Below are 288358 nucleotides of genomic sequence, written 5' to 3'. Positions count from 1 at the left end.
CCATCAGCTGCATGAGGATTCTCCACTTGCCTCCAATCCCTGAAGTGGGCGGGATGGTATTGGGTTCCTGACTCAGTGCCACCTTTTGGGGATTTCACCTCCTCCCCATACCCATTAAAATTCTGAGTAGAATCTCCATCGAACCCTTGCAGTAGGTGAGAATTCTCAATGCTTTGCAGCTGGTCAGAGGAGGTATACAGGGCGAAAGGAGGCAGACCAGCCTCTCAGCTGGCAGAAGTATGTCCATCTGGGGGCCCAGTTCTGGTTCTTGGAACTGTCCTCTAAAGGACAGAACCAAGAGGATTTCAGGGATTGAATTCCTTTACCAAGTAGAAAGAAAGCTGCTGGATTTAGTGGTGCCATGGTATTCCTGAACAATGTTGCAATATTTGCACGTCTCATCTGCTACGCTGATTACCCAAGGTGCACTAGTACTGGCACGGGGCCTGTCAAGAATGTTTATAGTAAGGAACCTCCTCATGACTATGAGAATTGTGCTGGGACTGATACTTTTATCAGACTCAATAGGCTGTCAGGTCTATTTTGTGTGCTTCATTCAACAAATTTCACACACAAACACCTAAAACAGTAATATTGGATCTTTATTCCGATGTTACCATGTTAACCCCATCATTTTAAACAAGTTAATGCTGTACAAAAATGTCGGACAGGATCTTACCGGCTCACCACACTGGTCGTTTAGTGTAGTGAGCCAGTAAGATAGGGTGAGAGGTGAAAAATTGGGTTCACATCCAGTTTTTTGCCTCTTATGATCTTGCTGGTCCTGTTTTGCCAGTGAAGTCAGCGCTTCTTTAAATATTAATGAATTGTTTAACATGTTTGACCTGGGAAGGGCATGAGGCTGATTTTAATATGCATTTTCTCATTCAAATCTTATTAGTGAGCCTAGGACACAATTGTCTGGGCTCACTTGCCTTAACAGCCTTGCTGGTGGTGGTTCTCACTGACAAGGATCATGTATGGTCCCACACCAATGGGGACCAGACGTGATGGCTTTGTCGTGGGACCAGAGGCCATTGAGGCTGTCCGGGTGGTCAGGTGTAGGGGCGAGCGATGCCCCTTGGGCAGTGCTACCCTGGCACTGCCAGCCTGGCACCCTGGCAGTGCCCACCAGTCACCGGGCAATGTCAAGGGACGGGGCCTAAGGGGAGGGCCCGGACTTGAAGGGGCAGGGTCTGAAGGGGAGGCAGCACATGGGGAGCGGCACACTCTGCAATTGGGGATTGCCAAGGTGGTAATTGGCTCGGGGAGTGGGGCGTGAATGGGGCAGCAATTAAGTGGGGGAGGGCACATTGAACAGGGGCAGCGATTAATCAATTGACCGAGGTGCGCAGCAATTGGCGGGGATGCGCAATTAGGGAGGCCGTGATTAGGGGGGAGCCATGATTGGGGATGACTGGAGGGGTAGGGTTGCAATGTCTGGGGAAGGGGGGGTGAGTGGGGCAATGACAATCTTGTACTCGGTGTACTCTTGTACTTAGTGTACTGGGAGATTAGGCACAACAGCACTTTCTAGTAGTCAGTAACCAGTTTCTGGTGAGAATAGTCTCTGTCCACTCCCCCTATTGGCGAGAATCATACTTTGTCTCATTTTTTGCTCTAAGTTTGATAAGATTTGATTTTTTTTCTCCTGCTGAAAAAGCAGTTCTGAAACTCTCCTGTTTTCATGCTCATTCAGCACTTCGACTTTTTTGGATAAGATCGCCTCCTTAGAATTTTTTTGAGAAAATTCCACCTATCATGCTAGATAATCTACAAACATGTACCTGAACTCAATCAGAATTTCTGTCTTTATAAGTAGTAATGTGCACTATTTTACCTGCTAAGCCACTCAGCAAACTTGAAAATAAAGTTTGTAGTATTTTCATAATTTTTGAGTTGTAACCTTTTTTGGTATACCACAATGGTTTGTTGAATCTCAGGTGTTTATAGAATGCTTTTTTCATGCATATATAATAACTTGTTAATGGAAAATGACTACCACTTAATGTTTTATATATATGGCATTTGCTATTTTTGTACATACGCTGCACTCTTTCAGGTCCTGCATGCTCTATCCCTCAGAGGAGGGTTTTACTGAAAAGGCAAATGAAACGCATTTGGTTGAGGAAGATTTCAAACAATTTTCACAGCTGGATGATGAGGTACAATAGCATTTCAAAGTGTAAAGGACAGGAATTTACTTTTGCTCATTTTGTGGGCTTACAGCTGCTAGTGGAAAACATTTCACACACTTGCCAAGGCTATTTTGTGTTCTTAACAATAAACCTAATATTTTAATAACCTAGGGTTTGATTGTGTGTGAGCACAAAAGGGAGGAAAGAATTTACCACTTGTCCTGTCGGATTCTTTCTGTTTTTTTTTTCACTCTCTCGCTTCATCTTTCTCCTTCTGTCAGTTTTCTTTCTCTCTGAATACCGGCGACAGCTGGATGTGGCCCTCAAGTGGACATTAATTGCTCACTTAATGCCCTCAATTGTCTGCACCCCCTTTTCAGTTTCTTCAAAAACCTTTTGTTGCACTTCAGGCCCACACTGCTGATCCATGGGTACCCAGTGCAGAGAGTGGCGGGGAAGGAGGATGATCCCCTCGTGTATCTGCTCCTGGACCTGATCAAACTTGCCATCAACAGGTCAAAGTAGCCAAGGGAGTCACCTGACTCGTCTATCTGACCCTCTACCGCCGCTACACTCACAGCCGGGTGTCCTTTGAGAGGGGGTACATAGTGTCTATCAGCACCATCGGGGACTTTGGTGCCTGGTGGGCACCACGGGGTCTGGAGTGCCTTATTGACCCCCTTAATCATATTTTGGCTTAATGTTTTAAGTTTCATTTGTTTCATGTTTCAGGTAGCATGCCTTGAAAGAGCTGCCCCTGTACCCTGTTCTTCAGTTCATTTGATTTAATTCAATTGGCTATTTGATCTATATATATATATAACAATGGAAGGCCATCCTTGGGCCCTGGTAACTCAGGTACAGAGCAGCAGACTTTTAATCAGTGGGTACAGGGTTCCAGCCCCTGTCTGGGCACCCCCCCCCCTCCCCATTGTACCAGGCCATTTTTTTCAGTCTTTTTTAAGATCTGTCAATGAAATTTGTAATGCATTGCTGCCCTCTTTTGATTAGGGGAGGTTCTACAGAAAATTGAACAATGAAATTACGCAAGTGAAAAGTTTCTTGTTCAGACTGTAAAACAGTTCATTTCTTTTGCACAACTGACATTGCACGGAACATAATTTTGCAACAAGTGGTTTATTTGCTTAATATTTGAGTGGACTGCTCATGATGCTCACTGTATGTCTGAACTTACTCACATTCTCTCACTTAACGTAACTCATCTTGTTTTTATGTTCATTTTGACTCCTGCTTCGCTCCCTTTCTGCTCAGCAACTGTGGGGATGTTGTGGGAAATGCACCTTGGTGTATCTCCCTCCCATCCAGGCTGCTGAAGTTATATTTGTTACAGCTCCATATTCTGGAGCAAAAAAGGATGCGGGTTCTTCTGTTCCTCTCTGCATGTTTTGACATGGTTGTTAATTGTATCAGGTGCGACAGACCCAATTTTTATAAGACCATTATGCTGGAAGAATATGGTGTCACAAGTCAGATTGCCATGGATGATGGGAGGATTACAGGTGACGTCAGTAACAGGAATCAAATGACAGCAGCTCCAGAGGAAGTATACCACATACATCCGTGGTTGCATACAGCCTGAGAGCTGGCCAAGAGCTGCTGCATTTGGAGAAATCAAACCCCTTTTTTTTCCCACGGGAGTGGGAGCAAGGATTGCCTTGTTAGAAGAGAGAGTGGTTGGAGCAGAGACCATTAGATATTTTAATAGAGAAGCTGATAAATATTTGAAGCACAGGATGATACAGGGATAATGGACAAGAGCAGGTCTATAAAATAATGGGGGCCAAAGATGAGGTAGGTAGACAACATCTTTTCATCTTTAGGGGAGTCTAAAACTAGAGGGCATAGTTTTGAGGTGAGAAGGGAGAGATACAAAAGAGTTTTTCCAGACAGGGGCTGGTGAATGTCTGAAATGAGCTGCCAGAGGTAGTAGTAGAGATGGGTACAATTTTGTCTTCTAAAAGGCATTTAGACAATTACATGTAAGATGGCTATAGGCCAAACGTGGGCAGTTGGAACTAGCTTAAAAGTAAAAACTGGATGACATGGACAAGTTGGGCTGAAGGGCCTGTTTCCATGCTGTAAATGTCTATGACTCTACAAATACACTTCTCAAATTCTATGACTCTCTAACTCTAGCTTCTTGTGAAACCTCCCCCATCCCTCACTTTGTCAGCGCTCCTTCAGCTGCCTTGGGTGCACACTACTTTCCCCTTTTCAGACCCTCCTTAAAAACCCACCTCTTTTAGCAAACCTTTGGTAAACTCTGCTAATGTAGCCTTCTTTGCCCTGATGCTAATTTTTTCTTGATGCTTATGTCAAGATCCTCGGAATATCTTAATCTTGATGAAAACCATGATACAAATGGAGAAGGAAATTTTTCTATCCTCCCACAAATGGAATTTGCAAAACAAAACTTGGTTTGGAGATGACAGCCTATCCATGGGTACAGAATGAATATTAGTTAGCATTGTTTACGATCTTGGGCCATTTTTGCCAAGTGAGTATTGTGTTCAGCTGCAATGGGTGACAGAACTTGGACTGAAATGTGTGAACAGGTGTGGAAGTATACCATATGATTCGGACAGCAGATATATTCAGATTTATTTAATTGCTTGTGGCATATATCATCTCTTTATTTCTAGGTTTATTATAGTTCAGTAATTTTAACGTATGAGCTTTTAAAACAATCCTTCATCACAGTTAGATGTATTGATAATTTCTGTGGAAGAAATTCAGTACATTTAGGTTTATTACTGACACATAATATTTCTGATTGTTGAATATAATGAAACATTGAGGAATTGTAGCTATATGCAGCATTGAAGAGGTTGATAAGTAATGAAAGGAGGAAAATATTAATAAATTAACTATAACAATGTATCTCATTTGACAGTCCTTAATGCTGCCTGTTGAACTGAATATCGGCAATATGGTGGATTTAAGTTGGATTAAAGGCACATCACCACTTTCAGAAATTAAAGATCTTTTACCACTGGTGACAGAAGATATAACAAGCACTGATTCACATAAAGTCATTGTAAACAATGGTAAGCTACTTGGAGGCCAGTTTAGGTCTCACTATGCCCAGTTTACCAGCAACGACTGCAGTAGTAACAAGACCAAAATTGCTGTGTAATATTTACTGCCTCAATCCCACCAACATGAGGCCTTCTCAATTTAGAACTAGCTTAAGAAATAATTGTTCAGCACTTCAGTTCGCAACAGAGGGGGGCCTGGTTAATCGCTGCCAGTCAGCATTCTATAACGCATCTCAGATCCCAGTGCAATTTTACTGTTTCTCTGGGAGATGTGTGCGCTGCGCAAATTAAATCCAATGGAACTCACCATGGACTGACCTAACCAGGGGTTTTTAAAGGGCCTTTTAAGACCTTCCAGAGGCTGAGAATTAGTTTTGAATTTTATTCTTTTCTTGCAGATTCTAAAATAATGCTTATGTTGGAATTAGAAACATTTGAATTATGTGGAACTGTGAATTATTTGTTAAATGAAAATAATGAAGAAGTTAATGAATCCACAAAAGACATTAGTGAACCAGGTAATGTCTTGCAATGCCGTTTAGGTAAAACTGTATATTTCTTTAAGTTATAAATATTTTAGGAGCTCCAGTAGGTAGATTGATTTAATACAATTCATAAATTACCAAGATAACACAAGGTTGATTTGTACTTTCATGGTAAATTGAAGGTTCAAAATTGTAATTTTTTTCAAATGCAGAATTTATAGCTCTAAGTCTTTAGTTTTATTATGCTTTTATAAATTCAATGATTCTGGAAGTGTCTTCGCTAAATCTTTTTCCATAACTTATATTTTAGATTTTCTACATCTGTTTCTTCAATTTAAGCACCTGGTTCAAGCTTTAAAAATATGATTGATTGAGAAATATACACATTAGTCAGTTTTCCAAATAATCTAAAGATATCAACTACAATATATATTCGTGTAAAGCTCATGGTGAAATTTTTCACCTAGTTTTTTCTGCTTCTCATGACTCATGCCCAGGTCAAATTCCATGGTAGAAAAGCTCCACTACAGAACCCAGATAACTGACTTCTCCCAAACAAGTTCTGTACACCATTCTACATAGAACAAAAGTATGCTTAATGGAAACAATAACTGTGATGTAGGTTAATTTGCAAAAGCAGGTATTTTGTCCAGTAGGTTGCCCACTGTTCCTCTAATTTTACTGAACACAATTGATTGTAAACAGCCATCTGCAGTTCAGACTTCTGTATCAAGCTTACCAGCACAATATTGCAAGACTTATGATAGTTACAGGATGGAGAGAGTGATAATTCAAGCTTAATAAGAAGTTTCACTACACCAGGTTAAAGTCCAATAGGTTTATTTGGAATCATGAGCTTTCGGAGTGCTGCCCTTCATCCGGAGAATGGACTTTAACCTGGTGTTGTGAGACTTCTTACTGTACCCTCCCCAGTCCAATGCCGGCACTGATTCAATTTCTTACTCAACTTTTCGATTATTGCTCAGTCAGATGTTTGAAATCCAGGAATCCAAGTAACATTTTACTGGGACTTTTTTCTGAATTAAGGTATCAATTAGAAGAGTCAACCTGAATAAAAGATCAATTTGAAACTCATGATGAAAAATAATTTGTTTAGATTTTCAGAAACTGTTTAGCTTAATTTGGCTCCTACAATGATCAGAAATAAATGAAATCAATGTCCTAAGAAAAATCCAAGTGCTGCTGCCAGCAGGAAAATTGGTGGCACACAAATAAGATGGGATTCTACAACATTAAAACTGAAAAAAAAAGCCCCTAACTGAACCATGCCAAGTCAAACTCGCCAAGTCTACGAGGTTCCCAAATTGGTGATCAATTGCTCAGCTGACTTCAAGAACAGTTCCATCTCTTCCTTCTTTGAGAATAACTGAAGAATAACACAGCTCCACATTAATAAAGAAAGCATTTGATCTGAGACCTTTAATGAAACCAATCTTTGTGATTTATAACAATGGAATTAGAGTCATAGAGTCCCTATGTAATTTCCTTTGTTTTTTGAGTCTGCTCTGACAACAATCCCACCTAGACCCTATCCCCGGAATCCCGTATATTTACCCCACTGATGCCACTTTGCGATGCATCTCAAGACACTAAGGGGCAATTTAGCATGGCCACTGCATCTAGCCTGCACATCTTTGGACTGTGGGAGGAAACTGGAACACACTGAAATCAATGGAGGACAGCCCCTACTCTAGAATGAAAATGGGAGGATGTAGATGCATAATTACATTGCATGATGTTTACTTAATTTCTTGTTCATAATACATTGGTTAGCACTGCTCCCTCACAGTGCCAGGGACCCAGGTTGAATTCCTGGCTTGGGTCACTGTCTGTGTGGAGTTTGCACGTTCTCCCCGTGTCAGCTCTGGTTTCCTCCCACAGTCCAAAAATGTGCTGGTTAGGTGGATTGGCCATGCTAAATTGTCCCTTAGTGTCAGGGGGACTAGCTAGGGTAAATGCATGGGGATAGGGCCTGGTTGAGATTGTAGTCAGTGCAGACTCGTTGAGCCAAATGACCTCCTTCTGCACTGCAGGCTTCTATAATTCTATAATTTATTAAAATAAGTTTGCTCAATGATGGTTTGAGTTGTTGTTCCACCTCTTTCAAAACCAGTAACTAAAAGTAATTACTAAGCAGGATGCACTATTCTTCTTCATTGGCATGTTACCAAAAGGTTGCCCTCCCCCACCCCAACACAAAATCTAAAGTCAAGGATAGACATTCTCAAAGGTGTTTGGAGTGACTTGATTTATTATAGCTGAAATAATCCAGTATTTATGAAATAATCCAGAATTGGAAAGACCCAACTATATAACACTGATGGTGACAGATTTTAGGATTGTGATTTAGAATTGATCCAAAAATGAGGCCGCATCACAAACAATAACTTTCCAAGCCTCCTGCTCTGCAGAATTCAAAAAAAACTAAGAAGCATTTGAGAAATATATGTGCAAGAGGAAGTTTGCTTGTTTTAAGGACTAGATAACCAGTAGGTGGCAGGTATGGTTCAGTGTAGATTCATGTAAAATAAATAATATGGGAATAAGAAGCCACATTAAGGAGCATTAAATAGAACAATCAGACAGCATGCTGATCATAAACAGATATAGAGCATGAATTTCCTAGGAGCTGATCCAATTAATTGCCAAGGTTTATGCTACACTCCCATCAAAGTTACTCTGCTGTGGTGGAAGCAGTTCCTAGGGAAGCTATCATCTTTTTTATAGAGCTTAAAGAAATTTGCACAATATTTTCTCTGCATGGTGAAATTACAAAAATTGCCCTGTATCATAGCTGCATTGCTTCAAAACATTTTCATGGCATTTTAATTGTTTGTATTTCTGAGAATGTAAGAACATAAGAAACAGGAGAAGATCATTCAGCTGTTTGAGCCTGATTCACCATTCATAGGATCATAGAATCCTACAGTACAGAAAGAAGCCTTTTGGCCCATCAGGTCTGCGCCAAACACAATCCCACCCAGGCAGTACCCCAATATCCCTACATATTATATCCATTAATCCCTCTAACCTGGACACTAAGGGGCAATTTCTTAACATGGCCAATCAACCTAACCCGCACATTGTTGGACTGTGGGAGGAAACCCACGCAGACAAGAGGAGAATGTGCAAACTCCACACAGACAGTGACCCGAGCCAGGAATCAAACCCAGAACCCTAGAGCTGTGAAGCAGCAGTGCTAACCACTGTGCCGCCCCAATTCCTTGCGATCATGACTGATCTTGGGCTTCAACTTCACTTTCCTGCTCCCTCCCAATTTCCCTTGATTCCCTGAGAGACCAAAATATCTGTTTCAGCCTTAATTATATTTATAGGATATTGCTGGAGCCTGGATGGAAAAGCTTCTGTGTGTGTGTGTGTGTGTGTGTGTGTGTGTGTGTGTGTGTGTGTGTGTGTGTGTGTGTGTGTGTGTGTGTGTGTGTCAGTTTGTCTTTCTCTCCCTCCCTCCCTCTCTAATGCCTCAGTTATTGAAGAAGGAAAGTGTGGCTTTTGTCCTCAAATTCTACTTCAGATAAGTTGCTTTATGCAACCAAACTTTAATAACTGAATCAATATAATCAACTGTCATATAGTTGGATTGTAAAGTCTCATTAAATTAGACAGGGACTTGGCAGAAACTGATTGGCAGATATCAATTAACAGAGCTCTAATGGTACTCTTGTTTTTGTGAATGTTTATTTGATGACCAAGGCATTGCAACTCCAATTGCCTTTGAGGTTATAACCTTCATTAGTCAGTGGTCTCAACTGTTACAAGGCTTTCCTGATTGTTAGCCTTTTTATTGCAAGACCCAAAGCAATCTTTGTCGGTGCTGAATTGCTTCCTTAGACTCTAAACTTGATAAATCCCATTCATATCCAACCAAACAGCTGCATTATCCTTCCAACAGCAGATTGTACTGGTATGTTGAATTTGTGTTTTGTGGAACTTGGGAGATCTACAGTGCTGTGTAGCATAGTCTTACAGTTATGGTCTTACAATAGTTTAAGTTCAATGTTATGATAATGAATAGATCCAGATCTTTAATATTGTACATAGCTTTTGATTTCAACGTGATACCCAAGTTGCAAGTAATCTGTGCAAATGCCATTCTTCATCGCAAAAGTATGAAGGCTGGAGGTGGGCAAGAAGTTGTCAGGGTGTATATGTGTTTGTTTTGGGATACTGGGTAAGAACAGCTTGAAGCCTGGTGGTAATGGTCTCCAGAGTAGATGAAATGACTGGTGTTCATTGCGCTGGCTTATAAATGAAGGATTGACAATTGGTGAAATACTAAAATGTTAGTGTTGTTTGTAAGACTATACCTTGGCATGGGTCATCACTTTCAGGAGAGGAAATAGGAAGTCTATTGCCAAAAAAATTCTAACACCACTTAAATTCCAAATGATGTCATTATCATTAATTCTATCTTTTATTATGTTTTCAGTTTGCCGTGAGTTTTTTAAAAACCTGCAGATAGAAACTCCACTGACTCCTCCATGTTCATCGGTTTCTGTGGAAATCACTCTCTCAACCAAGGAGCTCCAAATGGAGAAACTTTCTCCAGTGAAGTTAGAGTAGGCATAAAGTATTCTTTATCTGCTAATCCCATTTAATTTCTGAACCAGCATTTTGTTGTATAAACATTTTACATTTTGTACGTATCAACTACAATAAATAATCTGACGCAGTGGGCCCGATTTTACCATCAAGCTGCCCCCGTTTTCAGGCGTGAAAACTTGGTAAAGTCGGGTGTGAGGTGAGCAGCACGATCTGTGCCCACTTCTGCGCCAGTTCCCCCTTTACCAAGGCCCAAAAATGACCACGATTAGGACCGTGCCCGAAACAAGCATGCATTTAAATTGACTTAAAGGGTTGCACACCCAACCTTACCACCACTTCCCCTTTATCACCATGTTCACCCATCCAGAATCAGCGTGAAACAAACATGCTCCACAAAAGTCCAATTTGGGCGCTCCGGTTAGCAAAGGGGTAAGTGCCGAGCGTCCGATGGCTCACTGCTTGAGATCAGTGTGGGGGAAGGGGGGATCTGCTGCCATTCTCTGTGAGATCAGTGAAGGGACATGAAGGTTCCCCAGGGGAAGGGGGGATGTCACTCTGCCTGAGTTCAGTGTGTGTTTGGCGGGGGGGGGGGGGGGGGGGGGGAGGCGGCCGCGATTGGTCTGGGGGTTAGGGGGGGATAAGGAGGGAAGTAATGTTGCGGGGGTAGGGCAATGTCTATGGGGGCCGGGGGGAGGCATTATCTGGCCCGGGAGCGATGCGGCAGGGGAGCCGCATGCGGTAATATTTTTTTCTGTGCATGCATGGTTGGAGGCGCTGATCGGAGCTGCAGGACTTTGGGCCTGTGAAGCCCCGCCCGTAGGCTTGTGCAGCGCGATTTGGAATCGCTGGTATTTTTTCAGGCAGTGAGTATGGAGGCGCCTGAGAACAGGTCTAAAAGTTGGATCTGAAGCACTTACAGTTTCAAGTCCAACCAACACTTAGAATCAAAATGGTAAAATAGGGCCCAGTGATGCCAACGTCTCATGACTTGAAGTTAACAGTAACAGATTCCCCATTAACAAAGGTGAATTGTCATTTGCTTCAACTTATACATAGATATACAGAGCATATTTCTAATATCCCACGAGTTAGTAACGTTCGAACATCCTGGATAGTGATGGTTGATTTCTCAGGTTGCATGAAGAGTCATTTACGATTTTGTCCTGAAATGTAACCTTTAGCAATGTGCGATGATCGACAATCAAACTTATTGACTTGCCTTGCCATTACTTTGGTGCCTTCCTGTGTTTCTGAACTGCCTTTAAATATGGACATTAAAGATGTGCTGTGGGGCAGTACTTCAAACTTGCAGCTTCAGATATGGATGTCTAAAGAGGTGAATTGTGTTACTGATTCCACTGCCCTGGATGGACTGTTATGCTGGAATGATATTGCACACCAGTGATTTCACCTTTACCTTGTTGTAACTAACCTGGCTCGATTCCACTTGGTCTTTGGGCTTCAGAATGGGTGTCCACACTTTCAGATGTATCTACTTCCTCCATTATTAGTGGGTGAGAGCCACCCACTAATAATGGAGTGCTAAACTTGTACGGCTCAATTCAATGAATTGAAAATCAGATGGGTTCTATGAAAGGCGGACAATCCACTCTGTCAGATTTGTGCACAGGTGATTAAAGTGAAATTTTACCCTTGTACGTTTTGCCACCTCTGTGTTGTTGTGGATCTCAGTGCCATTTCCTCTAGTAAAAGACTGAAGGCAACATTGGTATGAAGTTGAATATATGCAGTGAGGGGGATTGAGGAAGGAATTTCTTATGCACCCAAGTGAGCGGCATGGTAGCACAGTGGTTAGCACTGCTGCTTCACAGCTTCAGGGATCTGGGTTCGATTCCCGGTTTGGGTCACTGTCTGTGTGGAGTTTACACATTCTCCTTGTGACTGCATGGTTTTCCTCCGGGTCTCTGGTTTCCTCCCACAGCCCAAAGATGTGCAGGTTAGGTTGATTGGCCATGCTAAAAATTGCCTCTTAGTGCCCTGAGATGTGTAGGTTAGAGGGATTAGTGGGTAAGATATGGGGGGGTAGGGCCTGGGTGGGATTGTGGTTGGTGCAGACTTGATGGACTGAATGGCTTCTATCTGTTCTGTAGGGTTTCTGTGATTGTCATTTGCCTTCCCTTGTTGCCTCAATGCAATGATAAGAATGGCCTATTTTATGTGGAGGTTGAACTTCACTCGAGGATTGGGGATGACAGTTTTATTATAAACAAAAAATATTTTTGACACACCTTTTAATAATTAATTCTGGAGTTTTCTGACATCTGGTGCTTGCAAATATGTTATCATTCGTACAGTTTTATTCTGTATAATTCATGATTTAATTCCAAATTCAATATTTTCTGATTTTGAATTTCTAAAATTCAAGAACCATCGACACAATGCTTAAGTAAAAGCATCCTTGTTTTCTTCTCACTTTTTCAGTACAGTTTTATCTGGGACAACCAAGGATTTTCTGGAATTTCAGATATGGCAGTCAGAAAATTTCTACAGATCTTCCACATCTCTGAGGTTGAGAGGTAAATTTTAAAAATCAATATACGTTTTTGCAATACCGTATGATGCATGACATTCAAATTTTGAGGCCACTCACCATTTTCATAGTATATACACTTAAATTTGGATAGATGGATGAATAAGTGTGGCATGGTGGCACAGTGGTTAGCACTGCTGCCTCAGAGTGCCAGGGACCCGGGTTCGATTCCCAGCTTGGGTCACTGTCTGTGTGGAGTCTACACGTTCTCCCTGTCTCTGCGTGGGTTTCCTCCAGGTGCTCCAATTTCCTTCCACTGTAAGATGTGCTGGTTAAATGCATTGGCCATGGTAAATTCTCCCTCAGTGTATCCAAACAGGCACTGGAGTGTGGTGACTAGGGGATTTTCACAGTAACTTCACTGCAGTGTTAATGTAAACTTACTTGCGACTAAAAAAATAAACTTTTAAGAGTTACAGTGTGCATTTACATAGCACCATTGATGTTGAATAACATGCTGAGGCACTTCAGAGGCGTGGAGAACATTTTTAATGTGCAGGATTGAGGAAACTGAACTTTTATTCTTAAATTTGGAAAAAAAAAATTCCTAACAATCCTAATTTCACCGAAACCAGAAGTTACAGTCTTTTATGGAATACTTCATTGTTGCTTTTCTTTACTTTGTGAATATAATACCAATAGTTCATTTTGTTCTTTTTGTAGAACCTCAGATACAGGAAGATGCTTTCCGCCATAAACCCGTCTCTGAGCTGATTGAGCTGTTAAATGCCTCTCCAGAAGAGCTGATGAAGCCCCCTCTAAAAGGTTTATGGGGAGAATATATGAAAGTAACCGCAATGCAGACAGACATCATGGAGCAACTGCACCCAGATGAGGATGAAGTAGAAGAGTTGCTGACTGCAAAACTGGAAGAATTTTTACCAGTCAACATAGTTCAGTTAGAGAGTAAGTCCACTGATTTTATTCCTTAAGTCACCAGAAATATACATAATGACTCTACAGTGAAATAAATAAAAACTTGCAAGAAAAGAGCATTTTATTATCACTTCTTCCCCAGTGTGCTTTTCACTGGATTCCTTAATGACTGGATTTAGAGACTCAAGCAACTTTGCACCTTAAAATATATATACCTCTATGGGGCTGGATTTTACAGCTGCTCAGTGGACACGTTTTCAGTAAGGGGATATGTACAACATGTCAGATGGTTAACACACTGCTTTCCTGTCTACCCCAACCCAATGCCCATAATTTGGAGGGGTGGGTATATCTTCCACTAGCCCTTATACCTATTGAGACCCTTAAATGGCTAATTACAGCTGGGCAGGCTTTTTTTAAATCAATTTTGGTGACAAAGCAAGAAGGAAGGATGGGGCCATCAATCAGTGCCCCCCCCCTCAAGATATAACCCCCCCCCTCTTTGTACGTCCTCATCTGGCTTCCAAAACCCCTTCACCCTAGAATGGTTTGTACAGTTACAGAGTTATATATAGTGGTATATTTTATTGTGTACTGAGTTAAAGCACAAATGCAAGATGAGGTTGTAAGCTTTTAATTCTTTACAGTGTGTATATTGATCACGTGAAGTATGCTTTCATCATCTAAATCTTGAATAAATGTGACCAAGCTTGAAATGCTAACGATGGATGTACGGAGCATTTTCATTAAATGGCCACTTAAGTAATGGTGTAAATGCAGCCAGAGTTGTGGAATTTATAGGGCATGATTGAAGGAGTCTTATTGTACTTCATTTGGAGTCATCTTGGGTCTTACCACCACATTTAAACTGCATGAGTTCAGAATTGGCGAGGAACTAAAACTACATTGCCCTGATGCTAGGCTTATAGCTTGACTGCACCTAAAGCGACACAAATGTACAAGGCCTTGTGCAATGCTGCCTGACCTTCCTGCATTGTTGAAAGGCATCCAGCTTCTTACGGTAAGGTTAATGGAGAAATTTAGATGTCATACCTATTAAGTTGAACAAGTTAGATTTAAAACCTGCTGTAATAACAGATATGCCCCACTTTGTTTTACAGAAAGTTCGGACATTGCAGTATTGATTAATGATGATAATAACACTTCCATTAAAACGTACCCTGAAGATGAAGAGAGAACATATTCCTATGCACAGCAAGACATAAGTACCGGATATAAATCATTACCATTACAGTCACAACTATCAACCAGTTCCCATAAGAGCACCATTGATTCCGAAGATAGCTGCACCACCATGATGAAAACGTACCAGGAAGATTGTGACCCTCTCAGCAACTTCATAATGCTACGGTCCAAGCAGGTTTCAACTCCTTGTCAGCCAAAAAGTGACAATGAAAACGAAATGCTCCCTGGTAATTTTGTACATGGTTTTCTCCCATTTTCAATTCAACAAATGATCAGTTAATTCCACGTTTTGATTCCTGAAGTTAAAATATAGTGAATAGATTGTCCTTTGTATTGTTATTGCATGATAATGTTGAGTACTTTGAACTTTTTGGGATAATGGTTGGGACCTTGTATCTTTGTTTTAGTTAGTCATAATGATAACAATTTACACCAACTACTATAGTCTAGTCCCAACTAAAGAAGCTAATCTGTAATTTAAATTAAGTGGAATGCTGAGCACTTTGCGATAAGACTTCTGGAGGGATGCTTCATACATCAGTCTCTTAATGTAGGCAAAGTGGCACTCAAGCCTGCCTGAAGTCTTTAATTTGAGGCAGAATAGCATTTTCTGTGGTGACATTTGGAGATATGTGATGGAAGGTTGCAAGAAGCAGTTTAGTGTTGTCAGCAGGATATGTAGGGCATATGAAACATGGCAACTGTCTGTGCTTTTGTGGGGAATTCTAATAGGAAGCTAGGTACTTCTGTATGTACGAAGGAAAGTCCTGTGTTGACCTGACTTACAACTTCTGCTCTAGTTCCCATAATCGTTGAATGGTACAGAGAGGCGAAAAGAGACTGGGAAAAGCCCTCTTTGTTCTGTGGGTCTTATTAGCTCGCAAATAAAGATTGTGTAATTTCCATAATCTGCTGCATTAAGGAAACATTTGAAGCTCTGTTTTGCCACAAACCCAGAAACATATGTTCCAGCCTCAACAATAGCAGCAGAGATAATATTTTGATTGCTTTTCTATAGTGGAGGGTGTATGCAGATTGCCACATGTGTCACTAACCTTATGATGTACCCAAAATAGCAGAATAATTATTCCAGCAACATGATTCTTAGTCAGTTTGGAGTCCCTGAGATCTGGTGCGGGGGGAGATTACTCTTGGTCTGATTTGTGTGCCCTTTTTAAAGGCTAGCTTTTCTGGCGTATTTAGACTCCGCCCCTTAAAATGACATCGTGAAACATGCTCCCATGTTTTTTTGACAATGTGTCATACGACCTGATGAGAAAACCTGCCAGTTTCTTTGGAGAGAATCATGCTGGTTTTCAGTCACACCCTGACACTTTGCCATTTTTTGCTAAAATTCCAGCCTATAGCTGCAAAAGCAAGTCAAAAGCTGGGTAATTCCGCAGCGAGTGACTCAACTCCTAACTTCCCAAAGTCTTTCTACCATGCACAACAGCATATGACTAGAGAATGATGGAGTACAAAAGCAAAATACTGCAGATGCTGGAAATCCAAAATAGAAACAGTAAATGCTTGAAACACTCAGCAAGCCTGGCAGCATCTGTGGATCCCGTGAATGTGAATATATATTAGCCATAATGAATGTATCTGAAGTGTATGTATGGATCTAAGCAATCAAATGCCACACAGCTCTTTGAAGGAAAAAGATGGGTGGGATCTCTCAGTATCTATTAACAGTACCCTCTGCAAACTTTGTAACAGCACCACTCCTCACTATTTATCCCCCTTTTCACATCACTTTATACATGACATGAGATCAAGAGTTTCTGCTTATAAAGTGATTTTCCTACCATTCTGTACATCACAACTTCACTCAATGTCAGCAACTTCAGCAGGTACAAAATCAATTCCCAGTGTATCAGTACAGATTAATTTTGGTTCTTGGCCCATGCATCGACTGGTATTAGCCTGGTGTCACCAATATACTTGTACAAAAGTAAAGGATTTAAACAAAGGCTCGTCAGTTATCAATTTTATTTTATTTTGATCCTTAATATCCTCGGAAGGAAAAATCAATAAAACTTGGGAAATGACTGGTACTGATTTTGCATACCTTAAATTGGAACTCCAGTATCTGTCACATTCAAATTTTACTAAGTTTAATGTTTATTTATTAGTGTCACAAGTCAGCTTGCATTAACACTCCAATGAAGTTACTGTGAAAATCCCCAAGTCACCACACTCTAGTGCCTGTTCGGGTACACAGAGGGAGAATTTAGCATGGCCAGTGCACCTAACCAGCATGTCTTTTGGACTGTGGGAGGAAACCAGAGCACCCAGAGGAAACCCACGCAAACATGGGGAGAAAGTGCAGACTCTGCACAGACAGTGACCTAAGCCAGGAATCAAACCCGGATCGCTGGTGCTGAGAGGCAATAGTGCTAACGACTAATGCCACCCACTAATTTTCTTTCTGGATTGCTACAGCTGAAGATAGTTTCACTTAGTAACTTTTGTCAGCCCTACTATCTTTAGAAATCTCTGCACTCCTACAATTCTGACCCCTTGTTCGTCCCCAATTTTCTTTGCTGTACAATTGGATCCATTCCTTCAGATGCCTTGGCCCTAAGAGCTTTCATTTTCCTTAGTTGATCTGAAGTATGAGCTGTGCATTTATCCATGGCAGCGAAACCTAAATTCATTTTTTTTTTGTTTAAAAATTGTGTGTGTGTGGATTCCTTGCATTTTATTTGAATTTTCCCCCTCTATTAGTTGGAAAGTGTTGTTAATCTCCTGGACTGTCAGCAATTAAGTGTCTTGCCTTTATATTTCAGTAGAAGAAAGTGTTAACAACAGTGCAGTGAGCAGTAGATCAGAGACGCCGAAGGTAGCTTTTGCACAGGAAACCACTCAACAAGATGCAAATAGTACTTTGATAAAAGTTCAAGCATCAGGTATTCAAAATTTCTTTGGCCCTTTAACGTAGAAATAGTTACTAAGTTTGGAAAAGGTGAATGTTTCTACTTGCTGTCTCTTAACATTAAAAACAGTTATGTAAGGAATAGAACGCTGCATGTTTTTTGACCTGAGGTATTTTATCATTGATCTCAGTACAGGTGCAGCTGTCAACACAATATAGGACTGTCTGCATTTGAATTGCAGTCAGGTTTTGCTGGAAATGTCACAAAATGTAAAGTCAGGAGTCATTTGTCAAAAAACTTGCGTGCATCAGTATGCCCCCTGTCTCCAGCACTATGCAATTAAAATGGTTTACATTCAAGTACTTGAATATAAAGATTTCAATAAAAAAAAAGCAGGAACAAGCGATGAAAAATGGTTTTCGAACTGATGAAAAGTACAACTTGCAGAAGGTAGAATTGTATGAATCTGTATGATTACATTGTTTTGTAGACTGGCAAGGTCTTTTCTTTCTGATTGCAGACAGCCAGTGTCAAGCATACTATTTGTTGGAGGCCACAGCAACCCCTGTTCTCAAACACATGAAGGACTCTGCTGTTCGTATAGCTGCAACAGGGACATTTACTACACTCACTTTTGACCATACTAGATTCTTCCTAAAGCATCAGGAGAAGGTAGTGAGTGATGATGCTAAAAAAGGTTAGTTTTAATCTGTCTCCCCACATAAGAAAAACTTACAAGTATGCAGATTCATCTAAGACAAGAAGTAAATCAAATGTTAAAAACAAGTGAGGAAAAATGTGTTATGTATTCCATTTTTTAATTTTTCATTAAGTATTGCTTTCAGTTATACATCCTGAATGATGTAGAATGTCATATAGTTTTGAAATAAATACAGACATATCTATTTGTATTAACAAAGAACTTTTTTTAAAAGCAGCACTTTTTTAACCAAGAAAAATAAATAATTCACAAATGTAATTTAAAAATATATAAACCTTCTATATTAGTAAGTGCACATGAGTTTAACATGAATTAGCTTGCAAAATAACTATATGGCTGAAAATGAGCTTCAAAATCATGTTAAATAACTCCTAAAAAGGAAAATATATAATGTTGAGACTGTCAATCATCATTAAATTAAGGGTCTTGAAGTGCCCTTGTTCTAAATATTTTAAAACAGTTAACATCTAGCAGAATATTAAGTGGTCATGAAGAATCCTGTATATGGGGATATATATTCCTGTATATCTCATACAAACGTACAAAAGCTTTAGACAGTGAAAGACAAGTTGACTAGATGGCAGCTCTCAGGAGTGCACTCAAAAGGAGGCAAAAGGATCTTGCTGGATCTCCAGTGAGACCCCGTCACCTGCATTTAATACGGCCATGATGTTCTGTTTCCAGATTATTTTTGAAGACTAATTAGGTGAATGTATTAGATTCCTAGAAATTAATTCCTCAATAAATTCCCAGTCCAGAAGAGCCAAAAAGGCTCAAAATGTTAACTCTGCTTTCTCTCCTTACAATGCTGCCAGACCGGCTGAGTTTTTCCAGCATCCTGTATCCTTGTTGCTCATGTAAAGAGTTACTCTGTCTCTTCAAAGACGGGTGTTCTACATTCAGTTTGTTAGCAGCAAACATCATTGTATTGGTGGAAGAGGATGAGCTAAACAAAGAAGGGGGTAGAATTGATGGCTTTAGCCACATTGGACTTATCCCAGCCACAGCACTTGAGTAGCCAAAAACATCAGACAAATTGGAGGATATTTTTGACGACCGTCTCAGGAAAGTATTGAAAAGTTTGGAACGTATGAAGAGAGACATCTAAGGCATGAACCACCTAAGTTGTTAACTGGTTCACCGACTGTCAAGAGGCAAGGTATGCCTGAAACGTTGATCCTTTCTTGAAGCTTTGTAGTTTGTTAATTCCAATTATTGTATGGTGAGGAAGAATGAGTCTAAAGGTAGCCTCCTGTACTTTAAAACAGGTTTATATCCAAAACAGCAGACGTTCTCCCAGTTCCTTATTGATACTTGGGCAGGAGGCACACAGCAGGAATTGTTGCAGGTGGGACAGAGAATTCAATGGACAAGCAAAAGGTCTGTTGACCTCAGGCAGGAATTTCTGGCCTCAGGGTGGGTTGGACCAGAAAATCTTCCCTCAGAGTGTACTGGTTTATATTCGCTTACAATAATCCCCTAACCCTTGTCCAATTGAGGGCAACTATGCTTAATTACCAATTTAAAGAATGCATTTCATTGCAAGACAAATTCAATATTAACACAGTTACCACCAGATGCACAACTACATGACTGCTTTTCATCATATTCATTATACATTGGGTACTATCAGATAAACAAGTTGCCTTTCTAGTCAGTTTGCGCACAACTCTGGTGTGCAGTCAGCAGCTCTACTTGACACAGATTAGTAAAATATTCATTCTGTAATTGACCAAAGCTTCTGAATGCCAGTTAGAATTGTTTGAACAATCCTGAGTTCCACAGTAGCCAGTTCAAATGATGATGCTGTCAGAGGTACTTGCGAGTCATCCTTTCCAAATCATCAGACTGTTCATTTTAATTCAATATTTTCTATATAGTAACAGTAGCTGTACATTTCTTGGAACTGAAAAGTAAGTCATTTTATCTTTAACATGCACAACTTTGAGAAGGAAGAGGAGTCCCTTAATTAATCAGAAAGGTGAAGACTAATGGAGCAGTTTTGTTTAAACCACAGCGCATGTCAAATTCAAATACACGCTGCAGTGAAATGATGGGCACAGATTTCTGCCTCCCCATTCCATCACATTTAGCAATTTTTTTCACACAGAATTACTTGGAATTTACAGTACAGAAATGTGACAGTCAGCCCATCTGGACTATGCTGGTGTTTAGGGTGGCAGAGTGGTTAGGCAGCACGATAGCACAGCAGTTAGCACTGTTACCTCACAGCACCATGGACCCAGGTTTAATTCCAGCCTCGAGTCACTATCTGTGTAGTTATGCACATTCTCCCTGTGTCTGCGTGGGTTTCCTCCAGATGCTCTGGTTTCCTCCCACGGTCCAAAAATGTGTGGGTTAGGTTGATTGGCCATGCCAAATGGGAATAGGGCCTGGGTGGGATTGTGGTCAGTGCAGATTCAGTGGGCCGAATAGCCTCCTTCTCCACTGCAGGGATTCTACGATAATCTTTATAAAAATTGACCATCTTTCCTAGGTTAGTGACTTTTCCCTTGTAATTTATGCAATAATTTTGATCTCAAGGTTAACATGTCACAAGCAGTTATATTTATTTAATATATATGTGAATGCTGAAAAATTATTTATGATAGAACATCCCTTTAGTAGAATTGTGATTTACCTTAAAGTAAGATACACACTTGATGAAGCTACTTTAATTTAATCAAATAGCACAATATCAGCCTCCTCCGAGTTATAAATAAAATGATGAAGAAGTCACTATTAGTGCTGTCAAGCAATAGGTATTCAGCAATTATCTGCCCCTAACCTGGAGTCAGTGGAGGTCAACATGAAACACCTTCTGTGGCTGTATTCATATCTGATCCAAAGGAAAATTATTGTAGTCAGTCATTGAAGCCTTAGGATATTTCTACAAAAGTTCCTCAAATAAGTGTCTTCACACTAATTACTTTCAATTGCATGATCACTGTATTTTCATCATACAGTCAGGATAGAGTTATTCACTGATTATAGATATAACGTGGCACAGTGGTTAGCACTGCTGAGTCACAGCTCCAGGGACCCAGGTTCGATTCCTGGCTTGGGTCACTGTCTGTGAGGAGTCTGCATGTTGTCTGCGTGGGGTTTCACCCGGATGCTCCAGTTTCCTCCCACAATCCAAAAATGTGCAGATTAGGTGGATTGGCCATGCTAAATTGCCCCTTAGTGTCAGCAGGACTAGCTAGGGTAAATGCATGGGGATAGGGCCTGGTTGGGTTTGTGGTTTGTGCAGACTCGATGGGCCAAATGCCCTCCTTCTGCACTGTAGGATTCCATGGTTCTAGAAGGCCCAATGCCATTCACAACATCTATGATTAATATTAACATTTGTTTAATGTAAATATCATTTAATGATCACCTCGTGTTAGAGAAAACCTAGGCATCTCCCTTTGACCTTTTAATGTCTTAATCATAATCAATACATCAGCATCATCCCTATAGGAGCAGAACAGAGGCTAGATAGTCTATTGACCAAAGTCCTGCCCATTCAAAGTCTCAACACCATCTATAAGGCTCAAGTCAGGAGGATGTAGCTGTAGCAGAATTGAACAATTCACTCAGCCAACACACTGTGGTTGCAGTATGTACAATTTACAGGATGTGGCAACATGTGTGCTCCCACATTACCTCCCTCCTCTGTAATTTCTTGCATCAGAGAAGGATGAGGGATAGTGTTATGAGAACATTGGTACTGGTATATCTGTTCTTCAAATCATCTATCATCATGACTTGGAAATATATCACTCTGTTCGCTGAGTCAATATCCTGAAATTTTCTATGTGACTTAATTGTGGGAGCACCATCATCACAAGGGCAGCACCAGTTTACACCATAAGACAAAGGAGCAGAATTAGGCCACTCGGCCTGTCGAGTCTGCTCCTCCGTTCAATCATGGCTGATATTTTTCTCATCCCCATTCTTCTGCCTTTTCCCCATAATCCCTGATTCCTTTTATTAATCAAGAACCTATCTATCCCTGTCTTAAAGGCACTCAATGACCTGGCCTCCGCAGCCTTCTGCGGCAAAGAATTCCACAGATGCACCACTCTAGCTGAGAAAAGTTCCTTCTCATCTCTGTTTTAAAGGATCGTCCCTTTAGCCTGAGGTTGTGCTCTCTGGTTCTAGTTTTGCCGACTAGTGGAAACATCCTCTCCATGTCCAGGTCTCGCAGTATCCTGTAAGTTTCAATAAGATCCCCCTCACCCTTCTAAACTCCAACAAGTACAGACTCCAACAAATGCGCAACCATTCCTCATACAATAGGGATCATTCTTGTGAACCTCCTCTGGACCCTTTCCAAGGCCAGCACATCCTTCTTAGATACAGGACCCAAAACTGCTCACAATACTCTAAATGGGGTCTGACCAGAGCCTTATACAGCCTCAGAAATACATCCCTGCTGTTGTATTCTCGCCATCTCGACATGAATGCTAACATTGCATTTGCCTTGCTAACTGCTGACTGAACCTGCACATTAATCTTAAGAGAATCTTAAATAATGACTCCCCTGTCCCTTTGTATTTCTGATTTTCTAAGCATTTCCCCATTTAGAAAATTGTCTATGCTTCCATTCCTCCTTCCAATGTGCATTTTTCCACTTCTTTGCCCACTCTCCTAACCTGTCCAAGTCCTTCTTCAGCCTCCCTGCTTCCTCAACACTACCTGTCCCTTTGCATATCTTTGTATCATCTGCAAACTTAGCAACAGTGCCTTCAGTTCCTTCTTCCAAATAGTTAATGTATGTTGTGAAAAGCTGTGGTCCTAGCACTGACCCCTGAGGCACACCAGTAGTCACCAGCTGCTATACTGAAAAAGATTCCTTTATCCCCACTCTCTGCCTCCTGCCAGTCAGCCAACCCTTTATCCATGCCAGAATCTTTTCTTCAACACCATGGGCTCTTAACCTATTCTCCCCCAGCACCTTGTCAAAGGCTTTCTGGAAATCCAAATAAATCACGTCCACTGGTTATCCTTTATCTAACTCCCCTGTCACTGCCTCAAAGAGCTCTAACAGATTTGTCAGACATGACCTCCCCTTGATGAAGCCGTGCTGACTCAGTCCTATTTTATGCACTTCCATGTACTCTGCGATCTCATCTTTAATAATGGACTCTAAAATCTTGCCAATAACTGAAGTTAGGCTAACCGGCCTATAATTTCCTGTCTGTTGCCTCCTTCTCTTTTTAATCAGCTTAAGCTATTTTGCTCTAGCTACTTTTCAGTTCTCTGGGACCCTCCCTGCCTCCAGTGATTCCTGAATCACCACCAATGCCTCCACAATTTCCTCAGCTATCTCTTGTAGAACCTTGGGGTGTAGTCCTTCCAGTCAAGGTGATTTATCCACCTTCAGACCTTTCAGTTTCCCTAGAACCTTCTCCTTAGTGATGGCCAGGACACTCACCTGTGCCCCTGATTCTCCTGGAGTTCTGGCATCCCACTGGTGTCTTCCACAGTGAAGACTGATGTAAAGTAACTATTGAGTTCCTCTGCCATTGTTTCCTATTATTACTTCTCCAGCCTCATTTTCCAGTGGTCCAATGGCTATTTCTGCCTTGTTCTTTCTTACCTTTTATACATTGAAAAAAACTCTTCCTAACTTCTTTTATATTACTAGCTAACTTACACTCATATTTCGTCTTCTCCCTTTATTGCTTTTTTAGTTGTCCTTTTTGTTTTTAAAAGATTCCCAATCCTCTAATCCACGCCACTTTGTAGGCTTTTTCTTTTGCTTTTCTGCTGTCCTTGACTTTCCTCATTAGCCAAGGATGCCTCGTTCTCCCCTTAGCATGTTTCCTACTCCTTGGGATGAATTTCTGTTGCGCCTCCCGAATAACCCCCAAAACTCCTGCCATTGCTGTTCCACTGTCTTCCCTGCTAGGCTCCCTTTCCAATCAACTCTGGCCAGCTCTTCCCTCATGTCTTTGTAGTTACTTTTATTTAATTGTAATACCGTTACAACTGATTCCAGCTCCTCCATCTCAACCTCAAGATAAATTCTATCATATTGTGGTCATTGCTTTCTAAGGGTTCCTTCACCTTAAGTTCCCAAATCGAGTCTGCCTCATTACACATCACCAAATCCAGAATTGTTTGTTCCCTAGTAGACCCTGTCACAAGCTGCTCCAAAAAGCCATCTTTTAGACATTCCACAAATTCCTTTTCTTACGATCCACTACCTACCTGATTTTACCCGTGATCTGTGAACCTGAAATTGTAACCAATTTAATTTATTTTTACAATTTTACATTTTATTGGCTACATGCGTAATCCTTAAAGTACTTTACTGATTTCAGTTGGATTACACTTTATAACATCATGCATTTTATATTGTGCACTTTTTACAGTAATGCAATATGGAAAACCCTACAGACACATATACTGTTACATCAGCTTTGCTAATATAAAGTTTTAATCACCAGTTAGGCACCAGGGAGTGGAGCTCTCTACACATATTTGAAGAGCTATGTTGTCCTTAGTGCTAGCTCAAACACCATTCTGTTACAACTAGGTGAGGAAGGGTAGGATGGCTTTCTTCTTTCCCGCCCCTTGTTTGACCGCAATGGATGTTTGAAAGAAAAGGATGTGCTTGCCAATACCATGAGCATTTATGGACTGTGACTGTAAAAGAGGCACACAGGCAGGTTTCTTTTCGTTTTTAAAAAGAATCAAGAATAGTATTTATTATACTTAACCTGGTCTAAGTGAAATAAGACATGTACACACTCAACACTCAAAAGTTTATACGTAGACAAATAGATTAGAATGAAAGGATAGAATAAATGATTTAAAGTCCAATATAGTTAAAGAGGTGCTGTGTACAGACCCTGAAGGTTGTTGACCTGGCAACTTCAGGCTGTGTAGTTAGTTGTCCTTCTGGATTTGGCATTGAGGCAGTGAAAATGTTGATGTTTGACTTATCTTTCTTTCTGGAGACGCAAGTTACTAAGTTGATTCTTTATTCTCTACCTGTGGTACATTAATAATCAAAAAGCAGGCAGAGCTCAGAGTTTGTGAGTTTAACAGAGAGAGGGTGAATGAGGGAACTCACTCAGGGTCTTGTTTTCTCAGCTTCTCATTTGCCTGTTCTCCAGTCTGCAGAGTAAACAGGTGCTTAAACACAAAAGGGTTTGCTGCCTTGCCATATGACCCCCCGCTCTCTAATTGCCCAGTGACCAAAACATGGCATAATGTCCTAACTATATTAGGGTTTGTGGGTTTTGCACAAAAATATGTGATTTGCATACGTAGATTCAAACTAACAACAGATTTATTGAAGGAGCTTTTGCCTATACAGAGTACAAACTGAAACTAAACAACAGCTTGTGAAATAAATGCAAAATACTGTAGATGCTGGAAAATCTCAGCAGGTCTGACAGCATCTGTGGAGAGAGACTAGAGCCAACATTTTGAGTCAAGATGACCCTTCATCAGAGCCAATGACATCACCATCTAATTATGTGACCAGTTCTTAAAGCAATCATGAAATCACTTAAATATATAACACATGACTAGTTGCTTCCAATTGTCTGGTTTACACGGTTAGATTACTCTGGGCCTATTCCAATCATTGCCGGAGTACCATTATCCAAGTGATTATGTTTAATTGTTTGCTTCCACCTAGTTGAATATCCAGATGATTGTCAGGTTACTTTGCTATTATAGGTTGGAGATGGCCCCCATTCGTACTCCTTCAAGGCAGTTGTACCTCATGAGGCTCTGCAGAGATTTGCTTCCATTTCAGTGGCTGTGGAATGTAGGAGGCACAATGAGGCAAACTCTTAGCCATTTTTGACTGTGATTTCAAGTAATTAGAATCCGGCTTTAGTCTTTTTAAAAATTCAATTAGCTGTTTCCAGCCAACCAATTCATATTTTTTTCTGAAGCATGGCTTCACAACAATTCCAACACTCGAATTTGCCAGCTCTGCAAGTACTAACTAATTTTAAAGCAACATCAGCTGGGGACAGCATCGTGGCACAGTGGTTAGCACTGCTGCTCACGACGCTAGGGACTGGGGTTCGATTCCGGCCTTGAGTCACTGTGTGGATTCTGCATGGTGTCCACGTGGGTTTCCTCCCACACTCCAAAGATGTGTGGGTTAGGTTGACTGGCCGTACTAAATTGACTCTAGTATGAGGGGGATTAACAGGGTAAATGAGGGTTATGGAATTGGGCCTGGGGTGGGATTGTGGTCGGTATTGTGGTCGGTACAGTCCCGATGGGTTAATGGCTTCCTTCTGTACTGTAGGGATTCTATGACTAGTGACATAATGACATTGTAAGATTGCATATAAAATGTTTTGCAGTTGTATACCTCAGTCTGGGTCATGTCTGACCACAGCAGGGTACATTGGACTTGGCAACAAACATGGCCGGAAACATGTAAAATATCAAAAATGGTAATGATGTCTTGTTTACACCAAAATCATAGTAGATATTTTGATACATAAAATAACTCTTTCTGCCCTAGACAAGCATGATGAAAATGAAGTTCAGTTGTATAAGCATGCGGCACTGCTTCATCTACTGGTGACTGTTCGTGATCTTCTGTTGATGTGTGACCTTGATACTGCTATAGGTATGAATTACAGAAGGAAATGGGTTTCTGTAACTGACTCAAGATAAAAGTGTGCCAGTAGTTAAGATAAAAGCAACAAATTCAATTCCGCAGAAAAGTATCAGTGAGGGAGACGATCATTTTTTTTTCAGTATGAGTTTTGCAATAATTACAAGGATTGGCAATCACCAGTTAATTTAACGAACTATAACATTTTGTTTACAAACACATATATGCACAGAGTACTTTCAGGATGTTCTCACTTCCAGAACTAAGATCATTCTGGCTGCAAAAGCCCACACTCTTCCCCGAGATCCCCGTGTTCAATTCCCATTGGGCAATCTGATCACACAACCCTCTCAACGTCTCTCTCTCTCCCTCTCTCCCCCCCCCCCCCACTTTTAAGGGGCCAGCTATTAATGTTTCTATTTTGTTTTTATCATTATCCAATTGATTAAGCTGCAAACAAGTGATAGGTATAGTTATGGTTAATAAAACAGTTTTAAATACCGGCTGTTGTTATAAAGGAGGTTAAAGTCCAACAGGTTTATTTGGTAGCGCAGGCCACCTGATGAAGGGGCACTACTCTGAAAGCTTGTGCTACCAAATAAACTTGTTGGACTTTAACCTAGTGTCGTGAAACTTCTTACTGTGTTTACCCCAGTCTGACGCCAGCATCCCCACATCATGGTTATAAAGGAGGGCAACCTTTCCCTAACCTCATAAGGTGGGAAACGGCCAACAACATGTATATTTGGTTGGGTTTTTTTTTCAAAATGTCCCAACTCGATATTCAGTCAACAATTGGCAAAACTCGCTGGAAACAGAGTTTCCCTTCATGCTTAATGTCCATTTCAAATGTTAACATTTTTATGCTATCATTCCTTGTCTTTAAGAATTTTTTAATCCTGTGTATTAAGAAATAGAATCCTTCTTAAAAAGCATTACCCATATATGCAACATGCACAAAATTGCATCAATTTATGTGCTTTTTCCCAATGGGTTTATGATATTTATCATTTGTGCTCTACTTCAAAATTTCCCAGAAAAATATATTAATATTCTTGTTATTAACTTGAAAATTGACTTACATAACAGAAGACATAAGATATTCAGTTATTGCTTAAAAAAAAGAGACATACTGGGTGTAATTTTCCCAAAAATGTTTAAGGGAGGAACCTTCCAGCACCCAAGACCAGAAATTCTCACCTGAGGTCAGTGGACCTTAAATGATCCACCAGATATTCTGTCCCACCTACTACGATTCCCATGACAGATGGGATAGGAAAATTCCACCCTAAGTGTCACTTTGAATAAGAAAACCAATGTGGTTGTAACAAGAAGCGGTTAAACCCAAAACACTATATTGGTGCCTCCCTCCCTCCCTCTTCCCCTAACCAAAAGAAAGGGCACTTTAAGGACATAAGCAAGGTAAAAACAAAGTGTGGTCGTGCCCAGCTGCAGTCGTAGAGGGTACAAGGGAAGCAGCTGATTGGTAAGTAGGAAGGTTGGGTAAGTATTTAATAATTTTATCACTTGTAGTCTCAGAGGTAATTTCTGTGGTTTATAGTTTGTAAAGGTTATATTTGATATTGACAAAGAACAGGAAAGAAGAGCCCTAGAGAATTGAATATAATCTGAAACAGAACATCTTTCAAAAGTTTTAAGTTTAATTTAGAGGGGTAAGACATGACAGGAGAGCTGCAAGCCATGGTCTGCTCTTCATGCTCCATGTGGGAAGCACATGGAGCACAAAGCACATTTCCAATGCCTGGGGCCAGCGTGTGTGCAGGAAATGTCTCCAGCTGTAACTCCTGGAAGCCTACTTTTCAGAACTGGAGTGGTGGCTAGAGATACTGGAGCGTCCGTGAGGCAGAGAGTATTGTGGATAGCACAAACAGAGAGATGGTCACACCACAGGCTCAGACTCTACAAGAAGGAAGAGAATGGGTGACTACCAGGCAGAGCAAGAGAGGTAGACAGGCAGTGAGGAATCTCCTGTGGCTATTCCTGTGCAAAACAGATATACTGTTACGGATACTGTTCAGGGGAATGGCCTTTCAGGAGAAAACAGCAACAGCCAATCCATTGTACCATGATTGGTTCTGCTGCAGAGGGGAGGAGTAAAAAATGTGAATGCAATAGTTATAGGTGATTCAGTTGTCAGGAGTTTCTGTGGCTGCAAACGAGACTCCAGGATGGTATGTCGCCTCCCTGGTGCTAGGGTCAAAGATGTCTTGGAGCAGCTGCAGAACATTCTGAAGGGAAAAAGGCAAAAAGCCAGTGGTTGTAGTACGTGTTGGTACAAACGACATAGGTAAAAAAGGGATGAGGTCCTAAAAGCAGAATTAGGGAGCTAGGAAGCAAGGTGAAAAGTAGGACCTCAAAGGTAGTGATCTCAGGATTACTACCTGTGCCACGTGCTAGTCAGAGTAGAAACACAATGATACATAGGGTGAATATGTGGCTGAACAGATGGTGTGAGGGGGAGGATCTCAGATTCCTAGGGCATAGGAATTGGTTTTGGGGGAGATAGGACCTGTACCAACTGGATAGGTTACACCTGGGCAGGACCAGGACTGATGTCCTTGGGGGGCGGGGGGGAGGTGGGGGTTGCTTGCTAGAGTGGTTGGGGAGGGTTTAAACTAATATGGCAGGGGGTGGGAACCTTTTCAAGGAGTCAGAGCGGGGGAATTAAGGACAAGAGGAAAAGACAGTAAGGAAAATAAGGAAAGTGGTAGGCAGAGAAATCAAGGGCCAGTTTCAGATAAGGACCAAGTGAAAAATAGTAGGAAAGGAAAAAATGTTAAAAGTGCCCACCATAAGATTTTGTCTGAATGCTCGGAGCACTTGAAACAAAAGGATGAATTAGTTGCACAGATAGAGGTAAAGGGGCATAATTTGGCTGGCATTTCAGGGACAAGGTGAGCAAGGATGGGAACTAAACATTGAGGCTATTCCGTGTTTAGGAAGGACAGACGGAAAGGAAAAGGTGGTGGAGTTGCATTGTTGATTAAAGATGATATTGGTACGATATTGAGTAAAGATATTCGCATAGATGATGTGGAATCTGTATGGGTCGAGTTAAGAAACAACAAGGGGCAAAAAACATTGGTGGGGGTGGTATACAGACTGACATCGGTACTGGGGAATTTGCTAAAGTCCATCATTAAGGATTTCATGACAGCATTTGGAAGGCAGTGGTTTAATCAGACAAAGTCAGCATGGATTTACAAAAGAGAAGTCATGTTTGACGAATCTATTGGCATTCTTTGAGGATGTAACAAGTAGAGTTGACCGAGGAGAACCAGTGGATGTGGTTTATTTAGACTTCCAGAAGGCTTTTGACAAGGTCTCACACAGCCAACTACTATGTAAAGTTAAAGCACATGGGTAATGTCTTGAGAATGATAGAAAGCTGGTTAGCAGATAGGAAGCAAAGAGTTGGCACAAATGGGTCTTTTTCTGATTGACAGTCACTGACTAGTGGAGTTACTCAGGGATCTGTGCTCGGACTCCAACTGTTCACATTATACATTAATGATTAGGAAGAGGGAACTGAATATATTATCTCCAAATTTGCAGATGATACAAAGTTGGGTGGGTGGGTGAACTGTGAGGAGGATTCAGAGATGCTTCGGGGTGATTTGGAGAGGCTGAGTGTGTGGGCATCTGCATGGCAGGTATAATGTGGATAAATGTGAGGTTTTGCACTTTGGTAGCAATAATAGGAAGACAGATTATTACTCGAATGGGTGTAAATTGAGAGAGGTAGATACTCAATGAGACCTTGGAGTCCTCATGCATCAGTCGCTGAAAGTAAGCACACAGGTACAGCAGACAGTAAAGAAGGCAAATGGCATGTTGGCCTTCATAGTGAGAAGATTTGAGTATAGGGATAGGAATGTTTTGCTGCAATTGTATAAGGTGTTGCTGAGGTCACATCTGAAGTATTGTGTGCAGTTTTGATGTCCTAAGCTGAGGGAGGATGTACTTGCTACAAGGAGAGCACAGCAAAGGTTTACCAAGCTGATTCCTGGGAGCGAAGGCTGTCATATGTGGAGAGACTAAGTCAGTTTGGATTATATTCACTGGAGTTTAGAAAAGTGAGAGGGGATCTCAGAGAAAAATTCTAACAGGGTTAGACAGGGTAGATTCAGAAAGAATGTTCCCAATGATGGGGAAGTCCAGAACTAGAGGTCATATTTTGAGGATAAGGGGTAAACATTTTAGAACTAAGATGAGGACAAATTTCTTCACCCAGAGGGTGGTGAATGTGTGAAATTCATTATCACCGAATGTAGTTGAGGCTAAAACATTGTCTGATTTTGAGAAGGAATTAGGTATAGCTGTTGGGGCTAAAGGAATCAAGGGATTTGGAGGGAAGGGGGGATCGGAATGTTGAATTCGATGACCAACCAAGATCAGAATGAATGGCGGAACAGGTTCAAAGGGCCAAATGGCCTACCCCAGCTTCCTGTGTCTATGATTGCCAGCACAAATCAGATCACAATTTTCCCACACGCATTTTTTGGGAGAGAAGCGAGCTTTGTACTAATTCTGAGGGGGACGGGACTTAAACATGCCGGCAAGCCCGGCTTCACAGAGGTCAGACTCCATTTTTTAAAGGTGCCCAATCGCAAAGTGACGTTGAAGACCTTCCTTCAAAAACACTGGGGACCTTCATCCCCTTATTGAAGGCATGTTTCCTCACCCTCCATTCCCAACATAGATCGCTGGCATCAGGGCATTGGGCCCTTCAGATGGGTCCCCCTACATGTATCCTTGTATTCCTCCCTCTTCATGACCTCCATCATGTCCTCCCCTGCATGACTGCACTCAGGCCCCACTCCTTGGTACTATCCCTGGCATCCTGGCAGTTATGATGTGGGTATGCCGGCGTTGGACTGGCGTAAACACAGTAAAAAGTCTGACAACACCAGGTTTTAGTCCAACCGATTTATTTGATAATAGTGAGTCTATTATCAAATAAATCGGTTGGACTAAAACCTGGTGTTGTCAGACTTTTTACTGTATCCTGGCAGTTCCCAGCTGAACCTCCCCGATATGGTCATCATGCCTAGCATCCATTTGTGGGGACCAGTGCTGGATTCTCGCTGGCTTCCTGTGCACCCAAGTGTCAGAGAATCTTGGGAGCAGGGACAATCTGGTCTCAGTCTTGGCATATTTTAATGCTAATGGTAGGAACTAGGTTACGTCTGGGTAGAGTGGCTGGGAGGATCACAATGGGATTTCATGCCAGTGCTGAACACGCTAGACCCTTCGCCTGTGGTTGTCCAACACCACTCCACCCCAATGCAATCTGCGCCAAGCGCAATGAAGCCAGTAAATTTTAGCTGCCCAGTTGTTGAAACTTTTCGTCGTGGACTCACTTTCACAAAGATACCAATTGTAAAGGGAACAGCAATTCATACTGTCTGAGGAGAGAGTGCTGATTGGCAGAGATACTGCCATAGAGAATGCACCAGGGAACAGTTAGCTGCCAAGCATTGTTTAAATTCAGTTGGTGTATAATTGGTATTCTTGTGAATGTCCTGATGAGTGCACAACAAAAATCTTCAACAGAAGTCTCTGTTTTCAACAGTGCATGAAACTTTGTTTCTTAACATTGTTTCCTAAACCTCAGTAACACCCCCTGATATTTTGAAAAATAGACTGAAGCAGTAGGAAAGTTGTGTTTTCATTGCAGTCTTACTTGCCTCTGAGACTTAGATGTTGTGCTGTTCATTTTGCGAGGCCTTTTAAGTGTCTTTCTCATCTCTACTTATTTCATTTACAGCATATTTGTTCAAAGCCAAGGAAATGTACGTAAGCACATTGGGTTCGTGTTTAGATGACATTTGGAAGAAACTCCGAATTGTTCAGTATGTCAGTCAGAATAAGCAGGAAAGCAACCCAAAAGTGGATGAACTTGAGAATCAGATTTTAATGTGGATACAAACTACTCAGATAAAAGAATACAAGGTATGAACCATTGTAGACAGTGCCCTTTATTCTAAAATATGGGGACTTTGAAGGGCTTTTCATTACTCCTTGTTATTGATATCCCATTCTGAATATAAGAAATGCAAATATGGCTTTCAATGTATAGAATCATAGAAACGTAGAAGGTAGGAACAGGAGGGGGCCATTTGGCCCTTGGAGCCTGATTCATGGCTGATTGCCCAACTGAACAGCCTAATCTAGCTTTTCTCCCATAACCTTTGATCCCATTCGCCCCAAGTGCTATACCTAACCATCTCGTGAATTCGTTCAATGTTTTGGTATAGAATCCCTACCGTACAAAAGGAGGTCATTCTGCCCATTGAGCCTGTACCAATCACATCCCATCCAGGCTTATTCCTGTAATTGCACACATCTACCCTGCTAATCCCCCTGATTCTACGGTCAATTAGCATGGTCAATCAACCTAACCCATGTATCTTTGGATTGTGGGAGGAAACCGGAACACCCAGAAGAAACCCACGTAGACACGGGGAAGAAATGCAAACTCCACACAGACAGTGACCCAAGCCGGGAATCGAACTCGAGCCCCTGGTGCTGCGAGGCAGCAGTGCTAACCACTGTGCTACCGTGCTGCCCATGTAAGGAGTAATGGCTGGGATTCTCCGGCTGTTCGCTCGTGGCAGATTCTCTCATCCCGCCGGCAGGGCGCCCCCACCACGGGTTTCACGGTGACATGGGATGGCTACAATGGAGATCCCATTAACAGTGACGGGACCAAAAGATCTAGTGAACGGTGCACTGCCTCTCACTGCTGAGAAACACGTTGATGGGAGCCAGAGAATTCTGGCCAATGAATCAATTTTTACATAAATACTGGTCAAATATCACATTAGAATGTAGGAAGCATATAGATCACTTAGTGTAAGTAATTATGTCACAAACCTTTTCATTTCCACACAAGTATATTCCAATCTTTATAACGTCAGCAATTAAGGGCAAAATTCTCCAAACTCGTTCAGCCTGCTTCCCCTGCCAACAAGAATTTGGAGAATTTGGTGCTCAGCAGAATTTCAGCCGGGCTTCTCCAGCTGTTCGCTATTGGCAGATTCTCTGATGCTGCCGGCAGTGCACCCCCGCTGCAGGTTTCCTGGAGTGGGGTGGCTCAATGAGAAACCCCATTGACAGTGGCGGGACCAGAAGATCCCACCACTAGTGAATGGTGCGCCACCTCATTGATGTGAGGCTGGAGAATCCTGGCCTCCATTCACTGCAGCGGGACTGGAGAATCCCAGCCACGGGTGAGGTTGGAGATTTCTGGCATAGATGTTTGGAGCTGAAGAGTGTTTCTTCAGAAGGAACTCTTCAAATGCAGACGATAAAAATATAACAAAGCTTACTCCAACTTATAAATCAAAGGAAGTGTTTAATAAAGAAACTTCATTACTCCAGGCTTAGGGCCTTGCCCTGGGCCACCCGAAGCTCCCCACAACTCCAAACAGGTTCTTATTTATAGTCAGCTAACCAGCTGATTCACTATTACATCATTCTGTATTTGGTTCCACAGTTTACTGGGTCAGCTGACCCTTACAGCTTGTTATCATTGGTCACCTTACATCCAATACAAAGTTCTCACTGGTTACATTGTGTTTTTAGATAAATGTAAAACTTTCAGTCTTTGTTGTCGATACCAAATGATGGAGTTTTGACTTTGATTATTGAGAATGTTAAGATGAGGAGTGGCGAATTGAAGGTCTTAGTTTGCACTACATTTTCATTTATGTATGGTTGAATGAAATATAAAAACACTGGCTTTCCTTTAAATTAGTCAGAGTTTTCATTTGTGACAATAATTGGCACACTTCATTTATGGAAACATTTTTTGTGGCGCACCTGAATTTATTTGAAGTGCAGAATCATTTTAAATGTGATTTGTCTTGCATAGGTATTAATCATCATCAGGATGGATTCAGACTGCATTAGAGCTACATTGACCAACAGCCTCGCTAAAGTGAAAGGTGAGACATGGGATTTGGTTGTAAGATTATTTCTGAATTATTATTCACGTACTAGCTGGTACAATCCTGTTAGAATTGCATGAACCTCTCCATGAACTCCTGCATGCATTGCTTGCATGTTTCCCCTGCATGCCCTCCTTGCATAACCCCATGGGCTCCTTCATGACCCCCTCAGGCCCCATCCCTTTGCACTGCCCCTGGCACCCTGGCTTTGCCACCTGACATCCACTCTTTTTGAAAGTGCTATCCAGTTAGTCCTGCTCTGCCATTCTTTCCCATAGTCCAACATTTTTTCTTTTCAAATATTTATTCAATATCCTTTTGAAATTTACTATTTAATCTGGTTCCAGCACTCTTTCAAACAGTGAATTCCAGATCTGAACAACTCAAGTGTTCAAAAATAATTTTCATCTCTCTCCTGTTTTTTTTTTTGTCAATTGTCTTAAATCTGGATCCTCTGGTTACAGACCATCTGAACAGTGGGAATAGTTTCTCCCCATTTACTCTCTCAAAGCGTTTCAAAATCGTTGTGGGTTAGATTAAAAAATCAGTGCCTGAAGGGTATATTAACAAATCAACAGCTACATTTCTTTAAAAGACCAGATAATTAATGTAGCAGTTAAGGTTAAAGCATATGAGTAAATCAACATTGATTGACCTGTATCCTGCCAGATCTTATCTCCACTTGCAGTGAACCCTCAGGCTAAAATCTTAGTTTGGGAAGAGCAAGCATAGGAAACAAAGGATGGTGTTGGATCTAACAGGATTTTGGCCAGAATGTTAACTACAATGCATGCATTATTCCCAAAACATTTAATTGCTAGTTGGCACATTCAAATCCAAGAGAGCAGTGTTTGCTGCAAAAAAATACCCTTATGTGGCGCAGTGGTTGGCACTGCTGCCTCATAGTGCCAGAGACCTAGGTTCATTTCCCAGCTTGGGTCACTGTCTGTGCGGAGATTGCACATTCTCCCCATGTCTGTGTCGGTTTCCTCAGGCTGCTCCAGTTTCTTCTTACAGTCTGAAAGATGTGCTGGTTAGCTGCATTGATCTGAACAGGCACCAGAGTGTGGCAACTAGGGGAATTTCACAGTAACTTCATTGCAGTGGTAATGTAAGCCTTACTTGTGACTAATAATTAAAACGAAACAAATAAAACTTTAATAAACGTTAAGGGAGCATTCCTGTCTGATTCAGTTATCTGCATCTTACAATTTTTATAAAAAGTGCCATTCCATAAGCTGCACTGAATTAGTCATTATCCTCAGAGAAATATATGTCTCAGTGATTTCTCATCTCTAAATGTGTCACACTTCCATTTTGTAGACTTAAACCCAGCTGCAGTTTATCCTGAGGAAAATGCCACTTTGAGTCGGCAGGAAGTTTTAAACTGGTCGGTAAAGTTGAACTTTTCTTTTTTGTTTCTCAATTTATGTGGAATATAAGAAAGCAGGCAGAGGTTCTTGGAGGTAGTACATGCAGTAAACACATGATTGCTTTAGATTATGGGCCAGATTTTCACTACTGGGTCAGGTAACTGAAATTGAGAAATTTTGGTTAGATCTCATTTTCACGCTGGGGAGACAGGGACAGGATAGCATCAGATCTGCCAATCCCAGATACAGATCGTAGGCATCCACAGAGGCAGGTGAGGACCAGTATGGGCTGGGTAGGAAATCCAGTTCAGTTCCCTGTTGTTTTAGTAGCTGATAGGCCCTCATGTCTCACACCTTTCACCTCTCACCCATGTCCATTAACCCTCCATACCAACTCAAGTTTCCCACACACCTCCCATGCCCCTCTTAATCTCCATGCTACCTCCAGAGCTACCCGTCCAGTATCTACGATGGCCAAACCTCAGCAACTATTTGGAAATTAAAGAACAATAAGCTTCTAACAATCTAATACAACTCTCACCCTTACACAGTTGAAAGTTAAAAAAAACTCTTAATTCATGAAACCGACTCAAAGGTTTTAAATTTCAAATGCATAATCGCTTATGAAAACAAACTTCTATTTAGACCCTACATAAAAGACAACAAACTATTTAATAGGCTCTTTAAAACTGTCAATCAAACTGTGAATTCAGAACTCCTGCTGAGATAACTGTAGTTTTTTTGAAACTCAGCCAGCCATTCATAATGGCATAATAATTGCCTTTGGGAAAGATCAGCAAAGACCACTATTAAAACTATATGAACAAATGGTAGTTTATTTTCTACACCAGATGATGTCAATCAAAAAAAAACCAGCAGAGGGTTTTTTTTTAATCTCACTAACAATTTAAGCCTATTTTCCATGTTTTAAGAGCTAGGGATTTAAAAACTTGAAATCATGATACCTAACCAGATCTTATCCACCCATGAAGAGCATTTATATCAACTCAGTCAATTCACGACTGAGCGTTAAGGCCCTTGGAACAACCAAAATGGGGTCTGTTTAAACTCAGCACTATGTTCATATAGTCCTGCTGATTTTGGGTTTCCATCATGTCTGGATCATGCCCCTTCCCCTCTGCCAGCAAAAATAAGAGGTCAGAAGTGGCACATCCAAGTGTCACCCACCATTTTTAAAGGCAAGATTCTGCAAAAATTCTGTCCTTTGACTTAAATATTTTATGGACTGTAAATTGATCATTTCTTTCAGTAGGATACTGCTTAAACGTGTGTGCATACAAGTCATTTTTGTCTACTTTAATTCAATTACCCCATTTAAAATAAACTGGTTGATTACTATGCTCGGGAAAATATACTAAAGAACTGTGGTAAATTTATTAGGCACCAGAGAAAATTAAATTCTCAAATATGTTCAAATAAATGAAGGAATAATTACACTTTTCCGACCATTTTATCTTTCTGTGAAGACAAAATATTGTAATACATTTCCTGTCTGGACCTATTCCCTTATGAATGCTAAACATTTGTTTCAAAAGAGTTGTTGACAATGATTTTTAAAAGAAAACACAAGATGAGGGAGAAAACCTCCTCCCTGCCACAATGGGCATTGGGACCAACACTTTCCTGCACCCCCCCCACCCCCAATCTTTCCATGGGAATCATGGCAGGCAGGGGCTGGACCATGCAAAGGTCCATTGACCTCAGGCGGGATTTTCCGGTTTTGGCGAGAGCGCAGCCAGAAAACCCCATCCCCAGAGGATTTGGTTTGAGTGTGTTAAGTGTTTGTATAAAAACAGTGCCAAAAGTCTTTAGTGCCATTTATTCAGGGGCTGGGTTAGTAGCGGGTGTGTTTGAGTTGAAGTTGGGAGGTCACGCAGGTGCAGTCCTTCATTCTGACTCTCAAGTCAAGTTGGGAGAGTTCACTCATCCATGCCTCAGAGCACATTTGCGAAGAAAAGATGCGAGTAGACCAGTTCATGATTAAACAAATGTGCAAAATCAAGTACAGTACCTGGAAAAGTGTATAGTTTTGCAATTAGTCATTTCTGGTTCAGAAGAGCTGACTAAATTACTTTTAAGTTTGCCTATTTGAAGTTATTTGATATCCACAAAAGTAGACACACTGGGATATTCTATATCTGTAAGGATTCCAAATATAGAACTCAAACCCATAATCACAATATTGTGAAGAAAAGATCTTAATCTGCTTGCACAATTATAAGAAATAATGGCTTATACTGCAAAGATTATAGCAATTCTGTGGATATCCATAGCAGTCTCAAATCCAACTCTGTTCAGTGATCTGTGATAATTGTAATGAATTTGTAAAACCATTTTGCTCATTCTTTCTATTTTGTCCTTTTATGTTTACCTTCGTCATCCATTACTAGTCTGGAAAGACATTCCAGTTTGGTTGTATACAGCCATCACATTGGAGCAGATTTCCCTTGGGTTGAGTTCTCTTTAGTGGTAGAATATGATTACATGGAGAATTCATGCTGGGCTGAACTCTGCAAGCAACAGGATATAAATCATATGATCTTTAAAACCATACTTCCTGAAGGCTCAGAAGAAGGTAAAACAAAATCTGAAAAGAATGTTTAGTCCAACTCAAAATATCAAACAAAATCAATGTGGACATTTACATGAACCTTTCTTTTATTAAATTGATGATGGGTTGATTAGAAAGGTTTTAAAGTCATGCCTCTTTCTACCATAGACCGATTTCTATTCAGTATGCACTTATTTTTACAAATTAAGATAATGATAATTGGTAGTAAACCTTTCGCCCTTAATGCTGGGATTTAACAGGTTCTGCTCCCAATTGGGAAAATTCATCTAATGGGTTTCAGTTCAGTGATCTAAACTGTACCTATGAGGTCCTACTGAATTGATTCTCAGTGGAATCTGGGGGCAAGAATGCCACTTAAAAATCCACTAAATTGGCAACTCTCCTGGCTACAGCTCGCTGTCCCTTTTATCACAAAGGCAGAGAATGTAGTTTAAAACTGTGATCAATAATTTACATGCAGCATCAGCACAACTACAAGAACACTATTCCCCCTTTTTTGTCTTTTGTTTCTCTTGTGGTCGTTGTTGGCAGCTGTGGTGACGATTCTGCTTTGTCCACTTCTAACTCTGATAGACTATGGGCAGAATTCTCCCAAAAAAATTCTAAGTGTTAAATTTGCAGGAAAATTGGAGCAATTCACGCTGTATTTTTCAGTGGGTGGTCACATTCGAATCTCCCGCACTCGATGCAATGCAGAGGCCACCAGCATCGGGGGTGGGGGGGCGCGGTGGTGGTGGTGGTAGCGTGGCCTATTCCCACTCAGGAAGCTGAAATCCTGTTTGCTGGCCAACTCGATTGCTGGCCAGCCTGGGACCCCTGCAGTGCTGCCTCCCCCCCAACCCCCATAGCCCTATCACAGTCCCCCTCAACCATTCCTGGGTCCCTCCCAAATCTAGGACCGCCCTGATCTCTTAACCCCCCCACCCCCCCATCTCGCAGTGCCAATCATCCCCTGCAGGGGCGGCATGGTGGCATAGTGGTTAGCACTGCTGCCTCACAGCACCAGGGACCTGGGTTCGATTCCCAGCCTTGGGCCACTGTCTGTGCAGAGTCTGCACATTCTCCCCATGTCTGCATGGGTTTCCTCCGGGTGCTCTGGTTTCCTCCCACGGTCAAAAAAGACATGCTGGTTAGATGCATTGGTCGTGCTAAATTCTCCGTCAGTGTTTCCGAACAGGCACCAGAATGTGGCAACAAGGGGTTTTCACAGTAACTTCATTGCAATGTTAATGTAAGCCTACTTGGGATACTAATAAATAAACTTAAAAAGATCCCCCCCCCCCCATCCTGCCCCAATTGCTACACTCCCTCATGCCCCATCAATCCCAGTACAGAGTTGGAGCAGGACCCCTTACCCCCACTGATTGCCCCTAGGCCCTGCCCCCAGACGGCTCTTTTCCTAGGCCCTACCCCGTATCTTCCCCCTGGACAAAGGCACTTTGTCTTTTGGGCAGTACCAGGGGGCACAGGCTAACACTACCAAGGTACTAATGCCTAGGGGGCACCATCCCACTGCCAGAACCCCTGGGGGGGGGGCCGATTGACCCCCTTCCGTCCAGTGGGGTCAGGTCTAGCTCCCTTAACATGAGGAGCTAGTTTAAACCCCGCTGGAGTGAAACACTCTGACGGGATGGGAGAGGTTAGTGGACCCAGTGAATTCAGTCCCGGGCCCTCTGATAACATTTAAATGATATGTAAAATACTTAAATGCTAATCCTACCTCCCCACTGATTTCCGGCATGGAGCAGACAGCGCCAGAAATCCGGCGCTGGGAGACAGTAGCTGGGCAGGAACGCTCGGAGGAATTCTGTGAATCACCCCTCCCCCCTCCCCGTGCAATTCTCTCAGCCAGCTGCGCTAAATTTTGCCTTGCGCCATCATACCTTTTAAGTTTGATGTTCCATTTTATTCTAAACCTGTCCTCTCCCTCTACCCTTGCCTCTATATGTTTTTAAAATCATTACATTGCAATTTTCCATCTCCTACAGAGATGGAAGAGATCATTGATTTGAAATATTGGGTCTGTTTTTAACCTTGTGCAAGCAAGTGGTTGTGTTTTGCGTGGGGTTAAAATCTGTTTCTCTCAGTGGTGTTGAGCATTTTCTGTTTTTAGTAACTGCAGATTCTTCACTGTCTAAGACTGTGGTGCCAATTTTGTCAAAATAAATTGTATTACAATGAGTAATTGTTCCTCTTTATTCCTTAGGAGATTCGCTAACCGCTAAGTCTGAGTTTCTGTTAATGGAGTTGCAGATTCCATACACTTTCTTGATATCTGAAAGCTTGTTGAATATTCCAACCATGCTCCAAATTCTAGAATCAAGGTACATTTACTGTTTTCTTGACCAGCTATTGATTTAGAGTAAGGAACAATGGAAGAGTTTCAATAAATGTTCTCTTTTCTGTGCATTTTATACCTCTACCCACCCCCCAACTGGCCTCCAGGAGTAAAGAGGGGCAAACCAGCAACTTACTCACTGGTGTGCACAATGGTATTGACCATCCAGAATTCCCTAGATTCTGGAACAGTCTCCATGGCTTAGAAAGGAGGAGAAAGAAAGCCAGAAACTATGGAGGTTTTCACAGTAACTTCATTGCAGTGTGAATGTAAGCCTCCTTGTGACACAAATAAATAAACTTGAAAAGAACTATAGATCTCAAGAAAGGAGGGAGAAAGAAAGCCAAAAACTATTGATCTGTTAGCCTGATCTCAGTAGTAGGGAAAATACCAGAATCTATTATTAAGGATGTGGTAACAGAGTGTTTGGAAAACCACAGCATGATTGAGCAGAGTCAACATGGTTTTATTAAAGAGCAATCATGTTCGACAAATCAATTAAGGGTTTTTGAGGGCGACACTAGCAGGGTTACTGAATATAAGGAGGGACCAGTGGATATATTGTGTGAGATTTAGCAGGCCCATTCACAAATCCAGTTCTGGCCACTAAATCTTGTGAGAGAGCCAGAAGGGGATTTGCACTAGCGTGATCTCAGGTTGAGATTGTCCCTACCCTCAGACGGCAGCATAGCCAGGTTCATGTCCAAAAAGAGTATGGCCTTTTCCAGCTCCCACCTATTGTGTTCCTGTACTCAGTGGTCAGCCACTGGGTCCTGTGCAAGATCTGTGGCGGGTGTACTGTTTCATATAATTGCCTGCTGTCTTCACAAATTGAATTATTTGGCACCATAATGGAAATAAAGAAAGAAAACTGAGATTATTACTTTTGGTTCATGAGGGTCTTCTGAATAATTGGAAGAACTATAGGCTTATTAGTGTTTTATTAACTATTGTGCAAAATATGCTGTTTCAGACCTTTGCAGGGTTAGTATATTCTTGGGTTTTCAGCAATAATCAATAGAAACTTAATTATGTGTACTGACAATTTGTGTGGATTATTTATTTACTATCTAGTTCAAGCTATGACAGTTTCACATTATCTCACCCATATGTTTAATAAAAGGACAAGCACACAGTGCAGCAGTTGCACCTCCTGATTCATAATTTTCAAAGCCTCGTAAAAAAAAAAATCAATGATACTGGCACGATAGAATCCTACAGTGCACATGGAGGCCATTCGGCCCATCAAGACTGCACCAACCACAATCCCATCCGGGTCCTATCCCCGTAATCCCACATATTTACCCTGCTAGTCCCCCGACACTAAGGGGCAGTTTAGCATGGCCAGTCCACCTGATCCACACATCTTTGGACTGTGGGAGGAAACCAGAGTATCCAGAGGAAGCCCACGCAGACACGGGGAGAATGTGCAGACTTCACACAGACAGGAATTGAACCCAGTGCTAACCACTGTGCCACCATACTGAAGTTCCATTTTAATGTATACAGGACCAGTTTACACAAGTTTACTGGGATCCTTTATTTCCAAGTTTTACAGTTTTTTTTCCTGTTGGGTGGTCAAACGCTGACCACCCAGAACCTGACCCAGGTTCAATTCCGGCTTTGGGACACTCTTTATGTGGAGTCTGCATGTTCTCCCCATGTCTGTATGAGTTTCCTCCTTATGCCCCAGTTTCCTCCCAACTCCAAAGATGTGCAGGTTGCATTGATTGGCCATGCTAAATTGTCCCTAATGTCAGGGTATTAGCAGGGTAAATATATGGGATTATGGGAATAGGGCCTGGGTGGGATTGCGGTCAGTGCAAATTCGATGGTCCGAATGGCCTCTTTCTGCACCGTAGGGTTCTGTGATTCTATGATATGAAAATTGCTGTTGTATTTAAGACTATTAGCATCAAATGAGCCTGTTTCAAGGTAAAGTTTCATTTATCTTTTAAGTATTTTAAGAGACTTCTGGATGAGTACATGGGATTTAATGGGATTGAGAGTTATAGATAGGCCTGGTAGGTATGGATATGATTGGCGCAACTTGTGAGCTGAAGGGCCTGTTTGTACTGTTCTATCTAGAGATAGCCTGATATGTTCTATCAGGCTATCTCTCTCTTTGGCTTTTCTGAGTACTGAAGCATTTACCACATTGTTTCCCCCCCAACATCCACATGTATAATCAAGGGCAAGTGACTGCAAATACAATTAGATGGCGGTGATTTATAGATTAGCTTTGGAATTTGAAATGCATTATGTCTTGTGCAGTGGTCTACAATTTGTACTGGAAAGATTACCTGAATATGTAATGTTGTTATTAATATAATTGTTTGCTATTGCAGGTACAGTATGACTCTTTTGGAGAGAACCACTAATGAGATGCTCCACTTGTTCGGGGGCGCAGATCACTATGCCATTATCACAGTGGATGAATGTACTGCTATAATAGTGCAGGTAAGGGAAAAACAGTATCACTGGCCTTCGGGGAAAAGACAATTTTAGAACCAAACTTTAGTTTGATGACATGGAGGGATTGATTTTCCAGAGAAAACAGAAATCCAGTAAACTGGAAGAGCTGTATAAGTGTAGAAAAGACGTGTGAAGACAAAAGTTGTAAAAGATATCAAAGCTAAAGTAAAAATGTTTATGAATATGTTGAGGGAAAGCGCGGAGGAAGAAGAATTTAGATCCTTTAAAGTTATAGATGATATAATAATGGAAAGTAGTCATTGTCAAATGATTACTTTGTATAAGTTTTTACAGCGCGAATAAAATACCAGCAGTATACAGAAAACTGAAAATAAGTCAAGGGGAGGAACTTATTGAGATTGGTACAAGTTTCTTTTTCCCTGAAGAAAGATAGTGGAGAAAATAATGGGATTTGCAATTGGCAAATCTCCAGGACCTCTTGGTGTGCGACTAATGAAAGAAAAAATATTAAAATTTCAGATACGTCAGTCAGAATTTGCCAATTCAGAAATTGTGCTCTTAGGTTGAAAAATTGCAATGCCATTCCAATGTTTAAGAAACCAGAAAACTACAAAGCTGGCAGTTTAGTCATTTACATGGAGCTTGAGTATTGCTGAGAAAAGAGAGATGCTGTTGAAGCTTTTCATCTAACACTCATCAGGACAAATTCTCAAGAATGCCAAATCTAAAGGAGACAACAGTTAATAGGGAGTGATGATTATTGGGCAAGTGGCCTCTGATATTTTAGAGGCAAATCAGTGTCCACTTGCCAACCAATCGGCACACTCTTTTCATGCAGTATTAATTGTAGTTCCCTTTAGATTTGGAATTCCTGCGAATCTATCCTAATGGGTACAAGATGAAAGGTTTTGACAACATGTCTCTTTTGTTAGCAATACCCAAATTCTTTTGGTTTGTTGATTCTGATGATTGCCCCACAAATATCATCAGGAATTGAATGACTGAACATTTTAATGAATGTGCTCTGGAGGATGCAGGGTTAGACTAATCTAGATGAGTGTCTATTGGTGCTGTTAATATGGACGTCCAAAATGATGAAGTTCCTGTGCAAGAGTTACAAAAGTGAAAATGATTCACGTTGTGAGTAGCCTTGAAATACCATTCTTAGGGTGGCAGGCTGGCACAATGGTTAGCACTGCTGCCTCACAACGCACCGTGGAACCGGGTTCAGTTACAGCCTTGGGTGACTGTCTATGTGAAGTTTGCACATTCTGTCCATGTCTATATGGGTTTCCTCTGGGTGCTCCAGTTTCCTCCCACAGTCCAAAGATGTGCGGCTTAGGTTGATTGGCCATGCTAAATTGACCCTAGTGTCAGAGGGGTTAGCAGGGTAAATAATAAGTTGAGTTACAGGAATAAGGCCTGGGTGGGATTGTGATCGGTGCAGACTCACTGGGCTGAATGGCCTCCTTCTGCACTGTAGGGATTCTATAATTCAATGGGCTGGTAATTAGTTGGGAAGCATGAGACAGAGAGTAAAGGGTGTAAATGAAACATACTGTGGTGTTGTGTAGTGGAAGAGTTTTATATCCAAGTTTCCAGATAACATTATAACAATCTGAGGCTCCTATCTGCTTTAAGAAGGCAACCGTCATCCTGGTACTAAGCAGCGTGCCTCAATGACTATTGTCTGGTGGTTCTGACATCCATCATTATGAAGTGCTTCAAAAGGTTAGTCATGGCACAAATCAGTTGCAGCCTCCTGGACTACCTGGATCCACTACAATTTGTCTACCGCCGCAACAGGTCCACAGCAGATGCCATCTCCCTAGCCCTGTACTCAGCCCCGGAACACCTAGATAACAAGAACACCTATGTCAGACTCCTATTTATTGACTACAGTTCAGCCTTCTACACTATTGTTCCCACAAAACTCATCTGCAAACTCCGTGGCCAGGGCCTCAGCACCTCCCTCTGCCACTAGATCCTGAACTTCCTAATTATAAACCACAATCAGTAAGGATAGGCAACAAAACCTCATCCATGATCAACCTCAACACCGATGCCCTACAAAGCTGTGTTCTCAACCTCCTACTATACTCCTTCTACACCTATGACCATGTGGCCAAATTCCCTTCCAATTCAAGTTTCAAGTTCCCTGACCGAAGTGGGTTGGATCTCAAACAATAACAAGACAGAGTACAGGAATGAGATAGAGAATCTGGTGAATTGTGCAGCAACAATAATCTCTCCCTCAATGTCAACAAAAAGGAGATTATCATTGACTTAGGAGAACATGCCCCTGTCTTCATCAATGGGTATGAAGTAGAAAGGGTCGACAGCTTCAAGTTTTTAGGTGTCCAGATCACCAACAAATTGTCTTGGTCCCCCCATGCTGACATTATAGTTAAGAAAGCCCACCAACATCTCTACTTTCTCAGAAGAGTAAGGAAATTTGGCATGTCAGCTACGACTCTTACTAACTTCTACAGATGCACCATAGAAAGCATTCTTCCTTATTGTATCACAGCTTGGTGTTGCTCCTGCCCTACCCAAGAGTGCTAGGAACTACAAAAGGTCATGAACGTAGCCAATCCATCACACAAACCAGCCTCCCATCCATTGACTCTATCTACACTTCCCAATGCCTCAGGAAAAACAACCAGCGTAATCAAGGACTCCACACACACACCCCGGACGTTCTTTCTCTCACCTTCTTCCTTCAGAAAAAAGATACAAAATTCTGAGGTCACATACCAACTGACTCAAGAACAGTTTCTTCCCTGCTGCTGTTAGATTTTGAGTGGATTTACCTCGCATTAAGTTGATCTTTCTTTACACCCGGGCTATGACTGTAACACTATATTCTGCACTCTCTCGTTTCCTTCTCTATGAACGTTATGTTTTGTCTGTATAGCGTGCAAAAATTTTCACTATGTTAATACATGTGACAATAATAAATTAAATCAAATCAAAGCAAAAGCAGACATTAAGTCAGGAGGCATAGTAAATTGTGAAATGTGAATGAAATGCATTGGTACTTAGTACTAAATTAATAGGAGAGGAATATTAACTGATTACATTTGTTAGGGTATCGAAGAGCTGACTACTGAAAAAGCATCAGATTTTATTATTCGAAGACTAACAACATTGGCATTACAGTACACCTGTTGCTGGCTCATTTTTTATCCAGAACAAGACCTAAGCTCACAGTAAGTGAATATTACATTTTAATGCATTGGCCATTCTTTATTTTTCTTCCAAATGCACTGCAGATATTCACAAAATCAAGGTGCAAAGTTTAGATTAAGGTTTAGTTTTAGTATTTAGTTCCATTTAATTCTGAAAATAACAACGTTTTACATTTTTTTGCAGCATGATAGTGTTCCAAGATGCTTAACCGTGATTATGTTTGATTCACCCTTACAGTATTCCCATATCAGAAAATACCAACCAGAGACTAGATAATTCACCATTACTCATTCAACAGAAATGTTATACTGATCCTACAGCATAAAAACAGATCACCTGGCCCAACGAGTACATGCTGGTATTTATGCCCCACGTAAGCCTCCTCCTATTTTCCTTCATCTCACCATATCAGCATATGCTTCAATTCTTTTCCGTCTTCTATGCTTATCTTGCTTCCCTTGAAGGAACCTGTGCTATTTGCCTCAACCACTCCTTGTGGTAGCAAGCTCCACATTCTAACCACTTTAGATAAATGCATTTCTCCTGAATTCCCAAGTGGATTTATTAATGCTTGTCTGATATTTATGGGGCCGGATTTTACCAAGGCTCGCAGGATGGAATTCTCCGTTGGTCTCAGGTGGGATCTTAAGAGCTTTGGGCAGGCGAGGCGGTAAAATTCAGGCAACGATCTCTGGTTTTGATCTCCCTCACACATGTATCCTATCAAATTATTCCATTAGTTTAATGATTTTTATCACACCACCCTAAAGCCTTTCTAGAGAAAAGAATCCCAGCTGTTCAGTTTTTCTTGATAGCCACAACCTTTCAGTTCTGGTATTGTCCTTGCAACTTCCCCAGTGCCTCTGCATCCTTTTTATAATATGACCTGTACTTCAAGTGAAGCAAAGCTCTGCAGATATATAAAATTACATGCTACTTTTCAGTTTTATCTCTCTAGTAATAAACCCCTGTGCTTGGTTTTATATGCGTATTAACCTGCATTGATACTTTCAGTGATTTGTGTATCTGTGTCCCTGGATCCCTTTCCTCCTCTACCCCATTTACACTGATTATCCCTAGAAGTATGTGACTTCCTTATTCTCCGTATTAAAGTACAGCTCTTCACATTTATACAGCTTGAAGTTAATTTGCCAGTTAAACACCAATTCTGAAATGTTCGTCCTTTTGAATTTTGTCACAATTTTGGCATTTGTAACAATGAACAATTTGAACTTTTCCCTTCCCTCTCAGCTGATTATTCATTCCTGACACTGGTTGACTTAAACTGGAAGTTAAATAAAACAATAAATTGTTTTAAAATTAACAAAATTTGTATAAACTGCACCTGATGGTTATGTTTGTCCTGAATGACTGACAGTCTAAAGTCGTAAAGTCATTGGCACACAGAAGGGAGTCATCCAGACAGAATTCAGCATTTCTGTTGAATAAGTAATGGTGAATTGTCTTGTCTCTAGTTGATATTTTCTGATATTGGGATATTCATCTCTCTGTCGATAAATCTCATTGCCCCATTCTTGCACATTTTTTTCCTTTCTGTTCTCATTCAGTTTCCTTTTCAAATCAGTCAAAGTCTCTACTTCCACCACACTTGTAGGCAGTAAATTCCAGGGGAGGAATTTTCCCGTACCACATGCTGTGGGAATCGTGGCAGGCAGGACAAAACATTAGGCAGACCATTTAAAGGTCTGTTAATCTTGGGTGGAAATTCCTGGTCTTGGGGCATGTGGCTGAAAATATCCTGCCCCAGGTCATTACCGCTAACTTCCTCGCATTCCCCTGTTACCCAAACCTTAAATCTGTGTCCTTGTACCTTCAGCTAATGGGAACAGCTTTTCTTTGTCCACCTTATCTAAATGGGCGGCACAGTGGTTGGCACGGCTGCCTCACAGCACCAGGGACGTGTGTTCAATTCCCAGCTTGGGTCACCGTCTGTGTGGTTTTCCTCGGGGTGCTCTGGTTTCCTCCCACTGTCTGAAAGACGTGCAGGTTAGGTGCATTAACCTGAACAGATATTGGAATGTGGCAATTTGGGAAATTTCACAGTAACTTCATTGCAGTGTTAATGTAAGCCTTACTTGTGACTAATAAATAAACTTTAACCTATCATAATTTTGTACATCCCTATCTCATCACTGCTCAGTCTGCTCTGCTCCACTCCAGAGAAAACAACCCCAGTTTTTCCAATCTAACCTTATAGCTAAAATCCCTCTCAACATGTTCCATCAAAGTAGCTAAAGCTGCAAAATACTCACTCTCATCTTGCTTGTTCCTTTCTCACTGCACTGAAAATGTACTTCATCAGAGCACAAATATATTTCTATGTCTTCAATATCCTTGCAAAGTATACATAAGAAAACATCTAAACATGGTGAAATCTTAGTCATGTCAAAACTTTCAAAAATTCATACAGGTACAGTACCAGCACAGGATCTTGCATGGGGCAGAAGCTCCATGCCTGGCCTACACTTCTACAGCCGAGACTCCGTGCTGGTAGCAGTACCTCATGAAATGACCTGCACAAACAATTTGACTTTCATTTTCGTATTCATTTTCTGTCTTGTTGTTTCCTTTCAGGTATTGTTTTAATGGGAGGGTTTTCCACAATCTCACCTTGATCTATGCAGCCTTGGTGCCTTTCGTGCTAAAATCAGAGGAAATTGAAGTGAAGGTACAAATATAGATAATGACGTATTATTCTCTCAAATAAATTTCCAAACAAAACGAAGCAGAAATATTTACTCTCTAAATGTTGGAACTTGAAGTCACTTTCCAAAGATGTGTTTGGTAATTCATTTGCTCAAAGCAGATTGGCAATTTAAATATGATAATGAAGCTAAAAATTCATGAAGTTTTACTTGTTTTATTTGCCATCTCAAATTTAACTCTGGACAACCAAGTTTTCAGTGTTGGGAAGTCTTCAGTGTTATACTCCTGTTGGGCAGTTGATGAAGGAAGAAACTAGAACCAATCTTTGTTTAGAATAGATTGATTAACAGAGTGGAACATTACATGTGTATACTTCCTGACTTCACTGTACTGTCAGTGTGTCTTTATATTTGCTCAAATAACCATCCAATCGATACCCACCATTTGTATGTGCCTCAATTTATAAAATTAAAATGTGGCTCTGATTTTCTGGGTTTCCCACATGCTACTGCACCATCTCCTCTCCCCCTCACCAACCCCAACCTCACTTCGGCAGGTCAAAAACTTAAATTCCCAACCCCCACTGAAATTGACCCCGGGGCCTTTTGTTCTGTTTGGCTTGGAGGTATTAGATTATCTGGGAGAAATCGGAACAGAATATGCTGGAAAAGATCTGACAGCATCTGTGGATAGCAAAACAGAGTTAGCATTTCAGATCAATGACCTTCCCTCAGAACTGGAACCCGAGAGCTTTACAGAGTTTTCATTTTCAGTTTTGTCGGCTGAGATTGGTCTGAGATAAAAACAAGACAGTCTCTAAATGAAGGAAGGAAAAATTAGTCATCGCAAGTTAATTTAATGCAAGTCTTTGCTGCTGCTCAAGAGTAGCATTTGCACACAGCTGAAAGCAAGTTCTGCATGCCCCTTCACTGGGAAATAATAGGCTAATCCTTAGAGAAAGGCAAAGAGAGAGAGAGGGACTGAGCTCATTCACATCCAATGGCAGCATTAGGCAGTGATGACTTTTATTTGCAGGTCAGTGGAGAGAAAACACTAACTCTAACATATTATTGCCATTTCATTCTCTGAATGTTGGACATTGGCCCTTGCAAAGCTAAGACGGAAGGGTGGTAGCAACAGGTAAAACCTAAAGGAAGGTATAAGCTGGTGCTCTCGGCTCAGGTCTCGTCAGGTAAAACAACATTTTTGAAGACAACTTTTTTAACAGTCAGCACAGCAAACACCTCTTCTTCCCACTGCCTCAGACTCTGCTCATGTTCTAACAGAACTGTTTAGAGGGAGCTCACTCCAATGTGCTACTGACCAAAGGCCTTGTAAGTGGCCAGGAGCAGGGGAGCGTCTAGATTCCTGACTTAAGTTCTGCCCTCCGTTGGTCCACCATAGACATCTACCAATTGGAATGGAGTGAAGGTTAGGCCTAGTTCTCTATTCAGGAAACCATTTACAGTTTAGCATGCTCTTTCTGCATTTGCTATATTTTCAACTCACGTCACTTTGTTGTATTGATGCATGCGTTCTTCAGTAAAACCCTGGCTGGGAAAATCCCTGTGATGAGGGAACAGCAATTAATTTCCACTTTCTTTCTGCCTTTGCCTAAAAGGAATGTTTAACAGGCTGTTGGGTGAAATACTTGAAGGTGCCAACTTTCCTGCTATCAGCCAAAGTCTCACCCAGTTTCCTCCCACAGCCCAAAGATGTGCGGCTAAGGTTGATTGATCATGCTAAATTGACCCAAGTGTCGCGGGGGATTGACAGGGTAAATATGTGGGGTTGCGGGAGTAGGGCCTGGGTGGGATTGTGGTTGGTGCAGACTCGATGGGCTGAATGGCCTCCTTCTACACTGTAGGGATCCTATGATTCTACGATTCACTTGGATTCTTGCAATTGCTGGTTTTTGATCCGAAATAAATATGTTCGTGCTGAGCCAATAATTTAAAGCAAATCTCTTGCTGGAGAATGAGGGCCAGCAATTTTAAAAATCTATTAAACTACAAGCCTTCCAGTGAAAGAAAGCAACAGAAAACATTTGTAAATTGGACAGGAAGGTGTGAAGAACAGAGGAAATACATAAAAGGGGAGAAAGAGTGAAACGTATGAGAGAAGGTGGACAATATAGTAATACAACTTAGCCACTTCCCTGTGGAGCTTGTTGTTCTTAATGTTTAAAGGCAGAATTTTATATTTCCCCATCAGTGAGTTTTTAGGCAAAAAGGCAAGTGCAAAATTAGGCAGCATAGTGGCACAGTGGTTAGCACTGCTGCCTCGCAGCACCAGGGGCCTTGGGTCACTCTTTGTCAAGAGTTTGTACATTCTCCCCGTGTCTGCATGGGCTTCCTTTGGGTTCTCCGGTTTCCTTCCAAAGTCCAAAGATGTGCAGGTTAGGTTGATTGCTCTTAGTGTCGGGGTATAGCAGGGTAAATATGTGGGGTTACAGGGATAGGGCCTGGATGGGATTGTTGTGGGTGTGGGCTCGGTGGTCTGAATGGACTCTCTCTGCACCGGAGGGATTCTATGACAGGATTCCCTCTGGGTTTTCATCTGCACTGACCACCCTGAATTTATGTTGGGCAGGCAAGGACTAGGACAAGCAGCCCATCCTTGCCCAAATTGAGGGAGATAAGTGGCCACTTAAGGGCCATTTTCCACGATTTCTAGGCTGGTGGGAGGATTGAACTTGCATGGGAGAAACTTGAAAATCAACAGTTAGATCCCCGGCAATGGGAGTGGAGGGGGCATCTCCAAGGGAAGCCCCCTTAAGGTCTGGCAGCGTTCGGACCTCCCTCCACTCTCGGCCTTCCTGACCTTATCATACCTCCCTGCTCAGATCTTTCTACCACCCATACTTTGGGATTCATTGAACTTATCTGGACTTAGTTTCAGACATTCGCTTGCATTTTCTCTCCTGCCCATTGCAGCGTGGTTGCTGCAGGGACTGGAGAACTGCTGGCCTTCAGATTGGGTGGCAGCTCCCTTAAGGTGGGATTCATTTGAGTGTGAAATGGCTACAGGGTGCTCAGAGCTGGCAGAGGTATGTTGCCTGATTCTCTTAGGATGGCAGGAAACGAGACGCTTCCATCCAAAAACTTCAGGCAAGACTTATTCATGTTTGGGCATTTTAGTGCTATGACTGAAAACTTTCTGGAAAGACCTTGAACATATTGCACTTAATAATTCATTCATCAATATCCTGCTTCCCATAGCTTTAGCTTTGTAAGTGTTAACATACTACAACATTGCAACTTTATATTTCTAACAGCTGCTCTTACAGTCAGCAAGTGTTGAGGTCATTGGCACTGCTTAAATTTAGTGTGTGATTGGAGCATGCTTCAATTGTAAGAACAGCTGCTACAGTAAAAACGGGTCTTACAAAGTCAACGTGTGCTTGGCTTACTGGCACTTCAATGCAAGTACTAATGTGAGGGTGGCTGCTGACTATATGACCAGCTCTTGCAGTAGTCGATGGGAAATTGCCTTTCTTCTTTAGGCATGATGTGGAGGTGCCGGCTTTGGACTCGGGTGGGCACAGTAAGAAGTCTCTCAACAACAGGTTAAAGTCCAATAGGTTTATTTGGAATCCCAAGCTTTCAGAGCGCTGCTCCTTCATCAGGTGAGTGGAGAGGTAAGTTTCACAAACATGGCATATATAGACAGAGACACATTTGCAAGATAATGATTGGAATGTGAATCTTTACAGGTACAGACAGTGCGAGTGGAGAGGGGGATAGTCACAGGCTAAAGCGGTGTGAATTGTCTCAAGCCAGGACAGTTAGTAAGATCTTATAAGTCCAGGCCAAATGGTGGGGGTTACACGTAGTGTGACATGAACCCAACATCCCAGTTGAAGCCGTCCTCATCTGTGCAGACCTTGGCTATCAGTTTCTGCTCGGTGCTTCTGCGTAGTCGTGTGTCTTGAAGCTGCCTTCCAGATACACGACAACACAGAATTGCCAAGTAGAAACTGATAGCCAAGTTCCGCACACATGAGGATGGCCCCAACCGGGATCTTGGGTTCACGTTACACTACATGTCACCCCCAATATTTGGCCTGGGCTTGCAAAGTACTACTAACTGTCCTGACTTAAGACAATGCACACTTATTTAATCTGTGATTATCCCTCTCTCCACTCGCACTGTCTGTACCTGAAAAGACGTGATTACCTGTAAAGACTCACATTCCAATCATTATCTTGCAAATGTGTTTTTGTCTATATAGCCATGTTTGTGAAACCCACCTCTCCACTCACCTGATGAAGGAGCAGCGCTTCAAAAGAACGTGACTCCAGGTAAACCTGTTGGACTTAAACCTGGTGTTGTGAAACTTCTTATTGCACTTTCTTTAGGCAAGCTGAGAGATGTAGCATACTAGCACTTTAAAACACGCCAATGAGTAAAATTATGTATGGGTGAAGGAAGCAATGACAATATCCCTCCACAACCAGCAACTATTTCAACCTGTTCCTCCACAATTCAATTGTAATTTTCAGCAATTTTTTGCCACACCAAATTAAGATTTTACTCAAGGTAATAACGATATATTACAGACAACTTTCCTTCACTTGTTCAATATAAAATTTGTCAATTGGTTTATTCATTGTTATATAAATTATTCCAGGTATAATATTTCATATCTAACTTGTAATCCTAGATGATTACATCAATCAGCAGTAACATGATTAATTCCAAAATGTTTATTGTTTGCTTTGTAAAAGCAGGCCTTCAGATGCTTAATAGAGTTGTTATAATTCCAGCAGTTTTGTTCGCTCCATACTTTTAGGTTGTAATTACACCAGGAGTTGTAGAAACAACCCAGATGGTTCGCCAAATAGCAGATTTCACTTTGCTTTCAAGCAATCGGGATCCATTCACATGGCTTGACAGGTCGTGGCTTTCCACCGTTCCATCTGAGGTCTGTGTTTTAAATTACAATCAAGGAGTATTATCTGTAATTTTATTGTAAGCATCATGAGGGCAATAATTACTGATCCATCTCAGATTTACATGGAATAGTCATAAGAATGTTGACCATTCTGGACACTGAGTGGAGAGTAGATGGTTGCTCCCTCCTGCTAATGTGATTCACTGCTCACTTGAAAATCAACTGATCTTTAATTTTGCCACTATAAAGTTGAACTGCCAACAGAAAGAGAGATGGTGACATTATTTGTTACCTGTTAATCTTTTCACACTAACAGGATTTGATTCCTGGCTTGGGTGACTGTGTGGAGCCTGCACGTTCTCCCTGTGTTTGTGTGGGTGCTCCGTTTCCTCCGAAAGATGCACTGGTTAGGTGCATTGGCCATGCTACATTCTCCCACAATATACCTGAACAGGCGCTGGAGTGTGGCAATTAAGGAAGTTTCACAGTAACTTCATTGCAGTGTTAATGTAAGCCTACTTGTGACACTAATAAATAAATTTAAACTTAAAAAGGATGACCCTGTAATATCACAGTTAGTTTAAAGGAACCAAGAAATCCAAAAAGATAAAGACACAGAAATGCATCAGATGTTGACCTAATTTTGGACAACTCCATGTAAATTGCCAGGGGGATAATTATCGAGCATACTCTACAATTGTCATAAACTCGTACTCCTTCTGAACACATTGTTGGGTGGAGGGAGTTATGTCCTTCAGTATATGTGTCAGTTAATGATGCATATTTATAATAGCCTAGAGCTTTCATTAACTTGCCTAGATGATGAAACAGCAGCAAAATAGGACTTCAATTTACAACAAAAGGATAAAGACATGTATGCACCTCTGCTTCTGACCCTTGGCCAGTTTCATATCCACATTGCCACTGCCTTTTAATACCATAAGCTTCAATTATCTAACAAATCCGTTATGTGGTACTTTAACAAACACCAGGGAGGTAGTAGCCTAGTGGTATTATCGCTAGATTATTAATCCAGAAACTCAGTTTATGTTCTGGGGACCCAGGTTTGATTCCCACCATGGCAGATGGTGGAATTTGAGTTCACTTAAAAAATATATCTTCTGGTGACTATGAAACCATTGTCAGAAAAACCCATCTGGTTCACCAATGTCTTTCAGGGAAGGAAATTCACCACCTTTACCTGGTCTGGCCTACATGTGACTACAGAGCCACAGCAATGTGTAGTTGACTCTTAACTCTGAAGAAGGGCAACTAGGGATGGGCAAGAATTGCTGGCAAGCCAGCGATGCCCAAGTCCTATGAATGAACTAAAAAAAAAACCTTTCTGCAAATTCATTTACACAACCAAAGAACATAAGAAACAGGAGCAGCAGTAGGTCATGTCCTCAACCCTGCTCTGTCACTCATGATCATGGCTGAACTTGTAAATCAGCTCCATTTCCCACCCTTTCTCGATGTCTCTTGATTCCTTTAGCACCAAAGAATCTATCAATCTCAGCACATGCTAGCTGTTGAATATACATATACATAGACGATCTGGGGGAGGGGACCGAGTGTAGGATAACAAAGTTTGCTGATGACACAAAGATGAGTGGGAAAGCGAATTGCATGGAGAACGTGGAAAGTCTGCAGAGAGATTTGGATAGGCTAAGTGAGTGGGCGAGGATCTGGCAGATGGAGTATAACATTGGCAAGTATGAGGTTATCCACTTTGGAAGGAATAATAGTAAAATGGACTATTATTTAAATGGTGAAAAATTACAACATGCTACTGTCCAGAGGGACCTGGGGGTTCTTGTGCATGAATCGCAAAAACTCAGTTTGCAGGTGCAGCAGGTGATCAAGAAGGCGAATAGAATGTTGGCCTTTATAGCGAGGGGGATAGAATATAAAAGCAGGGAGGTCTTGCTGCAACTGCACAAGGCACTGGTGAGTCTGCAACTAGAGTACTGTGTGCAGTTTTGGTTCCCTTATTTGTGAAAGGATATATTGGCCTTGGAGGGAGTACAAAGAAGGTTCACCAGGTTGATACCGGAGATGAGGGGTTAGCTTATGAGGAGAGATTGAGTAGATTGGGCCTGTACTCGTTGGAGTTTAGAAGGCTGACGGGAAATCTTATAGAGACATATAAGATAATGAAGGGGCTAGACAGGGTAGAAGCAGAGAGATTATTTCCACTGAGAAAGGAAACAAGAACTAGAGGTCACAGTCTCAAAATAAGGGGGAGTCAATTTAGAACAGAGTTGAGGAGGAACTTCTTCTCTCAGAGGGTAGTGAATCTTTGGAATTCTCTGCCCATTGAAGCGGTGGAGGCTACCTCGTTAAATACGTTTGAGTCACAGGTAGATAGATTTCTGACCAATAAGGGAATTAAGGGTTATGGGGAGCAGGCGGGTCAGTGGAACTGAACCACTATCAGATCAGCCATGATCTTATTGAATGGCGGGGCAGGCTCGAGGGGCTAGATGGCCTACTCCTGCTCCTATTTCTTATGTCCTTATGTTCTTATGTTGAATCACAAGATGGCTCCTACAAATGTTGCATTGTGTTTTTGCATAGTAATATTTGGCAGGTAAATTATATGTGTAAACTATTTGATCGAATGTATATACATTAGATCTATTTCTTTTATTATAGAATGAGAAGCAGCTGCTTAATTTCCCCAGTATAAATTCACTGGTCGCACAATTAATGTTAAACAAAGCTCCATCAGTGTTGTGGCTGCTGTCAGCAACTTTTAAAGAATTGCAGGATGTCCTTCCTGAGGTGCCAGGAAAAGCTCTGAAGGTCAGGCATTTTTTAGATTTAAATAATCTGGTAATATACTAAGGTTAAAGGCCATTTAAGCAGTTACAGATACAATGAAGGATATACTGCAGCATATTACACAGGTTTGGGCTCTAATATTAGCTGATTGATCATATAGTGTTATGTTTTTCTTAATTTAGTGTTACTTGTTTCCAAAAAAACACCAGTTGAATGTCATCTAAGTGAAAAGATCAGTGCTAATAATTTGCATGTCTGCAGCAGTGATTCTAATCCCTGGGGCATGATCTTACTGGCTGCTCACGCCATGTTTCCGCTGCAACAAAGTCAGAGAATTTGGCGCCCAGCCAAATCTCCATTCACTGCAGCAGGATGGGAAAATCCTGAGTGCCTGTGACATTCCAGCCCTAACCTTTAACATTAATGAGACAGGGTTGGAGAGAAAAACTCAGGGAAGTAAAGAGAAAGACAGGTGGTTTGTTTCCTCATTCTAATTTGATTTCTATAAAAAAAATAGTCAAACCGCTAAACCGTTCCTCATTTTGGTGTCCCATTCGCTATCTCCGCTTCCCTTGCTCTCATCACCCTTAATCTGTCAGCTGGAATTTTACCATCCCGCCCACCATGGGAATTGGAGTGCGTGAGAGGTGGACCATGGAAAGGTCTGTTGACCTCAAGTGGGATTTTACAGTTTTGGAATGAGCGAAGCCATAAAGTCTCACCTGTCCTCCTTAATCCTTCCCCTTAGTATAAACCCTTCAATACATTTTCATAGTTACCACATCGGTCTCACCATCTCATAGGCTTCACTACTCTATTGACTTTGAGTGATGCTGAATCTGTGTATAATTCTGGGTTTATCATTCTTGCACTAAATTGGCATGTGCTAAGCATGATTAACGACAGTAACTTGACTTTATATTGTGTATTTGAATATAGGAAAGCATCCAAAAACTTCACAGAGGCTTAAGGGAAGGATGGAGGGGGAGAAATTAGGAAATACTTGAGGGGTGGCCAAAAGCATTGTCAAAGAAACAGAATTTAGGAGGTACTAAAGAGCAGAAAGGGAATTGGAGAAGCTGAGGGGTTGAGGGAGAGATTTCCAGTGAGTGCAACTTAGGGAACTGAATCATGAGCAATGGTGGATGAAGGGAGAGGAAAAGTTCTGGCATGTTGAATACATGTTGGAATATGGTAATCTATGTTAATATCATCCAAGTATCTTTATGTCTAGACCTCCATTTTCTGTGTTACTATATTGGCAATTCCATGACCTAGATTAAGATCTGGAGACATCAAATCCCACCAAGGGGAATTTCAATTCAATTAATTAAATTTAGAATAAAAAGCTAGTATCAGTAATGGCGGCCATTAAACTACCAGATCAATTTAAATACTCAACCGGTTAGCTAATGTCATTTAGGGAAGAAAATCTTTACTTGGTCTGGTCTATCTGTAACTCCAGATGTTGACTCATAAGTGGCTCCTGAAATAGCCTAGCAAACCTCCTAGTTGTGAAGGGATGGACAATCAATGTTGGTCTTTGCAATGATGGCCAAATCCTGTGAATAAGTAAAAAATGCAGGGTGAAACTTTCTGCTCTTGCTGGCGGTGAGCTTGGAGGTGGGATGGGTTATTTAATTAGATGGGGCGGTGACCACTACCTTTCTACTTCACCAGAATTAAATTCTGGGCAGGAAAGCCCATGATTGATCATCCTGACGCACTGCCAATTGAGTCCCTTAAGTGATTAATTAATGACCTCATAAGGGCCTCAAGCCACTGCTGCTGGAATTAACCCAACTGTATGCAGCCTCTGCCACACAGTTTGCAGTGAACCTGTGCTTGTCACCTCAGGACGGAGTGTTCCTTGGTCAAAGACAATGCCTGATCAAGGAACTGGCCAGCTGAGAGCTACCCCACTGCCCTTCCGATCCTCCCACCCCCCTGTCCTCATGACCCTCACCCTGCAAAATCACACTCCCCCTCTAGCCTGGATTCTCCACGTTCTTGAGACTTTGAGCATGTCTTTCCAGTAGCTGCCATGTCCTGCTCAATGTTGCCGAGTGGGACATGGTCCCATGGGGTCTTGATTCCAAGGGAAGGCTCGCCACTGGCCTCTCCACTGCCAGATTTGCACATTTGGCAGGCCTTCCTGAATAGAGGCACATAGCTCTCCAGCTGACATGAGTGACCCTGACACCTCGACATGATTTTTCCCTAAGAGTTAGGACATTGTGAGCGATGTGGAGGCTAAATTCTCTCAGGTTAGCTGTTTTCTTTTACTTTGTTGTGATTTAAAAACTTAAATGTCATTGTACACTCCAAAAAAAAATTGCCAACAGAAAATTTTTAAAAAGCTACACATATGATGGGAAGCAGGTTTCGTTTGTGATTTAAAAAGTTCACCATGGTTACTGTATGTTTTATTTTCCTCAACTCCACGTATTCATTCATCAAGTGCATTTGTAATGGAAATTGTTCTTCTAGCTTTTCAGTGAGATTGCGGCGTTGCACAGGATTAGCTCATCACAGGAATCAAGAAAATCACAAGAGGAAGTGACTTCTGACAGAGCTGTGTTAAGCTTTAATCCGCCTGTGTCTGAAATGGCTGACTATGAGCTTCACCCAGGCTATGAAATGTTGAGGAGCGTTCACTCAGAGACACCTGAAGAACTAGGAGGCCTGGAGATGATTAACGTTCGTGGCCCAAGGGATGGGTGGGAGACTGGAAACGTTTTCTCAGAGACACAACCTCAGAATTTCAGGCCAGCTTTTCAATCCAGTGGTGCCACCCTTTCCCCTTGCTACCAGTTGAATAATCACATGCATTCAGAAGGGAGGCGAATGGCAGGACATCTGATAAATGGGAGAGAAAGTCTACCCCATTGCGTTGAAGGTTCTAGTTACAATGTTGGAATGCAGTATCAAGGCAGTATGGGGTCTGGGAACACCATCCCATTTGTAAATTCTCACCCAATAGAACCACCAAGCAATAAATTAATTGATCACCTGAGTCATTCAGCGATAAGTAAATGCTCAGATCTTGGGGAGACTGACATTTACTTTGAAAAGAGCAAAATGCCTTTTGTGGAGCAGTTTTACACGGGCGAGTACACATGCACTACAGAACCTAAGTATCGAAACCGAGCAAAGGAGGTGATGAGGACAAAAACGAGCAATAATTCACAGTGTGGCTTCTTTCCTCAACACAACGTGGGCGTACTTCGCTATGGGTTGAGAGATGAGGCCAATGACCTTACAACAAAAGAGAATGTCGAGGCATATCACCCAGTACCCTCTCATCAGGATTTCCCAGTCTTACGTGGGAAACATTTGGATGATTCATTTTACCCGTTCAGTGAACCTCTCGGCCACCGACGTAACAGAGCTGTAGGAACTAATCATGAACAAATGCCATACGTTAAGCCTACATTTATAGAATATGACTCACGTAGTAGGGAGTACACATATGGAGACATGCCTGACATTTGCAGTAGTGCTTATTTTCCCTTTAAAGCAACTGACTTTTGCAATGAAACTGTAGAAAGGCAGGCCTTCGATCTTGAAGTATTTGGAAGAAAAGGACAGAAAAGACGATATGCTGGAATGAATGCATGGATAAATCCACCTGCATCGAGCATCGAGGAATCTTTATCTGATACAACTGCGTTTTACACATATTCAGCAACTTCACCAGGTAAATACTTAATTTATTTTCTTTTCGTTGATAACCTTGGTGTTGCTGTCAAAAATATAGTTGTCTGCCTTACTGTAATGATACAGCTGTTTATCTTCCCCTTTACCTTTGTCTTTGCAAAACATTCAAAAAACGTTTGTCATTTTTTCATCAGTAAGTAGAATTTCTAATGTTTGAAAAGGTTTTAAACAAAATTGAAACATGTAAAATACGTATTTTGCAGTGTAACTCCCACCAGGCCGATCAGGGTCATGCTTTGGATTAATAGGTTACTTCTAGAATGTCCCCAAACTGTTTGTTCAACTTAGCTGGGATGGGCAGACTTGGTCACGTACAGGAGTCAGTCACGAAACTCTGAATTCAGTATTTGCTGCGGTCTCTGGGAAACATACCAGCCAGTGTTGCCAGGCCCATAATCCTCCTCTTGTTGTTTAAACATTGGCTAATGAGCAAATCTCCACTACGTTTCATCCACCCCCTCCCGAATTTTACCCAAGCCTCCAGTTCCTCTTCCATTATTTGGCCAAACCCCAAGTTCCCCTTTCACAATGATGGCACCTTCATGCTGCCAAATGTCAGCAAATCCATCAAAATGCTACCAAGGCCCAGGCTTGCCCCCAGAGCTATCAAAGCTCAGGACTTCAACAGCCTTATTTAGGGTAGCTTTCAAGATTCACCTAATCAGCTTCAAGATGATTTCTGATTGCAGACAGGAGTGACTGAATTTTTTTCATATTTCAAAAATATACTTTATTCACAAAAAGAAACTCTCAAATAAACTATTGCAAAACGACAGATCGAAAAATTACAAACAGTGCAAAAAAGAATCATTTTTCCAGTGCAATACTATGCTTATTTACACAACATTACATTCATTACATTTCATTGCTTAAAATTATGTACATGCCTCAGATTTTACTGTGTGCTGTTATTTTTCAGATTGGCACACAGTTATGCAGACTGAGGGTATTCTGCAGTTCCCGGGCCCTCGCTCTGCCTCACTTGAAAGGCTTTACAGTGTGGCCTTTCCCCATTGTGCCTTTGCGGTGCCTGCCCCAAGCTTCAGCGCGTCCCTCACACATAGTCCTGGACCTTGGAATGTGCCAGTCTGCAACACTCGGTCGAGGACAAATCTTTCAACTGGAAGATCAGCAAGGTTCAGGCAGACCAAAGTGCGTCCTTCACCGAGTTGATGACCTTCCAGCAGCAGTTGATATTTGTCTCGGTGTGCGTCCCCGGAAACAGCCTGTAGAGCACAGAGTCCTGCGTCACCGAGCTGCTCAGGATGAACCTCGACAAATACCACTGCATCTCACTCCAGACCTTCTTTGCAAAGGCACATTCCACAAAGAGGTGTGCAACCGTCTCACCACCCCCACAGCCGCTTCAAGGGCAGCGTGCGGTGATATCGAGACCTCGAGCGTGCATAAAGGATCTGACGGGGAGTGCCCTTCTCACCACCAGCCAAACCAGGTCTTGGTGCTTGTTTGTGAGTTCTGGTGATGAAGCATTCTGCCAGATAACACTGACAGTCTGCTCAGGGAACCATCCGACAGGATCTGCCATCTCCTTTTCTCTCAGGACCTCGAGGACGTTATGCGCTGACCACTGCTTGATCGCCATGTGGTCAAAGGCGTGTTTGCGGAAAAATTTCCCCACAGAGGAGTGACTGAATGCCTGTGCATCTGAATGATTGTGTCGTGCAGCCCCAGCATTGAAGGTGCTGCTGAATGGCTGCACTCCACAGCAGGGGGCTCATGTCTGTGTGAGGGTAGCACCACTTAAAGCTAACCTGCATTACTTAACGCCAGACTGCACCTGTGAAGTGCAATTTGGCTGCCGTAGAGGCTAAAGCTACTTGGAGAAGGTTTGAATACCTGGAGGAAGGAACAGAATGGTGGAATAGGGCAGATAGTGTTTCTGCAGGTTTCAGATGCTGCATTCGAGTCCTTGGTGCAGAGGGTCAACAGGAGGAGAAAGGCTCACTTCTCTAAGAAGGCCAGGAGACTCCCCAGAGAAATGGTGAGAAGACAATGACAGCAGGTTGCTGTGGTGCCATCTGTTTAGTGTCAAGGATTTGCATGCCACAAGAGATTTAATGATCTGATTTGAGTGGTCATGGTTACTGAATTAATCTTTACATACCATACTGTATCAATGTACTGCTAGTCACACATACCCATCACACCCTTTTTATTCACCTACCAATTGTCAATGTCAACCATGATTCAAACTTCTTATTCATATACTTTACATCATTTCCAAACATTTTGTACAGTTGCAAGCTGCACATACACATCTCACAGCTTGCACACAATGCCAGTTTTCAACCCTCATCCAAAAGAAAGGCAACACACTCACTGACACATTTCTGTCACTGTTGGAGGACACAGTGGTCCATATTGGTGGCAGGAGCAGCTAACATGAGAGGGGTCAGGTCTGGCTGCATGGGGGAGAAGGTGGTGGGAATAATTAAGGCAGCCATCACTGAGGCCTTGGCCAGCAGCAAGGCTGAAACCATTGAGGATTGTTACTGTCTGACTCACTTCCTCAAATCCCATTTCACCCTCATTACACAATCTCTGAAACACACACTGCAGTTGGTTTGTGCAGCTCTTGCTCCCTGCCTACTTCCATCAGCCTACCTGTGCCTTTACATTTTTATATTCTTCCATATACCAAAAAATTTCCATTAGATCCATTGGTGAGACAGGAGAATAAAGACCAAGAAGGAAAATAGACTGAACTGGAAGAAACACTGTCATCCAATCTAATGTTCTCAGCCACTAGCTCAGACACTGACATTGGTTTACTTTAAAGGGTAACGTAGAGATGGGGTCTGCAAGTTCTGAGTCTCCAGGCTCACAGTCAGGCCAAGGGGAAAGGATAGCACCAATACCAGTTCCCCAGAGGCAAGACCACCTACGAAATCTGTTGCAGGATACTCAGGTGAGATCTTCAGTAGGAGAATGTATGTGAAAAGGCTAATGAGCAAACATAGAGAAATGCTGCCTTTTGTCACTAAGCATGCAGGGGGTCCAGCTGCTACTTAGCACAAAGATTTGTGCATAGCTTGGAGCTCATTCTTTCCAGTGTGGAAGTTGAGGTCATCTCCCAGAGAACACACGCAGACAGAACAATGATATATTGTTTGATGGCTGATGCCTCAGTTAACATAGCTGTACAAGCCTCTCAGATGTAGCAATGAAGAGTGAATTGTGAGATGTGCCTTTTCCAGCCTGGAAAGATCTGTTGACAAAAAGGTTCAAGGCCACGGTCACCTTGATGGCCACTGGTAGCACCACCCTCATCCTGCTCTGTGACTGTAAGTCTGCCTATGTGATCACTTCTTTGGTGAAGTGCAGCTCCACTCCTCACATTGAAAGGAGATTGGAGGATTATTTCTGCCTTCTGTCTGAGGTGAATGTGCCAACACAATTTGACATTGAGCTGCCGTGGATGGATTTTTTGATGGGGTGAATGATTCCAGCACATGGGCCCGACAAGAGATGCTAATGTATCAAATGAGGTTCCTGATGTTGATAAGTGGAAAACCCAGAATGGCAGTAACAGGTGGGGGAAGAGACAATCACGGCGAGCTTTCACACCAATGTGAGATGCAATTTTGGCGATATTTTCCACTCCTGTCACCAAACCCACCAGAGAGGGGCAGAAAATCCTGGCCAAAGCCTTTGAATGTTTTCAAGGGGGAGATCGGTAGACTCCAGAAAGACAAGGGGGTAAAGGTTATCGGGGGTAGCCGGGAGGTTACAGTCAGATCAGTCATGATCTTTTTGACTGGCGGAGCAAGCTCGAAGGGCCAAGTGACCTACTCCTGCTCCTAACTCATATGTTCGTAGGGAGGGTTGCAAATATAGCCCCCATGACTGGAAGATGGTGTACTCATAGACCTTTGAGAAGCATTCAGCCCCTACTCAACAACTAGCACCAATCCTGCAGGCTTGACCAACTTTTCCGAGCTCCCCTGACAATCCAGTACTTACACAGGCTCAGCAATAGCCGCTGAATAGTGAAAAATCAATAAATCTGCAAATTGAATGATGATTCGTTGAAATAACACTGGTGAAGTTATCCCTCATGCTGCTGAATGCAAGCTCAACTGTGTATGTGTTTAAGAGCAGGTGTTAACTAGAGTGACGTGGAGATGCTGGCATTGGACTGGGGTTCTTACTGTGTTAACTTGAGTGCCAAGTCAAAATCAGCAGGTTGGGCATCAAATCAGCAGAGGACACTGACTAACTTCAAGATCTGGCCACTGCAGATTTTGCAGTCCTGACACACCTACTTGAGTGCGCTAGTGATACATGAATATTGGCAGGCCTGCATATACTTAGTTGTTATTAGCGAGAATGTTTATAAACGTATTGAGAGTTAGGGTGTAGCTGAGGGAGATGTGGACTATGAATGACAGATGTAGATGATAAGGTGAAAGATAACCAGGTAATGGCAGATTTATTAAACAAATACTTTTTCACAGTCGAGGAATAGGATAAATGCCAGTAATATAAGGGAAACTGAAAATAAATCAAGGAAGGAACTTGCTGTTTTGACAGTAAAAATAAATGGTAATGGGGAGATTAATTGGTCTGAGAATAGATCATGCTTTCCATGATCATGTTGGAGAAAAAGTAGGCCAGGAAATTGTACAAGCTTTCATTATAATCCTTCAAAACTTCTATTCTGTACCAGTCGTGGATTTTAATGTCATACCTAATTGTGGTTTTGACAATACTGTCTGTGCAATGCAAATATGTATTTGCATTTCAGACTTTGCATCTGAGAGACCACAACGTTGTTTTCTGTATGAATTAAATAGATTCTTTTGCTATAGAATCTGGTGTTAAGGCACTTTGCTGTGTAGTAGTGTTTGCACAATCCTATATTTTTTGTTAGGGTCTCCAATATACGATTCTATTAGCTACACTTTTACTGAGGTTCATTAGTTCCCTTTGAGGCACATGTGTTGTATATCATTTTCCAGACAGGTGTAAACAAACAATGAAAGCTGAACAATTCTTTGTTCCCTTCACTACCCAAAGGCGCTTGGGTTAGAATTTGGAGGGGCCAGGGTATGTACTAAAAAGTGGAAGGAGCATGTGGCCATGGCGAAACAAAAACTGGCTATGTGGGAGTGATGCTCCCTCTCCCTTCTGGGTAAGAACCTGGTCATCAGGTTCTAGGCACTCTTGCTGTTGGTCTTCGTGGCGCAGGTCCAGCACATACCCTACTCCTACCCCATGGTACTCACCAGAGACATCTTGCACTTCATATGGGGATTGGAAATGGACCCTTTTCTCACATTATATAAACCTCAAAGGGAGTTAAAACATAGACAACCTCATCCTGGTGGTCACCTTTGTGTGTGACTGCATTAAGCTGTGCCATGGGCCACTACATGCTGAGGTTCTACCTGTCCTCGGTGTTGTGAAGGATGTGCTTGGCCATGTTGCCATTGAAAATTCCATTCAGCTGGACCATGCCATACCATTATCCCTTGTGGAAATTTATACAGAAAAATATCTTGGACCACAAATCCATCAAATCGTGGTCTGCACATAATGTTCTCAAGGCTCTTTGGGAAAAGGCGTTGGTAGATCCATAGTTTTAGCAAAAAGAGGTCCAATTTCTTACAGGGTTCAAACTGAAAATGGACAGGTTTGGTAACACAATGTTTACCATTTATTGTCATCTCAAAATGATTTCTCAGTATCATCTCCAGCAGTATAAACTTCTTTAGTCCCTAGAGTTGTGAGTACTACTACAGAAGACTTAGTTGAATCTGAGTTGCCTGATGCTTGCGTCTTAGCTACTGTGCCAAGTGAGAATGATGCAGAATTAGTTCCAAGAGAAGAACTGTTTCTTGAAGTTCCAAATCGTACTTCTAGAATCAAGGACAACCAAATTCTAGCATAGAACATAGAACACTACAGCACAAACAGGCCCTTCAGCCCACAAGTTGCGCCAATCACATCTATACCTGCCAAGTCATAGAACTATCTGTAACTTCCAATGCCATTAGATCCCATATACTCATCCAGAAGTCTTTTAAAAGACCCCAGCGAGTTTGCCTCTACCACCACCAACGGCAGCCGATTCCACTCACTCACCACACTCTGAGTGAAAAACTTTCCCCTAACATCTCCTCTGTACTTGCTTCCCAGCTCCTTAAACCTGTGTTCTCTCGTAGCGACCATTTCAGCCCTAGGATATAGCCTCCGAGAATCCACCCTACCTATTCCTCTCAACATTTTATAAACCTCTGTCAGGTCACCTCTCAACCTTTGTCTCCCCAGGGAGAAGAGACCTAGCTCCCTCAACCTATCTTCATAAGGCATGCCTCCCAATCCAGGCAACATCCTTGTAAATCTCCTCTGCACCCTCTCAATAGCTTCCACATCCTTCCTGTAGTGAGGCGGCCAGAACTGCGCACAGTACTCCAAGTGGGGTCTGATAAGGGTCCTATAAAGTTGCAGCATTACCTCCCGACTCCTAAACTCAATCCCTCGATTAATGAAGGCCAGTACACCATATGCCTTCTTGACCACATCCTCCACTTGCGAGGCCAATTTTAAGAGTCCTATGGACCCGGACCCCAAGATCCTTCTGCTCTTCAACCCAGCTAAGACTCCTACCCTTGATATTGTACTTCTGCATCCTGTTGGTCCTGCCAAAGTGGACCACTACACATTTATCCGCATTGAAGTCCATCTGCCACTTCTCTGCCCAGTCTTGCATCCTATCTAGGTCATGCTGCAACTTCTGACATCCCTCCAGACTATCCACAACACCACCAACCTTCATATCATCGGCGAACTTACTAACCCATCCCTCCACTTCCTCATCCAAGTAATTTATGAAAATGACAAACAGCAAGGGTCCTAGAACAGATCCCTCTGGTACTCCACTGGTGACTGACATCCATGCAGAAAAAGACCCATCCACAACCACTCTCTGCCTTCTGCAGGCAAGCCATTTCTGGATCCACAAGGCCAAAGCCCCTTGGATTCCATGCCCTCTCACCTTCTCAAGAAGTCTTGCATGGGGGACCTTATCAAAAGCCTTTCTGAAGTCCGTGTAAACCACGTCCACCGCTCTTCCTTTGTCAATGTGTTCAGTCACATTTTCAAAGAACTCAGCTAGGCTCATAAGGCATGACCTGCCCTTGACAAAGCATGTTGTATACTACCAGAGAGGAACAGATGTCCTCCTGATCAGCTTTCTTACTGACTGTGTATCATGATTAATGCTACATTCTACTTTATCTAGAGTATTATTGATCCTGTGTATAACATTGTAGTCATTTGTTGTCATGATCACATAAGGGGGAGGGATGTTATAAATTTAAAAGGATTACAGGTTGCTTTAAGAGCTGATCACATGATCACAACAATGTTGATGTCATTAGGGTGTAGCCGCAGGCTGCTGTTTTACTTTCAGTTTCTGTGCAATGTAGAGAACGTCTCTTTCAATAAACCTGTTGCATGTTAGTTTGAATCTCTGTGTGAAATCCACATTCTTTTCTTTTTGTTAAAATTCACAACCTCTAACATAGCTAGCACATTACAAAAATATAGTAACATAACAGTATTGAAGAAACAAACTTGTTTCGTTCGTTATGTAAAGTCAACTGATGTACCTTTATAAATAAAGTATAATTTTGGACAAAAATAAACATATAGTCCATTAGTTTGAAGTAAAATCTTTGGATATATTAAAGCCACAAAAAATGTTTAATTAGTAAATGGAAAAGTTAATATAAAATTATCTATTTTTATGTTTTATTTCAAATTTTATGTTGGACATTAATTAGCTTACAGTGGGAAACAATCTTCCAATTGAGTGATTTGATTATTTCAACAGTTTGTGGCAAAATATTAAATTATTGACATGCTTAGATGGGATTTTGTCATTGTACATATCCATTTTCCATTCTAAACGTGTGACACAATAATTAATGTCTGGGGACAAGAAGTGCCAAGTGCAACTTTTTCGAATAGCATATCAAGAAAAGAAGGATTTTTTTTTAAGTAATTAGGATTAAAATAGAGACTGCCACTAAAATCTCCACTGAAAAGTCAGGGTATTTGTGTAAAAGCAAACCCAGTTGCATGAATGGGTAAATCAACATGTAACAGGACACTATAATGGGTATAAATCATTTATTGATTGCAACATCAGGAGTACTTGGGTGTGTAATGCCAGGAAGGGTTCTGAATTACATTGAATGGGTATAATGTTCAAAATGCTCCATTCAGTATTTGGAAATAGTTTAATTGATAGTTCTGTGTCCAGAAATCCCTCCGGTTGTAGCAGGGTTTGGTAGTATTTTCAGGTCATCTATATAACAAGGGATTGCAGCGGGACAGAATCTAGTGGCTGCAATGCACATTTGGACAAAAAGGTCATCAAAATTCTTAGATTTGCAACATCTGAGATGGCGTTGACAGCATATAGCAAATATAATACACTACATATATATTATAGAATTATATATAACATACAAACAATTAACTCTGTTTAAATTCTGCCTGTTGGGTATTGCACTCACACTCAGCTGTGAGCTGCCGTTACTGGACTAACTTTCTTTATCCCTCTCCAATTGAGGACGTTATAACAAAATATTCAGGTATACTACACCACCCTTCGCAATGTTAATTGCAGCATTAATACTTTTAAAATTTAATGAGATAGCACTTCTGCTAATTTAGCAGAGGAATCTTTAGATTTAAGCATAATTTCAGAACTCCAGCAAATTTTCATGACTTTTTTAATTCAATTATTAGAACCAAGATATACAATTTTACCAGAACTGAAAAAAAGACGGCTTGCCTATGAAAAGGTTCCTGGAAGAATTGATGGGCAGACTCGCCTCGTATTCTCTTAAGCAGTTTGTGAGGAATATTCAGTTTTAACTCGAAAGGTATGCTACGTGAAGTTAAACATTAACAGATCTTAGCAGCACAATGTGTTCTATTGTGGAGGTAGTTAAAATATTATTGTTCATCTGTAGGCCACTTTTATGGTAATTACCACCTTGCTATTGGTCCTCCAGTTTGACTTTCCCCTTAATCCCATGTTGAGGTTGTGCAAATGAAATGTAGTAAATGTCACATGAAATTATTATCTTTTATGAATACTGTTAGTACTTGTTCTTTAGCTGCCATTGAAGCACTAGGTACACAATCGTTGCCAAGCTCATCCCAGATGTAATGCAACTTTCTATAAGCTTTGAGACATAAAAATAAAATTGCAAAGCAACTTCTTTTGTTACTCTGTTTTAGTAGGATATGCAGCAAAGTTAGAAGGCAGTGGCAAACCACTGCAGCATATTGCCAAGCATAATCACGAATCAATCCACTGGAAGTCCCTGGTTTCCAGTGTCCTTCGGGCATGGTATCTAGAGGAGGATGCTGCAAAGTTAGGATGGAGGAGTTTGGCAAATCATCTCCAAACTTGGCTTTGTCATTACAGCCAGGACTCCAGCAACAAGCAATAACTTCCCATCACATACATGTCCAGCACTCTTAGGAATATCTACCCTTTGTCCATTTTCCTTTTAGCTCTGCTTGTACTATCAGCGCCACTTTCTTATCTTTTACAGCTATGATCAAAGGAATTGTTTGGAAATTATTGAACTTTGGAAGAAGAATCTCCAACACTTTAATCATCCAGGTCACAAGTCTACACACACTGAGTAAGACTAACATATGCTCACTTGCAGGCAGCCATTACTGAACTAACTTTATTTACACATCCCCAGTAGAACAGGAAGGGCAGAACTTGCAACATGCCCCCAACAACAGCAGTAACTGCACATCAAAGTAGATTGCAGCATTTAAAAAGATTTAGAAAGGGAGATAAGACCTGCAAAATTGCAAATTAAATACAGCTTTGACATAGTTGTATATAATGTGTACAAAAAAATGCCTTTTGCACTGCATAATTTTTTTATTCATTTATGGGACATGGGTGTTGCTGCTGGGCCAGCATTTATTGCCCATCCCTAGTTGCCGGAGGGCAGTTGCGTGTCAACCACATTGCTGTGGCTCTGGAGTCACGTGTAGGCCAGATCAGTTAAGGATGGCAGATTTCCTTTCCTAAACGACGTTAGTGAACCAGATAGGTTTTTCTGACAATTGACAATGATTTCATGGTCATCAGTAGATTCTTAATTCCCGATTTTTTTTTTTTATTGAGTTCAAGGTCTGCCAACTGCCATGATGGGATTCAAACCCAGGTCCTCAGAACATCAGCTGAGTTTCTGGGTTAATAGTCTAGTGATAATAGCTATTGAAACAGGTCTGGGATTTGCAATTGACACTCGAGATGAGTAAAGTATTGAATGATGATGAAAGGATGGAGTAAGCATTAAGCTTTAAGTGTTAACTACGGAAAACATGTTTTAGAATTGACAAATTAGTGTATGCTTCACAGGAGAATGATTTAGAAATACTAAGTTTGTTTGGGGAGGAGCAGGGAGGGAAGTAGTGTGGGAGAAAGAGTAATCACAAAAAATATCAAGCAAACAAAATGCAAATATCACCCTTATGTTGAGACATGGTGCAAAATAATTGCCATGGTTGACGCCCATGCATGATCTGATGGTGACTGGTTCCTTTTGTTCGCAGTTTTCAATGCAGATGTGCAGCATGAGTTCATACAAGGAAGTGAGCCGGGGTGTTAAATTAAAACCTCCTGATAGGACATTAAAAAACACAAAACTAAGGTGCATGCAAAGTACAACCTGTTCCATTAGTATTTGTCCACCATGACAGAATTTGATCATTTATTTTTCACAGTCCATTCTCATTAAGGATCTTGTGTTTAAATAGTCTACATTTTATTGCACAGCAATCGTCTTATTCCTGCCTTGCGTCCTTAACCCATTGAGGTAGATTTTAGATACAGTTCTCCTGAGCCTAAAGCTCTGACCAGTCTATTGTCTATTTCGTTCCCATTCATTTAGGTGCCAGAGCAATAGAGCAGCCTCCAATCTGAACATATGATTTTCACCACTTCTCTCTGCATTGTGGCCAGGTGCTGCCATTGAAACCAAGTGCTAAGAATGAAAATCAGCCCAATACTTAATGCAGAATGGCGTTATTGCACGCTTTGGTGTGAGTAGTGTGAAAGAGGCTGGAGACTAATCAAAAGTAAACACAAAAAAATTAGAAAATTTTGCAGTATACAGGTGTGTCAGCATCAGACAAAGGGCAGGTTTGCATCTACATGTATGTCCTCTGTCAACAATCAAAACTGAAAAGATGCAACAATTTCCAGTCTTAACATAGGTTAGATAATCTGTTAATTTTCAGACACTGGTGGATCTGGTTACGTTTTTGCAGCTTTTTGTTTTTATTTGAGACTTCCACTATTTATAGCTTTAAGTGACTGTCTACCATAAGCCAATGAACCAAAGTCATTGGCTATGAAATACCTATGGTATGTGTAATAAACACGTTTGCACAGTCACATGAAATTCTTGCAATTTATCAATTTCCCAAGCATGAAGAATACCACAAGCTTAGCCACTCTGACTGTAGTTATTTTTATCTCTCCTAACTCGTATCAGTAATAGTTAAGGCAAAATACTGCGGATGATGGAATCTGAAACAAAAACAAAAAATGCTGGAAAATCTCAGCAGGCCTGACAGCATCTGTGGCGAGTAGAGCCAACAGCCGGAATTTTACCAGCACGCCCACCCCTGAATCGCGGCAGACGAGGCTCACAGAACAGAATTTTCCATTGGCCTCGGGCAGGATTTTACGAGCCTCGCCCAAGCTGGGTTGTATAATCCTGGCCAATGTTTCAAGTCTGGATGACCCTTCGAAGGGTCATCCAGACTCAAAATGTTGGCTCTAATCTCTCTCCACAGGTGCTGTCAGACCTGCTGAGATTTTCCAGCATTTTCTGATCATATTATGGTAATGCCTTATGTAAGTTTCTAAACACTAACTTTCTAGCCATTTGTCAATTACCTAATTTGCAATACATGTCTTATGGAGTAATCATTTGTGTGCCAAGGACCCACATATAAATCTTGAACATGGCCTAATGCCATATAACATACTGGTCTAATTTAGCTAACATGCAACACAGGCTGAGTGGGTGGCTATAATCTGCCTAGGCTTAGTCTTTGCTGGAAGGGGAAAGAGAAGGAGATGGCAATGTAACAAAAGTTTCACATTCTGTCTCCTATGAGCACCTTTCTCCAAACAGTCATTTTCTTCAGGATTGTCAATCTATTGTTGCCCAAAACTTGAAGGAGTTGTGTGAACAAGCACACAGGGGCAAATCACAAGAGACGTCATTGGAATTTTACAAGCCAGAAGGATATATCATACAGCTATGAATAGTTCACTAGTTCATACCCCCAAGTAGAAGGATGACGCATGACAAAAGCCGTTTCCCCTTCAATTGTATTTCAGTTATTTGTGTAAGTTAGCTGAGCTACATGACTTCAAAACCATAAAAATTACTTCCTCCAGACTTCTGACCCAAATAGCAGCTACTTCAGTCAACATCTGACAGGCTGCTCGAGGAAGCCAAAAAGGCACTGTTCTTGCAGGGGCACTGTGTTAACTACAGATTACGAACACCAGTTCTTGCTCAACAAGCTAGGCAATCTAAGTTGTCAACTCTGTGACCAGCCAATTAAACGTTTTGGCTCAGATTGGAGTGTTTGTGGGTGATATTCCCAAGGGGTCAAGGCTGGGTCCATTTTCAGCCTCATCTAAATGCAGGTGTCAGCAATGGCTCAGAGGGTAGCACACATGCCTCTGCATCAGAAGTCTGTGGGTTGAAGTCTTACCCCAGAGACCCAAACACAAAATCAAGGCTGAGACTAGTGAAGTACTGAGTGCCTCACTTTCAGAGGTGCTGACTTTTGAATGAGATGCCAAACTGCGGGCCTGTCTGCCCTCACAAGGATGCAAAAGATTATTTTGAAGAGCAGGGCAGTTCACCCCACTGTCCTATCAATATCTGGTCATCACTTGGCTGTATGTGAGACCTTTCTGCTGTTTAAAGTGGCTGCCACATTTTCCACATTACATCAGTGGCTATACTTAAAACTGATAAGGTTTGTACTTCAGAAAGTACCTTATCAGCTGCAAGGTGCTATGTAAATATGTCTTCCTTTTATACCTTGGGTAGAAGGCAAAAAAAAAGCGACATTTTGGAAAGACAAAGTAGGGAGCTGGACAAAGACAACTCTAACAGAATAGTACAGACTACACCAGAATGGACAAAAGCCAAATAATAGATTGGGAAAAACAACAAGAAAGATAGTCAAGTGCAAAACTGTTGAAAAGGTTGGATGAAGAGACAACTATATTTCAAAGATATTTACTCTTAAAAACTACACAAAATCCTATCAAAGTCATGCATTTGACACATGTAACAGTCCAAGTCCTGTACAGATTATTACCAAGAGAAATTCATCAAACCACTGAATGCTTTGTATAATTCTAAATTACATTATCTCAGACATGGAGGAAACATATTTAATTGTTAAACTGGCGTGCATCACTAGATTATACGTACTCAGCATAAAGTTTAAATGATTTAAGTCAGGCCTGTGCTGGTATATCACACATTCAAAATTTTGGCTGGTCGATGCTGTTAACCTGATGTGAAATTGGAAGAAATAGAAATCATTGAATCATCTGTCCAAAAAAATAGATTCATAGAATCCTACAGTGCAGGAGGCAGCCATTCAGCCCATCGAGTCTGCACCAACCACAATCCCATCCAGTCCCTATCCCCATAACCCCATGTATTTACCCTGCTAATCTTCCTGACACTAAGGTGCAATTTAGCATGGCCAATCAATCTAACCTACACACCTGTGGACAGTGAGAGGAAATCGAAGCACCTGGAGGAAACCCACGCAGACATGGGGAGAATGTGCAGACTCTGCACAAACAATTACTCGAAGCTGGGATTGAACCTTGGTCCCTGGCACTGTGAAGCAACACTGCTAACCACTGTGCTGCCCCAATAACACCTGGAGCAATGATTTCAGAATGTGTGTGATCGGACTGATCCGCAAGCTGTTCGGTTCACACCACATCACTGGACATTTGAAAAAAATTATCTTTCAAAATAAATTTAATGAAATCATACATAACAGTTGCAATAGTTACGTCTACAAAAAAAAAGAAAATGTAAGATATATGAGTGGCAGGTGATTCCCAGCCATGTCACAAGACCTTAATAAGGTGTTTGCGATTCTCTGGGATGACTTAATGAATAACATTCAAGCATTTCTTATTTAGTATAGGATTTGTTTTCTTTTGTTTACACATAGAGTTAATATTGTAAAGGCCTAAGCTGTGTCTGTGACTGAATATCTTTCTCCACGAAAATGAGGATAGCATGCATGAAGTGCACTTGACAGTGTTACACTGTCCAATCAGTCAACGCACGCAATGAGTGGTTTCATTTTCCTTTATTTAAAAAAAACTTCACTGCCTTGTTTAAAAACAAAAATTAAACATGGTGAACAGATACACACTAAAATATTGCAGGGTTTGCTGCTAGATTTATCAGGGTTATTTCACTTGCAGTGCTTCATCCAGGATTTTCATCTGAAAACTATGGTGTAGTGGGTCCCATCTTCATTGACACCAGCACTCCCTCCAATAACCTGCAAGTTATTTGACGTATTAATCTGTAACTTCTGATGTGTTTTTTTATTTCACTTATCAGAAATAACAAGGAAGGTATTAAATGCAGGAATTTTGTTTAGTTGCGGACTGTGGGAAGAAACCGAATGCATTCATTTGTTTAGTTTCAAATTACATCAAAATCCTAATAATTCTATACACAATCAAACCATTTGCCCTTAAACCAATGGCAAGCTTACTACAAATTAAAAATAAAGAATTTTTATACCATCAACTTGCCCACTGCTCCTAGTTTGCCAAAAAAAATCTACATTTCCCAGAAGGTAGAATACTGTCAGACTAGTAGGAAACTGTTATAAAGATGCTAATAAATACAGAAATCATGTTGGCAAAGATGAAACAGCTTTTGAAAAATATTCCTCATAGAAGAGTGATTCATCATAGTTAGGCTTCTTCCAAAGATGTCCCAAATTCCTGCAGAGAAAACAGACCATGAAAATTAAACAAAATGTCCAAGGGAGATAACGAACAACAGATTATTGATAAAAATATCATTTGAGGCAGAGCGCAGCATGCAGGCATAGCAGCACGTGGAGAAGATCTTTCTCAAGTGCTAAGTAATGTTTCAGATAACAGGGGTTTTAAATAACACATCCTCAGTGTTCTGTAAGGACAACAAGGTTATAGATATTAAAACAAACACAAAATACGGTGGATGCTGAAAATCAGAAGTAAAAGAATCAGGGAAGATACCATCCACAGAGAGAGAAAATCATCGGGTAAATTAGTGGAAAGTCTATATTATTTATTTTGCGAAGCATATGTTTCCCAAGCCCTAGAACACTGGGGGCAAATTTTACTGTCCTGCCCACCATGGGAATTGGAGCAGGCAAGGGACGGACCATGGAAAGGTCCGTTGACCTTGGGTGGGATTTTCCGGTTTTGGGGCGAGTGTGGCCAGAAAATCCTGCAGATGATCTTTTCATCCAAAATTCTAATAACTTGCATCAAGTCTCACTCACCCAATCTCCAGGCTGGTTAATTTATATCGGTGCCCTCAATTTTAAAATACTAAGGGTGGTTTGTAAATTCTCTCCTATCGCTAACCTCCTCCAGACCTACAATCCTCTGTGCTTCTTCTGTTGGACCGTCTTGCACTCCCCCATTTGTATTGCTACACCATTGGTGGTCATGCTGCCAAGGACCTAAGCTCTGGAATTTCCTTCCTATTCCACCTTTCCATATCTCTACCTCTTGCTCCTTAAAGACGGCCCCTCAAAACCTACCTCTTTGACCAAAATCTGAGTCACCTGTCCCAAATTTACACGTGGCCTGGTGTCAAATTTAGTTCAATAATGCTCCCATGACCAGCCTGAGGTGTTACCGCATTATCTGCGTTTCCCACTGTAAGAACCAAAGTTGCCTTTGCTACGACTAACTTGTGATAAAACTAGTGTCAGTATTTGGTATTCCCATTCTCTAATTTTATTCATCAGTTTTAATATTAAGTGCAGAGATGTTAAAATTAATACAAAGAAAATTACAGCACAGGAACAGGCCCTTTGCCCTTCAAGCCTGCACCAAACGTGCTGCCCGACTGAACTAAAACCCCCTACCCTTCCAGGGACCATAACCCTCTATTCCCATCCTATTCATGTAAACTTCTCCCTGTTTATTTAGAATAGTCCAAAGATGTGCGGGTTAGATTGATTGGCCATGCTAAGAAATTGCCCCTTAGTGTCCAGGGATGCGTAGGTTAGAGGGATGAGTGAGCATAATATGTAGGGTCATGGGGGTAGGGCCTGAGTGGGATTGTGTTCAGTGCAGACTCGATGGGCGGAAGGGCCTCTTTCTGCACTGCAGGGTTCAATGGTTCTACAATTCACTAAAACCATCTTGGGTTGGTTTTCTATGTTAAAGACGCCATTTAGCGGCAAATTATTGTAGCCCTGATTTTCTGATCTGTGCTCCTGATGAGCACTGTTCCCTTTTTGGGGCTGGGAAAATAGCCCCATGACTGCTAATGGCATCATTCAAAATAAAAGGCCAGACAGCATGATTCAGGCTAGATTCTCTTCACAACCAGTCTCCTCTATGTAACCAAATTTGCTAATCTACAACAGATGCAAAAGAATCTATGGAAAAAAATAGTCCGATTAACCCAATGCAAGTAATATCCAAGCCCGTGATAAATGACATTAAACAGCCGAAGTTATAGGCTAGTGTCCCCCAGACATTTTCTCACCCTGACCCCCGTGTTGATTGCTGTGATCCCAGACTGTGAGCCAGATAGGGTGGGATACAGCTGAGAGCAGGGGCTGGGAAAGTGGGGAGTGTAGAGTCAGGGTGGGAACATATTTTAAATATAGAGCACCCACCTTTTGACTGCCATTTTTGGGACAGGAATCAGATTGGTCAGTTCGGCAACACCCATCGCTAAAGAGCACAAGGACTTAAAGGGACCTTACAGCCATTAACACTCATGACCCCAAAACTTCTTTCCGTGATCCCTTTGGGAATTCCTGTCTAAGGCCATTACAACAACAGCTCAAGCCAGTTAAGATTTAGGCTTGTACGAACTGCCCCAAGTAGCATCCCATTGTTCTGAATACTGCCGATCCTTACGAAACCTGGTGTCAATCACAGAATCCCTACAGTGGAGGAGGCTGCCATTTGGCCCATTAAGCCTGCACTGACAGCAATTCCACCCAGAAGGCCCTATCTCTGTACTTAACCCTCAAATTTATCCTGCTAATCCCACTGACACCATGAGGCAATTTATCATGGGCAATCCACCTGATCTGTATATCTTTAAAATGAAAGGACTCTTCCAAAAAAGACCCCAGAAAGGTTGCAAAGCTTTATACACCCTTGTAACGAAGAGATGGGTATGACAAAGGAATATTGCAACAGCTTTACTGTAACTTAATTAGGCAACTTGTGCTCAAAGGAAGGTATTTTGCAGCTTAGAATGGAAAACCTGGGGGAGTATGAGCCAAAGCAATCTAGATTCTACTCTTATTCTTGGGCAGCACGATGGCACAGTGGTTAGCACTGCTGCCTCACAGCACCAGGGAGCCAGGTTTGATTCCTGGCTTGGGTTACTGTCTGTGTGGAGTTTGCACGTTCTCCCCATGACTGCGTGGGTTTCCTCTGGGCGTTCCAGTTTCCTCCCACAGTCCAAAGATGGTTGATTGGCCATGCTAAATTCCCCCTTAGTGTCATGGGGACTAGCTAGGGTAAATGCAGGGGGCTGTGATCAGTGCAGGCACGATGGGCCAAACGGCCTCCTTCTTCACTGTACAATTCTATGATTCTATTCCATTTAGCAATGGTCACATTGATGGTGCTCTACAAAACCTTCACGGGACCTTGTCTTGGGCACTGTGTTTCTTTGTTATCTGCCTACCCCCATCACCACCTTCACTGGCTCAAATACACGGGGCCAAGGAAACCTGTGCCTTGCATTCCAATTCACTGGAATGGTGTAAACAGAGAGTTTATCTGATTCAAGTCTTCAAAATAATCAATGGCCTTGATGATGCATGACTGGATAGCTTGGTTGAGATTAATGGGGCAGCGAGGTTGGTTGTAAATTCTCCCTCAGGTGGTTACTGATGTGTGGAACAGCGTTTCAGAGCTGACAGTGAGGAATACTGCCTGCATTTCCATCGAAAACTAATTGTGGCTGAAGGAAGGCTAAGACTTTAGGCGTTTAACATTGAGGCAATTGGCTGAAGTTTCCTGGGGTTTGGCACTGGAGGAGGGGCGGGGGGGTCACCCCGGACATTGTCTCTTCCATCTTCTTCCGACGGGAAAAGGATACAAAAGTCTGTGGTCACATCCCAACCGGCTCATGAATAGCTTCCTCCCTGCTGCCATCAGACTTTTGAACGGACCTATCTCATATTAAGTTGATCTTTCTCTACACCCTAGCTATGACTGTAACACTACATTCTGCGCTCTCTCCTTCTCTGTGAACAGTATGCTTTGTCTGTACAGCGCACAAGAAACAATACTTTTCATTGCATCCCAATACATGTGACAATAATCAAAGATTCTTGAACTGAGCACAGGTCTGTTTTTTTTGGGGTTCTCACAGGAGGTGGGGGTGGGGAGGTCTTTGCATACACTTTGGGTGCAATGGGCCCTATTAATCTCCCATTCAAAGTACATTGCTTAACACAACTCCACATAACACGGAGTGCTAAACTTCAGGGCTGCTTGCCGTACCTGGTTTTAGAGAAGAGAGCAGGACCTAGGTTCTCTGAAGGGGTTGCTTCCTGCAGGTAATCCGACCAGCAGTGCATCTTTGCAGGCATTCTGGACACAGTATTGTTGGAGCTCCGTAGCAGCCTGCGAAACCTGGATTTTTAAAAACAATGTTTGTCTGGTCAGGAATTGCGATTCACATAACGGCAGCAGAGAAGAAAGGCATGTGGTCTGCCCATGGAAATTTTAATTTGTGTTCCATCAATTTATTTATCAATTAAAACCTGGTTTTCATTTTCTCAACAGTTTGCATGTCCTTGATTTGCTTTGCCCTGCCACAGGCCTATTAAACCAGTTCATGAATAAGATTATCTTTTATCAGTTTCAGATTTATTGGTAAAGTAAAACATTATAAACAGATAGCTCCCAACCTTACAACCCACCACCAATGTCAATAAATTCTTGGGTGGCACGGTGGCTGGTTTGGCTGTCTCACAGCACCAGGCATGTGGGTTCAATTCCCAATTTGGGTCACTGTCTGTGTGGAGTATGCATGTTCTTCCCATGTCTGTGTGGGTTTCCTCCAGGTGCTTCAGTTCCCTCCCACCATCCAAAAGAAGTCCTGGTTAGGTGCATTGGCCATGCTAAATTCTCCCTCAGTGTACCCGAACAGGCGCCGGAGTGTGGCTATTAGGGGATTTTCACAGTAACTTCATTGCAAGTAAACCTACCTGTGACACTATAAATAAAATTTAAACTTTTAACTTGAAATGACTCTGTATGTTCAGCAGATCTTGTGGTGCAGTGGATAGCGACCCTGTTGCTGGGCCAGAACCTCCAGGTTCGAGTCGCATCCCAGGATCTGATGGCCAAGGAAGGTGTGTTCACAATGTGATTGATTGACAACCTGGAACTCACTCCTTTATGTCTATGGTAGACAGTAAGAGTGAGGGAGTTACCTGGTCAGCACGTTTGGTGTGGAGTGATGCCCCTCAAGCTATAATCTCTTGTGAAATGCTGGCAATCTCTTCCATGGAAAAACTAGCCATGGAAGCAGACATACTTTTCTGTTTGTTCAGGAGATTTGCATGACACTGGATAGGCCAGCACTTATTGCCCATCCCAAACTACCTTCCATTTCACAGGGCATTTGAGAGTCACCGCAGTCCTGGGACTCTGGAGTCACATGAAGGCCAGACCAGGTAAGCAGGGCAGATTTCCTTCCCTAAAGGACATTAATGAACGGTCATCAGACTTTTTTTCTGCTTTTGAATTCAAATTTTACTATCTGTTTTAGGATGCATTGGACCTGTTGTTGTCCTGGGTCTCTGGATTACTAGTCCAGTAGCTTGTGTGTGTGCTTTGTCTGTATCACCTATAAACATTTAACCTTAAAAATTTATATAATTAAAAGCTGTCTCAGCCCTCAGCTCTGGAATTCATTCCCTAAACCTCTTGGCCAGCTCTACCTCTTCTCCTTTAAGAGGCTCATTTGGACCATCTCTTCGACCAAGCTTTTGATCACCCGTCCTTATATCTTCGACTGGGGCTCAGTGTCAAATTCTGTTTGCTTGTGTTCTATTGAAATGCTTTGAGATGCATTTATATAGCACCTGTCGCAGAGTTGTTGTTGTTCACTTATTTTATTTTGTTTATTTTGCTCCTGTTTGTGTTTGAGCCTCTCGCTTTTCTCCTGCGCCAAGTCTTACTCACACCACAAGCTTGTTTCGGAATTTTTGTGCTAGTTCCATCTTTGAGAGATGCTGTGATACTATCGTTGAGGGTTTGTCAGGGCACCTTCAACCTGCCTCTACATGTTGACACTGAACCACAACGCATCTTTCTTTTGCTCCTTAAACTGGGAATTTGAGGATATCCAAACTAGAAGCAGTAACTCAGACAACCATAAGACATAGGAGCAGAGTTAGGCCACTCAGCCCATTGAGTCTGCTCCATCATTCAGTCATGGCTGATATTTTTCTCATCCCCATTCTTCTGCCTTTTCTCCATAACCCTTGACCCTCTTATTAATTAAGAACCTATCTATCTCTGTCTTAAAGATGCTCAATGACCTGGCCTCCACAGCCTCTGCGGAGTGATGGACAAGGATAATGGGTAAACTATTTTAGGACTGAGGTAAGGAGAAATTTCTTCACCCAGAGGGTGGTGAGTGTGTGGAATTCACTGCCACAGAAAGTAGTTGAGGCCAAAACGTTGCGTGATTTCAAGAAGAAATGAGATATAGCTCTTGGGACTATAGGAATCGAGGAAAAAAAAATAATCAGGATATTGATAAACAGCCAAGATCAAAATGAATGATGGAGCAGGCTCGAAGGGCCTACTCCTGCTTCTAGTTTCTACGTTTATGATGAGCATCACTCATTCCGGAGCGTGTGTTGTGTTTTTGGCAGGAGGTTGGGGTGAGGGGCTGAGAGGCTGAGATACATTCCAACACTCAAAGGAAGCAAATAATCAGCAGCTGATGCCTGCCATGTGGATGAGAGAGAAAATGAGGGGGGAACCAATCAGTCTTGAAGGATTATGTTGATATTTCTAAGTGGCACAAAGGATGCCACTGTCTCAGCGCATAGTTTGATTCCGTGTTTATCCAACAATCTTTGCCGTGTAAAATCATATAAAATTTCACACTGCGCAAAAGTAGAAAGAAATTCTCGGTAAAGCAATGCCATAGGAATGCAATACCTCCCTGTTTATAACTATCGAAGGAAAGAGTGACTCAGAGTACTGAATCACATACTCAAAAGTTTATAAATAATAAGCTAATGTATTCCTACAGCTCACACCGCCAAGCAGTTTTTGGATCATTCAAGTTTAATCGTCAAAACTTTTGAAAAGGTCACTCTCCACTTGAATCATAAAACGATGCAGCACAGGCCCTTTAACCCATTGAGCACGTTCCACTCCTTTGAAAGTGTTATCCAATTAATCTACCTCCCTCTGCTCCTTCCTCTTCACCAGGTTTGCCGTTTTTCTGAATACAACCATTAGAATGTCATTTCCTGTCCTACCTGTGTCTGTTCCTCATAACAGTAAATGCATGAGGCTTGCTGTTGTGCAAAGGGGAGCAAAACTGTTCAGCATGCTAACAAAATTCAAGCAACTGATTACAGGTCCAACAATATTAAAGCTTTGCGTTGGGTATGGGTATACAGTTAAATTGCAGGTCAGCCATTATTCTCAGCAGCACCGTGGCACAGTGATTAGCACTGCTGCCTCCCAGCACCAGGGACCTGGGTTCAATTCTTGCCTTGGGTAACTCTGTGTGGCGTCTGCATGTTCTCCCCCTATCTGCGGGTGCTCCGGTTTCCTGCCACAGTCCAAAGATGTGCTGAATAAATGCATTGGCCAGTGTACCCGAACAGGTGTTGGAGCATGACAACTAGGGGATTTTCACAGTAACTTCATGTAAGCTGACTTGTGACACTAATAAATAAACTTTAAACTTCTCCCTGTGTCTGCGTGGGTTTCCTCCCACACTCCAAAGATGTGCAGGTTAGGTGTATTGGCCATGCTAAAAAAATTGCCCTTAGTGTTAGGGGGACTAGCAGGGTAAATACCATGAGGTTACAGAGATAGAGCCGAAGTGGGATTGTTGTCAGTACAGGCTCGATGGGCCAAATGGCCTCCTTCTGCATTATAGGGATTCTGTGATTTTATGACCAGGTTAGAGGGGCTGAATGGCTGCCTCCTCTTCCAAATTCACAAGTATGGAAATTATCAGTTGTAAACTCCACAGGGTACTCAGTATCAGCATTTGACTCCTTTCATTCGGATTAAGACCATATTTCTTGGTGACCATATCTCGGCCTGTGCCCTTCATCATGTTCATAACAGCCGTCGTTCACTTTCACACGATAATCTTAGCATTTACCAATGGCCAGACCCTGAGGACAGTAAGAAATCTCACACCTGGTTAAAGTCCAACAGTTTTATTTGGTAGCACAAGCTTTTGGAGTGTCACAAGGAGTTGTGAGACTTCTTACTGGGCTTACCCCAGTCCAACGCCAGCTTCTTCACATCAGACACTGAGGGTCAGACACTGAAGTGAGGTTCCCTGATGGGGAAGAGCTTGCTGCCGTGTTTAGTTTTTCATTTTGCCAGCTAAGCAGGAAAGCTTTTATTCATTTGTGGGATATGGGCATTACTGGCTGGCCAGCATATATTGCCCATCCCATGTTGTCCTTGTTTAGAGGGCAGTTGAGAATCAACCACATTGCTGTGGCCCTGGGGTCACATGTAGGCCAGACCAGGTAAGGATGGCAGATTTCCTTCCCTAAAGGACGTTAGTGAACTAGGTGAGTTTTTAATGACAATCAACAATGGTTTCAGGGTCATTAGCAGATTCTTAATTCCGGATTTTTTCAGATTGAATTCAAATTTCACCTATCCACCATATGGATATAGATTCGACATCCAGAAATATTCATCAGGAATTCTCATGCTTTATCAGAAGTGAAAAGGCAATGGGAAATAAGTCAGAAGTTTAGACAAATGGAAGGAACAGGTCGGAAAACAGCAAGGACAAAAATAGCAGAGATGTTCAATTAAAACAAATGAAAATTGTTCATGCAGTCCTCCTCCCACTCCTCTTTGTTCAACAACTTGTATTTATATAGCGCTTTTAACATTATCAAAGTGCCAAGACCTCACAAGGTACTGAACACAGTCCGACATCGAACCACACAAGGCGATATTAGGAAACTCAGACCATCAGGGGTAGATTTTAAAGACTGTCTTAAAAAGGACAGAGATGTAGGGAACATAAGAACATAAGAAATAGGAGCAGGAGTAGGCCATCCAGCCCCTCGAGCCTGCCCCGCCATTCAATAAGATCATGGCTGATCTGTCGCTGCTCAGTTCCACTTTCCCGCCCTCTCCCCATAACCCTTAATCCCCTCTTCTATCAAAAACCCATCAACCCGCGTCTTAAAAATATTTAGCGAGGCAGCCTCCACCACTTCAACGGGCAGAGAATTCCAGAGATTCACCACCCTTTGAGTGAAGAAGTTCCTCCTCAACTCCGTTCTAAACCGCCCCCCTTTTATCTTGAGGCTGTGCCCCCTAGTCCTACTGTCTTTTTTGAGCGGGAAGAGTCTTTCCACCTCTATCCTATCCATCCCATTCATCATCTTGTACATCTCAATGAGATCTCCTCTCATTCTTCTAAACTCTAACGAGTACAAGCCCAGTTTATTCAGCCTCTCCTCATAACTCAACCCCCTCAACTCCAGTATCAGCCTAGTAAACCTCCTCTGCACTCCCTCCAAGGCCAAAATATCTTTGCGCAGGTGCGGCGCCCAAAAATGCACACAGTACTCCAGTTGCGGCCTCACCAATGAGGGAATTAAAAAACTCGGGTTAGACAGCTGGGCCAATGAAGGTGCGATTAAAACGGAGGGATGTACAAGTAGCCCAGAACAAGAGCAGTGCAGAGATCCCAGATGCTCATGGGGCTAGAAGAGGTTATAAAGGAGATGGTGGAATCTAAAAACAGGGATGAGTATTTGAAAACTGAGGTGGTGCCAGATCAGAAAGCAGCCTTGGGTCAGTGAGCAGAGAGGGGTGACGCCGAACGGAAATTGAAACGAATTGGGACACAGCAGGAATTTGGGATGAGCTTAATTGATCTGCCACAAGAGCAAAATACAGCAGATGTTATTTTAAATGATTCCCTTATATGGCCCGTTATCAAACTATGTCTGATAAGTGAAGTGCCACAGTGAATCTTGCTCTATTCACAAGTATAAGTTGAAATTTAAGATCAAACCTCTTCAGTCCTCAAAGATAGCTCATTAATTCCTAAATTTCACAAATGTTTGGAGAAAAGTGGCATTTTATTGAACTGAAGGATTAAATATCTAAATACCTGGGGAAGTGAGAGGAATTCCAATTCTTTCTTGGCCACAGTTTCACTGAGCAAACTTAGTGGCCTATAAAAGGAAGCATTATCATGATGGTGCTAAAAATGACTCCTCAAGTTTGTGAGGCAGAGCAAGTGGGGGGGTGAGAACTGGTCAGTCAGACTGCAATCTGTGACATACGCTTTCCTTCCCTTTTTATTTTGTTTACCAAAGTACACTGTCTTTAAAAAGTTCTAAAGAGACAACCGACCACAGAATCTCCTCTGAAAACTGCTTCAGGTTTTCAAATCCAGATTCTCCAATTTATTTTATAATCAATGTATTGGTTTGTGGAATTTGAACATTGAGAGCCAAGCCGGCATTTGTTGTCCATCCCTAATCGTAGAATAGAGTCCTGATAGTGCAGGAGTAAGTCATTCAGCCCAATTCTCTCAGAGTAACTTCATGTGGAGATGCCAGCTGCAGATCCTCTCCACTTGGAGCTGACAGTTTGCAATGGAGATCCTCACCACTTGGTGTAACTTACCCAGGCCCCTTTCCCCCACTTTATTCCCGTAATGATATAAACAAGAGAACAGAGACTTGAAGAGCAGAATTCTACTTTCCCCCATAACCCCACACATTTCCCATGGCCAATCCGTCAAACCTGCACATCTCTGGACTGTGGGAGGAAACCAGAGGAAGCCCACACAGACACGGGGAGAATGCGCAAACTCTGCACAGTCACCCGAGGCCAGAATTGAACCTGGGCCCCTGGCGCTGTGAGGCAGCAGTGCTAACCACTGTGTCACCGTACCGCCCAAGTGGCCAAGTGCATTTGTTATGGTGTGACATCTTGTGTTAAGATCAGAAGCTCGTGCTTTGTGGATAGTTGCTCTCTTCAAAAATCATCGAAAGTCTAATTTTCAGGTCATTAATCATCTCGGGAGTCAACCAATTAGAAAGCCAACACAGAAAAAGGATCACCATCTCCTCAGGGCACAGTGCGATGGTGGCTAAATTTGAAATTGACTGCTGAAATAAACCTCATAATTTCAGAAATAATGTCACGGGCCCAAGTCTGCCCATCCACCGAGAGTCACTCCATCACAAAATCGAGCTGACTTCCACAGTCAGGAGCTAAAATTAATATTATTATTCCTGAAGGATAACATGTTAGTAATTTAATTTGATCTAATTATCTGAACGATTATGGTGCATTACCCGGAGGACACGCTCGGCAACTTCTAATCTTTTTTGGGACAGCAGCTGGGGTCAGTGGAGGCAAGAGGCAAAAGGAAATCATGGAATCCTTAGGCACAGAAGGAGGCTATTCAGCCCATCGTGCCTGTGCTGCCTCTTTAAGAGTTATCAGATTAGTCCCATACCCTCCTACTGATTGTTTCCCCACACAGCCCTGCAAGAACTTATTCAATTCCCTTTTGAAAGTTGCCATTCAACTTGCCTCTATAGGATCTCTACGGTGCAGAAGGTGGCCATTCAGCCCATCAAGTCTGCACTGACTTTCTGAAAGAACATTTTACTCTACATAACCCCCCACCCTATGCCCATAACCCTGCGCATTTATCACCTAACCTACACATCCTGAGACCCTAAGGGGCAATTTAACATGGCCCATTCACTTGGGCAGCACAGTGGTACAATGGTTAGCCCCACTGCCTCACAGCACCAGGGACAGGGGTTCGATTCCCAGCCTGGGTGATTGTCCATGTGGAGTTTTCAAATTCTCAGCATGTCTGTGTGGGTTTCCTTGGGAACTCTGGTTTCCTCCCACAGTCCTAAAGAGGTGCTGGGGAAATTTTAGCATTGGTCATGCTAAATTCTCCCTCCGTGTGCCCAAACAGGCACCAGAGTGTGGTAACTGGTGGATTTTCACAGTAACTTCATTGCAATGTTAATCTAAGTCAACTTGTGACTAATAAATAAGTGCTAAGGTGCACAGGTAGACGTTGAACACAAGAAACCGGACCAGGAGCTGGCCATTCGGCTCCTGAAGCCTGCTCCGCCATTCAATAAAACCATGGCTGATTTGACTGTGGCCCTAACTCTACTTTCCTGCCTGCTACTCCCCCACCCCCACCCCTCTGCCCAAATAATCCAAGTTTAAGATAATTAGCAAAAGAACATGTTTTCAAGTTGCAAACCTATGTGATCTGGAGCGGCACGGTGGCTAGCACTGCTGCCCCTCAGCGCCAGGCATCCAGGTTCGATTTCGGCCTCAGGTCACTGTCTGTATTGAATTTGCACGTTCTCCCCGTGTCTGCGTGGGTTTCCTCCAGATCTCTGGTTTCCTCCCACAGTCCAGAGATTTTTAGTTATTAGTCACATGTTAACACTGCAATGAAATTAGTCACAGAGGTTTACAGCATGGAAACAGCCCTTTGGCTAAACTTGTCCATGCCACCCTTTTTTTAAAAAAAGACCCCTAAGCTAGTCCCAATTGCCCACATTTGGCCCATATCCTTCTATACCCATCTTACCGATGTAAACGTCTAAATGCTTTTTAGAAAACAAAATTGTACCTGCCTCTAGCAGCTTGTTCCAGACACTCACCACCTTCTGTGTGAAAAAAATTGCTCCTCTGGACACTTTTGTATCTCTCCCCTCTCACCTTAAACCTACGCCCTCTAGTTTTAGACTCCCTTACCTTTGGGAAAAGATAATGACTATCTAGCTGATCTATGCCTCTTGTTATTTTGTAGCCCTCTATAAGATTACCCCTCAGTCTTCTACATTGCAGGCAAAAAAGTCCCAGTCTATCCAGCCTCTCCTTATAACTCAACCCATCTAGTCTCAGTAGCATCTTGCTGCTTCACAGCTCTAGGGACTTGGGTTTGATTCCCGGCTTGGGTCACTGTCTGTGTGGAGTTTGCATGTTCTCCTCATGTCTGCGTGGGTTTCTTCCGGGTGATCCGGTTTCCTCCCACAGTCCAAAGATGTGCAGGTTAGGTTGATTGGCCATGCTAAAAATTGCCCCTTAGAGTCCTGAGATACACAGGTTAGAGGGATTAGTGGGTAAATATGTAGGGATATGGGGGTAGGATTGTGGTTGGTGCAGACTCATTGGGCCAAATGGCCTCCTTCTGCACTGTAGGTTTCTATGATTCTAAATCTTTTCTGCGCTCTTTCTAGTTTAATAATATCCTTTCTATAATAGGGTGACCAGAACTATACACAGTATTCCAAGTATGGCCTTACCAAAGTTACTGTGAAAATCCTCTAGTTGCCACATTCCGGCACCTCTTCGGGTACACTGAGGCAGCTGGACGAAACCCACACAGACACGGGGAGAACGTGCAGACAATGCACATACGGTGATCCAAGCCAGGAATCGAACCCTGGTCCCTGGTGCTCTGAGGTAGCAGTGCTAACCACTGTGTCACCCTAGTGAATTGGCCATGTAACCCTCATCTCGTTTCTCAATCAAAAGTCTGTCCAACCCAACCTGGAATTAATTCAATGGACCCAGTTTCCACCGCTCGCTGGAGCGCAGGATTCCAAAGACTAACCAGCCTCAGAGAAGAAAATCCTCCTCACATTGAATGAAATGGGGGACCCCCTTATTTTGAAACTGGACCCCCTGGATCTAGATTCCCCCACGAGGGGAAACATCCTCTCGGCTCCACCCTATCAAACCCCCACGGAATCTTATATGTTCCAGGAGTATCATCTCCCATCTTCTAAACTGAAGAGAGGGCAGCTTAATGATAACTCAAATTACGGATTAACTGTATTAGGGGTTTTTTTGCACATTCTAATGAATTATTCTTGCTCTTTACCCATTGAAGTTTAAAATTTTTAACACTTTGGTCTTGCAGAAGCAGGCCCAATTTACAGACAAGGGAGTCAAAGCTGTAACATTATCCCGAGGATAATTAACCAGATGATGATGTATATTCCACTTGAGACATTCTACACAAACTTCGTAGTTTTCAGTATAATTTGTAACAATTATTAATAACCAATTTAGTTGGTGGATTGGCCAGGATAAATTGCCCCTTAGTGTCCCAAGATGTATAGGTTAGGGGATTGGCCATGGGAAATGCGTGGGGTTACTGGGATAGGTTGTGGGGAGGGGGTAGATGCTCTGTCAGAGAGTCGGTGCAAACTTGATGGGCCAAATGGTCTCCTTCAGCACTGCAGGGATTCTATTTCATTAAGTACTTGGGAAGTGCAGCCCAGTTTGAGGAATTAAAGGACGTACTGTTCAAGAAAAAAAAACAGAAACTCATCTCCAAACTACGTGGCCTCCTCCCTCTGCGACCAGATCCTGAACTTCCTAACCCACAGACCACAATCAGTAAGTATAGGTAACAACACCACCTCCACGATCATCCACAAGGCTGTGTTCTCAGCCCCCTATACACTTATGACGATGTGGCCAAATTCCCCTCCAACTCAATATTCAAGTTTGCTGAAGACACTGCTGTAGTGGATCGGATCGCAAACAATGACGAGACAGAGCACAGGAAAGAGATAGAGCATCTGAAGAACTGGTGCGGCAACAATAATCTCTCCCTCAACGTCAACAAAAGAAGATTGTCATCAACTTCAGGAAGCGTAAAGAAGAACTTACCCATCTACATCAACAGGAACGAAGTAGAAATGGCTGAAAGCTTCAAGTTTTTAGGAGTCCAGATCACCAACAACCTAACCTGGTCTCCCCCATGCCGACACTATAGTTAAGAAAGCCCATCAACGCCTCTACTTTCTGAGAAGACTAAGGCAATTTGGCATGTCAGCTATGGCTCTCACAGATGCACCATAGAAAGCATTCTTCCTGGTTGTATTACAGCTTGGTACGGGCTCCTGCTCTGAAAGAGACCGCAAGAAACTACAAAAGATTGTGAATGTAGCCCAATCCATCACGCAAACCAGCCTCCCATCCACTGGCTCTGTCTATGCTTCCTGCTGCCTCAGAAAAGCAGCCAGCATAATTAAGGACCCCCCACGCACCCCGGACATTCTCTCTTCCACCTTCTTCTGTTGGGAAAAAGTTCCAAAGTCTGAGGTCATGTACCAACCAACTCAAGAACAGCTTCTTTCCTGCTGCTGTCAGACTTTTGAATGGACTTACCTTGCATTAAGTTGACCTTTCTCTACACCCTAGCTATGACTGTAACGCTACATTCTGCACTGTCTTGTTTTCTTCTCTATGAATGGTATGCTTTGTGTAGCACACAAAAAACAATAAAATCAGAATCCTGCAGTGCAAAAGGAGGCCATTTGGTCCATCAAGTCTGCACCAACCACAACCCCACCCAGGCCCTATCCCCATAACCCCATGCATTTACCCCAGCTAGTCCCCCTGACACTAAGGGGCAATTTAGCATGGCCAATCCACCTAATCCACACATCTTTGAATTGTGGGAGAAAACCAGAGCACCCAGAGGAAACCCATGCAGACACAGGGAGAACGTGCAGACTCCGCACAGGCAGTGAACCAAGCCGGGTATCGAACCCGGGGCGGTGAGGCAGCAGCACCATCCACTGTGCTGCCCCTGCTGCTGTCCTACTTTTCGCAGTATACCAATACATGTGACAATAATAAATCAAATCAACGATTGTTTTATCACTTTCGTTAGAGGCAAAACAAAAAATCTATTTGGTGACCGGCTGCAAATATTGACACACACCCGGGGAATCCCCAGTCTAACTTCTGAAAAACAATGTGTTCTCCCAAAAAGGGAGGCAATGCCATTATGGCAAAAAACAGTTTTTTTGAATCTGTGGCTAAAATTACTAAGTCAACAGACAGTACAAAAATTTGAAGCTGTCACAAGGGACTTGAGTTGCAAAACCTGCGTCAATTAAATTTGATTTACTGTAACTTCCAAACTATGCAAATTCTTTTACATACTTCTTCAGTTCAATTGCTGACGAACACTAGAAATTGGAACTAAAGAGCGCCAACATTCCGAGAAAGTCACTGTGGGACAATTCTCAAATCTTACCACAGAATTATTTTTGGGCGGGGGAGGAGTGAGGAAGATATAAAAATGTTCCTTCAGCTCTCCCCGCCCCAGAAGGGGAACAGCTTTTTAATTCTAAACTGTCCCATCCCAACTTTTTCCTAGCGTGACCTCATTTTCTCACGTGATCCCAAATCGAAGATTTCGCGGCTTTATGAGTTGGTGTACGGGGGTGGGGAGAATTTGGAAGCTTCAATTTTTCCAGAATCATAGAATCTCTACAGTGCAGAAGGAGGCCATTCAGCCCATCAAGCCTGCACTGACAACAACCCCACCCACAACCCCCACACGTTTACCCTGCTAATCCCTCTGACACTAAGGGGCAATTTAGCACGGTCAACCCACCTGACCAGCACGTCGTTTAGGCTCTGGGAGGAAACCGGAGCACCCGGAGGAAACCCACGCAGACACGCGGAGAACGTGCAGACGCCGCACAGACAGTGACCCGAGGCCGGGAATTGAACCTGGGTCTCTGGCGTTGTGAAGCAGTAGTGCTAACCCACTGTGCCAAGCCCCGTGTTGAGTGGGGACAGTGGGAATTTGAGTGGTGGTGTGGGTGGGGGGGGGGGGGGGGGGTGGTGTGTGGGTGAACATTCATTAGTTGATTGTGGGAGGGGGCATTGATAAAAAGGGAAGGTTTCTATAAAAACAGAGTAATTCCTTTTTCATGAGACTTTTTTGCACCAGTAAATCGGGCCTGACGCTGTCCAATAGGTCATGAGGGGGAAAAAAAGCCATTAAAGGGTTTAAAAGGGCCTCAGGGTTGACCAGTCTGAGCTCCACGGCAGCTCCCTTCATGCTCACAACCACAGATTCTCATCTCATGACCTTGATGGGGGTCAGGACCTGCAGCTGAGGCAAGCCATACCCTAAACTAAGAGGTAACAACAACTTCCAATTAAATAGCATCTTTAACCTAGCAAGATGTGCCAAAAGCTCTTCTCTGGAGTGTTCCCACGTTTAAACCATGAATTACAGACACTATTTATTTCCTCCAAAATAAATGTCTATACGTCATGGCACAAAAAACCTCTGCTCTTCTCCACCAGATGAGCCCAGGACGAGTCCCTGGGATTTAAGTCACTTGGTGTGTGGCAGCCATCATTTGACGTTGCAGTAAAGTTCAGTCACACCGCAGTGGAGAGAATCCATTGGGTCCCTCTCCACCAAGAAATAATCTCAACTTGGCAGCGGCAACTTGTCCCACTTGACCACGAGTGCCTCCTCGCCAGTCCTAGATTGCACAGATTCAGTAGCCTGGTAGGATGAGCTCCGATCCTTTACAATGCAACTGGGGCAGCACGGTGGCACAGTGGTTAGCACTGCTGCCTCACAGCGCCAAGGTCCCAGGTTCAATTCCCAGCTTGGGTCACTGTGCAGACTCTGCATATTCTCCCCATGTCTGCGTGGGTTTTCTCCAGGTGCTCTGGTTTCGTCCCACAGTCCAAAGATATGCGGGTAGGTGGATTGGCAATTCTAAATTGCCCCTTAATGTCAAAGGGACTAGCAAGGTAAATTCACGGGGTTATGGGGATAGGGCCCGGGTGGGATTGTGGTCAGTGCAGACATGATGGGCCGAATGGCCTCCTTCTGCCCTGTAGGATTCTATGATTCAATTTCCAGTTTGAGTCGCTGTCTGTGTGGAGTTTGCACATTCTCCCAGTGTTTACGTGAGTTTGCTCCCGTTTCCTCCCACAGTTCCAAAGACATGCTAGTTAGGTGCATTGGCCATGCTAAATTCTCCGAGTGTGCCCAAACAGGCGCCGGTGTGTACTGACTGGGGGTTTTCACAGTAGCTTCATTGCAGTGTTAATGTAAGCTGACTGTGACACTAAAAAATAAACTTCAAGGTGGAAAAACACAAAAGCGTTTAAAATATTCTTCCGTACATTTCAAAATATCCATTTCAAAACAAAAGCTCTGGACAAATCAACACGCATCTCACATTCGCAATACCACAGGACGAAGCCACCAGCAGACAGGTGGTTGCAGTCTCTCTGGGTTATGTTAAATTGGATTTATGTGGTGTGATGACTTACATATGCACAATAGGATTAACAATGGGACAAAGAAATTTCCACTTCACATTTTCTGTTTTTGTGTCAGATTCCAGTGTCCGCAGTAATTTGCTTTTACTACAAAACCTTGGGGAATTTCACAGTAACTTCAGTGCAGTGTTAATGTAAGCCTATTTGTGACAATAATAAATAAACTTTAAAAACCTTTGTCATTTCACGGACTGCAGTGATCATAGAATCCCTGTAGTGCAGAAGGAGGCCATTAGCCCATCAAGCCTGCACTGACCACAATCCCAACCCAAGCCCTACCTCAGTAGCTCTGACAGCACATCTGGAGAGAGAATACAGCCAAGGTCTCACGTCTGGATCCTCTCTACACAGGTTTTGTGGTAATGGGTAAAGAAACTTAAGCTGTGCCCAGATGAGGTGTGAATGGCTGGATAGCAACTGTCCGAATGCAATACGAAGGGATAAAATTGACCCAGCAAGAAAACACACATATAGATCATGATTGAAGTAGTCATTTGTTGAATCATACAGTGCAGAAGGAGGCCATTCAGCTGTCGAGTCTGCTCCGACAATTATACCTTATTCCCGTAACCCCATCCCACCACCCTATCACAGAGCCATAGCGACATCGGTGCCCACATAACAGTTGCTATCACCAGCAATATCTAGGCAGCCTATGCCAAGCATGGGCATCAGGCTTTCAAAGAAAACAATCTTCAAACAAAACTAAGTACACAGCTGCTAGAAATCTGAAATGAAAACTGGAAATACTCAGCAGGTCAGGCAGCATCTGCAGAGAGAAGAGAGAGGGAGGGAGAAGGTCGAATTGACCATTAATCAGAACTAATGGTCAGTCGGAACTTGGGCTAGAAGAAGCAGGGAGGGGCCAGGAAGAACAGAAGCTCTGACATAGGGCAGAGAAGAAAATATTACATGATGCAACAGGTAAAGAGAATGGTAATGGATATAGTAAAGGATCAAAAGATGTGTCCAAACCAGACATTGCTGGCTTTAATAGCAGCTGTCTGAAAGCAACGCAGAGGGATAAAGGAACGACATGAATGACCCAGCCAAAAAAAAATTAGATCAACATGGAGGTCATAGAATTCCTACAGTATACAAGGCCATTCGGTCCATCAAACCTGCACTAACTCTCTCAAACATCACGTTACCTTGTCCTCTCCTCCACCCCATCTCTGTAACCCCATACATTACTGTGACCAATCCACCTAACCTACACATCTTTGGACACTAAGGGGCAACTTTGTATGATCCATCTAACCCGCACATTTTTTGGAGTGTGGGAGGAAACCAGAGCACTGGGAAAAAACCCACGCAGACACGGGGTGAACGTGCATACTCCACACAGTGACCCAAAGCCAGAATCGAACCCAGGTCCCTGGTGCTGAGGGGTCACAGTTCCAACCACATTGCCTGAAATGATGGGGGTTGGGGGGGGGGGGGAAATGACCCACTTCAAATTGGTAGGTACCTACAGTCTGCATTTTAAAACGATCCAACTGAAACATTAACGGTTTCTCTCTCCACAGAGGCTACCTGAACTGCTGGGTATTTCCAGCATTTGTTTACCATTGCGAGAGTACTCGCTTGGCTGTCAAGCACTTTGGGACATCCGAAAGTATTGAGAGGTGCTACATAAATGCAAGTCTTCCCCCCCGGGCTAACCTTTGGCGGTAGAGTATGTAAACTCAGATGCTCTGAGCCTTTCTCAGCAGCCAGGAAACACAAACAAGGATAGGGGGTGAGGGGTCTGGCTGATAACTCAAACCTCTCGCAGTTAGAAGAATGCAAACCGGAGAGAGGCGACCCCGGGACAAAGAATAATAACCAGGGAATCGCCCGGGGGGGGGGGTGTAAGTAAACACTGTTGCTTTATCATGGTGCAACTTTTGCCCAATTTAAATAAAGAACTTTTGTCCCAATGGCATGTAAGCAACATCTGCAATTGCAAGGCGGGAGAGCAGTGCATCTTAAAATTGAAGGTGCACAATGTAACTTTCCATCACTCGGATACATTCCGGCTGTAACCTCGGGAAATGGATACATTCTTGTTGCAATTTCTCCCGCTGGAATCCCCGGCAATGGAACGCTGGCGTTTCGCTACAAAAATGTAGCAATTTGCTTCCCACGCGCTTCATTCACAACCCACCTTCATCCTCTCAATTCCTGCTTCAAACTTCAGCTGCTCCACCATCCGCTGCATGCTCGACACGTTCGAGTTCGTACACATGCTTCTTCACCCCCCGCCTCCCTTCTCTCTGCGAAGAAATCTATTTTTCAACCCCCCCCCCTCTCTGTCTACCTTTCCAATGCCGCTACTGCACTATGGCTCTGACTCTTTCAGCTACTCTTCGGGCTCCACTTTTGCCGAAAGGAAAGTTCCGCCCACTTAGAGGAACTGATGTAATCCGGGATTCACTGGAGGGGAGAGACCGACCCACTGAAAAACACATGCACATCTCTTGTTAACTAATGTCAGTGAACGCAAGATGGGGTGGGTGGGGTACTCCTCCAACAGAAACACTCATACTGCCATCTACCTCCTCACTGTAAGCTTTGCAGCAATATCAGTGTGAGTGAGTGTATTGTCCAAACTCAATGGGAAAGCAGTCAACCTCAAATAAGTATTGTTTAAAGTTTAAGTTGAAGTTCGTTTATTTGTGTCACAAGCAGGCGTATATTAACACTGCAATGAAGTTACTATGAAAATGATGAAAGAGCAGTGCTCCGAAAGCTCGTGCTACTAAATAAACCTGTTGGACTTTAACCTGGTGTTGCGGACTTATTACTGTGCCCACCCAGTCCAACCCGGCATCTCCACATTACGAGTACACTGAGGAAGAATTTAGCATGGCCAATGCATCTAACCCGCACATGTTTGGACTGTGGGAGCACCCGGAAGAAACCCATGCAGACGTGGGGAGAACATGCAAACCTCCACACAGACATTGACCCAAACTGGGAATTGAACCCTGCGAGGCAGCAGTGCTAACCCCCATGCCACCACAAATTGGTCCCAGAATCCTAGTTTCCCTTGCTGAGGCCGTGGGGAATATAGTAAGTTTTGCTGCAGTTGGAGACCACGGCCTGAATTCTACGGCTGTTTTGTGCTGGTGACGTCTTCTGGCCCCACGACTGCGCACCCAGATTTCCCGGCAACGTGGTGTGCAGTCAATGGGAATTCCCATTCAGAGCGGCGGGTCCAGAAGATCCCATTGCCGTCAGACAGAGAGCCATCTCCTGCCGTGAAAACGTGCTGCGGGGAGGCCAGAGAATCTCCCCCCTCCTCACACCCGGAATACTGCAGAGAGTTTTGGTCTCCTTACAGTTACAAAAATATATAATTTGCTTTAGACGCCGTGCAGAGGAGCTTCATTTGGCTGATACCTGGGATGGAAGGTTGTCTTCTGGGGACACAATGGACAGGTTGGGTTGGCTAGCTACAGAAAGTGCAGGAAAATCTCAGGTCTGGCATGTGGAGAAATAGAAAGGTAAATTTTCCAGTCCCATCCACGGGATAGACAATTCACTTAAAAGTCATGATGTGGAGATGCTGGTGTTGGACGGGGCTGGGCACAGTAAGATGTCTCACAACACCAGGTTAAAGTCCAACAGGTTTATTTGGTAGCACGAGCTTTCGGAGCACTGCCCCTTCGTCAGGCGAGTGGAGGATTGGGTTCACAGAGCATATATAGTCACAGGCTCAATTTATAAGATAATGGTTGGAATGCCAGCCTTAACAGGTAATCAAGTCTTTACAGGTGCAGACAATGCCAGTTTTTTAAAGACCTCTTTAACCTGCGCTTAACCCTCCCTCCACTCCCATTGTCTGTACCTGTAAAGAATTGATTATTTGTTAAGACTCGCATTCCAACCATCATCTTGTAAATTGAGTCTGTGTCTAAATATGCCCTGCTTGTGAACCCAAGCCTCCACTCACCTGACGAAGGGACAGCATTCCGAAAGCCCGTGCTACCATTTAAAAGTCCATTAACCTCACAGGAATTTTCATTCTCTGGGTGGGCGTGACCAGAAATTCCCAACCAGAGTGGGTACAGATTTAAAACGTTAACTGTGTTTCTCTCTCCATGGATGTTGCTGAGTTTTTCCAGCATTTTCCGTTTTTATTTCAGAATTCCAGCATCCACAGTATTTTGTTTTAATTTTGGGTCAAATAACAAATTGGCACATCACCATGCCAAAACAGCACCTAGCCAGTAAATTATTTTACTAATCATTTAAAATTCATGCACGCCAGCTTAATACTCAAGTTTTTTTCAGACCTCAACGGTTTTCATACAGACGAATTTAAGACATTATAGCTGTATATTATTTAACCAAAGAAAGCAGAACTCTGAGGAATGTGGGTGTTCCAGGTACAGCAAGTTCTTAGGAAGGCAAATAAAATATTACGGATGAGAGAATAAAAATGGGGAAGTGTCACTGCAGTTTAGGGTCTTAGTCACACCAGACCTGGACTAGTATGCACAGAGTTTAATTAAAGTTTATTTATTTGTAGGCTTACATTAACACTGCAATGAAGTTACTGTAAAAATCCCCCAGTAGCCACACTCCGGTGCCTGTTTGGGTACACTGAGGGAGAATTTAGCATGACCAATGCACCTAACCAGCATATCTTTTGGACACTCGGAGGAAACTGGAGCACCCGGAGGAAACCCACGTGCTCACGAGGAGGACATGTGGATTCCACAGACAGTGACCCAAGCTGGGAATTGAACCAAGCTTCATAGCGCTCTGATGCAGTAATGCTAACCACTGTGCCGCCCATTACATCAGAAGTTCAGAGGTTCACTTGACTCTCCCTGGGGTGAGGATTATCCTATGAGGAAAGGTTGGGTCTTTATCCATTGGATTGAAACACAAGGTCACTTGACAGGGTAGATGCCAAAAGGAAGTTAATTCTTGTGAGACACTAGAAGGGTCACAATTTAAAAATAAAAGGGTTTCCCATTTAAGACAAGATTTTTTCCCCTGAAGGTCAGTGGAATTCTCTTCCCAATGAAACGAAGGAGGTTGGGTCATTGAATATGTTTAAGGCTGAATTAGATAAGATTTTTTATTGACATGGGTAGAGAGTGAAAGAAGAATTGAGGCCACAATTAGATGATCTTACTAAATGGCAGAAGAGGCTCGCTCCTAAATTGTACGTTGATATAACATTATCGTTTTCCTAAGACTTGCTAGCAGTCTAACTAATGGCAGACATCATTAGCTTCCCTTTTACAACATTTGATGTCATATTCTGTCACAAACCCACAGAGCTATGGACTCCATATCTCAGGGTATCCTGTATTTTTTTTATTCATTTGTGGGACATGAACATGGCTGGCTGGGGCCAGCATTTATTGCCCATTCCTAGTTGGCCTTGTTCAGAGGGCAGTTGAGAGTCAACCACATTGCTGTGGCTTTGGAGTTATATATAGGCCAGACCAGGTAAAGATGGCAGATTTCTTTCCTGAAAAGACATTAGTGAACCAGATGGGTTTTTCCAACAATGATTTAATGGTCGTCAGTAGATTCTTATTTCCTGATTTTTCTTATTGAATTCAAATTCCATCAGGAATTTGGGTCTCCAGAGCATTAGCTGAATTAATAGAGTGATAAATACCATAGGCCATCGTCTCCCACAGACTCAGGTTTTTGCCACTAACTTTCATTCACGGATTTAGCTCATCTCTCTTTTTGAATCTGGATTTTATGAACTATATGATTTGCCCTTCACTCAGTAAAATATTCAGTCCACAGAACGGAAGAACATCTTCAAGGTAAACAATTTCAAACATGCTCAGAAGTATTCCTTTATTTCAAAGTTTTCAGAAGACAGTACACGTGGCAAAAACATTGTTCTACCAAAAGTAGATTTTTTTTTAAGCTTGCAATGCCATGTCATTGTCCAGTTGACTGATTACTGGACATTTACCCAACTGAATAGCAAAGGAAACTATTAAATAGCAATTTGGCCTCCTTAAACATTAGGATTAAGAAATTGTGTGGGAACCAATATGTTCAGGCAGGGCTTTTTCACAACTGACATTAGCAGCGAAATCTGTACTGTCCAATTCTTGCTTTTTAGCTGGTTTTAATTCTTGAAGGCAGATAGCTTGCGAGATTTTATATGGCTTTAAATTTCTTTTAAATTCTGGTGTGACGATACTGATGTCCACCAAGTATTGACTTGTAAACTATCGTTACCCAGTTCAGATTGCAGGTGAGTATTCAAAAATTCACCCATGCCCCAAATTCTGAGTAGATAATCAATTGATGTACTAGTGAGCAGTTACTTTAATTCTTTAATTTATTCTCTCTCCTCAGTCACATATCCCGGACATTCTCTCTTTCACCTTCTTCCATCAGAAAAAGATATAAAAGTCTGAGGCCACGTACTGACTGAGTCAATAACAGCTTCTTCCCAGCTGCCAGATCTGAATATTAAATTGATCTTTGTCTACAGCCTAGCTATGACTTAAGTACTACATTATGCACCCTCTCTTTTTCTTCTCCCCCATGTAACTCTGTGAATGGTATACTTTGTCTGTATAGCTAAACAACACTTTTCACTGTATCCCGATATGTGACAATAATAAATCAATCAAAACATAATTAGAAATGCATTATAAGTGACCCTGATTGAAGATCCCATACTCAAAGCATAAATAAAATGCCAATCTTGTGACAAGTCTGATCAAGAATAGTTTAAAAACTATTCGGGACAGCATGGTGCTACAGTGATTAGCACTACTGCCTCACAGCTCCAGGGACCTGGATTCAATTGCCGGCTTGGGTCAGTGTGTGTGGAGTTTGCACGTTCTCCCTGTGTCTGCATGGACTTCCTCCGTTCCAGTTTCCTTCCACAGCACAGAGATGTGCGGGTTAGGTTGATTGGCTATGCTAAATTGACCCTTAGTGTCTCAGGACGTGTAGGTTAGAGAGATTAACAACGCAAATATGTGGGGTTATAGCGATCGGGCGTGGGTGGGATTGTTGGTGCAGACTCGATGGGCTGAATGGCCTCCTTCTGCACTGTGGGGATTTTATGATTCTAAAAACAAGAGATGTGTACGAGTTCTTAAACATACCCATTCCATCGGTTAAGACAAGAGTTCAAGTGCAAGTAAGGATATGTATTGCTCAGTTTTGAATTACTTCAAGTTTATAGTGGGGAAATGGGACGCTAGCCAGCAATGTTGGAATAGTGAGTGCAGAGGCAGCAGAATTATAGACGATTATAGCAATCCATGTTACACAAGATTAGATTAGTGAATGTGCTTTGAAAGATTTTCATTAGCGAATGGAGTCAGCTTTCATTATTCCTAATAAAATGAAGTGAAAGTGTTATTTTCTGATTTCCAGAGGAATCCTTCTATTAAAGGACTGTGCTGGAACGACAATTATATAGGGCGGTAATAATTTTCTGTCATAAAATGGCAGCTCCAAATATGAAATAATCGAGAGTAATGCAAATATTAAGGGCTTTTAGATATCTGAAATTACTTTAACCATTTATCTCAAGTAAAGATGCGGCGCTCTCAATAAATGTTGTTACAGCATGGAACCATAGGATTCCGACAGTGCAGAAGGAGGCCAATTGGCCCATCTACTCTGCATCGACTCTCGAAAGAGCATCCTACCCAAGCCCACCCCATCCTCTCCTTGTGCATTTACCATGGCTAATCCACATAATCTACACACTTTTGGATCCTGAGGGAGAATTTATTATGGCCAATCCACCTAACCCACATATCTTTGGAGGGTGTGAGGAAACCAGAGCACGGAGAGAAAACCCACACAGACACAGGGAGAACATGCAAACTATACTCAGAGTGAACCAAGGCTGGAACTAAACCCAGGTTGCTGAGCTGAGAGGCAGCAGTGCTAACCACTGTGCCACTGTTCTGCCCATAATATAAAGACATTTATAACCCGGGGCATTCACTGAGCCCATTTAGAATAAAACAAGTAGCACTTGAACTGCCACTTGGCTCAATTAGAACATTTTAAACTTTCTTTGAAAGCAACTGGAAGTAAATCCCTGCAGAATAGATCAGGTCTGTCTTTATGGAATAATTCCAGAGATTCTGTGCTGCTGCACTAAGTGATTGTGCACCCCAAATCACACTGTAGTTTCTACAAAGTGACATTCTGTGACACCATAGTACACACAATCCTGCAATAATAGATGGCTCAGGTACTGTTCTACTCTAAGTTCACACCCAGTAGCACTCAAATCAAGTTATATGTCCAAAGGTCTGTTTATTGGTCATCAGGGAAAAAAAAACTTTCATTTGAATAGTGTGGTCATTTCATTTTGACAATCAGTATTGAACCATTTTCCTGCTGCACTGAACATATTATTCAAACATTCAAAATAATTCACTTCTTTTCCTGTTTTAAGTTTTAAAAGCATATTCTATTCGTACTCAATTTATTCTCAGGCTGACATTTCAATCCTGATTAGCATAAAACAAATGTTAAAGAATGCTTGATAAAAACTCATCAGCAGCAATGAAGTCCAACAAAATTTAAGGAAAAATACATTTAAAAGTCCAACAAGCAGCACTTCAAGGGTACACACCCTCAGAATGCAAACTTTCGTACTTGCTGAATATTTGTTCAAACACAATTTTACAACCTCCAAAGTCTTACCCATACTACTCTATCAGGTTTCTTTTACCAATTTTTTTTTCCTCTTTAAGGCATTGGTTTCTTGCAGAGGTAGAGTTAGGATGAAGTTGCATTTCCATAGGGCCATTCATCTCAACATGCCCAAGGTGATCTGCAGGCAGTGAATTGAAGTGTACTCACTGTTGCAAAGTAGGGGATGCAGCAACTAATTTGCATACAAGCTCTCAGACAGCAATGACATCACAACTGGATTTTGGGTTTTTTTTAAATATATACACCGATAATTGAGGGATAGATATCAACCAGAATTTCATACTTATTGCCCAAGGGGTCACTGTTCCCTTGTAAAACCATGACAAGATCAACACAACCTATGGTATTTGGGGATGTGTCCAGGGAAGAGCGCACAATTCAGACTCATTTTGTCCTCGCTCACTATTCACATGGCGCACTGGCCCAGCCAGCGCCACCCATGTCCCATGAAAGAATTTTTAAATGCTTACCAAAGCAAGTAGATGAACAGTAATCAGGAACAGATACCCTATCTAATGTTCTCTTTCCTAAGCCAACGGTGTTATGGAAATTGTACACTATTGCAACGAATCCCAGAGTCTTGGTAGTCAACTGCTTGAGAACTTTATTCTCACTATGTGAGCTGTAATGTGATATTTAGTGTGCTCTACATCCAAAAAAATCCTAGTTACAGTTTACAAATGAAAAGAAAGTCACTTTAAGTGACACTTGTTTGTTGAGACAAAATTGCATTCACCCAACAGTTAATGCAAGCACCATCTCCCCAATTGGGTATTGTCAAAATTATTGATATAACAAGTTAGCCATCTTTCAGGGTACTATTGTCTGCTGCCAAATAGGAATTATTAGCACTCTCAAAGGGTTTGCCTAAATACAGTGGATGAACTGGCAATGGCATTTCAAAGTGCAGTTATGACAACCTGAATTGTGCTTTAACTTATTGATGCATGCTTTCATATTTTTTGCACATTATTCCTCAGTTAAGAAATGAGGAGGTGACTTTGTTTTAGCATGTCAGTGTAAAGCCATAATAATGACAAATATTTCAACAAGTTACTTACAACTGGAGAAACGTTTGTGCTCGTTTAAGAGATTCAGCTGGACAGTTAAGGAAGGTGGATATCTTGAATAAAATTCTATTTTATTATCCACTTCAATATAGTCTAATACTAATATGTAAAATATGTAAGTGTGCAATAATGATTCTGGCCCAAGCATTCAGCTGGCATACATAATAACAGCCTACTCACTGTATTAGAATAAAACCATCAACGTTTTCCTGCATAAATGCTGGAAATACCTAGCAGGACAGGCAGTATGCCTGATCTGGAGTATTTCCAGTGTTTTCAGTTTTTATTTCAGATTTGCAGTATCCGCAGAACTGTACTTTTCAATTAACATTTTCCAGCAAACTAGGCTGTGGTTACCAGGGATTGGCTATGCTAGTTTTCAATATCTGTCATTGCACACTGAACTTGAGGTACTAACTCAGTATAACATGATCAATCCTGCCTGTGCTTCATGGAGATCAGCTATGCTTGGACTTTTGTCCATTTTTTTTTTTACAGTGGCAGCTACTTGGCACTAAGGTACGTTGCTCCATATTAATGTCAGGATTAATATATTTAATCTAAAGCAATGCTAAATACATTTTTAAAAAGGCCAAATTGAGACATAAATGATAATAAAATGAAGATCCATTTTAAAACACTGCAAAAGTTGGGAAGAGACCTAAAGGACACAATTAAGTGGTTATTTCAATAGCTCCCTCTCAAATTTGCTTGATCTTACGAGTAGACAGTATCAGCAGGTTGGCTAATATGGTGGATGTTATTACAGAACCATTATCAAGTCTGTAAGAGGACATGTTAAGAGAATCAAGATGCCCCAAGAGTAATATACCAATCTTTAGTACTTGGCCAATCAGCTATGAAAAATGAGACTTGTGAAACAAATCAGTTTTTTTTAAGAGAACTAATAATGGTAAAGATTATTTCATCCTGTGGTGAAGGATGTACAAAGGGGGATGCAAGGAATAAATACGATTAATACAAAATGTAACCAGCACCTGCATTCACAAACGTCTTGCATGCGGCTGTAGATTTGATCTAATTTATATATATATATATAAATAAAGTATTAGCTCTAACTTGCAGGCACCCCCACAAGTTGCTGCCATTTGGTCTGAAACAGTCAAGATTTAAAATTCCATCTAGAAAGCTAAATAACCATTATATGGTCAACTCTCACATTTTGACTTTTATTTCTATGACATTTTAATTTACAACCACAAACGCTACAGTAGACTAACCTTTGTCAATGCAATCTCCATCTCACCTATATATTAATATATTTATGTACAAAATGAACAAGCAACCAAAATTGTAAAAATTTGTCAACTTTAGTCCTTCCAGTTCAAAAAATATAATTTGAATAATGGAGATAATGTAGTCAGGGCTCCACTAAATGAGTAGACATTTCCGATAATATTTGGGAGTGAATTTTGGGGGGGGGGGGGGGGCAGGGGTGCTGAATCTAAATGGTAATAAGGGCTGCAAATATTTTGTATAAACTGAATCCTGAGTTACTAGATCAATAATATTTATATTCCATTATCAAAATAGGTTCTTTTGTATAAAAAGACATTTGCTGTAAACAGTGTATAAGGCAGAGGTATTTAGTCATCTATGAAGGTTAGCCTTCCCGGCCCCTCATTTTTCATCCAACGTCGATACCGTTTCCATCGCGGATCTGAAGCTACTTTCTTTTTGAGTTCTTCCTCTTGTTCCGTCTTATAAACCTAAAATTAAAAAAAAAGTCACTAAATACTGTGGTATGCTTCAGCTTAATGAGCTGATCAGTGTGTAAGGTGTGCCACAGTTCATCTTTGGTTCATGCTCAGGTTAACTAATGGTCAATCAGCATTATAACTGCCCACTCTGCACAGTTTAGGTTACAAGGGGGTGAAAATAGTTCTCACAGGAGCCAAATTCAATGAATCATGCTCGAAGTGTATGTACATGGAATGGCTGTGAAGGATGAGGTCACACTTAGACATGCGCTCCCTGCCAAACCCTTCGGAACACAGGTAGCCCATTCAGCCCCTCGGTGTTGTTCTACCAATGAGACCGTGGCTCAGAAACCTCTTAGCTGTGTTCTGGTGAAAGATCATCGATCTTAAACATGAACGGTTGTTCTCTTCACATCTGCTGCAAGACCTTCAGAATCATCGCATAACTATTCCGAATATCTTATCTAGGCTCATATCCCGCCCTATTCCCATAACCCCATGCATTTCCCCCACTAATTATCCTAACCTGCACAACTTTGGACAGTGAGGAGCAATTTAGCAAGGCCAATCCACCTAACCCGCACGTCTTTGGACATTAAGGGACAACTTAGCGTGGTCAATCCACCTAACCTGCACATCTCCAGAATATTTCCAAAATTTGAATTTTAGGTTATGGCCAATCTGTATTCCCTCGATGATGCCTGGATACATGAACAGCCCATCAACAGTCACCATTAATGGTCACTTGGGCCAAGTAACCAGTAGGTAACCATCACCCACTTACTGCAAACCAGCAAAAGAGTCAACAAGTTTAGGGGTGTAGGAAAGGCAATAAGGAATAGAATTCACGCACAAGATTAATTATTTCAGGGAATCCACATAGCCAACTATTTTTCCCAACACAAAATCTACACCAGTAACAATTTATAACCATGAACAATGACAAAAAACTGTTCAGTTTCGTAACATGACACTTCTAAAACCAGATGTCTGCCCAATTGTCAACTTGCATAATCCATTGATTTAATTTCTTGTTTGTGTGTGTTTAGGTATGTCAGACATAATACTACAAATATTTCAGATTGAGTTATGTCCATTACAGTACTTCCACATGCTTCAAGGTTCTTAAAGAGCAGGGTTTTAGTTTTGTACATTTTTTTGAAACTGTAATTTACCGTGCTCTCGATTGCACCATGCAAGGCTTACCTCAAAGTTTTCCCGTAACCACAGCTTCCTCTCAAGAAACATCTCTTTCTGATGATCTTCAAGACCGTCAAACTGGCCTTGTGACATATGCATGTTTTTTCGGATAATGTACAATTTCTCCTCTTCTCCATATTCTTCACGTTTTATGTGAAAACGATAAATCCACCTGCAGTACCAGATTACATATCTACAAATGTAATAAGGAGCCAAAATGATTTGGAAGATGAGTATGTCATATAACCGTGGTTTCTGATAGCCCCCTTTAATGTCAATGTTATTTTTGATAATTCCTTTAATGATTTCCTCCTCCTCCTCTTTGATTTCTTCTTTAGAACGTCTGTTTTTCCCTTTTTCTTTCGTTTTATTCAGCAGCCCTTGCTGCTTGGCAATTTCTGTCGCTTGGATTCTATACTTTGGCACAGTGGTGAGATAATGAATGGCCTCGCTGTAACTGCTCCACCAGCTGTAGTACTGCAACAATTTAAACACATAGTAAAGTGCAATAACGATCAGGGCAAGCCATAATTGCAGTAGCTATTTTACAAAAAGCCTTAAAATCAGTATTCAGAAACAAATTACATCAAAAGAACTAAAATCCTAAATAGCACATTTGCTGCAAGAAATCTTTCTTTCTGTAATAATGTGATTGATTTGAATTAACCCCCATCACATTGTTTGAGAGGTGTAGGGCTCAGCTTGGAACAGGAGGACAAATGATTGACAGTTTTAGAATTGGGAATTTATCCAGTCTAGTAATGGCCGTATTAAAAGCAAACTTTCCAAAACCTTGCAGACTATTCTGAATCAATTTATGTAGACTCTGGATCTGTGCAAATATTAACCGGCCTCTGCAGCATTTTACTGTTGTTTGTGACAATCTACAGCAAACATTCATACAGGTATAACATATTTACTGAAGATTTAGCCAATCTTAATTAATCCATCCAGAATGACCTTGTAGCCTCTTGAAAGGTGACTTTTCAAATTTCATGTAACATTCATCCAATGGGGCTTAATGTTTCTGCAGGCTGCTATTCCAATGCACCTCTCTACACTGTCTTCAGTCCAGACATTTTCTTTATGACTTTGTAGATCATTACAACTGAGCCATGTGCAAGAGCATTTTGAAGGCATTTAGAGCCAACCACACCATGCGGGACTGGAATCACCTGTAGGACAGACCAGATAGGGGTGGCACATTCCCTTCCTTGAAAGGCATGGGCTAATCCGACTGGGTCACCAACTAGTCATTCTTTGTCACTTTGAAATTCATACTGGGATCTGAACTCGCGCCTGGGCTGTTAGTCTGTACTATAATCATTGCACATCATTAAGACCAACTGTCACAAAAGCTGAAATAACGACAATTTTCCTAATGCAAAGTATGGTGCAATTTCTCTGAATATTGCAACTGCTAATGCACAGACCTGCTCAACTATCATTCTCACCATGCTCACCATAAGCATAGACTTCAGTCCCTGGAGCAATGCAGCTTAGCAGGTCACCGTTCTGCCCATCATGTCTGACAGAAACTCTTTGAAAGAGGGTCCTACTTGGCAGTTTTCTGTAGTGGTCCCTCAACCAATAGTTCAAATAGTGCTACATTTCTGTATGATACAAGAACATATTTTTAAATGGCTGCCTTACCTGAAAGAGTGATATAGCACAAACCGTCACAATTATAACTATTCTGACGTCCACTTTGGGTGCCAGCCTTCTCTTGTAGTAATGGTAGTAATGTCTGTAGAATTCATCAGGGTGGTCAAGCATGTAATCATAATCCTTCCTGGCTTCATCATCCTTTAAGGTACAGGGGTTCAAAACAAATAGCAGTTAGTGACTGCTCCATAATTGTAAGCTCATTACAAACTGATCAAAAATACTGTCTAGCTTTGTACAACATAAATTTGATCATTTTTATTGACAATTCTCTAATTATAAAACAGGAATGCAGTACCAAAAACCTCACCTTTGTAAGAGGAAATGCAGGTTTCTACAATGGTTCTGCACTTACTGTTTCAAGTCAGAGTACTATAGAAATATGATGGCACACAGTGGCAGTAGTGTACACCATCTACAAGATGCACTGCAGCAACTTGCCAAGACTCCTTTGACAACCCGTATTGATCTTTCTCTGCACCTTAGCTATAACTGTTACACTACATTCTGCACTCTCTCCTTTCATTCTCTATGAACAGTATGCTTTGTCTGTGTAGCAGGTAAGAAACAATATTTTTCACTGTATGCTAAGACATGTGACAATAATAAATCAAATTCACCTAACAGGACAAGGGCGGCAAATGCACGGGAGCATCAGCACCTAGAAGTTGCCTTCAACAATCCTGGAACTCCCTTCCTAACAGTACTGACAGGTAATGAAAATTCTGGTCTCAGCAGCAACACCCACATCTCTTGAAAGAATAAAAGAGTATAATCCTAACCCAAACATAACATACTTAATGCAAATAAGTGTTGAATACACATTTCTCTTGTCAGAGAGTTTTTAACTGCAATCAAGTCAAAGTTAAAGACTCTCACTGATGAGAGTACTGATAAGCAAGTTTGATAAAGAAAATGTATAAAAAAGTAATCAAGAAAATCAAGTTTAATCACTTATTTTTGAGAATATCTTTAGGCTTCATAAACAATAAGGGGTTTTAAAATTGTGTTGGCAGGTTGTGGTTAGTGAGGTATAGCAAGGGTAAGTACCCGGGGACCCAGCTATTCACACTATATATCAATGATTTGGATTTGGGACCCCAAATGTACTACTTCCTGGTTTGCAGATGATACAAAGCTAGGCGGGAATGTGTGTTGTGAGGAAGATGTAAAGAGGCTATAGGAGGATTTGGACAGGCTTAGTGAATGGGCAAGGACATGGCAGATGGAATATAATGTAGGAAAACATGAGGGAATCCACATTGGTTTTGGGAATAGATGTACAGAGTATTTCCTAAACGGTAAATGAGAAAGTGGAGATGCACAAAGGGACCTGGGTGTCCTTGTCCATAAGTCACTGAAGGGGAGGTGCAGAAAGCTATTGGAAAGGCTAATGAAATGTTAGCCTTTATCGCAAGAAGATTTGAGTACAGGAGTAGAGAGGTCTTGGTTCAATTGTATAGAAGCTTAGTCAGATCGCATCTGGAATACTGCATGCAGTTTTGGTCCCCTTACCATAAAAAGGATATTATTGCCATAGAGGGAATGCAAAGGTTTACCAGACTTGTTCTGGGGATGGTAGGACTGTCTTATGTAGGGAGATTGGGGAAAACAGACTGTATTCTCTAGAGTTTTACATAAGAACATAAGAAATAGGAGCAGGAATAAGCCATCTAGCCCTTCGAGCCTGCCCCACCATTCAATAAGATCATGGCTGATCTGAAGTGGATCAGTTCCACTTTCCCGCTTTCTCTCCATAACCCTTAATTCCCCTGTCTATCAAAAACCTATCTACCCATGACTTAAATATATTTAGCGAGGTAGCCTCCACCACTTCAACGGGCAGAGAATTCCAGAGATTCACCACCCTTTGAGTGAAGAAGTTCCTCCTCAACTCCGATCTAAACTGTATCCTCCCTCCCACCACCCCCCCCCCCCCCCCCCCCCCCCGCTATCTTGAGGCTGTGTCCTCTAGTCCTGCTATCCTTTCTAAGCGGGAAGAATCTCTCTACTATCCATCCCCTTCATTGTCTTATACGTCTCTATAAGATCCCTCCTCATCCTTCTATTTAGTCTCTCTTCATAGTCCAACCCCCTCATCTCCGGTATCAGCCCAGCAAACCTCCTCTGCACCCCCTCCAAGGCCAATATATCCTTCTGCAAGTGCGGCGACCAAAACTGCACACAGTACTCCAGCTGTGGCCTCACCAGTACCCTGTACAGCTGCAGCAAGACCTCCCTACTTTTACATTCTATCCCCCTCGCTATAAAGGTCAACATTCCATTCGCCTTCTTGATCACCTGCTGCACCTGCAGACTGGGTTTTTGCGACTCGTGCACAAGGACCCCAGGTCCCTCTGCACCGTAGCATGCTGCAGCTTTTCGCCTTTTAAATAAAGATCCCTCCTACTATTATTCCTGCCAAAGTGGATAACCTCACACTTGCTAACATTATACTCCATCTGCCAGGTCCTCGCCCACTCGCTCAGCCTATCCAGATCTTTCTGCAGACTTTCCACACCTTCCACGCAATTTGCTTTTCCACTCATCTTCGTGTCATCAACAAATTTTGTCACCCTACACTCAGCCCCCTCCTCCAGATCATCTATATAAATGGTAAATAGTTGAGGTCCCAGCACCAATCCCTGCGGCATTCCACTAGTCACCACCAGAATAGCACCCATTGATACCAACTCTCTGCTTCTTATTAGACAGCCAATCCTCTATCCAGAATGAAGAATGAGAGCTGATCTCATTGAAACCTACAAAATACTTACAGGAATAGACAGGGTAAATACAGGTAAGATGGTTCCCTTGGTTGAAGAGAGTCTGGAACCAGGGGCACAATTTCAAAACACAGGGGAAACCACTTTGGACAGAGATGAGGAGAAATTTCTTTGCACAGATGGTCGTGAATCTTTGAATTCTCTATCCCAAAGGACTGTGGAAGCTCAATCACTGAGTATGTTAAAAATAGAGATCGATAGATTACCGAATAACAGTAACATAAAGGATTGTGGGGGTGGTGTGGGGAAAGGGCATTAAGTGTCTATTCAGCCAAGATCATATTGAATGGTGTAGTAGGCTCCACGGGCTATCTTAGAACCTCCACAATGCAGAATGAGGCTACGCGGCCCATTAAGTCTGCACTGACCACAATCCCATCCAGGCTCTATTCCTGTAACCCCACATATTTATCCTGCTAATCTCATGACACTAAGGGTCAATTTTGCATGGCCAATCCACCTAACTCGCACATCTTTGGATTGTGGGAGGAAACCGGAGCACTCGGGGGGGAACGTGCAAACTCCACACAGACAGTGACCCGAGGCCGGGACTGAACCTAGGTCCCTGGTATGGAGTCACAACAGTGCTGACCACTGTGCCACCATGCCACCCATACCACTGTGTCACTGTGCTACCAAAATACTGAACGCCCTTTCCTATGTTTTTATTTACTATTGTCTGCCCTCAACTCTCAAACTGGAAATTTAAAATTATTTGAGTTTATCATTGTCATATGTATTAGTATAGTGAAAAGTATTGTTTCTTGTGCACTATACAGACAAAAGATTTATTCTCTACATTTTAGAAAAAGACCAATAATTGTGTTCATGCAATAATTAAGAGAAGCAAAAAAATTAGAAAGGCTGCAGATTGAATCCAGTCTGTGCTGATGTAGTTGGGGTGGTGATGTGAGGAAGCTAAGAGTTTAAGCCACGCTCCAGACCTGGCATCATCAACCTAGGTAGTCCTTTCATTACAATGCAAAGCAGAGCTACACTGTTGGAGGTCTTGTTGGCCTATTCAGATGGACAAAACAGACCCTGGGGCAATATTCAAAAGCAGCATGGAGTCAAGTGCCTCGTTACTATTTATCCCTCAGTCCATATCACCAGAACCGGTGAACTGGTGGTGATTGCAATCTATGGGATTTTGGTGTATCCCAAATTGCTGCCAAAAGCTTAACACAAACAATAATAATTAAAACATCACTGTTTAAAATTTCAGAATTTTAACAGTATTTCAACAAATTTTGCTTCTGGAAACATGGTTAACATATTTCCTAGATGAGAGAGCTGAGACTGTATTAGGAAGTATGGAAGGGGAAATTAGGATACAAGTTATATAAAAGTGACAGTTGCCAATCTCCATGCAAACAAGAACAGTTTGTTATTACAGACTCTAGGTGATTTAAAATTAACTATCACAGTAACCAGAGATGCATGTTTGCTTTTGCCAGTAGCTGACTCCTAGAAACAAGCACCAGGAGCAAGCACCCAGTGTGAGAGGGGGAGCTACGGTAGGGTACTAACTCCAATCAGCTATGGGGGTGTTGCTAGTCAGCAACAGCTCCACCAGATATTCAAAACACCTCTCCCCCAAATAGATACTCTCCAACACTAGCCTGACCCCTGACTGGATAGCCCCATTACCCACTGGATACCTTGTAGCTCTACCACCCAATAGCCTCCATCTGCCCGTGACACCTTCTCACCGAACCTAGGCATTTGCCACCCCAAATGACAACCCATCAACCCTCTGCAAATGCCACACCCAAACCTGACCCCCCCCCGACCCCCTCAGCTGCCCCCCCCACACCTGACCCCCCCGACCCCCTCAGTTGCCCCCCCCACACCTGACCCCCCCGACCCCCTCAGTTGCCCCCCACCCCCGACCCCCTCAGTTGCCCCCCCACCCCCGACCCCCTCAGTTGTCCCCCCACCCCCGACCCCCTCAGTTGCCCCCCCACCCCCGACCCCCTCAGTTGCCCCCCCACCCCCGACACCCCCCGACCCCCTCAGTTGCCCCCCACCCCTGACACCCCCCCGACCCCCTCAGTTGCCCCCCACCCCTGACACCCCCCCGACCCCCTCAGTTGCCCCCCACCCCTGACACCCCCCCGACCCTCTCAGTTGCCCCCCCACCCCTGACACCCCCCCGACCCCCTCAGTTGCCCCCCCACCCCTGACCCCCCCGACCCCCTCAGTTGCCCCCCCCATCCCTGAACCCCGACCCCCTCAGTTGCCCCCCCACCCCTGACACCCCCCCGACCCTCTCAGTTGCCCCCCCACCCCTGACACCCCCCCGACCCTCTCAGTTGCCCCCCACCCCTGACACCCCCCCGACCCCCTCAGTTGCCCCCCCACCCCTGACACCCCCCCGACCCCCTCAGTTGCCCCCCCCACCCCTGACACCCCCCCGACCCCCTCAGTTGCCCCCCCACCCCTGACACCCCCCCGACCCCCTCAGTTGCCCCCCCACCCCTGACACCCCCCTGACCCCCTCAGTTGCCCCCCCATCCCTGAACCCCCGACCCCCTCAGTTGCCCCCCCCACACCTGACCCCCTCAGTTGCCCCCCCACACCTGACCCCCCCTGACCCCCTCAGTTGCCCCCCCCCACACCTGACCCCCCCGACCCCCTCAGTTGCCCCCCCCCACACCTGGACCCCCCGACCCCCTCAGTTGCCCCCCCCCACACCTGACCCCCCCGACCCCCTCAGTTGCCCCCCCCCACACCTGACCCCCCCGACCCCCTCAGTTGCCCCCCCCCACACCTGACCCCCCCACCCCCTCAGTTGCCCCCCCGACACCTGACCCCCCCGACCCCCTCAGTTGCCCCCCCCACACCTGACCCCCCCGACCCCCTCAGTTGCCCCCCCCACACCTGACCCCCCGACCCCCTCAGTTGCCCCCCCCACACCTGACCCCCCCGACCCCCTCAGTTGCCCCCCCCACACCTGACCCCCCCGACCCCCTCAGTTGCCCCCCCCACACCTGACCCCCCGACCCCCTCAGTTGCCCCCCCCACACCTGACCCCCCCGACCCCCTCAGTTGCCCCCCCCAGCTGCCCCCCCACCCCCTGAGATTACCAACAGTCACATTAAGTGCAAGGTGAGTTATTCCCGGTGGAGAAAGGGGGTACACTGCCATCCACTCTATTGAGCAACCACACCTTCAGAGTCTCGTAGGCAGTGGCGATCAGCAGGAAGCGCTCCTCGGGGTTCTCCCCGGCCTCAGTGGGCCGGTACCGGTCCGGGTGGTAGCGCCGGGCCAGCTGGCGGTAGGCGCGGGCGATGTCGCTCTTGCCGGCGTCTCTGGCCACGCCAAGCACGTCATAGCAGGAGACGGTACCGCAGTAGAGGCCCTCCAGCAGGCCATCGGCCGGAGCCAGCATGGTGAAGGAAACGGCACAGAGCCGGAGCAGCAACACCCCGAACCCCGGCCTCCCCGCCGACGCCATGTCAGCGGACTGGTGGCCGAGCACACCGCGCGTGCGCACCACCCCGAGCCACAGCCCCGCCTCCAGGGCGCCACGTGGGAGGCCGTGCGTGAGACACGTCACCATTTCAAACCCCAACGGCCGTTTGTCTCGAGCGGACGCTGGTAGTGGATCTGGCTATTCAGCCCACTCTGCCTATACTAGCCCTTTGAATGAACCATTCGATTTCCTTTTCATTTCTCTTTCTTGCTTTTCACCCTCTCACAAAGCTCTGCAAATCTTGCCCCCATTCAAGCATTTATCCAATTCCTTGTTTGGAAGTTATTGACTCTGTTCCTAGATTTTATGATGTGGAGATGTCAGCGTTATCCCCATGACTTGCCTGAGCTTGCAAAATCTCGCTAACTGTCCTGTTTGGAGACAATACACATCTCTTTAACTTGAGCTTATCCCTCTCTGCAGTCACATTTTCCGTAACTTTAAGACTTGATTACCTGTAAAGACTTGCATTCCAACCATTATTTTGTAAATTGAGTTTGTGTCTATATATTCTGTGTTTGTGAGCAGAACTCCCACTTAGCTGATGAAGGAGCAGCACTCCGAAAGCTAGTGGCTTGTGCTACCAAATAAACCTGTTGGACTTTAACCTGGTGTTGTGAGGCTTCTTACATAAATTTTACGTCAGTTTGTACTTTTCTCCCCCCCAAATGGTGAATGAATTGGACTGAACCTTTATCATAATGTCAGTAGATTACATTCATGCCTTGGAGTCAGGAGGTCATGGGTTCAAGCCCCCCACTCCAGAGACCCGAGAACCAAGGAAAATCCAGACTGACACTGGTATTGATTTGATCATTATGACTCATGATCATCATAGTATTGCCCGTACTGAGGGGGAGCTGCGTGGTCAGAGGTACCGTCTTTCAGATGAAATGTTGAACCGGAGTCCTATCTGTCCTTTGAGTTGAATGTAAAAGATCACATGGCATTATTTCAAAGAATAACGGGGGAGTGCTCTTTGATGTATTGTCAATATTCACTGCTCAATCGAATTACCATAGAAAATTATCTAGTCATTGCCACATTGCTGTTTGTGGGAGATTTGCTCAGTGTGAATTGACTGCCATTTTTCTTGTTATATTAGTTCAAAATGTTCTTCATTGCTTATGAAGTGCTTTGGAGCTTCCTGGGTGTTAGAGTCTGGAAATCCCTTCTGAAACCTCCACCTACCTCACCCCCTTTAAGACACTCCCTTTATTCAATGAAGCATTTGGTAACCTTCCAAATACAGCTTTTTGGAACTCTCTTCCCCAAATGATAAATGATGGCGAGTCGATTGTTAATTTTGAAACTGTAATTGACATATGGCATGCTGGCCTTCATTGGTCAGGGTGTTGAGTATAGGAATTGGAAAATCATGTTGCAGCTGTATAAGCCTTTAGTTAGGCCACATTTGGAGTATTATGTACAATTCTGGTCACCACACTACCGGAAGGATGTTGATGCATTGGAAAGGGTGCAGAAGAGATTTACCAGGATTTGCCTGGTTTGAAGGATATGGACTATGAAGAAAGGTTGAACTAACTTGGATTGTTTTCATTGAAGCATCGGAAGATGAGGGGGAATCTGATAGAGGTTTACAAAATTATGACAGGCTTGGATAGAGTGGATAGTCAGAGTCTTTTTCCCCAGAGTTGAAAGGTCAATTACTCTGGGCATATGTTGAAAATGTGTAAGTTTATAAGAAATATAAGGGCAAGTTTTTCACACGTGGTGTATGCCTGGAACGTGCTGCCAGAGGACGTGGTGGAAGCAGATTCTATAACAACGTTCAAGAGGCATCTGGATAGTTACATGAATAGCAGGAAATAGAGAGATATGGACTACGTAGAGGCAAGAAAACATTAGAGGGGCATCTGTGTCAGCAGAGTTGATGGGCCAAAGGGCCTGTTCCCATGCTGTACTGTTCTTTGATGTTTGTTAACCAGAGGTATTAAACGATATGGGAAAAAGGTCACTGAAACATTGGAACAGGCTCAAGGGGCTAAATGGTCTCCTCCTGTTGAGAATAACATTTAAGGGGATGCAAGATGAACATATGAGAGAAAAGAACAGAGGGATATGAGAAAGGGTGAGATAAAGAGGGAAGCAGGGTGGCTCAGAAAGAGAGTTATTACAACACAAAAAAAAGGCATTCAGCCCATCAGGTTTACGTTGGCTCCTTTCACAGTAACTTCATTGCAGTGATAAAGTAAGACTACTTGTGACACTAATAAATAAACTTTAAACTCTGTAGACTAATCTAATCAGTCCCATTCTCGCACTCTATCCCATAACCTATTCATTTCCTTCAAATACCCATCCAACATCCTTTTGAAATCATTAACCACCTTTGCTTCCACTGCCCTTAGTAAGCAGCAGGTTCTAGGTCATTATCACTTGCAGTGTAATAAAATTCTTTCTCACATGCTTTGGTACTACCTCCCAAACTCACAACTCCTACCATCAGGAAGGACAAGGGGAGCAGACACATAGAAACACCATCATCTGGAAGTTTCCTCCAAGTCAATCACCATCCTGACTTGGAATCACCGTCGTTGGGTCTAAGCCCTGGAATACCCTCTGTAACAGCAATGTGAGTGAGCTACACCACATGGACTGCAGCATTTAAGAAGGCAGCTCACCGCCACCTTTCCTGAGGGAAATTAGGTATGGGAGGCAATAAATACTGGCCTAGCCAGTGACACCCAAATCCCGTAAATTAAACTTTTTATAAACCCCAGGCAGTACCTTTAGTCCAAAGTCTTAAAGCTATATGTCTTTGCCTGTGCCCTTAGTGGTTGGGAACAGCTTTTCTTTGTCAACCTTATCTGAACCTGTACAAGTCTATTAAATCTCCCCCCAATCTCCTTTGCTCCAAGGAGGACAACCTTGGCTTCTCTAAACTAACATTGGAACTAAATTCCCCCATTCTTACAACTAGTTGGGTTAATCTCCTCTGCACCCTCTCACAGGCACTCACATCCTTAAACTGTCGTGACCAGAACTGGATGCATAGGCACCAAAATAGACCAGTTGGGCTGAATGGCCTGTTTCAATGTTGCAAATGGTATATTGGCCTTTATAGTGAGAGGATTCGAGTACAGGAGGAAGGACGTCTTAATGCAATTATACAGGGTCTTGGTGAGGCCTCACCTGGAATATATAGAACAAAGAACAACCCAGCACGGGAAACAGGCCTTTCGGCCCAACGAGCCCGCGCCGCCGCATCGCCCTACACCTATTCTACCCTGCATGTCTACGAATGGGACCCTACTCAGTCAGATTCAGGGAAGAAATAGTGTCAATTTGGTGGAAACCAATTAGCCTAAGAGCACATCTTTGGGGTGTGGGAGGAAACCGGAGCGCCCGGAGGAAACCCACGCAACCACAGGGAGAATGCGCAAACTCCCACAGACACAGGCCCAAATCCATGTATCTGCACAGCTAGCAGTGCTAGTCACTGAGCTGTTGTGGAGCCCGTCTATCGGTCCAGGATCAAGCACACACACCGACATGAAGTACTAGGCCACTCCTGGACTTCCAAGAGCAGCCCACGCACAACCCGCCGTGTGCATGCCCCTCGCTTGACACGAGGTGGACCTCCACCTGTGGAATAAAGACAAAACATATTAGTTATACAGCCTGCCCTTCCGGTGTCTCCCGAGGTTTACCCTATTTAATAGCCCCTACCATATCCCTCCATTCCCGTTTCACTCATATGCCTATCTAACTGCATCTTAAACGAGTCCAACGTGCCTGCCTCCACCACCCTACTCGGTAGCGCATTCCAGACCCCCACAACTCTCTGTGTAAAGAACCTTCCTCTTACCTCCAAATTATACCTCCCCCCCCTCACCCTTAATTGATGACCTCTTGTGTTCGTACCCAGTCTAGGGAGCAGTCTCTCACTATTAACTCTATCTATTCCCTTCAGTATCTTATATACCTCTATCATGTCCCCTCTCAATCTCCTTCTTTCCAAGGAGAATAGCCCCAGTCTCTTCAGTCTCTCCTCGTAACCCAGTCCCCCCATGCCAGGCAACATCCTGGTAAACCTCCTCTGCACCCTTTCCAGAGACTCCACGTCCTTCCGGTAATAAGGTGACCAGAACTGGACGCAGTACTCCAAATGCGGTCTAACCAACGTTCTGTATAACTGAAGCATTAGACGGCAGCTTTTATACTCTAAGCCCCTTCCTATAAAGGCTAACATCCCATAAGCCTTCCTAACAACGTTCTCCACTTGTGACACAACCTTCATGGATTTGTGGACCTGCACTCCCAGGTCTCTCTGTACATCTATACTCCTAATCGGCCTACCTTTTATCACATAACTCCTCTCTGCATTATTCCTTCCAAAATGCATCACCTCGCATTTGTCAGGATTAAATGCCATCTGCCACCTATCTGCCCACTGCACCAACCTATCTATATCCTGTTGTATCACCTGACAATCCAGTTCTGTACCCGCCAACCCTGCCATCTTGGTGTCAATATGAGGGGGCATCTCATAGAAACCTATAAAATTCTAACAAGACTAGACAGAGTAGATGTAAAAAGGATGTTCCCGATGGTGGGGTGTCCAGAACCAGGGGTCACAGTCTGAGGTCATAAGGTAGAATGTTTAAGACAGAGATGAGGAGAAATTTTTTCACCCTGAGAGTGGTCAGCCTGTGGAATTCACTACCACAGAAAGTAGTTGAGATAAAAGCCAAAACATTGTATGTTTTCAAGATGGAATTAGATCTAGCACTTGAGAAGAAGGGGATCAAAGGATATGGGGGGAGTGAGATCAGGCTATTGAGTTGTATGATCAGCCATGATCATAATGAATGGCAGAGTAGGCTCAAGGGCCAAATGGCCTCCTCCTGGTCCTATGTTTCTATGTATATTCCTATATATCCTCATAGGCAGTCCCTTGGGATTGAGGATGACTTGCTTTCACCTTGGTTCGATGGGTTCTGAGGTAACTGATAGGTGCACTATGTGATCTGCCATCTCTGCCACGTTGGACGGATGGTGCTTTGGAGAGTTGGGCAGATAGGATGCTCGTGGATGGTTTTGTTTTGCACTTGCTCAATGGCCTCAACTTCGCCTCTGCATGTTCGGTGTCTTTTGCTGTGCTTGGTGTGTCGCTGTGCGAACCTCTCTGTTTTGTTCAAGGACAAACCATGGGGACCTGAGGCACAGTGGTTGGCAGTGCTGCCTCACAGTGCCCAGGGGCCCAGGTTTAATTCCAGCCTTGGGTGACTGTGTGACACGTTCTCCCTGTGTCTGCATGGGTTTCCTCCCACACTCCAAAAATGTACGGGTTAGGTTGATTCCTCACACTAAATTGCCCCTGAGTGTCAGGGGGATTAGTAGCGTAAATATGTGGCGAATATGGGGATAAGATCTGGTTGGGATTGTTGTCGGTGCAGACTCAATGGGCTGAATGGCCTCCTCCCCACAATACAGATTCTATGTTGATGGTAAGAAGGAGGACGCGGCCCCTTTAAGAGGGACCGACGGGCTCCGCGCGGTGATGTCATCGGCCTGCGCCGCGGGATCTAACCGCCGGAAAACCGGGAATAATGAATTATTACGGGAATAATGCAAGCCGGTTGAGGGTGCGATAATTCTGAGGTGTTGCATTTAATTTTTTTCTTTTAAAATTGCATGTCCGTCCGCAGTGTAGGGCTGTTGCTGGGACCGTAAATAAACAGCCGGTGGTTGGCGCCAAAATTCAAACTGCTAGAAGGAGCTCGAGCGGCCGCCGGGCCCGGAGCTAAACTCGGGATTGAATCGGACCGCGTTGTTGTTGTTGTTGTGAGGGAAAGATGTACATCAAATCCATCATCATCGACGGCTTCAAGTCGTACGCGCAGCGGACGGAGATTAACGGCTTCGACTCGCTCTTTAACGCCATCACCGGCCTGAACGGCAGCGGCAAGTCCAACATCCTCGACTCCATCTGCTTCCTGCTGGGCATCAGCAACTTGTCCCAGGTCAGAGCGGGGAGGGGAAGGGGGGGTTGTGCTGAGGGAGGAGGGCAGGCTTGGGGGGGGGGGGGGGGGGGGGGGCCGTTGAGTGGAGTCAGGGTGGGTTGGGGACGTTATATTTGGGGGAAGTTAAAGGGGGCGTTGGGGCGTCAGGGTGACGGGGGGGTTTGGGGTGAGAGGAAGGAGATGGGGTGGTTGGGTATGGTTTACTTGGGAGGGGGTTGGGGTGAGGGGAGGGGTTGGGGTGAGGTGGCGTCAAAGTGGGAGGTGAGAGGAAGGGGATGGGGTGGTTGGGGGAAGAGATCTATGGTAGGGTGGGTGAGAGGAGGGTTGTCGAGGTGGGGCTGAGGCAAGAGGAGGGGAGGGAAATGTGGGGTGGCACAGTGGTTAGCATTGCTGCCTCACAGCACTAGGGATGAGGGTTGAATTCCTGGCTTGGATCACCGTGTGGAGCTTGCATGTTCTCCCCATGACTGTGTGGGTTTTCTCTGGGTGCTCCGGTTTCCTCCCACAATCTGAAAGATGTGCCGGTTAGGTTGATTGGCCATGCTAAATCCTCCCTCAGTGTACCCAGACAGGCACCAGAGTGTGGCAACTAGGGGATTTTCACAGTAACTTCATTGCAGTGTTAATGTAACCTATCTATGACTAGTAAACAAACTTTACTTTTGGGAGGAGAGGGGGTATGGGGGGAGTGGAGGTGTTTGCCCTGGCTCAGTGAGACAGGGGTGTTGGTGGTGGTGGTGATTGCGGGGGGTTGCTGGTTATCAGTGCTAAGGGTTGGAGGTTTATTGGTTGCTGTTGTAGACCTGTAACTGGTCACAGAAACTCATGTTGTCAGAAAAAGATCAAGGATATTATCAAAAGCAAGGTTCACTGACTGACTTGAGTCAAGTTTGGGTAATAATTGGACACTGCTGTTTAATTGGATAGCAATACAATATTAAAAACATGTTTTTGTGTTTTTATTTTGAAAGGTTTTTATGCTGAAACTTGCATTGATAACTTTCTTTTGTTTGCTGTCAGGTGCGAGCCAGCAACCTTCAGGATTTGGTCTACAAAAATGGACAAGCAGGGATTACAAAAGCCACGGTTTCAATTACCTTTGATAACTGCGACAAAAAACAAAGTCCTCTGGGCTTTGAGACGCATGATGAAATTACAGTGTCAAGACAGGTACACTTCAATACTCACTATTTAAAATTCCACAATATTAACATTAAAACTTAGTGCGTCTATTTAAAAGTATTTTCATGAACGATGTGAGATTAAACTATAAGTAAGATTTCAGTGATATGTCCCCTTCACCCTCTCTTTTTTTTCCCCCTACCCCCATTCCCCTTTGTGCCTTTGGTTTGGAATCAAATCCATTTTTTTCCATAGCCCTGCAGCCTAGTGTTTAGGATTTGGCACGCTCAGATCCAGAACATGGATTACGTTCCTGGCTCAGGAAGCAAATTTTGCACAACGGTTGGTCAGCCGCAGAAAGGATAATTGCAGTAAAATCAGAAAATGCTGGAAAAACTCAGCAGGTCGGGCATTATCTGTGGAAAGAGAAACAGTTAACGGGAACTCTTCTTTGGAACTCTACTCTGATTGGAGCCATACCTAGTAATTTTTGGAGGTCAATCATTTAAGCCCCTGGACACAGTTCCTCAGGGTAGCATCCTCGGCTCAGCCATCTTCAGCTCCTTCTGTCCATAATAAAGTCAGAAATGGAAATCTTTACTGATGATTGTAGTGTTCAGTACCATCCACAAATCCTCAGATACAGAAGCAGTCAGTATAAAGCAAAACCTGGACAATATTTAGGCTTGAGCTGATACATGACAAGTAATATCCACGTCACACAAGTGCTAAGCAGTGACAATCTTCAACAAGAAATCTAATATTCTCTCTCTGTGACGTTACTATCACTGAATCTCTCACTATCAATATTATTGATATCACTATTATCAATATCATTATCCACTGACCAGAAACTGAATTAGACCAGCCATATAAATACTGCAGTTTCAAGAGCTGGTTGGGAGCTGTGAATTCTGCAGCATGTAACCCATCTCCTGAATTCCCAAAGCCTGTCCACCCTCTACAAGGCGCAAGTCAGATGTGTCACTTGCCTGGATGAGTACAGTTTTAACAATACTTCGGTGCAATACCCTCAGGACAAAGCAATCTGCTTGATTGACACTCCATCCACCACTTTAAATGTCACATCCTCCATGCTAACACACAATGGCAGCAGCGTATACCAACATGCACTGGGAACCCAGCAAGCTACTTTCGGCGGCAATCCCAAGCTTGTGACTTCTACCATTTGGAAGAACAAGAGCTGAAGACTGATAGGAACACCACCACTTGTAAATTCCCCTCCAAGTCACACACCGTTCTGACTTGGAAACGGATCACTGTTTCTTCACTGTTACTGGGTCAAAAACCTGGAACACTCTCCCTGAAAGCATTGTGGGTGTACCTACACTGCATTGACAACAGTGGTTCAAGAAGATGTATTGCCACCACCGTCTCAAGTGCAAGTAGCTATGGGCAGCAAATGCTGTCTTCGACAACTACAATCACATCCTATGAAAGCATAAGAAAGATGCAGGAATCACACTCTGCTCCCATCTCCCAGCCCGCACTTTCACATTGTGCCCTGGACTCCAAGGAGTCTGCAGACTGTAGCTTGAGAAGCACTGATAGAAGCCATTCTTAAGAATGCATTAAGATGCATATTCTTACAAAGTGTGCTCTGCAAGAAGCCTTAATTAAAATCAATTTCCAGGTTAAGAGATTGCAGAACCTGTTGAAAACAAAACGCCGATAACTTTTCCCAATTCTGGAATATCAGTGGAATTGATATTTCTGTGGTTAAATAGAGTGAGCCTGGCTCAGTTGTTTGAGGAATTCAAGGGTGCTTAAGAGTACTTATACAGTGCTTTCTACACTGAATCCAGTTGTACTTCTAAAACAAATGCTGTGTTTTTAAAAATCCTAATGTTGATACCTGGCAATATGAATACAATTTATTTTTCAGGTGGTAATTGGTGGGCGAAACAAGTACCTAATTAATGGTGTGAATGCAAACAATACCAGAGTGCAGGACCTCTTCTGTTCAATTGGTCTAAATGTCAACAATCCACATTTCCTTATTATGCAGGTTTGTACATAAAGATGCAGGTGCTTCTATATTTGTGTATTTCTATTAAATATTTGTCTTAATTTACTCAAACATATATATAAAAGGTGACACTGTTTTAATTGAAAGCCATTATGCTTGTTCCACTTTTTTATAGAGATTATGGTGGGGTTTTAAAATCAAATTGATTTTGTTTTCAGGGTCGCATCACTAAAGTTTTGAACATGAAGCCTCCAGAGGTAAGTATAGTTTGTGTCTGGTGCCTGATGTCATGAATTATATATAAAAAAACACGTGATGGTGGTTATGTTCTGAATTAATTTGTCCTATTTTATACTCAATCTCTTTCGATTTGGAGCAGGAGAGCTACTCTCTGATCCTGTGTTCCCTGGGTTGTATCTAACTGACATCAATTTGCAGAGGTAGTAGATCTGCTCTGAACTTCCCTTCCAAGGACTGTGAAGTGTGGGATGTGGTTATAAGCAAAAATGATCTCATATGAATCTAGCTGAAGAATAAAATGTTTGGCATTTAGATCTGTTACAAGGTTGTCTAACTGAACTGAACTTAATTATTTAACTGAATGAGAAGGAAAGTTCAGGTTCCTCATTCAACAGAGTAGGACATACAGGCTTGGTTAGAATGCCAAATGAACGTTGATGCAGAATAGAATACCAATTCCTATACTTGGGTGAGTTAGTTATGTTAGTACCAGTTATGTTTTTTTTTGCCCCTGCACTGCACCCGCTCCATCATCATGCGTACTCTATGAATAGCTGAGATGGAGAACTTGTGTGTGGAGTTGTTTCATGTACTACTGTCCTAGCAATATTTTGCACAAACACAAGTATTTAGACATGTTCTGTCTTCCTATTCCTAATACTCAACCTTGCATTGTTTTTGTGACTGCTGTTACGTTTTGTGTGATACTTGTATTTTGTGCAGAGGTGATTCAAAGCTGTATGTTACAAAACTTAAATGCATTCCATTTTTAAGTTTAGTTGAGCTATTGCTTTGAAGACATATCAAGGATCCATCTAATTTGAGTTTTGCAGAAAAAAGCTTTCAGGTGCCTAACAGAAAGTTCACAACCCCAGGCTGCAGGGTGTTAAAGGTGTGCCTTATGCACTAGTTTTAGAATGGTTTTGTAGTGTGCAGCGTGATCATTCTGTTATACAGTAGATTAAAATATATTTAAAGGGCAATGCGGAGTTTATTTTTTAAAATTCTTTTTCCATAGATCCTATCCTTGATTGAGGAAGCTGCAGGGACCAGAATGTACGAGTGTAAGAAGTTAGCAGCCCAGAAAACTATTGAGAAAAAGGAGGCCAAGCTGAAAGAAATTCACACGGTAAACTTGTTTCCTGTTCCCACAGCAAGTAATGATGTGGTGTCACTGGTATTGTATTTACCATTATTACTTAAATTTCCAGCACCCACAGTATTTTTCTTTTGTGTTAACACTGATGATAAATGGCTTTGGGAAATAGTAAATTACTGAGTTTGACTTATTTTTTAAAACCTGATGAACATGAGTAAATTCAAGATCTTTTAACTAGCAAAATGAAACTAATAATGCACTGAAGCTGCTGTGCTATTCAGTTCCTTTTGGAAGAGTGTGTTTCAATCTGAGAAACAAGACCCAATTATCCTATTTCCATTAGAAAACCACAAGAATTGTTGTACTCAAATTTAAAAAAAATTATGAAAATCTGAAACGATGTAGAAACATGCTGTGCTCTGAAGACAGATGGACTTGAAACATCAACTTTGCTTCACTCTCCATGAATACTGCCAGACATGCTGAGCTCTTTACAGCATTTTCTGTTTTTATTGCAATTGACATCAACACTTCCCTGAACTAAAGAGAAAAATATTTCTTCGGGCTCCAGCATCCATGAGAGAGTGTAAGATGAACATCATGCTTCAGTTAAATAGCTAGTTGCTTATTGATTGGGTGAGGTGCTGGCAGTTCCCTGATGCTCCCCATGAATCAATGCCTTCACAAGAAGGGTGGGAGACTATTGAGATTTAAACACAATTCTCTTCAGGTCTTAGAAAAAAAGCTGTGGATTTCACTTTTTAAAATTCAATATTATTCCCCAAGTTGTTGCTTTTTCAGTAGCACTGTTTTCATTATGTTCTGTGACTTGTGCTACTGAATAAATGTTAATTCCTACATCGGTTTCTTCCATACTGGAATTTTGGATCAGGAGATTATCTGAGTTCTGAAATTTCTAAAAAGCTTCAGATACATTTGATATTCCCTGATTTGGTTGCACGAGAAAGCCAATGTGTCTTTTACCAGCAAAAAGGGAACAGGGAATTTGTTTTGTGCTTGGACATTTTTGACTCTGGAGAATTCGTGGCTATTTTCTTACATTAAGTCTTTTACTAAGAAGCACTTGTTTACAAAGGTAAGTAGATGCCATTGTCCATGCCTGTGATACAAGTTGCATATCTTATAGGTGCTTGCTTAGTACTCGCCATTAATGTTGCACAATTTGAAGACAATCCTGTTTCCCTTTTTGGAATTGCAATCCTGCTGCATATGCACACACCCACACATTTGGTTGGAAATCTCCCCTGACTGAACATTTTCCCTCAACTCTGTCCACACAATTATCCATATAGCTAGCCTGCTGCAGTTCCAAAATTGTCCCACACCCCATACACAGTGTAATAAGATTTTCTCAAATGAACACATTTTTAGCATCCACAATAAATGTACATTTCACTTGGAAAAGTGAAAATCTTTTGGAAAGAAAACTGTGCAACAGCCCACAACATATCTTGCATTGCAGTTCATTAATGCGTGAAGTTTTATTAGGAGGCACACGTGGGATCAGAGTTCATACCATGCGTCCCCTGTTACCAAATGTGCATGAAGTGTTGGTGCTTTGTCTTGGATGTATGCACATTTTGAGCGTTAGTAGTCATCTGGATGGTATAAGTGAATTTAAAAAATGCTCATGCCACAATATTCAGAAGCTGGATACATTTAATACAAAAGCCAGTACAATGCGCTGAGAGCTATTTGAGTTGATTGACTAATACAAATGTTAACAACTCTGCATGTTACTTATTGTTGTATCCTATATAGTGTATTACAGAAAATGCAAATTATTTCTGAATTGGCTTTGAAGTGCCATGTTCAAATATTTTTATGCTTAAATTTTTTTTAATGTTTCAGCAATGCAATATTATGTATTTTAATTTGTGAAACAAGGTAAAATCACTTCTGCCTAATCCTCTAACTTTTTTTTAACTCGGCTTTTTATATTTCAGATTCTTGAAGAAGAAATTACTCCAACACTTCAGAAACTGAAGGAGGTACGAATTTAATGTTTCACTATTGGAAAAGAAGGTAATCTATCTCTGTAATAGTTGCTATATAATCTCTGAATTTGGAGAAGTATCTGAAGTACTCCCACCCTCAATTCCTCAATTTTTACTTTCCATTTCATCAGGAATGGAAAATCTGTTTTTCTATTTTTTATTTCCTTCAGGACACTTCTGCTTTGTTTCCCGTGGAACTACTCGCTGACCTGTAGTCAACTACAGCTGGACATGTCATTGAGTCTGGAAGCTTAAAATATTTCCCAAATATTGCAGATACTGGTTTCACACCCCAAATCTACATTGTCTGCTTTCTTAAGACTTCAACTTTTAATCGCATTTTTAAATAATTTGTTGATGCTTTATTATTTTATCCAGTGTGTAGTTGAGCAGTCCAAGGAAGAAAGATTGATGGCATGAACCTAGGTTTATGCTTTTTTTTTTAAACCCAAATTTGATTCTGATGGAGATACTGTTGCTACAATTGGGTTTATACAGTCCAGGGTTAAGGAACGAAATTTGGTGAAGCCATTGTTATTGATTTGCTATCTAATTCCTCTTCCTGGAAGTCCGTGAATTTGAAATTTTTATGTGAGGGCTGTGCTGAGCTTTGTGTGATGGTTTGTGGTGATTGGCATGCTGGTACTGATTGTCATGGCTTTTTTGTGAATGTTTACCACTTGACAAAGATACTAAAAGACAACCAGAGTCTGTGCAACTATACTCCATAAGAGAGAAGATTGGGGCAGGGAGAAAGCTCTATTAAGATTGTTTACAAAGGCTTCATCAAATTAGACAGTTGTTCATACCTGATTGGGTTGAAATACAGGACTTGGATTTTGAGAACGTTGCTGTTAAACTCCTGAGATTAATCTTCATTATAAAACAACAACTTGCATATATATATATAGTTTTAATGTAGTTAAAAAGTTCCACGGCTTTTTACAGGAATGATTATCGACCAATATTTGACACTGAATCACAGAACAAGGTATTATGACTGATGGCCATGGGTTTAGTCAAGAAGATAGACTTGAAGGAGTGTTTTAATGGAGCAATAGAGTGAAGAAGCTTAGAAAGGAAATTCTAGAATTGTAGCCAAAGGCATGGTTGGTACTGATGGAGTGATGAAAATATAGATGTTCAAAATGCTGGAATTGGACAAGCATAGAGATCTGAGGATTGTAGGGCTGGAAGATTTTACAGAGACAGGGAAGAGTGTGGTGAGTGGGGGAGTCAATGCAGGGCAACAAGCACAGGGGTCACGGGTGAATGGGACTTACTGCAAGTTGGAATACAGGCAGGGAAAGTTGGATTAAAATGTAATATGTAAGCATATTCTAAAATCTATGAATGTGTGGTAAAGTTTGCAAATCGGATTTTCTTCCGGAATTTGCCATCCTTGGGTTATTTGATTCTTAACCATCTGATTAAACTACTCCATTCTGATTGTTCACATCTTGTCACTTGTAGGAAAGATCCTCATACTTGGAATTCCAGAAAATAACACGTGAGATAGAGCATCTTACCCGTTTGTACGTTGCATATCAGTTTGTTTGTGCGGAAGAGACCAAGTTGCGCTCTGCTGAAGATCTGAAGAAGATGCAAGACAGCATCACCAAATTTCAAGAAACCAATGCAGATTGTGAAAAGAAAGTGAAGGAAATCACCAAAGAAGTGACTGAGCTGGAGAAAATCCGAGACAAGGTATATATAAGTCACAAAGCACTGTTAGACTTTCATTGTGATCTGCTAATGTTGCGGCAAAGTGTTTGTCCCAGTGATCAGTGGTGCATGCGTTTTGCTTCCATACTTGGCCAGTTCCTGTTAAAATTTGAATTTAAGAGGATCTGGGTGCTGTTGAACTGATGTAAAAACTTAGATTTTTTTTGGATTACTGCCTCAAACAGGAAGCATTAAATATGGACTGGGTTGGATGCTCCAGTTGCAAGGGGTTGATTTAAATGCCCTTTTATCTGAATTACAGTCTTTTTTCCAATTTGGGCAATCAAGCTCACGCAGGATATTGCTCCTGTTCTTCACTGTTTTTCAATGGAAAGAGAGATGTTTACATCAATTCTGCTTCATTTGCATAGCTTGAGTAAAGATTTGTTGTCTTGCAGAAAGTTGGTGGAGTGCTTCAGTCCCTAGAGCAGGCGGTTGCTAATGCTCAACGTATGGACGCTAAAGTGCAAAGCACGTATGATTCTAAGAAAGACAACCTCAAAGCTGAAGAAAAAAAGCGGAAAACACTCATCAAAAGTATGGAGGAGGTGAGGTACTTGTTAAAAGGAATTCTGGTGGTTGGTGGAGCTGAACCTTTAAAACAGCACTTGATTTTACATAGATATGTGTTTTTACTCTTCACTCTCTGCCACCCCCTCAGCACCTTTCCTTAGTCTTAAAATATACTGGTAAATTTCTTCTTTCACTACTTATTTCCCATTTAGTTACTTTCTCAAAGCTTCGCAGTTTGTTCATTGAGAGTTTATATGTCAGTTGAGTAAGCATTTCCAAATCTGTGAATCTGGTAAAGTTTGTAAGTTGGGTTTTCTGCAGGTCACTGGAAGCAGAGATTAGTATTGATATTTTAATCAACTTTAAACTTCAGATGTAATTTGTTCAACTCCCAGGAGGAAGTCAAATTTTCAGTTGTATGTCTGCTGGACTATATGCTACGAGCTTCTGATCTGTACCACCACAAAAGCATCACACGCACGTGTAAAGTGTCGTCTGTTAAGCAAAAGTTGTACCTTGATCAAATAACAGCTATCTGTTTTTTCCAGGATGGTAATGCTCTTGCAGCCAAGGAAAAGGAAATGAAGAAGATTTCTGATGAACTGAACTCTCTACAGGAGACTAGTCAGAATGATAACAAGGATCTGGAAGCTGCTCAGCAGCACTTCAATGCAGTTTCTGCTGGTCTCTCCAGTAATGAGGATGGAGAGGCAGCTACTCTCGCTGGTCAGATGATGTCTTGCAAGAATGAAATAAGCAAGGCCGAAACAGAAGCCAAGCAGGTTTGTGAATCATGTTGTGTTTTAAGATTGCTTTTAGCTTGAGGTGAGATTTTCTACCAGTCCTTCAATAAATAATCATGTCATCCTTTGAATGCAATTGTTGAAATTTGTTTCTTCTTCAGTAACAAGTTGTCTTGTTGCCTGCATGCTGCAAAATGTCACCCTGAAAATCTTGTTACATTTACTCCACTGAGATAAAGATTCCTGGGATTTGCTGAAAATGAATATAATGGCAATGAAAATGACACAGATATGGTATTTAAATTTAAAATACAGATTAGAGTAGTTAGGTAATTTAAAAAATTCTGATTCTAGTTTTCATTCCTTCCATCGACTTGCCTCTCTCTATCTCAGAAATCTATAGCCTTCCAGGATAGCTGCACTTGTCCACTTTTGGCCTCTTGTACATTCCTAATTTTAATCGCTGCACTATTGGCAGCCAAGCTTTCAGCTGCTAAGCCCTAAGATTCTGCAATTTTTTGGCTTTACAACCTTGTTTCCTCTTTTAAGATGGCCCTGAAAAACTGCATTTTTCATCTGCTGTAATATCTGTGTTTTGGCATCAGGTTATGCTTGATAATGCTCCTGTGAAAGCATCTTGGTAAAGTTTACAGTGTTAATTGGCATTATATCAAAGCAAAATTTTATTCTTGTAATAAATCATGCAAAATAAGGACCAGTTGAGAGCACAGCTGGTAAAGCATATAGTATCCTCTGCTTTATTAATAGGAAGATCAAGCAGGTTGTGTTAGATTCTAGTTCAACATCAGCTATAGTTCAGTTCTGGGCACTGCCATATATGAAAGCATTGGAGAGAGTGCAGAAAAGATTTGTGAGTGCTTCCAGGGATGAGGAACTTCAGTTATGAAAATAGATTGGAGAAGTTAGGACTATTTTTCTAGGTGCAACAAAGGCTGAGTGGAGATTTGATGTGTTTAAAAGCATGAGGTCTGGACAGAGTAGATGGGGAGAAACTGTTTCCACTCATAAAAGGATTGGGAACACGGGTATAGATTTAAAATAATTGGCAAAAGAAGCAAAAATGATAGAATAAAACTTGTTCATGTGACCAATGGTTGGGATCTGGAATGCATTACCTGAGATTGAACCTGCCTTTACCAATCAAAGCATTCAATAGGGAGTTAGACTTATCAGGAAAAGATGAATGTCTGGGTGACAGGGAGAATAGAACTAAGGGAATTGCTCATTTAGAGACCTGGTGCAGACACAATAGGCAGAATAGCCTCCTTCAGTGCTGTCAAAATCCAGTGATTAAATATTAACATGAATATAAAAGAAGTGATACAAACATAGTCTGAATGAAAATTGATGGTAATTTCAAGTGTGATAGTATGGTTTTATATTTTGACAACAATATTTTAGTATCATGTTATTAATGCTGAGATTTAAAACAAACATGGGCAGAAGCAGTCCATGATTCCCAGAAGCTGTTGACTATTTAGGGGCTCAATTTTTAAAAATCTGGCCATGGTCCATAATGAAAGCTATTTTGAGATGTTTATTCCATTTTAGTTTTGTTCATAAACATTTAGTCTGACAAAAGTACGAAATGGAAAGATATGACCTCCAGTGTCAATCTATACTGAAGTCAGATATGTAACTATTATAGTTATTGACAAACCAAGTTGTCTTTTTCTCAGCATTAATGTTATCAATTTGTTGTTTGCAAATGAGTTTTCCTAAACACACATTCTCCGATGTTTCACTGCTCTGATGTAGGCTCAGATGAAATTGAAACATGCCCAGCAGGAATTGAAGACCAAACAAACAGAAGTAAAGAAGGTGGACAGTAGTTACAAGAAAAACCAGGATGCTTTTGAAGCTGTTAAGAAGAATAGAGAAAAACTAGAATCAGAAATGCAGAAACTGAATTATGAAGGTTTGCATGGATTTTGAATGTAATAGTTCCGTATCAGTTTTGACAAATTAATCCTGTTACAGATAAATATTACTTGTGCTAATCTCTCATTTTTGTTTTGTGTTGACTTTTCTTTTGTGTTTTGAAATTCAATTTAATCTTATTCCGTTAAATATATATGCTAATGAGTGGTTATATTGGCAATATTTAAAATTATCTGTATATTCTATTAGTATGTCAATTCTGACCTTTCACTGTGTTTTGTGATTTCTAATAAATTCAAGATGGTTTGTGTGATCAGTAATATGTTGTAAGCAGGCAAATTAGAATCTTATTATACGGTGCTGTAATGTGTCTTAACCTTTTTTTTCTCCTAAAGATGGGAAGGAGGAAAAGCTTTTGGACCAGCGTCGTGAATTGTCACGAACTGTGAATAAACTCAGAGAGTCTTATGAAGCCTTGTTGGCCAAGTTTCCTAGTTTGCGTTTTGAATACAAGTAAGTTTGTGATTGTTCCCAACTTGAGATAGCATGTAACAAAGCCACTCATCTGCGGGCATTAACTTTTTTTTAAATGCCTTAAATATTTTGAATTGTAGAATAAGTAGGTGTGCATTGCTAATTTTGAAATTTTTAATTTCATAATGATAGTTTGTCAAAACATTGCAGCAATATATATTCTAACATTTTTAAAATCTGAGGCAGGGAACAGCCTCAGGAAAAGCTCCACAATTGTAATAATAACATTGAGTTAGCAGAGCATGATGAAGAGTTATGCAATCCATTGGATTTTTTTTCTGAATCCTGGGCAGCTATTGAGAATATCCACTTTTGTTGAGTAACTAAGCCACATTTGTTATTTTGCATCAGTCATCAGATTTATGGAGAAGGGGATTTTTAGTACTGACTTGGACAAAATGATCCATTCTGTGGTAACTGAACTTGTTGATCATGCAAAGATAGGTAGGAAAGTGAGTTGTGAAAAGGACAATTACAGAGGGATTTAGATAAATAAGTGAGCAAGAATTTGGCAGATGGATGTATAATGTGGCAAAATTGTGACTTGTCTACTTTCGCAGGAAGAATAGAAAAGCAGTCTGCTACGGTATCTTGAAACAGGCAACTGCAGGACAGAGTTCATGCAGGATTTCAGACCTTGCTGGTTTTCAGTTTGTGCTGAGTCAGGTCACCATCACTTGGACCACTTAGAGCATGGGAAAAGAGGTGCATGAAGCTCATGACTAATAGGCATACTTCTGTGCCAAGGCAGTATCTAGTTGAGCAAGCTGGTAAATTATTTTATTCATTAAATTCATGCATGGAAACTTTAAAAATGTCAGGTTTTTCAGACGTCACTGGTTTTCATATAGAAACATACCAACTAGAATTTCTTCTTGAAATCAGGCAAGGTTTTGACCCCAACTACATTCGGTGGTAGTGAATTCCACTCATTCACCACCCTCTGAGTGAAGAAATTTCTCCTCACCTCAGTTCTAAAAGCTTTAACCCCTTATCCTCAAACTATGACCCCCAGTTCTGGGCTCTTCCCCCACATTGGGAACATACTTCCTAAATCTACTTTGTTAGAATTTTATAAGTTTCTAAACTCCAGTGAATATAATCCTAACTGTCTCTCCTCATATGACAGATCTGCTGTCCCAGGAATCAGCCTGGTAAACCTTCACTGCACTCCCTCTACAACAATGGCATCCTTTCGCAATCAGATTTGCAACACTATCCTGCATATTATTTAAATAGAGAAAGACTGTTGAACTCTGATGTGGGATCTGTGTATCCTGTTACATGATTCACAAAACATTGATATGCAGGTTACAGCAAGTGATTAGGAAGGCAAGTGGAATGTTAGCGCTTATTGCAAGGAAAATTGGGTATAAAAGGAGGTTGCTTCAGCTGAGAGATTTAATTAAACTGCATTTGGGCGAGTGTGTACAGTTTTGGTCTCCATACTTAAGGATATAATTACATTAAAAACAGTTCAGAGAAGGTTCACTCAGCTGATTCTTGGGATGAAGTGATTACCTTGTGAGGAAAGGTTGAACAGAATGGGCTTAAACCCATTGGAGTTTAGAAGAATATGGGGTGATAATAGCAAAACATTTAAGATTCTGAGGGGTCTTGGCAGGGTTGATGTTTCCCCTTTTGGGGGAGTCTAGAACTGGGGAACACCATTTAAAAATTTAGGGCCTCTCATTTAAGACTGAGATAAGAAGAATTCTTTTTCCCTTGTTTTTTTTTTGAGGATTGTGTGTCTGGAATTCTCTTACCCCAAAGAACATTGAATATATCTGAGGCTTGAGTAAGATAGATGCTTGATCAGCAAGTGACTTAAAGGTTATGCAAGGGGCAGGCAGCAAAATAGTGGAGTTGAGGCCACAATCAGCTGATCCACAATCTTATTGAATGGTGGAGCAGACTCATTCAGCAAAATGGTCCTCATTCTTGTGTATAGGCAATTTAATTACCTTTTCAGTATCTATTGTTGAAGGCTTTTGTAATCTAATTGAAAGCAAAATTATGAATTTTTTTTTAGGGATCCTGAAAAAAATTGGGACTCTAATCGTGTGAAAGGTCTTGTTGCCACACTTCTCTCTGTGAAAGATACTTCCACAGCGACAGCTTTAGAAGTGGTTGCTGGCGGTCGTCTGTATAATGTTGTAGTGGACACAGAGGTGAGTGATGAGCACAGATAATACACTTTAGAGGCTGTTATTTCTGGAGTCAGTTTAACTAAGACAGTGCTGTCATATTGCCACACCTCGGTCTCCAGTGACTGGTGAGCCTCCAAAAATTAGTGTGAGAAGAACTTACTCTGTGCTGTTTCTTTGTTTAGGTGACTGGCAAGAAGCTTTTAGAAAAAGGAGAGCTGAAACGAAGATATACTATTATACCACTCAACAAAATTTCTGCTCGATGTATTAATGAAAGTACTGTTCAGACAGCCAAAAATCTGGTAAGCTGTTTGAACTACGAACTAAAGGATGGCCTTTGATGTATTTTCTGCCCTTGTTTGACTGTATGCTTTTGTATGATAAAAATGTATGCATGTACAAGTTTAAATCATCTGTAGGCTTTGTTTGACATTTAAAAACTATTGTGTGATGGATAAATAGTAACTACTTTGATCATCTTGATCATATTTTTTGATGTCCTTTGATTATATGGAAGCAGTAACGATTGTAGTAGTAGTAGTTGATGCCTTTGCTGCAAATATTGTTTAAAGGTTTCCAGGCAGCACCCTTGTACTAGCAATAGCCCTGTCTGTCAGTTATGGCTGGTGCACTTTTTGGAGTTTTATGAATTTTCTTAATTTGCTTGTTTGTTCTCAAAGATCAAAGGGGGAAGGGGGAGAGATGTTTGTTTACTGAGAGTTATGATTGCGATTGCATTGCCTGAGGGTGGTGGAAACAAATTCAACATTGACTTTCAACAGAAAACTATACATCTACTTAAAAGGAAAAAATTGCAGCACTTAGGAAAAAGAGTAAGATGAATGGGGCTAACACAGGCACAATTGGCCAAATGACCACCTATGCTGTGAGATTCTAGTGACGGACCTAATTTGCAATATCCTCCATTTTGGAATATTGTTATAAATTAATAAGACCATTGTTCGCAAAAAAAAGCATCAGTTGGTTGTTTTTATTGACAGCTGTACATTTTCAAAAATAAGCTTTTTTGAAGGGAAATAGCCAATCAGCCTAAGACACATTTCTTGCTCTTTTTGTGGTATATTTGATTTTTTTAAATTAATTGTAGAGAAAATCATTTCCCTTGTGGGGAAGTCTGAAACCAGAAGTCATAAATATAACATCAGTAATATTTCCAGTAGAGAATTCAGAAAAAGCTCTCTTTACTCAGAGCGTTAACATTGTGGACCATGCTATCACAGGGAGTAGAGGCAAATGGCATATATAGAAAAGCTAGATAAACACATCTGTGCGGTACACTGCATAACTGTATAAAGATCTCATGTTCTAAAGTGTTAGTTGTACAGCTGATTTGTAATTCGTATATTTTTGATTTCTTTATTTTAGGTGGGTGCAGACAACGTGCACGTGGCCTTGTCTCTGGTTGGATATGAGCATGAATTAAGGAAGGCAATGGAGTATGTTTTTGGGTCCGTGTTGGTGTGTGACTGCTTGGATAATGCCAAGAAGGTGACCTTTGACCCTCGGATAATGACAAAGACAGTCACTCTTGGTGGAGATACTTTTGACCCACAAGGAACATTAACTGGAGGTTAGCATATATTGCTCGAATGCTCCTTTTTATACTCGTATTTCTCATTGTCTTTGTGGCTGACAAAAATACAAACCATACAAAGAATACCTTGGTTTGGTACATTTATACTTTGCAAGAACAAAACTTGTCTTTTCTGATTTCATGATAAAGTGATAAAACATGATGTAATGGAAGTCGGAAAGTGACTTACTTAAATAAGAGTAACATAGCGTTAAGTTGGGGAAATAATGCTCAAACTAGTACTGAATGACCAAAAACTTCCTTTATTCACATTTAATCATGAGAGTTATTGTTTAAATCATGAGCCACTTTTGCACTATAGTGTACTATATCTGAGCAGATCCAAGAAATGTCTTTACTCCCTTTTTTCCACTTTAGACTCGCACCCAAGCGTTAGTTCTTTCTGTGCTCAATGCTTGCTACAGGTTCAGTATTTGTGTGTGGTTTGTAAGGAACAGAGGATCAATTTGCTGCTAACCACTCAGCATCCAGATATATGTTGTTATGGGGTGGCGGTGATGTTAGAGGTATTGTCACTGGACTGCTAATACTCTGAGGACCCAGATTTGGATCCCACAACAGCACATGGTGAAATTTGAATTCAATAAAAAACTGGAATTAAAAGTACCCATCTGGTTCACTAATGATTTTAGACCTTACCTGGTCTGGCCTATGTGACTTCAGACCCACAACAATATGGTCAGTTCAAGGGCAATTAGGGATGGGCATTAAACGCTAAACTAGCCAGCGATGCCCACATCCCAGGAATGAATAAAAAAAGAATAGTCAAGAGGTTTAACGGAGACTTCTTATCACCGTGTTCCTGCCAACCCTAATGTAATTTTCTTTGGCAGTTATATTAATCGTTCTGTCAACTTAATGGTTCCAGTCAGAATTATTGATTAATAAACTCATAAAAGAATTTAATTTGCATTTGAAACTATTTAATGGTAGCTATAATGTCATTGGAATAATAAAAATGTTTAAAATGCTTTTTCTGAGAGGCACGGAATGGAATCTCAAGTCCGCTCACTGACATGAAATCTCTTCCATTACACTGACTTGGAATAAGATGGCCTCTGATATGCTGTCGTCCTTTGCAGATGCATTGAAATAAAGTTTTTTTTGGTGTACTGAGCACAAGTAGATGATCAATCATTCGTAAGACTCTAAATCTTGTCCACATAACTGCAGTTGCAAATCACATCAAAGTTTGCAGCACCTGTGTTGAACTGAACATAGAACATTACAATGCAGTACAGGCCCTTTGGCCCTCAATGTTGCACTGACCTGTGAAACCAGTCTAAAGCCCTCCTAACCTACACTATTACAATATCATCCATATGTTTATCCAATGACCATTTAAATACCCTTAATATTGGTGAGTCCACTACTATTGCAGGCAGGGCATTCCACACCCTTACTATTCTCTGAGTAAAAAACCTACCTCTGATATCTGTCCTACATCTATCACCCCTCAATTTAAAGCTATATCCCCTTGTGCTAGCCATCTCCATCGAGGAGAAAGGCTCTCACTGTCCATCCAATCTAATCCTCTGATCTTCTTATATGCCTCTATTAAGTCACCTCTTAATCATCATCTCAGTAACAAAAACAGCCTCAAGTCCATCAGCCTTTTCTCATGTCCTTCCCACCATACCAGGCAATATCCTGGTAAATCTCTTCTGCACCCTTTTCAATGCTTCCACATCCTTCCTTTGATGCGATGATCAGAACTGTATGCAATTCTCCAACTGTGGTCACACCAGAGTTTTGTATAGCTGCAACATGACCTCATGGCGCTGAAACTCAATCCCTCTACCAATAAAAGCTAACACACCGTATGCCTTCTTAACAACCCTATCAATCTGGGTGCCAACTTTCAGTGGTCTATGCATATGGACACCAAAATCTCTCTGCTCATCCACACTAGCAAGTAACTTACCATTAACTCAGTACTCTGTATTCCTGTTACTCCTTCCAAAGTGAATCACTTCATGCTTTTCCGCATTAAACTCCATTTGCCACTTCTCAGCCCAGCTCTGCAGCTTATCTATGTCCCTCTGTAACCTGCAACATCCTTCCGCACTGTCCACAACTCCACCAGCTTTAGTGTCATCCACAGATTTACTAACTCATCCTTCTATGCCCTCATCCAGGTCATTTATAAAAATGACAAACAGCAGTGGTCCTAAAACAGATCCTTGTGGTACACCACTCGTAACTGAACTCCGGGAAGAACATTTCCCGTCAACCACCACCCTCTGTCTTCTTACAGCTAGCCAATTTCTGATCCAAACCGCTAAATCACCCTCAATCCCTTGCTTCCGTATCTTCTGCAATAGCTTACCGTGGGGAACCTTATCAAATGCTTTACTGAAATCCATATACACCACATCAACTGCTTTGCCCTCATCCACCTCTTTGGCCACCTTAAAGAACTCAATAAGGTTTGTGAGGCACAATCTACCCTTCACTAAACCGTGTTGATTATCCCTAATCAAATTATTCCGTTCTAGATGATTATAAAACCTATCTCTTATAAACCTTTCCAAAAGTTTGCCCACAACAGAAGTAAGGCTCACTGGTCTATGGTTACCAGGGTTGTCTCTACTCCCCTTCTTGAATAAGGGGACAACATTTGCTATCCTCCAGTCTTCTGGCATTATTCCTGTAGACATTGACAACCTAATGATCAAAGTCAAAGGCTCTGCAATCTCCTCCCTAACCTCCAGAGAATCCTAGGATAAATCCCATCTGGCCCAGGGAACTTATCTGTTTTCACACTTTCCAGAATTGCTAATACCTCCTCCTTATGAACCTCAATCCCGTCTAATAGCCTGTATCTCAGTATTCTCCTCAACAACATTGTCATTTTCCTGTGTGAATACTGACGAAAAATAATCATTTAATGTCTCTCCTTGTGTGATTCCATGCACAATTTCCCACTATTGTCCTTGACTGGCCCTAATCTTACCCTAGTCATTCTTTTATCCCTGACATACCTATAGAAAGCTTTAGGGATTTCCTTGAGCCTACCTGCCAAGGACTTCTCATGTCCCCTCCTGGTGCTTCTTAGCTCTCTCTTTAAGTCCTTCCTGGCTAACTTGTAACTCTCAAGCGCCCTAACTGAGCCTTCACACCTCACCTTGATGTAAGTCTCCTCCTTCCTCTTTACAAGCGATTCAACTTCTTTAGTAAACCACGGTTCCCTTGCTCGACCACTTCCTGCCTGCCTGACAGGTACATACTTATCAAGGACACGCAGTAGCTGTTCCTTGAACAAGCTCCACGTTTCAATTGTGCCCATCCCCTGCAGTTTCCTTCCACACCCTGTGCATCGTAAATCTCACCTAATCGCATCATAATTTCCTTTCCCGCAGCTATAACTCTTGCCCTGCAGTATATACCTATTCCTTTCCATCGTTAATGTAAATGGAACCAAATTGTGGTCACTATCACCAAAGTGCTCACCTACCTTCAAATCTAACACCTGGCGTGGTTCATTACCCATTACCAAATCCGATGTGGCCGCGATACTTGGTCTATCTACATACTGTGTCAGGAAACCCTCCTGCACACGTTGGACAAAAACTGACCCGTCTAAAGCACTCGAACTATAGCTTCTCCAGTCAATGTCCCCCATAATCACTACCCTGTTACTTTCGCTCCTATCCAGAATGATCTTTGCAATCCTTTCCTCTTCAGTTCTGGAACTTTTTTCGGAGGCCTATAGAAAACTCAGAACAGGGTGACCTCTCCTTTCCTGTTTTTAACCTCAGCCCATACTACTACAGTGGATGCGTCCTCACCAAACATCCTTTCGAACACACGACCCAACAATTGGTTGCAGAGTTTACAATATGTAGATGTTTGGCAACCTCCCTTTCTTGAGCCGTTGAGCATCAGTTAAGCCAGGAATAAGTATTTGGCTCTTTATACTAAGCCCTCCGAGACCCAAATACACTTTGCAACCACTGGCGTCAGTGCAGTGGAATGGTATTTCAGACAATGTCTAATAGTTTGGATAAATGTAGGTTTATATGTATGTATTCAAGATACTTCATTTTCTGGCACTAAAACATTGAGGCTACCCTTTCATTTCTATTCTGTTGAAATTTGTGGGTTACAATAGACAGGAGTTTGCTTTTACATGTTGCTTTTTTGTTCTCTGTGTAATATCTCTGAACGGTGGTTGGCTAGGTTCAGCGTATGTGACCGTTGTGGATTAATTCTGTTAACCAGGTGCCCGTACGCAGTCTGCCTCTGTGCTGGTTAAACTCCAGGACCTGAAGGATATCAAGGAACAGCTCAAATCTCAACAAGCTGAGTTACAGAAAGTGGATAAAGAGCTGGAGAGTCTAAAGAGTATTGTGGAAAAGTATGTTTGCTCCTTGGGTTATTAAAACATTTTTTATTCTACCTGTATGATAATTTTAGAATGCTAATGGAGTATAAATCAGCAACTTGTGTTTTAACAAGTTACAATTTTTTGACTCTCTAACATGATGCAAGGAAAGTATTTACATTTGTATAGCACCTAGTTGAGTCTCAAAAAAACATCTACAGACTTGTGTAATTAATTGCTTTGGCGTGCGTTTGCTGTTTTGGTAAAAATCCTGCATGCTTGATTAACATAAATGAGTAACTTGCTAATCTGTTTGTGCTTTTTGAGTGGAAAATGTTGAATAAGAAACTTGGGAGAAAGAGCATCCTGATAGGGTGTTAAATCTCTGCATGAATCATTGAATGGGTGGATGTCTCATCTAAAGGAGGATACCTCAGACTGTTATCCCTCAGCTTAATACTGGTCAGCCTAAATGTTCTGCATGAAAGCTGAATTAGTCTTGAAGTCACCAGCTTCTGACTCAACCAGGGCAGAGCTTTTAGGCCCCCATTTGGGCGGGTACAAAGACCATTTCTTCAGCTCCAGCCCAACGTACTGGGGTATCTCAATTCTGTCAAGCTGGCTGTTGAGTATTTTGTGTTTTCTCTGCTGGATTTTTTTTTCAGTCCACCATGTACTGACATTTGTTTGTTCTTTTCTGGTTCCCATTCTCCTCCACTGCTAACCAGTGACCTTTGCTCTGCTGCTTAGTACCTAGAGTCAGCATTAATGCTGACTCTTCTCTGCTCCGTTGGTCTCTCAAATCCTTTGCTACGCACCACCTTTCATCAAGATCACTGTTTGTCTTCTGTGAAAGAGCCTATGCTGTCTTGCGTATCTTCACTGTCCAGTTGCCACCCACTTACATTTGTTTATTATTTAATTACCACTCCCCCAAGCAAGACTTTTCTTGCTTCTGTGCTTGCTCAGAAACTCTAACATGTCTAACTTTTTCCAGTTCTGATGCAGTACGGTGGCACAATGGTTAGCACTGCTGCCTCACAGCTCCAGGGATCTGGATTCAATTCCAGCCTGGATTTACTGGCTATATGTGTTTGTACATTCTCCTCATGTCTTTGTGGGTTTCCTCTGAGTACTCTGGTTTCCTTCCATAGTCCAAAGATGCGTGGGCTACGTGGATTGGACATGTTAAAGTGACCCTTAGTGTCAGGGGGATTAGCGGGTAAATACATGCGATTAAAGGCTAGAGCCTGAGTGTGATTGTTGGTGCAGACCCGATGGACAGAATGACTTACTTCTGTACTGTAGGGATTTATGGTTCTATTCTATGATCATTTGCCTGACATAATAACTCGTTCTCCCTCTCAAAGACAATGTTTGATCTGCTATGTATTTGCTTTATGTACTGCCTCGTGGCTCATTTCCTTTCTTTTCCCCCCATTTTCCTCAAAGACTCAAGCAGTATGTCTACTGATACACTCAACCAACTAATGGACTGATGTGCCCTCCACCCCACCTCTGAATCTGGGTGTTAGTTTATTGGTGCTGAAAGCAGACTCCAGCTTATTTACAGGGCCTCTAACTCGGCTGAGACTTCCAGTGTCTAGTCTCAGACCTTCCATTTGCCTAAGCATTTCTGCACCCATCAGTCTGCTCAGTCACTTCTTTACCTGTTTTTAGATGTTCTTGTCCCCAGTAAAAGTCTAAGTCTCTCCTATCATAGCTTTTCTCTTTCTCCAGCTTTGTTCCTTTGAGTCCAAGGGCTACAGACTTGAATGTATGTGATGCACACCTAGTTCAGCCATTCCTCACCCAATCTGACTGCATCGCACAAAACACTATTGGGCCCTACTAACACTCTGCAAAAACATCCACAATTTCAGGATTGTCCTTAAGATAAAGCTGACCTCTGGTTTTATTTTAGGTCCACTAACCCAGTTCTTAAGCTGCTCTTGTTCTCTACTACCCGTGCCATCCTCTCGTTCAGTGAGTGCCAGGGCCCATGGACATCTTTGTTATGTTGATTGAGACCATCCACTTAACCGTCTCTCACTTTCCCCTTTTCCTGCATTTTCCCTTTCCCACCAAACCATGCCTGCCTTAGCCCAAACTTGTACCTTTGTTTAGAGAGAGTACACAAAGGTTGAAGTGTTGAGTTTTCTTTTCAATCCCTCTGTTTATTGCAGAAAATGTTGGCAACCAGGTCTCTCTGTGAGGCCAAGTGGCTGCTGTTACTTCATAAAATGGGACTCTTCCTTCCTCTATTTCTGAATGAATAATATCAGCAATAATATCTTGCCTCTTTCGATTTCCCCTGAGGTGTGCTGACTTATTAGATTCTAATCTTTTCTCATGTTCTCAATCTGTATCTCGGATATTAATCATGCTGATTCTTGTTGAAGAGCCAAGCAAGAGTGGGAAGTCTGGGGCTGTGATTTGGCTACTGGAAAGAGTGTTGCCCTTGTATATGCATATCTTTGAACTCCTGTGTAAAAGTTGTTTGTGCTGGCTAGATTTAAGAGCCCAAGTATGTGATGGGTGAAGCTTTGTAGATTAAGGCTTAGTCGCATAATGAAAAGACAGAAAAATACAAAACTAACCAATGAGCAAGGAGGAAATATAGACTCACTGTTCACTTAATGTTCACTGAAGACAGCTGTTTATTTGAACTGAATTGAGTAAATAGAATGGAAAGTTCCTTCTCTATTCCTATGCTTTTGATTTGGTGCTACAAAAATATTGTTTTTCCACAAACCTTTTCAGATATCGGGAGTTGAAACTGCAGTGTGAATTGAAATCTCAGGAAGAAGAGCTACTCCTGGTAAAACTTCAACAGAGCTCCTACCACAAGCAACAAGAGGAATTTGAGACCCTTCAAAAAACTATTGGTACTTGCTACAATAATTAAAAGGGGAAGGGGTGGCAGAAATGGTACTGAAACTTTTCATGAGTGTAGGATATAGTCAGCTTTATAAGACCCTAGTCAGCCCTCTCTTGGAATACTGTGCTCAGTTCTGGTTGCCTTATTACAAGAAGGATGTGGAAGCTATTGAAAGGGTGCAGAGGAGATTTACAAGGATGTTGCCTGGATTGGGTGGCATGTCTTATGAGGAAAGGTTGGGGGAGCTCGGTCTTCTCTCCTTAGAGAGACGAAGGATGAGAGGTGACCTGATAGAAGTGTATAAGATGTTGAGAGGTATAGATAGGGTGGATTGTCAGAGGCTTTTTCCAAGGGCTGGAATGGTTGCTACGAGAGGACACAGGTTTAAGGTGCTGGGGAGTAGATATAGAGGAGATATCAGGGGTAAGTTTTTCACTCAGGGTGGTGGGTGAGTGGAATCGGCTGCCGTCGGTGGTGGTGGAGGCAAATTTGATAGGGTCTTTCAAGAGACTTCTGGATGAGTACATGGAACTTAATAGATTTGAGGGTTATATGTAAGCCTAGTAGATATGGATATCATCGACGCAACTTGTGGACCGAAGGGCCTGTTTGTGCTGTAGTTTTTCTATATTCTCTGCAAAGCAGTGGGCTCTATTCTAAAGAGTTGACTAGAAAAATACCTAGAAAGCCTCAACTTGAGTGTCTTAGCAGGCTTTAGATGGGAAAGATCTTGACTTAGCCTTATTTCTTTGAGAAGGTAGGTGAATTAGGCTTCAGGTTATGTGGGTGTTGGAATTCTATATAGCATAAACTAGTTATTAGTTAAGTTCTTTGTGGTAAATCTTCTGATTAAACTAAAAAAAATCTAATGTTGTGCTGAAACTGCATAAGAAGTTGGGTTTAATGAAGGTATTAAGTGATGTTTTCCATGTCACTTGTTTTTAGTCTGCATAAATGACCTGCAGTAAAAAGTCTGACAACACCAAGTTTTAGTCCAACCGATTTATTTGATAGTAAACTCACGAGCTTTCGGAGCGCCACTCCTTCATCAGGTGAGTGTAGGATTTGTTTCACAAACAGGGCATATATAGACACAAACTCAATTACAAGATAATGGTTGGAATGCGAGTCTTAACAGGTAATTAGGCCTTTACGGATGCAGACAATGTGAGTGAAGAGAGGGTTAAGCACAGGTTAAAGAGGTGTGAATTGTCTCCAGTAGGACAGTTAGTGAGATTTTGCAAGTCCAGGCAAGTTGTGGGGGTTACAGATAGCGTGACATGAATCAAAAATCCCGGTTGAGGCCATCCTTGTGTGCGGAACTTGGCTTTCAGTTTCTGCTCAGCGAAAGCTCGTGAGTTTACTATCAAATAAATCGGTTGGACTAAAACCTGGTGTTGTCAGACTTTTTAACTGTGTTTAACGCCGGCACATCCACATCATAAATGACCTGCATACAGAAATTAACTAAACTTTTTAAACACAATGAAACATAAAATAAATGAATAATGCAAGAAGCATCAAGAATAAATATTGAGCGATAACAATATACATAGAGCAAGAATACTGATAACTGACATTGTACAATGAGCTCCATTTCTACAATTGGTGTTAAGAGTAGGAAGCAATCTGCAAAAGTGCGCTATTGATAGAAAATTATTTAACAGTTTTGGAAAAGCTGGGTATATTGGGTTGAAAATAGGATTTCATTCAATGATAGTGTGCTCTGAAAGAGGATGCTTTACTGAATCTGATGCCTTCCAACAGCACTATATTTAGGGAGTTAAAATTCTCTGAGGAGCTTGTAAGAGTCTCATTTGAAGCTCTTAATTTCAGTCGGAATCCAGCAGGGAGGCGAGTTAATTTTTTTATTTGCTCACTTTATAGTGCTTCTCACATGAATGCTGGTATTTGTTGTTTGTACCATTTATATAGATGATCTGGAGGAGGGAACCGAGTGCAGGGTGTCGAAATTTGCTGATGACACCAAGATTGGGGGAAAGGCAAATTGTGCGGAGGGTGTGGAGAGTCTGCAGAAGGATCTAGATAGGCTGGGCGAATGGGCCAGGAAATGGCAAATGGAATTTAATGTTGGCAAGTGTGAGGTGGTCCACTTTGGTAGGAAGAATGGTAGGAAGGACTATTACTTACAGGGCGAAAAACTGCAGCAGGCGACGGTGCAGAGGGACCTCGGGGTCCTTGTGCATGAGTCGCAAAAACCCAGCTTGCAGGTGCAGCAGGTGGTCAGGAAGGCGAATGGGATGCTGGCCTTCATAGCGAGGGGGATTGAATATAAAAGTAGGGAGGTCTTGCTGCAGCTGTATAGGGCATTGGTGAGGCCGCAGCTGGAGTACTGTGTGCAGTTTTGGGCGCCGCACCTGCGCAAGGATATTTTGGCCCTGGAGGGAGTGCAGAGGAGGTTTACTAGGCTGATACCGGAGTTGAGGGGATTGAGCTATGAGGAGAGGCTGAATAAACTAGGCTTGTACTCGTTAGAGTTTAGAAGAATGAGGGGAGATCTCATTGAGACGTATAAGATGATGAATGGGATGGATAGGATAGAGGTGGAGAGACTCTTCCCGCTCAAAAAAGACAGTAGGACTAGGGGGCACAGCCTCAAGATAAAGGGGAGGCGGTTTAGAACGGAGTTGAGGAGGAACTTCTTCACTCAAAGGGTGGTGAATCTCTGGAATTCTCTGCCCGTTGAAGTGGTGGAGGCTGCCTCGCTAAATATTTTTAAGAAGCGGGTTGATGGGTTCTTGATAAGAGAGGGGATTAAGGGTTATGGGGAGAGGGCGGGAAAGTGGAACTGAGCCACGACAGATCAGCCACGATCTTACTGAATGGCGGGGCAGGCTCGAAGGGCTAGATGGCCTACTCCTGCTCCTATTTCTTATGTTCTTTGAGAGTTTATTAAAAGTGTCTATTATTAAGTCTCAAGTCTCCTTTGTATTTAATGCATTATTTCCTGATGGGTGTTTGGAAATGCCCTTTTTAGCTTTGCAAAACCTTCTGTTCATAGTTTAATTCCCATGAAAGTCTTATGACAGCTAACTTTTTATGTGCTATAAGTAAATTGTCCTTTGACTAGTTGATGAAAAATGGAGCACACTTCAGACCAAAAGGTATAGGAAGGTGTGAGCTCAACATGACACTGATCTTATGCTATCTCCTTTAATTCTAGTTGAGTGTGAAGAGACGCTTAACAAAACGAAAGAAGTCCAAAAGAAGGCAGAAGAAAAATACAAGACTTTGGAAAACAAGATGAAAAATGCTGAATTTGAGAGGGAGAAGGAATTGAAGGAAGCTCAAAAAAGGCTTGATGGTGCCAAAAAGAAGGCTGACTTGTCCAGCAAGAAAACTAAAGGGAAACAACAGGTGCATAACTGGGCGAGAGGGTGGCACAGTGATTAGTACTGCTGCCTCATAACGCCAGGGACCCGGGTTTGATTTCTGGCTTGGGTCACTGACTGTGTGAAGTTTGCACATTTTCCCTGTGTCTGCTCTGGTTTCCTCCCACAGTCCAAAAATGTGTGGGTTAGGTGGATTGGCCATGATAATCTGCCCCCTAGTGTCAGAGGGACTATCTAGGCTAAATGCATGTGGTTAAGGGGATAGGGCCTGGGTGGGATTGTGGTTGGTGCAGACCCATTGGGCTGAATGGCCGCCTTCTGTGCTGTAGGGATTCTATGGTTCTATATCATTGCAATGAGATGAGTAGTTTGCCTCTGAATAGCAAGGAAGTCAGCTAGTGTGTGAGGTATGGAATCCTGTTGGGAATGACAAATTCAACTTTGCACAGCTCAATGATTTCTGTAATTTCTACAACACAAAGCAACATCAACATGCATGCTAATCACTTTAAAATCAATTATTCTCATAGATTGGAGATTTGATCTGTTCTGTTGAATTTCTAATATTCACATGCATCCTTCCATGATGTGGAGTAGCATCAGAGGTTCCCTGAGAGCAGGTTGATCTGACTGAACAGGTAGATGGGGAGAGGTAAAAGCAACTTACTGTGGATGCTGGAATCTGAAACCAAAAGAGAAAATGCTGCAAAATTTCAGCAGGTCTGGCAGCATCTGTAAGGAGAGAAAAGAGCTTATGTTTCAAGTCCAGATGACCCTTTGTCAAAGCTAAAAGTCTTAAAAAGTGGGAGATATTTATACTGTAGGATGAGGGAATGAAAGAGTCATATGAATGATATGTATAAATATCTCCCACTTTCTATGCCTTTTAACTTTGACAAAGGGTCTTCTGGACTCAAAACGTCAAGTCTTTTTTTTTCTCCTTACAAATTGCTGCCAGACCTGCTGAGATTTTCCAGTATTTTCTCTGTAGATAGAGAAACTGGGAACGGGAACAAGAAAAAGGGGTGGATTTTCTGGAGAACATATTAGGTTAGAGAGGGTGGGATTGGGGTGGAGAGGCCTAAAGGCATGAGTGATATGATCTTGTGTTGGGAGGAGTGCCCCAATTGGCACAGTAACACCAAGAACGCATTCTCCCATCCTGCCCAATTGCAGCCTGCACTGTCAAAGCCGCTGAGCTGCTCGCCTTCCCTGCAGACTGAAGATTGAGGCCCTTAAATGGCAGCTAACTGGCCACTCAAGGGCCTCAATAGGCCTAAGAGCAGATGGGCTGCTAGTTCAAATCTTCTGTTCTTTTCAATGGATATTTATTCAGGGAGTTTAGAGTATAAGTTCCAAAATGAGGCATAGGAGAGCAAAGGACAGATTGTCACTTTGTTTTTTTTCCCTCTGGATGCTAGTTTGAGTTGTTTTACCTGTAGGAAATGGATGCCCTGCTTTTGGAATTGGAAGAGTTGAAACGTGAGCAGACTAGCTACAAACAGCAGATCGAGGCTGTGGACGAAGCCATCAGATCTTACAAAGAACAGATTGAAAACATGGCTGAAGAAGTGGCAAATAATAAGGTACTAACGCATTAAAATGGAAGAGTGGAATTGATCCACAAGGCAGAGGTTATGTGACTTTGGTGATTGTGTGTGTCTCATTCCTTTATTTATAGGAAGCTGTGAAGAACGCTGAGGATGATCTGGCTAAACAAAAGGAAGACATAAAGTCACAGAATAAAGACATTCAAATCAAGACCAGTTTTATATCTGAATTAATGAAACAGAAAAATGAAGCACAGCTGAAAATTCAAGAATTGGAGCACAACATTAATAAGCATAAACGGGACACTGCCGATGCTGCTGCTAAGGTTCGTGTAAGGGAATAGGTGGGCAATTAATAAGTGATTAACATTTTAGGTAATGGAAAGATTATTTCCTGTACAATTAGAAATCAGTATTGGGGGCTGTCTTGGGATTACAAATTTTTCTGAAGGATATTTGAGCGGTCCTAGAGTAGACTTTATGTAAAGTCGTGATCATGATTCAGTTAGTCAATTATGGTCAGAAATGATTTCTGCTTCCAGGTTGGCACAGATAGAGGGCATGGCTTCCCATATACTCTGAAGAATGTAGCAAGTTGACTGTTCAAATGCTGTTGCTTAGGAACAGGATGTCTCTGAATGGAAAGAAAGCATTCTGAAGGGAGAGGGTGAACAGCCAGAGGTCGTGTGCATGTTGGTACTAACGACACTGGCAGGAAGAGAGATGAGGTGCTGCAGCAGCAGTTAGCAAGTTAGGTAAAAGGTTAAAAAGCAGGACTTCTAGGGTTGTAATCTCAGGATTACTCCCTGTGCCGTGTGCTAGTGAGGCTAGGAATAGGACGATGTAGCTAAACAGCTGGTGTAGCAGGGAGGGTTTCAGATATCTTGACCACTGGAGTCACTTCTGGGGCCGTTGGGACCTGTACCAGAAGGACAGGTTGCACCTAAACCAGAAGGGCACAAATATTCTGGTGGGAGATTTGCTAGTGTCACATGGGAAGATTTAAACTAGTTTGGTAGAGAGGGTGAGAACCAAAGCAAAGGTGAATTAGCTGAAGGAGAACCAGAGAGTAGGGCCAGTAAGACTCAGAGAAACAGCAGGCAGGGTGGGGTTGCTAATCAGAGGGTCTGGTGGATTGAAGTGCATTTGTTTCCATGCGAGAAGTGAACAGGTCAGGCAGATGAACTTGGAGTTTGGATTAGTACTAGGAACTATGATGCTGTTGCCATTACAGAGACTTAGTTAAGGGAAGGACAGGACTGGCAGCTTAACATTCCAGGATACAGAAGTTTCAGGCAGGATAGAGGGGGATGTAAAAGGGGCAGGGAGTTGCATTACTGATTTAAGGAGAATATCACAGCTGTACTCTGGAGGGACACCACAGAGGGCTCATACAGCAAGGCAATATGGCTTGAGCTCAGGAATGGGAAAGGTGTAGTCACAATGTTGGGGGTTTACTATAGGCTACCCAACTGCCAGCAGGAGATTGAGGAACAGATATGTAGACAGATTTTGGCAAGATATAAAAATAACAGGGTTGTTGCGGGGGGAGATTTTAATTTCCCCTATATTGTCTGGGACTCATTTAGTGCTAGGAGCATGGATGGGGCAAAGTTTGTAAAGAGCATCCAGGAGGGCTTCCTGAAACAGTATGTAGATAGTCCAGCTCAGGAAGGGGCCATACTGGACCTGGTATTGGGGAATGAGCCCAGCCAGGTAGTCGATATTTCAGTAGGGGAGCAGTTTGGCAACAGTGACCACAATTCAGTAAGCTTTAAGGTACTTATGGATAAAGAAAAGTGTAGTCCTCAAGTTAAGGTGCTAAATTGGGGGAAGGCTAATTACAAAATTAGGCAAGAACTGGAGAATGCAGATTGGGGGCAGATGTTTGAGGGCAAATCAACATCTGGCATGAGGGAGGCTTTCAGGTGTAAGTTCATCCTTACCGGCACATTCCTGTAAGGATGAAGGATAAGTATGGCAAGTTTTGGGAACCTTTGCTAACGAGACATATTGTGAGCCTAGTCAAAGAGAAAAGGGAAGCATTTGTCAAAGCTAGGAGGCTGGGAACACGAAGCAAGTGTGGAATACAAGGAAAGTAGAAAGAAATTTAAGCAAGAAGTAAGAAGGGTTAAAAGGGGTCATGAAAAAGCATTGGCCAGCAGGATTAAGGAAAATCCCAATGCTTTTTAGGGTAGCCAGGGAGAGGTTTGGCCCACTCAAGGACAAGGGAGGGAATCTATGCATGGAGCCAGAGGAAATGGGCAAGGTATTAAATGAGTACTTTGCATCAGTTTTCACCAAAGAGAAGAACTTGGTGAATGATGAGTTTGGGAAAGGATGGGTAGATAGTTTGAGTAATGTTGAGATCAAAAAGGTGGTGGTACTGGGGTTCTTGAAAAACATTAAGCTAGACAAGTCTCCAGGATCTGATGAGATATACCCCAGAATGCAGAGAGAGGCAAGGGAGGAAATTGCTGGGGCCTTGAGAGAAATCTTTATATTCTCACTGGCTACAGGGAGGGTCCCAGAGGATTGGAGAATAGCCAATGTTGTTCCTTTGCTTAAGAAGGGTAGCAAGAATAATCCAGGTAATTATAAGATAGTGATCCTTACATCAGTGGTAGTGAAATTATTGGAGAGGATTCTTCGAGACAGGATTTATTCCCATTTGGAAATAAGGGACATATTAGTGAGAGGCAACGTGGTTTTGTGAAGGGTAGGTTCTGTCTCATGAACTTGATCGAGTTTTTCGAGGACGTGACATATGATTGAGGGTAGGGCAGTGGATGTTGTCTACATGGACTTCAGTAAGGCCTTTGACAAGATTCCTTCATGGCAGACTGGTGCAGAAAGTGAAGTCACATGGGATCAGAGATGAGCTGGCAAGGTGAAGACAAAACTGGCTCGGTCAAAGAAGACAGAGGGTAGCAGTGAAAGGGTGCGTTTCTGAATGGAGGGCTGTGACAGTTCCTCAGGGATCAATGCTGGGACCTTTCCTGTTTGTAATATATGTAAATAATTTGGAGGAAAATGTAACTGGATTGATTAGTAAATTTGTGGATGACACAAAGGATGGTGGATTTGCGGATAGCGGATTTGAGGACCATCAGAGGATACAGCAGGATATAAATCAGTTATTTAAGTACAAGCTTCACTCAACATCCAAAAATACATCAAATTCTGTCTCCTGATGAATGGGGAAGAGGCTGGAGTGAGGCAGTGGGAATCAGAGAGTGCTTTGGTTTTGGTGACTGTATACTGAAGGAAGGGCATTTGAAATGGCTATTAACTGGCCTATGGTCAGTGACTGAAGCAATACTAAGTAGACTTGGTTTTGTCCGTGTTTGTGTAACTGCATGCAATAAAGATTTCCCATGGTCTCTGCAAATTTCTAATGCCTGATTCCCCTTCCCCTCGTTGGAGAACTCGACACCTTCATTAAAATGAGACAAACCCTGGCAGTCCTGGTAGTTTTCTGTAAAATGCAAGGAAAATAATTCCTTAATTAGTACACATGGTGCAAATGAGTACAGAAGGCAAGAACTTGTGCTTGTAAGTATTCACTTTGGGAACTGGTTCTTTTTCACCAAAACTGGAAAATGTATTTTTTTCACAAACCCATCTTTTAGTAGGATTTGATGAATTAGAAGTTGGAATTGTACTGTTGGTCTTTGCAATAATTCTCATGTCCTATAAAACTTGTGCAGGTGACCAAAATGCTGAAAGAATATGAGTGGATTCCCTCTGAAAAGCACCTGTTTGGTCAGACCAACACAGTCTATGACTTTGAAGCAAACAATCCTAAAGAAGCAGGCCAGAGGCTCCAAAAGCTACAGGAGAAGAAAGATACACTGGGCAAAACTGTTAATGTGAGAGCGATGAACATGCTCAGCCAGGCGGAGGAGCGGGTAAAACATTACATTTCAATCTCAAAGAGCACAAAAGAAATGAAACAAATTCTTGGGGCCAGCGCTCTGTTCCCTGCAAGTCTCCTTGTGCAATTGACAGTGCGGGAACTATTTGTCCTCTGCATTCTTCATACAAGAGCACTTTAAATCATCTTAAATATAAATAATTTGGATTTTCTTTGGCATTGCACTTAATCTTGAGCAAATATCCCTGCAACAAAGACCAGACAATGTGGTATTTAATTGCCTATACATTGTAGGAGATTATAGGTGACGTAAGGATGCCTCACATGAAATGACATTTTGTAAGGCCCTGCCAGTGAAATGATATGTCATTCTATAAGTATTGGGTATGATTTGCTTGTTCTGCTAATAAAGGGGCATTTCAGTTATTTAAGTACAAGCAGTGGTACGTATGCAGTCCAACATCTGTCCTCTGCAGCTGCTTTACTTATCTAAAATGGTAATTATAGCCATGCTAATAACCATAATTAAGAGCCATGTTTATCCTCATGTTGAAGGAGTGAACGTTCTGGGGATTGTTTTACATCGCATCTGTCCCATGGCATTTGGAACAGTTTGGTTTTTGTTTCACTTCCAGCTTTGGCATTCCAGCTGAGTGTTTGTTTTGTTATGAGCAAATAGCCCATGGGACAGAAAGGTTTGCCAGATAACATTGTAAACAGAACACAAGGGTTTAAGCCTTTAGGGATCTGTCCTACATAATTGTAGCATGCACACCTATTAAAATTATAAGTGGGTTCCCTATGAAGCGGTCAAGGATTCCATTCACTCCTTCATCTTTAAATGATCACGCAAGTCATTTTCACCCTCACAGTGCCCAGTAATCAACTATGAAGTTAAATTAACATCAGCATCATGGTAAATATTAATTATAAAATAGCTTTGATTAAACCTATAGGTGCCAATTTTGGACATCCACTTGTACAGCTATACTTTTTTTTAACATTAATATGAGACATTCATGAAATTTGAGTAGATTTCCTTTATGCTTGTTCACAGTACAATGATTTGATGAAGAAAAAAAGAATAGTTCAAAATGACAAGTCAAAAATTCTTTCAACTATTGAAGAACTGGATAAAAAGAAAAATGAAGCGTTGAATGTTGCATGGAAACAGGTAAACCCTAATTTATATGTTGAGTGATGTAGACAGGAAAAAGCTTTCCCCATTGAAGGTTCAATAATCAGGGGGCATAGGTTTAGAGGGGATTTAAGGAAAAATGTTTTCACCCAGAGAGTGGTGGGAATCTGGAACCTGCTGCCTGAAAGGTTGGTAGAAGCGGGAACCCTTAGAACATTTAAGAAGCATTCAGATAAACACTTGAAATGCCATAGCATACCAGGCGATAGACCAAGTGCTGGAAATGGGATTAGAATAGATAGGTGCTTGATTGGGCTGAAGAACCTCTTTCTATACTGTAAAAATATGTTTTATAAAGTTTAAAGTTTTTTTTATTAGTGTCACAAATAGGCATACATTAACAATGCAATGAAGTCACTGAAAATCCCCTAGTCGCCACACTCCTGGCACCTGTTCAGGTACACTGAGGGAGAATTTAGCATGGTGAATGCATCTCAGCAACACGTCTTTCAGACTGTGGGAGGAAACAGAAGCACCCGGAGGAAACCCACACAGGCATGGGGAGAATGTGCAAACTCGACATGGACTGTGATCCAAGCTGGTTTTCAAATCCTATGCCACCGTGCCATCTCAATCCTCTGAGAGAAGAAATTTCCCCTCATTTCCATCTTAAATGGGGAGATCTAGATTCTCCTATAATTGGAAACATCCTCCCACCATCTACCCTGTCAAACCCTCTCAGAATATTTTCTGTTTCAATAAAATCATCTCATTTTTCTAAAACACAATATTTATGGTTCTGGTCTGGTCAACCTTCATCCCAGGGTTCAGTCTAATGAACTCTCTCTGGACTGCTTCTGGTGCATAAGTAAGGAAATGAATGGGGACCATCATGGCTAAAAGCCTGGGATGAGACAATTGACCCTGTTTTATCAGTTTGGAATAGACAGAGTTGTGGGTGGGATTCTCCCAAAAACAATTTTATGTCCCCGATTTGCATGAAAATGAGAGTAACTCCTGCTGGTTTTTTTAACCAGGATTTTCAGGTTGAATGTCTGACATTCTGTGCATCAGAGAACCCTAGCAAGATTCCCTCCGAAAATCAGTGGGCGGTGCCTATTCCTGTTGGAGAGGCTAGCAGCATAGCACTGAGTAGGCCACTGTGCCTGTGCTGACCTGTCTGCACCAAGATTGGTGCATGTGCAGTGGTCCTGCCCTGGCCTTCTGAGGGCATTGCCAGTTTGCCTCAGGCAATGCCAGGGGGCTAGGTTGCCTCTACCGGTGGGGGTGTGGTACATTTTTCATATCTCTTAACACGTCAAAGGTCAACTAACTGGCCTTGGACTTGTATACTGTCACTGACTTCCAATGTAAAGCTTTTCTAAAGAAGCAGAGTGACTAAATAAATGTGCTTATAGCTTTGTGTCTAAAAATGCACAATTTGATGTGTAGCTAATGGAACAAGTTGATTTTAACTAATGTATCTTGACCCTGGTATATTGGCTGATGTAATTCCTGTTTTATGAACTTATCTCATTTAATCTAGGTAAACAAAGATTTTGGCTCCATTTTCTCCACACTACTTCCTGGGGCTAATGCCATGTTGGTACCTCCCGAGGATAAGACAATTCTAGATGGACTTGAATTCAAAGTAGCCCTTGGAGAAGCCTGGAAGGAGAATCTTACTGAGCTTAGTGGTGGACAAAGGTCTGTTTTTTTTTAATTACATTTTTGGTTTTAATTATCCTTTTGATGTAAATATTTCTTCCTTCTCCAATTTTCAACTGCAGTGTCTTGCCACTAACGTGCTTTCATCTATACCCTTCAGTTTACCCCTCAGTAATGTGCCATTATTAAATGCTGTTTTCACAAAAATGCCTTGTAAAGATTTGACATCTACCTAGTGAGAGAGTGGGCTGTGAGCAACAACATGGAGTCACGTACTGCAGATCTATGTCCTAGAATTGATGAGATAAGAACATAAGAACATAAGAAATAGGAGCAGGAGTAGGCCATCTAGCCCTTCGAGCCTGCCCCGCCATTCAATAAGATCATGGCTGATCTGTCGTGGCTCAGTTCCACTTTCCCGCCCTCTCCCCATAACCCTTAATCCCTTCTCTTATCAAAAACCCATCAACCCGCTTCTTAAAAATATTTAGCGAGGCAGCCTCCACCACTTCAACGGGCAGAGAATTCCAGAGATTCACCACCCTTTGAGTGAAGAAGTTCCTCCTCAACTCCGTTCTAAACCGCCTCCCCTTTATCTTGAGGCTGTGCCCCCTAGTCCTACTGTCTTTTTTGAGCGGGAAGAGTCTCTCCACCTCTATCCTATCCATCCCATTCATCATCTTATACGTCTCAATGAGATCTCCCCTCATTCTTCTAAACTCTAACGAGTACAAGCCTAGTTTATTCAGCCTCTCCTCATAGCTCAATCCCCTCAACTCCGGTATCAGCCTAGTAAACCTCCTCTGCACTCCCTCCAGGGCCAAAATATCCTTGCGCAGGTGCGGCGCCCAAAACTGCACACAGTACTCCAGCTGCGGCCTCACCAATGCCCTATACAGCTGCAGCAAGACCTCCCTACTTTTATATTCAATCCCCCTCGCTATGAAGGCCAGCATCCCATTCGCCTTCCTGACCACCTGCACATAATTGTGCACAGCTTACACGCTCCAATTAACCCTTTACCAGTGTTCTTGAACTTTTGGGCATGTGGAATTTCAACCTGAACAGTGTTTGCAAATTCCACCATTAAATGGAAAGTGCTGTCATTTATATGGTGTCTTTCAAAAGATCCCCAAGTGATTTACAGCAATTTCAAAAGCAAAATACTGCAGATTTTAGAAATCTAAAATAAAAACAAAAGTGCTGGAAATACTGAACAGTTGAGGCAGCATCTAGAAACAGTCAAATTTGCAGCAGTCAATTGCTTTAAGTGCAGTTCTTGTTTTGTAGGGAAACAAGGTAAATGTTTGCACGTAGCATGTTCTTGATCAGAATTTTTTAAAATATAGCCTTTGCCAATAGAAAACATTGCCCTACCAATACTGATTTGTTTTTAAAAAAGAATACAAGAAATCATCTTTCGGAGGTTGGTGCAAGGCTATTTAGTACTACTTTTCCAACTTAGTCACAACAGCTGCTGTTTATGTTCACTGTACAGCTCTTGCAGCTTTGTTATTTAGTTTCCAGTTGACTCTTGCCTTAACCACTGGTCAGTTATCATGGAGATTTTCAGGATGTGACTGAGTAGTATTAGTTAGCCCCAAGAAACATGGAGCTTTTTTTCAGTCAGAATGAGTGGAGATTGGGAACTTGCTTCATTCTGGGGTCCCTTGCTCATGAATTGCTGAGCTTGGATCATTATTTGTTGCAAAATACATTCTGCGTTTCTAACATTCTCTGTTTTTATTTAATATGTTCAGCAAATTAGGCAGCATCCAGGGAGAGAAAAAGCTTCAGATTGATCTCCTTTCATCTATTTCTCTCATCACAGACGTTGTATGACCTGTTGAGTATTTCCAGCATTTTCTGTTTCCAGAATCTACGGTATTTTGCTTTTGCTTCCATCCTTTATATTGCCCTCAAAAGAAAATTTGCTTTTTTTTTTAAAGTAACCAATGCAACGCATAAACTAGCCAACAGTTGCCTTGATTCTGCTCCCACATCCATGTCATCTAGTCATTATGGTATAGAAAGAGACCATTCAGCACACTGAGTCCCTGCCAGCTGTCTGGAGAAATCCAGTCAGTCCCATTCTCCTCTGAGATAATGAGCAGGCAATCTGTTTGGAGTGTTGGCTGAGAAATAAATATTGGCCAGGACACCCGAGATAACTTGTCTGCTCTTTGTTGAAACTAGACTATGGGGTCTTTTACACCTGCTTGAAAGGAGGTGGGGGGTGGAATCAGGTGGGACTTCTGGTTTAACAACTCATCTGAAAGATGGTACAATGGCACTAGACAGCATGTGTTAGCAGTTCCAGTAATATTTGTTTGAATGTTGCTAAGAAATTGGGTCAGACAGTTTAAAAGAAAAATACAGAAAAGGTAAGGTAATGGAGTTGGCAGTTGATATTATGCACTTGAAAACTACTCTGGTTATAAATGGAGAGCTGAAGATTGAGAGATTGATGCCATCCAGTGGAAAGTAATGCAGATATGAAATTTATAAGATTATGCTGGTTATCAGGCAGGGATCAGAGCAAGTCACGTGACCCGCACCTGGCAATTTCTCCATTTCACCCTAAGTTAAACAGTCTAGCATAGAATCTCTGCAGTCCAGAAGAAGGCCATTTGGCTATTGAGTCTACACAAAGTCTCTGACAGAGCATCTTACCCAGGCCCTCCTCCCCTCCTAACACTAAGGGTCAATTTAGCAGGGCCAGTCTACCTAACCTGCACACCTTTGGAGTGATGGAGGAAACCAGAGCACCTGGAGGAAACCCATGCAGACACAGGGAGAAAGTGCAAACTCCACTCAGACAGTGACCTATGGTTGGAATTGAACCCGGGTCCCTGGTGCTGTTGAGGCAGCACTGCTAGCCACTGTGCCACCGTGCTAACTTAGGATAGACTCTTAGTTTCCAAGTCTTATAGGGAGCTGCTTGAATGTCAAATTTTATACACTTGTATATTAATATAAATTTGTATTTTAAATTGTTTATTTAATTCCAGCATCCATCCTTGGGATCCTCCTCAATATATCAATAGGCAATGCAAGCCATTGCTGTCATTATTTTATAAACATTCACCTGTTAGCCTCTAAGTCTGTGCTACTCTGGAGCATGGCTGTTTAAGTTTGAATTTTGTTGGCTCGAAATTATTCGTGCGGCTCTCCTCTGAATCTTTTCCAAGGCCACTATATCACCCACTACTTGAGGGGACCAGATTTTGATTATGCTTGCCTTCATACCTGTATTTGCTTCTGTTAAATTTTTTAAAAAATTGTCCATTACTTGATCATATCCACACTTCAAAAATTGATCTTTTTTGGACTGATTTGTGAAGAATATTGGTATGTTTATGTCAGGTCATGATGTGATTAAAAGATCTTGCATTATTTTAATTGCAACTACTTTGCCTATATTTTTACTCGTATGGTAATCTGAGCATGTCCTGCCATGTCGAAGTTAAAATTATTCCAGCAAATTAACAATGCTAAGTATGTCAGGGAGGCAATCTTGAACCAAAGCTCTGCATGTGAGAATAGGAACATTTGGCCCTTGCAGCTTGCTTAACTGGTGTAGTCTCAATTCCACTTTCCCGTCTGTCACCATAATCCTTAACTCTCTTGTTGATGTTTGAAATCTATCTAACTTGATCTTGAATAAATTCAATGATCCAGCCTCCACTGCCTTCTGGGCAAGAGAATCCCACAGTCTAACAACATCTGAGAAAAAAGATAATCTTTGACTTAAAATGGAGACCTCGTATCCTTAACTTGTGCGCTCTGGTTCTAGTTTCTCTTCTGATTTGATAGTAAGAAGTTCACTGAACACTCTGTTCAAATCTATAGATGTCTGATTCTTTTCATTCAGCTTCTGTTACGTTAACTGAATGTTTTAAGTTTATATTCTGTAGGTCATTGGTGGCTTTATCTCTGATTCTGGCTATGTTGCTGTTCAAACCTGCTCCAATTTATATTCTGGATGAAGTGGATGCAGCCCTTGACCTCTCTCATACCCAGAACATTGGGCAGATGCTGCGAACACATTTCCGGCACTCTCAGGTATGTTATGAATGTAAAAGAAAAATGAGAGGCGCAGATAAAAGTTTGACTGCCTCATTTAATTTTCAACAATATATTTGAATCTTACAATTTCTACCCCTTTCCTTTCCTTCCCCCACTTTTTTTTCTCCTCCTCCCCCTGTAGTTGCCTCCCTTACTCTATTTTGCATTCCTTCTTTCCTATTTTCATTTCTCACTGAGGTATCGCTTTTGTATGAGGCTGAGGACTGACTACGTCTGTGATATTTTGCTGACATTGATATTTTGAACTATGGGGGTCTGTTTAACAATGGGTATATTGCTTTCCTCCAATAGTGCTTCAAACAGCAATTGTTGAACACTGATCAATAATGGGCCAATTGTCCCTTCTTGATCTAGTGCTAAAGCTAGTTTTAGTGATCCTATCAACTTGTGCTAAGAGCAACTAAATGAACACAGGCTCTGGATGAAACATGAAATCTGCCTATATGTCTTTGTTAGTTACTTTAACAATCTTAGCAGTTGAGGAACATCTAAATTCTATATTCAGATGCTGAAGGCGAAGGCCCTAAGTTTGATTCTTATGACTATGTTGCATTAAGCAGTCTCGCTGTAAGTACATGATTGCGTTCCATTTGGTTTGAGAATTCCCTAATGCCCAAGGTTCTTATTACTGATTGTCTAGCAAGCTGGTGGCATTGCACATTGAGATGTAGTCTGAAAAAGTTTCAGACTGGAGCATGGAGTGTCAGCAACAAAATACTCGGTCACGTTTCACATGTGGACAGTGCTTGTCTCGTTAAGCTGATAGAGAGAACTTCTCAACAAACCTCTGATTCCATTCACAGTTATTCCTTTCTTTTTTTCTAAAGCAAAGTGTTTAGGATTAAGCTGAAAAAGAGCTAGATACTTTATCTAAGTGTCCAATTAATATAGCACAACAATTGATAAATCCAGCAATACGCTGAACTGCATAGCCAAAGCAGTAAACATACAAGGCAGAAAAGGTCATGATAAAACACTAATTTTCTGCTGAGACTGCTATTTGGGTAGAGAGTCTGTTTCTGGTTTCTAAGATGCAAGGGAGATATGTGAGCAATGGTGGCAGTGCTGGAGGAGAGCAAGCAGGTTAATGGTCCCTGTCAAAACTTTGCAACGTGAGGAAAGACTGGAGAAATTTGGACTGCTTTGTTCCAGTGTCAATTTGTCTGATCATTCTCCTAATTTGAACTATATCCCCTTCATAAATCTTAACAATTTTCCAGAGTTACTTTTCTATACTGGTCGTTTCTTAGTGGCTTCTGAAATCCTATGTTTCTTTGATCTTCACTAATCTTTTAACATTTGTCCCCTGCACTGTGCCCAACCTATGAACATCAACCTTTCACCTTGCCAGTTGTGGTCTTGTCAACGAATGGGAAAGAGTAAATTATCATTGAAAGACAAAGTAAACTCCATTCTTATTCTATAGCCAGGTACAGAAGTATTATTTTGTGTTGCATCTATACAGCAGGAACGAGGAGGAGAAATAGGAGGTAAGAATTTCTCTTGTTAAGAAAAGCTATATCCCCATCAATGTGACTGTCTCTTTTTTAAAATCTGCAGTTTATTGTGGTGTCACTGAAAGATGGCATGTTCACTAATGCTAACGTCTTGTTCAAGACCAAGTTTGTGGATGGTGTGTCAACAGTCACAAGGTTTGCTCAGAGCCAGAATGGTTCAGTCACACCCAATCACCTTTCTGGCCAAATGGATAAAGAGAAAACAAAAGGGAGGAGGAACAGACTTCAAATATAGTTCTGAAGACCAGACTAGCTTACAAAAGGATATATGGCACTGTGCAAGCTATCTTCTGTATATGTAACCCTGTACAGCAAAGTTTACTTCCCCTTTATATTTTCTTAATGCTCTTATACTTCTAATAAACTCTTTTGAACACTTTTCACAGACAATGATAACTTAAATAAATAGAATAGTTCTACAAAATATTTTTTGCATCAATGTTTAGAAATGCTGATGGCCCAACAGTTAAAGGGACAAGTGCAAAATGAAAAGTTTTTGATATAAACTGTTCTACTTTGATAGAAAATAAAGTAATGATGTACAGTTTGTGCTTTTAATTGCCTCCTGGTTTGGTCATGTTCTTGTGTGCATTGCTTCTTTCCCCTCCACTTCATAAAGCTTCTGCACAAGACTTTTATACAGCTACATATTTGAGGATCTACTACCATTTCTCACAGACTTCTCTGCAGGATACAAGGTAACAGTTGTCATTTGATAAGTGATCTCAGAATTGTGCCACAGAAATATGCCAACTTTGTTGCAACTTGTAAATTTTTTTTCAGATGTAGGTATTTTTGGCTAGGTCAGCATTTATTGCCCATCCCTAGTTGCCCTTTAAGAAGGTGGTGAGCTGCCTTCTTGAATTGCTACAGTCTGTGCGGTATGTAAGTATGCCCATAGTTCTGTTAGGGAGGGAGTTTCAGGATTTTGACCCAGTGTTGGTGAAGGCATGACCATTGTATACTTCCAAGCCAGAAGGGTGAATGACTTGAAGGGAAACTCCCAGGTATCTAGTGCTTTGACATTACAGATGCTGCCAGACACGTTGAGATTTTCCAGTGTTTTCTTTTTAGGTTTCTAGTGCCCTTGCTGTTCTAGATGGTCATAATCATAGGTTTGGAAGGTGCTGCGAAGGGAAACTGAGTTCCTGCAGAGTATTTTGTAGATGGAACAGGGTTGCCATGAGGAAGGAGTGAATGTTTGTGGAAGGGATAGCAGATGGGAGGCATCCCCTGCTCATCTTCTATAGTTTTCCCCTTTTCCCCTTTAAGCAGCTTGTATAGAAATATTCTGTCTTTTGTGGACACTATGCCAATGTACTTATTTAATAATGATTTGGAAGTTGCATCACCAGAGGTGTATTGCCACAGTACTAACCATGTTAAATAATAAATTAGTCTCACTTTTCTCCATACCATTAATATGCTCTCATTTTAAAAATCTGTGGGTTATTTTTATCTGTTCAATTAATGTCTTCTAAGGTTGTGTTACTTGAAAGTCAATAACCAGATGTGAAGCTGCTGCCTTGAAGTTCTGGGTATTAACGTATTGTTGGTTAAATAGCCCCTGTTTGTCAGCATGCAGTGAAATGAAAATCCAGATGACTGCTGACAAAATTATAACTGTTCAAAATTTGATCAATTTCCAGATGCATTAAGTTAGTTAAACATTTATTACCATTCTACTAGAATCTTGTTCAATTAATATTAATGCAACTATCAAGGCACTGTTGCAAACCTAAGCTGTCATCACTGCCATTGACACAAACAGCCAGATTTCTACTTGCTAGCTACTCAAACAGTGCACATCATAGCTTTATGATCTTCGATGTAAATGATAGGTCCACATCCTATGCAATATGATGTGGACTTGTTTTAGATTTGGTAACTGATCTACTCATTGGCATGTCTGTCCTCTTCGGAGAAACGAGGAGCTGATTTCTTGGCAACAACGTTGTTGAGTCTCTTCCCTTGCAGGTACGGGTTGACACTCTGGAAAGAAAATAATCATTTTAAAATCTGACGTCTTATATTGAAATAATACTGTTTAAACTTTGTTTGCTTTGGGGTTGTTTCCAATAGTATGTTCAGATTGACAGTCTGCGGAAATGCATTCAGCCCAACCTTTTCGCAAGTTGCCATCTTAGGATGTTGACACCTGTGCCAAAAACAGTGCACTGAAGAATTGTTACCCTGCCAATTGCCACTTAAAATGCCCTTATTAAAGAAACTGCACTGTATTCTGGCAGCTAGCACTTCAATTGATGCCCTCTCCCAACAGAAACCAGCTTGAAAATTACCATCTTGGTCTATTTCAAGTTTAAGTTTGTTTATTAGTGTCACAAGGGGGCTTACATTAACACTTCAATTAAGTTACTGTGAAACTTTTATGTTCTTTAAGTTATATCTTAAGGTGTTCATTTTTCCCCCACTCTCTATCATACACAAGTTCTGAACTGCAGGCGGTTTAACCAACTAATTTAATGTAACAGTGTGAAGTTAGAGCTAGCCGCCAGATTAGCAGGGCATGGTGACTCTTTTTTGTCTTGAGAAATGCTCAATTTTGACTTAGTGTGTTCCTTGGTTTGCTGCAATCAATAATTCAGTAGGCTGTGGATAATCAGTCTGTCATAAAATGGAAGGACTCTGTTGTTTTTCACTGACTTACTGCTCGATTAATAGTTCCAAACAAAAATGCTTTCAATTTTACCTGACTTCAATTTCATGAAATAATGGGAAAGTTTGGGTTAACTGAAGCCTAGTTTATTAATACTTCAAGGTGCTATTGACAGAAATTTAGATAAACTATAAGAAATGGAACAATAGCAGCAATCGCTGTTATAGACCACAATTAATGTAATTCTGCAATTGTACTGTGCTTTAAAGATAACCATGATGTCAGCATTGGATTGGGTGGGAGCAGTAAGAAATTTCACAACACCAGGTTGAAGTCCAACAAGTTTATTTGGAATCACGAGCTTTCAGAGCGCTGCTCCTTCATCAGGTCAATCACCTCATGAAGGGGCAGCACTTCAAAAGCTTGTGATTCCAAATAAACCTGTTGGACTTTAACCTGGTGTTGTGAGACTTAAAGATAATCAGTTGAGCTCATTACATACCTCATTTGCACATGCTATAAATGTCATTGGGCAACAAACATTCTCAAGATATTAGTAGAAAGACCTATATTTTATTACCCATCTCTAATGGTCCTCAGGGATGTAGTTGTTGATATTCTTGGGTATAAATCTTGTTGCTGCAAATGGGTGATATTGTATAAACCTATGGTGGTCAGACTACTACCTCCAATGGAAGTTATTTTCTATGAGTCACTTTCTTTTTTACACAAGCAAAACTTGAATATAAAGTATGTTGAGGAACTTGATGTTAGTGCTAAAAGGTTTGAAATTATTCAGTAACTAGAATTAAATAACAGAAAATGGAAATTTTAAAAATCAGACTTGATCTAAGCAACTTGAAACAAAGAGAAGGAAAGCATGAGCCCTGTTTAAAAGTGTGGAACTTCTCAATGACTACAGAGTAGGGAAAGGTGGCTAAATTACAGCAGCCACTACAGGTCAAAAAGATAGGAGAGAGAAAAGACTATCAGAAATTATAAAAAAAGAGTGACAAAGTTGGGAAGATAAGTACAGAGGAAATATTAATCAACATGCAGCCATTGAGTAGTAGCTTTGGAACTATTTCTAGTTTATGTTCACATTTATTCAAAAATCTACATCAAAAACTCAGGAGGTTAGTACAGGATCATTAGCATGTGAAATAGGAACTCAGATAAGCATGTTTAAAACTACAGATCACCTAGGATTCAAATGCCACCATGAGGAGGCAATGGCCTAGTGGTATCGCTAGATTATTAATCCAAAACCTCAGCTAACATTCAGGTGACCCAGGTTTGAATCCCTCCAAGGCAGATGCTGAAATTTGAATTCAATAAAAATCTGGAATTGAGAATCTACAGATGACCATGAAACCATTGCTGATTGTTGTAAAAAAACCCTTCTGGTTCACTAATGTCCTTTAGGGAGGGAGATCTGCCATCCTTACCCGGTCTGACTACATGTAATTCCAGAACCACAGCAATGTGGTTGTCTATTAACTACCCTCAGGAATGGGCAATAATTGCTGGCCCAGCCAGTGATGCCCACACCCCATGAACGAACAAAAAATACATTTTATCAGATGGGTTTGCATTTAAAACAAAACATAGATCACCTGGTTCCACTCATGCCTTTTTTTAAAAGGAATCTGATTCTATGCAAATATTCTTCGAAACTTTTTTTTATATCAAAAGTAAGTTTTCACTATACTGGGGAATGGAAAGCAATCATTAAATATTGGTTTATTTTCCTTCTATATTCTTTCACTTTATTCATTTCATACTGTCTCAAGTAGGCTTACATTGATACTGCAATGAAGTTACTGTGAAAATCCCCTAGTCACTACACTCCGGTGCCTGATCGGGTATACTGAGGGAGAATTTAGCATGGCTAATGCATCTAACCAGCACTTCTTTCAGACTGTGGAAAGAATCGGGAACACCCGGAGGAAACACACGCAGACACGGAGAATGTGCAAACTCCACGTAGACAGTGACCCAAGCCGGAAATTGAACCTGAGTCCCTGGCAGTGTGTGGCAGCAGTGCTAACCACTGTACTGCCCTAGCAGCGAATATGCAATAATTTACAGACCAGTCCATTTCTGGGATATCTGATGAAATATTTCAAAGCCAGTTCGGTGAATAAATTGAAGATTTTTGGTAACTATTTCAAAATAATATTTAGATCATCAGTTGGGTTACAAGCAGAAAAAACAAACCACAGAAAATAAATTCAAGAAAGATTACCCTTCTTTTTCTTCCTGGAGTACCTTTCACATTTCCGTACATCCCATTCTTGTTCTGTGAAGGAATTCAGGCACAAGTTTAAACATATTTACCAGAGCATATTGTCTGAAAGAAATCTTAAAAGATACGAAAACCTTTAGCCTTTTTTTTGTTGTTTCTTTCTTGCTATGACACCAATTTAACACTAGCAATTTTAATAAGTCCAACATCCCCACAATTGGATTGGTTACCAAAACATCAAATTTAAATCTAATAGGCTGCTGGAGTACTGTGTGCAGTTTTGGTCGCCGCACTTGCGGAAGGATATATTGGCCTTGGAGAGAGTGCAGAGGAGGTTAACTGGGCTGATACCGGAGATGAGGGGGTTGGCCTATGAAGAGAGACTATATAGACTAGGTCTGTACTCATTGGAGTTTAGAAGGATGAGGGGGTATCTTATAGACTTGTATAAGATAATGAAAGGGATGGATAGGTTAGAGGTAGAGAGATTCTTCCTGCTTAGAAAGGATAGCAGGACTAGAGGGCACAGCCTCAAGATAAGTTGCGGGGGGGGGGGGAGTGGCCAGTTTAGATCAGAGTTGAGGAGAAACTTCCTCACTCAAAGGGTGGTGAATCTCTGGAATTCTCTGCCCATTGAAGTGGTTGCTAAATATATTTAAGTCACGGGTAGATAATTTCCCTGTCTATCAGAAACCTAAGGGTTATGGGGAGAAAGCGGGAAAGTGGAACTGATATACTTCCGATCAGCCATGATCTTATTGAATGGTGGGGCAGGCTCAAAGGGCTAGATGGCCTACTCCTGCTCCTGCTCCTATTTCTTAACTTATGTATTCAAGTGTCTAATTTAAATTGACTGGGCAAAGTTCAAAAACAGCTTGTTGTCTTGGCAACACTACTGCTTGGCCTTTGATGTAATGGACTCTCTGTGTACTTATGATTTTTTTAAAACTCCAAGCACAGAAAAGAAAACACCATAATTTCAGCAAAGAATTTTACAAACATGAAGTTCGCAACAAATATTCTAACACACCAAAGACCCAGTTCCTCCAGTACTCATTTGCTCATTAAACATTGGCACCAAGAGATTTCTACGCTGCTCCAATTCTTGCCTCTTGTGCATCCTTGATTATTGCTCCACCATTAGTGACCATGCATTCAACGTCCGAGTCCTAAACTTTGGATTTTCCCACCCACCCACGCTCCCCACAAAGTTCTCCACCACTTTGCTTCTTACATCTTCTTAAAAACGCTCCTTAAAATCCACTTCAACCAAGGTTTTGGTCACCACTCTCTTATTCCCTTATGTGACTCGCTGTTTGATGTCTCCCCCAGGAGGCCTGATGTGGAGATGCCAGCGTTGGACTGGGGTAAACACAGTAAGAAGTCTGACAACACCAGGTTTAAGTCCAAGAAGGGAGAAACCCCAAAAGCTTGTGAGTTTACGATCAAATAAATCGGTTGGACTTAAACCTGGTGTTGTCAGACTTCTTACTGCTTTTCTCCCAGGAGGCACCAGGAAAAACACTTTGTTGAAAGTGCTAGATAAATGCAAGTTGAGGTTATTCACTTTGAAAGCAAAAACAAGGTGACAGATTACTACCTGTAGATCAGGAGAATAGAATGTGCAGCAGGACCTGCATATCCTTGTGAATCAGTCACTGAAGGTAAGCAAGAAGGGAAATGGTATGTTGGCCTTCATTGCGAGAGGTTTCGAGTACAGAAACAAGGATGTGTTGTTGCAATTATACAGGGTCTTGGATGGGCGACACCTAGAGTATTGTATGCAGTTTTCTGAGGAAGGATGTTCTTGCTCTTGAGGGAGTGCAGAGAAGGTTTACCAGGCTGATTCCAGGGACTGTATATGAGGAAAGATTGACTAGGTTAGGATGGTTTTCGCTAGAGTTCAAATGAATGATGGAGACTCTCAGAGACTAATAAAATCCTAACAGGGCTAGACCGGGTAGATGCAGGGAGGATGTTCCTGATGATGGGGGAGTTCAGAACCAGGGGTCACAGTCTGAGGATTGGGGGTAGACCACTTAGGACAGAGGCGAGGAGACATTTCTTCACCCGGTGAGCTTGTGGAATTCATTACCACAGGAAGTAGTTGATGCCAAAAACATTGAACGTATTCAAGAGGCGGCTGGATATAGCACTTGGGGTGAATGGGATCAAAGGTTATGGGGAGAAAGCAGGATTAGACTATTGACTGGACGATCAGCCATGTTCGTGATGAATACTGGAGCAGGCTTGAAGGGCTGAATGGCTTCCTCCTGCTCCTATCTTCTATGGTTCTATGTTAAGTATCAGCAGGAATAGCAGGAAGTTTTGGTTGAGATAGAAAGAAGCAATCAGAATAGGGAAGAGAAATGTAAACAGCAAAAGCAATAAGGAATAGGCAACCAGTGAATCCGGATAAGACGACCACTGTTTTAATAATCCTAACAACCACTTGCAGCTTATATGATTTCAATTTTAAATAGAATTTGCAAAAACCTTTTCATAAAAAAGTCTAATTGGAAATCCTTTTGCAACTCTCTACATTCCAACATGAAATACCCTTCAATTTTGGTGTTTTATATTGTCTATTATATTGGTGTATATTTTGTTGCAACTTTACAAGGCATTGGTGGGGCTGCACCTGGAGTATTGTGCACAGTTTTGATCCCTTTATTTGAGGAAAGGTGTAGTGGCTTTGGAGACAGTTCAGAGAAGGTTCACTAGATTGATTCTAGAGATGAGGGGTTTGTCGTATGAAAAGAGATTGAACAGTTTATACCAATACTGTAATTTAGAAGAATGAGGGGAGATCAAATTGAGGTATATAAGATGATAAAAGGTGTGGATAAAGTAGGAGTTGATGCTTCCTCTTGTGGGACATTCTAGGGTGAGAGGTCATCATCTGAGGATAAGGGGCAGCAAATTTAAAACAGAGTTGACAAAAAACTGCTTCTCCCAAAGGGTTGTGAACCTGTGGAATTTGCTACCCCAAAGTACGGTGGATGCAGGGACAGTGAGTATATTTGAGGAGGAGTTAGACATTTTTAATTGGAAATGGGTTGAAGGATTACAGGGGAAGGCAGGAAAATGGGGACGAGGAGCATATCAGCCATGATCGAATGGCAGAGCGGACTGGATGGGCTGAATGGCCTAAATCAGCTCCCATATCTTATGAACTTATAAACTATAAGTTATGTAACTCTTGGACTCAAAGAAATATCCTGGACTGAAACCTCAGTCAACTTTGTTTTCTTGTCCTCGTGCAGCTGAGAGATGGACTGGATGTTCAGACATTCCTGGTTTAAGTCTGTGAGGCTTAATAATTATTTGGGACCGTTAGGGGTGTATCGAATTGATCTTACAGATGAAGTGAACTGTATCTTTTTCATTTCTATTCACCCTGCATCCTCGCACAGAAGGGAACTCTCTTTAAAGCTGGTACCAGGATAAACCCATTCTGAGTGGGGAATTCAGAACAGGTCGGAGCTGGTGTTCCGGTAGAAATCACTCGGAAAGAAATGCTGATTTCCCCCCCGCCCAGACATTACCGGCACGCCCGCCCGAGGCTAATGGAGAATGCCACTCGGCGAGCCTCGCCCACCTCAACTTCAGGGCGGGAGTGCCGGTAAAACCCAGGCTTTATTCTCCAGAGTTGTTCTAACAGCCGTTATATCCATCATGGTAAGAATATCGTGTTGCTCCATCTACAATCCTTTCAGACGTAATTTAAAAAAAGAGAGATTGTTTATATGATGTTAGTTCTTGCTGTCACCGGCCTGCCTATTGAAATAACAATATTTGTGGAGCACAGGTTGCAATTTGACTTCTAAACAAATTAAAATGACCAACCTGAATAAAAATGATATTTACTCAGTCAATCAACGTCTCCAATGGTTACCACAGCACAACTGATTTGGTAATGAGCTGCTCAAATAAGACATGGAGATCATAAGACCGTAAGATATAGGAGCAGAATTAAGCCATTCAGCCCATTGAGTCTGCTCTGCCATTCAATCATGGCTGATTTGATTCTCGTCCCCATTCTCCTGCCTTCTCCCCATAAAATGGGATCCCTACACAGTGCAGGAGGTGGCCATTTGGCCCATTGAGTCTGCACTGACCACAATCCCACTAAAACCCTATCACCCTATGCAGTTTCCCCTAGCTAGTCCCCCTGACACTAAGGGGCAATTTAGTTTGGCCAACAGATCTTTGGACTGTGAGAGGAAACCAGAGCACCTAAAGGAAACCCACACAGACACGGGGAGAACATGCAAACTCCACACAGACAGCGGCCCGAGGCCGGGAATCAAACCCGGGTCCCTGGCACTATGAGGCAGCAAGTGCTAACCACTGTACCACCGGGATGCCCAAGCCTTGATCCCCTTATTGATCAAGAACCTATTTATCTCTGTCTTAGAAAGACACCCAATGACCTGGCCTCCACAGCCTTCTGCGGCAAAGAGTTCCACAGATTCACCACCTTCTGGCTGAAGAAATTCCTCCTCATCTCTGTTTTAAAGGAGTGACCCATCACTCTGAGGTTGTGCCCTCGAGTTTTAGTCTCTCCCACTAGTGGAAACATCCTCTCCACGTCCACTCTATCCAGGCCTCTCAGTGTTCTGTAAGACACCTCGTCATCACTATTGTCTAGTCAGGATTTGAAATGAAATCGGGAGCGTACTTACCCATTTTCCCATGGCTGGGTAATCGTGCTGAGGGTCAAAGACCCGCTGGTGGAGTTGATAGTCACTGCTGAATTTGGCCGTATCAGGCGTATGTTCCAAGCATCCTTCGACAGCTGAAAACGATCATATACCTTCCTGAGTGGTGCATCATCTTACACTTCAACCTTACATCGAAGCCTGTGAATTCATTCATTTATGGGGTGTGGGCATCACTGGCTAGACCAGCATGAATTACCCACCCCTGTGGTCGCCCTTGTGAAGGTGGTGGTGAGCTGCCTTCTTGAACCGCTGCAGTCCCTGTGATGTAGGTACACCCAGTGAGAAGTCTCACAACACCAGGTTAAAGTCCAACAGGTTTATTGGGTAGCAAAAGCCACTAGCTTTCAGAGCCCTCGCTGCCAGCTCTCTGAAAGCTAGTGGCTTTTGCTACCAAATAAACCTGTTGGACTTTAATCTGTTGTTGTGAGATTTTGTACTGTGTTTACCCCAGTCCAACTCCACATCATGTAGGTACACCCACAGTGCTGTTAGGCAGGGATTTAGACCCAGGCACAGTGAATGGATGCCCGATATTATAACAAATTGGGATGGTGTGTGACTGGAGGGAAATTTGCAGTGATGATGTTTCCACGCATCTACTGCCTTCTAGGTGGCGGCTGCTGCAGTTTTAAAGTAAAGTTTATTTATTAGTCACAAGTAAGGCTTACATTAACACTGCAGTGAAGTTACTGTGAAATTTCCCTAGTCACCACACTCCGGTGCCTGTTTGGGTCAATGCGCTTAACCAGCACGTCTCTCAGTACACGGGAGGAAACTGGAGCACCCGGAGGAAACCCATGCAGACATGGGGAGAATGTGCAAACTCCACACAGACAGTGACCAAGTCAGGAATCAAACCTGGGTCTCTGGCGCCGTGAAGCAGCAGTGCTGACCACTGTGTCACCGTGCCACCCCAACTCCCAAGGAAGTTGTTAAAGGAGCTCTGGTAAGTCATTGCAGTCTATTTTATCATTGGTACGCAATTCAGTGGGTGATGGTTTCGAGAATATTTAGGGACCATTTACCTTGCTGTTAATGGCAGTTTGAAGAGTTGCTTCAATTGGTGAAATAGGCAAGCGAGCTCCATTTCACATCATTAAATAACCGTGGGCTTTCCCACCTCACTTAAACATGAAGCCTTTTCTCAAATAACCAATAAGGAGACACTGCTCCAGTGTCACTGACCTAAAACAAGAGTGCCCCCCTTCCCCCTCCTCACCCACCCACCCAATCTTCAAAGGGGATGAATGGGGAGGCAGTGGTCAGATTGGTAATGTAGAGACACAAGGTAATGCTCTAGAGACATAGGTTCAAATCCCACCATGGAGAAACAATATCCTATTAATCCAGAAACTCAGCTAATGTTCTCGGGTTTTGGGTTCAAATCCCACACATGGCAGATGGCGGAATTTTAAAAAATCTGGAATTAAGAATCTACTGATGACCATGAAACTATTGTTGATTGTCGGAAAAACCCACCTGGTTCACTAATGCCCTTTAGGGAAGGAAATCTGCCGTCCTTACCTGGTCTGGCCTACATGTGACTCCAGAACCACAGCAATGTGGTTGACTCTCAACTGCCCTCCAAGAGCAACTAGGGATGGGCAATAAATGCCGCCCAGCCAGCAACACCCATGTCCCACAAATGAATAAAAAAAGGATGGTGAAATTTGTGTTCAACAAGAATCTGGAATTAAAAGTCTACTGATGACGGTGAAACAATTGTCATTTGTTGGAAATACCCATCTGGGTTTTTGTCCCAGCTAATGTCCTTTAGGGAAGGAAATCTCTCGTCCTTACCTGGCCTATATGTGACTCCAGAGCCACAACAACGTGGTTAACTCTTAAAATGACCTCTGAAATACATTCAGTTCCGGGACAATTAGTTAATGAATACAGGCCCAGCTAGTGACACCATAGCCCCAGAACAAATGTTTAATAATGTAACCGTAAAGGATAAGCCTGAGGGAGAGAGTAACCGCCTGGGTGGTTCCAGGAGGAAACCCATGAGAAAATCCCACTCCTTCCATTTTTAATATAGAAATTCAGAAACTGTTGCCAGTGATTCCTCACTCCCTCCCTCAGCAGATCCTTTAAAACCCCATTTCTAGCTCACCCAGCAAGCTACACATCGTCAAGGATTTCTAGAGCATCAAAATGAAAGGTCATTTCGATTCGAGTGGTTTCTGAAGGTTTCCTTCTGTGGAGATCCGCGGTGCACCGTGGGAGGGATTGTCTCACTGACAACAATTTCTGAATCTTGATATTTACCTGCATCCCAGAAACGGTTGTGGGTTTCACCACGAAGGACGGGCGCAGATACAAGTGCAAGTGGACACGTGGGAAATGCCTTGGGTGAATGGCAGTGAAGTCTTCTTACCAATGTCAAAGTAAGGTTTAATGTGCGAACTAAAATATCGAAAAGATACTATTACAAAAGTAGAATAATTGTCCTGAGAGCAAAGTCTTTGAGCTAGAGGTAGATTGGTTCTTGATAAGGAAGTTGCTGAAAGGTTATTGGGCAGATATGGAGGAGTTGAGATTACAATCAGCCATGATCTTATTGAATGGTGGAGCAGATTCATAGAAACTAGAAGCAGGAGTAGGCCATTCTGCCCTTCGAGCCTGGTCTGCCATTCATTTTGATTATGGCTGATCATCAAATTCAATATCCTGATCCCTCCCTCCATATCCCTTTAGCCCCAAGAGCTACATCTAACTTCTTCTTGAAATCACACAATCACCGAATTCCTACAGTGCAGGAGGAGGTTATTCAGCCCATCGGGTCCGCACTAACCACAATCCCATCCAAGACTTATTCTTGTAACCCCACATACTTACCCTGCAAACTCCCCTGACACTAGGGTCAATTTAGCATGGCCAATCCCATCTAGACCACACATCTGTGGGAGGAAACCCATGCAGACATGGGAACAACGTGCAAACTCCACACAGACAGTGATCCAAGGCTGGAATTGAACCTGGGTCCCTGGCGCTTTGAGGCAGCAGCACTAACCACTGCTGTGGCCTCAACCACTTTGTGGTAGTGAATTCCACACATTCACCACTGGATGAAGAAATTTCTCCTCACCTCAGTCCTAAAATGTTTACCCCTTATCCTCAAACTATGATCCCTAGTTCTGGACTCCCCCACCATTGGGAACATTCTTTCTGAATCTAACCTGTCTAAACTTGTTAGAATTTTATAAGTGTCAATGAGATCCCCTCTCACTCTTCTAAACTCCAATGAATACAATTTTAACCTACATAGTCTCTCCTCGTATGACAGACCTGCCATCCCAGGAATCAGCCTTCGCTGCACTCCCTCTATAGGAAGGACATCCTTCCTCAGATAAGGACAACAAAATGGCACACAATATTCCCTGTACAATTGCAGCAAAATATCCCTATTCCTCTACTCAAATCCTCTCGCTATGAAGGACAACATAACATTTGCCTTCTTTGTTGCCCGCTGCACCTGCCTCTTACTTTCAGCGACTGCTGGTTGAAGACACCAAGGTCTCGTTGAGTATCCACCTCCCTCAATTTACGCCCTTTCAAGCAATAATTTGTCTTCCTATTATTGCTACATTTATCCACATTATGCTGCATCTGCCACGCAGATGCCCACACACTCAACCTGTCCAAATCACATTGAAGTATCTCTGCATCCTCCTCACTCTTCTAAACTCCAGTGAATAAAATCCTAACCAACTTAGTCTTTCCTGGTAATGACAGACCTGCCACCCCAGGTTCGAGGAACATCTGCTTCTAATTTGTAAGTTTGCATGTCATAAGTTTTCATTTCCTCTTCCATGTGTCAAAAGTGAAGCAGATGAATTACCTTTCCTTCCCAAAGGACAGGGATTGGGTGGATTAGGATATCCTTGATCCTGATTAAAATTCTTTGGTATGTTGTCTCCGGTGAGCTCCGCCACGATATTGGGGATGTTGCCGTAGGGACCCAGATGTTGCAATCCTTCATGGGCACCTCCTAAAGACAACACCGGAGAGAAACACTCTGTGTAAGAGGAGCTTTCCATCAGCAATATCAGAGTACTACATCCTGTTCCTGTTTAACAACTACATCACTCACTCATAATCACAGCACAAGGCATGTTTCCCCTGAAATGGGAACGCAGATGTCAATATCGAAACAGAAAATCTCAGCAGGTGTGACAGCTTCTGTGTGGAGAGAGTAGAGCCAATGTTTCCAGCCTGGATAACCCTAGATGATGTGGATGGCTACCATCGACACCACAAACTATTAGCTCCAAGTGGAGAGGATCTCCGAGAAGATCACGCGTATCGACACAGACAGGTTTTTACAAAGATGCAAGAAAGCAGACGAGATAACTCGAGATGATCCAGAGTTCTGACAGAGGGTCATCCAGATTCAAAATGTTGGTTCTATTCTCTCTCCACAGACGCTGTCAGTCCCGCTGAGATTTTCCAGCATTTTCTCTTTTTGTTTCAGATTCCAGCATCCGCAGTCATTTGCTTTTATCAACACGGATGAAACTGCGCAGGACAAACCTTCGAACTATCTTGAAAAGGGCAACTTTAGTTGGTGACAATGCAACAGCAAAATAAAAACATATTCTGCTTGTATCTTCCCAAGATTAAGCTTTGTTGGAGGATGGAGCTGAACATTGTAATTACCTTGGTTATTTATTGGTACGGATGTACAGTTTCATCAATAGGGTGTGTTTGTTTTCTACATGTGCTGTGTTCCCCTTTCAAAGATCATATTAATTTTCTTGGCAAATGTTCACATTTCCCTCTTTTCCCTCCCCTGGGTTTGATCCCTGAACTGTGCGGAGTCATTGGATTCAAATAATGGGCTGAGTGCCGTCCCCTCCAGGATTTCCAGATGAGGGATGGAATATTGGCAGTGGCTCCAATTTCAGAACAGTTCCTCTGACTTTTCCCACTAGTTTACTTACTTCTAGGTGGCACAGTGGTTAGCACCGCTGTCTCACAGCGCCAGGGACCTGGGTCCGATTCCTGGCTCGGGTCACTGTCTGTGTGGAGTTTGCATGTTCTCCCCGTGCCTGTGTGGGTTTCCTCCGGGTGCTCCGGTTTCCTCCCACAGTCCAAGGATGTGTGAGTTAGGTGATTGGCCATGCTAATCTGCCCCTTAGTGTTAGGGGGATCAGCAGGGTAAATATGGGGTCATGGGAATAGGGTCTGGGTGGGATTGTGACAGTGCAGGCTCAATGGGCCGAATAGCCTCCTTCTGCATTATAGGGATTCTATGATTAGTGTCACAAGTAGGCTTGTATTAACACTGCGATGAAGTTACTGTGAACATCCCCTAGTCTGGTGCCTGTTTGGGTACACTGAGGGAGAATTTAGCATGGCCAATCCACCTAACCAGCATGTCTTTCGGACTGTGGGAGAAAACCGGAGCACCTGGAGGAAACCCACGCAGACATGGGGAGAATGTGCAAACTCCACACAGACAGTGACCCAAGCCGGCAATCGAACTGGGTCCCTGGCGCTGTGAGGCAGCAGTGCTAACCACTGTGCCACCGTGCAGCCCACATTAATCAACAATTATAATAGGATCTTGTTCCATCTCTCACCCCTTAAATCTCTAGCTGGGGGAAGCAATGGCAAAAAGAGGGGATGGAGTGGGAGACCTTGCTAATGACCTTAGTGAGCTACATTTGAAAAAATAAGTTACATTTTTTTTAGATACACTCAGCAGCACCTACTCCCATCACTTTCAACGTCAGCTTTCCAGCGTCCGGTATTATTTTGCTTCAGCAGCTGAAGGCACAGCCATTAATGCTGGGAATGATTAAAATCTGGGATGCGGAGGAGAGCAGAGTTAGAGGAGTGTGAGGATCTCAGTCTCTGAGGATTGTGAAGCTAGTGGAGAATAGAAAGAAAAGGAGGAGCAAGGCTGCGCTGGGAGCTTGTTAGGAAACTCACTGTTGTTAAATGCGAGAGTATTCAGTAACCCAGAGAAGCGATTTGGAACATTGGTTCTCAGTGGTGTATAGTTTCAATTTGGTCAAATGTGAGGAAAGATATGCAAACCAGTGAGGAACAGTTGTGTCTTGTTGTAATCAATTAATAAAGAATAGTTATTAACTTAAAAGTACACAAACAGCAAGAAAAACTACAATACACTGCAGCAGTTATCTTAACTACAATAATGGCTACACACACAGTATGTCACAAAGTTAACCTGTGTTCCAACTACCTACAATTCCTGAACTCTGAGAAACAAACTCTTTCCCAAACAACATTCAGAATTATATAACTCTATGAGCTAAATCCAGGATAATTTTAATAATAATAATAGTTTCCAGTCTGGGAAAACCTTTCTTTAGTTCAGTGTAGCATTTCTTCACTTTCAGAGTTTTTAAAAGGTTAGCCTTTTAGCTGATAGCCAAGTTCTGCACACACGAGGTCGGTCTCAACAGGGATCTTGGGTTTGTGTCGCACTATCTGTAACCCCCGTGACTTGCCTGGGTTTGCAAAATCTCACTCACTGTACTGTCTGGAGACAATACACATCTCTGTAACCTGTGATCAGCGCTCCTTCCACTCACATTGTCGGCCACTTTAAGACTTGAATAGCAGGTTAGGTGTAAAGATTTGCATTCTAATCAGTAATCTGTAAACCGTCTGTGCTGTTATATGCTCTGTCTGAGGCCAGAACTCTCCATTCACCTGACGAAGAGGGAAACCTCAAAAGCTTGTGAGTTTACTATCAAACAAATCGGTTGGACTTAAACCCAGTGTTGCCAGACTTCTTACTAGCTTTTAGCTACCACTTGTTCTCAGGAGAGTCTGTTTTGTCTAGCTGAGTGTGGTTATGCTGGTAGCTGCCCCAATCCTCCTGTATTCAGTTATTCTGCTATAGATAATATGGTTTCCCTCCTCTGGTGTTACCCTATCCCGATAACCCCATCAACCAGGCTTTTAGCACACAGGCTCAAATTACTTCCTTATCTCTGCACTTTAAATGCTTCTCTAACATCTATTTCTGTGCAGCATGGTTCACGCTCTAGTGATGTAGGTAAATATTGCCACTAGGGCAGGCAGTGGTATTGTCGTCAGGCTAGTAATCTAGAGACTCAGGGTAAGGTTCTGGGGGCCAGGGTTCAAATCCCACCACGGCAGATGGTGAATTTTGAATTCAATAAAAAAAATCTGGAATTAAGAGTCTAACGATGACCACAATACCAGTGCTGATTGATGTAAAAACCCATCTGGTTCTTTAATGTCTTTCAGGGAAGGATATCTGCCATCTTTACCTGGTCTGGCTTACATGTGACTCCAGAATCACAGCAGTGTGGTTGAGTCTTAACTATCCTCAGGGACGCCCACATTCCATGAATAAATAAAAATATAGAGACTGTCAGTCCATCATTGGTTAGAACACGAGAGAAGAATCCAGCTTCAGACACTGAGATGTAGACTTTGTAATCTTCAGTACATCAACCACCGGGTTTTATGAACAGCTTATAACGATGAATATAGACAAGTGGGTACAGATACCTGTCCTGGGACTTCACCCATCTCTACACTGATCCTGGCTATGGGTCATGTGCCTTCTTACATCACTGTCTGGGCAGGACTGCACTCAGTCCCACATTAACCCTACCCTGAGCTTGAATATAAGAACTGTCAGGAAGAAGAAAAGGCCCATTACGTGTCATTTATAATGTCAGGTGTGTGTGTGAGAGGTTAGCACTGGTTAATTGTGATTAATTATTTGTAACTATATGCAGGTGACGAGCATTAAATGTGGTTTCAGTCGAGCGCATGTACAGAGATTGAACATGTGGGGAGGTTGGGTTAGGAGTCACAGGCTTGTAATGTTTCACTCTGTAAATAAATCGCCAATTGACATTCCGGAATGGTACAGCAACGTCAGCCCGAATTTTCCTGCCACGGGAAATCGGAGGCAGGTGAGGGACGGAGCACAGGAAGGCCCGTTGACCTTGGGTGAAATTTTACAGCTTCGAGGCAAGTGAGGCCCTAAAATCCCGCCCATTATCTCTGAGTGCGAAGCTCGTGGGTTCCAATCCCTCTGGTTGGGCTGAATGGCCTCTTTCTGTGCTGTCCATTCTATATAGTTATTGTATAGAATCTGATGGCTGCAGATGACGGCATCAAGAGTGTGATGAGAGGAAGGGACAAAGCCAGGAGCGGATAATTGAGGAGCTCCTGGTCTAAAGGAGGGAAGAGAAGCCATTACTCCAGCTGTGCTGGCTGCATCTGGATGAGTTTGGCATGGAACCACTGTAGGGTTTCCAGAGTAAAGGGATGCTGAAGAACATAAGAAATAGGAGCAGGAGTAGGCCATCTAGCCCTTCGAGCCTGCCCCGCCATTCAATAAGATCATGGCTGATCTGAAGTGGATCAGTTCCACTTTCCCGCTTTCTCCCCATAACCCTTAATCCCCCTGTCTGTCTGTCAGAAGATGGGAGGATAATTAAGAGCAGGCAGATGGATGTTTCGTATGGAGAAAGAAACATTAACAATGCCAGCGAGTGTGGGAGCCAAGAATGGCAGTCTGATCAAGAGTTGAATGGAAAGGAGATTTAGGGAGTTGGTGTGATAAAAACGTCTGGTAACCATGGCTGTCCGTAGCTTTGTCAACGGTGACAATATCATGGGCATGGCTACATGATGTGGAGAAGCTGGCATTGGACTGGGCTGGGCACAGTCAGAAGTCTCACAACTCCAGGTTAAAGTCCAACAGGATTATTTGGTAGCACGAACTTTCGGAGTGCTGCCCCTTCATCAAGTGAGTGGAGAGTTGGAGATATGTCACAAACATGGCATATATAGACAGAGACTTAATTACAAGATAATGGTTGGTCTTAACAGGTAATCATGATTTTACAGGTACAGACAATGTGAGTGGAGAGAGGGTTAAGCTCAGGTTAAAGAGATGTGAGTTATCTCCAGACAGGACAGTTAGTGAGATTTTGCAAACCCAGGCAAGTCATGAGGGGTCACAGGTCACAGCACAGAATCGCCGAGCAGAAACTGATAGCCAAGTTTCACACACAAGAACGTCCTCAACTGGGATCTTAGGTTCATGTCACGCTACCTGTAACCCGCGTGATTTGCCTGGGTTTGCAAAATCTCTCTAACTGTCCTGCCTTGAGACAATTCACATCTCTTAAACCTGAGCTTAACCCTCTCTCCACTCACATTGTCTGTATCTGTAAAGAGTTAAAACTTGCATTCCAACCATTATCTTGTAATTAAGTCTGTGTCTATATATGCCGTGTTTGTGAACCCAACTCTCCACTCACCTGACGAAGGGGCAGTGCTCCGAAAGCTCGTGCTACCGAATAAACCCGTTGGACTTTAACCTGCTGTTGTGAGACCTCTTGCTATTGTCACTATGTCAGCTGTATTATAAATATGACCTTTTGTCTTGAAATCTTCCAAAATTCAATAAAATTTCAAAGAATTCAAAGCACAGAACCTGTGCACAGGTGAACAGCCTGTGAACAAAGCTCAGAAGCACAAAGGCCATTCAGCCCAACAGTGTTTATATTCCACACCGGTGATGGGCGATCTCAGCTGGTGAGTGAGCCTCATGAGTGGCCACCCCCCCCCCCCCCCCCCCCCCCCTTCATCTCTGTGGGTCAAAGGATTGAAATCGGGCTTGTTCACTAACCATCACCCCATGAATAAGAATAAAGACATTTAATACATGCTGAATGTTTCAGAACGAGTTATAGAAAACGCTTAATCATTTCTGTATTAATAGGACTCTCATCAGCTTCAATGGCAAAGGCAAAATAAATATTGACACTTTGGACACAGAGGGAGCTCACGGCTCTCAGTGTCAGTGTTGTGAGCAATCAGCACACACCTCACTTCACTTGTCCTTGCTTTACGTTCAGTCAAACTGGTAGGTGGGAATCAGCGGAATGTAACAACTCTGCGTGTAGGCAACGGTCAACAAAATGTCTCGTGGGGGCCGTGCTCAGATGGGCCGCATGTGACCCCCATGTTGCAGTTTACCCACCACCGTTCCACACAATCTTCTCAACCTTATTTTATCTCCCTATCAGCACATAATTCGACTTCCTCTCCAATACGTTTATCCCATCTTCCAAGTAAAGATATCGATCCCATTCCTCGTGGTATTGAGCTCCACATTCTCATAGAATCCCTATAGTGCAGGAGGAGGCCATTCAGCCCATCAAGCCTCGCCAACAATTCCATCCAGGCCTAATTCACATAACCCCATATAATCCCCCTGACACTAAGGGGCAATTTAGCATGGCTAATCCACCTAACCTGCACATCTTTGGACACTAAGGGGCAATTTAGCATAGCCAATCCACCTAACCTTCAATCTTGTGGTCCACTGAGATGAAGGAGGCCACTCAGGCAGCCCACTCACTAGCCGAGGTTGACCATCTCTTGTGTGGAACATAAATACTTTTGGGCTGAATGGCCTGTTATGTGCTTTGACTTCTTTGAAATTTTATTGAATTTTAGAAGATTTTAAGGAAACTGGAGGCACCTGGGGAAACCCACACAGACATGGGGAGAATGTGCAGACTCCGTACAGTCAGTGACCCAAGGTGGGGATCGAACCCAGGTCCCTGGCACCGTGAGGCAGCAGGTGCGAACCACTGGTCTTTGGATGGAGAATTTTCTTTTGCATTCCCTATTAAAAGCTACAATTTATTATCTGGTGTCCTCAGTCGCTATATTTTCCAGGACTTTGCAAATCGAGAAAGGGAAAGATTTGGCCACGCCTCACCGCGATTGGCAGAATATCGTCAGAACCCATTACCTTCAATACTCTGCGGTCCCACCAGATTGGGGGCCTGGTGAGCCGTGTACTCCACCCTCGGCCGAGCGATGCCCAACTGCTCCATGACGCCATGCAGCAAGCGCTGGAGGTCCGCCTCGGACACCTGGTCCGGATGCTGGGAGCTGGGAGCGGCGGTTAGAGCCCAGGTCATCACTGCCAGCATCACCGCCCCGAACATGGTGCCTGAGGGCATTCCCACCTGCAGGCGAGGGACAGGGAAAAGGAGAGAGAGAGAGAGAGAGATTCTGACTAGATAACGACAAATAGCAAAGCGGAGAATTCATCCACTCAACACCCAGAACAGTCACTCAAACTGCCTAAAATTAAAACAAATAATCGCGGAGAAGAAATCGCACTGAGATGGGCAATGACTTACATAAACTGGTGGTCTAGAAATCATCACAGTAAAAAATACTAAAAACATCATGCCCATTTCTCGGTTGCATCAATTGTAATTATTCATTGAAAGCAGTTACTGCAATCTCGTGTTCATTTTTTAAGTGGTCCCAAGACATTAGACTTTAGCCTCAGTCAGTCAGGACTTACCTTGGAGAAGGTAATGCTGCCTTGTGTTCTTGGGTAGTGAAGGAGATGTCACTGTTGTTTCCTCGGCTTCTGCTTCCCTTTGTTATCTGCCGTGAATAATTCATTCGCCATTGCCTAGGCAACCGGGGCACTGACATCATCTGCCAAAGGAGGATTGGTCGCTGCGGAGAATTTTTGATTTGCTTTCATCAGTGCAGCCACAGGATGGTTGCCGTGTTACCGCCTGGCTGGTAACTCTTTCAGAAAAAAAACAGCAAGCGACAAAAATAGGCACGCAACAGAGAGCTTAACCCCTTTCCATTATCTGCGAAAGACGTTGCCAATCTCACCTTTGTGTTTCGAAACCTAGCTCTCGCCGACTGGTTAGGTGCCACGTTACATGGGAAGGTTACTTAGCCCCCTCAGCCCCCCCACACCCTGCCTGCAGAACCCGTACGGACGCCTGCTGCAAAGATGGCAGCTGCCATCGTCATTTTTTACGGTCAAGCTAAGATGGTGACCAATCCTTCGCGTGCACACAATACAGCCAACAACGCAAAGTGTTAATCTTGGAATGGTTCCGATACCCATTACGGATCAGGGAACCAAGTGTGAACTCAGGAAATTCTCCTGGATTCCAGGGAGGGCTGAGCTAGAGCATTTCAAAAGAACAAAACAGCACGGGAACAGCAAGGCCCGCCAAACCTGCTCTGATTCCTATTGCCTATTTAAACCCAGTGCATATTGGCCATACATGGTTTCTATCCCTGTGTTTGTCTCCCATTCACGCGCCCATCAAGATATACCATTGCTAATGGACCTGCTTCCACCACCTCCACTGGCAGCGTGTCCCAGGCAGCCACCACCCTCGGTGTGAAAGATTTTCCCCACACGTCTCCCTTAAACTTACCCCCTCTCACCTTGAACCTGCGTCCGCTTGTAGTTAACCTTTCCACCCCTGGGGAAAAGGCCTCTGACTATCCACCCTATCCATGCCCGTCATAATTTTGTGGGCTTCTATTAGGTCACCCCCTCAGCCCCCATCTTTCCAGCGAGAACAATCAGAGTTTATCCAACCTAAAACCTCATACCTAAAACCCTCCAGACCAGGCAACATCCTGGTAAACCTTCTTTGTTTTTCAAAAGCATCTATTGTCCTTCCAATAGTGTGGTGACGCAGAACTGCACGCGATACTCCAAATGTGGTCTAACCAACATTCTATATAGCTGTAACATAACTTGCCAACTTTTATACTCAATGTCCCGGCCGATGAAGGCAAGCATGCTGCATGCCTTCTTGACCACCTTATCCACCTGTCTTGCCACTTCCAGTGTTCCGTGGACCTGCACACCCAGATCCCTCTGTATATCAACGCTCCCAAGGGTTCTGCCATTTTCTGTATAATTTGCACCTGAATTTGATCTTCCAAAATGCATCACCTCTTTTAAGTTTCTTCACCTTTGGAAATGTGTCTCAGGCAGTTGAGAAGGGATAAGGCCAGTGATTGTCTTTAGTTGTTTGTCTGGGAGCGCCTGTCCCCAGTGTGACTGGAAGCTTTATATAGAGTGCTTTATCCCAACAAGTTGGTTGATATTAATTGGAGACGGTGCATCAGTAACGGCACAGCTTCAGGATACAAGCAACAATGGACAAATTGTGAAGTCCCGATGGCAAAAAAACAAGGTGTCAATGTAAGGACTTCCCTCAGAATGCGTAAGGTCCACCTAAAACCATTCCTGCAGACTGGAGAGATTTGCAGGGATAGGATTCTGCTGAATAATGGCTCAGGATGGTGTCTTCAGCTTTTTCTTTTCAGACAATATGAAAGCAGTGTTGCCAACTCTGGTTGGACATATTCCTGGAGGTTTCATCACATGACTTCCAACTGCTTGACCCCCAACCTTTCATCAGATGGTTCCCCCATGGGTGGCACCATCCACCCACTCATTGCCAATTAGAGTTGCCAACCGCGATTAAATGTATTCCAGGAGTTTTCATCACATGACTTGCCCTCAGGCTCCAGACGGTGACTTTTAAGGGGCGTCTGGACAAGTACATGAATAGGATGGGAATAGAAGGATGTGGTCCCCAGAAGGGTAGGGGGTTTTGGTTCAGTCAGGCAGCCTGGTCGGTATAGGCGTGGAGGGCCGAAGGGCCTGTTCCCATGCTGTAATTTTCTTTGTTCCTTGTTCTTTATTAGTCGGCCAACACATCCATCCTTCGTGACGTACGCCCTTCCTACGCCAATTGGATGTTAAACAGCCAGCAAAACAGCCTCCCCTCCCCATTTTGAATATTTTTATTTCTTGTAAAGGGACTTGTTCAGAAGTAGCAGGAGTCCCAAATGGTGTTTCTCCAGAGTCGCGCACAGCAGGATCCCAGAGCCGGATCTCCAATTCCTGCAGACTCCAGGCCCATCCTGGAAGGTTGGCAACACCACAGTCAATTGTGGAACGTAAAACTCATTGTCCGAACAGCTGATGAAACTTGAGTGCTGGTATTAAGAACAAATCTTTCTTTGAACGCCTCTGTCTCATCTTTCCCAGATCACACACAACAGTGTCATAAGCAACTTTCCTTCTAACTTTTACAGAGTATAGCAGCAGGAGGAGGCCATTCAGCCCTTTGAGCCTGCTCCACCATTCATTATGATCGTGGCTGATCAAATTCCCTTCCCCCCCCCAAGATCCCTTGACCCCAACAGCTATATCTAATTTCTTCTTGAAATCACACAACGTTTTGGCTTCAACTACTTTTTGTCGCAGTGAATTCTACACATTCCTCACTCTCTGGATGAAGAAATTTTCCCACCTCAGTTCTAAAAGGTTTGCCCCTTATCCTCAAATTATGACCCCCTAGTTCTGAATTCCCCCACCATCATGAACATTCTTTCTGAATCTACCCTATCTAAGCTTGTTAGAATTTTAGAAGTTTCTTTGAGATCCTCTCTCACTCTTCTAAGCTCCAGTAAATATAATCCTAAACGACTTAGTCTCTTTCACATATGAGAGTCTTGCCATCCCAGGAATGAGCCTGGTAAACCTTCGCTGTACTCCCTCTATAGCAAGGACATCCTTCCTCAGATAAGTCTGTACTCAGAGTTTAAAAGGACGAGGGGGGATCTTATTGAAACTTACAGGATACTGAGGCCTGGATAGAGTGGAGAGGATGTTTCCACTAGTAGGAAAAACTAGAACCAGAGGGCACAACTTCAGACTGAAGGGATGATCCTTTAAAACAGAGGTGAGGAGGAATTTCTTCAGCCAGAGTGGTGGATCACAGAGTCATAGAGGTTTACAGCATGGAAACGGGCCCTTTGGCCCAACTTGTCCATGCCACCTTTTTTTTAAACCCCTAAGCTAATCCCAATTGCCCACATTTGGCCCATATCCCTCTATACCCATCTGTCTAAATGCTTTTAAAAAAGACAAAATTGTACCCACCTCTAATACTACCTCTGGCAGTTTGTTCCAGACACTCACCACTGTGAGAGAAAAAATTGCCCTTCTGGATACTTTTGTATCTCTCCCCTCTCACCTTAAACCTTTGCCGCAGAAGGCTGTGGAGGCCAGGCCATTGGATATCTTTAAGACAGAGTTAGGTGGGTCTTGATTAATAAGGAGATCAGGGGTTATGAGGAAAAGGCAGGAGAATGGGGATGAGAAAAATATCAACCATGACTTAATGGCAGAGCAGGCTCGATGGGTCAAGTGGCCTAATTCTGCTCCTAGGTCTTATGATCTTATGGAAATGTATATTGTGCATAGCATGTTATGGAGTGCTGCATGGCGCTGGGCACCTGCGCAGCTTAAAGAGATTATTGTTCTGGAAATTAATCTTTTACTTCTCAGAACTCCAGGCGTACAATCCTGGGTGATTTGCAATCACAGTAAGAAGTCTGACAACACCAGGCAAGCTTGTGAGTTTACTATCAAATAAATCGGTTGGACTTAAACCTGGTGTTGCCAGACTTCTTACTGTGTTTACCCCAGTCCAACGCCGGCATCTCCACATCATGATTTGCAATCCTGAGTGAAGGATGGCAAAATTGCTAAGTTACTGTAGTGACACTGTTTTTCTCTGATTATTCTTCCACTTACCTAGAATCCATTGTCTGTTGGTTTACATCCCAGGTCTGATTCTACAGGTCGATGTGTCATTCTAAGGTGACAAGAATCGCATCCTGGTGGGTAAACAAAAGGGCCAATTCTCTGATCAGTTCTGTTTGGGATGCCTGCTCTCTGACTTTACTTAGTGTCACAAGTAGGCTTACATTAACACTGCAATGAGGTTACTGTGTAAAATCCCCTATTCGCCACACTCCATTGCCTGTTCGGGTACACCGAGGGAGAATTCAGCACAACTAATGCATGTAACTAGCACGTCTTTCAGACTGTGGCAGGACTCCGGAACAAGTGGACGAAACCCACACAGACACGAGTAGAACGTGCAGACTCCACACAGTGACCCAAGCTGGGAATCGAACCCAGGTCCCTGACACCATGAGGCAGCAGTGCTAACCACTGTGCCAGTGCCATACTAATATATTGCAACTGTTCAAATTCTGAAGAGGTTCAATCATAGATTAAGTAGATTAGATGTTTCCACTAAAGAATTCAGAGAAGCTTCTTTCCAGTTTAAAAACCAATAAAAAATTAATCCTTACAACTGCTCAGAACACCCTGAAATTGGAAGAAATCTTTTCCTGAGCAACATGCAAAAAACACATTGGCTAAAGTGCACATAGGGTACTTTAGGGAGGGAAAGAACGCATGATGAGGTACCATGAAAGACTGAGATCTGTCACAGTGACCATCTTCCTAAGACTGTGGGTTCAAGACCCACTTTCGTACAAAGTGCAGGTGGGTATATCAGCAATGGGGGAGTGCTGCACTGTCGGAAGTGGTCGTTTAGCTAAGTTGTCAAACTAAAGCCATTTGAGTTGATTTAAAATTTACAAGAAGGCTACTGTTTTGAATACCAAGAGAGTTCTCCCTGCTGCCCTACAATATTTATCCCTCAAACCCAACATAATTAAAACATATTTTGTTTGCTCATTATTACATTGCTGTGTGCTAACTGCACTCTGTGTTTTCTATATTACAAAAGTGACACTGCAGAAATGACTGTCAAGAACTTTGGGACATCCAAGGTTATAAAATTCACTTCTTGAATCAAAGTTAATTCTCTCTCTAACCCCAGTTTTGGACTAATATTTAATCACTTGTTTATGAGTGTAAAACAGTAATTGATTTTCTTTCCCCCCTGTTCTAACCACACATTTTTCTCAGTTATGTTAACTTTGTGCTAGTTATTTTTAAGTTGATCCATCACTTCCTCAAACCATTACAATAAATAATCAAATGCAAGAACAGATATGACCATGGAAAGCAATATTAAAATTTATATAAACACTAAAGTCAGTTGTGAAGAATACTGGACTCGAAACGTTAACTGCTTCTCTCTCTGCAGATGTTGCTCAACCTGAACGTTTCCAGCATTTTCTGTTACTTCAGATTTTCAGCTTCTGAAATATTTTGTTTGTGTTGTAATATAATCTACCCTTCTGCCAACTGTATAATTCTTACAATAGTGCATATTATGTCTTTATCTTTCAATGGCAGTAAAGACATAAGAGATTGCAGACAGTTTGAGAACTTAGGTGCTATTAAAATTTACATAAAAGCAAACTGTAAAACGAACTCGAAGAATATTGGACTCGTAAGCTATAGGAGCAGAATCAGGCCATTCACCCCATTCTATTCGATCATGGCTGATATGCTCCTCATCCCCTTTTTTTGTTTTCTCCCCATAACCCTTCAACCAATGCCAATTAAAAATGTCTTAACTCCTCCTTAAATTTATTCACTATTCCAGTATCCACCACACTTTGAGGTAGCGAATTCCAGATTCGCAACCCTTTGGGAGAAGTAGTTTCTCCTCAACTGTTTTGAATTCGTTACCCCTTATCCTAAAACAATGACCTCTCGTCCTGGAATGTCCCATAAAAGGAAGCACCCGCTCCGTATCTACTTAATCCATACCTTTTATCATCTTGTTTACCTCAACTTGTTCTCTCCTCATTCTTCTAAATTCCAGAGCATAGGCGTAACTTAAGAGTCAAAACATTAACCGTTTTTCTCTCTCTACACAGACGCTGCCAGACCTGCTGAGTTTTTCCAGCACTTTGTTTTTATTTTTAATTAAAATGTACACGTTCCGATTTCTCCAATAAATGCACTCCAGGAGTTCCTTCAAAGGTTAATCTTTTGTGACACCGGGAAGCAAAACCTCATTCCAACACAGCATTGCTCTTTTAATCTGGTCCAATGTCAAGGCTTGCATTCCTTCAGAGTCTTGTGGAGAACGTCAGCAACCGAATGGTAGCCATGGACGATTCTAACCCTGCGCCTGATCTTCAGTCTTGGGTTGCACTGCAGTGCATTCAGGCTTTGTGCAGTGGGGAAATGTGAGGAGGCAGGGAGAGTCAAACACATCCCATCTAAAATGAGCGGTCGGCGCATGATGGTTGGCATTACAAGGCCTCAGTTTGTGATTTCATTTTAACTCCAGTTAAGTTAGCATGTGTCTTGTCAGTGACAGCATAATCATTTACAGAACAATGCACAGTTAATCATCTTGGCAACTGGAGATTCAAACAGCAGAAAACAGGCAGTACAACAGCACAAGAGCATTTATTGACTGTGGAAATGTTAAAGTGCCTGTATTCATTTCCCCTCGCCCGCACGAAAAAACCCAAGCATAATTTTGTTATACACGTCATGCAAGCACAATGGACATTCTTCCCAGGGGCCTAAAGACATTCTTAAACAATCCTTAATCCAACCTGTCCTAAATGATGTTTACTGACGCAGTGAATATCTAATGTTCGCTTCTTACAGAATGTTCATTGCAACATACCCAGTTGAGCGCACACTACAGGTTAAGGCCAAAACCAGATCGTCACAGGACTTGCAATTCTGACCCAACACTTTAAAATTCATTCTGAAGTTAAAACTGGAAGCTGGAGTTGCTAATTCTCGACCTGAGTAAATTAACCCGGGGCGGGGAGGGCACAATTAATTCAATTCAAAGTTGATTTTTTAATATTGCAAGCCCACAGCTGTAATGAGAGGTTTTTTTTGTGAGAACTGAAGTCTCTTGGCTTTGTGTGTTTGGCCAATTCAAACCCCAGCTTCTGTTATGCACAAAACAATTATGTCAAAAACGTGTTGACAGTCAGAACAAAAGCAGGTTTAATTTTCAATACAAAGCTTTCTCCAGTGAATGGCTGAAGCAGCAAGTAAGTGCCCACACAGGGGCAAGGTAACAGTGTTCAAAGTTAGTAAAATAGTGCAATTGTTCTTTGTAGAAAACTCGAGGAAGGCCACATTCTCCCTGGCTGTGGCTGGCATGTTCACACCAATATTTCTCTTCTGATCATGACACACACACACACACACATACGCACACACATATACACGCACATATGTACACACACACATACATACCCTGCTTTCACATTAAGTTTGGTTGAAAACAAACAAGAATTCTAAAACGCACAGCATGGTAAGTGGCATTTCACTTAGGAAATGAACTGCCACGCACTGTACCATATAACACGAAGGACAACCTAAAACATCAATCACAATTTCATACAGTTAACACTAATAACCATACTTCAAACGAGGACCACCTTTTAGTGATTGGATTTTTAATGTTTTAAACTCCCCACTGCACAGATCCCTCACTGTCACATATTCGCGAGGCAAGGTTCAAGGGGCCTGGACATTGTCTCCTCGGCAAGATGCTTCACCAAAACTACTTAATCAGGACTGTCAGCTGGGGACTGGAATAAGTGACAGGCATGGATATTGAATCCTTGAGCTGAGACAGAGCAGGAGTGCTCCTCCATTTGGCAAAACATGAATACATTGGAAATATTCAGAGAAAGACAATGTCCAAACTTTTTTTTTAATATATAATTCCCTTAATTCCCATAAAAGTGCATGTGATCTACAGAAGCATTTAATACATCTTATAGTTTAAATAAAATTTATTGATGGGAATGAGAATGATTCTGCAACACTTTCTTCTGAGTTGGTTCTAGCACATTTAAACAGGCCCCTCGCCCTGGGAAAGCTGAGCATCACCATTCTGAATTACTTGTTTCTGAAGAACAGTCAGGAGGGGGTTCCTTGTACTCACAGTGTAGAATACCAGATGGGGTCCTTCCAGGCTGTTTTACATCGCACTGCATTCAAATGATAAAGCTCAAAACGGTATGATTAGAGTTTGAAAGACTAAGTTACAGCATTTTAAGTTTTTGTTTGGCAAGCAACTCAAAACATCTGGAAAGAGCAGCTCTGAAGAATTCAGCTTAATGTCTAAATAACAAAATTTGATTTCACGGATCCAAATTGTGACATGCATGGAGTAAAAGGTGAGCTTTCAGGATATATGTGTGATCTGGATCATTAGCTTAAGCACCTGAACAACACAGTGTTTACAAGGATAGCAAAAAGGTTCACGCATTGTAGAGGGGTTGTCTCCGACTCCAGTGTGAAACCTCCGGTGAATGCGGAATAATTCCTAGGTGACGCCCCTTCTGTTTTGTAGGTAAAGGGTGGAGTGGACATTCCCAGCATGGCAGCAATGGTTGTATAATCAAAAACATGGCATTCCTTCATATCTTCCCAGTGCTCAACTAATGCAGAAACACGGCTCAGTAAAAACCTTCTGTACGAAATGCAGGCATGAAGTAGGTAATGCCAAACTTTTACTCAGCCGAACAGGAATAGAATACTGGCAACTCCAACAAATGCTGGAATCACCACCAAGAATTAATGTCTGAATTGCATTTTGGAGTGCATGTTATGTGCACTTAACTGACAGGAGAAATATACAATTTTAACCCATTTAACTCGCTAGAAACACCAATTCAATGACATATAAAACGGAGGCTGGATGCACCTCTAAACAGCAGTGTGCTAGATGGTTTAGAATTTAACATAATTTACACGTTGTAACTTATTAACCTAACAATTAACTTTACTAGACCTGGTACCAAACAAACCCAACTATTTTCAATTGAAATATCTTTTTTCTGGTGCAGTTGGTGAAAATTGTCCCTTGGCGTACTGCATGAAACTAACAGCCCCACCACCGCAATCCCTCATCAGCACCTGCATTGTCGTGCGTTGCTGGAAGATGACAAGACGCGGAGACATAATTTGCAGCGTACGCAGATACGGGAACCTGCAAAACGTGACAGAACTGAACGCGCGCACAAACCCCACATCCGAAAAAGGAACTGACCACACTCGCAGCTCCTCCGAGCAGTAGCGACCGCACTCAAACAGGCCAACAGACCTGACAACATAGGAAGCAATATTTTAGATTTGATACATCCAGAGAGAATAGCCAGATTTGGGGTTGTCAAGTCTTCAGCTGAAGTTATTCCCTTGCAGAACACGGGGTCATAGCAGGGTTATGGGAGATTTGCAAGGTGCTTCTTAAGGTCCGAGGCCTTATCTTTCAGTTCTGGCCTTTTGTCTGACTCCAGGCTGGATAGGGATTTAAGAATTACGGCCCTCTTCTCAGATGTCAAAGTCGCCCACTGATTTGTCTCTGGAAAAATAACCAGATTTTAAACATGCAAACTGTAACAGAATTTATAATTGGCAATTAGAGAACCTACAGTGTGTCAGCCCTGGTTCAGTGGCTAGCTCGCTTGCCTCGGAATCGCAGCTCCCATTCCCTGGCTGAAACACAAAAATTAAGACAGACTCCAGTGCAGTACCAAAGGAGTGCTGCGTGGCTGGAGGCGCCGTCTTTTGGACGCTGCCCGTTTTAGGTGGATGTAAAAGCACCGTCACACTATTTCGAAGCACAGCAGGGGAGTTACCTTCAGTGTCCTGGCCAAAATTTATCCCTCAGTCAACATCACAGGAAACAGATGATCTGGTCATTACCACATTGCTGTCTGTGGGAGCTTGCTGTGTGCAAACTGGCTGTCGCATTTCCCACAACAGTGACTACACTTCAAAAACATTTAACTGGCACCAAAGCACTTTGAGGCATCATGAAAAATGCGAGATAAACACAAGTCTTTCTTTCTATTAATCAGATATGGCAATACCAATGCTAAATGGGTAAGCGCTTCCGCATGTACTTACATAGTAAGTATTCTTGGCTTTATTTTCCCCAAGGTAAGAAACAGAATACTAAGAGTTACATTGGCTCAGTAGTTAACACTACTGCCTCACAGTACCCGGGACCTGGATTCGATTCCCTGCTTGGGTCACTGTCTGTGCAGAGTTCTCCCCATGTCTGTATGGGTTTCCTCTGGGTGCTCCAGTTTTCTCTCTCAGTCCAAGGGACATGCTGATTAGGTGCATTGGACATGCTAAATTCTCCTCAGTGTAGCCAAACAGGAGTATGGCAAGATTTTCACAGTAACTTTATTGCAGTGTTAATGTAAGCCTACTTGTGACACTAATAAATAAACTTTAAACTTAAACTGAAAACAGAACAGTAGAAGCAGAGCAGAAGAATGAGGAATGGAGGGGATGGTTTCAGTGCATCGAGATGGGAATTGTATCTGGAACTACAAGGTTAGGTTTCAACAATCTAATGAAGCCTTTGCAAGCTTGCTAACACTGAATATGGCAGCTGACAGTTCAGGACCTCACAACCAGGTATCCGAGATCTCACAAACTAAGAGAAACTCTTTCTGGAGTCTCATCTTGTGAAGGGGCAACAGAAAGTGATGAAATAGCCTTTGAAAAATAATGCCCTGCAATGGTCTGTCAAACGTATTGTCCACTTTGGTAGGAATAATGGTAGGAAGGGCTATTACTTACATGGCAAAAAACTGCAGCATGCGACAGTGCAGAGGGACCTCGGGGTCCTTGTGCATGAGTCGCAAAAACCCAGCTTGCAGGTGCAGCAGGTGGTCAGGAAGGCGAATGGGATGCTGGCCTTCATAGCGAGGGGGATTGAATATAAAAGTAGGGAGGTCTTGCTGCAACCGTACAGGGCACTGGTGAGGCCGCAGCAGGAGTACTGTGTGCAGTTTTGGTTGCCGCACTTACGCAAGGATATTTTGGCCTTGGAGGGAGTGCAGAGGAGGTTTACTAGGCTGATGCCGGAGTTGAGGGGGTTGAACTATGAAGAGAGGCTGAATAAACTAAGCTTGTACTCGTTAGATTTTAGAAGAATATGGGGAGATCTCATTGAGACGTATAAGATGATGAATGGGATGGATAGGATAGAGGTGGAGGGGCTCTTCTCGTTCAGAAAGGACAGTAGGACTAGAGGGCACAGCCTCAAGATAAAGGGGGGGCGGTTTAGAACGGAGTTGAGGAGGAACTTCTTCACTCAAAGGGTGGTGAATCGCTGGAATTCTCTGCCTGTTGAAGTGGTGGAGGCTGCCTCGCTAAATATATTTAAGACGCGGGTTGATAGGTTTTTGACAGGCAAGGGGATTAAGGGTTATGGGGAGAGGGCGGGAATGTGGAACTGAGACACAACAGATCAGCCATGATCTTACTGAATGGCGGGGCAGGCTCGAAGGGCTAGATGGCCTACTCCTGTTCCTATTTCTTATGTTCTTATGTCAATCAACCCTTTAAAATGTGCAAGGTCTGACTACTGAATGCTCATTTCTGTTGCTGTGCTTGCACAGTATTTAACACACAAGGTCTTACGGTAATTTCCAGGCTGTTACGTGACCATGCAAGCACATAGCTTAATGGGAATGTTGCAGAGAACCCACCCCAGACTTTTCTAGAAACGTGTGCATTATTAGGTTGAGTATCTTGGGTTACAGGGAAGATATAAACGAGGTGATCAAGTGGGCGGATAAGTATCGGATGAAATTTAACCCTGAAAAGTGTGAGGTGATGCACTTTGTAAGAAGTAATTTGACAAGGAAGTATACTATGAAAGGTCTGACACTAGGAAGTTTCGAAGAACAAAGGGACCTTGGCATGTTTGTCCATAGATCTCTGAAGGCGGAAAGGCAGGTTAATAGAGTGGTGAAAAAGGCACACTCGCCTTTATCAATCGGGGTATAGATTACAAAAGCAGTGAGATCATGATGGAATTGTATAGAACTTTGGTGCGGCCACAGCTGGAGTACTGTGTGCAGTTCTGGTCACATTATAGGAAGGACGTGAATGCACTGGAAGGGATTGGGTGCAGAGGGGAGTTACCAGGATGCTCCCTGGGGTGGATCATTTAAGTTATAAAGAGAGGTTGGATAGGCTTGGGCTGTTTTCATTGGAGCAGAGAAGACTGAGGGGTGACCTGATTGAGGTGTTCAAGATTATGAGGGGCACGGGCAGGGTGGATAGGGAGCAACTGTTCCCCTTATTTGAAGGGTCAGTTACGAGGGGATACAAGTTAAAAGTGAGGGTTGGGAGGTTTGGGGGGACTTTTTTACTCAGAGTGGAGGGGGTCTGGAATACGCTGTCTGGGAGGGTAGTTGAGGCAGGATGCCTCACATCCTTTAAAAAGTACCTGGATGAGTACTTGGCATGGCATAACATTCAAGGCGATGGACCAAGTGTGGGCAAGTGGGATTAGGTGGGCAGGTTAGGGCATTTCATGCATCAGTGCAGATTCAATGGGCCTCTTCTGCACTGTAGTATCCTGTGATGAAGCACATTGTGGGTGGGGTGTTGCAGTATTGATGAGGATTGATGGGGATAGTTATGTAGTGGTAAACGTTCTATTCCAATTCTCTTCCCGCATCTAAGGCAAACTTTTGCCTGTTTCCATAGCAAGCTTTTCCTGGAACAGGTCACTAGTATGCCACCAGACAGCTTTTAGCTTGAGGGGTGCCACTCCACATCAAACATAACTGACCAGGAGTCTCTCCTGTTCTTGTAGAATCATACAGCGCCAGCCACTGGTGTGTTTGGAAGGGTTTTGCAGGTTAATCTCAACCTGTTTGGCCACGTTATCAGGGCACTTTCCTTGGCCATCAAATCCTGGGGTGGGACTGGAACCCGGGATTTCTGCTCAGAAGCAAGAACGCTACCTACTGCACCACAAGACTCCCCTCAGTGGTAACGTTAGTGCACAAGTGATACAAAGGCTTGGGCCAACACTCCAGAAACACAAGATCAAATCCGACCAGGGCAACTGGTGAAATTTAAACTCAATTAATTAATAAATCTGCAACGAAAAACTTGTAACAGTCAGAAATGGTGACTGTGAAGTTACTGGACTTTTGTGAAAGTCCATTTGGTTCACAAGTGTCCTTTAGGGAGGGAAATCTCCCATCCTTCCGTTGCCTGGCCTACGCATGACTCCAGACCCACAGCAATGTGGCTGACTCTTAGCTGCCCTTTGAAATGGTTTAACAAGATGCTAAGATGGTTCATCACCATCTTCTCAAGTGCAATTACAGATGGGCAATAAATAATGTTCACACTCACCGGCGACGCTCACGTTTCATGAAAAACTTGGAAGGAGTGCGTAAAACCTTAAACTTGCTGACGACACCAGTCTCAGACAATAGCTGACAACTTTAAACAACTTTAAGTAACTTTAAAATGCTTACCATCCAGTTTTTTAAACAGAAGTTCCAATATCGATAAAGCTTCTGCCCGCACTGATGAATAGCTCTTGTTTTCTTTAAGGAAATAAAGGAATATTTAAGACTCAAAATGGTTTTATTCAACTTTTGCCTGAACCTTGCAAGTTCTCTACTTGAAGTAAACTCACCTAGTGGAAAGGTGAGGGCTGAGCAAGTATCTTTCAGGATTTCAGTCAATGCACTCGCATCCTTGCTGTCTTGGCCCAGAAGTAATAAGCTGTGAAAACAGTCGTTTTGTTACTGTTCTTATCTTTTGAAGTAATGGGATTCTTAAAGAAAATTGGCTAATAAAGATTGTACTTTCAAAAAGATATGTTTACCCTCGGAAGTAGGAGTTCATTGCCTGAAGCACTCCGAGTTGAACTCTCCACGTACTCAGCTGTAGCCTTTCACACATTAAGTGGCACAATTCTAAACGATATTGAGCTGCAGGAAAGACAAAGATATTTCCGTTATCACATCACCAAACATCCCTAAGTAAAATGGGCCAGGGGAAATTGCTGTATTCCGGCCTCCATAATTACAGTGGTTAATACTGCTGCCTCACAGCGCCAGGGACCCAGGTTCCATTCCGGCCCTGAGTCACTGTCAGTGTGGAGTCTACACATTCTCCCCGTGTCTGCGTGGGTTTCCTCCCACAGTCCAAAGATGCGCAGGTTAGGTGGATTGGCCGGGCTAAATTGCCCCATACTGTCCTAAGGGGTGTACCATAAATTAGTCACGGTAAAACGTGCAGGATTACAGGGATAGGGTGGGGGAAGGGGCCTGGGTAAGCGAGTGAGTGCAGATTCAATGGGCCGAATGGCCTCCTTCTGCGCTGTAGGGATTCTATAACTGAAAATCTGCAGTGTGCCATAATGAACTGAGGGCAAAAAAGAAATCACTATTGCAACCTTCAAAATGGATCATAGTTTGAGGATAAGGGGTAAACCTTTTAGGATTGAGGCAAGGAGAAATTTCTTTACTCCGAGGGTGGTGAATGTGTGGAATTCACACCCATAGAAAGTAGTTGAGGCCAAAACATTGTCTGATTTCAAGAAGGAATTAGATATAGCTCTAAAGGGATGAAGGGACATGGGGGTAGGGGTGGAAAGGCAGGATCAGGATATTGAACTTGATGATCAGTCATGAACATATTGAATAGTGGAGCAGGCTCGAAGGGTCGAATGGCCTCCTCCTGCTTCTGGTTTCTGATGATTTTCCCACGGCACTGCAGACAATGGGCTAAAGACCAAGTATAAACTTTAGGTGATGTGGAATCAAATGGTGGGAGACAGTCAGACCAGTAAACACGTGGACAAGGGAACTTCTAACAGGAAAAGTTGAAGCAAAAGATTGACAAAAATTGTGGGAACGAAGTACACACAATGATTTTCATTACGTTACACTAACTTCAACTGTGCTCTTTTGTAATATTTACCATACGGCCCCAAAAAAAGCACAAGGCTAAAAACAACAGTGAACAGTTGAGTGCCCCCTTCACCCTGCTGCTGCCCCATGAGTATTGTCAAAGTGTAATCAATTGGTTTATTCAAAAGATTTGAAGATCTTTATTTTTTAAAAGCAGATTGAGTGAATGAACACTGAGCTTCATTGTCGAGCCCTACCTTGCGTTTCAGGAGTGCTGGGCCATGCTTTCCCCAGAGTTTCAAACGCACAAAGCAGATATTCCATCCGCAGCTCTTTCTCTCTCTCCTCCTCTTCGTAATCCTCATCTCTGGAGGATCCGGCCGCTGTACTCTGCAAAGTGGAAAACTCCACGTTACGAACATAGAAAATAGGGGGCACACCATTCAGCCCCTTGACCCTGCCCCACCATTTAATTAGATCATGGCTGATTGGATTGTGGTCTCAACTCCACTGTTCTGCTTGCCCTGACCCTACACAACACTCCAATAGTTTAAAGGTTTATCTTGGCCTTGAATATATTCAATGACCCCAGTCCCCATAGCTCCCCGAATGGGCTTGGGACCTCAGCAGAGTCTGCAGCTCTCAAAGAGAGTGAAGCCTTCTTTATGACAGAAGAAACTGAACTGTTGAGAACGCTTCCTTTGCGGTCAAAGAGAGCAGGACAAAGTCTGCTGATGGTTGGAGAAGCAGAGTTGGAATCAATGCAGCGGGGTAATCTAGCTGTTCATGAAGAACTGCACAAAATAAGTATTTCACTTGGAGGCATAGAGAAAGGAAGAAACAGTTTCAGCAAGAATAGAGAGGGCTGTGAGCATTGAGTGCATGTAACATTAAATAAACTGATACATGCATTATGAAGGCAATGACATGTATCAATTAGGGCATGGCTGCTTTCGGTAAGTTTATAGTTTATTCATTAGTGTCATAGGTAGACTTACATGAAGTTACTGTGAAAATTCCCTTGTCGCCACACTCCAGGGCCTGTTCGGGTACACTGGGGAAGAACTTAGCATAGCCAATGTACCTAACCAGTACTTCTACCGGACTGTGGGAGGAAACTGGAGCACCTGGAGGAAACCCACGCAGACATGGGGAGGACGTGCAGATTTCACACAGTGATCCAAGCTGGGAATTGAACCCAGGTCCCTGGATGCTGTGAGGCAGCAGTGCTAATCACTGTGCCACGTTACAACTAAACTATATTAAGAAATTTGGGACAATATTTCTCAATTTGATCTGTGAATCACATGGGGCAAAGAAAAGAAAGAGCAAAGACCTACCACAGTTGATAGCAACTGACAGAAGTAACAGTTCCAAAAGAAACTTCAGAACCAACAAAATCTACTAATTTTCAAGTTCTAACATCATGACTACTGGGTCATCATTCTACCACCCGAGTTACGCATTTATTAAATTACCTTTAATTAAAGTCTAACTAAATTACCTTTTTAATAACAGGAAACAGAATATCCACCAAATCCTTGAAGCGATCCTCTTTTGTGGCTTGCAATATGTTGGCCGTGCTCTTCAGAGCAAGCATCTTGTAGCGGAGGTTTTCCTTGTTACACTCTTTCAACATGACCTGAATGATGGCATCTATACTGGGCTGGTCAGGCACTGTCTTCTGCAACTCCGCACTTGGAACAAAGTTCAGATGATAAAGCAGAACGTTAAGGCGGATACAGACAAGATCTTCTATTGAACAGGAATGGTTTAAGCCAATTGCAAGTTATGCTATCTTTTGTGGCTCTTAATATAGCCTGTTACATTACTGACTGACTTACTATCAAAGTACAGGAATGAACTGAATCACAATGCTGTGTTTCTGATTAGTATTTACCTGCACGCAGCCACCACGCTATCAACAGCTTTCAATAGTTCCTCCTGAAAGAAGAGAACATTTTCTTATATAGAATTCTGCTTCCTTTGCCTCTCATCACCCAGTAATGCTCACTTGAACAATCACAGAGCTCCCAGAGACTCAATCTTACTGTGGATAGTTCTGAATTGCATATGAGGAAGGCCATTCAGCCCATCATGACCCATCCATCCTGTAGGCCCCAGTTGTAGCATCCAATTGTTTAAGTGATTTCAGGTATTTTGTCTCCTATATTGAGGGGTCTTTCTGTCTACATGTTTGTATGTTGCTCATTGCGTGTGACAAATCTTCCAACATCAGTCCAAAAACTAGATCCTATTGGGTTTACTCTCCTCTCGCAATGTAATTTAAAATAGTAATCTAGGTTAACATTTTACATTCCTTTAACAATCCTATATTCCTCTATGAACTCCTTACCGACTGCTTTGTAATTTGAAAAATCAATGTTTTCTCGGGCCTTGTGGTGCTTTGCTTCAATGCTCCTATCTCATGAAGAAACACCCTTGTTTCTCGGTGACCAGAACTGGACATATTGTCTGAGGTGGAACCTGACTAGTTACTGTACAGCTTTGATCATTACCCACCCTTGGGTCTGGAGAATGTTAAGCTGTGTAAACCCTCATTGCTTGGCACAATCACTGAAGCAATTCAAAGGGATATATACTTTAAGTAGTGGATAGGCAACGAGCTCACTCAGGAACAGGAGGCGGCCATTTGGCCCCTCAAGCCTTCTCTGCCATCCAATAAGATCAAGGCTGACCTGATTGGGGCCTCAACTCCACAGTGAGCCTAATCCCAGCATCATTTCAACGCTGGGAGCGGGGCAGGCCATTCGGCCCCTTTGTGCCATAGAAACATTAATTGGCACTGTCGCCCACTGCTCTCTGTGGAAGAGATCATCAAAGTCTGATGACTCAAGGAGAAAAAATTTCTCCTCATTTCCCCCGAGTTCAGATTTCTCGTACATGAGGAAACATCCTTTCAGTACTTCTGTGCTGCAATAAGATCATCTCTCATTCTCCTAGACTCCAATGATACAAGCCCAGTCTAACCAACCTCAGTGGTTAGCATTGCTGCCTCTCAGTGCCGGGGACCCAGGTTCAATTCCAGCCTTGAGTGAGTCCTGTGTAGAGTTGCACGTTCTCCCCATGTCTGTGTGGGTTTCCTCCAGGTGCTCTGGTTTCCTCCCACATTCCAAAGATGTGCAGGTTAGATGGATAGGCCATGTTGAATTGCTTCTTAACGTCCTAAAATGTGTAGGTTAGATGAATTGGCTAAGATAAATGCATGGGGTTATGGATACAGGGTGGGAGAGTGGGCCTGGGTAAGGTGCTCTTTGGAGAATTGGTGCAAATTCGATGGGTCGAATGACCTCCTTCTGCACTGTAGGGATTCTATGATTGTGTAACCACCATCCACCATCACAGGAATCAGTCAAATAAACCCTCTCTGAACTGCTTATAACACATTTACATCCTTTCTTAAATGAGGAAATCTAATCTGCACACAGGGCTCCAGATGTAGTCTCACCAATGCCCTATACAACTGTAGCAAAAACACCCTACTTTTATATTCCATTCTTGCAATGGACATCAACATTCCACTTGCCTTCCTAATCATTTGCTGTATCTGCATACTACCTTTCTGTGATTCATGTACCAGGACACCCAGATCCCTCTGTACCAGAGTTCTATTATCGCTCTCAATTTAAACAATTTGCTGTTTTTTAATTTTTCCTGACAAAAAGGACAAATTCAAATGCTCTCACATTATAATCCACCCATTTTTATGCTACCTCTAAACATTAACGCAAACTGGTAGAACAAGACATGGAGGCGAAATAGATAACGAAAGACCAATATGCCAAATTTTCCAGCATATGGCGAGGAAATATAATCACAAACATATCGATTAACGGAAACAACTAATAAAAATGCTTGTTAACTACGTTTCCCACATTCTTTTTTCAAAAATAAGGTCCGTCTATTCAGTTATTTGTGCAACACAACATTAAATAGGATTGTCTACCTTGCCTGTCCATGTTCGACCAGATATTCCTTGTAAAAGTGCACTCAATATCAGCCCTAAGTGTGGTGGAACCAATGAGCCTGCCTGTTGCTTGGCAATGGATGCCATAGCAGTAGCACCTTGTGCTTTCATCTTCCATGATTGGGACTGCAGTGCCTTTTGTGTAATGGCGATCAGTTCTTGCATGTAGAGTCGTATTCCACCAAAACTGCCTGTAACAGAAACACAACCATTAACCTGTCAGTGCAATCTCTGACCAAAACAGCAAGAAACTACAAATAGTTGTGAACATCGTCCAAGCCATCAGGCAAACCAGCCTCCCATCCGTTGGCTCCGTCTACACTTCCCACTGCCTCAAAAAAGCAGGCAGCATAATCAAGGACCCCACGCACTCTGGACATTCTCTCTTCCACCTTCTTCCGTCAGGAACAAGACACAAAAGTCTGAGGACACATACTAACCGACTCAAGAACTGCCTCTTCCCTGTTGCTGTCCAACTTTTGAATTGACTTGCGTTGTATTAAATTGATCTTTCTCGACACCCTAACTATGACTGTAACACTACATTCTGTACTTCTCTTCTTCTCTATGAATGGTATGCTTTGTCTGTATAGAGTGCAAGAAACCATGCCTTTTCCTGTCTACCAATGCATGTGACAATAATAAATTTAATCAAATCAGTGGCAGCACAATATAACATTTAGAATAGGAGTGGAGAACACCTGGATCTGGCCTGTTACACTTTTTATCCATCGTTGGGGAGATTTCAAAATCAGATCCTGCCCCCTGATGCTGCACTCCGGGGCAGCGCCGCCATGTTCTGATGTCTGAGCCTCGGTTGCAGTCACCAGAGGCCCAAGGTCCAGGAGCAGGGGGAATGGAAGCAGGTCACCTGATTCCATTGGTGACTCATGCTGAATTTCAGTGTCTCAATCACAGCACTCCTGCAATTGCTGATGTTTAGAGAGATTGGGGTGTGCTTGTACAATCAATGTAGAAAGTTAGTATGCAGGTCATAGTATCATAGAAACCCTACAGTGCAGAAAGAGGCCACTTGGCCCATCGAGTCTGCACTGACCACAATCCCATCCAGGCCCTATCCCCATATTCCTATTTACAGATTGAACAGATACAAATTTGCACACGTTAATTCTACCTACCAGGTACATTCTCCTGCCATACTTCAGTCCAGAGATCAGATTCACTCATTTCCCCTTTATCTTCATCTGGGATTTCATGCATTCCAAGGAATGCAAGGGGCAAGGCCACTGCTGCATGGTGCTTGATTATATCGGGGCTGTGACGTGCGATAGCATGTACTGTCAGCGCACATGCTGATCGATAGACTTGCTCTGAAAAGGCACACAAGACAGACCAATTCTTCAAGTTAGTTAAACAGACCATAGAGTTACTTAGTTTAGAAGTATACAATGCATTCTTACAAAGTGCAGAAAGATATAGGGGCTGTTTCATATTCACTGTATGCCTTTCCAAGCATGGGAACGTTTTCCATTTACAAACTGCATTTTTTTTTAGGCACCTGCCTGTTAACAGAAACAAGCTGATATGAAGGGTAACCCCACACAAAGTACAGCAGGAGCAGGAGGCAATTCAACACGCTTTGCCAAGCATCTTTGGTGTGTGCGCAATCAGGACCCTGACCTTGCTGTTGCTTGTCATTTTAACACAATCCTGCTCCCATGTCCACATGTCTGTCCTTGGCCTGCTGCAATGTTCCAGTGAAACTCATCGCAAACTGGAGGAACAGCATCTCACCTTCCGGCTAGTCTCAACAACTTGATGTTGGTCTCAACATCAAATTCAACAACGCTCTACCCCACCTCAGCCCCCTTTGTTTTCATTCTATTTTATTTAATTTTTTTTTAAACTGTTCTCTACCTTTTTATTTCTTTAGTCTTTCTTAATTTTCTTTCCCCTCAACACTCTTTCCCCCTACTTTATCCCCCTTCCCTTACCTTTCCTGCCCGTTTGTTTCTCCTTTTCTAAATCTTACCTCTGTCCCATCCATTTTCCACCCCACCCTCCTCCCCCATCATCTTCATTTTAGCTTCTCTGCTGTTTGGCCGTTCACGCCCTTTATTCTCTCTGTGGATAGCTATTAGCAATCTTTTTCCCTGGTTTCTGTGACTATGACTCATCTTTTATTCCCTCCCCCTGCAGTATAAATATCTCCCACTTCCTATGCCTTTTAGCTTTGGCAAAGGGTCATCTGGACTGGAAACGTCAGCTCTTTTGTCTCCTTACAGATGCTGCCAGACTAGCTGGGATTTTCCAGCGTTTTCTCTTTTGAATTCAGCTCATCTGTGTGTTAGTTCTTTTGAAACAGCTATCCAATTAGTCCTACTTGTCTGCTCTTTCCCCATAATCTTTCATCGGGAAAGTTTCTGCAATTATTCAATTTCCTTTGGAGAGTAACTCACAAATCTATTTCTACCACAATCTCAATTGGGCTTCATGCAGATCGTATGTCACTGTAGCAAAAATATATTTCCTAATCTTGCTTCTGATTCTTTTTCCACTTAGCATAAATCTGGTTATCAACTCTTTAGTCAGTTTCTCCTCATCTACTCTCAAAAATCCTTCATGATTTTGAACACCTTTATTAAATCTTTCCTTAATCTTTGCTGTTCTAAGCATGATCCCAGCTTCTCTGCAACAGCAGTTTGCATCCCTGGTAAATCCCCTCTGCATTGTCTTAAAGGCCTCGATGTCCTTCCCAAAGTGTGATGTCCAGAGTTGGGTACAAAACTCCAGTTGATGTCTAACCAGTGATTTATAAAGGTTTAGCATAACATCCTTGCTTTTGTACTCTGTGCCTCTCTTTACAAAGATATATTTTTTCTAAAAAGAACAGTCTGTTCAATTTGTCCTGGCGCCATTAAGGATTAGTGTACACATATCACAGCTCTCTCCTCTTTACAGCTGTACCATTACACTATCTCTTCTCATTCTTTCTACAAAATGTAACACTTCACCCTTTTCTGTGCTGAACTGCATCTACCACGTCTGCCCATTTCACCAATTTGTTTCAACCCTGCTGAACTCTATTACTGTTCTCCTCGCGTTTGATAGAATTTCCAAGTCTTGTATCATCTGCAAACTTGGCAATGATTTTCAGTATTCCAAAGTTCAAGTTATTAAAATAGGATCAGTGCTCTGTCTGACATATCACCTATCTTGGTGGTGGTGGGTTGAGAATGGAGCAGATAGCCACTACATAAGCTCCTCCATTCTGAAATGCACCCATTCACCCCTATTCTCAGCTCGCTGTCTCTCAGCCAATTTCTGGTTTAGTCTGCCCTATCCCCATCCTTGCAATCCCAAAGCTTTGAAACAAGTCTGTCATGTGGTACTTTATAAAACATCTTTTCATAATCTATATACACACAGTGGCACAGTGGTTAGCACTGCTGCCTCACAGCATCAGGGACCCGGGTTCAATTCCCGGCTTGGGTCACTGTGTGTGGAGTCTGCACGTTCTCCCTGTGTCTGCGTGGGTTTCCTCCCAGCGCCCCGGTTTCCTCCCACAGTCCAAAGATGTGCGGGTTAGGTGGACTGGCCGTGCTAAATTGCTCCTTGGTGTCGGTGGACTAGCTAGGGTAAATGCATGGGGTTATTGGGATAGGGCAAGGGTGGGATTGTGGTCGGTGCAGACTCAATGGGCCGAATGGCCTCTTTCTGCGCTGTAGGATTCTACAAGAACTCTCTCCATTACATCATGCACCATAGCTACAAGTCCTTTCTCGTGGGGACTTTTTTTAAACAAACTGCTCTTTGCAGCTTGGCTCCAACTAGCAACCGCCCTGTTACTAAGTGGTGCTTCACTGATTTCAACAGACGTTAATGGTGAAGGTCAACCGTAAAATGAGTGAATGCAACAAAGCCATCATCAGGTGCTGCTGACCCACTTCTGCAGAATTTCATACTCTGAATTACATGTCATTTTGATGTGCAAATTCTAAAGCTGAGATTTTCCTTCTAATTATTACAATGGCTTTTCACATAGGCATTAAAACCAAATCAAGTTCCGCCTCCTCACCTAATATTTAACCTAAATATAAACACTGAAAGCAAGTATTCCAGTACCCTCGTTAATTTCTGGTTATGATCTAATAGTTCAATACTTTTCCCTCAGGTTTTCAATCTCGCGTTTAGCGATTTATGATCCAGTCGTGTAAATGTTAATATTCATTGAATATTTATTTAGATTTGTTCTTCATATTGTCTCCCACGCGTATCCTGTGTTTTCATTCTACCTGTGAGGCTCCTTTTAACCTCTTTCCTTCAAAGAATAGAATCATAGAACCCTACAGTGTAGGAGGCTGTTCGGCCCATTGTGTTGGCACTGACCACAATCCCATTCAGGCCCTATCCCCATAACCTCATGCATTTACCCTAGCTAGTTCACTTGACGCTAAGGGGCAATTTAGCATGGCCAATCCACCCAACCTGCACATCTTTAGACTGCGGAAGGTAACCAGGACTCCCAGAGGAAATCCATGCAGACACAGGGAAAACATGCGAACTCCACATAGACAGTGAGTCAAGCCGAGAATTGAACCTGGGTCCCTGGCGCTAAGGGATAGCAGTGCTAACCACAGTGCCATTGTGCTCTTGTAAAACACTTTGCAAAACTGAAGTAGATCATTAAAAACTGCTATATCTTTATTCTATTCCTTTGCAATCTACTTCTGGCGAGTTGTGAATGTCCACCCCCACCCAAACTGATTTCTGGAGCGAGTCACAGTAACACCCTCAGCAGTGCACAGAGCGGGAGGCTGTTTTTGAGACTCCCGCTGAAAAAGAGGCACGATTTACTCCAGTTTTCACATAAATTCGACACTTTGAACTTTTTTGCGAGCATCGCGTTGTCTTAACTATCTTCTGAAATGATCTGACAAAACATTCAGTTCAACACTCCTTGGAATGAGTAATAAATGCTAGCCTTGCCAGTGATGCCCATATCCCATGAGAATAAATAGAAAAAAATTACCATCTTTTTCAAGATACCAGGTGTTGAGTTTTTGAAATAACTTCTCACTGCTACTGGTTCGTGCTGTCTGTAAGACAATTGTTCAATTTTGGATTATTACAAGGTTCAAGAAATACAAACATACAAAATTAACAGGGGGGAGGTGACCAATTGGTCCATTCAGCCCGCCCCAGCGAATGCCAAGTGTGTCACGATTAGATCACCTCCTCCACACGCACGCCCATTTACCTATCATCATCAGTCCTGCAACCTCCTGGACGAGGCAGAAAAAAACTCCCAAAGCTAATCAGGACAAAGAAAACTATCTAGGATAATCCCTCAGGGGCAATTGAATGAGTCCACTGAACCACACAGGCCAATGTCCATTCACCTGGTATTTTATTTGCATTATATGTGATCAGGTTTCCAGTCAGGAAGTGATCCATCCACACAGGGCATCTGTGCTCACTGTCTAAACTAGTGTTTTCCTTTGGTTGTTTATGACCTTTGAGCTTCCTATATCCACTTAGTGACCTGGTTATGAGGAGCACAATCAAATATTTTAACACGCTGTTATTAAATCATCCCCAATGCTACATATTTCTAAAGGGAAAAGGGTAGCATGGTGGCACAGTGGTTAGCACTGCTGCCACACACAGCTCCTGCTTGGGTCACTGTCCATGAGGAGTTTGCACATTCTCCCTGTGTCTGCGTGGGTTTCCTCCAGTGCTCCGGTTTCCTCCCACACGCCAAAGATGTGCAGCTTAGGTTGACTGGCTGTGCTAAATTGCCCCTCAGTTTCCGGGGATGTGTAGGTTAGAAGGATTAGCAGGGTAAATATGTGAGATTACGGGATAGGGCATGTGTGGGATTACTGTTGGTGCAGACATGGTGTGCTGAATGGCCTCCTTCTGCACTGTAGGGATTCTATGATTCTACTGAACTCTTAAATCTTTCTGAATGACTCACTTTTTAAACTGGATTTCATCAATGGGGATCAGTTTTTGGATTTTGCTTCCACATCATCCAACATATTAGGGGACCAATGGAATCACAGAATCCTTACGGTGCAGGAAGAAGCCATTCGATCCATCAATGCACCAACAACGATCCCACCCAGACCCTATTTCCGTAACCCCACATATTTACCCTGCTAGTCCTCCTGACACTAGGGCCAATTTAGCATGGCCAATCAACCTAACTTGGATATTGGATACAGTTTTCCAAATGTGATGAACTGGTCATGTACAAAAGCAAGATGCTGTGTTATTTTAAATCGGATGGTTTGATTGTCTAATGCTCTGTTTGCTTTAGCAAGTAAACCTCTGCTTGCCGCCATTAGTCTGACACACCAGGCAGCTGAACCGGTCGTGAGGAACACAATCAAATCCTTTATACTTACACACTGTTCTCAAATCATCCCAACCCCATTCCGACAAGAAATATAAGTCTTTGAGCTTTTTTGAATGACTCAGCTTTTAAATTTAGAGAGTTAAGAGCAACAACGCCAAGATCCCTTTCTCTCTCAACTGATTTTAATTCTGCATGATATAACATGTTTAAGTATTAAGGGGAGGGTGGGAGTTTCAGGAAGGAAAGTGGAGTTAAGGTCACAATCAAATCAGTTATGTATTTATTGAATGGTGAAGCAGGCTCACGGAGCCAAATGGCTCATTATGCTCCTATTTCTTATGTTAAGAATGACCGTTAGGAGAAATGCATGACGCAGCAATAAAAGCCTCTATGAATTTGGCTCGGAGACCCAGGTTTAAATACAGCTCAGTCCATTTGAATGAGAGTGCTTGATTTTGTGTCAATTGGGATTCTCATCCAGAATTCAGGGTAGCCGGTTTCCGAAACGGGAGAAACAAAAACTGCACTGCTACGATGAGGCTTTGAAATAAGCAGTTAGGCTTATACTTTGAGGCAAAAGTGTGGAGATGCTGGTGTTGGACTATGATGGGCACAGTAAGAACTCTCATAACACCAGGTTAAAGTCCAATAGGTTTATTTGGAATCATGAGCTTTCAGAGCGCTGCTCCTTCATCAGGTGAGTGGAGAAGTAGGTTTCACAAACACGGCATATATAGACAAAGGCACAATTGCAAGATAATGGTCGGAATGCGAGTCTTTACAGGTAATCAAATCTTTACAGGTAATCAAATCTTTACAGATACAGACAGTGCGAGTGGAAAGAGGGATAATCATAGGTTAAAGAGGTGTGATAGTTTCCTCGAACAGTGTGTGTTGGAGCCGACGAGGGAGCGAGCTAACTTGGATCTGGTGCTATGTAATGAAGCGGGTAGAATTAGGGACCTTGTGGTCCTTGGGGAGAGTGATCATTGTATGGTGGAGTTTCTGGTGCAGATGGAGGAGGAGAAAGTGGGTTCCCGGACACGCGTCCTTTGTTTGAATAGAGGGGAGTACGGTAGGATGAGAGAAGAATTGGCGAATGTGGACTGGGAGAGCGCGTTGGAGGGAGGGTCTGTTGAGGAGCAGTGGAGGATCTTTAAGGAGATCTTTCTTGGTGCTCATCGGAAATTTATTCCGATGGTCAAAAAGGATAGTAGGAGGAGAGGTAATAAGCCGTGGATAACGAAGGAGGTGAAGGAAAGTGTTAAACTATGCTCCTATTTCTTATGTTCTTATGAATTGTCTCAAGGCAGGAAGGTTAATAAGGTTTTGCAAGCCCAGGCCAAATGGTGGGGGTTACATGCAGTCACACACATTCCAACCATTATCTTGCAATTGTGTCTCTGTCTACATAGTCATATTTGTGAAATCTACTTCTCCACTCACTTGATGAAGGAGCAGTGCTCCAAAAGCTCGTGATTCCAAATAAACCTCTTGGACTTTAACCTTGTGTTGTGAGGCTTCTTGCTTTGAGGCAAGTAAAAGGAATCTCAGTCTGCGTCTCTTAGATGCAACAATTTTTGGAACTGCCAAATGCCAACAACAGATTCCAAAGATACCCAAGAATTGTGCCTCGCCTTTCACAATGCAGAGATCCATCCAAATGTCTCCCTTTCCCTTCATCTCCCAGTTTCATAATATATAATACCGAAAGACGTGCTGGTTAAGTGGATTGACCACGCTAAATTCTTCCTCAGTGTATCCGAACAGGCATGGGGGTGTGGCAACTGGGGGATTTTCACAGTAACTTCATTGCAGTGTTAATGCAAGCCTACTTGTGACAATAATAAAATAAATAAAAGTCATGTAACAGCTAAGATGTAGATAAGGATACTCACCCGAACCAAATGACCCAATGCCACTGCATATGCTTTCCGTATGACGCTGCTCCGATCATTTAAACCAGACAGGAGGGCACTCATCAATTTACCTGCCAGCAATGAGAGAACAATGTTACAACAGAATCAGCCAATGCCAGCGCTTATCCCTTTCAGCCAACAGTTTTCACTCAAGATATTGGGCGTATTTTCTTTCCCACTGCTGTAATGGGTTGTTTCCAACTTAACTTTTATTAATGTTTCTTAAAGGTAACAGCAAATGCAGTCACTTGACTTTGGGATGACACTTCATACAATTTGGAATTCATTGGGCCTGGTGAAAGTGGGTCCAATAGAAACATTAAAAAGGGAGTTTGTTAAAAACTTGAAGGGAAAAACTTTGTTGGGGTAATGTGGAAAGAACGGGGGGTGGGGGGGGGGAATGGGGTTAATCGAATTACCGTTTTAAAAAGAGTTGGCACAGGTGCAATGGGCCAAATTGCCTCCCATCTGTGCTTTTTAAAATTTAAGATAGAAAACAAGCATCACAGTGAAACTGCGTGCGATAGTAAGCTTTTTACAGCAGTCCCCCAAAATGAAATAGACAGTTTCAAGAATAAGTCTGTATACTAACCTGCATAGGGATTTAAATCCTGTTGACATTTGGTTGTCAAAAAAACTACTACGTGGGCACAGCCTCCCTGTAAATTAAAGCAGCATATTAACCAGTTGCATTTGCATTTTGATCATCTTCATTGAAGGCAATAAACCAATGGTTTTAGTTAACAAAACAATGATATTGAAAAGCATCATAGGGATATAACTTTGAAAGCAACACTTTCAAAGTTATTTTTGGAAATAGATAAATTAATTTAACAGGTTATTAATATTTCTCACATGTTCGTCCATTTTCCTCATTCTCAATTTGAAAATATTAGCTTAGAATCATAAAACCCCTACGGTACAGAAAGAGGCCATTCACCCCATCGAGTCTGTACTGACCACAATCCCAGCCTGGCCCTACTCCTGTAATCTCTCATATTTACTCTGCTGAGCCCCCTGACACTAGGGTCCATTTAGCATGGTCAAAGCACCTAACCCACACATCTTTCAGACTGTGGGAGGAAACCAGAGCACCCCGAGGAAACCCACACAGACACGGGGAGAAAGTGCAAACTCCACACAGACAGCGACCTCAGGCCGGAAGTGAACCCGAGTCCCTGGCGCTGTGAGGCAGCAAGGTCCTTCATGGCAAACTGGTGCAGAAGGTGAAGTTGCATGGCAAGGTGGATACAAAACTGGCTCGATCATTGAAGATAGAGGGTAGTAATGGAAGAATAGGTTTCTGAATGGAGGGCTGTGACAAGTGGCGTTCCTCAGGGAGCAGTGCTGGAATCTTTGCTGTTTGTAACATATATAAATGTTTTGGAGGAAAATGTAACTGGTTTGATTAATAAGTTTGCAGATGACACAAAGGTTGGGGGATTTTCGAATAGCGATGAGGACCATCAGAGGATACAGCAGGATATAGATTGGTTGGAGATTTAGGTGGAGAGATGGCAGATGGAGTTTAATTCGGACAAATGTGAGGTGATGCATTTTGGAAATTTAATAGAGAAGAAATGTATAGTAATTAGCAGAACATTAAAGAGCATTGATAGGCAGAAGAATCTGGATGCACAGCTACATAGGTCACTGGCAATGCAGGTGGAGAAGGTAGTCAAGAAGGCAGTCAAGAAGGCATAGAACATGCTTGCCTTCATCGGCTGGGGCAATGAGTTTAAAAATTGGCAAGTCACGTTGCAGCTTTATAGAACCTTAGAAGGCTGCACTTGGAATATAATGCTCAATTCTGGTCGCCACACTATCAGAAAGGCTTTGGAAAGGATACAGAAAAGATTTAGCAGGATGTTGCCTGGCATGGAAGGTATTAGCTATGAGGAGAGGTTAGAGAAACTTGGTTTGCTCTCACTAGAACGACGGAGGTTGAGGGGCGACTTGATAGAAGTTTACAAGATTATGAGGGGCATGGACAGAGTGGATAGTCAGAAGCTTCTTCCCAGGATTGAACACTCAATTACTAGGGAGGATAGGTTTAACACACGAGGGGCAAGATTTAAAGAAGATGTACGAGACAAGTTTTTTTTACACAGAGGGTGGTAGGTGCTTGGAACTTGCTGCCGGGGGAAGCCGTGGAAGCAGATATGATGGTGACTTTTAAGCAGCATCTTGACAAATACATGAATGGGAATAGAGGGATATGGTCCCTGGAAGGATAGGGGGTTTTAGTTCAGTCCGGCAGCATGGCCAGTGCAGGCCTGGTCCTGTGCTGTAATTGTCTGTGTTCTTTACTAACCACTGCGCCACCTTGCTGGGGGAGAGTTCCACACCATACTTGTCATCCTTCATTTATTGGTGTAGAAAGTACAGCATTGGAAAAATGTGACATTATTGGGGAAGTGGGGAGGATGTGTGGGGTTGTGGGGTGTCAGGTGGTATTACATATTTCCCAGCAGGGAATTCAGGGTTACTGAACTATGAGGAAACTGGAGGCAACCACAGTGCTCCTACCAACTTCAAGCCAACTGAAACCAGCAAATGCAACAAAAGACCAAGACCGGAATTCTCCGATTGTGTCCGCAGCTGGGATTCTCCAGTCCTGCGACTGGGAATGAAGGTTCAGCTGACCGGGCATACATTATTAGAGAATTCCAGCCCCAAAAATTATTGAACTGCATCCAATTCTGGGCATCATGCTTTACGATGGATGTGAAGACACAGGAGACTGTCCAGAAAGGGCATCAGTTACAAGGGTAGATTGGAGAAGGTGGGGGCTGTTCTCTTTAGAGAAGGACAAGAGAAGATTTGATAGAGAGAGGTGTTCAAAATCAAGAGGAGAAAAGGAGAAACCTTGCCTACTGATCGGAAAGTTGAGAAATAGAGGACACCGATTTAAGGTGAATGGCAAAAGCAGCAATAATGATGTGAGTAATTTTTTTTTCCCACAGTGTTCTGCGTTGCTCCTTCTGTCAGTGTGAACGAGGCACTCTCTATTGTGGCTTTTAAAAGGGATTTGGAGAATTAACTGAAGAGAAAAGCACTGTGGGGTTATGGGGCAAAAACAAGGGCATGGGAATGGTGTAGTTCCTATAGAGAGCCAGCACAGACACAGTGGGCTGAAAGGCCTCCTTCTGTGATTCTACGATCCTAATCAAAGTTAAAACCTGGTTTATGATTAGGTTTCACACAGGGTGGTAGACCAAAGGGGCTATATTACATTAAATTACTCAGTACATACCTCGCCATTTCACAGCTACAATGTTGACGGTCCCATCACAAAGAGCAATTGGACATAATCGATGATTAAATAGAAGATTATCTGTTTCTGAGCTGTCTGTACATTTTAATTTATGAGAGAAACTTTCAATAGTGCAAAAGTGAAAGTTTAAGATGAACATACAAGTACAATCAGGCTGCTTATACGTCTTTTGTGATATTTTATGACTCACTTTGGTTCCAAGGCCTACTCCACTCTTGAGTAGCTCACACAACTTTGGAATTAGATCTCCCAGAACAGAGGCATCTAGATGTTGGAGACACTATGGATTCAGACAAGAAGGAAAACGTACGAATTACTAATTACAATCATAAATGCTTAACTATTAACCATAAGCAGTGCTACTCTAATATTGTCAAAGAACACACATTTATCATCAAGAGTAAGGGATTAGACTTGTGAAAGGGGTCAGACTTATGAAAGGGGTCATTTTAAAACCACGTTAGTAATAGATTGGTGCTGGAAGGTGACATTACCTCACTTCCCAATGAGACATTTCCTTTTTGTTTTCAGATTAAAAGTCCAGTTATTTGCTGGCACTTACCATATTGATGGTCTCCATCATTGGGGAAGATTTAGCTGCACTAAGCCTGGCACTGTCCATGGTGGCCTAGTATTTACAGAAAAAAAATCAACACAATGAATTAATTACAAAACAGATTGGATAATACAAGCACATTAGACATCATACTTCACCTTCTCTTGTTCTGTGGCACGTAGACTCAAATAATTGAGGACCTGTGGTTCGAGAACGCTTAGTGATTCCAACAAGGTGGGGATAAGTCTTGCTGCATGTGGCTTTAACAGTGTTCCTGCACTTTTGCTAATTTTCACAAGGGTGTTGATGCTATGTAAAGAAATTTATTACAAGTTAAAATCACATCCTAATAAAACTCATCTGTGAAAAATCACAATTACTTGATGTGGTTACACCACATTTTTCATAATTTCCCTTAAGGTTTTTCACAAATGAAGAAAGATGCCCCAAGTGATCTTTGATGCTGCAGCCTGTAAGACTGTCAGGCCAAGTTTGCAAAAAAGGTAATGCTAGCTACATACCAACGCTAAGTAATACGAAAATCAAACCATACAGCAATCTGGTTCAATCAACAGTGCAGGAGGGCATGCCAGGAGCAGCAGCATGCAAACCTAAAAATGAGCTATCAGTTTGAGATATAGCTTCAACACAGGATACTTATATATGACAAATAGCAGAAGCAGCATGCAATTGACAGAACTGAGCAAATGCACAATTTGGTTTGGCAAAATCAAACAATTTGCAAAACACACCAGCACAATACAGACTGACTTGCAGAATGGACTGAAGGGAGATATTTCTACTGGGACAGAGAAAACCAAAAGGGATTTCATTAAGTTTTTGTTTTGATTATCAAGATTTTTGTTTCACAGGGAAAAATGATTGAATCTGAGTGGGTAGTCGGTAGTGAGGAGTCATGAATTGGTGATTGTTACTGAACGAGAGAAAGACCATTAGGTGAGAAGTCTTTGCACGGAATTAGTCAAACCCTTCTAGAGCTCTGTCAGATCTTTCAGAAGCAACTTATTTTCTCAAATAACACTTACTAATTTTAATAATGGCATACTCTTCCAGTTCCAACTATGTATTTATTTGAAAATATTAACAAAATGCTTACTTAGTATCATTTTGATAGGAAGAAGCTGTTAAACATTTAATTCAACAATTTAAAATTGCAATCTCCACCCCTATTTTATTCCTTTTCTTTCTGCTGGTTTTGGTTCCTCTCTGTGTTTTTCTCTTCCTTCCATGGCTCTGTCATTCATCTTCTCCAGACATGACTTTTGCCCCATTGGGCAGCACGATGGCACAGTGGTTAGCACTGCTGCCACACAGCGCCAGGGACCGGGTTCGATTCCCAGCTGGGGGCAGATGTGCAGGCCATGCTAAATTGACCCTTACAGTCAGAGGGATTAGAAGGGTAAAGATATGGGGTTACAGGGATAGGACCTGGGTGGGATTATTGTATGTGCAGGTTCAGTGGGCCAAATGGCCTCCTTCAGCACTGTGGGAATTCTATGATTACCTCCCTGTAGCCTTTCATTAACAACCATTTTGCCACAATCTCTTCTGCCTTTCACCCTATCACAGACCTTCCCTCTTGTTCTATGTCTCCTCCTCCCCTTTCAGTTAATAAAATCTATTAATCAGTGGTTAGTACTGCTGCCTCTCAGCACCAGGGACTCGGGTTCAATTCCGGCCTTGGGTGACCGTTCCGAGTCTGCATGTTCTCCCCATGTTGGTGTGGGCGTCCTTTGGGTACTCTCACGGTCCAAAGATGTGTGGGTTAAGTGGATTGGCCATGCTAAATTGCCCCTTAGTGTCAGGGGGATTAGCAGAGCACATACATGGGGAGAGGGCCTGGTTGGGATTGTTGTTGGTGCAGGCTCGAGGGGCTGAATGGCCTGTAAGGATTCTATCTTTACCCAGTCCTGAGGAAAGATCGCAGATCTGAAATGTTAACTGTGATGCTGCCTGAACTGCTGAGTATCTCTCACATTTTCTGTTCTGATTTCATTTTTAAAAAGTGCTGTCCTCACAGAAGCTTGAGTTCAACAATATCAGAAGGATGTGTTAAAAAAGAATAAGTAATGCCTTTATAGGACACATTTGTTAAAGCAAGTTACAGAAATGATGATATCCTCCTTCAGTTGTTTCAGAATTTTAAATATTTAATTCAAGACATAATTAATACGTTAGGTTTATTCAAGATTTAGATAAACGATTGAAGATTTTGGATCTCTTTTTCCTTCTCTACGGTGGTTTCACGGTTCATAAATATGTACCTTAGAGACTGAACTTCTGCTACAGGGCTCATAATGCCCTTGTCCAATAAGCAAGGTAAGAGCACAGCAATAACTTGCTGACCAGCAGCACCATTGGCAGGTTCACACGTACGTATACACACCTACAAAAGAAAACAAACTTAATTGCTTTGACAAAGCCAGCATGTTAACATTGACATATCTTCTCCCTTAGTTGAGTCTGAATGGCTGAAAACCCCAATACTTGAGCAAACAGACTGCTGTAATGATCTAAAGTTTTAGCTGGTTAACATTAATGAGATTAGTAAAAACTTAAATGCTCATCTCATCGTCTTAAGTGTCCCTGCTGCCATCAGACGTTTGAGTGGACCTACCTTGCATTAAATTGATCTTTCTCTACACCCTAGCTATGACTGTAACACTACATTCTGCAGTCTCTCCTTTCCTTCCCTATATGGTATGCTTTGTCTGCATAGCGGACAAGAAACAATACTTTTCACTATACATGTGACAATAATAAATCACATCAAATCAAATCATTTAATAGCATGCTGCTTGTAACATGAAATAAATGAAACTCTATTCCTATCTATTCAATACACAAGCAATGTCCTTACCTTACTCAAGGTTTTAAGTGCAGAATCTGCAGCCTTACGAACAGATTCCTGTTAAACAAACAACATTGCTTAGTTCAAGAGACAAAGTTCTATACAACTCCAGCGTGACTTCCCTGCTTTTGCAATTTATGCCTCAATTGATAAAGGCAAGTGTCCCATATGCCCTTTTTACCACCCTATTGACATGCTCTTCAATCTTCAGAGATCTATGGATAAATATGTGAAGGTCTTTTTGTTGCACAGAACTTCCTAGTGTCATGCCATTCATTAATGGTCTGGAATATGCTGCCTAGGAGGGCGGAGGGATGCCTTACATCTTTAAGTAGTATGCGGATGGACACTTGGCATGTCATACCACTCAGAGCTATAGGCCAAGTGCTGGTAAATGGGACTAGATGGGAGGTCAGGAGGTGATTCTTCCAGCCTGCTGTGCTGCCCGAGAGACATAACAGTGGCTGCGTAGTGGGCTTCCCGCTGGGCGCCAGAACCAGCATGGACAGCTCCATGCCAGAAATCAGCACGGAACTGATTAAATTATTTAAATTTGAACTTAAATCTGATTAGCGGGCCTGGGACTGAAGTCTCCGGGCCTGCTAGTCTCTGCCCCCTCTGCTAGGAGGGGTTTAACAACAACTCCCCACTAACAGGGAACTGGCGGCTCAACCCCTGCTGGAGTAAAGGGAGGGCCATGGAGGCTGCCCAGATTTTTACGTGCGTTTAAAAGGGGATACTGCTCATGCATGGTATTTTCCCCATGTGGCACATTTCCAATTGCTGTCCCAAACAGCTTAGAGGGAACACTGGATGGGACCCTCAAAATGTCAAACTTAGCTACACGACAGTATAATCTGGGTTAAAAACCCCTCTTGGAAAGAATACCTGTAATTAAATGGCTGTACCTTTATATCGTCACGCACTCTGAAGAGAGTCTCCCATATTTCTGTAAGCCGATCAATGATGTCATTCACTTGTCTGCTCTGCAGTAGATCACTAATTGCTAAACAACTATAAGACAATAGGTATGTGAGTGAAAACAGTTGGAAAAACCCACATTCATTGTTTTTTTAGAACAATAGCAGGCACTTGTATACAAGTGGATTTAATTCTCAATAGCAGGGAATTATGACAGGTGTATAGCATGTATTTCCAGAATGTTAAAAGGGCAAGTTTACTGAAATGCCTTGAATTATCGGGATGCAACAGGAACAATTCTAACAAATTTGATCAAAAAATCGCATGTTGCTATTCTCAAACAGGATGGGAAAACTAAAAATTATTTTTAGATTCATTTTGCTCATATAAACATCACATTGCAAACAAAATATGGTCGATACAATGATGGAACGCCATTTATACTTGGTATTCAAGGTGCATCAGAGAATGGAAGAGTTATACTGAAATAAACATCACAGGGCAAGGTCAAGCCTTTTGTCAGCCTTTCTGCATGGCTCAATGGTAACAGTTCCACCCAAAGTCAGAAGATTGTGTATTACTCCCTGCTTCAGAGACCCAAGCACAACATTTCGGCTGACATGCCCAATGCTGGACTGTCAAAAGTATGATGTTTTGGGTGAGATGTTAAACCAAGGCTCCATCCACTGTCTCAGATGGACATAAAAGACCCCATACTCTTATTTGAAGGGTGGGGGATTCCAGCTGTGGCCAATATTTATCCCTTCACAAATATCAGGAAATCAGATTATCTGGTCATCATCACTTTGCTGTTGACTGGACCCTGTTGAGTGCAAATTATGGCCTTTCCTACATTTCAACAGTGACTATACTTTATCATAGGGTGTAGCTGGTTAATCATAGAATCCTACAGTGCAGAAAGAGGCCATTCGGCCCATAGAGTCTGCACCGATCACAATCCCACCCAGGTCCTATCCCCATAACCCTACTGGGCAATTTAGCATGACCAATGCACCTAACCAGGACGTCTTTCGGACTGTGGGAGGAAACAGGAGCACCCGGAGGAAACCCATGCAGTTACAGGGAGAATGTGCAAACTCCGCCCAGTGATCCACTTTAAAAAGTATTTCACTGGTTGTCAAGAGTTTTAGGATATGTCAAGCTTGTGCAAGGGCAAATCTGCATTTTCTTTTGATTACGCTAGCTTTATAAATAAAAGAAGTGATCACATCTCCTACATTTGCTTCATTATTGGAGATTCCCATTGGTGTCATCCCACGCTGGTGGGAAGCCTGTGGGGTGGGGGCTGCCAGCAGGACTGGAGAATCCCTCCGGAGTGAATGGCTGGAGAATTCTGGCCTTGGTTTTTCTATCCAAAGCATTTACTAGGAATATAATCTGCTGATAGTTCACTGCCAACCTGTATGACTAGTACAATGCCATCCTAAAAAAATGATTTAACCTAACACTAATTAAGTTATTAGTTTTCTATAAATATTGGCACTCTGATCCACCAGAAATGTATCTTCCTCATTTAGGGTGCCTCCTATCCTCCTCAACAAATGTCATCTTCAAGAACATAAGTTTTTTCAAATCACCAATCATGCACAGGTATACTTATTCCTCACCTCACTATAAAAACCTTTCGACTACTGTCAATATCCACAGTCTAACAATGTGAAAACTGACTGCCTCATGTACAGAAATACAAATGATTCAGATCACTGAGAACCAGTACTTTATTACTGTTTATTACTGCTTAAAGTATTCAATACCCCTTTTTAAAAAGATGACAGCTATATTCCAGGAAATTACAATTGGACGTTAATTAATTTATTCCATTTGCTCTCTTGCTTTTGGGAGGCCTTTTGCATTTAGACTCTAATCTCACATGACACAGCAATTCACTAAATACTGGTTATTACATAAGTATTTTTCACTCTCAACCAATCTCCTTTATCCTGTCAGGTGATAACTGCTCCTGACATCAAAGCAACATTTAACTGCGCATGGCATCAAGGAGCCATGGCAAAACTGGAGTCAGTGGGAATCAGAGGGAAACCCTCTGCTGATTGGAGTCATATCAACATAAAGGAAAATGGTTGTGATTGTTGGAAGTGAATCTAAAGTTTAAAGTTTATTTACTCGTCACAAATAAGGCTTACATTAACTTTGCAATGAAGTTACTGTGAAATTCCTCTAGTTGCCACACGCCAGCGCCTGTTTGGGTCAACGCGCCTAGCCAACACATCTTTCAGACTACGGGAGGAAACTGAGGCACCCAGAGGAATCTCCAAGCCGACACAGGAAGAATATGCAGACTCTGCTTAGACAGCGACTCAAGCTGGGAATCGAACCTGGGTCCCTGGTGCAATGTGGCAGCAGTGCTAACCCCCACTGCGCTGCCAAATAATTTCAATCCTGGGACATCACTGCAAGAGTTCCTCAGGGGAGGATCCTTGGTCCAATCATCTTCAGCTGTTCATTAATGACCTCCCCTCCATCAAAAGGTCAGAAGTTGGGATGTTCGCGAGTTAGCACTGACAAGAAACTGAACTGGACTAGCCATATAAATACTGTGGCTACAAGAGCAGGTCAGAGGTAGGAAATTGCATGCGAGTAAGTCAATTCTTGACTCCCCAGAGCTTGTTCATCAACTACATAGTCAGGAGTGTGATGGATGAGTGCAGCTCTAACAACACTCAAGAAGCTTGACACTATTTGATTCGTACTCCATCCAATTGAACCCCATCCACAAACATTCAATCTCTCCACCACTAATACATAGTAGCAGCAAAATGCACCATCTACAAGTTGCACTGCAACAAATCAACAAGGCTTTTTTAACAGCATCTTCCAAACCCATGAGCTCTACCATCTGGAAGGGCAAGTGCAGATACATGGGAACACTACCACCAGCAAGTTTCCCTTCAAGTCAAATACTATCCTGACTTGGAAATATATCACTGTTCCTTCACTGTTGCTGGGTCAAAATCCTAGAACTCCCTTCCTAATAGCACAGTGGAGGTTCCGACAACAAATGAGCTGCAGTGGTTCAAGAAGGTGCCTTCTCAAAGGTAATTGGGGATGGGCAATAAATGCTGGCCTAGCCAGTGATGCCTACATCCCATGAATGAATAAAAAAGAAAAAAACTGTCTATGACCATTCTATGACATCAGTGATTCCTTGACAGAATAGAGTTTAGTGGTCACCTAAACATGACAGCCTAGCTTTTGAGGACAGGTGCAAGCAAGGACAGGAATCCAGTCCAATTACCATCTCCCTAACCTCAGAAGGCTGAGGACATCTGTAACACAAATGAAGGCTCGTCTTACTGTGATTCAGTCGCAAAAGGCCAAACCACACTTGCGAAACAGCAGTACGTACCTGGATTCACGCACCCGCCAAAGATTGCTGGTTAAATTGTTTATTAAATCTTGAAGAATCTCCTTTAAGTACGTATCTGTCTGTTAAAAGAAACATACAATTAAGTAATCCTTTCGAAAATAAATGAAATGGATAAACTATGAAACAGATTAGAGTACATCCTCTGTAAAAAGGAGAAGCTGGTGCATGGAACAATGCGAAAATCATGCATTTCAGAAAAAATGTCCATGTGATTCATATAGTTGATGTGTCCATTGGAGATGATAATCAGCTCCCCCATCGCTAAATTTTAAATTCCTTAATTTCACCACCTACACCGAGAAGGCAAAAGTACATTGTAGGCTAAGAACTGTTCCCAACAGGATGGGATGTGGAGGAGTAAAGCAATGACATACTATTAAGTGCTTAATGAACATCTCCATAGAAAAGGTAAAGCAGGAATAATTCTGCACAGATGGTGTGCTTATACTGGGTAAAAAATAATGCAGGGTGAATCATCAGCAAGTCAATGATGGGAGGGCTGATCCATAAAGGGATATCATCCTTACGGTTTTTCCCCTCACAAAAGCATCATTTATTGGTGCTAGTACCTGCACCACTGGAAATAACAGCTTGAAATAAAATTAATTTTTTCCTGTTTAAGTGCAGAAGGAGGCCATTCGACCCATTGGGCCTGTATTGACAATCCCACCCAGGCCCTATCCTCTTAACGTCATGCACTTGTCCTGCAAGGCACCCTAACACTAAGGGCTAATTTACCATGGCCAATCCACCTAACCCGCACATCTTTGGTGTGGAAGGAAATCGAAGAAAACCCATGAAGACACGGGGGAGAACATGCAGACTCCACACAGACAGTGACCTAAGGGTAGGATTGAACCCGGGACTCTGGCGCTGTGAGGCAGCAGTGCTAACCACTGTGCCACCATGCTGCCCCTAACTCTGACTAAAGTAAGCAGACCCAGTAACAGCAAACAGTCAGAAAAGCCAATGAAAGTGGAGACGACATGACTCCAAATCGTTACTTAAATTGCTCAAGCTCAAATCAAAACTAATCACACCTTGGATCCGAGTGTAAGGCCACACTTACAGCATTTTTATCCGTGACAAGAGCATTCCAAATACTGGTCATTGCCTGCCGGATCCCTGAATTCGGATCAAACCGATATCGATAAAGTCGCGGGATAAGTTGAGCTAAATAAGGAGCCAGCTGCTCTTCAGCCTTCGTCGCTATGATGTTAAAGCCAAAAGCAGCACCCTGCAGGGACAAGCAGCAGTCATTCCATAACAGGATTACCATCGCACACTCTTATAGCTAATACAATAAGATCTATAGGAGCTTTCTCCTTTTGCCAGGAATTCCAATAATTCCCACTTGCGTACAATGCGAACAGTTCCTTGAAATAAAATTTACCTTTCGAGAATTCCACATGGCATGGTGGTTGGCCAGGTTCATGAACTTGTAAACAAGGTCAGGTTGATTAAGGTCACTGGCAAGACTGCAAAGTTCTTTGTAAGTTGACAGTCCCTGTCTGGTGAAGGTTGAAAACAAAAGTTAACAGGGTAGTGTGAATTGCATTCACTAGTTTTAGCAGAAGAGTTTAATACAAAATAATTATTCACCATGATATGGAATTGCTGATAGGAGATTCTAGTTGCTGCCAGAAATTGCGCAGCTGTAGTGAAGTTAGCTGGTTAATCATAGAACCCTTCAGTGCAGGAGGCGGCCATTCTGCACCAAGTCTGTACTGACCACAAGCCCACCCAGGCCCTATCCCTATAACCCTAGCTAGCCCCCCGACACTAATGGGCAATTTATCATGGCCAATCCACCCAACCCATACATCTTTGGACTGTGGGAGGAAACTAGAGCAGCTGGAGGAAACCCATGCAGACACAGGGAGAATGTGCAGATTCCATACAGACAGTGGCCGAAGCCGTGAATTGAACCCGTGTCCCTGGTGCTAACCACTAAGTAGTCTCACAACACCAGGTTAAAGTCCAACAGGTTTATTTGATAGTAAACGCCACCAGCTTTCGGGGCACTGCTCCTTCGTCAGGTGAGTGGGGAGTTCTGATCACAAACAGGTCCCCACTCTCCTAATGAAGGAGCAGTGCTCCAAAAGCTAGTGGTGTTTACTACCAAATGAACCTGTTAAGACTTTAACCTGATGTTGTGAGACTTCTTACTGTGTTTACCCCAGTCCAACACCAGCATCTCCACAGCATGGCTTCCCATCAATTTCTTTTCATATTTGCGATGCTTTCAAAAGTTGCTTTATTTCTTTCTCGACAAGATTTGCACATTATTGAGCATTTGTAACTTCCTTAATTTCTTAAGCCTTATCAGACCCAGAAAACTCCTGTACCAGTAATCCTTATTTTTGAGTCACAACCTCTGTGCAGCACACTTCTCAACAGAGCTCCAACAGTTTCACTCACAATGCTAATCTTTGCACTTTTCAGCCTTTGGCAGTTTCACTTTGGACACTCTTCATGGTTTGGTTTGTATTTTAGTCCATTCTTCAAATCTTTCAAGGAGTAAACATATGAACTCCAGGAGGCATCTTGTATCTTTACACATTACCCTCCTATTGTCCTGGTTCACTTGCCTTCTTCAGTCATTGCATAAAGTTTTAATTTTGTGGGATAATTCCTCTAGAAACAGTCCAGCTAAAGTTGGACCTTGAACTGTACCATAATCAGGGGAGCAAAACCTGCTTATCTTTCCAAACTGCAGAGAGTGAATCTAGAAGTTTTGAAACCGGGGTAATTTGATCTGGCATTTCAGAATCCTAACGTGGAGATGCCGGCGTTGGAGTGGGGTAAACACAGTAAGAAGTCTCACAACACCAGGTTAAAGTCCGACCAATTTATTAGAATCCTAGCCAGGAGTTTCAGCAGATGATTTTGGAAAACAAATTCTATAATTACTAGGTGTTGCACTGATTGCAGGGCAGTTATTTAATGACTTTGGAAATAATTAAAATTATTTTGGCACAGTGGTTAGTACTGCTACCTCGCAGTGCCAGGAACCTGGGTTCAATTCCCAGCTTGGATCACTTGTCTTTAAGGATTCTGCACATTATCCCTGTGTCTGCGTGTGTTTGCTCCTGTTTCCTCCCACAGTCCGAAAGACGCACAGGTTAGATTGACTGGCTGTGCAGAACTGCCCCTAAGTGTCATGGGGACGAGCAGGCTGAATGAGTGGGGTTACAGGGATAGGGCCTGGGTGAGATTTTAGTCGGTGCAGGCTTGATGGGCCAAATGGTCTCCTTCTACACTGAAGGATTCTATGATTCAACGTTGTTCCTATCTGCAGGAGAGACTAAAATCTTGGGAGCCATCAATACAAGACGGTCACCAATAAGTCTAATAGGAAATTCAGGACAATGCTCTTTACCCAGAGGGTGGTTGTCTTAGAAGGAAAGGTTGAGTAAGTTAATCCTAAACTCTTAAGATCTTACAAGAATGGGACATGATAAAAGATTCTGAGGGGAGTGAACAGGTTGGATGGCTCCCCTTGTGGTCTTGTCTGGAACCAGAAACCACCATTCAAAAATAAGGGGTTACCCATTTAAGATGAAGATGAGGATTTTTTTTCTCTTAAACAGGAGACTGAGGTAGTCTGGTTAGACTTTGAAATTCTCAGACAGCAGTTTGAGTGTGGATCATCAAATACATTCAAAGAAAGTAAAGTTTATTTATCAGTGTCACAAATATGCTTACATTCACACTGCAATGAAGTTACTGTGAAAATCCTGGTCACCACACTCCAGAGCCTGTTCAGGTACACTGAGGGAGAATTTAGCATGGCCAATGCACCTAACCAGCACAGCTCTGGAGTGTGGGGGGAAACTGGAGCACCTGGAAGAAACCCACACAGACACAGGGAGAACATGCAAACTCCACATAGATTGCGACCCAAACCAGGAATCAAAGAGGAGTCCCTGGCTCTGTGAGGCAGCAGTGCTAACCACTGTGCCTCCCATTCAAAATTGATTTAGACAGATAATTGGTAGGCATGAAAGACAAAGATTATTGGACAGGGTGGGGGTGGGAGTGGGAGAGAACGTAGGAAAGTGGATTAAAGCTATAGTCAGATGATCTTATTGAATTGCATAGAAGGCTCGAAGGGCTGAGTGGCCTATTCCTTATGTTCTTATGAATTTGCTACCATGAGTAGTTAAGCAAACACATTAAATGCTATGCAGGGGAAGCTAGATAATTACATGACGGAGAAAGGAATGGAAGGAAATTTTGACAGGATAAGGGCCGTAAAAGATTCAGTGGCCAAAAGGCCTCCCTCCTATGCTGTAAATAACTCTTGAAAAGGGATGGGAAAAGGGTAATCTACAGCAGAAACGCTGGCATTGACTAGTCGGGCCAAATTCTTTGCTGCAAATTCTGTGATGTATTTTACCAACGACCGTCAAAACCTGATCCAAATCTGAAGTACACATTCAAACTGGCTTCAATACTTTGCTCTCCTAATGCAACACCAGCAATAACACAAAATTTCATGAATATTCATTCCATTCAATGTGCCTTCCAGAACAATCGGAAGTCAGGATTCTCACCCATCAGGGGTTTTGCCGATTGCGTTTCCTTGAAACAGTTCAGTGTCTTCTGACAGATCCTGTTTAACCCTGCAAGGGAATTAAAGCTTTTCAGTAAATCAACCCAAGTCAACAACACTAACCAGTGGCCACAATATATTCTAAATAGGTTACATATTCCAAACTATGTATCTGAAAATGAAAACTAACTTCAGATTTCAATTGTTGTAAAAGGGACAATTATTAAAGTAAAATATATTTTGAAAGAAAATACCCAATTCATGAACCGTTGTTGGTCTGGGATCAATGAATATGATTGTAAGACTCTGGCATTCAGAGCTCACTTCCTCTAATTACTGTTAATTTGTTCTCCTCTACAGCTACAAGTCATAGCTAAGGATAAAGGACTGGTCATTTAAAACTGAGCTGTGTAGAAATTTCTTCTCGCATGAGATAGTGAATCTCTTGGAGTTCTCTGTCCCAAAAGGTGGTAGAGGTTGGATCATTATAAGTATTTAAAGTAAAGGTGGATAAATATTTGATAGATCGAGGAATAGAGGGAAAGAGCACAGGAAAGGAATTGAGGCTGGCATAGATCAATCATATCGTATTGAGTGGCGGGGCAGGCTTACAGGGCCTGGTGGCCCACTCCTGCTTCTATTTCTTGTGTTCTAACAATCAAAGGAGCAAATCTGTGGACACACTCTCTGCTTTGGGTGAGCATACTGGTGAAAAAAAAGCATTCAGGAAGACAAAAGATTTGATAAATCTAATTGATACAGTTAATTTTTTGGTTTAACCATTTAAATAAACACAGATTCTGACAGCTAGGGGAAAGGACATTTTTTGTTTAACTCTTTGGTATTAATTATACTTACCAGATTAAATAGCTTCTTAAAATTACTGTCATCTGATAAATGGACTCTTACCGTTTCCCTGTCATTAACGTTTCCACAAGGATTGAAACCAGCTCCTGTTGGTCTTGCTCACTGCCTAGTTCATATACCAACCCAAGTCCTTTAGATGCCACATCCTGGCTAAGTTCTATAATGTTAAGCAAAAAAATCAGTATAAATCAGTCCGCACAGATATCAAATAATTAGTTAACTTAAAGGATTCAAATACAGAATGCAATAGCTTCCCGAGTGATAATCTCCACACGACCAGTTTTCTTCACTGGATGACATGGTTGAGCTGCCGTTTTTGTATAATGTTGAGTACACTGACTGGTAACTATTCTGGCAAATAAAATACATTTATAATCTAAGACCACTTTTTTGTCCTAATCAGAATGTGACGTATTCAAGTGTTTCAATCACTTGTGGATAATATTAACAAATTTGATTTCAAAAAATTGACATTTATGACTTCAAAAATTTTAATGACAAATAAATGGCTTTCTAAATCCTGCACTGCTAAACTTCAGAACTTTACAGTACATTTATGACTTGCAGGTGCAGGCAGAGGTACAAACTGGACTGATTTAATCAAGAACAAAGTACTGCACAGGAATAGGCCTTCAGCCCTCCAAGCCTGTGCCGATCATGACGCCTGCCTAAAGTAAAATCGTATGCACTTAGAGTCCATACCCTTCCACTCCCATCCTATTCATGTATTCATCAAGTTGCCCCTTAAGAGCCACAACCATATCTGCTACCACCACCTCCCCAGACAACGTGTTCCATGACACTTACCACCCTCTGTAAAAAAAAAACTTGCCTCGCACATCTCCTCTAAACTTATCCCCATGCACCCTAATCTTACGCCCCCTAGTACTGGACTTTTCTACCCTAGGAAAGAGCATCTGACTATCCACTCTGTCCATGCCACTCAAACTTGTAGACCTCTATCAGGTTGCCTTTGAACTTCCGTCGTTCCAGTGAGTACAAACTGAGTTTATCTAATCTCTCCTCATAGCCAATATCTTCCAGGTCAGACAACAACCTGGTAAACCTCTTCTGTACCCTCTCCAAAACATCCACATTCTTTTGGTAGTGTGGTGAGCAGAATTGTACACAATATTCTAAATGCGGCTCAACTAAGGTTCTGTACAAAACCTGCATGTTGCTGGTGTGAATGTTAATGAGTAACAGACATCTGAAGACTTGAAGTCCTTCAATATAACTCATTCTAAACCATCACATGCCAGAGTGAAAAGTAGATTAACTTTTCGAACTGATGCTTTTGCACATCTTTAAATCCACCATTTTTTAACCAGTGAGAGAATTGCAGTACATTTAAAATTGAACTTACCATCATTCTCAGATAAAATCGAAATGAAAGCACTCTGAATTTCCTTTAAGTGAGACTGTAAAGAAAGAAAATCACATGTACAACCCAACAAACTGCAACACTCCTTCAAACGGAATTCTAAACTAAATCAATTCCTTACACTTTAAAACAAATCAAAGAAAACTTTCCAGTTTTGTCATTTCGAAATATGATTTCCAAACATCTTTTAATGAACACACTCAGGAAAAACTTTTTTTTAAAAAAGAAAAAGCAAATATAAAGCACATTCTAATCATTCCTATATCCTTAATTCAGAGGATTGTCCATATCCCAGCATTATGTTAAAAAATATCACAACATGAATAAATAATGAATCTCCACAACTATTCAATAATTGTGGACGTGGTTTTAAAACAACATTGCAAAGCAACTGTAATGTCTTCACCTTTATCTCCTTGTGTTGGCTTAGTTTCTTCACCAATGACAAAAGCCAGATACAGGAAGCCTGACGGACATGCGGATTGGAACTAATGATGTATTTCTTTAGGATTTCATCCAGGACCCATGGAACAACATCATTTACTTTAACAGCTGAGAATTTAAAACAAGAAGGGCATTGAAATTTGCAGGTGAGCACACAAACCATATGAATACATTCTTCTTTAAATGAAGGAGGTAGGGTAGTAGCTGAATGGTCTCTTTCTCTGCTGTAACAATTTGTGATTATGTGGTATTCAGATGAATACTAACAGTTTCCACCCAGAATGTTAATGGATGGTCGAAATTTGAGAGCTGTAACAAGTGTAACTGAAGCAAATCACATTCACATTATTTCAGGAAACAACTCAACTGAGTTGTGACGAACATGTTGCCAGTGACAGCAAAAATCAGTAACAAGCTCGCTTTTCTATTGCGACACTAAACACTCTCAAGTGCTATCTCACATTTCCCACTGCCATTTTCAAAACATCATTCCAGGTATGCGTCACCACAAATGTGGTTTCTGCATAACAACCACAGTCCAAACATTCTGCAGTACCGGTATTAAGGTCAACTAGTAAATTGTGTATTGAATTTCTAAGTGCACTTTCTTGTGACAGAATTTAGCCTGGTCATCCATTGATATTAGAAATCTTGTGACAGTGAGATATTCAACCAATTGCTTGCTAGTCAGTGCTAAATGTGACACTTCAATAAGGTTGGTAGGCTGGCAGGAAATCAACTTACCTCTGGTACTGGTCTCCACTCTTTCACAGGGCAGCTTTGAGTGCTCTATGCGCTTTTGCCCCATAGGCCCATCTAGAGCTAACCTGTGCCATTCCTCCCACAGACATTATGCTCCCACTATCACTTATAGAATATGTAAATTGTTATTTATGCTGATTGATTGAACTAGGCAAGGAGACCAACTGGGAGAAGAGGTCAACATTTATCTTACACTAGACCACAGGAGTTAGCTCCTCAGGTAAAACAACAGTCGGTTTTGTTTCTTCCAACAGTCTCATCACTTGCAACTTATCATAGAATCCCGACAGTGCAGAAGGAGGCTGCTTGGCTCATTCACCTGCACAAGCTCTCTGATGGAGCATCTTACCCAGGCTGTATCCTCCTAACCCCATACATTTACCCCGCTAATTTCCCTAGCCTACACATCTTGGGACAGCAAAGGGCAACTTAGCATGGCCAATCCATCTAACCCACACATCTTTGGAACGTGGGAGGAAACCGGAGCATCCCGAAGAAACCCACGCAGGGAGACCTTACAAACTCTACATAGTCAGTAACCCAAAATCAGAATTGAAGCTGGGTCTCTTGCACTGTGAGCCAACAGTGGGTCACCTTGCCATCCCATCCATTTAGCCTCCTTCCCTGTTTACAGCATGGGGAAAATAAACTATTTTTAAAAACATGTTTAAAATTGGAAGGAGAATAAAATGTTTCTGTGTATTGCGCTGTGAACATCCCTGCAACACTGAACAATGAAGTACAGTAAAATGTGAAAAATTTTATTGCCCATCAAATTGCTTTACAACTTGAAATAAGAAGTGTCTGATGAATGTGGGGGTTGTGCTGGCGGGTGGCATTCGTAATGCCTTCCGTAACTAACAAAATGCTAGCTTTACAGTAATTTCCAAATTGGGTGCTTTTATAATATTTACCAACAAACACAGGTTAGATGGGCTTTAGATTGGTTTCACAGGTTGGTGCAACATCGAGGGCCGAAGGGCTTGTACTGTTCTATTTCATACAAATGCAACCTCACCCAATTCTACACTTAAATCAGATGCAGTGTTTGTACTATTCTCAAAATATACAGCACACTTCAAATTACACAAAGCTTTTCATTTCAAATCCATCTCTTACTAAACCATCTTGTGTAAAACCTCCACCGTCACCATTCGGTGTTGTTCGCTCAGAAATGACCAGAATTTGCCGCAGAGAGATTATATTTTGAGTTTGCATGTGTTGACAGGTGAAAACACACATACCGTCTGCGACTTACCAACCGGAGGGGTGTACTCCTCCTCAGCAACCATCCACAGATCGCGAGCTGCCAGCGAACTCGTTCCTAGTGCTGCACTGGTGATCGCTTCTCCGACTGTGAACTGCAGCTCTATTTGTTTTGCCTGGGGAAAAGGATTAAGTTTTGAACCATTACTTGTGATTTTGATTTCCAAGTCTAACCTGAAACCCATGAGGTTGGAGGTTTCCAGCATTATTTCTTTTTTTGATCCTCCCTGTTGGAAAAATTAACTGGTCAACAGGTACCTCTACAGCCTCAAAAGTTAAAGTTTATTTATTAGCCACAAGTAATACTTACATTATAACACTGCAATGAAGTTACTGTGAAATTCCCTGAGTCGCCACACTCTGGCACCTGTTTAGGTCAATGCACCCAACCAGCATGTCTTTCAGACTGTGGGATGAAACCAAAGCACCCGGAGGAAACCTATGTGGACACGGGAAGAACGTGCAGACTCCACACAGTGAGCCAGCTGGGAATAGAACCCAGGTCCCTGGTGGTGTGAGCCGGCAGTACTAACTACGGTGCCACCGTGCTGTCCTCCCCATACGCTTGTGACAGATGGCACTCTCTGTATCGGTTAGCAGGTAAGCACTAAAGGCAAGTCCAAGCTCATCTACTGTGATCCTTTCTGCAGCTCAAAAGGCAACTTTCAGCAGGACTAAGACACAGAACTGAGGGCGGCATAGCAGTTATCAATGCTGCCTCACAGCGCCAGGGATCCGGGTTCAATTTGGGCCTTGGGTCACTGTCTGTGTGGAGTTTGCATGTTCTCCCCGTGCCCACGTGGGTTTCCTCCAGGTGCTCCGGTTTCCTTCCACAGTCCAAAGATGTGCAGGTTAGGTTAACTGGCCATGCTAAGTTGCCTCTTAGTGTCAGGGGGAACAGCAGAGTAAATACACTGGTTATGGGGATTGGGCCTGGGTGGAATTGATGTCAGTGCAGTCTTGATGGACCAAACGGCCTCCTTCTGCACTGTTGGGATCCTATGACCAAAACAGACAGATCTACACTTTTCCAGAAAGAGAATTTTCTGATGTGTGGTCACTGTTGTATAGGAAGTACAGCAGTTATGTTTGCTCCCACAATCAGCGATGCGATAATCACCAAATCACTTGTTTTAATTGTGCTAAGTACTGGCCAGGCCACTGGGGCAGACATGGGGATTTTGATGCCCATATCCCAACAAGTGACTTTTCATCTCTACTCCCTAATCTCACAGCAACATGTGAGTACTTTCACCATATAAACTGCAGTGCTTCAAGAGAAGGCATGGTGGCACAGTGGTTAGCACTGCTGCTCCACAGTGCCAGGGACCTGGGTTTGATTCCTGGCTTGGGTCACCGTCTGTGTGGAGTTTGCACATTCTCCCCATATCTGCGTGGGGTTCCTCCGAGTGCTCCGGTTTCCTCCCAGTCTGAAAGATGCGCTGGTTAGCTGCACTGACCCGAAGTAGTGCCGGACTGTGGCGACTAGGGGAGTCTTGCAGTAGCTTCATTGCAGTGTTCATGTAAGCCTTACTTGTGACCAATAAATAAACTTTAAATTTCGGCATCACAAGCGCTACTACATCTGGGCAACACTGCCACATGCATCTCAAGAATGAATACAAACACAAATTCACAATTATATTGCAAGGTACAATTTTGAGTTCTGAAAATTGCTTTTCAATGTATGTTTAGGGCAATGTTTACCTCAACAGAGTTCATCAATCCTTGAAGGAGTTTCTTCTGATGAGGAAAATCACCATCTCCAACAGGCAAATAACCTAGTGTCTGCACTGCTCGCTCCTTCATCTACAGAAATAGTGAAGTAACATAGTCAATAACTGCATGGCAGTTTTAATTAACTAGATTTGATTAATGCAAGGACTGGCAGTTAGGGATAATATCCTCCGTTTCCCATTTATTGACCAGGAAGCATGTCCAGGCCAGAGTGGGAGGTGGTGTTGAAGATCAAGGTGGTGATTAAAAGTCTTTTCCATACTTCCTTACAAGGCAGATCCCTAACTCCAGGAATCAGATTCATGTCTCTTTCTCTGCACGTCTTGAACCCTTATGCACCAGTTTTGATCGGCTCAATGGCCTCTTTCCGTTCTGTATTATGCTTTGGATTTCATAAGGTAGTGCAGCCAGCTGCAAAATTTTAATTTTCATTACTTGGTGGGCTAACTAGATTATATTTGTTTTACATTATGTAATAATTTGGGGTGAGATTTAAAATGTTAATTTCGAAAAACTAAATTCAAAATGTGCATTTTCTCATTAAAAACTTAGCCCCTTAAGCTGCACGATTACACTAACACTAAACACCTTTGTACGAATTCCCATCTAAACAGACATTAACCAAATGGTTAACACTTTGCTTAGTACACAAAAAACACATTTAACTGCTGAGATCATGTTGTGCAATCTCAAAGCCATAGTTTCTCAGTGTTATCAGATTAGGAAAATTTATTTACAAGTGTGCTTGGTTCCCCATCTACCGCCCCATGATAAGGAAAGTTGCAGCTTCAGAAGTTGATTAGAGGGCAATGATATTCTGTTTGTTATAATTCCTGACAGTAGCAGTCCGTGTGTCCAAACTAAAGGCAGCACACGGGGAGAGATAAAAAGGCTTAAGAATTGAACTTTGGGGTGCTACAGCGGCACCGTGGTTAGCACTGCTGCTTCACAGCACCTGTGACCCGGGTTCAGTTCAAGTTTGGGTCACTGTCTGTATGGAGTTTGCACGTTCTCCCCATGTTGGCGTGGGTTTTCTTCAGGATCCTCCCACAGTCCAAAGATGTGTAGGTTAGGCTGACTGACCACATTAAATTGCCCTTTGGTATCCCAAGCAGGTTAGAGGGATTAGTGAGATAAGTACGTGGAGTTAGTGGGATAAATATGTGGGTAAGAGGTGGGCTGGGTGACAGGCTGAGTCAGACAGCTGGTGCAGACTCAATGGGCTGAACGATCTCTTTCTATGATTCTAAGACACATTAAATTTCAAGGAAACTGGTAGAGAATAGAATTCCTACAATGCAGAAAGCCATTCGGCCCATCAAGCCTACACTGACAACAATCCCACCCAGGCCCTTATCTCCATATTCTGTTCTGGTACGCTGAGGGAGAATTTAGCATGGCCAGCGCACCTAACCAGCATGTCTTTCGGACTGTGGGAGGAAATGGAGTACCGGGAGGAAACCCACGCAGACACAGGAAGAACGTGCAGAGTCCACACGGACAGTGGGAGTTGAAACTGGGAATCAAACCCGGGTCCTTGGCACTGTGAGGCAGCAGTGCTAGGCACTGTGAGGCAGCAGTGCTAGGCACTGTGAGGCAGCAGTGCTAGGCACTGTGAGGCAGCAGTGCTAGGCACTGTGAGGCAGCAGTGCTAGGCACTGTGCCACCATGCCCCCCTGCTAATCCACCTGACACTATAGAGTCATAGAGGTTTACAGCATGGAAACAGGCCCTTTGGCCCAACTTGTCCATGCCACCCTTCTTTTTTAAACCACAAAGCTAGTTCCAATTATCTGCAATTAGCTCACATCCCTCTATAAATAAATCCAAATCCTTCTATAAACTAAGGGGCATAGATAAGAAACACCACAAATTATTGAAATTATTTTTACTTTGTAATGTTAATTAAGACCCAACATCACAATATCTACATATTTGGTATTTTTAAGTTCAGTATATTAAGGCCCGTCTGTTTTAAATTCTTCCCATGCAGAAATTAACCATGTTCCCAACAGGGAAGATACAATTAATGCCCGATAAATGTGCCATTGGTAGGAGTGATGTTCGAGTACTCCTGCTCCAGATCAAAAGCCAATATCAGGACTTTTGGTATAAAGGATTGATCTTCACCTTGTTACTCTCCTTGCTTGAACGGATTTTGGCGAGTAAGCTCTCCACCAGTTGCAGTTTTGTGAACCCAGGGCCTTCATTTACGATGGGCAAAGCACCGTTCCTCCCAATTTCTCCAACTGCTACACAAGCAGCCATGGCCAGAGATGGGGATGCGTCACCTAAAAATGAAGCTGAAATATTTTTGTTTAAAACAGTGTACATATACACACACAAAACATATTTTAACAAACATATTCTATTCTTAAAAGGAAATGATAAAATTATCAGACTACAAATACTACAGTAAGTGTACTGTGTGCCACTATTTAGAAAATTGCAGCATTCACGTATAGATTAGGGGTCAATCTGTAGGGGTTACGGGGATCGGGTCTGGATGGGATGCTCTGTTAATGAGTTGGTGCAGACTCGATGGGTCTGCTTTAATCAGAAATTCAGCAGCAAATGTTACATTGAGGATTGCATGTGTCCTTTAATGGCTGTACTCCGGGCAGTGAAACTGCTACTTCATGTCCAACCTGGAGGACAAGTTCCAAAAGCCCGCAAAAAAAAACCCTTATCAACACGGTTCTTTGAATACCCTGACATGGCAGCATAGTGGCATAGCACCAGGGACCTGGGTTCAATTCCAGTCTCGGGTGACCGTCTATGCAGATCGTGCACATTCTCCCCGTGTCTGTGTGAGTTTCCTCTGGGTGCTCCGGTTTCCTCTCAGAGTCTGACTGGCATTCAGCTTAGGTTGACTGGCCATGCTACGTTACCCCTTAGTGCCCCAAGGTGTGTTAGTTAGGGGAATTAGCGGAGTAAATCCTTGGCATTACGGGGATGGAGTCTGGATGTGATGCTCGGTTGGTGAGTTGGTGCAGACTCGATGGGCTGAATGCACTGTAGGACTTCTATGAATACAAATCTGCAGCACAAATTCATTCTTTGAGCGGTCAATTCATGTTAAGCTCAAAGTTGGGGTCTGTGACATGCCTACTGAAGCTGGGAAGGTAAAGGCCAGCAGGTTACACATGTTCAGCCAATATCTCTCACCAATGCTAAAAGCAACTGCAGAGGTCTGGTCAGCATGCTCTGGTCTCGCTGCCACCATCACAGGAGTAAATGCACCAAAAGTGGGAGAATTAGGAGTAGAAGGCTCCTATGACTTACGAACAGATCTGGGCAAATCACCCACGGCGGAACCCCCTCTGGTTTTACTCGTTTAGAAGATTAATTTTGCATTGTGTCTTCCAGACAAGGCTTCAAATAGCAATCACTGGAATTGGGAGGTGAGTGTTAAGTATTTTGAAACAATTCTGGTTAAGTGCCCAAAAGCACTGCCAAATAATGCCATGATTAAGAACTTCTCCAATCTGGTGAAAATCCAGGCCTCCTCAATCTACCAAAAATATACTAATTATTATAGAATCCCTATAGTGCAGAAGGACGCCATTCGGCCCATCTAGTATGCACCAAACACAATCAGGCCCTATTCCTGCAACCTCACACATTTACTTTGCTAATCCCCATGACACTACGGTCAATTTAGCATGGCCAATTAACCTAACCTGCACATCTTTGGAAGTCATAGAATCCCTACAATGCAGAAGGCGGCCATTTGGCCCATTGAGTCTGCATCGACAACAATCCCACTCCAGGCCCTATCCCTACAACCCCACAGATTTATCCTGCTAATTCCTCCAATCTACACATCCCGTAGCGAGAGAGGAAACCCAAGCAGGCACAGGGAGAATGCAAACTCCACACAGAGTGATCCGAGACCCGAATCAAACATGGGTCCCTGGTGCTGAGAGGCAGATGTGCTAACCACTGTGCTACCATGCCGCCCTCTTAAAAAAAAGTAGCTAAAATGACACCTAAAGGAGCTTAAAAAAAATTCAGAGGTAATAAAGTTCATAACTAGAAAAGCTGTTTAATAGCTGGATCAGAAGCATTCATCAAAAACTATGAAGACATAATGCAAAGTTATATTTCAAATGAATTACTAATTGTTTCTGTGGTAGGCCGGATTAGCTGGCTTTCCAATGACTCTTCTGTATCCGACTGTTCCATATCTTGGATTTCTAAATCTGTTCTCTTCTTTCTGGCAAGGTACCGTCCTATCACATATCCTAAAGCCAGTAATGCTCCGTGCTGTGTTTCAAGGCTCTGCAGATGGAAGAGTGAGAAAGGTTTATTATTTTAATTGCTTTACTTTCTCATTAGGCTCACTCACATGCAAGATCAAGGAATGATATTATCAAAAGCACTTGGACATAGTAAAGACTATGGGGTCCAATGACATCCTGGCTGTAGTGAAGAACCAGGCTCACCCCTTGCAAAGATGTTCCAGTACAGTTACAACATTGGCACCTGCCCAACAAGGTGGGAAATCCCCCAGTTATTTCATGTCCCCAAAAGGTAGGATAACTGCAACCAAGTCAACTAACACCCATTAACCTACTCCCAACATCAGCAAAGTGATGGAAGAAGCCATCAACAATGTATCAAGTGGCAATTACTCACCAGTCACCTTCTTGGTGACGTTCAGTTTGGGTTCAACAGGACCAGGATTCCAGACCTGGGATAAAATGTGGGCAACAGATCTGAATGCCACTGACTATGCAGTCTGCCTACGCTCAGGAAGTCCTGGACAATATCCAGACTTGGGCTGATACATGATAAGAAACACTTGGATCACAAACGTTTCAGGCAATGGCTATCTCTACCAGAAAGCCCAACTAACTCCCCGTGATAGTCAATGATTCACTGAGTCCTTCCTCATCAATATTACCATTCACCAGAAACATAACTAGACCAGCTAAATAAACGTTAAGCAATTGCAGTAGGTCGGATGCTAGGTTTTGTGTGGTGAATGGGCCAACCCAGAAGTCAAAGACATGACGGAAAACTCTTGATGTCTGAGGATGGTTGAAGCCACAAAATCCGAGTTCGACACCATTCAGGATAAAACAGACCACTTGATGAGCAGCCCCCATCAATTTGCTTAAAGATCCATTCACACCAACAAACCATCATTGCAATAGGTACTGGAAGATGCAGTACAGCAAAATGCAAGATTTTTGAGCAACACACCCCCCAGAGCTATGACATCCAACACCCAGAAGGACTAGGAGGGAAGGTGCATGGGAACACCATCACCCCCAAGTCACATGACATGCAGCCATGGGGACGGTGTAGCTGGTTAAAGGGGATGAAGGGCTGGGTAATCTTTTAAATAAATAGGGTGGCATGATCACACCCTGGTTACCACTGCTGCCTCACAGCTCCAGGGACCCAGGTTTGATTCCCAGCTTGGGTCACTGTCTGTGCGGAGTTTGCATGTTTTCCCTGTGTCTGCGTGGGTTTCCTTCCACAGTCTAAAGATGTGTGGGTTAGGTGCATTGGCCATGCTGAATTCCCCTTAGTGTCCTGGGATGCGCAGATTAGAGGGGTTAGTGGGGTAAAGATGTGGGGTTACGGGGATGAGGCCTAGGTGGGATTGTAGACTCGATGGGCCGAATGGCCTCCTTCTGCACTGTAGTGGGACATTTTCCCAATGTTTTTTCATTGCCACTGGATCAAAATCCTGGGACTCCTTGACCTCCCCACTTAACAGCACAGATTGAGATTTTTCACAACACGGACAGCAAAGGTTCGAGGTAGTCTCATCACCACTAAGTATGGGCAATAAATGTTGGACTTGAAAACACAAACAGCTCAAAGAATTACTGAAAGAGAAATGCATTTATTCCCTGACTTGAAAAAAAAAATTGAGTGAGTCAAAGTCACTGAATAGGTAGTTCTCTAAAAAACAAAAAGGGTTTAATCCAGAAAATGCTGAATAAGCTCAGGTCTGGCAGCAACTGTGGAGAGGAAGAGAGTAATGCCTTGAGTCTAAATGACAGATGCTGCCAGACGTGCTGAGTCTATCCAGCATTTTGTGTTTCCATTTAAGATTTTACTGGAAGGATGCAATCCATTTGGAGTTGTCTACTGGGATGTGTAACCTGAGGGAACAAGGAGGAGTGAAAAAGAAGAGATTACTTAATATACAAGGTTAATTGCCAACACTCACTAACAGTATTCTTGCTTAACTAATTAAATTAAGTACTTACACCATCTTTAGTGCTCTTAATGAGATTCTGGACAGCCAAGTGCAGATCATTCCCAGACATAGTAGACAACACCACTGCATAAAGCTCTGCAGCCAGCTCACGGATCTCATCTTTGTTTGTGCTCATAAGGCCCTTTTAGAAAGAAGGGGAAGGGGAAGGGGAAGGGGGGGAGGAGGTGAGATAGGAGGAACATTTATCCATCATATTTCTCTTATTTCAAAAAAAGTTTGAGGATATTTTGCAGAAGGCATACTTTATAAAGACAATTGTTAAAACTTCAAAATCAAGTCACTGCTCAAGAAAGTCAAGAAACAACTGTGGAAAAAATATAATCAGCTTAGTTACTGGGTAACAATTGTCACCTGGGAAAAATAATCAACTTTTGTTTTCATCCAAATTCAACGATATTTGACACTTAATTGTTTCTAGATTTTCAGCAGATTACATTTTATATTAACCAAATGAAAGAAGTTTTGTCCCAAAAAGCAGTTTAATTCTTTTTGTGTGCATTTTTTGGAAATGTTTCGAACTGCAATCATTGGGGAAATGCAGCAACCAATTTTTGAGTAGCAACATCCCATCAACAGTGATGGCATGACTGACCAACTAATCTGCTTTTGGTTAGCTAAGGGAAAGATATTGGCCAGGAGAACGCAATGCTTTTCCGTAAACAGTTCCACGGTACCTTTGACGTCCACCTAAATTAGGGCAGATAGGAACTCAATTTAATGTCTCAACAAAAGATGGCAGTCTACAACAGTGCAACCAAAAGCAACAAAGCTACCAACTGAGCTAAGCTAGCTCAATAAACTTTTTGTTTATGATGCAGAAAAAAGTATACAAACTCAATAGTTATAGTGTTTTTTGAGCATTATTCAGTACATCCATTTAATTTTCCTCAACAAAAGAATCTGCTGTTTAAGCATACCTTAATCCAATCTATTTTGTCTGTGAACTGTGCAGCCAATTTCTGTGGATAGATCGAGACTACTTCCAATAGACAGTACATCACAGGCATCCCTAGCATTTCCAAAAAGGACAGAAAGGGAGAGGAACAGAATTAAAGCAGAAGAATTAATCGGAATATCTGGTCTCACAAGGCATATTTCTTCCATCAGTTAGAAAATTCAATCCCAAATCAAAGTTGTTACTTTTCAGCCCAATGCAGTTGGACTGGTTCTGCTATTTGTAACACAAACACATTATTATGCCGTCACCCAGCTATCATCTTTTGTCAAAATCAAAACCACAGTTTGTCTTAGTTACAGTCGTGTTCAGGGCTTCCATGGCACTGTCCTCTAGTTCACAAATTCAGGGCAAGTTTTTGATACGCAGCTTAACACAAAAAAAGGCACAATCACATACCAATTTTGTATATGCTTCAACTCAAGGGTCAAGATCAAAAATAACTGCAGACAGGGTAATTTCAGGGTAACCTCACTGCCTCATTCAAAAAATGAATTCCAAAACTAAACTCTATAAAATCCAGAATTGTGTTGACAAACTACAAGTGTGCTGAAACATACAAGTCACATCCTTTAAGCTTTATATTTTATGAAGTAAGTTCTAAATGTTTCCTTCAAATAGATTCGTTATTTTGAATAAATCCCAAACTTCTTAATCCTGAGCATTTTATTTATGACCCAAAAACACATTTAGCCCAAATTGTTGATCAGAAAAACAGACAGTTCATCTGTGAGGCAGATGCATTTTCCAAATGGGACAGCACGGTGGCACACTGGTTAGCACTGCTGCCTCACAGTGCCAGGGTCCCTGGTTCGATTCTGGCCTTGGATGATTGTGTGGAGTTTGTAAGTTCTGCCCGTGTCTGCGGGAGTTTCCTGAAAAACTGAATACAGTTGTGAAACTGGTATGTAAAACTGCACCCCCCCCCACCCTCCACATGTGCTGGTTCATGTTTGAAAGGCCAGCATTACATTAAGTTAACAATCTGAGAGTCATGTTCCATTTATATTGTAAAATGGTTTTACCTCCTATGGCTGAGAGCAGCCGCTCGAGAAGATCAATGTACACTTGCACTGGATTCATTTCTCCATTCTTTGAGGATGACTGTGAAATGAAAGTGTCAGAAGCCAGACTTCTGACGTAACGACCGATGGCTGGAGCGTGGTCCTGCATGTCAACGAAACTGTGAGAGATGGGGACCACACCTGCGCTGTGCGCCAGACACATTCTCAGATATAGGACGATCTGTGGATACAACCAAGTTGCTGATTTATTATTTTCTCAACCAAAAGAATGATTGCTTTTTAAAGTTTGAAAGGGGGAGAGGGGGTGGGTGGACTGCCTGAGATGCCATCAAATCCCCGGCTCTGGGATTCAACTCACTGTTGCAGGTAACAGCTTTCTCACTGTTCTAATTTCTTTCTTTACGTATGGTCTCCCAAAGATGACAAATCAAGCTGAAATACAGCTTTGAGTTATACCATTAGTTTGGCGTTTGCTGTATTCTTGCGTTGGCAAATATTTCAAAGTTCTGTTCTATTCTGCAGGGAGTGGATTCAGAGGCGAAGCAGAGTGTTACATGGTGACCGTAAAATAGTGCATTTAAACAATGTCACAGTATTAACTATCAAATACATTGCTCCTTTTAAGACACCTACATCAATTTAGTTTCCTCTATGTTGATTAAATGCCAACTTTTATCTTGGGTATTACCAAGCACACATATTCCAATAATTATAAAAATGATTTAGACACATTAATAGGAGTTGTGTAATTGTGTAAAATTATTAAACACACCTGTGATACAAAAAGGACAAAGAATGTTTCATTACTGTGGCAGCCTAATTGAATGCAGTTACCAGGCAGTCTTACAGACAGATTTAAGAATTAATGCTCTACATTCCATCGTGCTAAGTTCCATTTCCTTGCTTTCTATTCCCAAATTCCAAAGAGACATTATAGAATAACCTAAGGACTTCCTCTTAAAGGATTCAGTGGGAATACATCCTGCACGATATGATCTAGTTTGGATCCTGTCAGTGGTGAATAATCTGATCATCGTTTGCAAAGGTCAAAGCATGGGCAGGTGCTCAGTGTACCTTGCCTGGAGGAGAGAAGGTACAAAATGAGCTGACATCCCCATTAACAATCTCTATTCAGCAACCATTGCGTGAGGAAGCATTGTCAGTTGAGATAAGAATAAGACTGATAGCAGCTAAATCGATCTTCAGCCAAACAAAATACTGAAAATCTGAAACCTGCCCCCCAGAAAATGTTGGAAATACTCAGCAGGTCAGACTGGAAGAGGAACAGAGTTAATGTTTCAGGGTGATGACCTTACGTCAGCACAAGGTCTGGGAAAAATAAACCACGTCCCACTTGAACAAGGCATCAGAATCCGCTGCCTACGCATTTGTATTTTAGCTTGATTTGGCACATTTAGGAGACCATGCGTAAAGAGAGAAATGCACCTTCTACCTCAATGACAAGCGTGCTTCTGAGTAATTACCGCAAACTCAAACCTTAATTTAAAAAAAAACTTGTTTTAATATAGCACCTTTCATGACTTTGCAGTACTTTTAAAGCTTAGGCCTTGAAGTAAAGTAGAACATGCCACTGCAATATTGCACACAGTACGCCATCAAATATCGATGAAAGGGTGACCAGATAGTGTGTTCAGGGACAAATATTAACCAGGAACAAAATATAACTTCTCCGCTTGTCTTTGAAGTGAGATCTCATATATCCATTTTGAGAGCAGACAGGCCTCAGTTTAAAGTCTCATCTGAAAGATAGTACTCCCTCTGTACTGTACTGGAGCACTGGCTCAGGGTTTTTATGCACAAGTCTCTGGAATATACCCAAAACCGCTGACTCAGACACAAGGGTGCTTGTTTTAAGTGCGCCTAATTTTGAAGTAGTCTTGATAAATTAGAGGAGTGTTAAATACAGTATAATGGGAGTCTGTGTTTCTGCCAAGCAGAATTCTGCTTGGAAGCTGCAGGACTTGGCGCGTCATTTTGTTCTCGCGTGTTCTACACGCAGGTAAAATAAACATTTACTTATTAGTCACAAGTAAGGCTTACTGCAATGAAGTTGTTGTGAAATTCCCCTAGTCGCCATACTCCAGCACCTGTTTGGGTCAATGCAACTAACCAGCACGTCTTTCAGACTAAGAGGGGAAAGTGGAGCACCCAGAGGAAACCCACGCAGACACAGGGAGAATGCACAAACATCACACACACACACACACACACATACACAGTGACCCAAACTGGGAATCAAATCCAGGTCCCTGGTGCTCAAAGACAGCGTGGCTAACCACTATGCCACCTATTTGAATATTTGAAAAGGTGCACGGGCAAAGTGTTTCTTACAACTGGTAATGGGAACAGGAGAACCCTCATTCTTTTAGCATTTAAATTAGAGATTATGATCTCAGTGGAGGCTGGTAACTTTTTAGAAGATATTCAAACTCCCAATGGTTAACTGAAAGAATTATACCACAAGGTTTCACAAAATAAACAAAAACCTTTACTACACACAAGGCAAGTATTACTAACTTAATACTACATTTTGGACACTTATGCTTTAAACACAAAAATCTCAACAGAACACTTCTGTTTTAATTATATTTCCACCCAAGGATTCCCCTAAACTTTACAGGATGGTGAGGGTTGTTCTGTTCCCATGGAACCAAACCAAGGGGTGTCACAGCTCTCAGGAAGTCACTTTGATTCGACTCTATTCCTGCTATTGTTGAGATATGAGATTTCTCAGGATCCCAGCATTTGGCTAGGCGACTCTTCAGATCTGACATCACACTATCAAATCCAATGTAATGTGAGATTAGCCCCCTGCAAGACATCTCAATCTGGTATGCCTGGGAGGCAGACCAGGCCAGGCCAGGCTCCATATTTGCACTACAACTTTACATTGGTGTGACACAGAAAGCTGCACTCTAGTCTGCCAGCATGATGTAATCTTAGAGAAGGTATACACCATATGTTTTGCAAACCATTACCTAAAGAAGCTATTGAACAAAGCTGGCTGAAATAAAAACGAATGCTGGCTAGAAATTTTGACTATCTAAAGGAGAATTTTGCATGAACTTGAAATGGACAGAAAAGAAGAGTTATGGTTTAATTTAGAAAGAAATTAAAGGAAAAGTCATCTTTCAACCTGAAGGTTAATATTGTCAAACATTCTCTAAGAAATCAATGGGTTTCAAATAAAACCAATACAACAAATTAAAGAAGGTTTCCCAAATTGTGAAAATCACTGTGACATTGGGTACACTTACTCTTGCAATAAATGATTATGTCAACTTTCAGCTTAATGGTACAATTGCTATTCCCCTCTAGATCATGAAAATAGTTCTCATGTGAGATCCCATCATAAATGTTAAAAGGCTCAGTTTAAACTCTGTGGCATTTGCGGTAGCACAACCCCCGTTGCACAAGATCAATTATTCTTGCATCACACATACGTGTGATGTGAATTAAATTAGATAAATCAGCTAATGAATAGATAATGCTTCCATTCCATGTTACACGTGTTGTCAAAACCTCTGTCGGCAACTGAATTTCCATTTGGAAATTCTGAATGGTCGCTCAGGTCCGTGTATTCTTCCTATATCAGTTATTACGCCAACTAAACCTTTCTGCTTTCACTAATCAATTTGAATCACCCTTGACTTTATTATTTTCATTTTACATGCCAAAATTAGGGGATAACATTGCAAGTAATCTGAATGTTCCAGCAATCTATTTTGGGTATCAAACAAATTTCTACACCACCTGATCTCTTTCATCTTATTTCTTCTTACCTCATTGTATGTAGCAGGATTAAATGGCAGAATGTATGTTCCAACAGTATATTTTGCTGATGTTTTTATCCTCTGAGATGCCTGTTGAGAAGGAAAATCAAAATGAGGATACCTGTTTTCTCGTTAACTGAAGGATGGAATGGGGTAGTTGAATCGTTTTTTAGGGGATAGTGCATGAAACTGCTGTGCTGATATTTTATGTTCTCATTTTGGGTACTAAATTAAGCGGGTCAGTCATGATCTTAGTGAATGGCCAAGTAGGCTTAAGAGACCAAAACCTAATCCAGGTTGTATTTCATGTTGTCAAGCCTTGACCGCAACAATGGAAATGTAAAGACCAATCCTATTAAACAGGTTAACCACATTAAAGACATCTTTAAGCAGACAGAGTATGGTTTAAGTTTACTTATTATTGTCACAAGTAGGCTTACATTAACACTGCAAAAAAGTTACTGTAAAAATCCCCTAGTCGCCACACTTCGCTGCCTGTTTAGGTACACCGAGGGAGAATTTAGCACAGCCAATGCACCTAACCAGCACGTCTTTCTGACTGTGGGAGGAAATCGGAGCACCTGGAGGAAACTCATGCAGACATGAGGAGAATGTGCAGACTCTGCACAGACGGTGACTCAAGCTGGGAATTGAACTCGGGTCTTTGACTCTCTGAGGCAGCAGCAGTAACCACCATGCCACCATGTATGGATTTTTGTGGATTAGTTTTCTAGTCACTTCTTAGCATGTTTTGCTCCAACAATTAATTGAATGATTGTTACAAACACAAACGTTTTATGAAAAAGGATGAGACTTAAGTATAAAAAGCCATGTGTAAAAAAATATACTTTTTCAGGATTTGAATGGCACCAACATTGGTGTAAACGGAAGGCCAATTCAACTTTTATAATTAATTTGAATTGAGCAACGTTGCACTATGGAGTAGAGTTGTTGGAATGGTAACCTATCGCTCATTCATAACTCTGGCTGTTTTCTTTGGTAAAAGTGGTGAATTGGAATCACCAATGGAGCCTCATAGCAAAACTATTGAGAAGAAAAAAATATTACCTTATCCTGGATGTAATGGACCATTTCAGGAAAGGATGGCATGACCTTAGGAGTGCTTTCCTTCTCTGTCGTTTGATTTGGAAGAGCCCTCAGAACGTGTCTTGCTTCGCCATATACTTCCTCTCTCCTAATAGAAAACAGAGAGCTCAATAGCCAAATTTAGTATTCTTGGCTGATTGTTTCATGATGTTTAGATTCAGTGCTAATTTAACAAACGTGCAAGTTGATATGTCTGCTTCATTTGCTCTTACTCAATTAAACAGTCCCCATTATACAGTGGGAACAAATGGTGAATAGAAACAAATGTTTAAAAATAAGCTGTTCTGACAAGAGGTTAAGCAGTACACTTATTTCCTCAATGGATTTAATCTCCCCATATCCAAAACTAATGCCTGTATCCTGACCCGCACCAATCTCCCCTCGCATTTGCTGACCTATATTGTTGCTCTTGATTACGTGATATATTGACCAGAATTTTCCCAAAAAAGTGTCACATTTGCATGAAAACTGGAGTAATTCACACTGTTTTCTTCAGTGGGAGGTCAGAGAAGAATCTCTCACTGTGCACTACAGAGTGCACTAGCGTGAATGTTAAATATTGGTGTGGGGCCCTATTCCCGCTGGAAAGGCCGGCAGCATAGCACTGACCAGGCCACTGTGCATGCGCCAATCTGTTGGCCCTGCACTGCTGGCCTCCTGATTGCAAGCCAGCCCTGCGATCCCTGCGTCACCGGCCCTCAGAACCCCTCCACGGTCCGATTGCTAGACCCCAGACCGTTCCCGGGCTAGCCCCGAAACCACCCACTCCTGGCCCGGCCCGATCGCCAGCCACCACCGCCACCACCACCATCCCACCTGATACCCCACCCTTGCAGTCCCAACCCCTGCAGAAGGCTAACCCCGCCCTCCCCCATTACCACATGACTCCCCACGACCTCCCTCCTTCCCCCACCAATCCTGTCTGTATAGTGGCAGCAGAACCCCCCTCATCTCTATTGATTGGCCTACCAGGCCCTGCCCCATGACTGCTGGGCAGTGCCCCTGGGCATTGGTACTTTGCCCCTTGGACAATGTCAGGGGCACAGGCACTCATCGCCAAGGTGCCAATGCCCAAGGAGCACCTTTCCTCCCGACCCTCTGGGAGGTTCTGTTTGCCCCCCTCTTCACTCCAGCGAGGGGGATTAGGCTGCTAGCTCCCCAGAGACTTCAGTCCCAGCCCTAATTATATGTAAAGTATATTAAAATAACCATTTAAAGGGTCTTGGCACCTCCTGATTTCCAGCGAGGAGCTGACAGTGCCAGAAATCTGGCGCTAGGAGATGCTAACGGGGCGGGAACGCCCACGCGAATCCCATGAATCGACCATGCGAGAATCTCCTGGTCCGCTGTACTACAAAATTAGCTCAGTGAGATGGGGGAATCGTCCCCATTGATTTAAAAATTTGCACCCTTGTTTTCACATTCCCCCATGGCCTCACTCCTACAGTTCCACAATTCCCAAGCTCTCTAGAGAAGGAGATGGCCCAGTGGTATTATCGCTAGATTACTAATCCAGAAACTCAGCTAATATTCTGGGGATCGGGTTCAAATCCCACCATGGCAGATGGTGAAATTTGAACTTTAAAAAGTATATATACCTGAATTTAAGAATGTACTGATAACCATGAATCCATTGTTGATTGTCGGAAAAACTCATCTGGTTCACTAATGTCCTTTAGAGGAGGAAAACTGCTGTCCTTACCTGTCTGGCCTACATGTGACCCCAGAGCTACAGAAATGAGGTTGATTCTCAACTGCCCTCCAAGGGCGATTAGGGAGGGTAATAAATGCTGGCCAACTAGCACAAGTGAATAAAAAAAACTCAATGTTCCTCCAATTCTGCTCTCTTGGCAATTTCTGATTCTCATTGCTCCACTGTTGGCTGCTATGCCTTCAGCTGTCTGGGTCCTAAGCTTTGAAACAAACCTCTCCACCCCTCCTCCTAAAACCCACCTCTTTGACCTATAATGTAAGGATGTAGCGCTCTGTTGTTTTTACGAGAAAACTTACGGGTCTCCTGCAGCAAGTAACAGCATGTATCTGGATGGAATATGGTCTGAGGCAAACACTTTGCTGGCAAACTTCACGGCAACTTGCCGCACTTGCACTTCAGGCTGTAAAAAGAGCAAGAAAATATGATTCAGAGACACGGTAAAAATAAATTCATGTTGCTCCTCCTCTCTGCTTTTACATCTCATTTTAGAGCAGCCATTTGACATTGAGAATTTCCAAAACCAAACTGGAAAGTCAATGTACTACCTTCAGTGTAGCTGTTAGTATTCAGTTTTGTACAACACTACATTGTATTTGCAGAAAAACTTAACTGCAAACAGTAAAACAACAAAATGTTGAGGTTTACTCCTACACTATAAAGCATTGCTACAGGCATTAATTGTAGGTGCAATGCTTCTTTTTTTGAGAGAAGTCATAAATGCCAGTCCTTTCATAACTTAACATTTCAAATTAATATCCTGAATTGTCTACACTTATTATCATAGAATGCCATAATGCATTAAGTTAGTGCAATAGACACTGCAATGAACATTTAAAATTCTTTAATTCTCGCCACATATCCCTCAATGAAAAATATAGCTATTTTTACAGTGAAGCACTCTGTTCCATCATATCTCCTTCCATGGCTTGGTGTTAAACATGGTTTGATGACACTTGCAAGGTACTTATATTACTACATTAAAGATGCTAATATAAAGGCTGTTGTTTAAAATGGTCACAGCATGAAGGATATTCTTTATATCAGTTTAATAGCATTCAGTTATAAATTTGGACATACCTTCTCCAGATATGCAGCAACCAGAGCTTCCATGAGTGTAAGAGAAGCTCCTTGCAAGGAACAATAGGCGCCTACCATCATAGCCAAAGCTTCCTGAATGGAAAGCCTGATGTCAGGCCCTTCCTATTAATAAAACAGATTTTAAAAATCCCTTGTTAGAAACACAATCAGACATTATAACATAAAAGGAAAATTTCTGTGAGAAATTCCACATACCTTACACATGGCTTCAAAAAACTGTTGCACAAGTGCTAAATCTTTTGTGAAAAGTTGCGGTAAACGGCTAAATGTGTAGGGTAGAAAAACATATTTCATTGATAACGTAATAGTTACACAATATGTACAGGTATCTAAGTCTTCCATGTTTATGGTACTGGAAGGCTTGAATGGTTAATAAATTACGGTTTTATTATTAATTCTGAATGTGGACAATCTTTTAGATGATGAGAGAGACATCCACAATGTTTTTGTTTGTTTAAACTGCTTGTACTAATTGTTTCCCCAGTTAAGCCTCCCCTGTACCACATAACTCCTCATCTTTGGTACAGTGCAGATAAGAACGTAACAGGAACAGGTTGTACTTATCATAAAGTCAGGGAGGGCACTGTTCAGCCCACTGTGCCTCTTTTGAAGAATTATCCAATTAGTCCCACTCCCACTGTATGTTCCCTGCAAATGTTTTCCCTCCCAGTATTTGTCCAACTCTCTTTTGAAAGGGCTCTGCGAGCTCTGCTTCCATCAGACAATGCAGTCCAGATTATTAAGCATTGCGCACAATTAAAAGCCCCACCACCCCACCTCTGGCTCTTTTGCCAATTACCTTGAACTTGTGTCCTCTGGTTACCAACTCTCCTGCCAATGGAAACAATTTCTATCAAAACCCTTTATCAATTTTGTCTCACGAGATGTTGGTTGCTCAGAATGTTCTATGAAATGGAGTATGGAAAGGACTCACTAATTAAGAACAATGTTAAGCATGATATTTTGCAATTGGAGATAGCATACGTTGCTGGAGACAAGCAGTTTCCCAAATTCAGAAGAACTATTTTGAAAAAAATAAAGCCCAAAATATAGAAACCATACAGTACAGGAGGCAGCCATTCGAGTCTTAACTGACTCTCTGACAGAGCATGTTACCCAGGCTGTCATTCTAATCACACATATTTACCCCACTAATCACCCTATCCTATCCATCTTGGGACACTAAGGGTTAATTTAGCATGGCCAATCAACCTAACCTGCACATCTTTGGACTACTGGAGGAATGTGCAATCTCCACACAGACAGTAACTGGAAGCTGGAATTGAACCCAATTCCCTGGTGCTGTGAAGCAGCAGTGCGAATCACTGTGCCATCATGCTACCCCATAAGATAAACATCACCTACGCACTTTCCATCATTCTAAGAAGGTGCACACCATCACAATTGTATGTCAACAGTTCACAGAATTAGAAAAGAAAACAAATAAAATTAGAAAAGAAAACAAATAAAATTAGAAATATTCACCTGGATAATTTTCCAACTGCTGAATATGCCATGGATAGGGCTTTTGGATCCTTGGATAAGATAAAGCAAGAACAATTAACATAAGATGCAATCTCTTACAGATTCTAGAGGCAGGAAACTGTGACTAAGATGTTGAATAGCTTTGCAGGTCAAATATCAGAAAAACGCAAATAGGATGAAAGAAAAAACAAAATCAACTTGCTTACAATGCACTAAAGGTAATTACATCTTCTTGAGTACATCCGTAAATGCCTACGAACGCCAAGGTACTGAGTACCTCAGCCATATAAAGGAGAAAGGCTCCACATGCAATCTCAGTCTGTGCTCAGTTAGCGGTACATGCGCTACGACTAGGTTCAATTGTCCTTATGGAGTCAAAATTAGCTGGATTAGCAGACAGCCAGTTAGCATTCCCTAATGGAACTGCATTTGCACAGTCTGGGTAGGGACAGAATTAGCTATGGCAGCAACGCACAGAGGTGACTGGCTGCTGACTTTCACTGTCAAGACAGTGGCTAACTTGACACTAAGACTGACAAAACAGATTAGAGGAATGAGAGAGAGGATCTGGTGAACTGGTGCGGCAACAATAACAAATGAGATTGTCATCAACTTCAGAAAGCATAAAGGAGAATGTGCCCCTATCTACATCAACAGGAATGGAGTAGAAAGGGTTGAGAGCTTCAAGTTTTTAGGTGTCCAGATCACCAACAACCTATCCTAATCCCCCCATGCTGACACTGTAGTTAAGAAAGCCCACCACTTTCTCAGAAGACTAAAGAAATTTGGCATGTCAGCGACAACTTTCACCAACTTCTTTCACCAACTTTTACAGATGCATCATAGAAAGCATTCTTCCTGGTTGTATCACAGCTTGGTGTGGCTCCTGCTCTGCCCAAGGAACTACAAAAGATTGTGATGTATCCCAATCCATCATGCAAACCAGCCTCCCATTCACTGACTCTGTCTACACTTCCTGCTGCCTCAGCAAAGCAGCCAGCATAATTAAGTACTCCAGGCACCTTGGACATTCTCTCTTCCACCTTCTTCCATCAGGAAAGGTACAAAAGTCTGAGGTCATGTACCAACTGACTCAAGAACAGCTTCTTCCTTGCTGCTATCAGACTTTTGAATGGGCTTATCTTGCATTAAGTTGATCTTTCTGTACACCCTAGCTATGACTGTAACACTACATTCTGTGCTCTATCGTCTCCTTCTCTATGAACAGTATGCTTTGTCTGCATAGCACACAAGAAACAATACTTTTCACTGTATGTTAATATATGTGACAATAATAAATCAAATCAAATATTTATATCACAGGAGGGTAATAAATTTGACTGAGGTGGCAGAGGACACTCCTCTGGCATGCAATGAGTCTGGGATTATGGAGAAAATAGAAAGCTCAAAACCAACTCCAAATGCCAGATTTGATCCTTGCTCTTGGGGGGGGGAGATGGTTCTTAGTTGTACAAGTGATACAACACACATCAATGCTCTAGCTGAAGTTTCTACTCCCAATTACTGCGGTGTTACCTCTAGGTGAGGACAGGAATTGACTTTGTTGCAATGATGCCCACAGATCAATAGTTCCTGACAAAGCATTGTCTCTCGCATGAAGGATGGTTACTTGGGCAGGTACCAGGGACTGTTGGCAATTGGAGAACCTCAACCCTGTTTAAGTTGCAGCATTTTCATTGTGGGAAAAGACAAGAGAATAGGAGAGAGCAAAATACAGGCACCAAAATAGGTACATAGCTGTGGGTGAAAAAGATTTCAAAAGTCTTACCTCTTTATACTCGTTGATCAATTTAGTAAGGCCATTTAGAAGCATTGGCCCCAAAGGTTTAATTTTATTATCAGGGCAACTGTAAACAAAAAGGAAGATTACAATTATTACTGAGAATGTTTTTGAAATGTTCGACTTAACATGCCTCAAAAACTAAATTGACAAGCAAAGAAGTGAATGACTTTTTAAAAGTTATCTACATTGAAAATGCTTTACTATAGGGTGGCATGACGGCACAACAGCTAGCACCGCTGCCTCACAGTGCCAGGGACCCGGGTTCAATTCCCGGCTTGGGTCATTGTCTGTGTGGAGGGTGCACGTTCTTCCCATGTCTGTGTTTCCTCAGGGTGCTGCAGTTTCCTCCCCATTGTCCAATGGCGTGTAGCTTAGGTAGACTGGCCATGCTAAACTCTCCTTCAGTGTATTCGAATACGTGCCAGAGTGTGACAACCAAATTTTCACAGCAACTTCACTGCAGTGTTAATGTAAGCCTACTTGTGATTAATAAATAAACTTTTACTTGTGTTCAATAGATATGCCCCTAAGAGTTTGTGCCTGCTTTGGTGCAACACTGGCTGAGATCTTGAATGCTGATTCAAAAAAACTTCCAATATTGCTGGTACATATCTGTAAATTCTGCCAATTGAAGTCCTTGCTTTGATATTTACAGCATTACTTTTTTTTAAATGCAGAAGATAAACTTTATTTATTATTGTCACAAGTAAGCTTACATTAACACGGCAATGAAGTTATTGTGAAAATCCCCTAGTCTCCACACTCTGGCACCTGTTCAGGTACACTGAAGGAGAATTTAGCATGGCCAATGCACCCAACCAGCATGTCTTTCGGACTGTGGGGAGAAACCGGAGCACCCAGAGGAAACCCACACAGACATGGCGAGAACGTTGAGACTCTGCACAATGACCCAAGCTGGGAATCAAACCTGGATCCCTGGCTCTGAGGCAGCAGCGCTAACCACCGTGCCGCCCTTTTATCATTTACGTCTTTATCCAAAGACGTAATCCAAATATAGGGGAATCAAATAGTTTTGTACTTGATTTTTGGACCAAAAATTGACAACCCCACTGGTTGGGTAAATTTAACTAGATACCCATGTATTCAAATAAAAATAATTTGGATGAATGATGCCAGCTGTCTTTTGTTTTAAGAGTGCATCAGCAACCTCTCATGGCAGGAACTCAGTACTGCAATTGATTTCCCCCAAAACCATGGGCAGTATTTATTTTAGGCAAGTTGGTTGAATCAGATTATCTCTGGAAGTACTGTAGCTGAATCTGGCATTGTTGTCAAGCCCTGCAGCACGCAATGCCGCACGTAAGTTAAAGCTTAGTTTAAAAAGAAGAAAAACAAACCTTTATTTACGAACTGAATCATAGCAGATTAAGCAGCCAGTTGAAGAGTCCGTTCAAATCAAGAGCAGCTCAAATATTTTAAACAGTTGTATTTATTGTGTCGCTCCCCCTCACTTCAAGTTATCCTCCTTCGGGCTGACTTAATTTGTTCTCCCACTCATTTCCTAGCCTTCAATCACGCTGTACTTGAACCCATTGATTTTGACATTAATTTCTCCCTCACTGTGCTTATCACCTCCTCCTCCCACTCCCCTCCTGATGGGCCAATGTGCTCTATAATCTTTTTCTTTAACGTCTGGGTGATATGTTTATGTGTGTGCTCCCTAAAATTTTCTTTTTTTTTGCCTGGCCGTGTGTGGGAACTATTGGGCTGCTGTGTGGCCCGGAAGAAACAACGTGACGGGCTAGTAAAGATTCACCGCGTGGGAAATCATGGACCTTAACCCTCATCTTCGCACTTGAGTATTTTGTATTCCATTGACAGATTTACTCAGTTTTTTGACTTGTAAAACACTTCAACATTGATCCATCTGGCACTAGGCTTGCAGTTAAACTGCGTTTCACACAAGAGGTACTTTGAAGAGGGTATCATGATCAAAGGCTTTGACAAAGGGTCACCTGGACTTGAAACGTCAGCTCTGTTCTCTCCTTTCAGATGCTGCCAGATCTGCTGAGATTTTCCAACATTTTATCTTTTGGTTTCAGATTCCAGCAACCACTGTAATTTGCTTTTATCAGGGTCAATGTTTCGCTTATTTTACCCTACTGAGTCATTAAAAATATGTGCGCACGTATTATACTCACAGATGTCTATAAATGCACACTTGTATAAAATCTACATTAGAACTTACACTAAGCAGATGTGATGAACAAACTGCAAGGCAAGTCCTCTCAATTTTGCATTTGTATTGGCACCAAACAGTCCATCATACACCACCTGTGAAAACAAGTCTGGTGAATCAACACTATTTTAAATAGATCTATATCCTCACACGAACAATTAATGTTCAGATTACTTATAGGTCAAATTAAACTCCCAGTTACACAACATTTATTTTGGTTTGAACAGTTTACGATGCCACAGTGTAATTTCTACGTTTGCACTGTTACCAAGGACACTGAGTCTAGCTGTGAATTCTGGAATATCAGAAGTATGCTGCACAGTAATAAGAATGAAAAGAATAGGCATTGGGTCGATAATTTCCCAGAAATATCATAGAATCGTAGAACTCTACAGTGCAGAAAGAGGCCCTTTGGCCCTTCAAGTCTGCATCAACCACAATCCCACCCAGGCCCTACTCCCATATCCCTCTAACCTACACATCTCAGGACACTAAGCGGCAATTTTTTAACATGGCCAACCAACCTAACCCACACATATTTGGACTGTGGGAGGAAACCGGAGCACCCGGAGGAAACCCACACAGACACGAGGAGAATGTGCAAACTCCAGACAGACAGTGACCTGAGCTGGGAAACGAACCCAGGTCCCTGGAGCTGTGAAGCAGTAATGCTAATCACTGTGCTACCGTGCCGCAATGCTGCTGGTTTCAAACAATCAAAGATGTTAACTCATAGGAATAATGAATAATACTCATATAGGGGTTCATTACTTTTAATTTTTTAAAGTAATGTTTTACGGTCTGTTACTGTAGCCCTGTTCATGGTTATGAGTATGGAGTCATTACATCTTACAATGCAAAAAGAGGCCATTTGGCCCATTGAGCTTGTACTGATCACAATCCCACTCAGACCTTATTCCTGCAATCCCACACGTTTACCTTGCTAATTGCCCTGTCACCAGGGTCAATTTAGAGGTCAGAATTGAACCTGGGACCTTGATGCTGTGAGGCAGCAGTGCTAACTACCATGCCGCCCCAAGCATTGAAAAATTAAATGAGCGATTCTTAGGAAACAGGCAACAACATCAACAAGAACAATTTCAATGTATTTGTTGCAAAGGGATTCCATTGAACTCCATTGAAGGATTCCGCACATAAGAAATAGGAAGTAGGAGATTAGACCATTTGACCCATTGAGTCTGAAAATGGAGGATCTTTCCTCACGTTAATATGGACAGCATGGTGGCACAGTGATTAGCATTGCTGCCTCGCAGTGTCAGGGAACCAGGTTCGATTCATGGCTTAGATCACCGTCTGCGTGGAGTCTGCACATTCTCCCTGTGTCTGCGTGGCTTTCCTCCGGGTGCTCCGGTTCCTCCCAGTCTGAAAAACACGCTGGTTAAGTGCATTGACCTGAGGGAGTGCCGAAGTGTGGTGACTAGGGGAATTTCACTTCATTGCAGTGTTAATGTAAGCCTTACTTGTGACTAATAAATAAACTTTAACATTATTTATGTGTTGTAAGAAAGATAATTCACTCAAATGCTTTCTCTGTTCATAGTTTCATATGAGCCATGCTGCTCTGTCAGAGGGAAAAACTGATCAATTGTAAATACCCTTCAAAAAGTCTCACAGAAGAGAAAATGTAAATGCTTGGGTGGCACTAAATCAGTTTAAATATAAAATAGCAATCACAAATGGCAGCACAGTGGCTGGCACAGCTGTCTCAGAGCACCAGGGATCCGGATTCTATTCTGGCTTCGGGAGACTGCTTGGAGTTTGCATGTTTTCCCCGTGTCTACGTGGGTTTCCTCTGGGTGCTCCGGTTTCCTCCCACAGTCTAAAGCTGTGCAGGTTCAGTGGAGTGGCCATGGTAAACATGCAGGCTTACAAGGAGGGGGCGGAGGGGAGGGCCTGGGTGGGCTGCTGTTTTGGAGAGTTGGTTTAGATTCAATGGGCTGAGTGGCCTCTTTCTGCACTGTAGGGGTTCTGTGGTACTCCAAATAATGAATCTGAAAAAATTAATGCTTGGATTCAGTTGTATTACAGTTCAACACACATCCAAGACTGAACTTAAACATTTACAGAGGAGAGTTGTAGTTTGTATGGAAGTTGTCCAGTTTGATGGTAGTAATTAGTCCATACCTGTATGCTGGCTGGGAATGTCTCTGCAGCTTGTTTAGACCGTAATAAGTGAGGGAGAATTTTCAGTTTAACCCTGGTGCTAACTGGCTCCCGTTTTAGTTCAGGTTTCAGCGCTGCTCCCTGCAAAAGATCAGCATGCATCTCTGTTAAGGTAACTAGAACTGTAAAATCAAACAAGATGTGGAGATGCCGGCGTTGGTCTGGGGTAAACACAGTAAGAAGTCTCACAACATCAGGTTAAAGTCCAACAGGTTTATTTGGTAGCAAATGCCACTAGCTTTCGGAGCACTTGCTGCTCCTTCTACGTCTGCTCCTGCTATGTCTTCGTCACTCACCTGACGAAGGAGCAGCAAGCGCTCTGAAAGATAGTGGCATTTGCTACCAAATAAACCTGTTGGACTTTAACCTGGTATTGTAAGAAATCAAAACAAGCACAGACAAGTCTTGTAACAGGAGAAAAGCAGCTTCCATAAATACGTTTTAATGATTATAGTGTCACCTGAACCCTGAAACAAGAGATTTCTTACCAAATGTTGGATACATATCTTAACAGTACGAAAGGTCAGAGCTAAATTAACTGATCTGAGCTTGAGTGGCAGAAGATGGGAGTTTTTTGGAAAAATTTCTATCCTCTGCTTGGATGCTGATATATAATTCTCCAGATGCGATTGCCCTCCTATGATTTGCCAATCTGTGTTTGTGTCCTGAACTCAAGATTTACAAACATAATTTCTGACAAATGGGCCATTCGGCAGTGACCAAAGTCTGGAACCCAGGTTGCTTACGTCTTCTTGAAAACAACTGTAGGATCCCTTGTGCCATCCGAGCTTAACTTAGGGTAGACCAAACCGAAACAATATACCTTGAAACTTTGCATTTAAGCTCTGATCCAGTGGGAAAGGTGCATCGAGGGTGCTTGGGATTCAGGAAAAACAAAGCAGCCAACTAAACAAATGTACCTCTTTTGTTTTCAGTGGTATGTCTCCCAGGTAAATCTTGTAGAGCTTATTGACAATAATAGGATTGTTCCAGTCAATTATACTGTGAAAACATTAAAAAGTTATTTTTCATTCTGCACAAACTATTTCTCAGCAATTTCTAACACTGCATTAAAAAAAAAATCATGGCAAGTTCAACCAGACGTCAGTGCAGAACCTTAAAAGAACTAAAATAAAATTATCTCTGGCTGTGTGAATTAACACATTAACTGCAGTGAACAGGAAAGTATGCTTTGACATTATTAAACAAACTATGCTTTCCCTTTTAAAATAACTTAATAAAAAGGGTTACTTGCAGTTAAAGAAGGTAATGGCACAAAATTAAACAACATCAAGACCACAGTGCAGTTAACTTCTCAGCTATGGTTTACATTGGTGCATACAGCTGACACATTTGTAAATTGTACGCACGAGTTCACAGCAGATTTGAATCTAACACACTGCCTCACAGAGCAACAAACTGAAAGATGATTCTCCACATGTTGAATGACTGAACTCAACCTTTTTGATGCTCATCCAATTCTGGCCTGCTGAACATCTCTGATTTCCATCTCTCCACCACTGATGGTCATGCCTCGGGTTATCTAGGGCCTGACCTCTGGAATCTCCTTCATAAATCTCTCTGCCTCTCTCCTCCTTCAAAATGCTCCTTAAACACCCCCCTCTTTGGTCAAGCTTTTGGTTACTCATCTTCATATCTCCTTATATAACTCAGTGTCAAAATTGTGTTTGATAACACACCTGCGAGGTCCCTTGGATGGTTTTGCTATATTGAAGGTAATATACAAACACAAGTTGTTTTGTTTGCAAAAGCCAAGAGAACACTACCTGGCTTCCCAGAGATGGGTCAAAATTGGGATAGAGTGTATAATAAGGCACAACAGTGCCGCAGCTGAACATGGCACAGTGATTAGCACTGCTGCCTCACAGCTCTGGGTTCAATTCTCGAGTTGGGTCACCGTCATATACTGAGTCCACATGTTCTCTCCGTGTTTACATGGGTTTCCTCCAGGTGCTCTAATTTCCTCCCACAGTCTGAAAGATGTGTTGGTTAAGTGCATTGGTCATGCTAAATTCTCCCACAGTGTACCTGAACGGGCGTCAGAGTTTGACGACTAGGGGATTTTCACAGTAACTTCATTGCAGTGTTAATGTAAGCCTACTTGTGACAATTATAAATAAACTTTAAACTTGAAGCACAAATTGCCTGTCACTGCTTCATGTTTCATTAGAAGGAACTTCTTCGAATGCAGTTAATGAAAATATAAATTTACTGGAGTTCTATGAGGATGTGTCTAGGGCGGTGGATAGAGGAGAGCCGGTGGATGTGGTCTTTCTGGATTTTCAGAAGGCGTTTGACAAAGTACCTCATAAGAGGTTATTGCAGAAGGTCAGGGGACTTGGAGTTGGGGGTAAGGTGTTAGCGTGGATAGAGGATTGGTTGTCAAATAGGAGGCAGAGAGTGGGGGTCAACGGGTGCTATTCGGATTGGCGGATGGTGACTAGTGAAGTGCCCCAGGGGTCGGTGCTGGGGCCTCAGCTTTTTACCATTTATATAGATGATCTGGAGGAGGGAACCGAGTGTAGGGTGTCGAAATTTGCGGATGACACCAAGATTGGGGGAACGGCAAATTGTGCGGAGGGTGTGGAGAGTCTGCAGAAGGATCTAGATAGGCTGGGCGAATGGGCCAGGAAATGGCAAATGGAATTTAATGTTGGCAAGTGTGAGGTGGTCCACTTTGGTAGGAAGAATGGTAGGAAGGACTATTACTTACGTGGCGAAAAACTGCAGCAGGCGACGGTGCAGAGGGACCTCGGGGTCCTTGTGCATGAGTCGCAAAAACCCAGCTTGCAGGTGCAGCAGGTGGTCAGGAAGGCGAATGGGATGCTGGCCTTCATAGCGAAGGGGATTGAATATAAAAGTAGGAGGTCTTGCTGCAGCTGTATAGGGCATTGGTGAGGCCGCAGCTGGAGTACTGTGTGCAGTTTTGGGCGCCGCACCTGCGCAAAGATATTTTGGCCTTGGAGGGAGTGCAGAGGAGGTTTACCAGGCTGATACCGGAGTTGAGGGGGTTGAGCTATGAGGAGAGGCTGAATAAACTAGGCTTGTACTCGTTGGAGTTTAGAAGAATGAGGGGAGATCTCATTGAGACGTATAAGATGATGAATGGGATGGATAGGATAGAGGTGGAGAGACTCTTCCCGCTCAAAAAAGACAGTAGGACTAGGGGGCACAGCCTCAAGATAAAGGGGGGGCGTTTTAGAACGGAGTTGAGGAGGAACTTCTTCACTCAAAGGGTGGTGAATCTCTGGAATTCTCTACCCGTTGAAGTGGTGGAGGCTGCCTCGCTAAATATTTTTAAGAAGCGGGTTGATGGGTTTTTGATAAGAGAGGAGATTAAGGGTTATGGGGAGAGGGCCGGAAAGTGGAACTGAGCCACGACAGATCAGCCATGATCTTATTGAATGGCGGGGCAGGCTCGAAGGGCTAGATGGCCTACTCCTGCTCCTATTTCTTATGTTCTTATAAAACTTTCTCCAAGTTATAAATAAAGAACGGGTTTAGTAAAGAAAAATCATTACTCTCACCCTGGGCAACTCCAAGCTCTTCACAATTCCAAACTGGTTCTTAATTTATAGTGGGTCAGCTGACTATTACATCACTCCGTAACTGGTTCCATGGTTTACTGGGTCAACTGACCCTTATATCTGTTCCCACTGGTCACATTACATCCAATACAAAGTTGACACCAGTTACATTCTAACACTTCAGACAGATTGACCCACTAGGAAGCTTTTATTAAAACAAGTTTTTATTTTAAAAGTATCTTTACTTAAGAACAATTAGACTATAACAAAAAGAATCAGTATAACTTTTACCAATTAAAATACTTAAACATAAAGTATAATTCTTGACAGCTAATCATATCTAGAGTTTCAATTTAAGCAATTTCCCCAAGGGCAGGCATCCTTCAGAACCAATTAGCACCAAAAGTGCTCACGTGTCAGAATTTTAATAGATTCAATTAGATCCCCTCTTATTTTTCTGAATTAGTGGATATGGACCTATTTAATTGTTTATTAATTGGTGTCCCAAGTAGGCTTACATTAACACTGCAATGAAGTTACTGTAAAAATCCCCTAGTCACCACATTCTGGTGCCTGTTCGGGTACACTGAGGAAAATATAGCATGGCCAATGCACCCTAACCAGTACGCCTTTCGGTCTGTGGGAAGAAATTACAGCACTCGGAGGAAACCCAACTGACAGGAGGCGAATGTGCAGACTCCGCTGACAGTGACCCAAGCCGAGAATCAAACTCGGGTCCCTGGTGCTGTGAGGCAGCAGTGCTAACCACTGTGCCACCGTGCTAATCGACGCAATCAATCTTAATACAATAATTTACCGTGCCAGGAATAAATCTGGCAAACCTTAATTTGCAACACATTATAAAATAACATACATGACTTTCATAAGATAAAGCAGCAGAATTAAACCATTTGGTGCTTCAGTCTTAATGAAAATGTTTCATTACTATCGAGATAAGTTATGTAAACATGAAGTCCTCAAATTGGCTGATAGTAAGTATAGTTTAATTCTTACCTTTGCATGCTTTTCACCTCCATATCAGCAGCAGTTGCCACGCTGTGCCGAGTGTCACTTGATGCTACCACCAGGTGAACAATTGCTTCATTTTCCGGTATATGCTCCGCTTCAATGAATTTCACAATTCCTAATTTGCACTGTTTTCAGATAATAATTAGGATCAATATGCAAGCCGGTTTTCCTCCCATCCCCAAAATAACTTAAAATTACCAGGGTATCAATTTTAACAGCAAGTGTTGACATACTGTGCTGATTATAAAACGATGTTTTGCATCCATAATCAACATCACATAATTAAGATGCTATTCTCAACCTGCAGCATTCTGACGTGCAGAGTCTGAACCTTTTCAGATTCCTTCTTTCCTTTCAAGTGGGCTTAATTATGAAAAATATTATTTTAGTTTCTCATACATTATAATTTTAAATATGTTGATGCACCCTCCATCCCCCTCCAACTTGAACCTGCTCCCACCCCATGAGAAGGTCAAAAATATATCAGGTTTCTGTCTGTTCACTACCCACTCCTGGGACCTGCCCTCAGGCTCAATAATTGGAATAGCTTAATTTAAATAGTTAAATAAACATACATGTATAATGCGGTGAAAGCCCGCACATATTTTAAAATAACATTGTAATATAACATTAAAAGTCAGAAACTTCCTATCTGTACTACCGAACTTATTCCTGTCACGCTTGGTGTCAATACTCTACCCTTTCATTCCCATCATTATAATGATTATAATGATTGTGTCAGATATAATCACATCTACTTCTACCTATAATTACATTGTGATATAATCATATTCTGTGAAACTCCATGTGTTCATGAATTATTCTAAATTTATAAATGAATATTCAATAACACCGAACCAAGATACTGTGGATGCTGGAAATCTTAAATATAAACAGAAAATGCTGGTTAAACTCAGCAGATCTGGCGGCAGTACGGAGGGAGAAACACAGTTAACGTTTTAAGTTTGTATGACCCTTCTACAGAACTGCAATAGAAATGTGATACATTATATATTTGAAAGGGGAGTGGCCAGAATGGAAAGTCAGGAATAGATCGGAGTTAAGGAGAGACTGATAAAGATGTCATAGACATGAGACAAAGGGAATGTTAATGATGCCATTAGGGACTGAAGAGTGTTAATAGGAGAACAAAGGTCAGTGCGAGCAAAACTGAATGACAAAGGACAGTGGCCCTGTGGGGAAGGGGTGTTGGGACTAGCCAGGAGAAGCAAGAGAAAACAAAAGTGGGGAGGGCACGTTCTTACAGCAAGACTCATAGCTATAGGCCATTTGTAGTTCTGACAGCTTAATGGTGATGCTACTGTACTCATTATCCAGAAGCCTGGACTAATGATCTGGAGGCATGAGTTCAAATCCCATGAAGGCAGTTGGGGAATTTATATTCAATTAATGAGAAAATTAAATCTGGAATCAAATGCTAGCACCGATAACGGTCACGATGTTATTACTGGATTGTTACAAAACCCATCTGGTTCACTAATGTCCTTTGGGGAAGAAAATCTGCTGCCCTTACAAAGTCTGACCGACAGTAATTCCAGACCCAAAATAATGTGTTTTAACTGCCCTCTATAAAGACCCAACAAGCCACTCAGTTGAATTCAAGAAGGTGACTCACTACCACCTTCCTGACAGCAACAAGGGGCAGGCAATAAATACTGGTCTCAATAATGACACCCACCATCCTATGAATGAATTTTTTAAAAAGATGAACAGGGCCAGCAGTGTATATAATATTTCAGTGGCTGGTGGGGTAGGTACAATGCAACTACTTTATACCTTCCATTGTGGACACGGGAGTTGAAAAGGTCACGGTCACCTGGTACCTGGCTGCTGTGTCACTTGTCATAAGTGTTAGCAGCAGCAGTGAAGTAATTTGAAGCTGGTTGCAAGTTATCCCATCTGTAAGAGACCAGCAATGTCCTTTCTACAATTGCCAGATTTCACAGACCTATCCCCAACATGATGGGAGGTAAATGGCCAAGACTGGCACAGCTGCAAGGTTTATATTTGTACTTTCAGCTTTGAAACTGACTTTCACAAATATTATGCCTGTGCATTTATCTACTGTCATGCAGTATAATGCTAAACAGTTCTGCGATTGAAATGGGGCTAAGAAAGGATATGGATGTGTCAGGTTTGAAGAACGTCCATATTGAGTCAAAAGCCTCTTTTCAAAGAGAAAGGTGAGAAAAAAACTTTTTCTTCCTGGTTCCGCTATCTAAACTTTTACTGCACAAGATAAAAATGTAAATAGCCGGGAAGCAACTTTTGTACTTATGGCACATTTTTATGCGCTTGGTCTCTTTTGAAATCACATACAAGTTTTAGAACTCTTCTTTTATATTGAGCAGTTCCTGGAGGTGGTTTTGACCAGAGCCTGACACTGCACTACAAGCAGGTTGCTCTAGTTAATGGGTGTGTATCAGGGAGAAAAGAACAAAGAAAGAGTGACAAAGCCAGTTTAGTTCCAGCAATGCGTACTTCATCAATCAGTTGTTCAGTAGCATAGCTTGTAAACGCTTCCAGCAAGGACAAGCTACGCAATGACAAGTGGAGGCATTATTTTGCTTTGGCAGAGCAAGCTGTTTTAGAGTAGGGAATGTAATTGATTTGTTTTCCAATTATAGCTCGTATTACCTAATTTCGAGTCATTCATCAACAATGTTGAAAGATTGGTTGCAACGTGTTAATGAATGCCCTTTCATATTTCCAGGAGCCGATTGCAATCTATCTGTGCACCGTCACTAATACAAATTCTATACCTGTTCCAGCTGTTCAGGCGTCCAGGGGTTATCACCTACAACACGCTTGGCTGCATACGAACTCATACCTGGTGGTGGTTGAGCCAGACCACTGCTGCTGACACCTTGCTGTGGGCTCTGGCTCGGACGATTTTGGGGCTCACTCAACACAAACCTAAAATGAGAACCAGTTGTAAGATGCAACAAAAACTTGCTTATTTTTTGTAGTGTTTGTTACAATATTTCTGGCTGAAAACCGAGGGAGGCCACGGCGACCCATTCAGATTCAACAAGTCACCAGACCACTTCACAGGATGCAAGGGCATTTATTGATTGCAAAAAGACAAATAATTTTTACCAACAGATTTCAAAGCTTGATTTTTCTAAAGCTTTTGCCTTATATCAGCACCCACCTTGATTAATACTAGTGAAACAGCCTAACAAATCTGAATAAAGCTTGATCGTTTATTAAAGAAATCCCTCTAATTCCCCCATCATATGTTGTGCAAAGTATGACTGTCACGGCACAAGTACATCCACACTGTTGTGTGGTGGTGGTGGTGGTGTCTGATGACAGGCCAATTTTGAGAGAAATTGATCCTTATTACAAGGATGCCGGGCTCTGCAACACCCAGCATTAAAAATACATAATTCTCCTGCAGCAGAATTCGAACAATTCATAGCATGTTTTTACATTGCTTTTTTCAATGGAACTGTATTGGTAGAACAGAGAGAAAATGATAGACATGTTCAAAAATGGGATTAGTAGTCAGACTATTCTATCTTGTTTCAGTGAATGAACTGGCTCCCATGGACCAGTTGGGCTTGTTTCTGTGTTGCAAATTTGATGCAATTTCAATCGAATCACTAGAATTGCTTGAATATTTAAGAGATGCAGGATACTGTATTTTCGTGGAAACTAAATGGGAAAGATAAATTGCGTGGAGAAGACAGCTTGGTATTCTGGTTATACCAGCATTATATTAACAAACTGATACCTCTTAAATAATTTCCAGCCGGTAAACACTTTTCAATTGGATAGAGGGAGAACCTATACATACGTACCCATAAGGCATCAAAAGAACGTCCAACATGAAGTCCAACAACTGCTGAACAATCTTTGGTTTCTCTCCCAAGTTGAAAATAGATATTCCTTTGGTTTTTTCTGGTGGATATTTCACGTGATACAATGCTGGAATTAGCAACTGCATGAGACTGGAAGACAGAGCAAAGGTTTTCATTTGACTTGCAATTACACAAAAGATACTTACTAAATTTTCCTTTCAAAGCGTAGCAAATTTGTTTAAAATTACACACTCAATGCAAAACCATTCAAAACTATTTTATTAGCCTCTTTGAAAAACGTCAAAGGTCTAGCAATACTGTTTAAAAGCTGCTTAAAATCTTGGAAAACTTAAGTTGCCTGTTGTATGCTAATGAACTATCACCTGGGTCACATTGACGAGCAGGGATTTTGAATTAATATGCAAAATTATAGAACTGCAAAAGTAAAAGTACTTTTTTAAAAAATAAAATTGCAGGGAATCACGCCTGTACCTTATGACACAAAGATAGCATCAGACTACATTGTTCTAATGTATAAATAAATGGTAGGTCAGAAGAGACATTAGGGAGTTGATATTTTGGAATTTTGTAAACTTTTGGCTCTGGTAAAACTAATCTTATTAATGCACAAATGATGAACACGAATTTAGCCTGTGATAAATTAAGACAAACTATGTTTATAATACTGGACATCTATTAATATTCTGGTCACCATACTATAAAAAGAACGTAGAGGCATTCGCAAAAGTGCAAAGCTGAGAGGCACGGATGACAGCAGAAATGAGATGTGACAGCTATCAGGAAAGATTGAACAAGTTAGAGCTTCTTTCTTTGTAAAAGGGAAGATTTAGAGTAGAGGTCTTTCAAATTATGAATGGGTTGGATAATTCAATATGGAGAATACATTCCCACTCATGCTTGAATCCGAAGCAGGGGGACATAAATACAAGTACAAATTACTGTGAATGCTGGAGTTCTGATGAAAGGTCATCAACCTGAAATATTAACTCTGTTTTTCTCGCCACAGACACAGCTGCCACCAGAGACCTGCTGATTATTTTCAGCATTTTGTTTTTATTTCAGGTCATAAACACAAGATAGTTACTAATAAATCAAATATGGAAATACAGAGAAATTCCTTCACTCAGCGAGTGGTTAGACTGTGAAATTTGTTACTTCTGAAACCAGTTGAGGAAAATAGCTTTCAAAAGGAAACATGACAGAAAAAAGGAGTAGAAGGAATACAGCTGAAATGAGTTAGACAGAACAGAAGGAAAACTGAATGGAGGACTAACATCAGTATAGACTAATTGTGCTTTATAGTCTGTATCCATAGAACTCAATTCAATTATAGGGGACACCATTATCTCCACATCGTGAGATCTGCAGGGAGATCAAATTTAGCATTAATAAATACTATATATTTGCATTTAACCTTGTATAACGTTTTTATAAACTAAAGCTGTAGCATCGTACACAATCATCTACCACTCGACAGAACATTTGGGTTGAGAAAGAAACTACAGACAGTAAATTAAAGCATTTATAAAAACGAAGGATAGCATTGGCTAGCTCACATTTTATTAATGTACAGTAAAAAGGAAGAAAGGAAAGGCTGCACTTATGCGGTGCCCTACTGAGCCCGTGAAGTCCAAGAGCACTTTACATGTGATGAGTTACTTAGGAACTGCAGATATAGTCATGCAGGCAAATATAGAAACCAATTTTGTGCAGGGCAGCTATCACCAATCAGAACCAATATGTGGTGTCAAATGAGGGAGGATTTTGTGCAGGTTATCTGTGATTTTTTGAATAATGCAATAGGGTCTTTTACCCCTACCTAAACAGCGAGATGAGAACTATATTTTTAAAAAAATCTATTCAAGGGATGTGCGCTTTGCTGACTAGACCAACATTTATTACACATCCCTAATTGCTCTTGAGAAGGTGGTGGTGAGCTGCCTTCTTAAAACTCTGCAGCTCATGTGTGTAGGTACACCCATGGTGCTGTTAGGGAAAGACCCAGCAACGGTGAAGGAATGGCAAATATCTGCAAGTCAGGATGGTGAGTGGCTTGGAGGGGAAGTTCCATGTATCTGCTGCCCGTGCCCTTCTAGACAACAGTGGTCTTGGGCATGCAAGATGCTGCCTTTGTCAGTTCCTGCAGTGCATCAAGGATGACATCAAGCTTCTTGAGTGCTGTTGAAGCTCTAGGCAGGTGGACGGTATTTTGTCACCCTTCTGCCTTGTACCTTGCAGACTGTGGACAGATTTTGGGAAGTCAGAAGGTGAGTTAACTGCTTCAGGATTCCTAATCTCCGGTCCTCTCTTATAGCCACCGTATTTATATGGCAGTCCAGTTCAGTTTCTGGTCAATGGTAACCTCCAGGCTCTTGATGCATAATATGTACACAGGTGGGCAGCATCACTGACAGTGCAGCATTCTCTCAGTATTGTACAACGTGTGAGCCAAGATTAGAGGGGCCAGTTACACCTAAACACAAGTACTATCAACGACTTCTTTCTTATGAATGATGTAGATTTACAGCAACAACTATAATTTTACATTTAGCCGGTTAGGCCGGATAATTACTCCAGCATTAGCGAGTATATCAGTGCGGTGCCTCCTTCATAAGTGTTATTTGGGCAACTGTTAATTTCATGGTATGTTCTGGGTGACCACAATCACATGCTGGAGAGGTTTTAATTTTATAATTTATTATAACCAAGCTGACATTTCAAAGGGCTTTTTAGATGACACTTAAATAGTTAAAAAAAATCATGCATTAATAGATGATGTAAAGGAATTCTGGCTGTTTAGTGGCTAAGGGTGCAGAGTTAGTAAATCTGAAAACTCTGTTAAAAATGGACTTTGAAAAGCTATTTCCAGTAAGCAGAAAGGTAATTGTGAAGAATTTTTTTTAACATACAACTTTACACAATTTTTATGATCCAAAATAATGTGCATTCACTCACAACAATTTTCTTGTTAACTAAAAGATGAAGCTTTGCCAGCAATCTGCAGCACATTACAGGAATTGGATTTTCAAACAATTTAAGATAAAAGGTTTTATTTAATATTTGGTACAGACACAAAGACTTTCTCCTTTATTATCTTTTCATCTTCCCTCTTAAACCAATCTGATACTGAGTAGCAGGAGCATAGCCAGAAATCAGGAAATGCTGAAGAATATAGCCCAAGAGGCCAGGAATCGGAAAGGTCAGGCGCAGGAGGAAGACAGGCTGAGAGCGAGGGTGGAAGCACCAAGGGAAATGTCATGAGAGAACACAATCAATAGAAGAGGAAAAGGAAGTCTGTGGCAGTTGATATTAAAGGGAAACTGGCAACAACAAATGGATATACTGACACTACTTTAACAATGTTAAACCGAAACAACGTTAAGTGAGTCGATATAAGAACAAAAGAAATAGGAGCAGGAGTAGGCCATTTAGCCCCTCGAGCCTACTGTATTGCAAATTGGTTATTTTATAGGTGGCTATCCACATCAAGGAAGTTGGAAACGTTCTAGCTAATGCTTTCTTAGGTTTTAATTTCCTTAAAATATTTCAATATCATTTCAAGGAATCTGGGTAAAATAATGTATCTTCTTACAAAATTACTTCGTTAACAATTTTATGACGGAGATGTGGAATGTGCACATTCTCGTCGTGCCTGCAAGGGTTTCCTCCGGGTGCTCCAGTTTTCTCCCACAGTTCAAAGATATATAAGCTAGTTAGATTGGCCTGTGCTAATTTGTCCTAGGTGTCCAAACGAGGTGTAGGTGAGATAAATCACCCATGGTAAATGCACAGGATTACGGGGATAGGTCGGGGAGACTAAGTAAGATGCTCTTTTAGAGAACTGGCGCAGACTTGATGGGCCAAATGGCCCCCTTCTGCGCTGTAAGGCTTCTATGGTTCTATATCAAACTTTTGCTAACAAGCATTTTTCTGACGGTCAGATTTTCCATCAGTATTGTGATGCTGCAAGAAGAATACTGTACCTGTCTTGCTGTGGCTGAGGCTTGCTTTCCATCGCAGTAACCAAGGAAGGTGCTAATTCGCATTGTTTCTCCACAGATAAACGGGGGTAGCCCATCTTGATATATATTATAGTAAAATTCTGGGATGTGAAAAAGAAAGTTTGTTAACGGGGTACATCTTATGAGGTGCAAGATATCATTTTGATAAACTTCTCAACTGGCAAGATCAGAGGCTCCCAAACTCTGTTTAAATGAATAAATGTCAAAGTAACCTCACTGATGTAAAAAAAACAACATGGCCAGACGTGAATGAGTAGAACAAAGTATTTGTCCTTTAGCAGATCAGATGACTTTCAAAAAGATCCAATAATATCAGGAAGGTGAACATTTTCCTCGTTTGATATATGACATCAATACCACGTATTCCAAGGTCGGGTATATCACAAGGATTAATCCCAATCCCAAAAGAATATCCCTTGGGTCAATGTTAATCATCTAATTCTCTCCCCATCACCTCCCTGATTTTCTTTCCTTTCTTTAAATTAATTCATTGAATGTGAGTGAGCATCATTGGTAATATTAATGTTTATTGCCCATTACTACTAAAGGTGCTGACTCTTCTCTGGGATAAGTCCCATTGCCACCAGAACTCCCTGGGAACCACATTCCTAATGGCTATTCTTCACTTGTGAGCCAAGGTATTAAAGTTTATTTATTTATTAGTCACGAGTAAGGCTTATATTAACACTGCAAAGAAGTTACTGTGAAATTCCTGTTCGGGTCAATGCACCTAACCAGCACATCTTTCAGAATGCGGGAGGAAACCAGAGCACCCGGAGGAAACCCATGCAGGCACAGTGAGAACGTGCAAACTCCACAAAGACAGCTAGGAATGGAACCTGGGTCTGTGGCACTGTGCAGCAGCAGTGCTAACCACTGTGTTACCATGTGTAGCAAGTGTTAACAAGCTAAGTGACTGTGGAGGGCATACCAGCTTAGCCCAATCCTGTTCACAACCAACATCCACAAAAGGTACAGAGTGAATGTGATGGGAAGAGTCCAAACCAAAGGGGCACAACCCTTAAAATTTAAGCTTGGCCGTTCAAAGTAACACTTCTTCACACAAGAGGGTGTGGGGCAGCACAGTAGCACAGTGGTTAGCACTGCTGCTTCACAGCTCCAGGGTCCTGGGTTTGATTCTTGGCTCAGGTCACTGGCTGTGTGGATTTTGCACGTTCTCCTCGTGTCTGCATGGGTTTCCTCCGGGTGCTCTGGTTTCTTCCTACAGTCCAAAGAATTGCGGGTTAGGTTGATTGGCCATGCTAAGAAATTGCCCCTTAGTGTCCAGGGTAGCGGAGGTTAGAGGGATTAGTGGGTATAATATGTAGGGATACGGGCGTAGGGTCTGGGTGGGATTGTGTTTGGTGCAGACTCAATGGGCCGAAGGGCCTCTTTCTGCACTGTAGGGTTCTATGATTCTATAAGGGTGGTGAGAATCTGGAACTCTGCCCCAATAAAATGCTGAACTTGGGGTGAGGTGGGGTGAAAATTTCAAAACTGAGATTTTTGTTTAGTAAGGATTACAGAACCAAGTTGTGTCAATGAAGCACAATCTAATTGAATGGCAGAAGAAGTGTGTGGGAGGTACGACCTCCTTCTGTTCTCATCAACAATTCAGGGAGACCAGAACGGTGCACAATTGAGAGTGAGAGTTGACCAGGTTCCTAAAGCTCTAATTGGACACACTGTGAGCAGAAAGTAGATTTAAAGTATTTTTTTAAAGTTTATCAATTAGTCACAAGTGAGACTTACATTAACACTGCAATGATGTTACTGTGAAACTCCCCTAGTTGCCAAGTCCAATGTCTGTTGGGTCAATGCACTTAACCAGCATGTCTTCCAGAATGTGGGAGGAAACCAGAGCAGCCGGAAGAAACCCACACAGATATGGGGAGAATGTGCAAATGCCACAGTGACCCAAGCCGGGAATCGAATCTGGGTCCCCGGCGCTGTGAAGCAGCAGTGCTAACAGCTGCGCTACAGTTATATTAAATAAGAGTTAAACTGCTGATAAATATAAACACTGCTTAAATTAAGATTTCCAATAGTTTATAAGAGAGTTTAATGAATGCTTTACTCACACTAATAAATTAAATTAAATTTCTAAATAATCTATCAAATGGAGAGTCCACATGTAGGGTATGAAGCATTTGGTGGATATTAAAAAGAAACAAACTAAATTTTAAAAAAATCCTGGGCCCATTTAATGAAGATTTAAATTTTACAAATTTAATTACTTACAAATGACGACCCTGGAAAAGCTTTTTCCAGTTCCTCTTAACAGCCATATTGGCTTTTAGATCTGAAGTAAAGTCACCATTTATGCCCCAAAATTGGTGAAGAAATGTAACGGTCCATAAGCAACTCCCACACGAGATGAAGCCGCTGCCTATTCATGTAACGTAGATCCACTTCGCACAACCCACACAACACCGTGCAGGTCACTTTAGATTCTTTATATTCAAAGAATCCTTACAGCACAGAAGGAGGCCTTTCAACCCGTCAAGTTTGTACCAACCACAATCCTACCCAGGCCCATTCCCTGTACATTTACCCTGCTAATCCCCCTTACACTAGAGTCAATTTAGCATGGCCAATCCACCTAACCCACACATCTTTGGACTGTGTGAGGAACCCAGACCATCCAGAGGAAACCCACGCAGACACAGGGAGAAGGTGCAAACTCCACACAGACAGTGGCTGAGGCCAGAATTGAACCTGGGTCCCTGGCACTGTCAGGCAGCAGTGCTAACCACTGTGTCACCTGGAAATAGTAAATCTAAAAATAAAAGTCTATGAAAGATAAATCAGAAAGCTACTTACTGTGACAAAGGAAACAGCAGCAGGATCCTGATACTGGACCAGTAGAGTTTCCACCGGTAATTGTATTTTAGGACGACTCTTAATGCGCTTGTTGAGATGAACTAGCAGTTCCATGACCTGAATTTGAACAAGGAACAAGCGCTTACTTTGCTGTGACAATAACTTGCATTTACGTAGAAGCTTTACTGCATACACAATTGAGAGTGCAAACCATACTTTTTCCAGCAATACCATATGCTGTCCTGGAACTAGGTCTCAGAAATCTACAAGCTGACCAATGAAAGAATCATAGAATCCCTACATTGCAGAAGCAGGCCATTCCGTCCATCAAGTCTGAACTGACTCTCCAACAGATCACCTCACCTCAGACTCTACAACCCCACTTATTTACCCTGCTAATCCCCCCTAACATACAGATTTTGGGGCATCAAGGGACAAGTTAGAATGGCCAATGCACCAAACCCGCACATCTTTGAATTGTGGAACGAAACCAGAGCACCTGGAGGAAACCCAGGCAGACATGGGGTAAGTGTGCAAACTCCAGAAACTGTGACCTGAGACTGGAAATGAATCTGGGACCCTGGCACTGTGAGGCGGCAGTGTGCCACCATGCTGCCCATAATGATGACAAAGACAAAAACTACGGTCGTTGGCTTTTCTGTCCTCTGAAGTGGTTGATATACTCAAATATAACTATATCAAGAAATGCCACATGGTGACCCCATTACTCCAGGGACTGAAGCAGTTCAAGAATAAACCCCACCACCACATTCTCAAGGCAACAAAGATTGAGCCATAAATATTGTTCTTGTCATCAATGTTCATATCCCAATGCAATACTTGCCTTCTCATTTAAGAAAAACTAGTTGAGAAAGAAGTTTCAGACTGAAAACATGCCTGGGTACAAGTAGAAAAAGGAACATTTTTGTATGATGGTCATGTGATTCTTTTCCAGGGAGCGAGGCTAAATGTCATTTCTAATCAATCAGTATTTCACTAATTAGGCACCATAGAGAGATTATCTTCTCTAAATTAAAGTTAATGATAATTATAGAAGACACATTCTTTCTAGAAGCTGCTACATCTTTGCCAAAGCCTCAGTATAACCAAAAGCAGCTACGCAATTGAAAAATTTCATCATGAATGAATCTGAGAGCATTGAAAATGACTTTAGTCTTGGCCATTGGACAATTGCATTGATTCAGATGCTCAAAATTCACTTCACTGAGCCCAATCCAACTTTGAACCCAACGGAACAGATCAGCTGCTCCATGTGTCTGATTTGGAATTGCCATTCTTGTGATTGGTATCTGTATCCTCATCGCTTGTGAGGGACTTCAAGTGATCTGAAACACCCGTGAGAGACTTCAAACCTGATAGCCTAGCTACCACTATAACTGTCCATTTCCCCATGGCCTACATCCCATGCACATCCCCAGTCCTGGCTGACCATCATTGACTGGCTTTCTCCTCTGTGACTTTGTCAAGGGTTTGAGTTCAACTGTTGAATCTCACCATGCACTTAAATCGTCAGTTTTGCCATCCTGTCCCACACTTCTGTCTAGGTCAACCTCCACTAGTTTTTGATTCCACTGACTATGTCTACACTTCTCGCAATCTTGGAAGAGCAGGCAGCATAACTAAGGACCCCACAAGCCCTGGACGTATTCTCTTCCACCGGGAGAAAGATACAAATGTCTGAGGCCACATACCAACCAACTTAAGAACAGCTTCTTTCCTGTGGTCATCAGATTTTTGAATGGACCTACCTCACATTAAGTCGACTTTCTTCTATACTCTAGCTATGACTATAACACTGCATTCTGCAGTCTCCTTTCCTTCTCCATAAACAGTATGCTTTGGCTATACAGCATGTAAGAAATAATATTTTTCACAGTATACTAACACATGTGACAATAATAAATAAAATCAAAGCCTTCAAGTCCAAAATCTTTGTCCTACTCTGCATATCTGTCCACAGCCTGATCTCCTGTTCTGCTACAGCAATAAAACTGAAAATCACAACCATTTTCTTTCTTAACCGTTACAATGCACAAATGTGTAAGAGCCTTTAGACATAAAAAGCTGGGCCACAGTTTAGAGCAAAAGAAGAATGCAATATAAACTTACTTTTTTACGCACTCCTTCCTGAACACTGGACAGCTTCAGCAGAACGGGGGGAAGAAACTTTGAGATAATACTTTGCAGCTGTTCATCTGTTTCAGCAAGGCCCAGGCGCATAAAAACTCGCTCAAGTTGATCTACAACGCATGAAGCAAAATTCAGTGCTTTGTACGAAACAAATCCCAAATATGCCATTAAATAGATATACTGCATATTAAGAAGTGTATTCAATTGTTTTATATCTTTTGGAGGTCATCGAGATGCTTTTGCTGACCATTCATATCAGTCATGTACAGACTACAGTACCGCCAGAACTGTTTGCCTGAATTGTACATCACTAGAAAGGTATGCAAAAATGCTTTATAATCCTCAGGTAGAATCAGGCTGAACACAAGATTTAGTCATGATGTGGATAGTCAAGATTTAGCCCAATGGTTCTGGATTACTGTCTACAGACAACCCATAATTTTAAGACAGAAACAGAAAATGTTGGAAAATCTCAGCAGATCTGACAGTATCTGTGGAGAAAGAATAGAGCCAACGTTGAGTCAGAATCATCTTTCATCAAACCCTTCACTGATGAAGGGTCTTCCTGACCCAAAGTGTTGGCTTTATTCTCCCTCCACAGATGCTGTCAGACTGGCTAAGATTTTCCAGCATTTTCTGTTTCTGTTTCAGATTCCAGCAGTATTTTGTTTTTACGATAATTTTAAGAGATAGATGGGATCAATGATCCCCAAACAGAAGTCTGTTGATTGGTTCGGATCCATTTCCATAATCATGAAAAACTCTTTGTCCTTCATAGAGTTTATCATTTGATTAAGTTCCGATCCAAGGATTACAGGGGCAGCATGGGAGGGCTTCAACACAAATGGTAACTGGATTCCATTTTGTGATCACCCTAACTTACATACAGTACACTCATCTCTGCAGTCTGGAAAGCTTGTGGGGCAGGGTGAGGGCATTTCTGAACTTTGGAATTTTCTGAATTCTAAAATAATGCCAAACCACAAGTGTGTGAATCGGACACAGATATGCACCAGAGAGGGCAAAACTAGTGATTTCAAATCTATTCATTTCAGAATATCAGTCCATACACTCATGCACAGGGATTCAGAATAAGATTGAGGAGAATTAACAGTTAAATAATACACTTCTTTATCAAAAAGGGTTGTAAATCCCAGTGCATTCATAATATACATATGATGACACTTGCAGTTATGCACTACACCAGTGCTTCCCAAACTGTTTACATACACACAAAAAACAATAACACACACACACACAGCTCTTCCCCCCAGCTCATAACCTTTCGGTCTAATTGCCAGTACCGCAAAGCAGAGTGGGGAGCCTGAGTAAGGAGGAGAAACACAACAAAGTCTGAAGCCACCACTCACTTTCCAGCTCAGTTATCTGGCATCCTGATTTCACTCCAGACACATCAGTAAGTTAGGCACAGAGTTACATTTGCCTAAGATAATGTACACACTCTGCTAATGCTTCACTGTGGAGCCTGGCCTCCAACTGCCTCAGAACCTTGCCACTAGACCAAGCTCCTGTTCTGTCAAGGCTGTGTGGTAATGAGCATGCTGTGATCACCTGATGTTAAAAGTAAATCACTCATAGGCATCATACACGATTCAAAAACGTTCTGACTTTCACGGACAACCCTTGAAGTGACATCTAGCACCACCATTTCTGACAAAGGCATAATACTGTGGACACTGGAATCTGAAACAAAAACAGACAATGCTGGAAATCTCAGCAGGTGTAACAGCATCCATGGACAGAGAATAGAGCCAACGTTTCGAGTCAGGATGACCCTTCGATGGGAGCGCTTCAACATCTCTGCATGTGGCAGAGTCAGAAAGAAATCTCACAACACCAGCTTAAAATCCAACAAGTTTATTTGTACCAAATGCCCCAAGCTTTCGGAACACATTGTTCCTTTGTCAGGTGGGTGGGAATTGTTGGACTTTAAGCTGGTGTTGAGAGATTTCTGTTTTACCCCAGTCCCACGCCGGCATCTCCACACTGTGGCACAGTCTGCAGACTGGATGCAACAGCAATCTCAACCCATCAAACTGGAGTGAAAGCAAGTCATCCTCAATCCCAAAGGACTGCCTAAGAAGAGGGAAGTGCACTTGCCTGCTGTTGCTTGTGCCATGTCGGCGCATAAACATCCTGGGACTACTCGGCATTCGCTGTTAAGAGTGTCTTCAAAGAGCACTGTGGGCTCACAGTCCACTCCTTGCTGTTTGGCAGCACTGATCAGGTCATGGCTCCTGGGCCGCTGCAGCAAGTGACAAGTCCAAGAGTTGCTGCTGAAAAGAAAATTCCCGGCAACTGTCTCTGGATTTCAGAGTTCCAGACGGAGAGGTTGCTTATTTGTGGATCTCCCTCATTAGCTCAGGTGGTGCCAAGTTCAGTAACATTTCTTGGACAATGTATTATTGTGTGACCCAGATAGAACTGGTTGATCACAATAAGGCTACAATTCCTAATTTATTTGTCAGTAAACAGGTTCAATAGTTTTTACTCAGATGATGTTGTAAATTGGAAAGTGCCAGTAAATTTCAGACTGGTCAGAAATAACCAACAAAACAGCAAGAGCGAAATATGTAGAATGTGCTCTCCGCACATGCTGTGCATATTTTAACATATACGACCAGTGAATCCTATCCACTATTGACCACATCAAGTCTACTAATATATTGTTTTATAAGCCTTATGTTATATCACATAATATAAAATGTATTCTGATATTAAAGGGGAAAATAATTCATTCCTGGCAGAGAAATAAATTTGCTTCCCTCATGCAAATATTTCAGTTATATAAATAAATCAGTGCAAGTGCCATGCGGGGGAGGACAGTTGAAGAGAACAGCTGTTAACCCAGAATATCAATTACGCAGCCTGTCTGATCTCTTTCGTTTTTATAGGGTGGTAGATGAGAAAAATACAACTTATGAACAATTAAACTAATTTTGTAACTTCTTTACCAAATCTTTCTGCCATTGCGCTTAACTCTTGTTAACATTTTTAACTTCAAGATGTCTTAGGTTCAGGACTTTTACACAAAGCTTCCATTCGAACTTGAAGCATGGATTAATCCTTCCAGAATTTGATTTATAGAAACTACTGCTAAAAGCCAAAGATTTATCATTTATATCGTGTTCTCAGAATGTCCCAGCACAATTCATAAACCAATTAGTTTTGTATGCATTTACCATTAGACAAGGTAGCAGCCAACTTGCAAAAATCCATAAATAGCAAATGAGGTAAAAGGCAAACTATTCTGTTACAGTGATACTGGTTGAGAAGGTTGTTCTGGAGACCTCGGTGGGGGTTGGAGACAAAGGATGGGATGAAGTCTGCAGTTCAGCATTACTGCTGGGTGTTAGACCTGCTCAAACTCTTCCGAGATTTTATCAAGGCAATTGTTGCAAGCATTACTTTCAAGTACTGAAAAGGGGATTGGAGTATTTGGGTTTGTACCTCCGCAGAGTGGCTAAAACTCTGCACTGGGCAACAATCTGCTGCCATAGTGACCAATTAAAAAGAACATCCCCGACTGAGCAACAACTTAACTATCTTGATTACAGCTACAATTTGGGGAGTTCACTTATGTGAGAATCTTGCCCAATGAATATCCTCACGTGAACCATTTCTTCTGTAAACTATTATCTTCCCCAAGTTCTGCAAAATAAGTTGGATGGGCCAAAGGGTCTTGTTCACCATTGTTTGAATGTCTGTTAGTCTATTACTTCCGTTCTATAGCTAGGCAATGTCTCTACTTAAAGGTATACTTAAACCTGGAAAACCGAGTTAGTTATCCGAACTTTAGAAGAGATCAGAAGACTTAATGAAACTGGTCAAACTTAGTTATTCCAAACACTTCATAACCAGTGCCTTCCAAACAATTGTAAGATAATTGATTAGGATTTGAGATGGGGTGGGGGTGGGGGGGGGGGGGGGGGGTGGAGGATTTTTCAATGATGGTCAATCAAGGTAACTACAGGGAAATACTTGGAATCAAATCACGAGTCGTTCCTGCAGAGCGTACAGCATCCAGATCATCCTGACAATCATGTAAGATGGATTGATTCGGGGCTTAGTGAATATTTCCTCTAAGACTGCCGTCAATCAGTTTGGGAGTGAACTGATTTATCTGTGAAGGAAAACCCAACAGGGTCATTTATAGCTAGAAACAACAAGGCAATACCCTCCATGTTTCAAGCAAATTGTCAGCTGGTTGATTGCAAATTAACTATGATTCCTAAGGTGGCTGTTTTGCCTCAGAAGAAGACAGGAAGTGAAGACATTTTCATTTTTCCCAACAAGACAATATCCTCCATCTGGTCACGAATAGATTGATTAACTAATGATAATCTGGATGTGAAGACTTCTAATTTACATCAAAAACTGAAGGGGAAAGGATGTGTAATAGTAACCAGTAGATCATGTGAATATTTGCTGTTTTCAGTTTAGCCAATTAGGAAAGGTGGAAATGTCTTCACTTCCTGTCTTCTTCAGAGACAAAGCAGCCACCTTAGGAATCACAGTTAATTCACAATCAGCCAGCTCACAATTTGCTTGAAACATCATAAAGATTAAAGTTAGGAATACAATATTGGTGCAAGGAAAAACCTTTATTAAAAATGAGGTTTTCTGCTGTGTGGAACAACAACATCCAATGAAAAGCTAATCAATTTTACAACCTTGGATGACAAAGAAAAGTTAACCATCTCTGCCCAGCTATGGAATGGAAAGGGAAGATCGCACAAAGAATGATGTTAGATATCTAAACATTTCAGCAGGCTTATTTCTGCAACATAAGCAGGATACTGAAATAACAAATGGGTTTGCTCGTTTGAAGGTATTTTAAACATGTTGTTTAAACACTGCTGGACAATGTGCGATATATTTATGCCCATCCAAATTCTGTGTTTAACTTCAGGATAACTCTGCCAGCCAGTCGACACAAGCTTAGAGAGAGAAACCATAAACTTGATGTGTCTGAACATTATGAAATCTGAAAACTACAAAATAAAGCTAAAGTGAAAACAAAGAACAGGTAATTTGCAATACGTACTTAGTAATACTGCATTTACACAATGCCTGAATTGACAAAGGTCCTTATAGAAAAAGTTATCAGAATTTAGAAGATGTTTGATGCTCCCTTAACACCAAAAAACATCTCCAATGGCAAACAGGCCTTTGGGGTAACCTTGCAGAACAGATGGCCCAGTAACAGCACCACTCCAACACACGCATCAAATACCCCGCCTTGGTTCTAGCTAAAGACACAGCTGAGCTTTCATACACGCCATGTATTTTCATCACTGCTGGCATCCATCATTCACAGCAGAGCATTACTCAGTGGTGGGCAACATGTGGCCCATCTGGGTTGAGTGCAGCCCAAGGCATTTTGTTGCCCACATGCAGAGTTGCCACGTTCCGCTGATTTCCATCCATGTAGTATTTTTCCTATCGGTCTAATTGAAGTGACTCACACATAAAGCAAAGACGAGTGTAGTGAGGTACGTGCTGATTGCTCACAACATTGACTATGCGAGCCGTGTGCTCCTTCTGCATCCAAAATATAAATATTTTGTTTTACCATTTGAAGTTGATGAGATTCTATTAATATATAAATGATTAAGCATTTTCTATAACTTGTTCTGAAATAGTCAGCATGTATTAAATGTATTTAATTTTATTCATGGGATCATGGTTCATGAACAAGCCCAATTTCAATCTTGCGGCCCACTGGGATGAAGGGGGCCAACTCATGTGGCTCACTCACGAGCCGATGTTGCCCACCTCTGGCATAACTGGTCCAGAAGGCGCGAGTTCAAAGTCTGGTCTCGGGGGAATGGTTTTATACAGTATTATAGATCCACAACAGGACAGTATTATGGAATCTGCGCAGGTTACACTACAGAAACAAGCCATTTGCCACACTTGCGTTGTGGCATTCTCCACATGCCCCAGTTAAACTAATCTCACTCTCCCACTCCAACCAAACAAAAACTAAACTGCCATATTAAACGATAACATTTTCCTTTTATGGCACCTAATCACTCTGCTGCATTGCTTAAAAGCAGGGTAACTCTATCTTTCCTTCCCTGACAGATTAGAAATTTAAGAGAAAACATTCTTAAAGACTTGGCAAAAAAAATTATTTAACAAGAATCTTCCAGTATATTTCTGGCTAACTCAATTCTCCCTTGATTATCCATACCTCTACAAATTTCATCCTCGACTTCCTTACAACTAATCCATAGATTTGATAGAGGTGTATAAAATTATGATGGGTATAGATAGAGTGAATGCAAGCAGGCTTTTTCCACTGAGGCTAGGGGAGAAAAAAAGTAGAGAACATGGGTTAAGAGTGAAGGGGGAAAAGTTTAAAGGGAATATTAGAGGGAGGGGCTTCTTCACACAGATGGTGTTGGGAGTGTGGAATGAGCTGCCAGGTGAATTGGTAAATGCAGGCTCGCTTTTAACATTTTAACGTAAGAAAAACTTGGACAGGTACATGGATGAGAGGGGTATGGAGGAATATGGTCCAGGTGCAGGTCAGTGGGACTAGGCAGAAAAATGGTTCGGCACATTCAAGAAGGGCCAAAAGACCTGTTTCTGTGCTGTAATGTTCTATGGTTCCATATTGTAATATTCCTCTTGTCATGCCAGGGATCTGGTGTTCAACTCAATCCAGTTTTCCATTTGCATTCTCACACTCCAACTTCCCGACAGTCTCAAATTAATTTCTTCTTCTTCCCTTTTTTACTTCAAAGATGTAATATTTAGGAACTTTTCGTTGCCGGTCTTGACCCAGCTGCAGCCACATTTCAGTTATTGCTATTACCTAATGATTTTGATGTTAAATTAATGTTAACCCTAGGATTCTGTATTAAATAGTCCCTTGGTTTAGTATTTTCATTTTTGTTCTTGCTGTTATCCCTTTTTTTTTAAAAACTATCTTGTACTTATCTCTCCAGTTTCAGGCTAGCTAGGCCTGAAAACTACAGTTCCCTTCTGCCATAGAACTGCTCGCAGTGCCTTTGAAATCAGTAGAGAAAGCAAGGAGGAGTGGGATTAATTGGATAGTCTCGCAAAAGGGCTGGAAGAGGCACATGGGCTGAATGGCCTCATTCTGTGCTGTTACATTTCATGAAAATGGAACTGCAATAATTATAAACAAAGCAGTATTCCAACATACCTTGCCTGGAGATAGAAACATAGAATCCCGACTGAGCAGGAGGAAGCCATTCGGCCCATCAAGCTGCACCAACAACAAACCCACCCAGCCCTATCCCCGTAACCCCACACATTTACCCTGCTAATCCCCCTGACACTAAGGGGCAATTTAGCACGGACAATCTACCTAACCAGCACATTGTTGGACTGTGGAACATCTGGAGGAAACCCACGCAGCCACAAGGAGAACGTGTAAACTCCACACAGTCACCCGAAGCCAGAATGGAACCTGGGTCCCTGGTGCTTTGAGGCAACAGTGCTAACCACTGTGCCACCCTATATTGGGTACTACATGAAACTGGGTCCAAACTTTTTTATTCAGAAGACCAATTTAAATTATGTGGAATTTCCTCCTTGGGATTATTTATTCAAATAAATAAACTTGACAAAATTACAGAAGAGTAAACAATTAATTTGTCATAATACATGCAAGAGGAAGATTCCAGAGTGTTTAATTTGTATATCATGATATAGGTCAGGTTACATAGAAGATAGGAACAGGAAAAGGCCATTTGGTCCTTGGAGCCTGCTCCGCCATTCATTACGGTCATGGCTGATCGTCCAACTCAACAGCCTAATCCTGCTTTCTCCCCATAAACTTTGGTCCCATTTGTCCTAAGTGTTATATCCAGCTGCCTCTTGAATACATTCAATGTTTTGGCATCAACAACTCCCTGTGGTAATGAATTCCACATGCTCACCGCTCTTTGGGTGAAACGTCTCTGCACCTCTGTCCTAAATGGTCTACTCCGAATCCTCAGACTGTGACCCCTGGTTCTGGACTACCCTCACAACGACCTCCCCCAATCGAGAACATCCTCCCGGCGTTTACCTTGTCTAGTTACGTTAGACTTTTATAACTCTCTGTGAGATCCCCACTCATTTGTCTGAACTCCAGCGAAAACAATTCTAATTTAGACAATCTCTCCTCATATATCAGTCCCACCATCTCTAGAATCAGCCTGGTAAACGTTCGCTGCACTCCTTGAGAGCAAGAGCATCCTTACTCAGAAAGGAGGGCCAAAACTGCACACAATACTCTAGGTATGACCTCACCAAGGCCCTGTATAATTGCAACAACGCATCCCTGCTCCTGTACTCAAAACTCTCACAATGAAGGCCAACATGCCATTTGCCTTCTTTACTGCCTGCTGCACTTGCACCTGGATGCTGAAAGATTAAAAGTAAATACTGTTAGGGCTTGCATTTCTCACAGTCATGATTATATTTTAGCAAAGACATGGTCATCAACCTTCCAAGGAAGCTTGGATTCACTGGGAATTAAAGGGTTAACCTCACAGCCAGGAGGGAGGAGAAGAAATGAGGAATGAGGAGATGTGATGTGAGCTCCAGAAATACCTCTGACTAGAGTCAGCAACCCTCATCAAAGGGGATCCCTAGATTGCTGCTGATTATTCTGGGCTTGCAAGAGGTTTGATGACAGCCAATTACTTTAGAACAGGATGCATGGAATTGTAACTGCAGTTGGCAGGCTTGGGTGATTTTAAGTTAATCAAGCACTTCAAGTTTCTGAACTCAACAAATTATCTCCCTCATTTTATTCGAAATTGAAAGTCAACTTAAGAACAGATGACAAACCATTTGTCAGGGATAGCTGCTTACAGCTGACTATTTTTATCTAATATTTGAATTTTCACTGTCAGTCAAGCCTACTCAACACTCAAGGTGCCTGGAGCATGAATAGATGTTTCTTACTCTCCCTTTATTCTGTAGAATATTATTCTTTTAGCCTAGTGGTGAAACACTCTGGTGTCTGAAAACAAAGTGCGTCTATTTCAACTGACACACTTGAAATAAACTTTTTATTTTATATTTCGACATATGTATGGTTCATTCATATCCCAAGTATTGGCCTGAGCTTTTTCACAGTAGTGATGAAGAAACTGTCACTGTTCACCATCATTAATCCTCTGAAATTGACAGTAAAGTTTGCACAGTTAAATGCAGAAATCCAGAAACTACAGTCAGTGATACACACTTCTCCAGAGGGTGAGCTGAAGTTCCTCCAGTCTGCAAACAATTAGAAACTCAGTTCATAAAATCCCTACAGAAGGAATCCATTTGGCCCATTGAGTCTGCACCAACCATAGTCCTATCCAGGCCCTATCCCTGTAGCCCCACACACAAATGGAATTTAATGTTGGCAAGTGCGAGGTGGTCCACTTTGGTAGGAATAATGGTAGGAAGGACTAGTACTTAAGTGGCGAAAAACTGCAGCAGGCGACGGTGCAGAGGGACCTTGGGGTCCTTGTGCATGAGTCGCAAAAACCCAGCTTGCAGGTGGTCAGGAAGGCGAATGGGATGCTGGCCTTCATAGCGAGGGGGATTGAATATAAAAGTAGGGAGGTCTTGCTGCGGCTGTATAGGGCATTGGTGAGGCCGCAGCTGGAGTACTGTGTGCAGTTTTGGGCGCCGTACTTACGCAAGGATATTTTGGCCTTGGAGGGAGTGCAGAGGAGGTTTACTAGGCTGATGCCGGAGTTGAGGGGATTGAGGTATGAGGAGAGGCTGAATAAATTAGGCTTGTACTCGTTAGAGTTTAGAAGAATGAGGGGAGATCTCATTGAGACGTATAAGATGATGAATGGGATGGATAGGATAGAGGTGGAGAGACTCTTCCCGCTCAGAAAGGATAGTAGGACTAGGGGGCACAGCCTCAAGATAAAGGCGGGGGCGGTTTAGAACGGAGTTGAGGAGGAACTTCTTCACTCAAAGGGTGGTGAATCTCTGGAATTCTCTGCCCGTTGAAGTGGTGGAGGCTACCTCGCTAAATATTTTTAAGACGCGGGTTGATGGGTTTTTGATAAGAGAGGGGATTAAGGGTTATGGGGAGAGGGCGGGAATGTGGAACTGAGCCACGACAGATCAGCCATGATCTTATTGAATGGCGGGGCAGGCTCGAAGGGCTAGATGGCCTACTCCTGCTCCTATTTCTTATGTTCTTATTTACCCTACTAATCCCCTGACACTCGAGTCAATTTGACGTGGCCAATCCAACTGACCCACATGTCAGAACTGCGGGAGGAAATGGGAGCACCCGGAGGAAACCCACGCAGACACGGGGAGAACGTGCAAACTTCACAGACTCACCTGAGGCTGGAATTGAACAGGCATCCCTGGCATTTTGAGGCAGCAATGCTAATCACACAACCACCGTGCTGCCCCAAACCACTAAACTATTAAGAATATCCATTTTTATGCTTTTATTCTCACTGGAAACACCCTTAACACGGTTGCGCTTTATTGACGGAAATACAACTGGATTTTTAAGTGTATTAAGTTCAGAACTACTACTGAACAACCTCAGTGGCCCTGAAAATCTAAATTTAATACTGAATGTCAAATTTCTCCTTCAACAAAAAAATTCACATTAAAAAATAACCTTTTAAAAAAGTTTGTTGTAGCTTGATCCCATTTGGGTGCCCTAACCATTTATCTGTTTGTAGAAATGTAAGATTCAGTGGTTTTTACTTCCTGGTTTGCTGTAACAACAGTGCAATGCGATTGGTTGTTTATCCTTTCTAATAGCATCACTGTTGCTCGATATCACCTTAACCCGGTGCCAGATTCAAACTGATGTTGAGGAAGAGGGAATCCACACCACGAGCACCACAGAATCTTTGTGGACAGTCTTTTTGAGATCCCTTGCGAGCACTGTTGCATCTCCACCGACTCTGAAATAAAGGCTACTCTGTTTTCTCGCTCCATTAAATGTGTTTGAGATTCTGAAACTGATAGTTTAGCCTCAAAAAAGACTAGGTGTTCAACTCCACTCTACATCAAATAACTTTGGGTGATTGCTAATGATTGAAGTGGGAGCTGAAGACTGAGTAATGTAAAGGTTATCTTCAATTGAGTTCTTTTTGACAGCTGAAGGCAAACAGAGAAAAGTGGGGTAAATGTGTGGGGTTATGGTAATGGGGGGGGTGCGGGGGTTGGGTTAGATGCTCTGTTGGAGGGTCAGTGTAGACTTGATGGGCTGAATGGCCTCCTTCTGAACTGAAAGTCTAATTCATGGCTTTTTTCCCCCCAGGATTATGCCAAATCTGTTCACTTGCCTCCAGGTCAGATTTGGTTCCTGTACGTTAACATGTATTTGATACTGGCTGTCAAGAATCCTTAACACAGGCAACAGGCAGTAGTAACTTTGCAAAGAAAATTGGACCATTTATGAAAACTAAAATTCATTAATCTGCAGCAATGCCTCACTTTTTTCCAGAGCATGTTCCAATACTTTCATCTCTATATTTCAATTTACATCATGTACTAGATAGGTACTCTAATTACAAATTAAATTTAGTCGCTGCTGTAAAGGTTAAAATATAAAGCTGCTCAGTGTCAAAAATACTAATTGTGCTTCCGCTTATTATGAATGCCACAAAGCAATTATAGTGTTAGTCACGTAAGCACTGACTGCCAACGTGAGCACATTAATTGACTCAGAATTTAATGAAACTTCAAAAAGTAACATCACATTGCAAAGCATACTTAAATCAATGTCCAGAACAGAATTAAAGCTAGAAACTGAATTTTGCTGATCAGGTGATGACCGTAAACAGGCAGGATTTCTTCATGTGGTCTATCACATTTGAATCCATTGATCGCATTTTGTACAGAATCTACCGCAGAGAAACAGACCATTCAGTTCCAACTTTGTCTAAAGGCGTTTATGCTCTACACAACTCTCCAGCCATATTCCCTACTGCTCGCACACAGCATCCAACCCAACCCACCCCTTAATTCTCCCTCATGTACGCATCAAGCCTCCTCTTAAATATGCCCACGCCCTTTGCTTTAACTGTTCCATGTGATCATGGTGACTTGTTCCAACCTTAATTGCTCCAATAGAACAGGTAAAAATTGATGTAAAACCCCTTATAGACTAAAGCACAATTTCACATTCATAAAAAACTGTCACAAACTCCACTATGCAATTTCACATGCTTTCTAAACAAAAGAGAAACTATTCAGAGGTTGCCAAACTGCCACTATGGAGGGGTGGGGAGAATTAGGATATTGAATTCGACAATCAGCAATGATTAAAATAAATGCCAGTGTAGGCTCGAAGGGCTGAATGGCCTACTTCTGCTTCTATTTTCTATTCTCTTTTGCCCATTCGATTATAACTGTACTGAGGAACACAGTTGGTCTATAACCTCATCTAAGCAAAGATTCTTCCTGTGGAAGACAGTGCCATGAGTTGAAGGATCATCTTTAAAAAAAACACAGGTCCACACTGCTCCTGATATTCAAGCAGCAATCACTAAAGCAATGAAGGCTGGAAAACCCCTGGTAACATTCTCTCTCCCCACCACCTCCCTTCCTGACTGACTCATAGGCACAGAAATCAATTTTAGGGCCCTCAATTCTATAATCAAGAACAGCTAACCTTTAACAAACTAGGAACAGCAAAGGCACCTGGCTTGTATGGCAGAAGTAAGGGATACAAGTTTGAGCTTGGTCTGAAGGTTATTTAATTTATGCAGTGAGTTTGCAGCAAACCTTTTTTAAGTAGAATCAATGTCTCATGAGGCCTCGAGGATTTGGTTTCAAATTACACGGGGTGAAATGAACATGAATAAGGGAGGTCTGCCATATTGGGACCAAGGTGACAGGTGAGCAAGTTAAAGCAGATAAATGCAAATAACAATTTAAAAATATAGTTTATATGTTGATTGCTGCACAGGAATCCTCCTTTAGACTTTCGCTTTTGGTTTCATGTCCAAACTCTCACCAGTATTTTTTTTAAAAAATCTCTAAATACAGGCCTGCAGTCTCTCAGTTTGCAACTTGCACAATGGCAAAAAAATGTACAACACAGATGGGAATGGAAGTTATCCCACAGTAAATGAAATACATCTCTGAGAGTGGTGCTGGGCTGGGGAGTGTGCCTCACAGGGACTGTGGACTGTGGCAGCTAAGGGCTGGGGCCCACACTTTCTCTCTCCAAACGAGGTGTCAGATGAGATGGACCCCGGAACCTTCTGAAAATAAGTGAAGCTTCATATTAAAAAAAGTCATTAAAATATGTGGCTCAGGTGGATTAACAGAAAGAGGTGTGAGAGAAAGAGAGACTTAAAATTAAATATCAGGGTGTTAACTCCTTCCAGCCACCCTCAGTGCTCTTTCTCTCTCGGTGTGAGGTGGTGTCAGGATGTGTATGGGTTTTTTTTTTACATATATCTCCATTAAAAAGCTTCTTCATTCCCCCTCCCTCCTCCTCCATTAACTCTCGCTGTAAACTTACTCAGCTCGTCCTGAGCGGCCATCTTGCAGCAGCAGCAGCGGCGGCGGCGTCGCCCACCCGGCGTTTACGTACACGTGCCCGCCCCTTCACGCAGCGTGCGTGCGCGCACGCGCCGCGGGGAACAGGGGCGGGCGCGCACGCACGGTGAGCGCGTAGGACGTGTTCGCGCACGCACGGTGAGCGCGCCGGAGGAGGAGGAGGAGGAGCTTTGCCGCACCTGCGCACCTACTCGGATTTTTTTCCTTGCCGTCACTCACTCGGACCGGCCTTCGCTCTCTGCGCACGCGTCTCACCGCTGAGCGCCGGCCGCCGGCAGGCACGTGGTAAGATTGCCCTGGGTTGAGGTGCCAGGGAGTGGTACAGTGGTCAGCGCTGCTGCCTCAAAGCTCCAGCAACCTGGGTTTGATTTCCCAATCTTGGGTCACTGTCTGTGTGCGTTCCCTACGGGTGCTCTGGCTTCCATCCACAGACTGAAAGACATGCTGAGTAGGTGCAATGGCCATGCTAAATTGTCCCTCAGTGTACCCGAACAGGTGCTGGAGTGTGGTGACCAGAAGATTCTTGTAGCAACTTTATTGTTGTGTTACTGTTAAGCCTAGGATAAAACTGCCGATGCTGGAATCTGTAACCAAAAGAGACAGTGCTGGAAAATCTCAGCAGGTCTAGCAGCATCTGTAAGGAGAGAAAAGATATTTCAAGTCCAAAGCTTGACACATCAGCTCTTTTCTCTCCTTACAGATGCTGCCAGACCTGCTGAGATTTTCCAGCATTTTCTCTTTTGGTTAATGTAAGGCTACTTGTGACACTGATAAATTAACTTCGAATTTGGATCTAGAGTCACATGTAGACTGGGTAAGGATGACCCATCTGGTGGTTGTGTGATGCCCTTTTGAACTGCTGCATAGTTTAGGTAGACTCACCGTGCTGTTAGGGATTTGCAACAGTTATAAATTGGCACCCTATTTCGACTTTACAACATTGGTTTTGACTTTGCCACACCACGCCAGTGTGTTCATCTGAGCACATTGATGTTCTGTGCTGCCCATCTACGTGACTGGACAGATTGAACCATCTTTATTAGGCTGGAAACAAGTGATTTATTCTGTTATTTTTCTCACCACAACTGTTATGACTTCAATTGACTTATGTTTATAATGTATTTAATATGTGCTCTGAGTCACCGAAGTTCAAGGCAGAATTGACAACTGGCAGTGATCGGTGGCTTCTTTATAGGGGAGGCATGGGTACAGTGATATTGTCACTGGACTAGAAACCCAGTGGGTTCGAATCCCACCACGGCAGAAGATGATAGTTGGAATTAAAAGCATAATGATGACTTAAGACCATTGTGATAAAAGCTTTCCTTTAGAGAAGGAAATCTGCCATTCTTACCTGGTCTGGACTACATGTAACTCCAGATCCAAATGATCTCTGAAACGTCCCAGCAAAAAATTTTGTTCAAGGGCAATAAGGGATGAGCAATAAATGCTGCCCCAGCCAGAATCCAATGAATGAATAATAAAAAATATACCTCCACACTAACAGAGGGACTTATGCTAGGGTGTGCAGACATAATAGTGACTCAACAGGGCAAGAGTTGAGAGCATTTAACACTGATGGCACTTTCTGGCCTTAGTTCAGGAACCAATCCCACATTGTGCCATTGTTCCAATCATAGAATCCTACAGTTCAGAAGGACTCCATTTAGCCCATGCCGTCTACACTAACCACAATCCCCCCCAGCCCCTATCCCCCTGACACTAAGGGCCACTAAGTGGCCAATCAACGTAACCCACACATCTTTGGAGTATGGGAGGAAATTGGAGCGTCCAGGCGAAACCTACGCAGACACAGGGAGAATGTGCAAACTCCACACAGACAGTGACCCGAGGCCGGAATTGAGCGTGGGTCCCTGGTGCTGTGTAGCAGCAGTGCTAAACACTGTGCCGCTCAATGAGAAAATCAGTTCTGACTTACATAGAACATTACAGCGCAGTACAGGCCCTTTGGCCCTCAGTGTTGCAGCAAGCTGTGAAGCCCATCTAAAGCCCATCTAACCTACACTATTCCATTATAATCTGTATGTTTATCCAATGACCATTTAAATGCCCTTAATGTTGGCGAGTCCACTATAGTTGCGGGCAGGGCATTCCATGCAATGTGGTTTTTCAGAACCAGTTGTGTTGTTAGTCTCACGTCTGCCTGTATTGCCCATCTGGTGGTGGCAAGCTGCCTTTTTGAACTGTTGCAGTCCATATGGCACCCGTTGTGCTGTTAGGGAGAAAATTCCAGGATTTTGAAGGAATGGCAATATGTCAGTATGTTGTGTAGCTTGGAAGGGACTTTCCGGGTGGTGGTGTCCCTATCAGGCTGCTGACCCTGTCCTTTTAAGCGGTAGAGGATGAAGCAAGGTGCTGTCAAAAGTGGCTTGGCGCGTTGCTGCAGTGCAACTTGTAAATATTGCAAACATGGTGTGTTTTTGGTGGTGGAGAGTGTGAAGGCTTAAGGAGGTGAACGGGTTGCCAATCAAGTGAGCTGCTTTGTCCTGCATGATTTTGAGCTTCTTTATTGTTGTTGGAGCAGCACCCACCCAGGCAAGCAGCAAGCCTGGCATCACACTCCTGACTTGTGCCTTGTAGATGGTGCACAGACTTTGGGCTGTCAATTCCTCGCTGCAGACACATTTTTCCACCTCTGACCTGCTCTTGTAACTACAGTATTTACTTGGCTGGTCCAGTTACATTTCTGGGCAATGGATGTTGATGTTGGGGGATTTGGTGATGAAAACGCAGTTGAATATCAAGGGGAGATGGTTTTCTTATTGCTGATGATCATTGCTTGGCACCTGTGTGGCATGGATAGTAATTACCACACATATGCCCAAACCTGAATTTTGCCCACTTTGTACTGCATACGGACATCAACCTCTTCGGTATCTGAGGAGTTGTGAATATATTGAGCATTGTGCAACTACTAGCAAACATCACCGCCTCTGTCCTTGTGATAGCGGGGAGGTCATTGATGTAAAATGTGTTGGCTAGAACTGGACACTATACTCAAGTTCAGGTTTTTAAAAAGATTTATTATGTTATTGTACTCTATACCCCTACCTATAAGGATACATTGGTCCCAGAGGGCTTAAATATAAGGGTGAGATTGATGGATACATTGCCATTGGGAATGCACCAGGGAAC

The 288358-nt window shown here is 42.3% G+C and overlaps 7 protein-coding genes across 7 annotated transcripts; 3 read left to right on the top strand and 4 right to left on the bottom strand.

The window, feature by feature from the left end:
• Positions 1–10981: 10981 nt before the first annotated feature.
• shoc1 (shortage in chiasmata 1) lies at positions 10982–57569 on the top strand. Its single transcript, XM_080189578.1, has 18 exons — positions 10982–11004; positions 12709–12803; positions 13481–13723; positions 14815–15126; positions 17692–17811; positions 18299–18475; positions 26991–27098; positions 32878–33062; positions 34987–35059; positions 36386–36452; positions 38847–39031; positions 41235–41352; positions 43715–43826; positions 46893–47014; positions 49590–49683; positions 54457–54588; positions 57217–57366; positions 57528–57569. The coding sequence occupies exons 1-18, from the start codon at positions 10982–10984 to the stop codon at positions 57567–57569; spliced, it is 2358 nt and encodes a 785-aa protein (XP_080045704.1).
• Positions 57570–59883: 2314 nt separating this feature from the next.
• Positions 59884–103045, top strand: LOC145342882 (uncharacterized). The gene is made up of 3 exons (XM_080188423.1): positions 59884–61045; positions 69850–69986; positions 100145–103045. The coding sequence occupies exons 1-2, from the start codon at positions 59953–59955 to the stop codon at positions 69948–69950; spliced, it is 1194 nt and encodes a 397-aa protein (XP_080044549.1). The 5' UTR covers positions 59884–59952; the 3' UTR covers positions 69951–69986; positions 100145–103045.
• Positions 75505–96252, bottom strand: gng10 (guanine nucleotide binding protein (G protein), gamma 10). Its single transcript, XM_080188425.1, has 3 exons — positions 95961–96252; positions 79931–80062; positions 75505–76171 (listed from the first exon to the last, which is right to left on the bottom strand). The coding sequence occupies exons 1-2, from the start codon at positions 96039–96041 to the stop codon at positions 79937–79939; spliced, it is 207 nt and encodes a 68-aa protein (XP_080044551.1). The 5' UTR covers positions 96042–96252; the 3' UTR covers positions 75505–76171; positions 79931–79936.
• A 1952-nt stretch (positions 103046–104997) lies between the features above and the next one.
• Positions 104998–114407, bottom strand: dnajc25 (DnaJ (Hsp40) homolog, subfamily C, member 25). The gene is made up of 4 exons (XM_080188424.1): positions 114102–114407; positions 108132–108284; positions 106485–106955; positions 104998–105287 (listed from the first exon to the last, which is right to left on the bottom strand). Exons 1-4 carry the CDS (start codon positions 114387–114389, stop codon positions 105165–105167), a joined length of 1035 nt encoding a protein of 344 aa, XP_080044550.1. The 5' UTR covers positions 114390–114407; the 3' UTR covers positions 104998–105164.
• A 5553-nt stretch (positions 114408–119960) lies between these two features.
• On the top strand, positions 119961–160995 carry smc2 (structural maintenance of chromosomes 2). The gene is made up of 24 exons (XM_080188422.1): positions 119961–120397; positions 121418–121567; positions 123426–123548; positions 123728–123766; positions 124768–124878; positions 126816–126860; positions 128340–128573; positions 128990–129139; positions 129653–129886; positions 131627–131786; positions 132145–132262; positions 134316–134454; positions 134616–134735; positions 135820–136024; positions 140273–140408; positions 143139–143263; positions 146441–146634; positions 148052–148195; positions 148291–148485; positions 151870–152070; positions 153094–153210; positions 154721–154881; positions 158760–158907; positions 160492–160995. Exons 1-24 carry the CDS (start codon positions 120230–120232, stop codon positions 160681–160683), a joined length of 3609 nt encoding a protein of 1202 aa, XP_080044548.1. The 5' UTR covers positions 119961–120229; the 3' UTR covers positions 160684–160995.
• A 211-nt stretch (positions 160996–161206) lies between these two features.
• On the bottom strand, positions 161207–181486 carry scg5 (secretogranin V). The gene is made up of 6 exons (XM_080188421.1): positions 181403–181486; positions 180836–181055; positions 173885–174034; positions 170002–170114; positions 165314–165367; positions 161207–162440 (listed from the first exon to the last, which is right to left on the bottom strand). The coding sequence occupies exons 2-6, from the start codon at positions 181047–181049 to the stop codon at positions 162342–162344; spliced, it is 630 nt and encodes a 209-aa protein (XP_080044547.1). The 5' UTR covers positions 181050–181055; positions 181403–181486; the 3' UTR covers positions 161207–162341.
• Positions 181487–188614: 7128 nt separating this feature from the next.
• On the bottom strand, positions 188615–285221 carry ecpas (Ecm29 proteasome adaptor and scaffold). Its single transcript, XM_080188420.1, has 49 exons — positions 285165–285221; positions 271637–271767; positions 269507–269623; positions 266645–266763; positions 262641–262790; positions 261597–261750; positions 258799–258938; positions 255157–255238; positions 254198–254317; positions 252062–252147; positions 249838–249916; positions 248049–248098; positions 246759–246825; positions 246543–246665; positions 245762–245865; positions 243713–243839; positions 242654–242734; positions 238851–239070; positions 237788–237879; positions 236860–236991; positions 234748–234910; positions 232757–232929; positions 230597–230698; positions 228882–229005; positions 226824–226969; positions 226400–226454; positions 225076–225190; positions 224168–224236; positions 221002–221119; positions 220678–220845; positions 219588–219667; positions 216187–216292; positions 215288–215335; positions 214692–214813; positions 212565–212715; positions 212413–212478; positions 212041–212130; positions 209166–209232; positions 208553–208644; positions 205323–205389; positions 201469–201660; positions 200309–200520; positions 198242–198285; positions 197846–198038; positions 196599–196731; positions 195312–195417; positions 195120–195208; positions 194956–195027; positions 188615–191012 (listed from the first exon to the last, which is right to left on the bottom strand). The coding sequence occupies exons 1-49, from the start codon at positions 285184–285186 to the stop codon at positions 190873–190875; spliced, it is 5499 nt and encodes a 1832-aa protein (XP_080044546.1). The 5' UTR covers positions 285187–285221; the 3' UTR covers positions 188615–190872.
• Positions 285222–288358: the final 3137 nt, after the last annotated feature.

This window comes from Carcharhinus amblyrhynchos, chromosome 5 (assembly GCF_965287045.1).
Source record: "Carcharhinus amblyrhynchos chromosome 5, sCarAmb.v2.hapA, whole genome shotgun sequence".
Classification (NCBI taxonomy): domain Eukaryota; kingdom Metazoa; phylum Chordata; class Chondrichthyes; order Carcharhiniformes; family Carcharhinidae; genus Carcharhinus; species Carcharhinus amblyrhynchos.
Note: the sequence above shows the minus strand (reverse complement) of the source record. Positions and strands in the feature narration are given on the sequence as shown.

Bases quoted from the DNA above. Each gene is read 5' to 3' on its own strand.
- scg5 (XM_080188421.1), bottom strand. From the start codon at position 181,049: ATGCCCTCAGGCACCATGTTCGGGGCGGTGATGCTGGCAGTGATGACC. The intron at 174,035-180,835 runs GTAATGGGTTCT...TGTTGTCTTTAG, and splicing joins GGGACCGCAGAGTATTGAAG to GAGGTGCCCATGAAGGATTG. The intron at 170,115-173,884 runs GTAATTCATCTG...GATCGTTTTCAG, and splicing joins CTGTCCTTTGGGAAGGAAAG to CTGTCGAAGGATGCTTGGAA.
- dnajc25 (XM_080188424.1), bottom strand. From the start codon at position 114,389: ATGGCGTCGGCGGGGAGGCCGGGGTTCGGGGTGTTGCTGCTCCGGCTC. The intron at 106,956-108,131 runs GTAAGGCAGCCA...AAATTGTTGCAG, and splicing joins GTGCTATATCACTCTTTCAG to TACTACAGCTGGTGGAGCAG. The intron at 105,288-106,484 runs GTAAGCCTTGCA...TTTTAATTTTAG, and splicing joins GGTTACGGGAAAACTTTGAG to GTTTATAAGACGGAACAAGA.
- gng10 (XM_080188425.1), bottom strand. From the start codon at position 96,041: ATGTGTACGAACTCGAACGTGTCGAGCATGCAGCGGATGGTGGAGCAG. The intron at 80,063-95,960 runs GTGGGTTGTGAA...TTAAAAATCCAG, and splicing joins CAGGAATTGAGAGGATGAAG to GTTTCGCAGGCTGCTACGGA.
- ecpas (XM_080188420.1), bottom strand. From the start codon at position 285,186: ATGGCCGCTCAGGACGAGCTGA. The intron at 205,390-208,552 runs GTGAGTATCCTT...ATTGTCTTACAG, and splicing joins CATTGGGTCATTTGGTTCGG to ACAGCACGAACCAGTAGCAG. The intron at 200,521-201,468 runs GTAGGTAGAATT...TTTCTGTTACAG, and splicing joins ATGGCAGGAGAATGTACCTG to GCAGTTTTGGTGGAATACGA.
- LOC145342882 (XM_080188423.1), top strand. From the start codon at position 59,953: ATGGCTGACTATGAGCTTCACCCAGGCTATGAAATGTTGAGGAGCGTT. The intron at 61,046-69,849 runs GTAAATACTTAA...TTCAATTATTAG, and splicing joins ATATTCAGCAACTTCACCAG to AACCAAGATATACAATTTTA.
- shoc1 (XM_080189578.1), top strand. From the start codon at position 10,982: ATGCGGCAGGGGAGCCGCATGCG. The intron at 35,060-36,385 runs GTGAGACATGGG...TCCATTTTGTAG, and splicing joins CAGCCTCGCTAAAGTGAAAG to ACTTAAACCCAGCTGCAGTT. The intron at 57,367-57,527 runs GTCAGGCATTTT...TTCTTAATTTAG, and splicing joins TGCCAGGAAAAGCTCTGAAG to TGTTACTTGTTTCCAAAAAA.
- smc2 (XM_080188422.1), top strand. From the start codon at position 120,230: ATGTACATCAAATCCATCATCATCGACGGCTTCAAGTCGTACGCGCAG. The intron at 123,767-124,767 runs GTAAGTATAGTT...CTTTTTCCATAG, and splicing joins TGAACATGAAGCCTCCAGAG to ATCCTATCCTTGATTGAGGA. The intron at 158,908-160,491 runs GTATGTTATGAA...TAAAATCTGCAG, and splicing joins CACATTTCCGGCACTCTCAG to TTTATTGTGGTGTCACTGAA.